This window comes from Pomacea canaliculata, linkage group LG4, assembly GCF_003073045.1.
Source record: "Pomacea canaliculata isolate SZHN2017 linkage group LG4, ASM307304v1, whole genome shotgun sequence".
Taxonomy (NCBI): Eukaryota; Metazoa; Mollusca; class Gastropoda; order Architaenioglossa; family Ampullariidae; genus Pomacea; species Pomacea canaliculata.
Window position 1 is genome coordinate 9,242,127 of NC_037593.1, and position 259,626 is coordinate 9,501,752.

The following is a 259,626-nucleotide window of genomic DNA, read 5'->3' on the forward strand; positions in this document are numbered from 1 at the left end:
TGCCTCCCTGCAGACCCAACAGTAGCCGGCATCAGAAAAATTAGAAGCTGCTGTACAAACATTGACTTATCTCAATGACAGATTTCAACAATACTGTCGTCGGGAGCTGGTCAGGCTTTTCGGCATTCCGCAAGACGAGGGCGAGACTGCAATAAGTTATTAAAGTAAATAAAAACTATAGCAATAAGTGTTTAATCCGTGCTTCTGCTAAGCCACTTATTGCTCTCTCCTGGGTTATTTTTCTCTGATTGCGCCACGTAACTCTTTTATAGACCACTTCAGAAGATTGACTACAGTTAATTCTGATAACCTTTCTTCAAATATACCAAGATAAAGTCTGACTCTTATGCAACTGTTATGCTACTCATCATTGTGAGGGTCGAAATTGACAGCTAGTGCGTAATGTAACTGCTCAGTATTTTCTGTCGGGTTCCATTCGCTACCTCATATCAGAGGTCTGAACAGATCTCTTCTTAAATTCATATTTTCCAGCTCGCAGTCTACCAGTCATTTCCTATACTGAACCCCTGGCATGCGGTACACGGACTTTTCGTCGACGGACGTTTCGCCGCCGGACGTTTCGGAGCCGGACGTTTTGCCGACCGGACGTTTCGCCGCCGGACGTTTCGGAGTCGGACGTTTTGCCGACCGGAGTTTCGCCGCCGGACGTTTCGGCGCGGGGCACTTCATTTCGGCATTTCACGTGGGAACTTTAGCCGAAGTCAAGTGTGTGACGCCCCTTAGCTCACATATTTCTCTCGCCATTGTATCAATGTATCAGTGAACTCTCTCTCACTATCCCTCCTCATGTGAACCGTTAGCTCACACATTTCTCTCGCCATTGTATCAATGTTTTTTCTCAAAGCTGTTGCGCATAATCTGTGACAATCAAAGTGAACTGTCTGTGAAGTCTGTGTGTAAAATTTGTTTGAAATAAAGAATTATTGTGTAATCTAGTAGTTACTTTCATTCTTTGAGAAGTAAGTAAGCTCTCTCTCTCTCTCTGACATAATGCGGCGAAACGTCCGGCGGCGAAACGCCGGTCGGCAAAACGTCCGACTCCGAAACGTCCAGCGGCGAAACGTCCAGTCGACAAAACGTCCGGCTCCGAAACGTCCGTCGGTGAAACGTCCGTCGGCGAAACGTCCGCACACATGGCATGCTTCATGAACAATTTTTTTCCCGTCTTTTATGCCTGTTGATGTGTCTTTAATAGGTTTCTTGTTGATATTTTTTTTTTCGGTATGAGTGTGACATACATTTGTATGTTTGAATGTGTGCTTTAAGTGTTTTGTATTTTAAATATATTTGTAAAGAGCAATTGCGTCTACTGTACAGTGGGAAATGCGCTATATAAATCTGTAGTATTATTATTAATGCAGGTGACTGTTTTGTTTGTGAAACAGTAATTATTCACGGAAATTCAATAAAATTAATCAGGGAACTGCAATGCGTCTTCATTATTCAAGAGCAGTGTGATATTTCACTTACAGCAAACATGTAACCTCCACTATACTGCATCATACACCCCATTGTTTTCTGTCTTTGGCTGCAGCTCTGCTTTCTTTTTCATTAGTGCCATTTTTCCCTCCCCAACTCCCCGCTTCACACGTCAACCTTCTCGAGCCTTCCAGACGTCGGTGAGAGCTTTTGATCTCATATTCCGGTTAAAAGTGAGCCTCCGGGGAGAAGAATTATGTGGACAAGCTTTACACTAGAAAGCCCTAATAAAAATCTTTCTTTTTTTTATAAGGACGCAATTTATAAGAACCTATTCGCTAAAAATCCCTAAAATCTACAAACTCATAAGACCTATAGGGACCGTTCGCGCCCTCCAATATTGCATGGATGGTTGCATAAATGGGTGGATCTATTAAGAAAGTGTATCTCTTTTTGCTCTTCACGCTTTGGACTTGTCGCACGTAAGTCACTGTTTCCTCTCTTTCAGGTTACGTTACAACTGTTAGACCAGACCTGGGCAAGGGGAAGCCCGCGGGCCGCATCCGGCCCGCCTCCTGTCTCTGACCGGCCCGCCCGCTTACTGTTTGTTTATAAAGAGATAGTATATATACTGTATTGGGTAAAATTGAGTTAACTATATTAGTCCGGCCCTCTAAAACCATCCCAATTTCTCATGCGGCCCCTTCGGAAAATTAATTGCCCACCCGTGTTAGACGCACTTTTTTTGATGCTGGTCAAAACTTCTTCACCCCTCGGCTAATTTGTTTCTTCTGTCTGACAGATGACTCACCTCGACGAGGCTCCTCTTAAAACACATTTTTACCTCCTCTTCCTGGCCCCCTTTCCCCTCCTCCCCTCCACTACACATGATACATGCTTTGTGAGCATCTCCTACGCTCGACTTTATACCCTTTGACCTGCGCCAAAACAACGAGAAGCGACTCGTTCAAATGTGTAGAGGTTGGCACACATCGAAGAGCCAAAGCGCTAGGGTGTTTTTTTTTTTCTCATCCTGCTCCGCGTAGGACTCGTCCTATTCCAGAAATTTCCATCCTGACCACCGCACTCGTCGCCATACATAGCCCCCGACTCGACGAGTTTCTTTGCTTTGTAGAGCCACTTTGTTTTGGTTTGTTTTTTTAACTTTATGAATTGCCGTCCTTGGCAGTTAGCCTTTTCACAAATCAACGACGGAAGGAAGCGGCGCTTAAGCTAGACACCTCTTAAAGTGCCGTGATGGACATCCGTCATGCAGCTGCCGCGCGATAGAGATACCTGAAATGACGGGCGCGGAAGACAGGCAACACGACTGCTTGCAACGCCGACGGGGGATGACGAAGCCCTCCAGGTGCACGTCTAAGTGGAAGTGTAGTAACCCTGGGGAGAACCGTTGAGCGGCTAGTCCCATCGAGCGTCCTGGCTAGTCTGTCGCCCTGCATGTGGATTTCGCTGTCCTGCGCGGCCAGTTTGACGAGTTCACTTGTTGCGGCTTTGTCTGACAATGAACTGTCCGCCGAGTTGAAGGATCTATCTCACGGGACTGCAGGCAAACCTGTCATATGTTCACGACTAACTGAATGCGCTGAACAGGTAAGGACATTAATTGTCGCCTGCACTGCAGGCAAACATGCCTTGGTCTCAGGTATAGGTGCATGTGATTGAAGTATAGTTCATTTCCTTTTCAACAATACGCCGCCTCGGTGTCTCCTGTCAGCTCGGGCTGGGTTACTTATAGTCACACCAGAGATGATAAATTTTTACCATTTATTGGACCGATTTCTTTCATTGAACATTCGTTTATCTCCCTTAGCTCGGCCATGCAGTCGCCCGTTTACTTTTATTAGCCTTCATATCTCACACTGTTCTAGTAGTATATATATTATTATGCAATTTGTACTGTTGTTGGTATATTGTTTGATGTAGTTTGATACATTTTTACATATTTTTTTCTAGTTTACTTAATGAAGTGACTTCAGACACTTTAAAATCTATAGTTTTTCTCTAGTTTTATTTTTATTTTTACAGTTGTTGTTGCGATTGGTATTTTTAGATTTTTTAAAACTGCAATACCCAGAAAATGAGATTAAGAGACGAGGAAACAAGGGATGGCATGGATTTGCTGTGGCATGAATATATTAGTCAAATATCAAGAGGGGGTTGGAATCCAGCAATATGTGTTTAAAATTATACAAATATTTTGATAGTACACTTTGTTCCGAGTGATCTTTAGCTTTTTGGATAGCACCTGTTTTTATTTTTGGCAGGTTTCTAGATCCTGGTTAGTCAGGCTCTTTTATAGTTGTTGGCAGCATATTTTGCTTTTTTCTTTGTACAAAAATAAAATCAGAATTCTGTTCCAGACTAGTAACTGGTGCACACATGTCATAGAACACAATATTAATTCTGTAAAAAATTAATACCTTTATACAGGTCTGTCTATCCTTTTAGAACAAAACCCACTGCTTTGATATTATTTACACATTTCTCTACATATTTCAATAATCAGATTACTTCCAAAACGTGCACAAATGATGTATCAAATGAATTGTAAGATTACTGGAAGTACCTTTGATTAGAATGAAAAAAACCACATGGGCTCTGAGATAAGCTCTGAGATATGTCAATGAAACTTATAGCTTTAAACTGTACCGGTATCAGCATCAGTTTAACTGCACAGTATCTTTTGTGGGACTTTGTGCTAGATCTGTCTTTTAGTTTTCTTTTTTATGGGAACTGGGAGTTGTGGATTTGGAACACCAGGATAGGAACAGCATTCCATGCTTATATCTTCTTCTTTCTGCTGGGACATTAAATTGACTAGATTAAAAATGCTTGCTCTACAATGGTTACCCCCACCCCACCCCCAAGAAAACACCTTATTGGCAGTTTTTCCTATTAAGTCCAACTGCGGCTATTCTGAACCAAAGTCTGCATTTGAAGAAATGATAATCATTCCTTGAACCAGTTGGGGAGCTTGAAGCTATCTCAACATGAATATTAAATTACAGTCCCTGTTCTATAATAGACCTAAAATTGCATCACTACAAACTGCATTCATTAATCTTTAAACCATCAACAAATGATGGATATTTAACAGTGCTGCTATTTTCGGTAGTATCTTTAGATTTTTGTTCACATTTCACTAGGACATTTTTGGTTAGGTTTGCATACAATGACTAAATTAAGATATGCATTGTTAAAATATGTAAATAAAATATTACTCACATTTCCTTGTGAAATTCTGAAAATGAATGTTCTTTGCAGGATTTTTTCTATAGCGGGGTTTTGTGTAATTAACAAAAATTGCCAACGAAAAAAGCAAAGGGGAAGTAAAGGGACTAAACTCTGATCTCGTGGTTACGGGATTTGCCGAACTGGGTGGTCTCGTTAATAAAATGTTCTGTCACACTGCAGATGAACTATCAGCAAACACAAATGTGAGCGGCTGATGATCGTAAGGTGTCCTTCAATAATGGATCCCCGGGGGCACACAGATATAAGACGAGTTTCTCCAACTCTTCCTCTCCCAGAAAACACATACAAACGATGTGTGCGCAAATGATATTATCAAACATCTAAATCCTACATTGTACTTGAAAATAAAATTTAGGAAAAAATGACAATATCTGGGTAAAGTTCTCTTTCTGGGTCATCCCAAGTACGTATAAAACCAAAGTTTGCTTTGTTATGAGGATAATACCCTTAGTGTACCAATTGTTTCATAACAGTGCCTTCTACCTTTGTTGTACTCATAACAGTATGCCACACTCTCCAGAGAAAGCGGGAAAAGCGATAGCTGGCAAGGTGACATTGTGCCGCCCACGTTGTGGTTACACCTGCAATCAAGTAAAAATACGGCCTTATAAATCAGGCAGTAGATTCAGCGTAGCGTGTTCCATGTGTTCACAACAGGACACGCATCGTTCACACTGTTTACATGAATTTTTCTCTGAAGACTACCGTTCACAAGCGTCAACGTTTCACACGTTTGCTGAGCACAATTTCTCGACACATACCTTCCCAGAACGTAGTTGTGCAGTTGCTTGATATCTTGAGTGTTTTGCGAATACATTTACGTCTCAGAATATCTGACATATTAACACTACAAGAGTTTATTTACGTAACAAGACCCTTTTATTTTTACATGCCGTATAACTATTTACACAAGGGACCAGTGAAACAGTTTTCTCACTTGAAACAGTTCCTTCCTGGCTCGTGTGCAATATTTTACGCGACCCGTTCCCGACGTGCCGCCCAGCTGACAACGTATTTAACGCTTTGTTACTAATGACACTTAGACTTAAGTCAGTAACATTTCTTCGGGAGGATTCTTCCAGTCCGTCCTTATCTCTCTCTCTCACACAAACTCTTTCTCTCTCATACACACTGCAACCTTGAAAGAAATCTGACATGGACTTATCCAAGACACAATCCAGCCTCTATTTGAACTGTGCTTGATGGCAATTATACAGTGTCTCCCTTTGTGCAAAGTTGATGATAGGAGAATGCTTTCATATAGCGACCACATCATAATATGGAGGAAGGAAAGGGTGAGGAATGGAATTGGAAGCGGGAGTATTCTAGACTAATCCCTGATGTCAGTTCTGTATGAGATTTCCTATGCCGACGGAAATACGTGTACCTCAAAGAGAGATATGAACCAAGGATTTTGAGATCTTCATTCTATCATTAGCAAGGAACCTGTTGAAACACCCCCTCCCTTGAGCCAGAAGTTTATTGTATGTTTTCATGCTCTTGAGGAGCAATCCAAATTCCTATACCTGTTATGTATGTCTGCATTCGAAAAAAAAATCATACATCTACTCGAAAGTCCTTTCTTGACCTTTCCTCACAGGTCATACACTTGACAGCAGGATGTCGAATTTTTTTTATATTTTTTTTATCGTCATTCTTTAGTGGCATAGTCTGCTTTCTGAGGGCAACGGCTAGCCCTAATAATTTTGACTATATAAAAGAGAAAGTTCTGAGAGAAAACGTTCTCGTTCAGATAAAACCAAATGGCAGACGATAGTACTGTAGATCTAATCATGAACGTAGATCCCTATACACGTCCATGATCTAATTTTATAAAGTCATTTGAAAAGTTACGATCGTGGATACGAAATAAGATATAAAAAAATACTTCATGTTCCTTTATGGACGGTAGAAGAATGCCAAAGGAACGTCTAAATTATACATTTAAAAGCAAATATTTCATTTAAATATATGTTTTAAATGAGCCAATTAAAACGCCGTTAGAAAAGTCGTATATCAGTGAAACTGTATTTATTCTTAACTTACAGGACTTTTATTTCTGTATTTGTCATTTCCATTACAGCATATGATATTTGGCTTGTCGATCAGTGTATTGTCAGCTATTTAGAGAACCGTGTACCACTCCCAACAGGTTTATACTTTAGAAGAGCATAAAAATTCTTGCTCAAGATCGTCATTCCTGATGTAAATCCGAGTAAATTTTAAAAGCTTTACCTGTAGTGCGTGTCGTTGTTACCTGTCAGACCGGGGGTTAGTTGCAGGCATGTAAACTGTCAAGTCTCATGTTAGAAGCACAGAAAGAGAGAGATGAGGAGGGGAGACCGCCGCAATAATTATATCTGTTTCAAGAAACTATTTTGCTAGTTTCCTGATAGAAGACAGGAAATGTCCCACGCAGTCTAAGATCTTTAGGAAAACATAGCATCCCTAATTTTACTGCAGAATATTGCATGGAAACAGTCTGCTGCATAAGTCCATTTCAAGTCGTAACACTTCGTTGTAGTATTACTACATGATTTATGTGGAAATAGTAAGAAGTTATATATTATTCGCGAGGAAGACTTACACAAAAACGAATACTGCCGTCCTTTTTTGTCACGAGGAGCACTACAAGTTAAAGTGTCCTTTGCATGTAGATTTTACAAAAGTGAACGCTAGTTATAGCATGGCATGGGTAAGTACAACATGGGCTGCAACTTCCCGTTCAGAAGATGTCAGTGGATTAAAGTAGGGTTCGCAAAGTGTCTTGGTAACATTCTGTGGTCCGTCCCCCTGCGCTGACGAGTGATTTGCGGCGGTGTTTACAAACAGCGGAGTGAAGACCTCGGAGTCTCGCGGAAAAGGTTTCCAGTGAGCCGAGAGCATCCTTCTCTCACGCCGGTGGTTGACTCTGGAGTCAAGGTGCTATCTCCTGACAAAGGCATTGGTCCAAAAACAGGACCTAACAAACCGTAACAGGGAACAAACAAGCTGTCGAATCAGAACAAGGGTGAACACATCCATGGTTCTACAAAATGTGAATAAGAGTATACCCTTAATTTAACACAAATTATCGTCACATAATGGCAATTGTCATTCATCCCTCTATAGGTAAGAATCCAAAAATACCTAGAAGACACGTACCACACTTTTCATTTATCTATCTCTAAATAATAATGAGAAAAGGGTTGATCTTGATTACACCTGGTTACATCAGGCGTGACCCCAGCGACACGCGTCTGACAGGCACAACGATAGATCTCCAAATGCTCGCCGCTAAAGAGACTTACTTGTTCCCGTGAATGCACTGATCCAGCAGAATTTATTTTCACCCTTTATACCTTACTATGGTAGTACAGTCATCTCTTTTTATTTAAAGCAGCATATGATATGTCAAGCCTTAGTCTGGTACGTGACAGCTTCATATTCCTCTTCTTAAAACTTCCTTTCTTTTTCATCTCACCTTGTCGCGTTCTGACAAATATACAGTTTCTGAGCGTAAGAACTGGAAGCGAGAGAGGAGGGTCATGTTAATGAAACTTGGCAAACACCTGCACGTTAGATTGCATGCGTGCACCAACGTACACCCACATATGCAGGCATGTGTGTGTGTGGAAAGAGACACACACTAGGTCACTCTCTTTCACTTGCAGCTGTGTCCTTTGTTCAACAACCTTTTGCTTTCTAACAAAGCTTATCTTGACAGCGACGTTGCTTTATCATGAAGGAAACATTCATCTAGATTAAATTCCCAAGTGGGTGATAAATATTAGGAACGGGGGAGGGAAGGTAAAAATAGATATATTTGTGGGTCATTTTACACTTCTGAGACAACTTAGATGTGATAAATTGCTTTTCAGAATTTAGAATCAAGCGTCTTAGAAGTTAAAACCTTGAATGATTGTAAACAAATAATAACGATAACATTGACGCTCCTATGATTTATAAAAAGACTGTCACGCTACCTGACTCCATGCCTTGATTTTTCAGAGTGGGTTTCACAGATGTTTTCAACTACCTTTCAGGGAACCTTCGTTTTCTGTGATGTCTGAAAGGTATCTAGATGAATTTGCTTCTAACATTTGCTGTTCTTCATATTTTTCTTTACGCGATATCAGAACGAACTCTCAGTATCTTTCTGTTCGAGCTTGTCCACATTCCTACTTTTTTTTTAATCATGACTTACTGTTGTAATGCTCTGTCTGCTTAGCTGTCTTCTGGATCTTCAACAATCTTCAGCAACTCTGCAGTTCCACTCATATTCAAGGCACGCAAACGAGACCGTGCAAAACTTTTCTGTTGTCTCCACTGGCTTTCTGTCCAGGCTCGCATAGAATATAAATTTGCTACACTTTGCTTCAGGTTCTTAACAAGCTCTTCTCCTTGATACTTATCTAACCTTCTAACTCACTACTCTCCTATGCTCTCGTGGAGATGAATCGTAACTGGTTCACTAAGTCTGTGGCACGGCATGAATAACATGAATCTTGGTCCTCTTCATGCATGCCGTTTACCTCTCCTGTTTCAATCAGGTACCCAAGCTGAATGGACACCATTTCTAACAAACAACGTAATGTACAGCACAATAGTCACACTTTTGCAGAATCTAATTATTTGTGCTGGACAGACACCAAAGTGTAGACACCAAAGTGTCTTTAACGTTGTTGGTTTTTTTTTCACTGAATCACTCAGTTTACTACTATTTTTTGGAAACTGCGTGTGTGTGTGTGTAAGAGAGAGAATGAATGTGGACGTATTAGTGAATAACATCGGATAGTTAATCTGCCAGAGGCCACCAATGAGGATAAGAGAGGAAACAGGATCTTGGTTGAGGATTCAACCGCCCGCCCCACCCTTCCTGTGTGTTTCGTGATGTAACTCGCACAAGGTGTTCGCGTGTCGCATTCTCTTCACCTAGCACAGCTGTCAGTGTGCGGATATTTTCATGGACTAATTAGCCAACAATGACTAGCAGACGTTGCTTCGTGCTTTTTATGGCATTGGGCAGAAAGGCTAAAAGTTAAAGGAAAGGTTAAGTGGTGGGCCTGTACGTGGCAGCAACCCTTAAAGTGCGTTAAAAAGGTTTCTTAAAAATCATTTTATCTGTACTTCTGAAAATAACTTCCGTTATGTATACATACTTGCCTACTACCAAAATTCTTAGTCAGCGTTAATAGATATTAGATCATATGTGACCTGTTAACAGAGACTTTTAGCGATGTCTTATGAGCATCTTAGCAGTAGAAATTGGCAAGAAAGACGCTTCAAATAGTAATGTTTTTGTTGCTTTTGATAGCCGTGATTGAAGGCAGGAGCACATACGTCCTGCCCGCACTGAGGACTCTCCATTGTTCTTCTACCATACTCCGTGTCGCAGTCCCTGACACACCGCTGGCATTACAAAAACAGAATGAATGCTTTCTTTCAATGTCTTAGTGTCAGTAGAATCTGAGTGTGGCCTAGCCTATCACTGTGTGTCTCCATTCTTCCTCACTGTCGGTAGGTAAACCAGGCTGAAAGCAAGAGGAAGAACCAGCTGTACGCGAGGCGTGTAAGTCAAGCCACAATTTTCAGTCCTTTCTTTATGTTTTGCATCAAGCCTTTTGAAGATGTTGCTGTCTAAAGACACTCATGATCTCAGATGAATGGCTTGTAATCTCGAGTGTGTATCTCAGGACCGCATCTCGCATCTTAGGACAGAGGGCCATCTCTAGCATAACCTCTTCACAAAGATATCTCTTTGTGTGCGCGTGAGTATAATTCTTCACACAATTTTCCTTGTGATTTTAGAAGAAAAGATAGAGGGGAAAAATTTTACGTTAAACGGCTCGTACATTAGAAATAAACATGGAAAGATGACCAGTTTCTGGTTTTGTTAAATGACGTTGATAGCTTGCAAAGAACAGGAAGAAGCTCATAAAGAAGGTGGCAAGTAAATCCCGCGGCACTTTATCTTCTCATCGCAGTTTGTGGTGTAATTCATACATGTGTTGGGCTTTACAATGTCAGGCTAAGTACATAAGGGGACTAATTCCTTTTGAGAGTTCGCTATCCTTCCTCTCATAAATATATTGTTATTCTCGTTCGCCTGTTTTGTGTCACACTTGGAGGCCAGCTCTCGAGAACTAGCAGTCAGCTGCAAAGCATCCACAGTTTGTTATCGAGGGTCATCGGTGACGGCTTGACCATCGCCCTCAGTTCCTGAAGAAATCTACACTCCCGTAGGATGTGCTTCGTGGTTTATTCTGCATCTCTTACGGTAAAAGTGGTACTCTGTCTGTCCTGAAGCGGAAAATTATCACCTGGTCTGATATGGACCGATGATGTTAGCTGTCTGATGGTTTTGATGGTCTGTGCAAAGCCTTAATGATGGTCTTCATCTCTGCTAGGCTGACCTTGTTTTCATCCTGCCTGGTTGCTGCTACAAATGCCGCATACAAACCAGAAGACAAGTGCTAAAACTGATCAGATTTTTTTTAAATACCATAATTTTCTGGAATTGTGAAATTGCTCCTGACTTTTCCGCGTGGCCTTTTGCCTAAAACACTATGAAGCATAAAAATTCTTCGCATTTTAATCAGACGGCCAGCGCTACAAAAGTGTCAGTTTGATAAATACAGACGTGAGTTATGATAACAACTAGTGTGAACGGGTCAGCTCTGTGTTGAGTGGCTGTGGACGTGGTGTTGGTGCTGTTATCAACAGGCGGTGGTAATCCGGTACTTCAGCCTAACCTTAACCCTAACCCTAACCCTAACCTAAACCTATCTGCTCAGTCATTGTCACGAAATAGAAAATGGAAGTTCGTATTTTTAGTGATAGACCGGACGTGTCACACAGAAAGCCGGTCTGTTTGTGTGTCTAAAATGTGAGATTTCTTTCTTGTCTCGTATCCTCTTCTGTCTTTGTCCATGTCCGTTTGTCGGTCAATTTCTGTCTTACTCCATATCTCTCTTCATCTATTTATCAGTCTCTCGCTCTCTTACTCAATGTCCTCTCTCTTTTTTTGTTTGCCCGTGGGTAGCATCTGTCAGAGACTTCATTTGTTTCTGACTTCATGTTTATCTTTTGCTGCTCCATGCTCTCTACTAATAACAGATGTGTTCCTGACGTACCTACACAAAAAAAGCACGTGTACTGCACTCGCGGAAAGTTTGTGATAGTTCTAAACAAATAACGCATTCCGAATGGTCTGCAAGTGTAAAGAATTCAGTTAAAATAAAGGCATTTTAAACTAATGTAAATGCCTCCGGCTTCCTTTATACACCCGGCAACTGTTTTTCCTCAAAGAATGACCAATACACCTGGGGAAAAAATGGAATCTACCGCCACACGCCCGCACACACACACACATGTGCGAAACTGTTCCCAGATATAGAGACCGCGGTTAAAAAGAAAAGTGCAGATTAGAAACCTGTGCGAAAATCTAGTGGCATAGAGTTCTCTTTTGTATAGTATTTTGCTCCTTATACTTTCAGTTTTCGTGTAGTGTGTCGTTTATAAGCCAACAGGACAGAGATATGGAGCAAGTTTTCAGACACTGTCATGTTTGACCTTTCGGCTAGGGCTGCAGATGTGCACACGGTGGAGGTAAGTGGGAGGACACTCCTGATGTGACATGCCTGTAGTATTGGCGATAATCGTTTTAGTGAGTCTATATTTAGGGCTTGCTAATTTCCCCATGATCGTATGATGATTACACAGCTAATTAATTGTCTTACACTAAATTACTTCCCTTGGATCAGGGAACACACCACACACACAAGTTAAACTACTTGTTTCTTCCCTCAGAGTTATTGTTAGAAAATTTAGTCAATGAAAATTGTAATACGAGCATGCGTTAACGGAACTCATCTACGGTTTTTGTAACGCGTAATGTCATGCGATAATATATATATATATTGGTATATGTCATAAAGTGCGGGATTTACAACGATTTACTTCCGGTATAGCGTACTGTAAAAGAAAATAGAAAACTTTTCCATGCGATGTTGGTACAAAATTTTAAATGCGATTTTATTGAACGCGAATTTATTCGATATGAGATCGCTCACTTAGAAGGATGCAAATTAATTTTTAGAAATATTAGAAATTGAGCAACAAATGTAACAGGAACTTGAACGTCTGGTCTGAGTTTCAAGTGAAGTCTTAAATCTCCGGTCTTAGGTACAAGTCGACTTCACCAAGTCTGGTCTAAATAGTCTACTTGCCACTTGAGAGCACTGACAAGACTCGTTTTTAAGACCTCACAAGCACACCAGCCGTAAAGGCGATATTTGGAAGGTAAGTTTTTTCAACTCTCAAGTCTTGAGCTTAACGTAATCTAGCTTAATACCTCACATGCAGCCTAGCTCTGGTTTTACGTCTTCACCATACTCGAATCCGCGAAAAACCCGGGCGCAAAAGGAAAACTACGTCCGTTTTCATAAGCGCTACCTACAGCTGATTCGATTTCTAGCCGTAAATTACTTTCTATAAAACTTTTGTTGAAAGCAAGATGTGTACATAACTATGAAATTTTGTGAAGATTCTCCATGAGCACTCTCCAAACCGCCTCGTATAAGGCCTTGTGCAAGTCGCTTTACCTACTTAGAACTTTAACTTATCCACCCGTAAATAGATGTAATTATATGGCTGTTGCTCAGGTGGATTGATTAACAGGGGTATTTGTTGTTCTACACTCTTTTGACCTGTTGCATGTCACTATTTCAACATCGAATTGACGATAAACCCTCATGACTGAACAGAAGTTAAGAGGGAACAAAGGTACACAACTACCCACTCATGAATATCCGTGATTACATAGATGGCTACCTAAGTTGATGGATATATTAACAAAGGTAGAAGTATTTGGCTATTTTTGCTCAACACGCTTTTGACTTGTCACACATAATTGTTTCCGCCCTTCTGCTTCAATTACAGCTGTTGTGACAATCTTTTTTAATACGCTGGTCAAAACATCTTCACCCTCGGCTAATTTGTCTCTTGTATATGACACATGACAAAGACGAGTCCCCTCGTGGCGGCCTTTTTTAAAACACATTTTTCTCATCCACTTAGATACCAGACGCGATACATGCTTTGTGAACATCTCATGCACTCGACTTTCCCCTTTGATCTCGGCCAAGAGAACAAGAAGTGACTCCGAGTCCTATTCCAATAGACGCTTGTGTAGAAATCCTTCCCAACCATCGTCGCTACACGCAGCCCTTGACACGACGGCTTTCCCGGCTTTGTGGGACCGCACATTTTTTGTAAACTTTATGAGTTGTCGGCCTTGGCAGTTAGCGTCTTCACAAATCAACGACGGAAGGAAGCGGCGCTTAGGCTCGACAGACACGCTGTCCCACCACCTCTCCTAGAGTGCCTTGATGGACATCCGTCAGCCAGCAGCCACGCGATAGAGATACCTGAAATAACGGGCACGGAAGACAGAGACCACGACCTCATGTGACGCCGACCACCGTGAGACGAGGCCCTCCAGGTACACGTGTAATGCAGTGTCGCTGGGAAGAACCGTTGAGCGACTAACCCTATCACTCAGAAGTTCGGGAGATCTGGCTAGTCTGTCCCCTTCATGTGGATTTCTCTGTCCTTGGTAGCCGGTTGGACTAGTTGACCTGTCGCTGTTTTTTCGGACGATGAACTGTGCACCGAGATGAAGGATATAACTGTCTCACAGTATACTGCGGGCAAACGTGTCTTGTCTACGGCTAACTGCATGCGCTGAACAGGTGAGCACACATATTTCTTGCGCGCACGGCAGGTAAACATGTCTTAGCCAGTAATAGACGTATGCACTGAATTAGTAAGCACATTTCTTTCTCTTAAAGTAAACACGCCGCCTCGATCGGACATCGCGTTAGAAGTTTTACTGCTAGCTGTCAACTGGGTTACTCTGTCTCACTTCAGGAGACGAACTGTCAGCAATGACACATGTCAACGGTTAATGATGGCACAGTTTCCTCTGTTAAGGGATGCCCGCATAAAGATGTAACACGCGTCTTTCGAATGGATTTCCTCTCTCCTTTCCCCCTACCCCAAAGCCCACACAAATAAACGATGCATACGCGAACGGCATTCTTTCGGCGGTCAAATATGTTTGTGTTTCATTTTCCTCTACCTGAAAACCAAATTAAGTTGACCTAAAATGACACTGTCACGGTATTATTCGCTTTTTTGGTTTCCCTGTGTACTTAAAAGAGCACCATTCAAATTGGTGTAGCCTCTGTCATTACTAAACACCCTTTTTATGTTGTAGCAGTGTTGACTAGCCTAAATATTTTTGTTTTGTTCTCTCAGTTATCTTATCTCAGTGTACTTATTGTACTATAACAACATGCAACCCTTTGCTGCCTTAGTGCGGAAAGTCACACTTAAAGCCTTTGTGTGACTGGCAAGGTGACATTGTGTCGGCCACGATGTGTTACACCTACAATCAAGCAACAGATACAGCGTAACGTGTTCCACGCGCTCGCTCTTCTTTCACATTTTTACGTGCAGAAATACCGCCCATTTGACAACTTATTTTATACTTGGTTCCTCATGACTCTTTTCACTAATGTTTTTAATTTTTCGCGTGCTATGTATTTTTAAAAAATAATCGAGTAGTTCGATGAGTTTCGCGTTCGCTGCTTCAGTTTTTCCCTGCCACTTTGTGTGGTAGAAGGAAAGTATAAACCTAACATTTCGTCCTACACCGCTCTAGAGAAAACCACCTGATCCCACTGATTCGTGGGTAGTCTTAGGAAAGATAAATGATCAGAAAATTTTGACACTAACACGTCATCACTTTTTGAAGATTTTCACCGATGAAAACGCCGGCCAGGTCTTGGAACCTATGTGTTGAATACCAAAGCATCGGTTGAAGGGTATCGGCTGCGGTCTCGCCTGGAAAGAGGTAATGGACGCAGTAGAAACTCAGTGCTGGATCGGTCGAAGTTCTACGAAGGTAACAGCGCAAAGTGTGCTACTAAATCCTTACCACCAGAAAAGCTGAGAGAATGGACCTCCATTGGTTTGTGGAACGTCCTCACAATCCACTGGTGCGGTGAGTTGAAAGAACTTACTGAAGATCTAATGGGACTTAACAGTACTTGTAGGAGTGGCAAAGGCGGCCAAGTTTTTTGGAGATCACAACTGATGGTAACAGGCTCACTAGGGAGGAAACTAGACATTAGCATGCCATGGGAATCTTTGTACGCGGGGGTGTGATTGGAGTCGTTATCCACTTACACCCATTTCCAGCAGGCTGATTTGCATCTCTGTTGTTAACACTGCCCAAGCCTACGTTCCCATTTCCACGCATAATGATAGCAAAGTGTAGAAGTTGGAAAGGGTCATAGAGGCAGCACCCAGGGAGTACATTAAAATGATTAAAGTACTCAGTAACTCAAGCGTTACGATCTGCACAGAACCCTACCAGCGATGAACAAAAACGGTAAGTAAATTTGGCCTAATTCTAACCAACCACATGGGCATAAACTACTATAGTTTGTGCAAAGTCACCAACTGAACGTAGCCACTATCCTCCGACCCCACAAGGAATCCAGGTCAGCAACATGGTACTCTCTGAATGATTTGGTCCGTAGCCCAGTCGACTTCATTCTTCTGCTAAGGCACTTCAAATCTAGCATCAACAAGTCAATAAGGTCATACTCTGGCGCCAGATAGAGTTGAATCCCAATTCGCTTTGATTTAGAGAACCTGCAAGATCAAAACGTTGCAGACATGTTCAAAGCCCAATTTGGAAGGAGATTCGCAGCCCTGAACATGGTTGACTATAGTATACATCCGTCAAGCAGCAGCCACGCGATAGAAAAACCCGAAAAGGGCACTTTCTGGAAACCTCAGAGAGGTGCTACATTCAACATAATAGGACGTGCAGGGACGATAAAGTAAGAAGCAGACATTTTGGTCACAAATCACATCCTAGCTTTAAAGGAGACCATTAATAGAAGCCCGAAGCATCTTCGAAATACAAAGCAGTGTGCTGTGATATCAAGTAGGGATAATGACGTCTAAGGAGAAGTTGATCAAGGACCAATCCCGGACCATAGATGAGGGAATGGCACAAACTGACACCAAAAAGGCCTACTGTCATTGGATTACCTGTGGAGTTGTAGTACCAGGTTTACTACCAAGTACACATTGTATAAATCCCACGTAGTTCCAATCCTGTTGTAAGGATGTAAGGCGTGGACTTGCTTGCTGATATGGAGAGGACAAAATAGGAATTGAAGCCAAATGTCCCAGGAGGTTTTACTGAATCTGAAACGCAAAACTTTGGACTTTAGACTGAACACTCTTGCCACCATGATGGGTCACCATGAACAGGTTCTCACAACTGTGAAACGGCACAGGCAGGTCTATTTCAGCATGACACTCCTAAGACCGTTCTTCAGGGTACCTTGTAGACGGGTGGACGTGTAAATGGACAGAAGAAGAACTTGAAAACATAAGTGAGTGGACTTGTCATTCCAAGTGGCGGACCTTGTCAATCTCTGCGTCTATCCAGTTTGTTTTTGTTTTTGTTTTTTTTTTTTTTTGCTGTTGTTGTTTTTTGTTTTTTTTTTGTTTTTTGGTTTTTGCCGACTGATACTAGAAGGAGGAAAAATATTTGATTATTTAATTATTGTTGGGACTATGAAGGAAGATCATCCTGGTAAGAGATTCACAATTCTTGCTCAAGGTCGTTATTCCGATGTAAATCCAAGTAATTTCAGAAGCCTTACATTTAGTGCTTGTCGTTGTTACCTGGCAGACCGGGGGTCTAAACCGTCATGCACAGCATGATTTTTGTTTCCTCTTTGACTCAACATTTTTAATAAAAAGCAGAACACGTATAGACATCAACGTCATTTCAGATTCCCCTATGACCGTGAGGAGAAAAGCGAGAGGGGCACGCGTTTGGCCGTGTGGTTATCCTCCCTTCACTAGCAACGGTCGGCTGCATTTTGCCGTTTGATCTAATTCGCGATGCGTACTGACCGCTGACAGGAGATGCAAATTACCCGCACAACGCAAATCGTAACAGCCTCAGTTTTACTATAGCATTTTAAAGGAAACAGTCTGCAATAAATTATGATTTCGTTTCAAATCATAACATTTCATGGTAATATTACTGCATATTTTATTTGGAAATCACAAGTAACATTAGTTAATTACTGCTGGTACTACATGACTTATGAAGTAGACTTTCATTTTAATGGTACTGTTTGAAATTTTCATGGTACTGTTTGAAATAACATCTTTGAAATATTACCAGAGGATCTTAAAGAGTCAAACACTGCATTCTGTAGGAAAACTATATTTGTAGCATTATATAATACGACGAACGTACACTACCTACCTTGCATACGCACAACCTGTTCCACACACAGACAACACAATGCTCGACGAGCCCCCGAGGATGAAGAGATTTGTGGGTGAATCGAATCGAAGAGACAAATTCAGAGGAAATGTCACTAAGAGAAATGGCGGAGAAGACCGTTGTGTTTTCTCGCTCGCTTGGCCATTTTAGAGCAACCTCTTTTCTCTTATATATGACGTCTTTTCCAGCTCGAAGTGACGTGGAACAAATGACGCACACAACACGTCAGACACAAGACACCATTCGACAACGAAACAATACAAGACCTACCACATCTCATTACACATTACTAAAGGATTTTGCTGAGAACAATAAGCTTTGTCATCCAGGGAAGTAAAACGGTAGCCCCAGAGCAATGGAAAAAGTGCTGACGTGCTTATTTTGAAAATGAAACAACCACCTCTCTATTTTCTCTGTGAGCATCGTCTTAATATCCACTATTTTCCCTCATTAACCAAATGAGCTCCAAAACTCGTGGAATTCAGTTTCTGCGGAATAGCACATACTCCTGTCATACGAAAATATATAAAGCACACAAAATTACAATTTTTATTCATGTATCGCTTAGTTAATAACACAAAAAAGGCTTTACCTCAATTAGACCAAGATATAACGGGAGTGATTCGGAGACCTCTAGATTCCTCGCCCGTTGTAGTGACGTCATCACCAATCATATCGCCAGGGCCGCCGAGAGCCAGCCCGGGCCCCGGGACAGACCTCTCCGGGCCCCTTGTACTTGTAATCGTAAATTATTTTCCCAGTATATAATGTATGTTTACAATTCGAATCTCAATATCTACACTCAAACTCAACTTCTGCATGTGTAATGCTTGGGTGTTCTGTCCTTAAACCTTTCTTTAAAAGAAAAAGAAAAGGAGAAGAAGAAAAAAAAATCCACTGACCAAGGCCGGGCCCCCTTTACAGCCGCGGGCCCGGGTACACCAGACCCCCCTGTCCCCCCCTCTCGTCAGGCCTGCATATCGCAACTTTTGAGAATCCAGAGTTACTTTGTCTGTTCTGAGACAAGCACCGTGTCTAGTACTAGTATGTTCATTGATTTCAGCGAAACAATCATGGTAAAAGGATGCACTTGGGGTTTGTGCAACACCGATTCTAGTTACCCTGAAAGACTTGAAAACGGACAAGAGAAGTTCATACCATTTCCAAGACAGTACCGTGACAGAGAGAAATGTCTCAAATGGATAAAACTTTGCAATCGACCACTTGGACAGCTTAGCATGAAGCTTCCGGTCAACAACTGCACCTTTTACGTTTGCACCAAAGTAAGTCGAATAATTTAACACCAGTATGTAAGACATAAATAAAAGCAGTACTTGACATGTAAATTTTTGTTTTAAAGTGGTGAACGAAAAATATTGCTATGAAGGCAATTGTTCGTTGTTCGTTGGCACTACACAGTTAGGTACCCGTATTACATGGATGCAGATTTAAGATCTATGCGATTGTATGAACACAACTTTTGAATGCAGTGTTTTGTTGATGGTACACTTAGAGACAAGTACAATAACACTAACATGACTAAATATGATCACATCAAGTGTAACATCAACAAGTGTTTTGTCGAGAACAGTTGAAGCTGTGAATAATTATTAAGTGTATCGCGTCGTAGTTCAGGCCAGCATCAATGAGAGCACTGAATGTAGTGTTTAGAAAATAATGCGAAACTGTGATTATTTACCATTAATAATAATAATAATAATAATAATAATAATAAATAATAATAATAATAATAATAATAATAATAATAATAAAGTGTTTTTCTCATTTAACTAGTAAAAATTCCTGATTTATCCCGCCTTGCAATCACAATGAGCTTCCGTAGTTACGGTGGCTCCAATGATCATGTCAATTCGATGTTGCACCTACCGAGTGGGGCTTGAATAACATTTGGCCTGAATGATAATCTCGCCGGTTCTGCATGCTCCAAAATGTTTGACTTCGTGAACTTAGCTGTCTCTTTAAAAAGTAAAGCTGTGTTCCCTTTGACGGAGTCGTAATGAAATGTTAAAGGGGTAAAAATGATTACCAAAATCACGCGGCGTACCGGGGTTACTAGCGGTTAATACTCATCTCACAGGTACCTCCCAATAATCGCCAATACGAAGATTTTCATGTTTCCTCTCTCAGGGAACACAATGGTAAGAGTTTAAGAATGTTCTTTTAAACTATTTATACCAGACCTGGGCATCCGTTCCGCCTCCTATCTCTGACAAGCCCGCCCGCTGGCCCGCTGGCCCTCCCGCCAGTATATATACTATATATACAGTATTGGGTAAAACTGAGTTAACTATATTAGTCAGGCCCTCTAAAACCATCCCAATTTCTCATGCGGCACCTTGGGAAAATTAATTGCCCACCCCTTATTTATACCCATATATATATGGTACAACTGTCTTACTACAGTAACTATTATACTACTGTCATGATAAGAGTTATCCCGGGGGGACATCCGGGGCTTTATGTTAGATTTAGTAATGTCAAGGTTGGCGAGCAGCCATATTGTCTTGTTGTAGATTAAAGTACGTTTGTCATCAAATCGACAGTGTCTGGTGTTGGTCGGCTGAGAGCTCGCAGCACGATACATGGTGTCAGAAGTGGGATTGTTATAATCACAAAGAATCAAACAAGCTGCTGAATATGGGTCCGTTTAGAGCGCCAGAACAATTCAATTTTTCCCAGCCAAACTTGTGGCCTGAGTGGAAACAACGATTTCAGCGTTTCAGATGTGCATCAAAACTAGACAAAGACGATGAAGCAGTTCAGGTCAGTGCCTTGATCTACACTATGGGCAACAACGCAGAACGCATTCTCACGTCTTTTGGTCTGGATGCACGACAGCTGCAAGAATACGACACTGTTCTTGAAAAATTTGATGAGTACTTTGTGCCAAAACGCAATATCATCCATGAGCGTGCACGATTTCACGCCAGAAATCAGAAACCGGACGAAAGTATCGAAGAATACATTAGAGATTTATACGAGCTCGCTGCAAAGGCAGACGTAAGAGACAAAGATGAAGCTATCAGAGATCGCCTCGTGTTAGGGATCCTCGACAGAGACTTGTCCGAAAGATTACAATTAAAGGATGACTTAACACTGCAAGACGCTATCTTGCAGGCAAGGCAATATGAGCAAGTGAAAGCACAGCTTTCTGACCAGCGTCGCACAAATGTGGACGCAGTGCAATTCAAGAAAAGTGCCTCTGGTGGTGTACATAGTCAGTGCAAAGGTGCAACTGGCAGTTCGCGCGGCTTCAGTGGTCGTCGTCGCGGTAGAGCAGAAAAGAGTGACTTTGCATCGTCAGCAGTTAACGTGTCAAGCTGTACTCGTTGTGGCAGACGGCACGCTAGCACATGTGTGTGCCCAGCTCAGGGAAGGAAGTGTAACAAGTGTGGTAGGCTTGGACACTTTGCTACAGTGTGCAGAACAAAGTTAGTGCAGGCACTTGAAGAAAAACAAGTAAAGGAACATTTTGTAGGGACTTTGTGCAGTGACAGTAGAGAACCACCATGGACAACTGTATTACAGTTTGGCGGTTGTGATGTCAAGTTCAAAATTGACACAGGGGCAGATGTTTCTGTCATTTCATCTACACAGTACAAAAAGTTGTCACCATGTCCCAAGCTATTGAAGACAATGTAGTGTTAAAGAGTGTAGGAGGAGTCCTGAAGTGTGATGGACAGTTCATTACTACAACAAGAATTCATGACCAGCTTCATGTACTGAAAGTGTTTGTTGTGCAAGCAATCACTGAAAATCTGCTTAGTAGAGAAGCAGCATCCAGATTAGGTTTAGTGAAGAGGATAGAGGCTGTCAATGCCTTATTTGGAAAACTTGACAAGACGCCTGTGCAGTGTCCTCCAGTCAAGATCATCTTGAAAGAAAACATTGAGCCATACAGTGTTCATGCAGCAAGGAGAATACCAATACCATTGCTGGACAAGGTCAAGGAAGAATTAAAAAGTATGCAGGAAACAGGGATTATAGAGGAAATAACAGAGCCAACAGATTGGTGCTCTCCCATTGTGCCAGTAATGAAGAAATCAGGTAGCATACGTATTTGTGTTGATTACAAGAAGCTCAATACTGCAGTGAAGCGGGAGCGGTATACCTTGCCAACACTGGAAGATATTTTACATAAGCTTTCTGGATCAGCAGTTTACAGCAAGCTGGATGCAACATCAGGTTTCTATCAGATTCCCCTTGATCCAGATTCTGCAAAACTTACTACATTCATCGCTCCATGTGGGAGATATTTCTTCAGGAGATTACCATTTGGTATTTCATCAGCTCCAGAGATTTTTCAGAGGACCATGGAGACTATCCTAAAGGATGTACCCAACATAATCTGCTATTTTGATGATATCCTTGTTTATAGTGAGAATGAACAAGCTCACGAGAAGCATCTTGAGAGAGTCATGAAAACACTTGCCAGTGCTAACCTGAAACTCAACTATGAGAAATGTGAGCTCAGGAAGCATGAGATTGAATTTTTTGGGTCATAGAATCAGCAAGAATGGAATTTCACCAGACCCAGGAAAGGTTGAAGCAATAATCGCCATGCCAGATCCAACTAATGTACCCGAGTTGAGGAGGATGCTGGGCATGTGCAACTTCTTAGGGCGGTATTTGCCAAGTCTGTCTACAGTACTTCAGCCATTGACGCAACTGCTGGGGAAGGATCGAGAGTGGAGTTGGGGCTCAATGCAAGTCAAAGCAATGGCAGATGTGAAGAAACTGCTTACTTCAGCACCAACGCTAGCATTCTACGATCCGGCAAAGCTTACAATTGTCAGCTCAGATGCCAGTAGTTATGGCATTGGTGGTGTGTTGCTACAGCAGCATCCTGAAGGTCTCAAAGCTGTGGCATATTGTTCAAGAACATTGACTGCTAGTGAATGCAGATATGCACAGATAGAGAAAGAAACACTGGCAGCAGTCTGGGCTTGTGAAAAGTTCAGCAGATACCTGATTGGTCTTGACAATGTTCGATTAGAGACTGATCACAAACCTATTGTGCCACTAATCAACAATCGTGACTTGCAAGATACTCCTATCAGATGCCAACGCATGTTGATGCGCCTCATGAGATTCAGCATCACCGCAGAGTATGTGCCAGGGAAGAAGCTTGTCATCGCAGATGCTCTATCCCGAAGTCCTCGGTTAACCACTGGTGAATCTGAAGTTATAACACTTTCAGAAGATGTTGAGGCATATTTGAGTAGTGTAGACATTTCGTGGTCATGTGCAGCTTCAGACAAGCGTCTGAAAGAGATTGCAGAAGAGACAAGAAAAGACAGACTGATTCAAGAAGCAATTCGCTACACTAATGAAGGCTGGCCAAAATACATTACAGATGTAGAAGATAATCTTCGTGACTATTATGCAGTGCGCATGGAACTTAGTGTACACAATGGTCTCCTTACCAGAGGAACACGCATTGTTGTGCCAGCACCACTTCATGATGATATCCTGAAGAGGATACATGAAGGTCATTTAGGAATCACCAAGTGCAGAGATAGAGCAAAAGCAGCAGTTTGGTGGCCAGGTATTAATGGCAGGATTAAAAGAATTGTTGAAGAATGCAGACATTGCCAGGAGAAGAAACCGACACAAAGCAAGGAACCTTTGATACCGACAGAATTACCACAGCGTGTATTCCAGAAGTGTGCAGCAGATTTGCTGGAATTCAAAGGACAATCATACCTTGTGTTTGTAGATTATTATTCGCGCTTTATTGATCTTGCGCACATCAAGATTAGTACATCAGCAGAAGTTATCAAACTTCTGAAGAGCATGTTTGCACGCCAAGGAATCCCAGAGATTCTTGTTACAGACAATGGAAGGCAATTCACATCTAGAGAGTTCCAGGAATTTGCAGTAAAGTGGGGATTTCAACATGTTACAACAAGTCCACACTATCCACAAGCTAATGGAGAGGCTGAAAGAGCAGTTCAAATTGCCAAAAAGATTCTGCAGCAAGATGAACCTGAATTAGCTCTATTGATATACAGAGACACTACTATTTCTGCTACAGGATATAGTCCAGCAGAATTAGCCTGTGGAAGAAAACTGAGAACTACATTACCTACATTGCCTGAGAACCTTGAGTCAAAGACATTTGATAAAACAGCTGTAACAGCGAGCGATGCAAAAGCAAAGCAGTCTTACAAGAACTGTTTTGACAAGCGTCATGGAGCGCGACCGCTTGACGAACTGCTTCCAGGCAACACTGTATTGCAGAAGCTAGATGGTGAGAAGCACTGGGGAAGTCCAGCAGTCATTCTGCAGCAGTGTGCTCCAAGGTCGTACATTGTACAAACTCCAAGAGGTAGTTTTCGACGCAACAGACGTCATCTCAGAAGGTCAAGAAACTTCGAGCCGGAGCAGTCCAGTTCCAGACCCAGTCCTGTCCAAAATGACTTTTCCCTGTATACTTCCCAAGTCCCAGTGACAGGTGAACCAGAGACAGCGCTTCATGTCAGCGATCCGATTCAGTGTCCAGAATCGACGTCTAGTAAAGGTGGTCCTGCTACAGAAGCCAGACGTAGTGCTACTCCAGATCCAGGAGATTCCCATCCCAGTAGCATCTCTACACCTAGAATGACTCGTAGCGGCAGAATAATCACCCTGCCCGCACGTTATAAAGACTGATTATGTATTGAACATTGATTAGAGAATAAACATTCTCCCCATCAAGTGAAGTATCTCAAGGGAGGGGAGATGTCATGATAAGAGTTATCCCGGGGGGACATCCGGGGCTTTATGTTAGATTTAGTAATGTCAAGGTTGGCGAGCAGCCATATTGTCTTGTTGTAGATTAAAGTACGTTTGTCATCAAATCGACAGTGTCTGGTGTTGGTCGGCTGAGAGCTCGCAGCACGATACAACTACAGTTTACATTTCTGACTTAGATGGCGGGAACTGCTTTGAAGAATTTAGAATCATGCATCTTAAAAGTTAAATCTTGGATGGTTGCAAAAAAATTCAAATTTTGTGATAAGACAAGAGCTCTACTAATTCATAAAGTCCGTCACGCTACCATTGTCGATCTGTCAGAGTAGACGAATGTACCATTTTCTTCGGTAACCAGGAGCTCACATAACTCATTCGTGTCCGATTAAGCGACGTCTTATGTGGATCTTGGCAGAAGAAGTCGAGAAGAACGCCTTGAAACGTGTGGTAATTATTGTGGTAGTTATTGCCATTGTAAGCAGTTGCTTTAGGCAGGAACGCAGCAATACGTGGACCACACTAACATCATGCGTCTGACCCGCTTTGTGGACTCGTGACTGCCCGCTACCATTCGCTATGTCCTAATTTCCGGACCCACTGCTGGCATTACAAAAAAAGAATGAATGTTTTCCTTCAATGTCTTAAATTGTGTCAGTGGAATATGTGTGTGGTCTAGCCTAACTATCACTGTGTGTCTCCATTCTTCCTCACTGTCGGTAGGTAAACCAGGCTGAAAGCACGAGGAGGAACCAGCTGTACGCGAGGCGTGTAAGTCAAGCCACAATTTTCAGTCCTTTCTCTATGTTTTGCATCAAGCCTTTTGAAGATGTTGAGGTCTAAAGACACTCATGATCTCAGCTGAATGGCTTGTAATCTCGAGGATGTATCTCAGGACCGCATCTGGTACCTTAGGACACAGGGCCATCTCTAGCCTAACCCTCCGCGTTACTCTTAACGAAAGAAGCTGCATGCGATATCACTGTGTTGCATGTGTATAATCCTTAACAAATTTTCTCCCCGCCTTTTTAGAAGACAAGAAAATGGTGCATTGGAAATCAAAAGAAATAGAAAGAAGATGATCAGCTTCTAGTTTTTAATTACGTTGACGAGATTTTACAATGACCGGTCAATGTATCTGAACAAATGTCCAGATTCAAACAAAAGGAGACTAATTCTTGGAGGACAGCGACCTCCTTCTCAAAAAATAGCCATACAGACGCTCTTCGTCTTGTTCATGAATGCCACCTATAAACCAGGGGCCGTAGTTATGAAGTGATGGCAACATGGAGAACTCGAGGAAAAGCATCTTGTTTGTAAGAGATGTTTAGATTCCGTGGACACTAGGGTATATTTTCCACGGCTTTTTAGCTATGGCTAAAGGGGTAAAACGCTATCTGGACGTCTGTACATCGCGCTTAAACTTCGGAAGCTTGCTCTTGAGTTCCCCGTGTTGCTGCAGGGTAACGACTTGCCCACGCTTCATAACTTGCGGCACACTGAAGATTTTTTAAAAATATTATCATTGGCTGGAATTATGAAATTGTTCCTGAATTTTGCGCGTGGCCTGTTGCGTGTACATGGTTCACACCAGCTAAGTCCAAGTTAATTCTCGTTTTATGAGAGGGCACTTTAGCAATGTCTTTTTGCATAAAACACAATGAAGCATAAGCATTATTCGCATTGTAATCAGACGGCCAGCGCTAAGAAAGTGTCAGTTTGATAAATGCAGACGTGAGTGATACAGACAGCTAGTGTGTCATGTGTCAGCTCCTTGCGAGTGGCTGTGGACGTGGTGTTGGTGCAGTTATTAACAGTCAGCGGTGATCCGGTACTTCAGTTCAGTCATTGTCACCAGGACTGTCACGGACGAAATAGAAAACGAAAGTTCATATTTTTAGCGATAGACCGGACGTGTCACATAGAAAGCCTGTCTGTTTATGTGTCTAAAAGTCTGATATTTCCTTCTTGTTTTCCCTTCGGTGTCTGTCCATGTCTTTTCTCTGCCAGTTTCTCTGTTTTGCTCCTTATTTCTCTTTTTCTTTATTTGTCAGTCTATCTCTGACTCTCTCGCTCTCGAGACGTCCGTACCTATATATATATATGCGCCTTATTTTTCTTTTTCTTTATTTGTCAGTCTATTTCTGACTCTCTCGCTCTCGAGACGTCCGTACCTAGATATATATATATGCGTCTTATTTTTCTTTTTCTTTATTTGTCAGTCTATCTCTGACTCTCTCGCTCTCGAGACGTCCGTACCTAGATATATATATGCGTCTTATTTTTCTTTTTCTTTATTTGTCAGTCTATTTCTGACTCTCTCGCTCTCGAGACGTCCGTACCTAGATATATATATGCGCCTTATTTTTCTTTTTCTTTATTTGTCAGTCTATTTCTGACTCTCTCGCTCTCGAGACGTCCGTACCTAGATATATATATATGCGCCTTATTTTTCTTTTTCTTTATTTGTCAGTCTATTTCTGACTCTCTCGCTCTCGAGGCGTCCGTACCTATATGCCTATAAGAAAGGCGTGTACGGCATTGTGAGGCAAGTTTGTGACAATAATAGGTAGACTGTAAACTGAAGACTGTCTGTGGACAATAAAGGTAGTCTGAACAAGATGCACTTTATCCAGGTCTTGGTAATTACCTTCTCGACATAACCATATCCAGAAAGAGGTCAACAACACCTACGTCAGGATTGTATACAAATGCATTTATGTTGTGAAGGCTTCAGCCAGTGGAAGAGCTGGGATCACATGTTCATTAACCGTATATGTGTATAAACGTGACGATTTTGATTTCTGTGTGAACAGTGATGTTTATAGACTTGCATCTCAATATCTGAAAGTGTGGTATTCCCATAGATATGGAGAAATAGCATCTAGTACCCAAGCATCAGAAACACATCTGCAGAAACACATCGCTAGTCTTATGGTGCATTGAATGTCTTTCTGAAAAATTATTCCTTTAATACAGTGGAACCTCGGTTAACGAACTTAATCCGTTCTGGAAAGTTGTTCGTTATCCGAAATGTTCGTTATCCGAAACAATTTTTTCCATAAGAAATAAAGGAAATAGATTTAATTGGTTCCCAGCCCTTGTTGACTCGCTAATATTTGAAAGTTACAGGCTATATAGGTATTTGTAATGAGAACAGTTATAATGCAATATAAATGGAGTTAAATAAACATAAAAACATTAACGAAAGCATCTAAACATCAGAAAACTTGCCGTTTTGACGGCGTGGTTGGAAGCAGGTGTGGGGAGGAAGGGATGGAATTACTGCTTGGATTCCCCCTCTATGAGCACACGTGACATTATAAAATCGGGGTGACTTTCCTTTTCTGTGGCTTTGAGGTTAAAGGAAAAAAACTTGTCCAGTGTCTGTTCCTTCTGCCTTTTTGTAAAACTCTTCGGTAATACATCACATGTCCGACAGACGCATTCCACCTTCATACTTTGAAATTATTTCCTTTTTCAATTCATTTGTTGGCCGCTTCCTTGTCATTACCTCACTACTATTGCTCTTAATCTTCTTTGCTGCCATTATTGAAGATTATCTTATTAAAATAAAGCACAAAAATCACTAAATAAGAAGGATGCGCATAGATAAGGAACGACTGATCGTAACTGTGTCTCGAGCGCGAATGATGACATGCTGGTCGGTCACGTGTGGTTCACGTGGCTGTTCGTTATCCGAAATTTTGTTCGCTATCCGAGACAAACTTTTTGCGAAATTTTTGTTCGTTATCCGAAATATTCGCTATCCGAGGCGTTCGCTAACCGAGGTTCCACTGTACTTTTGATGCATTGTCGCACCATATTTCTAGGCTTGATGTCTTTGCTGGCAGCAAATATATCATGTTTCATGCAAACACTTTCCTGCAATGATTTCCGTTCCAGATGCGTCGTCTGCACACAGGATGCTGTGGCCAGCGTCCGTTGCTTTCCTGCTGCCCTGTGTGACGTCAATATTCGCCTGGCCCTTCCTGCTGGCCCAGGAACTCACATACAGAGGTATGCATTTTAAGTCTTTCAAATGTGTAGGGACTACATACAAAGCTGAGACTTTGAAAGCGGAGACGGTGAAAAATTGTTGCTGCTTACGAGAAACTTCAGAATAGAACGATTTATGACGGTGGGATGTCAGTAACTGATGTGTTGACAGGAAGCACTTTGGTCTGTCAGACGTTTATTGCAAAGAGAACACGACCATGGAAACACTTTAGTCTTCTGCAAGACACGGTTAGACTACTGCTAGCTGCAAGGACCAGTGTACTGACAGAGGCAACGATTTCAACCGACTGAGTTGATTGACTGTTCCAGTTTCTCCTGTGATCAATCATGTAACTCTTGTCACAGCTAGATTTGTCTTCTTTCTCCACGAGTGACTTACAGCAGCTCCTCAAACGTGTACTTTCGCGTAACTCATCCGGAAGCATAAGAGCTTCGCCTCAAAAAATATTGTGCAGCATAAAGTAGTCCATTATTCCACCGTAGAACCGAGTCACTAGCATCACCAGTCTCGAAATGCTATTGCAACTTTTGCACAAAGGACCCTTCCTCTCATTAAAAAAACTTCTTTAATGTAAGTATATAGCCTACGTACTGTTCTAAGTGATGTTACTTGTAGCTTTGTTGAACTAAGTCCTTTGGGTTGTTTGTTGCATAGGTATAAATCTGAACTAAGTTCGTGTTGCATACTGTGTACCATCAGGGATCGTACCTAAATACGGTCCTTGGCGTCACTAGACCCGAACTAAGGGACGTACTGCGTGCAGGCTGCGCATACCGGGCAGTGGCGGGCAAGGAACAGGCTCTGTGGTTTTGCCTGGCGGATAACCAGTGCGCCATGTTCCACTGTCAGGACAACAACGTCTTCAGCTCCGACGACTGCGGATGCGTGCCGCCCCGGACCATCGCCAGCTCCTCCCAACGAGGGCAGCAGGCGTTACAGACGACGCTAGGAAGCTTCCGCATGCCCAACGTTTCGGCGATTCCCTTGATCCCAACATCCACGCCGGCCGTCCTGCTGTCGGGTGGTGGTGCCGTGAAAAAGTCAGAAAACCGTCAAGAAAGTGAGTGATCTACACACCACCAGACGCAGAAGCAAAATCTGAAGCAACAGCTCTTCAGTAACAATCACCACCACCACCTTCACCACAATAACAGAAATAAAATATTAATTTATTAAAATAGCACAAGTATTTATCATGTATAATACTGTTACTAATTATTATTATTTGCTTGCAACGACTTTTGCCGATGTCCTTCGGGAGTTGTATGTAACAGTTCAGTTCCTCTCGAAGTTTCGTGAGCCCTCATTTTGACTTTCCACCTGCAACTCTGTTTCTCAAATCTGCTTTTCTCCGTCAGGGGCTCGCTTGAATCTGTTTCTCTTATGTCCGAGTGGGAGGAAAAAAAGGGGGCGACTGAAGATTTGCCGCAAACAATGGAGGTCCACGTGAGCGCGCCGGAACAGTGGACGCATTCATCTCACCTTGTTCCCGCTTTGTTTATCAAGCGTTACCGGGAGCTGCCGAGAAGACGGGATAGCACGTGACAAGACTGAGTGATATGGTTGCGCGGTTTTATCTTAGACTTCCTTTTGCGCAATGCAGATAAACACGCGGCGCGAGGCAAGACCGCGAGGAGCACGTGCACACAGAGAAGCGGTGCTGGTACTAAATGTCAGCAACAATTGTCTGAATAATCAGGCCGACATATTCTTGGACATTTACAACCTCCAGCTATAAACTTTTAGAGCAAGTGGCGACTGCCGACGATGGCGTTTTGATATTCAAGAATTCTTTTTGCCTGTTTGTTCGATCAATTTGTTGTCATTTTTCGGGTAGAGCTTACGAGTAGGTGAGTTATAAATTCAGGTATTACAAAAAAGGCATGTCGTTTGGCTGGTGTGCTAGTGAACGATTTTACAAGACTTTAACCTGGTGGAATGACTTTTGAAAGAGGTTGAAAACCGAAATAACAGAAGGAGAAGAAACCTGCGACCAGCCCTAGTTGTCACATCTACGAAGAATGGGCATTATGATACCCGAGATCTGAACCTAGGACTTTGAAGTCATAGATGCATAGGCGACAAGTCAATGCCGTGGTGCTTCAGTGATGGCATGACAGCGTGTACAGGCAAATGTCGTCACGACTTAGCAAAGTGGTGGAAAATGTCTTTTTTGTGGACAGGCTTGAAAATTCTAAACTATGCGGCGGGCCGGTAACACACCAAAAACTCACACCACGTGACTACAAAACAAACCTAGTAAAAAAAAAAATGAGACGAAATGAATGCGTACATGATGATGTTCACTAACCGAATTTAATGTGAAAAGTGAAACTGTTTGAATCGACTTAAAAGCCTTTTAAATCTGGCCGCGTTTCCGATGTTGCAAGTCGCACAAATGCGGCCAAATTCTCGTCCATCGTCCGCGAACACAGGTGGGACTTATTCTGCTTTGTAATTGAGAAAGTTTGTTCGCACACATACGTAGATGCAAATGTTACGACCAAAGCCCCTAATCGGCTAAAGTGGGAAGTGTCCGGCCAAATCAGAAAAGGGCCAATGTAGCTGTAAATTGACCGGTCTATGTCCGATCTTTTCTTGATTTGGGGATTTGGCCGGAAAGTTCTAGACCAAAAGTACGAAATGGACGGTTCATTCAAAAATTGGCCGAACTTCGAGCTTCAGCCGTAATAAAAACATCACCACCATTCCTTTGGCAAATTCTTTTAGGTTAGGAAACGCGTCCTTAGCGATTTGACGAAGCTTACGTTTTCAGAATTAAAAGAATCCTTCAACCCTCAACACTGGGTTGCACTGTAGACCAATCAGCCTAAATTTGTGTTGCAGGAAACATCTTTGTGTTTGATTTCAATGTCCTCCAAAAATAAGAAAAGTTACCGGTGATTAAGCCTTCTTATTAGAAGAGAGTTCGCGATTTTTACAACATGGCTCATGGAAAAAGGTGACTTTGTGGTCCGGATATGTTTCAGTTTACTGAGTTTTGGTCATAAGACCAACACTCCTGCCGATTAAATTTGGAGAGCCATCAATAGAGATACTTTTCAATTTTTCCAATGTAAATCTTTGCTTCTTGATGCATCTTTCACTTTCATAAGCAAATCCGTGTCTGTTGTAATGTCTTTCATTGACTCTATCGAAAGCAGCTGTGTCTATACTATCATCCAGCGCGGAAGAATACCAGGCAAATTGCTCATACTTATGTATTAACTGTTTCAGAAAATCACGTTCCGTGTTCTCTGTTTGGTGCGTCGTTGTTCTCTTGGATATGCTGATATCCTCAAACTCCTTTTTGTTTTCTAGACTCGATTTCGACCACAGCAAACATTCATTTCTTGAGGGACTCGCTCTCCGCGAACACCCTGTTCTCTCTTTTGTAATATTATATGCCACAATAGAATACGCCTTTGTAGCCACTTGCTGGGTTTTGCTCTGTTTGTTAAAACTGTTTTGTTGCTCCTTCAAATTTTTCACCCGTGCCTGTTCGGAAAGTTGTCTGCAATACCCTAGATGTTTTATGCTAAAATGCCGCTTCTAATTATTCTCTTTAAAAACTTCGATGCCTTCTCGGCAAATTTAAAACAGCACACATCATTGAAAAAAATACCGTGCTGTCCACTCTTTGCTGAATTTTTATCCCTTTCTATCCACCTTTCTCATTTTCCTGTCACCCATCACGTGGACATGCTACGGTACTAACGTATTGTGCGAATACTGCAGCATTTTGCACACAGAACGACTGACCTTATGACTGTTTGCGGGGTGGGTCGGGCGGTAACCTAAACATGCAAGGCGTCAGATCTGTGCTGATGACACATTCGTGACCCTATCACAATATCGGTAAACAATGGTCAGACGATGTTAAAACAAGTAGTCATGCTGCGCGGCAAGTCTTTGACCCCAGTCTTTGCTACCGCTGATTGTCTACGTCAGACACGCCAGCCGCGTTAAAATGTTATGGACTGTCGATTTCTAAATCTGTCATATTTGAAAAATTAAATTTTTTAAAAAATTGTGAAAACAAGTACACTTCACATTTTGGCAGATGGGCTGGTTTAAGGACATCCGCGGGCCGCTCTTTGCGCACCCTTAGTCATACTGTCATTTGCTGGCAATCTCTCCTCTCTTTCACTCCGGTGCTAACAAAGTAAAGAATATATTTTTTTGGCTTCTTTTTTCGGCCTTCTTTTAAAAATTTCTGGCAACAGTCCATAGATTGTTCAACATGCTCTACATAACTACTCACGCCTTGTTGAAGCAGTCCACAGCGCAAGTTTCCGACCGTCTCCTCTTCGTATTCATTTAGATTCACAGAATTGATGCTACACACAGACCTAGCAGCAGATAAAACTGTATTAAGACAATGTCGGCATCAAGAGAATAAGCAGCACACTCAAGATAAGACCCAACAACGCAATCTTAATTGAATTAATGACTAGCGCCTATCCGTTGCACTACCAGATTGCCTTTATCAGAAAGGCTGTTGAGAATTCTATTTGCTACTTACATTTCACCAGGATACACAATAAACTAACTTTTGTATGATGGGAAACACCCATACGAATCTAGATTTTACAACGTATTCATCCGGTGGGTCTTAATGATGAATTCTCAGAATACAAAAGGAATTCCTTCAAAAGAGGAATGGGGAAAAGGGAGATATGAAAAATGTCAGAGAAGAGGTAGAAATAGATCACATCCAGAAAGCAGTTTGGATAATCACTGAGTGCACTTTAAAATTCGTTCTATGAAAAAGGATGCTAGCCGTTGGCTTCCAATGTTCCTGATATTAATATTTATTATTTTGGTGTGATTTTATTTTTATTATTATTATTATTGATGACAGTGGCCACTTGTGCAAGAGAAATCCACATCGAAGGTATTTCAGTTCAGGGAACGGTTCTGGGGGAAGGTACGCAACCCCCTCACCATGCAGACCTACGTGGCGTTGTTGCTGGAGACAATGGCTCCGCCTATTTTAATGGCTACTCTTCTCTGTCCATCCCGACCTACGCCAACGCCAAATTCGACACAGGTGTCACGCTGGACTTTGTCGTAGAGGAAGGCAATTCTAGACTCAGGCAGGTGAGATTGTGTGTGTGTACGTGCGTGCATGAAGGTTTAGGCGTTTGGTAAATGTGCGCCTTGGATTTTGTATTAACGCGTTTCTGTATGTGCAACTTATCGTCTCTTAGACGATAAAGGGTGAACAGCTTTTAAACCTTGTTAAACACAACTTTGCGTGTTTATATTCAAATCGAAATTTCACTAAAAATATTAGACTTTTATACTCCAGTTTTTGTTCCCGTAAAAGAAAAGGTCAATCAAAATTTTTACTTCATGCATGTATATTTATAATCCTGTCATATTCATAATGTTTTACTAGCAGTAGCACAAAACGGTGCCATGCTGTTAAAAAAAAAAAACTGCCTTATACCCTTTACTGTGTTCGTTTTACATTTTTGACGCTTGATGCAATTTTGTGTTGCTTATGATGATGTGTCTTTTATATACTCTTTCGTTTTTCTTTTATTTATTTCTTGGTTTTAATAATGGCTGTATGTTTTTAGCTGAAAGAGAAAGAAACAAATTCTCGGCTCAAATAGAGACATAAACGAGTAAATTTGGTTAAGTGTCTAGATCTTACTTTTGAGTAGCATTTCATCAGCTAAATTAAAAAAATTCTCTTGAATTGGTGTACAAAATGTCTTGAAAGCAATCCTTAGAATTGACTTTAGATGTGAACATAGAAGCAAGTAAAGATATTCATCTCTCATCGTTCTCTAAACCAACACCTTGTTGCACAAGCAATTTGTGGCACCCTTCATCTTCGAATCCGGGTATCTACACAAGCTTATCACATTATCAGCCGACAAGTTAGGTTAATCAGTCGCATCGTAAGAAAATTTTGTTTTCCAAAAATGTTTTTAAAAATTGGTTCTTGTGAAAGTAGACTTTTTTTCCTTTTTCTTTTATTCTGATGTGAGAACTTGATTCCGGTTTAATAGTTTTTAAGAATAAGTTTTCCACAGAAATAGTCATACTTAGCTGCTCACAAAACATTCATTATCTTAATTCATGCTCAACATGCACGTATTCTCATATTTTAATAACAGGAGACCAGCGGAATTTCTTTATTTCTCTCTTTTTCCCCCATCCTTGTCCAGGATTTTGGAGTTGTAACCATATCATCTCTGATCTTTGGCAGGTTTTGGTAACCAATTGCAAGCATGGTAAAGGGCCTTCGCTGGAGGTACTTCTCGATGTGGAATTAGGGGTGGTACTTTTCCATTTAGCCTACAAATTTAGAGTGGCTGCTAATGCTGTTGAGAGCTCTCTACAGGTGGCTGTCCCCTACACGGTAAGTGTATCGGCTTCAAGTGTAACACATTAGTGTAACTTTAACTCATTCCAACTGATTACTTTTCATGTTCCTCGTCACTGAAACCTCATCGGCAAGATTGTTTTCGCGTCACATGTTTCTTCTTTTTAAATATCACTTACACATCAGCGAATCTTGTCCCAATTTGTCGCTCACATTGATGTCTCCAGTTCACTCTCTGGCGTTTATATCTTTTATTGATAACTAAATTTGTATAGCACATTTTCCCCCATGGATGCGACCTCAGTGTGTTCCACTCAAAAACAAAACAAACAAAAAAACAAAAACAAAAAAACAAAAAAAACTACAAACCAACAGACAATCAACTACACAAGAAACATAAGTCAACAAAGATATGTGAAACAAAAGTGAAATGGATCAAATGTGGTGGAGGAGGTGGTAGTGCTGGGATTGAGAAGTGAGACCAGACGCTACCAATTGTTTATCATCAGAGTAAATGTAATACTGCAATATTGCAGATCGTAGTGGCAGATGGTGGGATTAAATGACTGGATATACGCAGGGAATAAAAGAGGTCCAAGAAACTTGAGGTATCCCATACTTCAAACTAGCAAGCGAAGATGTGGTGCCTACAACTTCCAGAGACTGGATGCGATCAGTCAGGTAGGATCGGAACCAGTTCAAAAGGGTGCCAGAGATACCTAAAGTCACCAAAAGGCGCTGGAGAAGGATGTCATAATAGAGGGTATAAAAGGCAGCCGACAGATCAAGGACTGAGAGTACGGAGGTGTGATCCATGTTAGAAGCAGATAGTAGCACGCGGCAAAGCCGTCTCCGTCGATTATTTCTCTCTATGGGCATGCTGAAATGGTTCAAGCAGGTTTTGACTGGAGAAAAGGTTCAGGAGCCGGAGCAGCACAACCTGTTCAAGTACTTTAGACAGAAAAGGGGAACTGGAAACATGACTATATTTTCTAAGGTTATTAAGGTCGAGTCTTTATAAGGAGTATGACGACAGCATGCTTAAACAACGAGGTTACAGCACCAGTCGACAAACAGTGATTGATAATACGAGTGATAACTGGAATCATCAAGTCAAATCACTTTAGCGCTGTTTTTCATAACTTCGTCAGAATCCCACCTGTCTTTTTATTTCTATTTCTTTTTGTTTCTTCTCATCATCTTGAACGGCGTTCTCTTTGTGTATGTATTGAATTCCATGATGTAGATCTTCAATTCTGTGACGTGATGCATATGTTCGATTCCGAAGTGTATCGGTTCCGTTAGGCATATGTTCTTTTCCGTGAAGTATATTTTCATTAACCTGGCGTTTTTGCTTAATTCTGCGATTCTTTTTAGTTCAGTTTTGTGATGCATTCCGTTCCGATATGTTTCATGGTATGTTTTCAGTTTCGTCATAATTTTCAGGCGACCGTCCCAAAGCGAGTGGTGATGTCCTTTGATGGCTACAAGCTGCGAGGAAGTGTGAATGACAACGAGCGGGTTGTCACTGTTCAGGGAACTGGTGAGACGTGCATGCATCTTATTACTGTCTTATTACGCATGCATCTCATTACTGTCCTTTTTCAAAAACGCACATCTCCAAGTCAAAACCTCATAGTCTTTGACTTAACCATAACAACTAGACAGCACATTTAAAAATACAGTGGAACCTCGGTTAGCGAACGCCTCGGATAGCGAATTTTTCGGTTAACGAACAAAAATTTCGCTAAAAATTTGTCTCGGATAGCGAACAAAATTTCGGATAACGAACAAAAATTTCGTTAAAAATTTGTCTCCGATAGCAAAAAAATTTCGGATAACGAACAGACACGTGAACCACACGTGAACCAGCATGTAATCATCGCGCTCGAGACAGTTACGATCAGTCGTTCCTTACCTGTGCGCATCCTTCTTATTTAGTGATTGTTGTGCTTTATTTTAATAAGATAATCCCCAATAATGGCTCCAAAAGATTAAGAGCAATTAATAGTAGTGAGGTAATGACAAGGACGCGGCCAACAAATGAATTGTAAAGGAAATGATTTCAAAGTATGAAGGTGGCATGCGTCTGTCGGATATGTGATGTCGTCTTACCGAAGAGTTTACAAAAAAAGGCAGAAGAAGCAGACACTGGACAAGTTTTTTTCTTCAACCTCAAAGCTACAGAAAAGGGAAGTCTCCCCGATTTTATAATGTCACGTGTACTCATGGAGAGGGGATTCCAAGCAGTAATTCCACCCCTTCCTCCCCACACCTGTTTCCAACCACGCGTCAAAACGGCAAGTTTTCTGATGTTTAAATGCTTTCGTTAATGTTTTATGTTTATTTAACTCCATTTATATTGCATTATAACTGTTCTCATTAAACAAATACCTATATATATACAGCCTGTAACTTTCAAATAGCGAGTCAACAGGGGCTGGGAACCAATTAAATCTATTTCCTTTATTTCTTATGGAAAAAATTGTTTCGGATAACGAACATTTCGGTTAACGAACAGCTTTCCAGAACGGATTAAGTTCGTTAACCGAGGTTCCACTGTATAAGAATAGATTGTGTCTTTGTTCTGAATAACAGCATTGTTACCGAATAGAAGTTGAGCTCACTGATGTGACACTTGATCTTCGCAGGTGATTACGTCGTTGCTCAGCGGACCAAGCCCCTTATGTTTGGCAATACTCTCTGTGATGTTGAGGATGTCTATAGTTACAGAGGGCAGCTTAGAGAGGTGAGCAAGTCTGTCAATACGAGTAAAGAGAATGATATCCATACCTAAGGTTCAAAACACATGGAATAAAATCAAGCTCGGTTATACTGCACTCTTGTCATAGTTAAAAGATTGAAGCCATACATGTAAAGAGATATTTCAAGAACATTATGACTAGCAAAGACGCTACTAAATGGAACAGTATATTGTGGAAGAGGAGGGAAAAGGGTACACGGACGTTTCGCCGCCGGACGTTTCGGAGCCGGACGTTTTGCCGACCGGCGTTTCGCCGCCGGACGTTTCGGCGCGGGGCACTTCATTTCAGCATTTCAGCCGAAGTCAAGTGTGTGACGCCCCTTAGCTCACACATTTCTCTCGCCATTGTATCAATGTATCAGTGAACTCTCTCTCACTATCCCTCCTCATGTGAACCGTTAGCTCACACATTTCTCTCGCCATTGTATCAATGTTTTTTCTCAAAGCTGTTGCGCATAATCTGTGACAATCAAAGTGAACTGTCTGTGAATTCTGTGTGTAACATTTGTTTCAAATAAAGAATTATTGTGTAATCTAGTAGTTACTTTCATTCTTTGAGAAGTAAGTAAACTCTCTCTCTCTCTCTCTGACATAATGCGGCGAAACGTCCGGTCGGCAAAACGTCGGACTCCGAAACGTCCGTCGGTGAAACGTCCGCACACGGGGAAAAGACAGAAGAAGAAAAGGTTTGACAATCTAAAGATTGTGTATCAGAACCTATAAAATAGCAGATTTGCGAGGGATAGCAAGCGTTGGTTGAAATATCGTCAGTTGTCCCATGGTCAATCAGGTCGTAAGGACTAATGTTTATAATTGAGGTGACAGTCTTTTATACAACTGTCTGTACGATATTGTAGGTTGTTTTTAGTTTGAGTTGTGAGTTGTCTTCTGTTGAATAAAGTGAGATCTTGTAAAAAGTGACTCCTCTATGTACATTTCAGATTTCAGTATACAAGTGTCCAAAGTCTTTAGGTGACCTCACACACTGAAGGCTAATCGGCGTCATCAGACAACAATGCAGTGAGGATGGCATCAGATCTGCGCTGGGATACTTAGAACAGCTGGACGACAACTGTAATGTCAGTTCTTGACTGTGCTGCCATGACCAACACGTTGCTCTACCTCATCTGTGAAATGCAGCGTCAGCACTAATTCTGTCTTGTCCTCTGACAATTCTTATTTCCCAAAGACGAAATGTGTGTGTGGCCAAGCAGTCCTCCCTTGAAAGCCGGAAAAGGAGAGACTGGCAGTGAAGACTTTCCGTCATTTCAGTCTCCTCACAATTTTGCGTTTGCTCTCAAACGCCAGCGAATTTTAATAATCTTATTAGTAAATTATTTTCCTTGCCGTTAAGCCATAAAACAATCGCCGTCAACCACGTGTCTGTGTCACGTGATGAGGCTACAGTCCGGGTGATCTTTGATTCAGGGTTTATGCTGCGATCAGGGCAGCTAAGGCTGACCTCTGGTTCAGCTGACTGGTGTATTTCAACACAGTTTTGTTTCTAACCAAAGCTGACAATGTATATTTAACATTTTGTATGTGATCAACCCAGACGACTTTTACATTATCACAAGTCTACCTCTTCATTGACTCCTCATGAGGATTCGTCAACCATTATTACCTCCTCGACATTTTTTTGCTCTAGAAATTTGTCTGGCACAACTCATGCTAGGTCTATCAAAATATCATATAAAGCTGTAACTCTTCATGCTGGTGAAAATAATTAATAGTGATCGCAAAGTAATTAAATTATTCAGCCTAAAGGGGATATGTCAAGAACTTGAAAAAAGCAGCGTCATTGTGGCATACACTACTAACGGCTAAAAGAAAAACAAAATAGCGTTTACGTGGGACCTTTAACAAGCATTTCAGTAGTTTCTGAATATATTTGAAAAATATATTCTCTTTAAACTAACGAGGATTTTAAAAATTTAGTTACAAAAAAGTAATACGATAATCTGATAAGCGAATAAGGAAGGGCTATACAACAACTTTTGTGAATAATGCAACAGGACATACAAATGGTGCAAAGTTTTCACTTTCAAAATTCTTGGTCCGTGTACAGCGTCGTCGCAAAGTATTTTGCCGTTAGTGGAATTGTACTGTGTGGTGTGTGATTAAAGACCAGACTTACCAGCATTTAGCAATCTTTGTTCTGTAATGACCTCAGATCCCGAACTACCAACATAGTGTCTGGCATTACTAAAGCAGACGACCCATTATCAAACAACTGTTTTAGCATCATCGCATTGCAGACATCGACGAATTTCATTAATGAAAAATGCAAGTGAAGTAACAAGTTAAGCTTAAATGATAATGACGTTCTGAACTGTTTTCATTCCAAGTTCTGGGTTTCAAAAGAACCGCTTACTTACTTTCCTGTCTAAAACAGCTTCGGCCCGTTTCGCGGAGGCCGCCATGCTTCCGTATTTCGTGGAGAACAACAAGCTGATCCTAATTCATCATCAAATATGTGACTGGGCTCGACAGATTTTTTTTTTTTTATTTGGCATGAAAGTCATAAAATATTTCCGAACATAGTCACGTATTGGACGATATACTTTAGAATGTCGTTAAAGGGTCTTTCATAAAGACAATCAGTTGTCTGTCACTCTGTTACCACTTGGTTTATTTATAAGAAAGATGCTTTTATATCACGAGATTGCTTTGGACTATGATCGGGATAGTGGAGGGGGGGGGGAAGCGGATGTATAATAAACTGATATAAAACTACAGTACCTAGAGAAAACTGACAACTGTTACCCATATGAACAGGTGTCACATCACTAAGATGAACTCTGTGATGACAAGAATCGTTTTATAACGATACTATCTGATCACTCCTTGGTATGGGCTATCAGGCATTGCAGTTTTGGAAGACTGATTTCCAGTTTTGGTACCTTGTCGATAACTGGAAATCACTTAAATTACTTCTAGACAGGGAAAGGTACCAAATCTTTCAATCCTCCTAAATTCCCTGAAGTTCCATTGTATTGGCAAATGCACTTGCAAACAAGTTCGGAATTGGCATGATGGCCAAAGTTTCCATTTCCGAAACGTTCACCTCAAAATCACTGACTTTTTGTGATCATCATACACAACTTTGCCGAACTTGGTCAAACTTTCAACGACATTTGCCCGGTAAGGAATGGCTTTTAGACATTGTACCGATCTGGTATTCACTCTGGTAATGAGTCGGCTCATTTTTACTCGAAGCTTTTTTTTCTATTTGTTATCTCCTCTAATAGGTTTTACCTCCTTCACCTTCGCGACCTCGAGCCAACGAAACCGTTAACAAAATCACCCTCTTGTCAGACCCAATAAAAAAATTCCAATGTCCTTTTTATTTTCTGTCCTTTACTAACTATAATCATTTCCCCAATGTTTAAGCAAATAAGAGACCACGGGTATCAACCTTGTTATCAACCTTTGTCTTCGAGAAAGCAAAAACGAAAATTGAAGGAGAGAGTTTCTTTAAGTCCGGAACTCTCTCAACCTGACTCCATATGCCGCCACGACAGTGATAAAGAGAGGAACCTCTTCTATGCATTTTATTTCTTTCACTCTGCTGGTTCAGAAGTTACAGTTTGTTTTCATATGTTAATGGAAAAAAATTTGCATCACATTTATCATAAAACATTTCTTTGGAGAAATGTGTGTTTGTGTGATCCTTTGTGTAAACATCAAATGGAGCCAAATTTATCTGTGAAATAAGATATGATCTGTGGAATCGTGCAACATGAGAGACAGGATAATTCATAAGAAAGAAGGAAACAAATCAGAGAGGGTAGGAGGGAAATTACGACTAGAAACGAGAAGCAGGAATTTAGGAGAATGAACTTCTTATATTATGTTTGCAATCGTTAACCATAAAAGCATGCTCAAGCAAGTTTATTTCTCTCTCTATATATATATAAGCGATATATATATATTGCGCGCGTATGTGTGTGTGTGTGAAGACGCACGCAAGTCTCATCCACTGAGCATCGGAGAAACGCTCTCTTTGATACGAGTGCATGTGCTGTTTGACGCTGTGTGTGATGTGTCATGTCACGTGTAGCGTATGTCACTTTGAAAAGATCTGCTAAGCAAGCAGAAATATTTTTCTCGTTGGAAGAGCCAGAAAAACTGTATATTTTGTCTCTATTACCAAGTACTGCATTTAATGCGTAGTTTAGTTAAACGAACAGTGACTAGAGCGCCCACCATTTGCATGTGTTAGGCAGTTTTCCGCAGTGGTCAAGAATAAATAATATAGCTTACAGAATTAACTTGCCATTTGCCTAAATGAAGGCAGCTTACCTTTGTCTTTTCGAATAGTTCGTCTTCATCTTTTTACTGTATTGTAAGGACTGCTGAAGCCTTATGCAGACCACTTTGCAAATGAGCACAACCTGTTTCATGCCTGTTTTTTTCTGAAAAGTAAATAACACTAAGTAATCTGACTCATAAAAATGTGTCTCATGTGTTTGCATGTAGCTAAATTTTGTTTCAATTATTACTCTAGACATAAATAAAGTAACATGAAGAAGGCAATATGTATATGTGATTAGCACATATGTATTTGTGGAAACAAACATTATAATGCATGCAAAGAATGCTTTCTAGATTTCACAGAATACATATACAGAGACTTGTTAGCAATTGTAAAACTAGATACTACCAATAAAGAAATAAACTTAACAAGAAATTAAATGCAATAAGAAAAGTATAATACTGCATTTTCATATTTCTACTAATAAAACAAGGTTACGAAGAAATGTTTTCAGTAAATAGTCTTGACTTTTCCACCAAAGAAAATGACAAGAAGAATCATCTCATAAGCGTCAACAGACTTTTCTCAAAACACATATCTTTAGTAGTATCTTGTTTTATCGTTGTTCATTATCATCTTTATCTGCTGTTGCCAAATACATTTGGCTAATCAGTTCCTAGTTCTTTTGGTTTTATGCACCACATGAATTCCATGAAAGTATCTTTCTATATTAATGCTACATATGACGATATCAACTGCTATACTAAACATCTGGCAAAATAATTCATGCCCACTCAACGCATGAGTTACTAATGCGAACTAGACTACCACGTAGCAAAACCTTCTGATCTGCTGCTGATAAGAACGATAAACAGGTTACCATACATGACAGCTCTTAAATACCTCCTGCTCACTCCCAAAACAGCTGATTCACGTGTGTATGTGTGTACATATTATTTTTTATTTATTTTCAAGGGAGACAACTACCAGATCTGATTAGAATCCAACAAACTCATTAAGCGACGAGTTTCCCTCCCATTCGTTAAAATGACATGGCTTGGGGTAGCCGAGGGGATTGACCCACCATAATTATGGATGCAAAGATCGTTATAGGCCAGTGAGTCACATAAACTGAAATACCAAGCTCTGTTGGTTAATCCCTTACTGTCGGAATAACTAAAAGCCTAAGGAACACATCGACTGACTAAAAACTTAACAAATAAATTTAGTCTTATCTAACGCTTGATTCTTAATATTACTCCACATAAATATACAGCAACTATGGAGAAATTAGTTTATTCATAATCAGTCTCAATGTTTGCTTAGTTCATGACAAACACAAAAAATAACTGTGAACAGTAGCAAACAGACTGCTGGCTAAAGGATTTTTTTCATTAAATTATTTTTTTCAAAATCAGGAAATTCTATCAAAGGACTCATGAACTCACACAAAATAAAAAAGTTGTAATAACTTCATTGTTACAAAAATACATATCTGTATTTGTATAGTTGAGATCTGTTAGTCAGTTTTGCTCACTTAGCTATAGTCTGTCACAGTCTCAAATTGTAAAATTCATTTTCTCATATATGATGACGGAGAATTCCATTTAAATTTACATACTCCAGAAATAGCAAAGGTACATTAATCACTCGTGCATTATTACAGACTAAAGAATGCAATAAATTATTTTTTCTTTCCTGCTTACTTGTTTTTCTTTGTCGACTCCCTCTGCAACTTTTGCGCTTGTGGTTATTCTCCCATGATGTCCATTCGCTGTCCAAATAGTCCCGTCATGTTTGATAATATTTTTAAGTTCTAAAAAATTCTCAGCTCGTAAGTTGGTTCCATTCAGTAATTTTATTCTGTTGTAGTAATTTTAAGGTATTAATGTACTTTGAACAATGACAAACTTAGCAATTTCCTGTTGCAAAAACGAAACTTCTTGGTCACATGACCATAGACAGTGTGCGGGCTATTTTTAGCATTGACATCTGCACACTTGATTTAGCGTTAATTTCCTTTAAGAACGATATTTCTTTAAGAAAATTGAACAAGAATTTTTACTCTCGGAGTGAAAATTTGGTTGACGTGGAGGAACATTTTTATCTCAGTTAATATAACAGAGAATTTCGCGTTGACAAAACACCTGCATCGCGATTACTACGCACACTGTGAAGTAATGTGTAGCGTTGACAATAGCAACCGGGACAGACAGGATGGTGCGTGATTGTTGGGGCTTGATCCCCTTTTGAAATTAAAGAATAATAATAAAAGTTTTGCTTATTGTTAATGTTTGATGTGCAAAAACGAATTAGATGAGCAAGGAGAGGCCTAGCCAATAACCCTGTCATTGCCCATCTATCTCTTTAACAGCGAAGGAAAGACGGCCGGGTATAGGTATTTGCAAAAAAAAAAAGCCAAACAAAAAAACAAACAAACAACAGTATACACAGAGCACATATTTCCGTACTTGCACAATACTCCTTACTGTTTATAAAGGCTTAGTACAAATACTCAGTCCATTTCGTTTCATGGACTTGTGATGACTGATTCAGTGCTCAGGTAAAATATTACTGCCTCGAGATCAAAAGTTTTCATTTACTTGCGATTACGCCCTGTTGCTTGACGCTGTCATGCATGTGTACTCTTGTGTGAACAATGAATGACGCTAAAAAAAATTAAAAAATTCATATCTGGGTAGGGGGATATCCCCCTATGTAGGTAATATACCTACATATGTAGGTAAAGGGAGAGATGTGTATCCGGAAAATCTACCTGTAGGTCTACCAGATCCAAGAGCACGTGTCGAATTGGAACAGGCACCCACTCTCACACACATACGCCTGCACACTCATAAAAAATAAAAATACAGATAAACTGGCTTTGCACACCATTCATATTGAAACATACAATAAGCGTATGATTCATTTTAAGTTTAAAAATCTACATATGAAATAAATTTTTATGAGCTGCGTATATATATAAAATGCTTCACCCATTATGAAAAGCATTCCTACCACACTAAATGAGAAGCATGCCGTTATTTTTTACTACCCACAGTACGCCATCCCTTCTGTTGCTACAAAAAGTGTTCCACATAAAGTTGTCTTTGAATGTTGCCATCTCATAAAGTAACATTCTAGGAACGCCCCAGGAGGCATAGCTAAAAAAGAGAGAAAAGGACAGTTCGAGAGATTGCATAACGAGGTATAAGACTGTTCCAACACTCTGAGTAATGCATCTAAACTTAGCTGTAAATTAAACTCGCAAACAAACTTAAAATCGAAAAATATGAAGAATCTTGACCCACTCTACGTCCGCTTACAAGAGATAAGCAGTCCCGTACGATACCAACATGGACATAGGGGTTTTGCTGGGCGATTCCTTCAAGGCTCACAAAAAACAGAAGCAGAATAAAAGACAGTTTTAAAGTATATCATAAAAATATAAAATGAAAATTAAGCGCACTGTATTGACTGCAAAACCTGGTAAGCAAAGGAAAGGATAGAAATGGACACTGATATTCTAGGCGACAACTTTTACTACAAATAAACTACTTTTACGAATTTTTAAAAGTCAACAATTCTGCCATTTGTTCTTTGTGTACCTCGATGTTATATGTCTACTAAAAACAACAAAAGGCAATAATGCAACAACAAAAAAAGGCAATAAAATTAATAGATAAAATCACCAAAGCTGAGTACGGAATCAAAATATGGAAAAGGAAAAAAATCATATAGGGCATTTCGTACTAGCTATTTATAATGTACAAATATGTGTGATAATAGAACTGACGGTAATATCGACAATATATTTAAAAATAATAAACAGCATATTCAGTTTCCTTTGAATGGCCTGTAGATCTCTCTTCAGTTTTAATGTCTCGCTGTTCCAAAACAAAGTATTTCTTGCAAATGTGTAGCATGAGTAGGAATCAACTTGCTAAGCCCTGAGCTGCGATCGGGGAAGAGTGTAACTGTAGTGACGAGAGCGAGGGACAAAATCTCCAGAATCAGCCACTGCTTGTTGATTGGGATGTTGTCTTCGACGTTGTAGGAACTTAATATAAGACCAAAATTTTTACTCCATAAAATATCAAGCAAAAGGATAAATAAACCAACATACAAAAACAAACAAACAAACAAAACAGAGAAGGTTGAGGGTGCCTGCTGTATACAACCAACTTAAAATTACTTGCTACCTTCTGACAGGAAATGAGATATTTTCTGACAGATTTCACAACTATTTCTGGTGCAAGTGACAGAGAGCTGGTCCCTTTAGTAATCTTGCTCTTTCCCTTTGTAGTCGGCATAACGGGAAACGTTCACGGGTCGTTCCGTCGCAAGATAAAATATATATACATATGATATGAGAAAGAATGCCCTGTGAGCTTTGTATGATTACTAAACAAGTAAAAAGGCACCGTTGGCATGATATGTAAACTCTTAATAAAAGGCTGTATAAGTTTGAAAACAAAACAAAACAAAACTCCCCCCAAAAAAAACTTAAAAAAATATAAAAAGAAATTTAAAAAAACCCTCAACTGTCATGATTTGCTCAAGTACTTTTGTAAGAGAAAATAACTGCACACGTGCTGGATTCATAAGTGTCATCAGCACGTATTTAGGCACCACGATGGACTAACAGTCGGAATATGAAAGTCAGCCAGGTCATCAAACGTACTTGTCAAACTTTATAACCCAGCACGGGGCTTTTTACCCATATATCTGGATAGGAATTGATTACAAGGTACTAAAGAGAAAGCTTACACCTATTCATTTCCGTTTGCCAGATAATATCCTTTAAAGATCGACACTTGAGAACACCTGTCGGCGCCTTATTAATCTCTCGCTTCTCCATTGGATCAGAAGACGTAAGCATACCACGTGGTGATAGGCATGCAGGTGTTTCAAGGATCATCTCTCACAAACGGAAGAGATTTATTTACTCAGCTTTAGGAAGTTGGCATCTTTACATTGAACTTAAACTTCATCGTGCGAAAAATGTTTTTCACTCTACCGAGTCTTTAAGTCTGTCTATGTTTGAGCAAAAGATTTCTACTCTTAAAACGATCCGGGAGCTCTCGTTACCCTGTCCATGCCAGCTCCATTTGTATGCGGAATGCTGAAGAAAGAGTGGAACTTCTGAGTAGATCTTCAGAAGGCACAGTAGTGTTCTAACTGTAAGGTTATGTGACTTTCTTCACCATATACACCCTAGCTGAGTTGGCTGTGACAAGCACACTGTTTGGACAGAATTAGTGCGACGGACCAGCAACAGCATTTTTAAAGGCACATATGTGGGTTTGTGGTATTTTTCTCGTTTTCCACAGCTGTCCTTGTCACAGCAAAACGTGCCAGAACTGTGAATGGTCAAGAAAATTCTATATTCTATGTGACTATGGAAAGTTGTATTACATGAAGAACAGACCCAACATTCCTTCTACATGTTACCGTTAGGGAATTATCAAGGTCACTATTCTCTACAATCAGTCCCCTTTATTATTCAGCGTCAGCAATGGCTGAAGTAAACAGGTTCAGTGAACTTTATGTCTGTGTTAAATAATTTCCACCTGCGACAGTGTTTTTCGTCCGACATCCACTGACCGCCTGCTTACGCAGTTTTGTCTCTTTTTCTGAACCCTTCGTTCTGAGATGTCATTCGTACATGGTCATTGAGCATTGCATGGGCATTAACTCCATTCACTGCTGTCAGATCTCGCTTGTCTTTCCCTGCTTCCTTCTGAGGGGATTTACGTGCGTGCTTGTTGAAGGCTCTCAACACATCACTTTTCAGCAAGCGCCAGAAAAGCACGGGGTTTATCGCTATCATGATCGTCATGGACGAGGCCAGCCCGAACACGTAGTACGTCGAGATCTTGTGTTTGTACTTGATGACCCCCACAACAATCAACGACAGTCCCAGTCCCCGAAAGACGACGAAAGTGACGAGGTTAATAACGACGATGATACGGTACAGCCAGTGAGAGAAGGGTACGCGGAACATCTGCATCAGTTTGCGGGCGTGCAGGAAGACAGAGTTGACCTCCGTCAGCAGCGCCACCTCAGAGAAGGCGATGCACGTCTGATACCACAGGTTGTAACCGAAGGTGGTAAGCACCTGTTATCAATAAATAAAATCAGTGTCAGCATGAAAATGCGAAACATCACAACATGGTGTCGACAGTAGCGGGACATTAGCTCGGGGAGATGTACCTGACGCCCAAAGACGCCCGGCCCAGACAGAAAGAAAGAAAGAAAGAAAGAAAGAAAGAAAGAAAGAAAGAAAGAAAGAAAGAAAGAAAGAAAGAAAGAAAGAAAGAAAGAAAGAAAGAAAGAAAGAAAGAAAGAAAGAAAGAAAGAAAGAAAGAAAGAAAGTGCTGTTTATCACGATAGCTAACTAAGACACCAGAAACCTCTACTTTCAACAGTTAAGCGACATAAGCTGGTCTTCTTGGGTCACGTGATCCGGTTACACACCTTGTCGAAGACCATCCTTCAAGACACGTAGGAGGGTAGTCGACATCCCGGTGGCCAAAGCAAGAACTGACTTGCGAACGCCAAAGACTGGACTGGTCGACCTGTACGGGACCTGCTGACCATCGCCCACAATAGGTAAGAGTGGCGGACCCTGTCAGCTGCCGCGTCTATCCACTTGCTCCCCTCAACGACAGGTACCGGTCAAGGGACGACTGATTGACTAAGACAAATCCAGCTAATTCAGATCTTACACATATGACTGAATGGAATAAAGGAAGTGATTACAAGGCCATCTTGTCGTCTGCACAAAGCTACAAGTGTACAAAGCAGTTGTCTTTACAGGTAGTCCTCGACTTACGACGGGGATCCGTTCTTAACGCGGAGTCGTAAACCGAATTTCGACGTAAGTCGGATCATACGCTCATACAGTAGTGTACCATGATAACAGTACAGTACTGCAAACACGTAGCCTATCTAAACACCTATCCTAACACAGCACCCTACATCATTATCAATAAACATAAGAACAGTAAAATATTGTTAGTACACTACGCTTTGTTATCACTGTCGCTTTCATAGGAGCAGATCCTGTCACGTGTTCAAGGATGCGATCTTCATCCTTGATAATCGTAGCGACAGTCGAGCGACTAAGTCCTAATGACCTGGCAATTTCTGTTGCTGTTTCCCTTTCTCAGATTGCCTTATGATATCCACTTTCACCTCCATGGTGATGGCCTTCCTTTTCTTTGATGCACTGTTATCAGATGAGTCTACTTTCGCTAAACCTCGTAAGTGGGAATGAGCGTCGTAAACACGAAACGACGTAACTCGAGACCGTCGTAACCCGAGGACTACCTGTACTTCTCTCCTCTACGGCTGAGATTTTGACTCTGTACCGCAGGCTTCTTAAACGATTGGAAAATGTCCATATGCGACCCTTTCACTCCATATGGTTTCTTGGCAGGACAGTTACTAAACTAAAAGTCCTGGATGTACCAGTAATGTCATCAGGATGGAAGATAACTACATTCCCCGCAAACTGTTGAACAGCGAGCTGGAGGACGGCAATAGGAAACATGGTCGCCCACGCAAACCATACACCTTAAAGGAAAACCTCCAATGGTGGAACATCAAGCCAGAACTGAAAGCTTCACCTAGCGACCGAAGCCAATGACGTAGGCTGATCTATGTAAACCTTCATCATAAACTGTGAGAACTTTGAGACCAGCCGGCAGCAGAGACTTGTAGCTGCACGAAAGCAACGTCAACGACAGCGACAACGACAGCGGCGTTTCAGTGCCTCACATGTGCCAGACTCTGCTCTCCCACACTGGGACTGAAGGGTCACTTGAGAAGCCACAAGCATACATAAATTACACAAAACTTGTCTTATTTGTAAACTAAGGACAACTAACCCCCGTCCATCGTCTGTATTATCCTTCATTTTTTATTTCGGTGGAGACGATTTCTCTTCACCAAGAATCTCTAAGACCTGATACTACTGTCGTTGAAATTGGGCAACATTTTCTTTCTTTTTTAGGCAGACGGTGTCTTCAAATGTTTCACTTGATCAAACTGTCTAGCTTAAGACATACCGCAACATGATGTGCCATCACTTCCCAGCTTTCCAGAACTGTCCCATGCCATTTGTGTTCCAACATATCGAAGATAAAATAGGCTGAAACAAATGAGTTTTTCTATTTAGCGCGGTTTCATGTAGTAGAGGAAAATTTGTAAAATATGAAACTTTGAAAAGTAAAGACGTTGGGTTTTAAACCAAGAAACCACAGAACTTGTAATGCACGGAACTATTTATGAAATAGATTTTTTTCCCATTAAGTTCATTCAATACGTCGACTAACACTTCACTTTAGCTGGGACACTCTCGATCACTAGAAAGAGGAGTACCTGTTTGATTTTAATGGGACACTTACCAAAAGAAATAGCAACAAACAAGTAGGAAGGGTATGGTCTGACGTCGACGAGGTCACCCAGGTTGTCCAGATACTGTCCGTACATGACGTAACTAAGAAAAAACAAACAAACAAACAAAAGAGCACGTACTTGCTTGTAATGGAGATAGCGGGCAAATACAAGTGTACACTAGCCGCTGGTCCACCGTAAAGAGACGACGATAAAGAAAAAGACCAAGAACAAAAAAGGAAGCACAATTTGACACGGATGATGTTATTGTAACCAGTATGTCATTTTTCCCTTATGTGGTTCTTCAGGGATAGTCAGTTGGGCAAAAACAAAGAACAACACACTAGACTTTGTAAGGTTAAGGGGTCGGGACATAGTTCGTTTTAACCAATACCAGACCAAGGTTGTGATGCTATAGCTATGGAATGTAGACAACTAAGCAACTATGTCCATGGCATTTAATATGTAGGTAAGGCATGGTGTGGAACTGGAAAATCTTAGGACATTTGAATTTGACTCTTTCCCTATACTTGAATGTACCCCATCTTAGCTCTCCGTCTTAGCAAGGCCCTGCTGTGACCTCCAGATACTGCTCTCCACTAGTCATGACAGATACAAAATAATATACTGTTAATAATCTGCTGAAGTATTACATTACTAGAGAGTAGTTCCCCGAAACCATACCCCAGTGTGTGGAAGAAGTTTGTGGAGGAGAGAGAGATGGCAAACCGCGACAAACCTGAACTGGCAACGAACAGTTGAACATGCCACTCACCTGTAGCCGCAGCCGAAGGTGCTGATACAAGCGTGGACCCAGGACACGGCCAAATTTCGGCATCGTTTATCCGACAGAGGCCGCAATGATGTCACCGACTTGCCTAGCCAGAAGAAAACGAAATTGAGTGCAATAAAAAATAACATCCAGAAGACCACCATGACCGCTCCCACGCGACCATCCAGCTCCTGCAGAAGCTCCGCTGGAATCGACCGGTTGTCGCTACTCCCTGACGACATCTTGCGAGGTTTACTGACTCTCAGACTCTTGTACACGTCAGCCAGTGGCCACCCTCGCCAATCTCGGCTCCAACGAGAGATTCAGTCGGACGAGTGCAACTTCCGCTCCTCGTGCGCTGCGTTCGTCTCGCTACCACAAAGTCAAGGTCCTCTACACCGCAGGTTAACTAACCAGGTGGGCAGTAATTCACTTGGTTCGTTTTTCTTTCATAAAAAATCTTGGCCGCGAACATGTCCACCTCTGTCGAAATCGCTCGTCCTGTAAATGGGAGAAACTGTTATGACAGCTCAAATGACAAACTTCTAAAGCTCTACGCAGACGGGTGACTAGAGTTACAAGTTCTCTCTCTAGGTTTGGGCTATACGACAGAATAGTTGATGGATGGACAGACAAACTGGTGAGAGGAGAAAAGAGTATAAAAGCAATACATGTTTTTAAGCTCCAGTGGAAGGTATTTTTCAACAACAACAATAACACCATCATAAAGTAATAAGTATAAGCAAAGCCGGGAAGTGGAGCGAGCAGAGGCGACCGTCCCAGGCCCCGTGCCTGAGGGGGCCCCGTGAAAGGAGATTCTGTGAATCTGTGGTACGGTATACAGCCTACACTCACGGCTAAAGGCCTCATATATGACACTCGGCCGGAGTACTTTAGTATTTCAGTTTGTACTAAACGAATTCTGCTGTTTTCTAGTGTCATTATGTTAAGGTGACCAGACATCTCGGGAACGATTATGGTGTCGTCAAGATCGAAAAAAGCGAAATGCGTGGGGAGGGGGATTTCCACAGTTGCTGAGATTGTGGATTAAAACCATTCCAACAATTACTAGAACGTGTACATGGAGCAGAACTCCTGTATAATCATGAAAGAAGAAGGAATTCTAAATTTGACTGAAACATTTTATTCTGGACTGTGGAATGCCGAGCATCCACCACTTCTAGGCGCCGCCAGATTACACCAGGAATGGGGGAGACGACTGGGAAGTCTCGACATTACGTCCCCTGATTCACAACTTCCCTCCATGTCAAAGGAACCTTACTTTGGAAGCATCGGGCATCTTTGATCTTTCTCTGCAGCTGGTCAGTCGACTGCTTCTCTTATGTGTGTCTCTTCGATTGCAATTTTTGTACGGATGTGCAGTCAACCACTTGGCAGTTCTATTCGTAAACAACCGCCCATTGCAAATGGCGGACAAATCCGCAGCAGTGTAGGTGTGTCTGCCCGGAAATGCTTGGTCTGTTTGCTCACGGACGTGTTTGTCGTTTGTTATGCAGCACCGCGTGCAATTGTTATGAGGAATCTCCGGTTAGGTGCGTGATGTCGCTATTCCGATATCCGTGCTCCTATATGAATATCTTTGAAGTACGTACCATCCGTTCTCTCTCTCGCGCGCGCGCGCGCGCACACACACACGTGTGTACGGAGCTATAGTAAAAGTTTCACATACTGAACCCAGCCCACTCGTCACAATGAAAGAAGCCAAGAGATGTCCCCACAAGACCCCAAGCTGTGAGTTCTACAAATTACTCTGAAACAGCTTATCAACAACAATATGACAAAAAATCTCCTCCACAAACGCGCGCTAACCTGGGTTGAAGCAGTTGCCGGTCGCAGGCGTCGCTGAGACTTGCGTGACGCGCTGGCCGACGAGTAGGCAGGCACGCAGCTACACTCGGGAGCGACTTGATTGCTGATCTGTGTGTTCTTTCAGCAAAGAAAACAAGCCCGTCTTAGGTGGAGATATACGTCCGTGGTCTCTTTCGTTGAGAGTCTGCCAACAGCCGCCCAGCACGCAGTCGACAGCAGACGGATGCCTCTATCTTCTTTGCCGAAATGAAATCTTCGTCAACGGAGTGGTGTTGCGAAAGTCCGTCGTTTTGTCAACATACACTGCCTAGTAACAGAGTTGCATTGTATTTGACAGGACGGTCTCTGGATACACTATTGAATATGGGTCATTGAATATGGGTCACGCACACCTGCGTGCTGTCGTCTGTTGCGCTGTTGTCGCGCGCACGGCTTGTCCTTGAAGGTTAAACATGTCGAGCCTCTGAGGCAGACACGTTTCTGCTTCACTGACCATGCTTGGATAGTGTTCATTCGAACGTTAGAGAGGTACACCTCCTCCCCGGCTCAACGACCTACAGTGTTCGTCACACCGAGTGCAGGGCCGCCGAGAGCCAGCCCGGGCCCCAGGACAGACGACCTCTCCGGGTCCCTTGTACTTGTAATCGTAAATTATTTTCCCAGTATATAATGTATGTTTACAATTCGAATCTCAATATCTACACTTCATTCAGTAACGAAATATAGACTGCAAACATTAAGACAAGTGCACTAGGATCTACATCACTACTTGAACATAAAGTTGTTTACATGCGAGTGGTTAGTAAATGAGGAAAAATGATGTTAAAGGATATCAGACTTGTAGCACCCCGCTCCACAGACAGCTTGGGTGTTCTGTCCTTAGACCTTTCTTTAAAAGAAAAAGAAAAGGAGAAGAAGAAAAAAAAATCCACTGACCAAGGCCGGGCCCCCTTGACAGCCGCGGGCCCGGGTACACCAACCCCTGTCCCCCCCCCCCTCTCGTCAGGCCTGACCGAGTACGTGTTCTATGGGCTTAGCTTGTTTGATGTGTAAATTAGTCCTTTCAGTCGTTTATATGGTCTACTGGTGTACAGGGCTTCTGCATACGCAAAAAAAGTTCGGAGGACCCCTTCAATTTTCGTCAATGGGGTCCCCTTCAAATTTGGGCGAATAACAGGGACCCCTTAAAAATCTGAAGGGGTCCTTGGGAAGAATTTAGCCTTAGCAGAAGCCCTGGGTGTATGTCGGCGCCCACATACCTCACGCATTTCTGTGACACATGCATGTATATGTTTACAATGATGTGTGCTCTCTCTCTCACCTGTATACACACACTTAACAAAATAATTTATTAGTGATATTTAATTTTCATCTGGACAAATTCAACAGTAAGTGTATAGAAAGTGCCTCGACTCATGGCATAAAATCTTTCTGAGGAATAAAAAAATCATAGTCTGTTCATCTCATTTCACTGATGCAGTGTAAAATGTTCTTTCAGAAATGTGACAGACACAAGATCCTATAGTACAATCAATACAGTTTGTGAATGCATTTTTGTGATTAAATTTGTATACATATAAATATAGTTTAGTAGTTGCCAGAATACCAATTAAACCAAGGAGATGTACTCAGCATGCTAAGAGTTAAAAGGCAGGCATTCAACAGTCTAACAAAATAGTTGTATGTAGATTGATCTGTATGTTTCTAATACCAATGCATCTTCATATTCAAATTATCAACAACAGATTATATCCCCTACCTCACCACTTGAATAATCGGTGTAAAAAAATCTTGTCAAGTGAGGGGTTAAACAGCATGTGTAACTCTTGCCCCCCTCCCCTACCCCAGTTGATGTATATTACCATCTTAACAACAATTTTTATCACCAATGTGTCAACAAAATGTGTCCAGGAATTTATCCAATGGCAGGCAAATGAAAATAATTCATTTTACATTTATGTAAAGAAACCAATACAATATTTCTTTCCCGTGCTGCCTGTAATGCTCCTCAAGCCTATACAAAGTCATTATGTCCTGAAGCAATCTAATGTTCTTTGTTTTACATCATTGTAAAGAGAGCACAAAGTGAGAAGAAAATCACAACATACTAACATTTTGTGTGCTACACACAAAAAAATATTGATAATAATAGCAAAATCCTGAAAAAAAATCATATCAGCCTGATCCAAATGATACACTTTGATATGAGAAATTCATAAGGCTAAAGGGCCTTAACTGGTGTGTAGGTGGGTGTGTATGCGTGTGAGAGAGAAAAATACTTAGTAATCATTGCGTCTTAAAAAAAAAATGAATAAATTTTTCTTTACAAAGTCTTCCTGCCTAGCACAAGATCAAAACACTGTAAATAATCTAGACTTTGCCTGCAAGCCTTAAATACTGTTACCCTGGTGATGGTCAAAGTTTTAATTTCTAATTCCAGCACATACTTCATTTTGTATTGTGAAACTTTACCAGGAAAGTAATAAAACTGCTAATTACACTTCATAACACAAACATAATAACAAATGTATATGACAGTTAAAGTACTTGTAAATATGAAAAAAACTTACATTTCTTCTACAATGAAGATTCCTCTACAAATTACCTCTTTAATATTTTTTCCCTCAAAGAAAACAACTACTAAGATCCAAAAAACACCTGAAAATAACCCCACACCTGAAAAAAGTGATAGTGCCCAAAAATGGCTGTTCCTGAGAAGCTGTGTCAGCACTGACACAAAACTGATACGCATCCTTATATCAGACAGTATTCGAATGGACACCATGAAGGTTACGGCATCGTTTTGCCAATCTCATCTACATGGTCTACCACATTCTGAAATGTTTGTCTTAATGGCAGCCTTTTATCAGCGCAAGTTAGCACCCATCTTTACTTCCCAGCACAAAATGAAATTTACCTTAAATTTGTTTTGAAGAATACAATTTTACAATTACAATTTACAAGTCCACAAGGCAAAAGTGTAATGATGTTTTCTTTTACAGTTATAACTGTACTTTTTACTTTGGGTATGGTACTGCTATAATTTTTAAAAAAAATTAGGTCAATAGCAAACTGCTGAGTATGGAATGTATTGCTTGGCCAAATATAGGCCTGATCATTTTCAGATGGCAATGCCGTCTTACAACAGCTTTAATTTTCTGTATATTATCACTTACAAAAGTGTGGGTTTGCATGTGCCCATACATCATGTGCTTGTGCACATGCATGTATTGATACTCTGTATATACAATCTAACAGCAGAGAAAAAAAATCTATATTACAAATGATCATGCATAAAGTTTTTTGATTGCATAGCAAGCAAGCATGACATGAAAATGTTGGCCGGTACAACACTCACGCTTCCAGAAACTGAACTGAAATAACCTGGCAACTTAAGTGGACTGTATTGGAGACCACTTAAAAAGACTGAGCAGGCTGACATATACTATGGTTATACCATGGCAGGCTAGTCCCACTTTGTAAACAGGTGCCACACACAAAAAACAGCATGTAGATTATATAGCCATATAAATAAAATTTCTTATACAATGCTCACCCACAAGCAATGATTTCTAAATAATCTGTCCCTATCATCAAAGAGAACACTATTGATACCATCAACACGACAATCTAAACAATTGCTTACTCCAAATCATTGGTATCTAGACAAATGTTCACTCAAAGCCTTTTATTGCCAAAGTTGTTTAGTAACCTCTCATTATTTGAAGAAACAACACAGCAAACCAAGTTGATGACAACCTTACAATAGGATGCATCAACAACAAAGGTTGTGGGAAATATTTAAGAGAAGAATAACTGGTTGCAATAAGCCACACTATCACAGGCACTTTTTTCTATCTCTGTTCTTAAATGTGAGCTAGTACACACAAGTAACCAGGCACTGAAGCTTTGTGCAGTTGATAAAACTCCTAAGAAAAACTCATGAGATCTGCATGTTTCTCTTGTATGTATGCAGGGGCAGGGGAGAGGGAGAATAGGTGTTTTACACAGAGCCAGCAACTATGTCTGCATCATGGCAAAGCAGCCAGCCCTGTAAACAGGTGCAGCATGCAGAGATAGAACAGCGTGCCCAAGATGAGAAATGTACCCATGACAGCCAATCCTTACCATATTGGTGACAGGATCTAACCGTTGCACCATTTATGTATGAATCACATGATTAAAAGAAACTTTGAGATGTGTAAAGTGCATTTACATGAAGACACCATTCTTCATTTGCTAGTTCATATCATTTTGTAGCTAAGGCAAACACATTTCTGACATATAAGCCCACAATTTTGCTAATTGTTCATTAGCATAACCTGTTAGGTTGGGGAGGTGTCCAACTTAACTCTTATCCGGTTTACTAACAACAAAAATAAAACCCATGTCCCTTGCACACGAGCACCATACAGCATAAAAGAATGGATTTTCATGAAATTGTATGTTGCAATAAATACTGCTGGAAAAGGAGAAAATAAAATAACAGATATATTAGAAAGATGCTAATTACTGCAATCAAAATGCAGAAAAACTAAAACACAAATGCAGCAACAGATGCAAACATAATAATACCCAAAAAGTCATTTAGAACCTAATAACTTTTATCGTATGGCAAGATGGGCTTGATTGTGTGAGCTGAAAGTATTGCACAAAATATATTTGTGCAGTCAAAGTTTGAGAAGTACCGATTGCTCACTGAAATAGGATGGAGAATAGGGAGATAATATTCCTCTTTGTACAAGACTCTTGAACTGCTTCTTAAAGAGCATATATTTTTCTTAGCAAGTAGAAGTCGAATCCATGGCATTTTCCTCAAGAAAACTAAAACTTTTCTGCATTATTTTGTAGATTGGTTCAAAATCCTGTTATATTTGTCTTATCAGCATACTTTCATCTAGCATGAACTATATACCTTATACAGTTGTAAACTTGAGGTACATATGGAAGGAGTTTCACACCTTTTGTGGTTTTTATAACTCCTGCTGCAATAATTACCTGAAATAGGCTATGTACCTTAAAATTATGCTACACGAAGCTGAACTCTTACAAAACTATTCTTCTGATTTCTTTCTTCTCATTTCTTAATTTAAGCTTTTTCAAAACCTATGTCTAATTACACTTTTTTTTTTTTATCCTGCTTATGTCTTTTTAGAGGGGGTACATTTCCTTGTAATGTTGATTACTAAAGTTTAGATACTTTGGCTTCTGAAGCATCTACACTACTACTTTTACAAAGTAAATTTACATTGAGGCAAGCCTTTGTTGTTTAGTGGTACATATACTGGACTTCAAAGCAGAAGGCCATGAGCTAATCAAAGCTCACTTTGGCCGATTTGTAAACTCCTTTTGTCCACCAGTAGCTATGGACTACTTGATTTACCAGGAATGATGAAGTCAGCAGAAAGAGAGGTTAGACTTCATCTTCTTCAACCACACACTAATCATGATGAACCCCTTGGCAGTTTATCTCTTCTTTCGCCACTATGTGACTTTTACCTTTCATTTGAGGTGGTGGAAGGGTATAGCTTATGACTAGACATAATGGATGCATCAAGATTTGTTCTTGCATGAAGCATGAAAAATATGATGATATATTTGCAAACAACAGAACAAAAAATAAAAATTTAAAAAAGCACACACTCAATCAAACATATGCCTAAAAGAAGACTAATGTTACACTACTTTCATTTTTCATCAAACCCAAATGTGAGAATTTTGGGTTATTCTAAGGGGCGGCAACAGCTTTAACATAAAAAATGACACCCAGCTCCAGCTTGTGATCCTCTTGCCAATCAGGAACAGATCATAGATGCTGATCTTTCCACCTGAATGGGTACCTGATATTTCAAAATCGTAAAAGATGATAGAAGGAGGGAGCTAAGCGCTGCCTGCTACATTCCATGCCCTATATAGGATGAACCACTTGCACTTCATACCCTTATGGCTAACAAGCTATGAGAAATTTACATTTTATAATGTCTGGTATATTTGTCACATACATTCTGTTGCTATAAAAGAAAGGAAAACAACACTCCAATGTAAAAATACTAAAACTTAAAGTATTTCATCATTTGGCAAAATCAGCCACATTATCTTCCCATTAATCAAAATATAAAATAGCCCAAACAGTTAAAGTAACAAGAAAAAATAGTTATGACCATTTCACCAGTCTAGAATAGACAATTATTAATTTTGCTTTCACTAAAGTTAAAATGTATTCTCTAAAACTTAAAAATGTTAAGATACAAAGGGGAGAAAATCCAAATGCACAGCACAAACAAAAAGTGTTTACAATATATGCTGACCCTAAGTCAACGTGACCTTGAATTTTTTACCTATTTTTAAGAAACCAAATAAACATAAACATCACATATAAAAATGAATCAATGAACACATTACTGAATAAAGGACAATGCCTTTCACATAGAGTAATACTGAAACAGTGGAGAGTTATGAAGGTAAGCGGGACAGTAACAATAAACTTTCAGTGCCAATGCTAAGCATAGAATCACAGCTGGAACAGAAACATGCATTTAAAGTAACCCAAAACTTTTAAGTACAAATGCTCTAATCACAGAATCTTAAGTACAATCACAAATGCCATGCTTTCACTCTTGCCCCTTAAAAAAAATTCTTTTTCTTAAGTACAAATGTTATGCTCTAAGTCTAACCAAAGAAAATATGAAATGCAAGGTTGCTCAGACTAAATTTTTTTTTAAATTTTGGATGTTTTGCCAGCGAATTCCATAAAAATTTGAATCAATGCAATAAGCATTTACTATCCAGGAAAAAAAAAATTTCTTATTTTACGCACATTTGTTCAGATCAAGAGTTTATTTTGACTGTGACACAATTCTGTCCTGTAAAACATTTTTAGAACACAATGTGCAATAACTGTTTTAACATTCAATCAATCAATGAAACTATTCAATCAACCACAAAATTAAATTTTTCTTGCCAGCTTTTACTCTACCCTTTCAGAAACATATATTAACTCTAGATTTGTTCTTTTGCTAATTCTTTGTTATGTTTTTAGCAAATGAAACCTTTCCAAGGTGGTGATCTTATTTCATGTCTTGTGAGTAACAGATGAAGAAAAAGTGACATTGAGATGGACAGTTTTAGGAAAAGGCTTGTGACCAAATATATAGCACCAACATCAGCTTTGGATCAGCAATAGCAGACTTCCTTCCACCACCCTGTTAGCTAGTTGTTGGGAATGCAATTAAGAGCCCAAAATGAGCAACAATCTTCAACTCTTTTGTTCATCCTAAATTATAAATCAAAGAAGTAGCTAAATGAAAGAAATATTACAGCAAATGTACAGTGAAGTGGATGCTAAAATGAAATGCACATTCTGATATGTGGCAGAAAAGGCCAATAGCAGTGAAGCTAACGGCACTGAATATTCAAATATTTAATTACATACAAACAGCATATAAGGCCAATATTTTGATTTATCAATGTAATTTACAGCACTTAATATTTATTGACTGTAGATATTGAAAATGAGGTAAGCAAATAAATGTGTTAATGATCCTCATAAACTAGGATTATATTTTTTTTATATGGTGTAATTATATTGAAAAAATTTGATTAAAAAAGTTATCAACAACAATAGCAATGTTAAGTACTTAATGTATACATTATACACACATATATATATATTATGTATACATTACTATTAGCAAGGCTAATATTGTAAACAAACCACTTGATCAACGGCTAATGAGAGCAGCATATCAACACTAGTGCCAACTATCTGAGATAACTTCTACACACAAATCCCTCAAAATGCACTACACACACACTTTCTCTCTCATACACATGCAAAGGCATAGATGTGTACATTTACACGTGAGGTACATAGATGTGTACATTTACACGTGAGGTACATAGATGTGTACATTTACACGTGAGGTACATAGATGTGTACATTTACACGTGAGGTATAAAGCAACAGCTAGGTCATTTTTGAGAAAAAAACACATTAAATCAAGCTGAAAGATTTTTAAACTGTGCCAGACTCTTCATGCTGTATGTTAAATACCAGAAGACCATGAAGTACACTGCCTTGATAAGCCCAAGTTTCCTGACAAGCCTTTTATATTCAAACTCAACAGATTTTTTTTCTGAACTGAAGCAAAATAATCCCCACTTTTCCGCTATTTATTATACTGACCGACACCCTGTAGGAAAAACAGTTTGGTTTTTTTCTGTCCTCACCAGTCAGCGTGTAACATGGCTAGATGCTTTATCAAAAAACTTCTGCAAATAAAACTAAGTATCTTTTAACCTTACTTGGAGAGTTAAAATAATAATAAAAAAGAAACAGGAGACAATCTTTCAAAGCTTCCACTAGCAGTAGTTGGTGAATGGAACAAATATTGCAAACTTGTAGACATTTCATCACATACTACAGGGTATAGGGTATCCAAAGGAATTAAAATAATTCAATATTCACCACTCGATAATGAAAACAGTTCTTTTCATTCACTCATACAATGAAATAAATAGTTAACAAAAATATAAACAGCCTCCAGCATTTGTGAATATCTTGAATATGTTATGTTAGGCACTTCATTTTTTCCCAAAAAAACCTTCATACTCCTACCTACACTAACAGCTGGGTTTAGATACTAATTTATTTCAGTATTTTTTGCCCTTAATTCCACATAGTTAAAACTGTAACATGAGTTACAGCGAAAAATCTTCTCTTACTGAGTTCACCATAAAAGTTTAGTTCAAATTAAAAGCATTAACAGATCTTTCGTAACAAAAAGTTAAAATAAACCATTCAGATTCAGCACAACAGATGCACACACAGCTGTTAAATGCAATCCACAAGAACACCTAAAAGAATGTCAAGAATGTGATGCAAGGCTGCCCATCTGAATAGTCTTTTACAGCAGACAACCAATAATCTTATTCATGATTACCTTGAGATTCCATGACTCGGAAAAAATAATAAACAAGTGAGCGCAAATACCTCATGTGCCACATAGTAAACATTGAAAATGTGGTCCCATAGTAAACCCATCCCTCACAACTTGCTGAAATATTGCTAAAATTATGCACTGCTATCTGCCAGTACATTTAAAACTGTAATGGAATTGTGAAACAGAGTGAATACTCCCTTCAAGTGATACATTTCAGAGCAAGAATATTGGCCAAAGATCTTTATTTCTGAAGCAGATGATAGCAAAAAGAGGGGCCTCTGGAATTTATTGGTCGTCTGCATTTTGTATGCTGTGTCTCAATACAGAACAACTTCTCGGCCAAATTTATGAATGCATACATCAACTATCTCTATTACAGAAGATGCTGCACGATTGATGACACCAATGTAATTATTTTCCAACAGATAATGGGAACTGGTGAGGTTAAATCCTGACAGCTCAACTCTTCGTGCAACCTGAAATTGCCAAAGCAATAAAAAAAATTTAAATACAACTAAAGATACAAACTATGATGCAATCTAAATACAAATTCTAATCAAAAAATGCTATTCCCTAAAACAGCATTTGACTTTAAGATAAAATATTTTAAAAAGTCAGTATCTATCATTTAAACCCAATTTGTTTGTTTCCTTATCTTTTCTTCATGCACCAATGTTAGCATCTGAAGGCATTTCCTTCATAGTGATATACTTCTCATAATGCCAGCACCCATAATATCTTAATCAATAAACAGTATCGGCCACAAAAAATCCCCATAAGGTTTCTCTACCATAATTACCACCCCCAACGATCCTTTCTGTCTTCTCTCTCCCAAAAATGTGATACACAGAATAACACTTTATCTGTAATAGATCAATATAGAAATCAACCCAATCAGCACCTCCAAAGATATTCCAACAGAAAAATCAGTGTGTTCACTTTTATCCATTACTTGCCTCTTGTCCCAAAGAGCAAATTCTGCTAGGCTGACCACCATGACAACGGAAACAAGAAAGTATTTTGAAGACAACATTTGGAAACTGGCAGTGGTTGAAGTAACTGCTTACATTCACTGCAGTGTTGTGAAATGCTTGGTCTGCATCCACGTGTATTAGATGACCTGGGCAATAACAATATATATCAGGTATTAAGTGACTGGAACATGACTGGGAAAAAACGTGTTTGTTGTGCAATGTATACATTTTTTGTTTTTGATGTATTGTATTTGTGCATGTCATTTTCTTTGTGTATGAATTGCTTGTGTTTGCTGGGTGTGCGTGTAAAAGTGGACAAAACCTTAGCAAGAACAGTGCTGTATAAAAGTGCTTTATTATTATCATCATCTAATGTGGTCATCTGAGGCCCTATGCTCCACTGGGGGTGATTAGGAACAAGAGAGAATGTGATCAACAGCCACAAAGTTGAACCTTTAAAACCCCTATGGAGATCCGCAGGTTTAGGCATATATCCAAGCCACCAAAGTAAAATATATTCCAGCTGCATCTTCTGTGTTCTGTCAAAAGGCATCACTGAAGTCACAATATCAGATGATGGCAACAGTGATATCACTGACTTCTTCACCACTTTAGGGGTTGGTGCTACAAATAGTCCTGCAACAGTCATGCATCAAAAACCTTACTCTTGGCATTAGGCACAATGCTATATCGACTCTTCTTTAATGAAATGTGCTATAAAGATGCTACATCTTGATTTTTTTTTTAAATCTGTCCATTCTGATGCTCATAAAGGAGCACACTCTCAACGTTTGAGACAAAAAAAAAAAGAAGACATGGACACAGTAATGACAGCGAGTTACATGAATCTGCAGAGGGAGATGAGCAGGTGGACCAGACACTAGACTTAAAAATAAAAAAAAAAAGAAATAAAAAAAAAATGGAGGGTTAGAAGATGGACTACCTTTAAGTGGAGTGTGAGGAGTAATGCTCATGGAAGAAGTGATTTTAATCATTGTTTAAAGGATTTCATGGTTGATATGTGGAAGGGGAGACCATTCCACTGTTTTTGCAGTATAGTTGCTAAAAATCCTGTGACCATATGTTGTTGTTTTGGTGACAGGGATAGCTAGCATGCAAATAGACTGTGTGAAAACAAATCCACATGTACTGAACTACAATATTAAGCTATTTCTAAACCAGAATAACTTTCTTAAAAGGATGAGTTTTTTTCTTCAATTTTTTTTTTTATTCAAACCTGCAAAATGCAAAGTCAACAAATATATCACCATCTTAAAATTTAGCTTCTTGCACAAAAAAGCTATACAGTCCTTACCTCTCAAGAAGCCATCAGTGTCAACCATGGAACCAAACATGGATTTCCATGTGGAATTCTTCATAAACATTTGAACTTGCTGAGGTGTGATGTGACTTTCCACTGCAGGTGGAGTATGATAAAGCTTTAAAGTTGACAGAAGACAAAACTATTAACAAACTATGCACCAGGCACAGCAACTGTGACAGTATATACACAGGAGACATTAGAAAAACTTAAAAATTTAAGTTACAAATGGCATACATCCTTACTAAAAGTAAGTAAAATTCTGATTATGAGAAAGGTAAAATAAAAATATTTATTAAAACGAGTTGAGTTTGAATTTCTGTGCATTAAGATAAATAATGCAGAATGCGTTGATACATGGACTTACATTAATACACACCCACTCTTCTCTCTCTGTGAGAGCAATTCAGTCACTTCTAGACAGATCTATTTGTGACAGCTGTCTATATTTCTTAATGTGAAGACACCTTCACATTATCCACAGCACTCCATCAGTACAATAAGAGAATGTACATAACTCACCCCCAACAATCTGTCCATGTGGTACAGCAGGGAAAAGGCTATGTGACTCTGCTTAGGTCCATCTTCTGCTATGAACTTGGCTTTTGAAATTGTCAGCCCAGGATTAGTTGTGTTAAAATTGATGATCATTGTTCCACCCTTTGATCCTGAGCTACCTAGTGCACGAAGACTGCTGAAGTTTTCCACTCTTTGAATCTGTACTGCATATCGCCATTCCTTCTCAAGCACCCCTGCACAAATTATTTAACTGTTGTGACATGATTACTAGTAACTGGTCAGGGTATTTGGGATTTCACAGTTTAAACTTCAAGACTAAGTGTTCCCTGACACTAACAACTAATGGCAACAGACATATAAACAATGTTGAACAAGAAATACATTCTGGAAGATAGTAATTTCACCATGTAATTTCCTCTTTTGTGTGAATGTGGTAGTGAAAGGGGTTATAGCAAGAAATCAATCCTTAGTTTTAATTGGTTTCCTAAACAATCAAGTCATTTAGACACCATGTTTTATGTTAGGGGAGTCCTTTATTCGTGCCAAATTGACACTTCCTTAGCCTGCATCTGTCCCAAGATTACCCACAAGGCAGTGGGACAAGGATATGATATTTTGCCTACTCTTACCTTTCAGACCCATGTGGGCCATCAGACGCTTTTCCCTTGTGCTAAGGGCATCCTGCTGAATGGCCAAATTATGTTCCATACACTCTCTGCTGTCTTTTGTCTTTCCTGGTCCACTTAGAAGCACCTTTTCTCCTTTACCTGTCCTTTCAGTTAAATCTTTGTTGACTTTCTCGAGCTTGTCTCTGGAGATTATAAAGTCTTGCTCAACTACGGTAGTTGTTTTCTTGTAAAAGATAGTTGTACCAAGGTTTGTGCGTGAATTGCCAGAGGTCTGGTTCTTGAAAACAACTGTCAATTTGTCTGAAACAATAATAACACGTGAGACAGAAAAGTAAAACTTTAGCATATGTTACCTATTGCTGCTTTACTGGTAGCATTTTGGAACATTTTCAAATATTTGTTAACAGCATTACGCTGATATGTCAACATATCTTACAGAAGTGACCTTCAGTTTTCAACAGAGGCATCTATAAATTCCCCTCGTTCAAATAATAGCCCACCCACAACATACTGTCTAGTTCAGGATGTGATGAGAAGACAACGAAAGCTTTGCAAACAGGGTCAGCAGTGCAGTAGTTCATTGCATCAAACAAAGAGTCTTTAGTCATGACACAGCCCCATGTCACACGGGAGTCAGGACAAGCGTAGTCATATATTCCTGGGAAATTTGATGAATTCAAACGGCCGTACTTCTTAGGCTGAGGATTTTGCAATGTTCCCTTGAAAAAATAAACAATAAAGACGATAACAAAAGTAACAAATATCAAGAACAATTATATTATCGTGTAAGCTTATACATGCTTTTTCATTCACACATGCATGTGTCCCTTAAAAATCACACAAAAAAGCAAACACGTATTCACATATTTATCAGTTGGATCTCAACTTGCTTTTTCCTCCCTAGTCAAAATAAAAAAGCAAGTTATTAAGCACTTCAGTATTCACACCTTGTTTATATAACAACTCAAATGAAATAAGCTTTATAACAACTTTGTTTCCAACAGTCAGTATTCAAAATCATGCAATGTTACCTCATCTTTGTCAACATTTTGAATATTGCTCTCTTTGTGAATGATATTATCACTTTTATCTTGAATGTGATTCGTGTTATCCCTGCTCCATTTCTGATTAAGATGGTTTATAATTCTGTCTTGAATATTTTCATCTCCATCTTCCCCCTCTTCAGTGTCATCTGACTCTGTTAAAATAAAAAATAAGAAATCTGTAACAAGTAGTTGTGTATAAATTCAGTTTTATGGTAAGTTATAATAGCTAACTCAACATACAAATAAATAAATAGCACATTTGTGTAACACCTTTTTCCAGCCTCAGCCAAACTCATGATGCTTTACTTATAGGCATGCAAGTACATCATATTAATTTATAAATATAATAATTAAATAACATAATATTAATTGTACAAGAGTGCAAAGGAAATTCAGTTTTAAACTGTGGATGAATGTTTAAGTCTCTTTTGCCAGGTGAACTTAGTTATCAAATGACATGGTGTGTACATGAAGAAAAAAAGGTTCATCAACGTTTGTGGGGGTTTTTGGACTTCACAATTTTGGCTTTTAAAAACAAAGAACACTGGATTAGTAAGCGCAATTGGGATCTACTGTTTCATATTTCATATACTAATGAAATGAACACTGCACATTTTCTTTACCATATTTCTTTGCCAGATTCTGCAAGAAGAGAACCAGTTCCCGAAAACTGACATCTAGTCGAGTTATTCGACCTAACATTTCAACCATTTGACCATTTTCCTCAGAAGGACAGTCTCGTAGCAGAGGTTCAAGAACATTGGCTCCTACAATCTTCATGTTTGTCCTCATGTTCAGGCCTTTGCACTGATTATGGGTACAATCAACACCTGTAATGTTAACAATAATTATTTTATGTCATTGCTTATAATTCTGCTGCTGGTGATCATATCTATACAAGTACATATTATGAAAATACCAATATCAAAAAGTCTGAGAGATTTTTTTTTTTTAGTTCTTCCATATGCTATAATGAAATAATGAGTTCTTTATTTTCACAAACAATGACAACTATTGAAATACAGACAAATAGATTATAGATATTTAAACAAGCAGCAGGTTGAATGATTTTAGTAACAGCCAAGGAATGGAAATATTTTTTTAAATGTCAACTCAAATATTTACAAAAACAATGCATGAAACAACTCCAGAAATGGAAATTAACATTAACATTTACAAAATAAAAAAATGAAGAGACAAAAACAGGAAATGAAACACTTTAACAAAGTCAGCATTAGAAATGCTAGTTCACGGAAAACATAATTTCTTAATTATATGGAAATTAAGACCATATCTTTGGAGTTTGAACTTACAAAATAAGAATGGAGTGTTGCAGCTTAATGCTTGCAAGACAAAATGAAAGCCTGTAGACTATACTTCATTTACATGTATTTATAAATGTAGAATCAATTCTATGAGGAAATAATGAAAAGTTGTAAAAATAAAGCATTAATGGATATTCTTTACTGCTGTAATGATTAGATAGTGTGGGTTTTATTTCCCCTGTCTGTATATAAAACCTTCCAAATGAGAGATATAACTATGGAGCAGCTAGCCAATAAAAATAAGCATACAGCAAACAATGTATACAAAAATATTCACAAAATCTGTGCCACACTAGGCAGACTCATTTCAAAATACAACTGGCAAACGAAAACAATAGAGTTAACAATAAACAGCTTGTAATATTTCATGTTTAGAAGAAACATGTGCTCACTTTCTCTCTCTGTTTCTCTCTTTTTTCCTCCTTTTCTCTTACAGGAAACAGACATACAGAAGTACTTTCAAGGGACGGAGTGCAATGTATAATGCTTTAAAACTTTAAATCTAAATACTTATCTCCAAGTCCGTTGTATTTCCGTCTTTACTACTGAACTGCAAATGACATTCACATCAGAACTGATGCAAGTGCAATTCTTAATCTCACACAGATAAAGTTCTTTAGATTGGTTCATTCACCACAGATGTGAATGACCACAGCATAATTATGAACATGAGTTAGAAAGCTGTATTATTAATATCATTCCAAAGGACAACTGCATCATTCTTACACACATTTTCCTCAGGTGAAATCTCAAATAAGAGATTTTCGCTGACATCATATCAGGGATAGATTGTCACAAACAGAACCAGCAATTCTGGGATCTGTGAAAGTGTAGTTGTCATCTTTCAATCAGAAAAAAAAAACAATATTCAGACTATCACACTGTAGAAATTCCAATAGTTCAAATTTATGTTCGAGCTTGATCTTAATATAGTTCATTGTGCTTATGAATAAATAAATAAGGTAGATTGCTCAGCATGAACTATAAAGCATACAATAAGCACAGAAAACTGGATTAAAAGCTAGACTTGCAAGCTTAAATAGATAACTTTTTTAAGTTCTTTTATCCTCATTTAAGTTTCTTTTAATTCCAAAATTTCAGGCTAGCTGCAAGTCTCTAAAACTTTTCTACTGATGCAAATTTAGAAAATTTTTTTTAAATTGCTCCACTGCCATTCAAATACACAAGTGCACACAAAAAAATATGCTGACTGGATTAAAAGTCAGGATTAAACAATTTTAGTTAAAAAGTTATAAGGTGACCTACTGTGTTTCTATAAAAATGATTATCTAAATAAATATAATTTTAAAATTAGAAACATGTTGTGCAACTGGCCTAAATTAAGAATTCCAGTTTCGATTTTCCAGAGTAAGCATTTTTTCTGCAGATGTTAGGGATACACTGACTTGCATTTCATTTTCTGCTGAACACTACTTCATTTAAGCTATTAAAATGTTTTAATAATAATCTATACATTTTTTATGCAGAGAAATCAAGAATTTACACAGAAAATCAATCATCTGCAGATAGTTTCATTCTGGATTACAGGGCTGCATGCATTCATTCAGTAAGGCTGCCTGTCTCGTGCTCACATAGACAATATAACTGCAACATGCTCCTTCAGTGAGACAGAGAACTGCATGCAAAGGCTGTATTTCAGAAACTTAGCATCCCATTCAGAATTCAGATTTCAGGTGCATCAAATACCTGTTATCTTGAACAACCAGTTCAAATTACTCCAGAAAGGGCTATTTGATGTTGATTTTCAAGAACATAAAAAGCAGACAAGGGGAACTCATCTGATCATTACTGTGGTAATCATAATGTTTACTTACAATCACTTTCATAAAAATGCAAACTGCCAAATGACTTCAGAAATGTGTACCACCTAACAATATAGGCCTTTTTCACAATTCACAGAACATGTATAGTGTTTATGTACTTCATATTTACAGCTCTGCTCTCACTTAAGTCTGAAGAGAGAATTTTTCAATCAAATATAAATGTATAGTCAGATGACTTGTGTTGCAAGCTTCACTAATTAACATGTTTATCTTTTAGTCTAGGGTTAGCGCTGACTACTCTTTTTTCCAAGCTATTAATAGACACCAGAGATGGTATCATATCTAATGATAATAATGATAATTATGAACAGATATTTTCCAATAAAATGACCTAATGCAACATATTCCATACTCTTGCTCTGCTGAAACTCAACATATTCTGATATATTCATCAAATACAAAGCTGTGGATTATCATCCTATGAAAGGTGACAAGACAATGACAAACATTATGGAGTGTGATAATAAAATCATGACATAATTTGTTTTACAATTGCTGTCAAGGTCAGCTTTCTGTAATTTTCCTCTATCTTCCCATGCCATGATTACTTTTGTGCGCACACATGAAATATAATTTAACATATGATGGCTGTGAGTATACAGGCACTCAGGCACTCATCATGTTTGAATTATATTTTACTATGTGCATGTAAACCCATCTACAGTCCTATATATAGAGAGAGATCAAAGAAACTATGATGTGTGATAAATATATACTTACATAAATTAATGAATGCACATAATAATGTCTGAATGGAAAAAAGTGTATCTTTGTTAAAACCATCTCGAAGCAACCACTTACCAATATCAGAACCTTGTAAAAGGCAATCAGATCTCCACGAGCAAGATTTTTCCTCCATGCTTACATCACCGAGGTCTGCAAGTTTCACCCAGTACTTGTCAACCAAAACAAAGTCTTTCATCTGCAGCTGAGGCAAACCCAAACTGCCCAGAGGTGATGAATTAAAGAAATCCATCAGCAAGGACACATTCAGTGCAATCTGCAGCATGGATAGAAAAAAAGGATTCAATTACGAATGAAAATGAGCAGGTGAGAGATGCAACATGATGAATATCAGTGTTTTGCTAATTCACTACTCTAATGCTGCACAAGAATAAGCTTGACTCAAACGTGACAAATAAAAGTTAAGAATAAAATTACAGCTGGAAGAGTTTGTTGCAGTGCTCAACCTGGCAGCAGCTGGATACACCAGAAAGTGATCACTATAGTGTAAAATTTATTAGTAAGACTATATGGGACAGAAAATAATCAAGATGAAAACTTCACAAACTCCTACCTGAACCCTATGAGCCCAAGGCAAAGATGTCACCATTCCAGATGTTAGAGGGACTCCAGGTTCCATCACTAACATCAGACCTTTCTTACGAATATCCATTGAAATATGATCACCACGAAGACAGTAACCAAGGATGTTGACAAGACCTGGATGTCTAAGAAAGCTGAACAAGAAGATTTCTCTCATGAGGATGTAATTACCCATGGGACCACAAAAATCTGCATTGTACACTGTCTTCATGCAAGTAATTTTGGTTTGCATGTCTTTTCCCTGGCTTTTTAAAACCATTCGCTTCTCCTCATTTCTGTGGTTGTTTTGGTTGTAGCCATTGAAGCCACCAAACACTTCTGTCTTCTGTAGCTGCTCAACAAACTTCTTGTTGCTAGAACCAATGTTTCCAATAATCTGATGATCATCAATGTCGCGACATGAAAGAGGACTCTGTAAATTCAAATCTAAAAGTTTATCTTTTAAAATGATTGCCGCTTCGTCAGGCTCTAATGTAATTTTCCAATCTGAAGGGTATAATAATGATAAAATATCTTGAATGTCTTTTATGCCTAGATTTTGTGCAGTACCACCTGTTGGAAGTACTCTTGGAACACCAGGTTTAAATTTTCTTTTGATTGTATGGAATGAGTCCTTGGGGTGTGCAGGCTGGTATCGCAGTAGCTTTTTTCTCTCCCTAGATGATAATGAGTTATCATGTGATGAAAGTCCACTGCTGTTCAAAGAATGGTATATCAAAACTGCTCCTACGAAAACAATTCCAATCACCATCAATGCAAAAGAGCTACGAGAACGTAGACGAAGGCAGCGCCGCCGACAGACCATGTTGTTATCTCTTGCCAGAGCCTCAGCAGCCTTAAACACAAATATAAATATATAAATATAATGGGTGTTTTTTTGTGCAGATATTCAATAAAATAATAACATAAAAAGGAATGGACTACAACGTGAGTCAGCAACCTTTTCATTTGCACTAAAACGGAAACCACAATAGGGAAATATATGTCAAACTGTTTTCTTCTTTTGAAGAAGAGCAGCATGTCGGTTTGTTTTTGTTTAGTTTAAAAGATAATGCTCTCTTCATGACATGACTGGCAGACCACAGGAGTCTTTGGATGTGATAAAAGTATATCTATCACAGCCTAACTGAAAAAAAATGCAACAAAGTCGACAAAGAAGTCAATCAAATATTAGTTCAGTCAAAAATATATAGGATAAGATTCAGGAAATATTTCCTGACAATGTGTATCGTCGACGGAGCATACCAAAAACTGGAGACGTGTTTACGCTGTTTCTGACATGACAAAGCATCGACAAATCAATTACTGGATTTTTTTAGATGTTTCATTTAAGCCCTGTTCTGGACGCTGTTAACAACTACACATTTTCAACAGGCGGAAATAAAAGGACGAAATCGATCTTTGCGTCAGTAAGTTGTTCAGCACAAGCCTTTTTTTTTTAAATCATACGAAGCTAACAATATGTACTGATGCTGCAGACTAAGGTTTATAACATTTTTTAGCACGATTCTCAAATGAAGAGAAACTTGATTTACATGCTTACCGTCATATATCGTCATTATGCTCATAACGCGAAGCAGTTTTGTTTACCGTGTCGACGTAGAGACGTGTTTACTCCAATTTCGGAAGATATTTTCACCAGAGTTATCTGCCCTTCCTCTACTAAATTTTTTTTTTTTTTTAGGGGGGCGGGGGAGTGTATAATTTAGAGTGCCCTCCCGTTTTCCCGCAGAAGCTACTTTATATATTCTCTTATTCTGATGTCCATAAATCAAGCAGTCGCAGTAAAACCAGCTCTACAAAAAGGCGTTAAAATTAACTAAGTAAAACAAAAGAATAAATAATAATAAGGATTTATATAGCGCGTTTCCAATGATTTGCTCAGATCGAGCGCTTTACATATAGCTAGTATACAGACTAAATCATCAACAACCATGCACCCATATTCGCATACAACAGACACACACTTCTACAATACACCCGCTCATTAATTCATGTTAAATGGCAGACAAGTTGTGTATGCTGATGGTCAGGACAGGGCTAGGGCCACAGCACGAGTTTGTATTACGCACGTACGTGGGCATGCAGAGAGTGGTCACTGTCTCCGTTCTGAATTAAAAGTGGTAAAATAATGGGAGTGTCGAAGGCTGATTGGCAATTCGTTCCAATTAGTTGATGGGGCTGTCCATATATCTTTTGTTTTAGCTAATGGGACTCGAAGATGCTTGGGGTAGCGGTCCGGTGGCGCAACGGTATAGCGCCTGTCACCAATACAGTGAAGGTCGGCTGCCCAGAGTTCATTTCTCGTCTCGGGCACGCTGTTCTTTCTCTGCACGTGGCGTCTGTTTACAGGGCTGGCTGCTTGGCACGGCGTAAAAAAAACAATCCCCCCCCCCCTCGAAGATGCTTGGTGAAGATGAGCGAAGTCGAAGACTAAAAATGACAAGACTGGCAGGTGTATGTCTAGAGTGTTCTTTCGTATGCCATACAAATGGTTTAAAAAGAACTTCAAATCAGCACCTGCAAACATACCTCTCCACCCCATAAAAAATTCTGTGTGGATGCTTTCATGTATATATACAATAATAATTTTACGGCCTCTAGTCTACCCAAAAATATTTCTATATTTCAAAAGAACACTAAGCAGTTACGAGTTCGAGAATTATCTCTATAATCGATTAAACTGAAATAGTTGTAGATAAGTCAGAGGGTTACAAAATAAGCCAGACATATCGATCGTGCATAAACCATGGGGTGCAACAAGAGACGGGATTCTGGAAAAGCAGAGTGACGTTCTTGGCGGAAATGACCTATTAACGGTCCTAAAAGGCATGCGCGACATGCTCTCTGTGTGCAACGCTTTCTGTCGGTAACGAAAATGAACGCTCCACCTACGTTTGAATCATTTCTTCTTTTTGAGGGTGAAAAAAAGTAAGTAGACGCAGACATAAGTTTGTTGAAGGAATAAGACAATGCGAATTTTTACAATAGTTTAAATAATGGAAGAAGTGATTTGGGGTAATTGGATAAGTGTTGATGTGAGATGTAACGCCAGTCACTATTTTTGTATTACTAGCCAGTACTAAGTTGCTAGCTATTACCAAGCCACTGTGAGAAGTACATCAGCCAACTGATAGTGCTTAAGCAATAAATAAAGAGATACAGGCTGAAAGTGATTATTTTCTGTCGAAATGGAAACATTGACGTGCAAGATAAGTTTTAGTATAAATGTTTATTTTTAAATCGCTTTTCAACATCTCTTTTTGCGTTCACAGAATAACTATAGAAAAAGATACCAAGGTGCCAAATGCGGCGGTTTTCACAGTCAACAAAGAGGATCACACCCTCGGGAATATGATCACAACGTAGGTGTACATAGAAAAAAGACAATTAGGAAATTGTGCCCTATTTTGAATACTTTGTTAATTAATACATTCGTTTACATAACATTAATATTAAAAATGGTTAGTACCAGAAATAAGGACTAGATTAGGGTTTGATTAGAGTTTGGGTTAGGTTTAGTGTTCAGGTTAGGATTAGAATTATAGTTTTTTATTTCATGACATCGATAACAACCTACATTAATGTGTAGTGGGCCCTCTAAAGTTTGTTCTATTTTTTTTTAATATTAAGTTTTTAAAAAATTTGGAACAAATTTGATATTAGACCATTATTACAAAGGAGAAATGCTCTACCACAATTTGTTGCAAAAGGCCTGGTCAATTTTTTTTTTTTTAAGTTTAGATTATATTTTAAAAAGCCAATATCTGTAACTCAGATGGCAAAGTAACAGGAAGTTGATACATTAATATCACTGACACAACATCCACTTACAGGCAGTTGCTGAAAGATCCACAGGTGCTTTTTGCTGGGTATAAAGTACCACACCCACTGGAACACAAATTTGTCCTAAGGATACAGACAACACCAGATTACAGCCCACAGGAGGCATTTACAAATGCAATTACAGACCTTATCAGTGAGGTTTCTCTCATGGAAGAGAGATTTAAGGTAAAAAGAACAGGGATTCTATCTCTTACTTTTTAAACTTTGGTAATATATGTATACAAGCAGTCCTCGACTTATGACGTTCCATTCCTATGTCGCATTGTAAACCGATTTTCGCTGTAAGTCGGAACATACGTACATACTATACGTAAATAACATACTGTAAGCACTTATCCTATCCTAACACCTTGCTAAAACAGTAATTATCAAAAAACACATATAAAATAAAAATAAATTTTATATAAATATAAAATACACAAAGTTCAGTTTACGACTCAAAACCACTGAAGTCGAAAAAATGCTTTATACAATAAATGGGAGATGTGTCATAACTACGAAACATTGTAACTCAGGACTGACATAACTGAGGACTGCCTGTATGTAATGTTATAAAAGTTGATGGGTAATGAAATCCTTGAGATTATTTTACAAATGTGTTTCTGATCATTTCTGTTGTAATTATCAACTTTACTTGGCATATAGCATAGATGCAGTGCTTGTTTTTTGATTTTCTTAAATATTTCATCATTTCATCTTTTATCTTGGAAGTAATTAATGTTTTATTACTAAAAACAGAAATTGTGAATATCTCTGTAGAGGGGATTTCACCTTGAGAACTGTTACACAGCATTACAACTTGTGAGCACCTGCCCCTATTTAGATATTTTGTACAGCATTCACAGATAAATGAACAACACTGTGATACTTAAGGGAAATGTTCACAATTTTTCAACAGGATGCTGTAAAAGAACGACAAGAGGGAGAGATTTAAGCAGTGAACAGTCTGGTGCAACAAGATGCACGCAACTCCTGTATGATGCTGCAATTCTTTTGGATTTTGACTGCCCATGAGACACCATTAGGCCAAGCAAGCTTCATTACTGGCAGTGAAAAGGGATGGGCATCAGTGGCCTTTTAAACGTGTTCATAACTGACAAAGCCATCGACACACCTAGCTTTGCACTGACAAGGTGGACATGATTAATAAATGTGTCAGGAAGTAAATCTTACTTTAATGGCTTAACTTCCACTGTCTGATAGAAAAGATTGGTTCAGCCCAGGAAAGAGGTGTTGGTATTTGTCAGGACAGAGGAAAGCAATTAGCAAAGCATGACTGGTGGGATAGCCAGCACCTGATGTGCTTCTCACCTCTACTGGCTCGAATCATTCTTTCCAATCGTAAGATAGGAGTTTGTCCTTTCAGCATCTTCTTTTCACCAGTTGGCAGCATCACAAAGCTGACTCGCAAGGGCAAGAGCATTTGACTTTTTCCTAAACTATCCTGCATGGGTGAATACATTTCTTGCACTTTTGGTGCAGTTGTTTATAGTATCCAAAACTGTATTTGTACATATTTACAAGTTTGTGAAAAGCATTTTGGCAATATAAACCATTTATAATCATGCAACGGCTTATTGCATTATCTTTTAGTGAATCTATGTGAGTCCAAGGCAATCTTTGGCAAGAGCAGAAAGCATCTCAAGTTATAAAGAATGTTTTTAATCTGCATCTGCAAACTGCTGTCCATAAGCTATAAATTCATAATTTAGTATTTATATACATATATATATATAATATTAAGAACTAAAACAATTATGTTGTGCTTATTTGGGAGTTGTCCTTTTCTATTTAGAGGTTAATCCTTTAGATGATTTAAAGTTGAGCAAAGTGGGCAATGAAATTCCTGTCTCTCCATCAGAGAACAAATAGTTTTTTATGATGTCTAAATGTGGACAAAAAGAATTGCTTAGGAAATTACTCCCCAAATGGCAAGATATTTGTATGTTCCTGTTAGCAAGCAGTATTAGGATCACTTTATTATCTGCTACAAACCATTTTAAGATGGCTAGCAAGTTTTTGGAATAAGGTGCTCTTACAATGCAGACTTCACGTAGTTTAACACAAGATTTTCATGTTGAATTGATATTTATTCATATATCTTAAATCATGAGTTCAGGAAAATTCTGCATGCCTGGACAGTGTCTCAGAACCCTAGACAATTTATGAACACTGCTTTCATGGTAGCTTGTTATAGAACAAGAGCTGTACATTTGTGGAATGGTACAATTCCGTTGTTTTAAGATAAGGAACCAGGATGCATCATAATTTTAAGTTGTGAGTGTGGTCTGAACCAGAGCCAGTTTAAAATAACTTGTGACAATTCGTCCAATTCCTAAATATTTTGAAATGCTGCTATTCTAAGATGGTCCAGCCTTGTGAAGATCATCCACCAAGATGTACCAAGTTTTAAGAGCAGCATAAAAAAAGGTTAGGGATAGAAACATCAATTATTAAACTTGTTACTGTTCTGAAATGCCACCTCCAGAAGGGTGAACATTTGAAGGCACAGTAAATAAGTACATTCAACAGATGGATAGATCCCTGCTGGATTTGCATGTAGCCAACTAGCCTTGATACTTGAACTCAAATGATGATACCATCTTAGTATTTAAGGCCATGCCTCATTTTCTTTTGCATTCCTTAACCATCAAAACCGCATGCTTTTTATTTTGAGTTGCTTTAGTTCTTTGATTTATGAGGGTCAATCTGTTCAAATTCCATTGTTTATACATTACCTATACATGGTAAGATGACTGCATGGTGGCTTCAGCAAGAATTGTGAATAGGGTCTATTCAATAGTTTGATACATCTTTATTGTCTACTGTTCACAACAGATTAAAATTATGGGAGCTCTCATTGAAAAGTCACATCCCACATAGTTACTACTTCATGCACTTAAACCCATCCTAGCAATGAATATCAGACACATGCATACTATGTTAAGTGATATTGCAGTTTATTTGATTGATTTGGAAAAAGCCCTTTTCTTGGCAGTTTCCATCTATGGCTAGAGGGTAGCGTTTGGAAATGATGTAGAAGTGCGAGGATTATTTGATGATGCTGTATAGATCACTTATCTTTGATCTCTCTCATCAAGCCTTATCTTTGATGGATAGAATACTGAAATACTAAAGATGAGAATGCTTTTGATCAAGATGTGGAACATTGAAGTATAGGGCCACTGGCTCTGAAATTCCTGTTGCCTTTGTGAGAAGAGGCGCTGGTGGGCTTTCCTGGAAGGGAGGGTTGTTGTCCAGCACAGTGCTGAGGTACAACTTTGCACCTGTTCTTATTGCCGATAAATAAAGATGTGTGGACAGGCTGATGTTTCTTCAGATGTGTTTACAGGAATTTTTAACGCCAAAGCTGATTTCAGAGAAGGCATTTGCATTCAAAAGTGGAATCTGTTTTTGTATTAAATCACTTGAAGCCCATTTCTTGGCAAGGAGGGGGAATGGCATAGTTCTGTCATGAGATTTAAACTTTTCAGCGGACTAGAATTTGATAAATAGTAATTAAAGTTAATCACCAGCTCAAAACTTGTGCTGTAAATGGCAGCAAGTTCAGGCCTGAAGTACTGTTAATTGGGGAATTATTCTCTCTGACAAGTTTTTATTTTTAAGTATTCGATATAATCTGCTTTTTAGTGTAGTTCCTTAAATATATTGCAAATGAATTGTGACCAAACATTTGGTGGCAGTAAGTGGTAATCTAGATTTGACTACAAGGACAATGAGAATAAAATAGATTATCTTCATGGCTGCTGTGTTATACATCACTTTGCTGGCCTAACTTTCCTTACACATTTTCAGAAAGGCAGTATACTTAGAACTGAAAGGCAGCTGTGCAGGTAGAACTATGTAAATGCACAAGCTATCACTCACTTTAAATGTCCAAAAAACCAATAAAACAGTACCAATGCTTTTATTGAATAATACATAAATGCCAATAAGAAAATGTTTAACAAGAGGACGTGGGCAAAAAAAACCTAAACATGTCTAATGCTGGTTGATATCAAATCTACACCTCCCACCACTTCTTTTACCTCAAATTTCTTTTTTCAACTGACCCTTTATTATTCTATTTAGACGCAGAATCTTAAATCATTAATGAAAAGAAAAATAGCATGTTAATATAAGTTTATCTAAGATGAAATAAAGCTTAAGTGACACAAGTCTTTTAAAGTATTCAAGAACCCAACATTTTAGAAATTATGAGCAGAGAAGTGTCTTGACATTGTGACTTTTCTTCTACCCATCTGTATAATAGGAAGGGGCTAGGAAAAAAGCAAAAATCCATGCACAAAATATAAGAGAGTCTGTCACATGCAGATTAATAATGCTTAATTATTATCCAGACACAAAGTTGAGAAATTTCTTTTCCTTTCCGTCTTTCATGTCAGCAGTTGTTAATTCTGCATGAAACAAAATCACTTTATTTCCTGCAACAACAATTGCATTTGGTGGAAATTAATCTGTAGCACGAACTGTCATTTAGAAAATACTTTTACTAGGAGCTAAATGTTTGCAATGGAAAATAAGTGCTTTATACCCAATTAATCCCTCCATTTTCCATTTAAGCCTCCATATGCATGCAGAAAATGTACACTCCTTTTTCTTTCTGAATACGGAACTGAAATTTTGTGAAAAAATAGCAAAATAACTTATGTAAATACAAAAAAAAAAAAAAAAATTACACCCTCAATATATATGATACCTGATGACTTCCTCTATTTCAGGTGCTTTTGCATTTCCATAATGATCACTTCATTTTCTGGAAACTTCAACTTTCGTGGAGGTCCTTTTTTCAGTCCAGACCACAAAAGCACTTCTGGGTTAAAATAAAACATTTAAATAAAATCTAAATAATGTCAACAAGAAGAAATTATGTTCTACTATAGTCTTTTAAAAAATATCCATGTCAATAGTGCTCATCATTTAAGCTTTTGAGACTGCCTGCTCAAATTTGTAGGCAAGTTTGCTTCATAGCTATTTCTAACACCTTGAGAATAAAACACAGTTAATACATGCATCTTTGGATGAAATCAGAAACTGTATGCCCAAAAGACTCCTTATTTACAGTAGGAAATGTTTACAATGGCTCAAGAGCTGAAAAGCATTCAGTGGCTATAATTTCTTTTGATTTACATCTGGCACCGTGGCAGAGACCATATACTAACCATTTTCTGAACCAGGATTCAGGGTGACCTCAAAACTTCCCCTCCTTGGCAGTTTGGGGTTAAGAGCAAGTCTGACATCTCCAAATTCTTTGCGCAAATCAGCTGACAATGCCTCTGCTTTGCGCCGAAACACTTGTCATGATTTGCTGAAAGATATAAAAAAATGTTGATATAAATCTTAGTCATAAAATGCATTTCCATGATTATGATTGGCACAAAAGCAGCATGGGAAAGATGATATAAAAATTTAAGGCAGTTTTGGTTACTATTAACTGGCCATTTCTGCAGTTGTTACTATGTGCATCATCTATCACTTGTTTTGTCCTTACTTTTATGTTAAAAAAAAAATTTTTATTAGACAAGTGACACTACACTTGGAATTTGACTTGAAGATGGTTGCCACTAATGACATTATTTGTACATCCAAAATATTACGTAAAAAATATCCACACATGCATGCAAATACACAATCTCTCTTCCTCAAGCATACACTACCGACACATTTCAATCACCACAGACACCAAAACACACATGTGAGCAGGCACGTATGGATGCTTGCTTGCACATCTGCACTATACATGACAAGAAAAGACATTCAATTATTTGTCCTGACGAGCCACAGAAAGACAATATTTGAAATGTGACAGTGTATGGTCTTCCAAAGGTCTCATGATCTCCACAAGTTATCACAGAAAGACAATATTTGAAATGTGACAGTGTATGGTCTTCCAAAGGTCTCATGATCTCCACAAGTTATGACTAACTGCAATGTAATAATGTATGGAATTCTACAGACAAGTGCATGTATTTGGGTCTCTTGGGGAAATTTCTAAAATACTATCTCCACAATTTATGTCTTTACATCAATGCCAGTCATGCATTTCAACATTGGACTGCCATTTCTGCTTTGTGATCATCTGCCTATTCTGACAATTTGATCTACGTTTGATTATTTATCTATTCTGTCCCCGTCCAATGATGGAAATCTGTCTTATCATCTTGGTCTATGACTGTCATCAGGCTGAGGAACGACCTGGCTTTCCCATTAACTTCACCGAGTCACAGGAATTTTGTTTGTGTGATGTTTTAGTGAAATGCACTGAAAGCCTGGCTTTGGCTGGATTATTCACAAATGAATGTAAACATACCAAACCAAAATAGCTTCCAGAAATATGTAAACTTTACTTTAACCACTTGCTACTGTTGGTGTTTCGCATTGCAAGACTGGTAAGATCTTCGATGGGAAAATTAGTTATGAATACTAAAACCCATACCAAAATTCGATAGAGATGGAAACGGTGCAGCTCTTGTCTACTTGATGTAAATTCTCTTCTTCTGAATCAATGCACGGCCTCTTTGAAGTGACATCGGATGAAGCATTTTCCACCGTTTTTTCTACAAACCCTCGCTTGCGTCTCGGTCCCATTTTTTTCCCGCGAACCAATTGAACAAAAGTAGGATTGGAACAGAAAAAGGACATAAAACCAAATAAAGATTTAAACAATATGAGAACAAAATGATTATAAATGTAAACCTAAGGCGCTCGGGTCAATATTAATTTTTATTTTTGTACATGATACTATCATCAAAATCAAAGCATTGTCCCCCAAGTCATTTTTTTTATAGATTGTACATGAGTTTCTTGGTCAACCCAGAAAATGTCGTTTTGCATTTTTGAGGGAGCTTTTGAATCCTCCGACCAATTGATCCCATGATAATGTGTACAGTCAAGTTAAAGACCAACAAAATTTCCACAATTAAAAGTCAATACGCCCTCTGCCCTTTCCCGTTCACTTTTTTTTTTAACCGACCTGCCACGCAGGGCATATATACCGCCTTTATCTTTTCGTCTAGGACCGCGGTTCTCAAACGGTGGGGCGCCCTTTCGATACAATTACAAGGGGCTTGGAAAGATCGTCTACCCCGGGGCCCGTGCTGGCTCTAGGGGCCCAGCGTATTTGTGTCACGTTTCTACATATTTTAAGCCCATGATGTCAAAAGAATACAAGTTTGTCACATAGCCTGTGCATACATGAAGCAATGATGTCTAGTAGATCTATTAACAATACAGGGATAAAGTACAAGGGGAGACGGCTGTTTAAAAAAGGGACGTTACTCAATCTTTGTTATTATCTGACGCGCCCTTTGACCCGTGGGACGAAATTCCTCGAAGATCGAGTGTGCGAAGCCAGTGAAAGTGTGTAGACATTAACAGAGTTTTTGTCATGTTCAAATTTCAGCGAATTCTTCGTTGTCAATTCAATGTACGTTTCAAAGCGACTTTTCCAGTAACTAGGTCTGTATCGGCGCATGAAGCAGAGTTGGAATTAACAAATAATGTGCATCAGATGCCGCTGCCTTTCTCAAGTGCCAAGGTGGGAAATTTCTCCCAGGAACCTCCACAGCTGGATAATCAATATTTACAAGACACGCTGCTACGATCGTTTCTGAAACGACATATTCCTTCAGATGTAAGTAAAGAATCTACAGAAACAAGACTAAAACTGTTAGTATATATAAGCAAAAACTTATTTTTAATTTAGTACTTTAACCTCCAGCGTCACAAATAACGGTATTTTAACTATAATAATATTATAGTAATCATCATCATCATTTTGTGCAGTTTTACAAGAACACATTTATCAGAAGAATTCCCATGAGAATGCATATATGGCCATATGGCTCCTAAATTACCACCCAAAAAAAAGAAAATGTCAGATATTTTTTAGAAGAGTTAAATATAAATTAATGTGATTTTTTTTATGAGGTGTTACCAGAGATTGATGCCGACCTCAGCCGATTTGGGCATCGAGTGGCCACAGACATCTATGATCTACACTTGCGTTGTGAACGTGAGCCCCCCTCAGTAGAACAGACTAATGCCTGGGGCCAGCGGACTGACAGGCTGATCACGAGCACAGCCTGGCGCAGCATGCATCACATCTCAGCAGAAGAGGGACTCATTGCACTTGCTTATGAGCGTAAATATGGTGCACACAGGTGGAGTACTTACAGTAGCATTGTGAGTTAGACATTAGACAACTTGACTCCTACCAAGATCAAATTGACAACTGCCTAAAGAGGAATCAAACATGAAAAAAACAACTCAACAACTGATGACAAAAGTTGACAATAGCCAAACATTGTCAACAAGCTGTGTGGTGTTTGAGAACTGTACATAATTAAAGCAGGTTGAAATTAATGTTTGCAATCTAAATTTGTTACTTGATTACACAAAGATCAGCTACCACAAATGGACCACAGCAAGCTCTTAACTTACCTACAGAAGCTGGACATTTCCAACACCTGCAACATCGACACACAAACCTTAGAGCATACACTGCTGTAATGTTAATGATTTCAACACCTATTACAGACTTGATCTTAGCCAGAGGACTTAAGTGAGACGATCTGGGGACCAGCAGAATCACTGAGGATGACTGCAGAGAAAATAATTTTTGCTGCTATTACATTTTAAAAATACTTTGTCTTTTTTTGTCTTCATTGGGGTGGTTTGTATCAACTTCTGTCATTGGTTATCAGTTTTACTTTTGGCAATGGTCAATTTGTTTTTTGATTGGGGTCAATGGCAAGGGTAATGTTAAAATGAGTATAGGTTGAAATGTTGCGAGTCATTGTGTTTTGGTCAAGTTGTCTGATGACCATGTCACTCTTACACCTGACTGCTTTTGTGAGGCAGGCCCACACACCCTAGACTGTATTCTCCTGTACCTTTGCAGGGCAGACCCACAGACCCCAGAACACATTTTTCTGTCCCGTTCACAATAGTAGAAGACAGGCTTAGCTGTGGCCTATGGAGCCACTTTGGCTGACAGGCTGTGGAACTGAAAACACATCTGAAGAAAAGCTCAGCCTGTCACCCTAACCCAGCTTATCACGAAGGCGGGATTTATTTGTAGAGCTTAAAAGGAAATAAACTGTTGTTTCCATTATATGAGATGGTTTCGTCAGGCCACTGGCAATGTCATTTGTTTCAGCATTTATATGTTAGCATACCATGCTTTCTCAGCATTTATCTAGCCAGGTGCACATCATTTGTGTCTGCAGCCGCCTATACCAGATGGCAAAATTGTATCTGTATGCTCCATCATCAGGTCTGTATGGTTGTCCGCTAGCTATGGCAGATGGTGCAGCAAAAATCATAGAGGTATGTGTACAGTGCAGATAACAGGCATTGACTGTAAAGTTAATCTCTGCGTAGTTTGTAGCCAGATTAGTCGGTAATGCAATGACAACATTGCCAATTATTGTCTTAATTATGATGACCATAATGTGTTCACTTAGACTCTAAACATCCCTTAAATGTATTGCTTCTATTTGTGATTAGCTAGATAATAAAAGGATTGGCAAGGCTCCAAAAGCTATGAAACATTTCACTCAGTTTAGACAAAGCTAACTGTGAAACAGTTTTAGGTGATAAGAAAATAAAACCACATTGAATGCTGTGCAGGACCAAATAAATAATTCCATAATAAAACTAACTTTATAGGCTGTAACACTCTTAAGCACACCAATAATGTATACTTGTAGGATTTGTGTAACCCATGATGTCATTAATTATTAATAATAATATTGACACATTGGTCTTTTTCTTTTTTGAAAATGTTCTAAAGCTGCATACATAGTATTCTGTACTTTATCTTGGCTGTCTTCTATAACTTACCATGAAAGGGAGCTGTAGACATTTAGGGGATGATTTACTACATGTACTACTTTACTACATGTAAAGTCATCAAATATGTCTATTGATGAAGTAAAGCCTTTGTTCATCTGCTACAAACTGGTGCTAGAAACATAACAACACGGCCATTTTAATCTGTTAAAAACATGAATGTTTCAGAACCTGGATGGCTGTTCTTGGTTGAAGGAAAGAGCCTACACCCGCTTAACATCTCGTAATCCACAGCTTTTCTGGACGTCTGGCCAGTGGATGACAGAAAAACGAGGAGGTTCTGATGTTGGTAGGAAGACGCTTATGAGTTGCTGTTCGTCACCAGGGGATGGGAGGGGGAAGAGAGGGAGGTAGTGGTTAAGTGAGCATGAATACCTGTATTGCAGTTTGTTATTCTGATCATCTGGCTTTGTACTGTACATCTTAATACCTGCAAATATTTCCCTAGTAGATAGTAGATAACAAGTTGTTTCTCTGGGTTAACTGAAAAAAAATTGCTTTGATGCCGCTTGGAGCATCTGTGTCTTTTATGAAAAATAATCCTTCCCTAGTCTTTCAGTGTTTAAAAAACTTGGAATAGTTCTATTATTCTGATAAAGTTTGCAAAGTTTTTGAAGTATAGTTTAGAACTGTAGGATAAAAGAAAACAAAACTCTGTAGTGATGCAGACTGCTATAAATATTGAATACAAAAACAGGACAGGCTGAAGAATTTTGATATTTTGTATATGTATTTGTTAGTGTTTATCTGCTTCTGGTTGCTTCTGACCTTCAGCTGGAGGGACAGAGACTGTTGCAGTGAAGCAGGCAGATGGCTCCTACAGTCTCTATGGTTACAAATGGTTTTCATCAGCAACAGACGCAGATATGACCCTTACTTTGGCCAGAGTAGTAGATGAAGAGGGGAAGACAACTGAGGTATGATGAGCTACGTACCCTTGTCCTAGTCTTGTGTTTTTGTTATTTTTGTTCTAAATTGATGATCTTTAAACACAAAGTTTCTTTTTCAATGAACCACAATTATAAAAAAATATACCTCCTGTTTAAATTTGCACATAATAATAATATAATAAAAAAAAATAATAATAATAATAAATGCAGAATTTGTAAAGCGCATACTCACACTCCTAGGGAGAATACTCCTAGCGCTTAAGAACAAGAACAAAACATGGACAACATACGAGGGACAGGAAAACAAACAAATAACATATTAACTATAAAGAATCAACAACCGTAGTAAACGAAGAATAAAATCAAATACAGAAAACACAAAGAGGTACCAAATAACAAGAACAAGAGCTGAGAGTAACATGATATTGCAAAACGAAGAGTGTGAAAAAGGACTAGCATTATGGAAAAGGTTCTTAGGAGTAATGTTTAGAAAGAAAGAGGCAAGGCAAATAAGAAGTTAAACTTATGTAAAAGATAAAGACATTTGGAATCATTTGTGTTATAAATTTCATGTTCCGAAAACAATTACTTAATAATTGCATTTAAAACAGCCATTGATGATACACAGCCTGCTATGTTGTGTTTAAGTGACTTCATATTGTGCCAGATGACTTCATGCTTTGCCAAATGACTTCATGTTGTGCCAAGTGACCTCATGACCATGGAAATCATCCAGTGCCAGTCATCCAATAGTCAAAACACTGGCAGTCTGCATTTTAAAGATTGTGCCATAAAATTTCAAATCTGAATGCAGAAATAAAAAGTTAAGCAAATTAGACAACACTTGCATAACAGGATAAAGTTACAAACAATAAAGTAATAATAGCATTTGACGAAATCTGCCTCTATTGTTATTGGACTTTGATAATGATAGTTTCTTCTGTGTATAGGGAACAAAAGGCCTTTCGTTGTTTTACCTGGAATTGCGTGATGAGTCGGGCAAACTGAATAACATTCAAATCCACAGGCTGAAAAACAAATTGGGAACACGACAGCTGCCAACAGCAGAACTCCTTCTCTATGGGGCCAAAGCCTTCAAGGTAATCATGGCATCTCTGTGTGTCAGGGAAAGTGCTTGCATTTTTGTAGGTATCTTTGTGTGCATGTGTTTAGAGATATTTTTGTTTGGGTGTGTGGGTTTTTAATGGTTATTTTTGTACGTATTTGAACATTTTACACATGCATGTGCATGTGTAGATGTGTAGAATGGTTGACACATTGCACTCGTACATGGCATATCTTTACACTCAAGCTGAATCTCCAATCTCTAGGTATCAGATGAAGGTCGTGGAGTGGCTGCCATCTCCCAGATGCTGACTTTAACTCGACTGCACAATTCCATTAATGCAGGGTCAAGCATGCGCAGGTAAAAAGCCTGTAGCAATTTGTTATTATTGTTGTACATTGTATTGAGAATAATATTTTTTATTTTTTTCTAGAGTGACAGTGAAGTATATATATTATTCATTAGTTGTATGTTATTTGTACATGTGTGTATATATGAAATTATTTTCTGTGATTTTTAGACCACATATTAAGTGTAAGGTTTATCTGAGTTTATTTCTCAGTTTGTCAATTATGTTGCCTTCTCAGCCCTAACTATTATAAATGTTTATGTTTCCTTCTCAGCAGCAAATATTTGTAATTCCCAACACAGACCAGTGTTTCCTGAACTAAGATTATTTTTATTGTCTTCAGAATAACAAACCTTGCCCGAGATTATAGCACCAAACGGAAAGCCTTTGGCACACTACTCAAGAACTATCCCCTTCATCTACAGACACTAGCACGCATGGAGGTAAAAAGTAGTTTATTTGTAAGTGAATGCAAAAAAATATGCATTCATGAATAGGCATACCTTCATGTCTTCACAAGCACCAACTTAACCTCTTACCTACCTATCTGTCTTAAATGAATTGCATGCATTACCTATGATGCTGTAGAACTTAAGCAAATCAGGAGTTTTGCATCACATGTTTAACACTAAATCTCATGTATCCGTGTGTTCGCCTGTCATAGATTTTCCATAGGTTACTATCATAAAGTCAGTATTCCAAGAATTTTGCTGTCCAAAAGTTTGGTTGGCTTATACATAAATATTTGATCTTTTCAGTTTGAAAGTATAATAAATTAAGTAGCAGAATATAATAAGGTACTGTGTTGTCTGTTAGTGATCAAATTACTGAAAGATTTCAGCAAATTATACCAGTTCTTTGCTAAATGTGAGCTTTAAAATTATTCCTTACTTTTGTTTTGTTATGTTAAATTATCCTCTTAGTTTTAGTTTTGAGCTATTTGAATGAGTTAGGTTGGGATATAAGAACTTATATTATTTAGAATTTGCATTGCTAATATAAAACCCTTTTCATGTTAGGTGGAGACTCGTGGTGCCACACTGCTGGCGCTGGAGGTAGCACGACTGTTGGGACGAGAGGAGGTGGGCATTGCCTCAGAGACAGAAAGACAGCTTTTGCGTCTGCTGGTACCTGTCATGAAGCTCTACACAGGTAAACAGGTGAGATGCTGTGGACAGGTGTTGCCGTGACCATCATATAGAAGACATGGACCTATGAGACCAGTGAAAAATTGTGATGTTGGCTTATGCTGTGGTGATTTATTTGCAGTAAATTGGTGGACCAAAGAAATGTAAATGGTACTGGTCTATGAAAGGGTTCAAAAGGAAAACTTTCAGTGATCATGATGCATGTAACATTTTCAAACTGAAAACAACTGTCTATGCAGTATGAAAGCTTATGTTAAGTGGTTTTGATGAGCCTTAGACAGTCAATTTTTCAGTTGTTCCAGGGGTCTGTTGCAGGCTGTTGCTGTTGTGTCAGAAGGTTTGGAATGCTTTGGGGGACAAGGCTACATTGAGGATACAGGACTGCCTTCCATACTGCGAGATGCACAGGTGAAATATTAGGACATTTATGGCACTGCTTTTCTTACTAGGGCTCACCCTCCTCACTGTCGCCCTTGTCTGAAGTTGAAGACCAGTTTCTCACATGGCAGCTTTTGCCAAGTCTGCAAAGATTTTGTCATTTTACTTAGTTAAAAAAAAATTAACATTGCTCATTAAAGTTTTTCCAGGATGTCATCAGATAATTCTAATTCATTTGTGATCGTATGTGTGCCAAGTTGTATTCTTTGCTTGTTTAATATTTCTTGCCTTGTGCTTCTTTCAGAATCATTTGATTATCATGCCCACTTTGTGGTTCAAAACTACTGTGGCATCCTATGTATCAGAGTCAATGTATATTTTATTGTACAAGGTATTGTCATCATCCCATTTATTTGATTTAAGTCTTTGTATTGGACCATGCATTATAAAGAAAATGTCTGCAATGAAGGTCCTCTTCAGACTAATATTGTTCTGTAAGACTCTTTTCATTCTGTTCAGGTGCTGGCGATCTGGGAGGGCACAACAAACATACTGTCTCTTGATGTTTTGCGGGCATTAGCCAAATCTAAGGGAGCTGTTCTTCAGAACTTTGCTCTTGATGTGAGCAGTCGTCTGGCGGCTGCATCCAGTAATGCCCAGCTTTCTTCCCCTTCAGCTAAAGTCCGAAAAGCTGTGGAGGAGGTCCTGGGGTTTGCTGCAAGAAACACTTCACAGCTAGAAGTAGCAGCAAGAGATTTTTCCTACAGCATTGCACGAATAGCTGTTGGTAAGTTGACCATTTGTTATACTAGCCTGAGTAACCTGTTATTGTTTGTACTCATGCTGTCAGGCATGTTACCATACAGCTGTTTCATGATTATTGTTATTTTTACACATAAAATACACCAAACATATGCATGCACTTTAAATTTACCTGTGTGTGTGCGTGTGTTAGTCAGAGAGGGCAAATGTGTTAAGGATAGGCCTTTCCCTAAAGCTTGCATGTCAGCACAAATAGTTTTATGAAGACAGAGTTAACAGCAAGCTATTGATTCTTGTAGGGTCATTGTTAATTGAACATGCTGCCAGTGGGGTGGGGACCTCCCAGGATGTTCATGCTGCACAAAAGTGAGTAGTGTACATTGGTGTTGCCACCTCGGTTTACTGAGATTAGCGTTGTGGTTAAGGGTGATGTGCTTGTTAGGGGTATGAGGTGTATCATGATTTGTTTTGTGGTGCTAGTGGTATCTTTATATTGGACTGCATATTTGTGGAGTAACTTTAGTAGGGGGTGTATTTGCAATGAAAGTAAATCTGAAACTTCTGAAAGGTTAACCTGTCTCTTTTATAATGCTGAAGTCAATTTTTCCTCCATTTTTTTTTTTATTCAAAACCCTCAGTTATTATCCCTGTGCTGAATCATTTAGGCAAATTCCAAGATAAAACCGAAAGTACATTAAGTTTTTTTTTTTCTTCATATTTACTGAGACAATCCAAAGTACAAAGTAGACACATGATAATGTAGTCATTATTGGGACAGGTGTTGTGACAAGTAGTGTTTCTCATGGTGTTTTTCTTATCATGACAACACCTAGTTGCTGTCAGTCACTGGATTTCTTTTTTTAATAGATGGTGTGATCAGGACCTAACACCTGTGATAACAGCAGCCGAAGCCAGTGCTTACACATTAGATTCCATTTCTGCAGACAAAGAAATGGTCTTTGATGGTTTCTTGCAAGCAAGTCGTTTGTGAACACTGATAAGCCTGTTGTGTGACATTAGGCTGTGGCTGCAGATCCATGCATTAGATATCAAATTGGACTCCTTACCTTGATTCCCAAAATTACAACATTGATTTGTGGATGTTTTATAAATCTTCTTTACTACTTCATCTTTTTTTTCTTTATAACATTTTACCTGTCGTCTCCCAATGTCATAAATATGTGTGTGTCACCAAGTTGAAAAGGTCGTTGACAACAGTTCAGTGCTGTTCCTACAAGGTTTGCATTAAGGGTAGATAAGGGTATTATGTTGACAGTTTACTTCAAACAATATACCCCTAAGCCCCCCCCCCCCCAAACTGTTATGAAATAGTCATCCCACAAGGGTGTTTAGAATTGCTTACAACTATTCTCCAAATGTACCATGCATAAACTCTTGTATGCTTTTTTAAAAAAGAATTCTCCTGATGCCCTAAACTGACCTAAAGTAATAACTCTGGCTTTTGACTATAATTGACCTGCAACCTGCTCTTTGACATTAGCAGTCAGTATTATGCATAAATATTATGCTACAAGTTAATTTTCAGAAAATGTTCGTGCATTCAAGGAATGCAGAAAATGTTGGTTTGATTAGAGTTTATTTTTATTAGAACTCTCCATGAAAAGTTGCTCATCTTATTTCTAATGTTTAGCTAGTCATAGATGAGAACTGCTGTCATTTACATTGTTCTGTTCTTGTGTTATGGTTTAATTAGTATCACTAACAATGCCAAATTCAGTACATTTTATGCTGAATATGACTCAATCATTTTCAAAAAGCTTTATTCTTGTGAAAGGTGAACTCCATTGCCATCATATAAAACATGGAGAAATACAAATATAAGGGCTGTAGAATCTTGCTTATTGAAGGAGGTTGGATGGGAAGACAGAACACAAGACTGTGCGGTGGACCTACGTTATTTCAGATCTGACCACAACATAACAAATTTACTCTGTTGTGCACACAGTCTAGTAGGTAAATGTAGCAAGCATAAAGATTTTTAAGATCAAAATTCAAAATCGTTTAGTTATTATTACATATTCTTTCACAAAGGTCTTTTTTTGGGAAAAGAAAACATTTGCTTCTTGATGGCATTCACAAGTGCTATCAGTATTACCATGAACTTGTATTGCTGGACTGCTGGCAGACGATATTTTCCCAGTTAACTACTTAAACGAGGCAGGTTTGTACAAAGCTTCCGGTTTAGTCACATTCTTTGTTAAGGTTCGCCGAGACTAACAGCAGAGAACTTCAAAGAGGTTAAGCGTTGGTCTCGGCAGACAGACAGCAATCCACCTATACATGTCCGTGGTATTACTAGGCAGCTGCCTTCCTGATACTGATTTCAGCATGGAGGTGTTTGTGGGTAACAACAAAGAAAATCAACACTTAACACTATAGAAATGCATTATTATTAGACAGTTGGCATTGCAGGAGTAAGATACATGCTGTTCAACAGGCCGCTAGGACTTGCAGGTAAAAAGAACATTCAACAGGCCATTTTGTAGAAGTAGTAGTACATGCAAGTTACCATCCATAAGCACTTGAGGATGTAGCACAGTGGTTAAACACCAGAAACAGGTCTGCCTCAGCCACTGGTAGGCTGGGGAAAAAGACTTCCTTCAGCATTTTCTTCTTGGTCCCGATTTTCTGTTTCATGAGTGAACATATACTCAACATTTTACAAGTCACTCATTGAATAAAGAAGAGCAGTGTGTACTAATAGACTGTCCTCACACTGCTAGCCACAGTGGTCTTGGCTTGCTAAGCCATTTGGAACTCAAAATATGAAATTAATGAATATGAACTTTCTCCACTTGGAATAAGCAGAAGTGTTTCTGTCCAACCCATGGAAGGGAGCTTAAAAGTCCAAGCTTAAGCACCAATCCACTGACCAATAAACACCTGTATGGCAAGTGTTGATTCATACCCATATGCAAGAAAAATACAGAGTGGGAGAGGGAACTGACAGAGTTAAATACATTTCTGTGCACGAGTTGTACAACCTGTGCCAAAAGGGGGAAAAAAATCTTGCATGCCCGATAAGCATACCCTGCATAAATTTTTGTATACCCTACTTTCAATTTGTCAAAACATAAATGAATAAAAGAGGGAGAGGTTCTCTTTTCTACTGAGTATTCTCTATTGCCTAAAGCTTATTTACATCAATGAGAACTGATAAGTTCCAAGCACTAAATCTCTGAGAGGAGTTTGCACTGCCTACTGCAGCTTATTTATTGCAGTGCCTGGTGTAAGGGTTTCTAAATTAGCAAGCTGTTGTTTTGTTTTGTTTTTTTGTTGTTGTTTTTTTTTTTTTTTTTTTTGGTGTAACTCAGACAATCTTTTGACTTCAACTTAGATTTTGCTAAAGGATACTAACCCCTACAATCAATGCATGCAGCATTGTGCTGCAGTTTACTCCAGTTTGAATTTCTTTTTAAAGATATCTTCATCTTCTGTTATCATGTGTATAATGCAGTGTTATTGCACTGATAGATACACCATACAAAATGCTTTGTAAGCAGTCATGTAGGCAAAGAGTTCTAATATATAAAAATACTTGTTTACAGATCTGATGTTTGTAAAGAAAAGTAAAGAAGATTGATCTATGTAGATAAACCTATCCGGAGTACTACAATGTGAAAGGAAGTGCTAAGAGGGCTGGTATATAATGGCTACTTTTATCACAAAGAGACCAGACTAATTAGACATATAGACTACAGCATGTTCCATTTATATCTGGAGCACAGAATGAATATATTAAAGAACATTTATTTTCTTCAAACTGTCATCACTAAACTTTATAGAAAAATTTCCAAAAATAATTCTCTAATTTGGGGCTAAGCTCAGTATGTTAAAAATAAATGCTTTATGAAGTCATGGTGTAGAAGGAGCTTCCTCCATGTGGAATGTTACTGGCAAATCATGGAAACACTCTTGCACACATTTTGCTATTCATGGAAAGCAGTTTTGTGATGATCTGACATTCTTGCTGTGCATGCTGGGAGCATGGCTCATTCATTCACTCATTTTGCAGGGTCCAGGCATAGAATATCATATAGCCCTACCCAGCAAGGTGCACATGTATACACTTATCATATCATATTATCCATCAAATGTTTAAACTGTACATGTATACACATACCAATATTATATTACCCATGAGGAAAAAACTCTTTGGAAAAAACACCCCAAAGAAGTGAAGCCAAACAATTTCAAGAACATTTCTTGGGACATGAATCCACAGCTTCCATGTCTGGTTTACACTGATACTGTGAGATGGATGAAAAGGTCATCTTGCGCCAAAAATTTTCATCACAACCAAACCATGGCATACCAGTGCCAGGCCAAGAAGCAATGCTTGAAATAATCACAACAAATCTGCCATCACACTGTCATGTAAACACTGTAACATGTAAATAATTTGTTTTCCATCTGGTGGCCATGCAAAATGGCTGCCAACAAATCAAGGATTAGGATTCTTTCCAGCAGTGCTGGTGATAAAGCAGTGGGACAGGGACAGACTGGGAAAAGAGAAAGAAAAAAGTTTTATTTTAATTGGTAATGCAACATCATAGTAAGCACATACAACATGGACATAAGGACTTTCAACTGACGTTGCACGCTGGGAAAAAGAAGAACACGTCAGGTGAAAAAGTTCACAGCAGGTAAAAGACAGACAATATGTGGTAGGTTATGAAATTTTTAAGTACAGGTGGTGAAGCATTTTGATTTACTGCGCCCTGAATCTTTTACAAGTACAAAATAGGGAAGGATGGGGAAATTCGTCCCTGTCCAAGTGTCATCTGGATATAATTTACCTTCAAATCTCTGCAGGTGAGAGGTGGGTGTAGGAATACATCAGAATATTAAGCAGCTTTCAGATGTCTACTTCTAACGGGTAGATGTTATACACTGAGGTGTGTTGACAAGAATGGCTACACTCAGCCACCAGATTTAAAAGCATAATGGATAGCATCTTGTTCCAGAATCAAATTACCTGAGCATTACACCTGGCCATACTTCTGTCACTTGTTTGGCTAGATTCTGATAAGTACTCCAATAGTAGGACTTTTTCCCCTCTGTTTCAGCCATTAGCATTATACTAGGTCTGGATTATAACTCCAGTTGTCATGTGACCTTTCATCACACCCAGTTAATGCAGTAGTGGTCAGTTATGCAGCAAACAGCTAGAACAAGAGAGTTATGAAGAAAAAGATCGTCATTCATGGGCAGTTACAAGGCTTTCTGTGCGTGTAGATATACTAAGGTTTCAGATTTACGTCTTCTTAAGGATAAACCTGTTTTACTTGGATGGTAACAAAACTAACAACTGTGTCATTTTATAAGAGGCCATAACTCACAATGTATGGTCTAATTTTACAAAATATAATTCAAAATTCAAGTGTAATTTAAGATCATTATATGCCAAGCATGTCAAAAGTCTGGTCATAAAACTTGGCTGTGACCAAGTTGAATCATAAATCCATCACAACAGGTTTACTGAATAAAAAATTTGCTTTGATTTGTTGAAAGGCAAGAAGATTGATAATATCCATTCTTACTGCCAACGGCTGAAGACACAATGTGAAATCTCCTAGACTATGCTGACATGGTTCAAAGTTAATCAGATCATGCAAATTCTCTGAAAATGTTGACATGTTGTGATCTTATTATACACTATGCCAGACGTCTTTCATCAGGTCGATTATATATTATGGGAGAAACATAAGATACAAGAAGTCACATGCAACAGGAAGTGCTATAAAAAAGCAGTGATAGTAAAGGCCAAGGTCAGGGGAGTAAAATATGAGGCACAGGAGGAGGGGATGGCTGCCTTCAGATAATGATATGCTAATGATATGCACAAATATTCAGCTAATTAAAACGATCTGTACATTGTGGCAAAAGGCTTCTAGGGCCTCTTCAGGCATGGTCCTAGCCTTAGCGCCATGCATATTTTCATAGGTATGTGGTGGCGGGGCTAGCGGGTGATCAGGTTAAAAGTTCATGCATGTTCTACAGCAAACTGCATAAAAATGTGTTTTTTTAATTAAAAAAACTAACAAAATAATGTGGTGTGCCTATGGGAACAAGAATGCTAATATGTACACATGTGAAAATAGTGTTGCGTTTCTACTGGCACAACTTTAAAATTATTAGTTACTAAAATCAAGTCAATGTCAAACTTGACACTGTTGTCATATCATGCACATAGAAAACAGATTTTTTCATAAAAATGTGTGTTGAAGTGGAACCTAAAATGTGTTCATAATATGACAAGGTTATATAGTTGCTGTTTCCTGTCATGTGATAATAGTGGATGCATACTTCCAGTCTGTAAAGAACTGGCAGTGAGAGATTGTTTGGCACTCCCAAACATGTCTGTCAATCCAGAAATAATATGCAAAATTCATGAATTCAAAAACACTTGTATAAGTGCCAGCAAATGAGTCTACACTACGTTTTATCAATATGTTACTAGCATTATCATAAGAGGTGTGTCTGAAATGTAAGGCGACTAGGATCACAAATAATTGATTTTAATTCTAAACGACAAACTATATGGTTTTTCCTTCAAATTAATCCTCCTTGTGTCTAATGCACTTTTCCATCTTTCTTTCTCCACCATGCTTCTCTGCACTGCTGGAAAGATTCTTGTAGGATGCCCCTCAGCTCTGTTGCTATGGCCCTCTGGTTCACCACGAGAATGCACCTGTTCCCAATACCTGAGGAATCTGACGGTTCCATGCCAAGAAGATCATGGCACTGAAAAAAACCTCTGTCTTCACCTGATCTTGCTCTATGTGACTTTTTTTTACCCCCAAGCTCAAAGGGATCATCAAGGAGACCTGTTTCGTAGGCATGATCGAGGCCATCAAGAGAGCTGTACCAAAGGATGTAAGGGGCATCACAAAAAAATTCCTCCAGCAGTGCACAGAACCATGGTAAAGATGGATGGAAAAGTGTATGAGACTCGAGGAGAGATGACTTTAAAGGGGAAGACATGTAGTTTGTTGTTTGGAATTGAAATAAATTATTTGTGTCATTAATCCCGTTACTTTTCAGACACACCTAGTATGATAATGAAAAGAATGTATTGATAAAAGATACCAGACATGTTTCTAACATCATACTTCTTGTTATCAGTCACATGCTTTTGTGGTATCCCACATTTCAACATTTCATCTCCTCAAGACCAACTGTACTTAAAAAGAAAAACACATATGCATAGTGGGATTTAAAAAAAAACAAAAAACAAACAATAATAAGCCCTGATCTTAGGCCAATGTTTCTTTTGATTTGTTTTGTATACCTTGAAGGACAAGGAGACTGATATAAAGCCCAGATATTCACCTGCGGTAACATTCTGCTTCATGTATTGTTTCTCTTCCAAATATTACACATTTACAGGGCATGCCTTTGTAACTGCTGAACACTTGCCAGATGTACAATGTCTCAGTTGCTACCAAGCAAGCATGGAAAAGGTCAGATTAGGAAAATCCATGTGAATGTGGGCAACATGGAAATGCTTAAAACTGGGAAGCAGATGCACATCTCTGCCATGAGCTTTACAAATATAATGCTGAATGGAGGCAGTCTACGACATTGTGAGATGAGTCACGTGTTGACTCTGTTTCACGTTGCATCCATTGTAAATTACAAAAATAGATCATTTAAAAATTCAAGGGAAAGTTTCGTTTGGGAGGTGGAATTGAAGTAGTTTCCATCTGCCATCCTGAGGGAGGAAGACAAGAATGGATGAAGCTGGTGAAATACAACAAAACCAACACCCTTCCTTCTTTATGCATCCTCTATCAAGGGCTCGTCAATGTTGGCATCGGAGGAGACTTTTCTGAAAACAGATAATCAACGATATTTGTTAAAAATAATTTCTGCTGCTATCAATGTCATGTCAAGGTTCTGAGTCATTTGTCATGACATTAACACTGCTACCCCAGTCAAAGTGACAAAAAAAAGTATTCAGCTTATCTGTATACTCCTTGTTCTCTGTTTTCTAATCCAGTTTACCACCCTTTACCCTGGTTTCCACTCATTAACTTAATCTCTACCAGAGTTTCTTTATATTGTACTTTTGAAAATTCTCCTCTACCTTCTATTTATAATTTTCCTTCCCTTCCTTGATGGCCCTTGAGTTCTTTCTGCACTGTTTTTTGTCTCCCTGAAAGCCTGCTCCTCTTTGTTTAATAAACCCTTGCTCTTTGGTACCCAGGGTTTGTTGCTGAGATAAACTTTGATGGTTTTCTTTGTCAGTCGCATATTGATATAGTCAGTTATGCAGTCAGTCAATCTGGTAACAATGGACCAAGAGTCAACAAACACATTCCAGTCTGTGGCTTCGAAGCAATCTTGTAGCATGTCAACACAGGCTTTGTCTCACTGATTTCTTTATCGGCGGTAAAAGTTGAGTGAAGGGTTAGTATCGAGGAACAAGGCTAATCAGATTGTGATCCGAGAGACCAAGTGATGGTGGTGGCAATGGCACCGACCTGAATTTGTCCTTCATGTTGGTGTGAAATAGGTTAAGCGTCTTGCCTCCACAGGCTGTTTTTGCAAACCAAACATAATTCTACACAGCGTTTCTTTTTCTTAATTTTTGCTTTTCTCATGTCAGTTTATCCATCTTCCTCTGCATCTTACTTCCCTGTTTGTACCGGTTAAAGGAGGCTACTCAATCTGGAAACACCAAGCTAAAAGGTTTGTAGAGTTACATCCCATTATTGATAAGAAAGGGGTGTGCATTTATGGATCACAGAAGGCCCCAAAAGTAGTCTGACACTTACCAAGGTGACTGCAAGTTAAGTAGATGTAAGAACATTTGTGCCATGTATAGAATGTTCTAGGTATCTCTCACATATTTCGATCTTGCACAAACTGTAACTCAATATACATGAACACAGATTGTTGATACAAGTGGAAGGAGAGGAGGTTAACAAGAAATGGGAAGTACTTTCTGACTTTCATGTAGCTATGTCCAGGTCGCAAAACTCCTTAGTTGTGCCAGACATTTATGATTATTTCAGATAAGAATCTAGAATGAAAAAAGTACAACAGAATCAATTCTTTTAAAGTAAAAAATGACAGAGGATGCTTACCTCTTCATGATGTGTGTGAATGACTCAGGAGCTGAATGGGAACGGCCGCTACGCTGGAACTCATCTTTGACAGCACTGCTGTTGCGCAAAAATGGGTTCCGGAAAGATTTCTGCTTCAGTATACTCTTAACTAAGATCTGTGAACAGAGGTAATCAGAACTTTATGTCTGTGACAAGTAATAATAAACTGAGGAAAAAGTGTTACTTTTTCAGGATCCTCTTTACTGAGATCTGTCTTGTGAAAAACAATTGCAGAAAAAAACCAGTTTCTTTCTTGATCAACAGGAAAAAAAAAAATACATGTAGTGGGAGTTACCAGTTTTCACCTGCACATCCTCAAGATGTACACAATATTTGTGTGTGTGTTAACCATTATTCATCTTATCTGAAAGTCTTGATCTTGCTTTTTTGTGGCCTTGGTAATTTAATAAATTACATTTAACAAAACTCTAGCTTATCCATTTGATGATTAATCTGACCACACTACCGTAAATCATAATACACCTTTTGTTTATCATTACATTGTCAATTTAGACCAATACAGCACCATTTTTCTCATTCATCTTTTACAGTTTCTTTACAACATTTATATGCAAATATTATTTTTTCCCTCAAACCATTTGAGCATGCTAATAACCACACAATAATATGATGTATTCAAATTATTAATCCCCAGGTTTAAATACCTGAGAAGGAGTCTTCAAGTTACAAACTGTATGATACAGATAACTACATCAGTAACTACAGGAAGACTATTGTAGCAAATTTTTTGTGACTGGTTTCTAACCTATCATGTACTTTCCTCTCAAGGATTTTTCTTTCCTTCTCTACTCCAAGATCTACTTGCATGCTAATCCATCACACTTATTGTATATGTCGAGTTAATAATATAATCCCCCAAAATTTGGTAACAACAAATAAAGTAAAACCTTTTGGTTTTAACAATAACAACCAGATACTGAGATCAATAAAGATCTGGCTTTCCTTTTTCTTCACAGATCTATTTTATTTTTACATCTGGAATTATTAATGACAATTAACACCAAGATTTGCAATCTTGATCTTGCATTCCTCCCAGTAATCAATGGCTTCAGTTTTTTGTCAGTAGCCTTAACACAGACCAAGACAGTGATTCTCTTTAGCAATTTTTATACCAGGTGCATCTTTGCCTTTTATTAGCATTGATCTGGTTTGAATTTCTCTATACAAAGTCCAGTTTTGTCAGCATTAAATACATTCTCAGTAATATTCACACAAATGTAGCAAATGACAAAGCCAACCGTCAATAGTAATCTGGCCAACCTCCCATCTGTCATCAAATGTTGTGATGTTTCATCCATTTTTCAAATTGAGACCTGGAAATGGTCAAATCCTCCAACCACTGCCAGATGCAAAGCCTTTTCCTGAATGAATTTTCCAATCACTGGCATTTTTCTCTGGCTGACCTTGCAAAACTACTCCCAAACTTGTTTGTCTATCCCTTATACAAATTTTAGATAATTTCCGATCGACACTTTCACCACCATGCCATCTCTCCAGAATTTTCCCTTTCCCCTTGATTTTATTTTGAATTTGAGTTTTTCCAACACCAAGAGAATTTGCTATTGCGATTGCGTTCTCACCTTGATCACTCCTTTTGATCAACTTTACTCTTTTTTTTGAAGAGTTAGTGCTTTTTTCTGCGAAAGATCGTAACGAAGCATAATCAAGTGTCGTGCACTTGTAAGAAAAGACACAATAATGAACAAGTAGTCTCTTTTAAAATCTACTTAATTTATATTATGTAACTTCTGCAGAAAATCGAAATATAGAATAAATGGTTGGCCAGAAGCAATCTATTTTAAATGTGCTTAAATTTTTGTCAAGGTGCAACTTCTGCAAAATGTCGTAATAGAGCTCAAACTGTTGGTCATAAGTTGGGTTGGGGAGGTAGTCATTACAGAGATGATAGGTGGTCATAAATGGAAAGGTCTTAATAACGAGGTTTTGCTGTATCAGAGTTGTATGAGATATATCTGTACTGGATAATGATATATAAGAGACATATGGGCTGAATTTTAAAACATACACAGATGCTAAAAGATGAAAACCAGCAAGATCAGGTTGCCAAAACTAATTTTACACGATAATGATGAATTGTAACTGACCAGGGTGTCTAATTTAGGGACATGTTTGACCACGTTTTGCACCTCCTCCTCTGTCACTTCAATCAGTATGCAACCTTGCACCTCGGGAAGCACAGGTAGTACGCCATTCTTTGTCACCCAGGGATCGACCTGTAAACACACACACACCATGTACATCAGAATAAAAAACTCTGAAAAAAATTAACTGAAAAGAAAAGAAAATATGCCATAAGCTGGGGAAGAGAAAAAAATGACTCTGACCTTGATCTCTGGTAGTGTAATGCGAGTGGTGGGATTCTTGTCAAGCATTCGCTGGATCAGGCTCTTTAATTCTTCTGATATGGAAATGCTGTAATAGAGATACAGGTATGAATCTAAATTGCTGTACTCAGAATATATATATAGGCAGGATATCTGATCGATATACTAAGGTCTCCATTCCATATGTGTTGGAACTGTCAGTCTGTTGCTCAGTTCATGAAAACTCCCCTTTATTTATGGGGCAGTTGGTGGTGCAGAGACTAAAGTGCCTGTAACCAAGATCTGTCTTCTTAGCTCCAACATATAATACATTTGTGGGGGACACTTCCTCACAATCAGACTGTTGGTGGTTTCCATATCTCGTGTGTGTGCGTGCACATGCACATATATGCGTGTGGTTCATTTGATGCCATTGTATGCCTTTGAGCACATAAAATTCAAAGTATACAACAGTATTTACTTATTTATTTATAGAAAGACAGATGCTTTACATGCACTTTAAACTGTTTAAACTGCCAGCATTACAAATGGGAACAAGCCTTTCTCATCCCAGCTGGGGAACTGTATGGAAAACCCTTTAATATTATCTGGGCTGAGCTTAAAAACCACCATGAACTATGGCATATAGAAAGAGACTTACTCTTCTGGAAAAGTCACAGGATCCTTTAATATTTTTTTATGAAGTCCGAGGATATATTCTTCTTCAAATGGAACCTAAGGAAAAAAATATAAACATGATCTATAATTTTTTTTTAAGTAGAATGTAATGTTTATATGTTCAGGCTATCATACCACCAGTTCTTGAGGAACGGGTTTTTAAAGTGATGAATTACAAAATTTGGGAATCTACGGGGTCCAGTGTAAGATCCACATGCAGTTACTGGATGCTGAGGTTCAAGGTCTGGAAACTGGCATTCATAATGAACAATTTGCTGGTTAAGTTTTTACAGTCTGAAGCTTCTTGTCCTGGAGTAAACCTTTTTTTCTAATACTGTGAATGTTCCGCACTGCTGGAACCTGTATAGTTCAGTCCTACAGACGACCAGTTTCCACTGAAATCGAATCTTAGAGATCAGTGCAACAGACTGAGAAGGTAGGCTCAAAAATAATGTAATAAATGGTGTTTTTCACAAGATGTTTTAAAGCTTAAGCTGTTCTTAAGTGCAATTATCATACAGTTCATGATAACAATATTAGCCGAGAAAGAGATAGAAGGCATTGAAGAAAGTGTTGTTTATTTGTTCAAGAAAATGTTGACTCTTACTTTCCCAAAGACAAAGCAGTAGAGTGTGACACCCATGGCCCAGATGTCCAGGGCTTTGCCATGAAACTGTGGGTGGTTGTCTAAAACAGAATACCACAAATCCATCATAAGCCATCTATTTCAATGTGAAAGAGACGCACTGTAACATTTGACATGTTAGCTCCCCATAAGCTGTATGTCTTTGTGTAGTATGGAAATTACATGGCATCACCTTCACGGACATGACTTTGCATTTCTGTCACAATAGTACCTGATAGTATTACACCTAAAAAAAACCCAAGTGAGCTCAATTAGCCAACCACAAGTTGGATGTTGCTGCTTAAAGTCATATCCCAGTCACAACAATGGAGGCTTGAAAGATTTACTCATTGTACAAACAACAGCTTAATTTACACTTTCATACCAAAAGCCATCACCCCAGCATTACTGAGATATTGTGTGCACTATCTAATTAACATGAAAATACAGGCAGCAATTCTACTTGCATAATTTATCTGACTACTTTCCATTATCTACTTCAGTAATTTCTCTGACAACTTTCCTTTATCTTCTTTAGTAATTTCTCAGACAACTTTCCATCATCTACAACATAGCTACATGCACCTTTATCTTTCCAATTTGTTTTCTATTTTGTTTACTGTTTGATGCTATCCTCTAATCCTCTAGCATATATTTCACACGATTTTCAAGGTAATTCTCACCTCTTAACGTCTCTGGAGCCATGAAGGCAGGAGTTCCTGCAGTGTTAGACAAAAAGGCATCGCTTCCTTTAAATTCATTGCTGACACCAAAGTCAGCGATCTGCAAGAAAATGTAGCTTTATAGAATCCTGTTGAAATCTGTAGAACTGACAGGCTGCAATAAAATAAACTTGGAAGGAAAAATGGAGATGCAGAATGAAATGAAATTTCAAAAAACAGAACTGAAATGCCTCAGTTAAATGCCTCAAGATTGTTAGCCCATAAAAGCAGATGGAAATAGTGGATAGAATATGTAAACATGGTAATAACTACAGCTTCTACTTGTTATCTTGCCACCATCCATCCAATACAAATGCTGGGCAAGGGGTGAGGGTGGAGACTTATAACAGGATGTATGCTCCATAACTGGGGGCAACTTTGGGAGAAATTTTTTCTGCCACAAAGTTTGACAAAAGGCGGTGCTGGCAAGATAACAGATGGTGAGATAGCAAGTTGAGATTGTTTAATAAAAGTAGACTAAGAGAAACTTGCTTGATTAAAACAAAAACATTCCAAAACTCCAAACGTTCAGATTAGTAATCAGTTTCTGTATAGATAATTCTAAAGTAATGGCTGAGAGTTCACAGAGGTATAATGACCTGTCAGGTGCTAATAGTTGAATTATTCATTTTTTCTGACAACTTCATCTATGCTGCAAAATCGTCAGATTTAATTGAACTTATACTTGTGTTTACCTTTATGTGACCATCATCTCCTAAAAGCAGGTTGGAGGGTTTGATATCACGATGGATTATCCGCTGGTAATGCACTGAAGACAGCCAAAAGATTTCCTAGGATTCAAAATTTCTAAAGCATTCACAATGTCAAATGTACATGTCAGTGACAGAGGGATTGAGTGACTGGGTGGGTGTATGTATGGGTGCATGTGTGTGTGTGTGAGAGACAGTTCAACTACAAAGTCTATGAATATGAGACTTCCTTTCAGTTTTTCATCATATGATCAAGAGGTAACTAGAACAACATCAAGGTTACACCTGGTGTTTGCAGAGTAAGTTAAGACAACACCATAAAGAAGGTACATTGCATAGTGAGACACAGCAGAAACATCTTGACTATGCTGATGCTGGCATGTATTACCGGAGGCCTCTGGTATGCACATGTAGCTCTGAGGTAAATGCATTGGTATTCCATAGTCTAGCCTCATGAAGGCACAAGTGTATTTTAATAACTCAACAATCTTCCAAGTTTTGATTTTGCAAGTTATAAAGACAGTCAAAGAAAAAGCTAGTATGACAAAAAACTCACAATACTCAATGCCTTGAATAATGTCGCGCAAGTATCCTCTGGCCACATCCTCAGAGAAGGGCTCTTGACAGGGTACCTCCATGACCTCGCTGCAACAGGTGAGACATGACAGAAATAATTACACCATATTTGCCGGTTTTTTGTCTACCCATAGATCTAAAAATAATGATTTCATAAGTATGGAGCAATGTATAAATGATAACATTGCACTTTGATGTACAGATATAAAACCTAATGAACACACAAGAACTTTCATTTGATGGTCCAGAACTTGAAAAGTGTAGATGGTAGCCATGTTTAACATGGAAGAATACAACATAAATTTATTGTGTTCTATACAATCAAACAAGGTTAGAGATCAACAACGTCAGCCAAACTAAAAGCATTAAAAAAAAAATGTCAGGAAACCTACCCTTTCTCCACAAGCTCAAACACTGCACACACACAAAAACAGAATATCTCAATAATGTCAGCACAAGAATGCAATCACGTGTATCACATTAAATATACATTTACATAAAACATCCATTTAAAGATCACTTAATTCTATGTTACAATTAAATAATGTTTTCCTTACTACACAGCCACAATTAAAGTAGCTGACTACATTCGTAGGGGCAGATTTTACAAGTATTAAAAATATATATGCAACTAGTTTTGCTGCAAGTCAAGACAAAAACAACCATTCACAGATATTTTAATATACCACTGGTGATTGAGAGTTCGCATCTCATGCAAAGCTGTTTGCATGTTCTATTTTAATTATAACCTTCAATGCCTTTATAAGACCAAAAGAACCAAACATTCACGCTCTTGAAAATCCAGTCCAATGCACCTTGCTACACTAAAATCAATTCAGGCTTGTTTTGTGGGGATCAAGGCAGTCACAGACAGGCTAGTCATGTTTTAGAAGTGTTTTTCCAGATTAAAAAAAAATCCTTTGATCCAGAAAAATTGTCATGCTCAAACTTTCTTTACTGCTTCCTAGAAAACACCATGTAATCTTAGTGACAAAAAAAATCCTCTTTGAAAAGAATGGCATGTCTTGAATTCTAGTTGAGGCCAGAAGCTCAATGCATACCAAGATAAAGGTTGTCCTCCTCAGGATCATCAAGCACCTCAACGAGCTTGACCACATTTGGGTGATCAAGTTTCTTGAGAATGGCAATTTCACGGTATACTCGTTCCAGTGGGTTGGTAGGTACTCCGCTCTTGCCATCTCGAGAAGGGAGTGGTCGACCTATGCGACAGTCACATTGTTGTTAACCTTTGTTGGAAATATTGAGCACGAACGAATGACTTGGACATAAGAATGTGTTAAGCATGTTTTGTACAAAACCTCTGCACAATATTTATTATTATTTCATTCAGAAAGACAAATGTCACTCTCAACCACAGGCACAACTGCACGTACATGTGTGCACATACATATGAACAAACACACACACACACAAAGCATACACTATGCTTCAGTCATGGATAGTGCCATGATGATGAATAACAACATGTACTTTTTGAAATTTTCATTTCTTACTTACGGAAGAACCCTGCTTTCTTCATAAGTCTCTTCTTAGATAGTATTTTCATGGCCTGAAAAAAAAAAAAAGATACATTTTTACAAGAAATGTACTGCTATTAAGCTCCATGAAATAAAGTTTGATTTATAAAAGATAAAAAAAACTTTAAAGACCTCACAGCCCAGTGGCCATATAGGTCATGATTGTAAGTGGTCCACTACGTCTAAATCACATCATGTGGATGGTGAAGCCCAAACTTTTACTTTCCCTGATAAATAAGGTATCCATTTTAGCTGGAGAGCTGCTGGTAGCCTTTGCCAGCTTTACATCGTATTGTATCTGTAGCTGGCCGACCACAAAATCTCATCCTACTATGTTCCGTATTTTAAAGACAATTTATAAAGGGTCCAATACTCAGGCCACATGGGCCGTGCATTTTGTGGGTCACCATGACACAGCATGTGCAAAGTGAAGCCTGCCCTTCCTTTTTGCTATTTTAAATTGTTCAGCAACGAACCAGCCTCTCATATTTTGGCCAGATAGGGAGTGGGGGAAAGTTTTTCAGCCACAGTCCAGACTTGTCTTATAGTTGGGCACACTACCAGGCTACGGCATCTCCTTCATCCACACTATTCAGGGTTTTGGAGCTATAGCACGTCCACTACACACCTGCTTCATTCAACTGCTATATTTCAGGAGCACCTACAGCTGCAGATTTATTCCCCCTTACTGCAGAACTCAGCATTATAGATGCTCCTCCATTCCATCCACACTATCCATAATACCCACAGCTTTTGATCTATGGCACATTCACAAGTAGTCCACTATATATACTTATCCACAAATGATAGTTTGCTATATAAATCTCATGCTTGCATGAACTACACAAGACCCACATGTACACACTGCGATATGAACATGCAGCACCAGACTATATCTTGGAGAGAGAGAGGACTTACATAATGAACATCATCTTCTTCATTGTATGCAAGCTTGACAATTCCATACGATCCCTGCAAAGAAATATTAACAAAGAAATTGTCAAAAAATAATGCTCGTGTATTTGCCAGGTCAGCATATTTATGTTGGACAAAGTCACCCCTGCACACATTTTGTATTTCTATGTAAAACCATGTCATACAAGCAGCAGAGTCCCTATGAGACATGCACACACACACACAGACAATATGCAATGCACAATTACCTTGCCTATCTCGTCTTTGAGGCGGTACTGATTGAGCTGTGTATATCCATCCCCATCAGACACTGACACGCGATGGGTTTCTGTGGTTGGCTGCCTTCGAAGGCGGGGTGAGGCAGTGGGTGAAACATAAGGTGAATAGGGCAAAGAAGGAATTATGGGCCGCTGGTCACAGCTCTGGGTTGTCAAGCGATCTTCAGAGTGGCTGTACACAACTTTGGGCGCACGCTTGACACAAATGTGGGCCAGGTCAGACTTGCCACTAGCAATGCTGACACTGAGGGCATTGGATGAGGAGTTAGTCCGCCTCAGCTCACAGCCAGCTGTAGCCTCCTTTCCACCAGCACCACCAACACCTGGAATCTGCAGGTAGCTAGAAGGTTCTAGGCAGCCAGACAAACTGTGGCGACGGACGCCAACATCAGTGTGGCAGTTGTCCTGAAACACACAATCCTCCTTCTCATCAGTGGAATTCTCTGAGATCTTCTCACAGTTGTTGCTGATGTTTGATGATTTCCGTTGAAGGGGAAATTTTCGCCGGCTTGCATCGAAGGCTTCGCCAGGCACTGTGTTAACTACGCTGACACCATCTGTCCTCTGGTTCTCTTTGGACTTACGGCAGCTTCGCCCATGCCCTGGAAAGCTTCCTCCAGCAACAAACTCACTTCCTCTGCTGCCAACCCCACAGTCGACAGAACTAGATTTCCCTGTCCAGCTTCTGCTGCTCTCCCTTAGTGTCCCCTGGTTGAAGGAGGGAGGGTGAATTATGGGGCTAACGGCATTGCATTTGTCCACCAACTCATCACGCACATCTGTGCCCTTGTAGAGTGGACAGTTCCTGTCAGATGAAAACAGATGAAATGCATGTCAAACGCTGACCACCCTCTTAATGATGAGACTGCTGTTATTATGTCAGACAAAATTTAATTTAATTATCATCATTATAATTGCTTTTTATATGCAGATCTAATGAGTTAGTCATTTCTTGTGCCTTTGTAAGAATTCCTTTTTATAGACAATCTATCTTCCTTACTTACAGATACCAGGTTTCCAATAACAATAATACAATGTTAATCCTGTATGTCATTTAGAATGAAAGCTCCATTGTAATGAATACAGCAGGCAAGAAAAAGCAAACATGCAAATGAAAGCTAAAAAATGCATGAAGATAAGGTATACACGAACACAGGGGCGATAGAGAGAGGGCAAACGCAAACAAATGAAAGAGACACAATGATTAATGATGGAAGTGAAGATTGGCAATAAACTCCAAATAGTAGACGGCACATCACACTAATTACATTCAAATTATGGATGGCTCATTACACTAATTACCTTTGAGTTATGCATAGCAATTCACAACCATTTTATACCTTCAAACCTTCATCTCTCCTTCCCTGGTACCTCCTGCTGATGGCATCCTTCTAGCTCAAAAAGACACCAGTGTGTGCTAATCCCAATACATGTTGTTCACCATTGGGGCAGTTGTTGGGTGTTTTTAGTATTAATCATTTCTTCCTAAGCAGTCTTAGAGAGTTAGAGTGTTAGAGAATGAGAGAGAGCAGAGTTAGTGTGTAAAACTATAGCATGCCTGTGCAACTGACAATGATTACCATCCACAAAGTGAGACAGTATGCTCAGCTATAGACCTTTAAATACCCACAGTACATGTAGTTCTGCTACACACAAAAATTCATACCATTAAGTATAGTTATGTTTGAACAGTAATATGCAAACAGCCGTTACAAATCCGGCTTTGCTGCACTGACTGCTTGAGAAAACGCTATTAGACCCTCCAGGCACCCTGTTCCAGCTGTACACCAGCTCTTCACTGTGAACTGTGACAAAAACTAGTCAACAAGGATACCAGACCACATCAACTACAGCTTGTGATGGCACAGCTGCCACAGAACAAACCATAGCAGGGCATATCACCAACAAAATTATCACCAACATATCACCAACATGTCACTGACATGTCTTGGTTCATTAATTTCGGATTCATTGATAATGTCACAAGCGCTGGAGCTACTGTACCCATGTCCCTGTCAGAGACATGTCCCACGTCCCATACTCTGTCAGAGACAAATACTAATTATGAGCAGCATGCCAGAGAAGAACATCAGCACAACATCTTTATAGTTTTAATGATCAACTGCAACTGCTACAGCTCATCTGAAAACACATACACGCGGCACTGCATGAATAAAAGCCTCTAGAAAAGTCCACAAGCCCAATACCAAGGGTGCGCCAGTGTTCCTGCAAAGAAGTTGGGCCAGGTGATGAATAGTTTATCATGCTGGCCACTGCCGGAGCTGATAAGGCGGCTGCACTCGTGGGGGGGAGTGGGGAGTGCATGTCTCTGCTGACAGGGGAAAGACTGGCGGGCGGCAGGCCCTAGATTGCGATCAATAGCCATCACAGACTTCTCTCCTCCCTAATGGCTGGCAGGCCATCCACCCTTCACACCCTCCGCCCTTTACCTCCGTCTCTCCCTTGCTTCTCCCACTTCCCATCCCTTTTCTCTCTTCTGTCTCTCTCGTCTTTTTCATTCTCTCATCGCTCTATGAAATGTTTATATCAACCGCTGACCATATGCAGGGGCCTCCTATAGCATCATGAAACTACAGTATGATGACCTGATGAACGTCCTCTGTATACTGTCACTATAGTTATAGCTATAGTTATGGTATGATGGCCTGATGAACGTCCCCTGTATACTGTCACTATAGCATGAGGCTATATCAGAACTTTAGGTACATCAACGTGTATCAATATGTCGCCGGTATCATAATTACTACCTTGTACATTTTCGTTTCCTTACTGTTTCGTGTATGCTGTTATATTTTTTTGTTGGTAAACAATTTGTCTCCTTTTACAGCGTGTGTTAGATGCGAATAAAACCTACTGTTTGCTAATGCAGCTATCCTCGATAAAGATTCCTCACTGCCATTCTGCGTGTGTGAGAGTGAGTGTGTGTGTGAGAGAGGGTGCGAGGAGAGAGAGATCGAGAATGTGTCACATGACATGGACCTCTCCAGAGAGTTTGTGTGTGTTGCAAAGACAGAGAGAGATGTTGGAACACTGACAAAGATCAAAGGGCAGACAGACAAGCAGCCGGCCAGCTGAGAGACGATTCTTGAAATGACTGAGTGTGAGAGAAAAAAATATATTTACATCCTAGCAACGCCAGCTTTGTATGCGACAGGCCCGCTGCAGCTCCAGTGTTGTCCGACTGATGGGAGTGTCTGTTAATGTCTCGGCAAACAAGACAAGGTGATTTTATTTCCTCAAATGATGACAAGATGAAAAAAACTTTTGCGGAACTACATTCAGTTGGGAAAGTCGATGTTAGCCAACCTTCTATGGAGTCAGGTACCCATTGTCACCAGCTGGGTCGACTGGGGCAAGTTTGCTGCGATACTCGGGCATCGAACCACAGGGAACGTGGGGGAGGGCGCACTTCTCTCGGTTCGCCAGTCTCTACCACACACACTTCTAAGCACGAAGTCTTGGTTGTTTGAGCAGACAACAGAAAATTCACGTTAATAAATATTTAGCAAATGCGTCTGAGGCACGGGCTTAAAGGGCAACACGAGCGCTCAGCGAATATCTCTTAAACACATATATTCCGGTAGTATCTTAAGACGAAAAGGCGCAGGAGAAATATTATATTAATGGTTTTTTTCTTAGTTACACACGGATTTGTCAAGGAAGTGACGAAAGGTAGTATTTCTAAATATAGCTCGTCTGCACGAGCTGAATTTAAAAAGGAAAGATGCAATCCTGGGTAAAAGAAAACAGACCAGGACACCATGTGACTCCGTTTGGAGCTTTTTATTTTTTTAAACTTCAGTCGAAGCCTCTAAATAAAGTTAAAATCTGTCAGGCTGTATTCTGAAATCATTTTCTGGACAAAAACATCGCTTCTTGAACATCTTTGCTATGTTTCTTCATTTGACTAGAAGACGTGCACAGATTTGCTGGACTGGCTGTTACAAATACTAGTTATAGGCAACAACAAGGAGAGTAACTTTCTCCTGCTTTTATAGTGGCAGGTGAGAATGTCATTTTAAGATTTATCTTCTTAAAATTAAGTATAACTATGTATATTTTGCGAAGTATTATTTTACAACGAACCCGATCATAAAGCAAAAAATGTTGCACTCGTGTTGCCCTTTAAACAACAAAGACTACACACGGCGTATCTACAAGGAAGGGAAAAAATCACAGAAAGGATTGAGTGACGGTTACTCAATCAGCTTGATCGGCGGGTCCAACAGGTGTATATGTGTGTGTGTTCGCGCGCGCGTGCGCAGCAGCGAGTACGACTTCCACTAAGAACTGTTACAAACGTCGATGAAGTTGCTGCACTGTGAGATACCAAGGTCACTGCTTCCATCCTCCTCCCTCCCTCCCTCCCCAGCCAGCCTGCAGGGCTTCATCGATCTCGTGCTTAATAATCACAACCTTCAAAGTCGTTACACCTGCCTCGTCATGTGGCAAACCAGATTTAACTTTGACAAATAAGCTTGGAAGGTAGAGTAGGTTACAGTCATCGATCAGTGAGGGGCGAGGGGAAGTGGGAGGGAGGCTCACAGGTCAAGGGGTATGAAGTCTCCTAGGTAAGACACGACCCTCGACCCCGCACCAACGACAGGGTGGAGGAGTAGAAAGGAGGGAGGGGGTTATCCAGTGATCGTCACGGTTGTCAAGTCGCAGACATACAAGTACCCCTGCACGGAGCTCTCAACGGGTAAATGTCCGCACACGCCTTCTGTCACTCCAAAGACAGAGGATCCTGTTATGGGCGCTGCACACACCACGACTCCGAGGCCGTTCAACCACACCTGTGTATCCATTACAGCGACCGAACGATCGTTTTTCTTTTGTACCCCGCTCACTGCGGATAGGGCAGGCACGTGCGCCCGGCGCACGCTACGACGTCCTTGACACTGCGACCCGCGGTGTTGTGCGCAGCGCGTGTGACCGGCAGCATGACGCAGCAGCAGTTACGTAACCTCCGGCTAACCCACACGCCGCACGTTCTCGTCGGCTGATGGCCAAATGTCATCCTCCATCCACCTCTTGTCTCTAATAACGCCACACCTCCCACAACACAAAAAATAATAAATAAAGATAAACACAGCTCCCTGACCTGGAGAACGAGGGGTCACAGAGAGAGAGACAGCCCTACAGCACTTTTTTCTTGGAGCCAAGTCCCTCTCCTGTCTCTCATCTACCTCGCTGCTCTGTCTCATCTTCCTCAACGCTATACAAAAAAAAAAAAAGAAAAGAAATCGGGTACCCATTCCCAAAGCTTTCTCTACTGGGGTGGGGAGAACGAAGTTGGCTGCGCCACACGCATAGCGGAGCGGCCGGCACCGGGGTTAGTTTCCAAGATATCCACCACTGAACACCCGTTATACCATGGACGTGTATAGATGGATCGCTGTCTGCCAAGACCAACGCTTAGCCTCTTGCAAAGTTCTCCGCTGTTAGTCTCGGTGAGCCTAAACAATGAATGTGACTAAGGTTTGTACAAACCTGCCTCGTTTTTTTATTTCTTTGTGCAAAAAAAAAAAAAAAAAAATTGTCTGCGAGCAATCTAGCGATACAAGTTCGTGGTCATAACGGTATCGAACCGGTGCTACTACCGTTCTAGTCGTCAGAACTCTGACCACTCGGCCACCCGCCTTTCCATCAGCGATGCTACTTCCACCCCGCTATCCACAGATGTCCACCCTGACGACTTCCGGCAAAGAGAGAACTACCTGTTTCCTTGGTTACTGTGGCGACTGTTAAAATACTAGAAAATGTTTTTCTCGCCTTTCTCTCGCGCACGCACACTTTCTCTCACGAGGCCGAGCATGGGATGAGGAGACAGGAAGTGACAACTTACAAGCAGCAGCAGCAGGCCAGTCTACGCAGCACAGAGCACCGCCACCCGCCGCTGGTTACGTCATGAACGGTGACGTGCAGCTCTCCATCGTCCGCTGCGCCGCAGCCCCCACTGTCCAAGGCCATCGATGACGTGTCGTGGTGAGCCTGCGCGCGGCCGGCGACGTCACATGACGTTAAAGCGAGAGATGACTTACTTCTGGCGGCAGGCAGCGCCGTAAGCGACAAGCGGGTGTTACCCATGCTGACGTCATCACCGTTGGGAAGCGGTGACCGGCCCGCTGAGCCACTCCAGTCACTTGCGGGCCGGCCGTTCACATCCCTACTTGCCTACTGGCACCGCCACACGTCACGTTACCGGTCGTGGTTCGCTTACGTCACACTCCCTGACCTCCCGCGTTACTTCAACGCATGTCAACGTAATGGAGAACGTCAGCCTCGTCAGAAGGAAGGATCGACTAAGCGGGTGCCAGGGTATCTCCGCTGGTAACTTGATGTAGCGGGTAGTAAATAGGAATCTCCACTAATAATTTGATGTGACGGGTAGTAAATCGGTATCTCCACAGGTAACTTTATGTGACAAGTGGTAGTTCGGTATCTCTGGTGGTAACTCCATATAGGGGGTAAAAAATAGGTATCTCCACTGGTAACTTTATGTGACGGGTAGTAAATAGACGTCGCCGCTGGTAGCGATGTGACAGGTGATAGCTGTATATCTCAACTGGTAAGTGAATGTGACGGGTGGCGATAGGGCTTCTTGGTAATTGGATGTGGCAGGTGGTAGCTGGATATCTCAGGAGGTTATCTGGGTATCCCAGCTGGTAATTGGGTGTGATAGGTGGTATTTGGACATCAGCTGGATTTGATAAGTGACATCTGTGTACCTCAGCTGGTAATTGGATGTGACAGGTGGTAACTAGGCATCTCAGCGGGTAGCTGGATGCCAGACGTGGCGACTGCTAACTGGATACGGCAGGTGGTAGGTGGATCCGTCAGCTGATGCCCTTGTTACGGTAGATGGTCACCGGTTGTTTACGGCGGCGCCTGGATGTTTCAGTTGATACCTGGATCAGGAGGCTGGTAAGTGCCGGGTGGCATCTGGATGTTTCTGGTGGCACCTGAATCCGTCAGCTGAGCGCAGTCACTCACAGGTTGCGGGTGCCGCCACCCGCTTGTCGCGCTGCTCCCGTCACGATGACTGCTGTGTATGGAAGGAAGCCGCAGTCAGCGGCAGGGTGCGTGTGCGTGTGCGGATACGGGTGCGTGCCTGCCTGCCTGCTGGCGCGTGCCGCAGCGTCTACCCGCCTAGCCACCCTGCCGGAAGCTGGGGCGTGTCGCGGTGCTGTGGCAGTAGGTCAATGGTGTTTACTGCCCTCAGTCAGCCGCTGCAGCAAAGTCACGGGTGGAAGGAAGCCAGCGCCACTACACTCCCTGCAGGCGATTGGCTGGCTGCATTTTTCGCCGACTGCAAGCAGCAGCTCCTCCATCGGCGGACAGAGGGTCGGAGTCTGTAACTTCGTTCGCGCAGTGCTGGCACTACACATGACACATGACACAACAACTAACCAAGCTAAAACTCGTTCCACCTACAAGTCAACCCGAGTCCATAAAACTCGGCGAGGCCATTACTTCATTGGCTTCGTCTGGTGAGAATCGTGGGGACCTAATAGGTAAAAAGCGAGATAATGGCCGAAGTGCTGGTCGAGGCAAAAAATGTCGTGTCGCTGACGGAAACCACAAAATATAAAACCAGGCGGAACTATGATTTCCCTTGCTGCTGAAATCCCAAAACAGCGAAAACGCAAAGATATTCCCTTGGAACCGTTCTCCGTCAGAGATGCGAACTCTTAGCACAGTCTCAGACATTGTTCAGAAACATTGATTGGCTCTTATTAAAAACCTCTCTCAACCAAACAAATGAAGACAAACTTTTGACCAAGTTTGGTAAAACTGTTTAAATGGCGGTTACACAAAACGTTGGTCAACCTGGTCAAACGCTCGTCCCTGTGTGTGACGTCACTGTGCGTTTACTGACCTTCCTAAGATCGGGGCCACCTCGTCTGTTGAGCACCAATAATGAGTATTTCGTTGTGTCCACATGCTGCTCACTGTAATTCTCGGCTCCTCTTCCATTCCAAGGCATAAAGTGCAGAAGATGCAAACTTTATCTGCAGGACGGAAACGTGACACTGTCAGTGTCCACTTGACACCTTCAGTGGACTTGGTGCTATAAACAGGAACACTTGATAATAAAATCAGCTGGTATACTTGATGCTTGTCTAAAGCTACACTTATCAGGAGATAACATTCTTCGCTCTATCATTTGGTTTGTTTATTGTAAGCTCTACTTTATCCTGATGGTTGTACCGGCCTGCCGACAGATAGCATTGGGCATATACAGACCTGCCAACAGACTGGCATTGCCAGGATTAAGTGCAAACCTCATTCCCGCTACAAAAGTCATTCCAGGATTATGCTCAAGTCTGATGGGGACCCTTGGCAAACATTTGAGAAGTCGTTCTCCGCATTCTAGTACAAGCAGGCTTGACTGCAGGCGCAAGCGCGAACACACACACACGCACGCGCGGAGTTTTGTGTGACTCTCGACCAGACCCTGCGTTAGGTCTTGGGTGCTAAGTGCCGCCTGCAGACGCCAAGATCTGGTTGCAAGCTGACCTCTGCCCTTCATTCGCTGCTGGGCGCTAATTCAGGGAGACACGAGAGCTGTTCCGGGCCGCATCTCGTCGTGCCAGCGTTCCTGCACTGATGACTCGGAGTGACGGCCCCTGTGAGACGTAACCAATCGCCCTCGGCAGTGACGCGACACAAGTGGTGAGGACATGGCGCTGGTGTGAGTGACGTCATGCTAGACACAGGCTAGACCTGACATGACAAACCTGTTGACAGTGACGTTACGGGGCATAGAGAACGGACATTCTAAAAAAAAAAAAAACCAAAGAATCTATTAATAGCGCCTCGACCACGTGGATAATTTAATGAGGAAGGGAGGATGACATTTGCAATGTTTACAAGAAAAACGGCCGACAGGGTGGGTGGTGGGTGGTGGAGAAGTTTTCAGCGTCCCCACCCCTCAGGAGGAAGGAAAGGGAGGACAGTGATTGTAAGCCCAGTTCTGTGATTATGTTATTGTATGTCCAGATGACTGCGCAGCTCGGTCTAGCGGCTTGAGCCTTTAACTCGCACGACGCGTGCAGCTCCCCACCTCCCCACCACCACCACCACCACCAGCATCTTCCCTGTCCCAAGCAAAGACGACAGCAGGAAAACTGTTCATTAGACTCGCAGCACGCACGTACGACGAAGTCGCACGGAGGTTGGTTTTTTTTTTCGGGGTGCGCGTGCTGGCATCTCTGTCGGTCACACCCTGGGGCCACATCCGTGCAGCTAGCATGGCTTGTGTGTGTGTCTGTGTGTGTGTCTGTGTGTGGAAGACTCACGATCTGAGATAGCATGCATGCATTAGCTAATGAACTTTGGGAAATGCCTGCCACCTTTGATAGCTGGATCGAACCGATTAGTTCTAATGTTGCACAACAACAAATCGTGCGCGCGCACACCCACACCCACACTGTTCCTCCATGCAGCCACGATGCAATCGTTCTGACGAAATCTCTTTTTTACAAAAATCATGGGAAAAAAACAACAACAACAAAATGAAAGCCGAAGCTTTCTAGGCCATTAACCTCTACTGTCTTGCAATCAATACCCTAATGTGAGACCAGACGCTGACGTCAGCACAAGTCTGTCCTGGCCTTTCTCCGACTTCCGTCCCAAGCCACCCCGAGGTCATAGGTTATACAAGCGTCATGCACGCAGCAACACTACAAGACATGCACGAGTTCAAAGTGTGAGCATCACAGTATGTAGAATCCTACATGACACCCGTATAACAGTATTCTACATTACCTGGGTATGAAGGTTCCAAGCAGACGTATTCCCCTGACCCTACTTCAGCACGAGAAACCCTAAACTGAATTTCGGCATCCGGTAGCAGAGAGGTTCGAGACGACAAACGGACTGAAATGAATAATTGTCAACAAAGTCTGTCATCATGGAGTGGAAGCACTAATGCAAGAAAGATAACCGTGATGTAAGCTGTCAATAAACTTATCTCTGTGAGAAACAAGAGCCAGCTGATGTTAGATACCGGAAGTGGTTTACAACTCAACAGCCAATCACAGCGCACTAAATTATTGTCAACAAAGTCATGTAAACAGGTTTGATGCTATAGCTGAAACCGATTCGAGTCGTTAACCACCCCAGCCCCCGGGGCGCATATCTCGTGATGAAGGGTTGTCGCGCTTGACTGGCCGCCAGGGTCGCGCGTCACGGGGTGGGATCCGCGCACGCTCAGGGGAGCCGTGTACAGATGAGTCGCTGCTTCCTCCGACACTTTTCATTACCTCCATGGTAAAAAGGATCCGCGGGTTTGTTTTTTTCTCTCTCTCTCTCTCGCTGATATTAATGAACGCTCGAATAAATCTGACAGCTGACGAGCTCCGTGTCATAATCTTTATGCATGAGTTTAAGAGAAAAGGTCCCAAAGGTAATTCCAGATTCACGATTCGTGATATTTTATGTTCAGCTGTCACTCAATATTACAAAAATATCAAACGTCTGCTTGGCACACACTTCATTTAATAAAAATTAAAGAAATATGCTGCAGCATTCAAATTAAAGGGCAATAAAATAGTTTTTTCAGCAACCCAGAAATTTTGCATAATGAGGAAATAATTCAGAATCTGTTCAGAATCGACCTGCCTTTGTCTTTTAAACAGTTTGTTCAACTGGTGTATGATGGGAACACGACAGACAAGATCAGTATGGCACTGGAGGTCACAAAGTTCATGAAAAGAGTTTGTTCTTTCCTTCATTCGTACAAACAGAACTCACTGGGTTCCCAAACTCGCTTGACAACTTTCCCCAGGCTTAGTCACCGGACATTTGTGTGACAGGGAACATCTTTGTGATCGACCTCAACGAACTCCAACAACGATATAAACTGCCGACGGTTGAGCCTTCTTGTTCTAATAACCTTATTAATTATTTAACCACGGTATTTACAAAATGATTCATGTCTAATACATGTTTGCTCAACGTATATGTTGTGATGATATAATGATGTATAATGCAACGAAGAAAGGCGACTTTGTGTTTCAAGAACAGTTTGCGGAACTCTGGTCAGAAGATAAACATTCCTGGAGGCTAAATGTACAAAAATCCGTCAGTAGTGACACTCCTCAATTTTCCACAAGAAAGTCTACACTTCTGGATGCACCCGTTCACCTCTTACATCTAAGCCATCGTTAACGACAGCGATAAAATAAGCGGCTGTACAGTATCAGTTACAGGTGAACTATCCTCCAGCGTGAGAGAATACCAAACCACGCACACCACCACAATAAAACTTGATTTTGTTGTCCAGCTGGGTTTTGCTCTTTTGTGAAACATGTTTTGTCGCTCCTTCAACCAACAACTGTCGTGAACTTTTCACCCTTCACAAAAACTGAAACTTTTTTGGCAGAAGCAGAAACTCAGGACTGAACCTATGACTAGGATGGGACTATTTGTGGTGGTGGTGGGAGTGGGGGACACAAAGATGCAAAGTTCGGGTCCGACCTACTATCGATGGCACATTCGTGTGCTTGCGCTCCTGCGACACTCAAACATCGGTTAGACGATGTTGAAACAAAAAGATTAGTCATGCTGCGCGACATGTTTGTTGTTGCCAGTCCGGCCTCTAAGGCAGCCGCCATCAATGTTTTCTCACGACTCCAGCGCACGCGCCAGCCGCGTTATCTCTTATTTTGTACTTGTTGTTACAATGTCACGGGCAGCTAAGTTCTAGCACTAATTCATATTTTATAAATTTACCACGGTTAATATAAAAATATATTTTTTAAAACAAGTACACTTCACACTTTCGCCAATGGGCCAGTCCAAAGACGTCCGCGGGCTGTACTTTGTCCACCCGTAGTCTATTTGTTTTAAATGGTGAATTAAGTGTATATATTACACATTTATCTCTACAAGAAAAGGCTGTGAATGTTCGTGCAATAGCGGAGTTTCTCTCTCGTACCACGAGGTGAAGAGGACAGCCCAGTGGTTAAAACACTGGCGTCCAAACCTAAATGCACTTGATACCTATGTGGCGCAACAAACTTCCCCCACTCTACCCAGCTGTCGGTAATGGATACCCGACTCCATACAGGGTTGTGGAAGGTAAAGAAAGCAGCGACGGAGATGGTCACCGCCCTCACATAATGCTGGTCTCCAGAAAACTGATGCCTCGAACACCTCATAGCTCAACGACTTCAACAATAAAAACAATAAAAAGTCCGGGCACGACTTTACCTTACCTTGTAACCAGCCTACCCTGGGTGCAAACAAAGGAAGACACTGTTTCCAAACGCGACGATTAAGCCCCGTGGTACAGCCTCGACGTACTTATTTCGACAAGTTTCAACTATGAGTACAGTTTATTTATTTATTTTGTTTGTTTGTTTGTTTGTTGAGGAAGCATTTCAAGATATTGCCTCACTGAACTGTTACCTTCGCCGACATGAAGACTTGTAACATCTCAGTTTCACAAACAAACAATGATTCGAGGAAAGAACTTTGGCGGAAGACGACGCGAATCCGAGGTCTGGTCGGTTGATCTGACAGTGATACTCAGCCATGATTCCAATAAGCTCAATGGGTGATGAAGGAATGAACGAGAGGGAGGAGAGCAAACTAGAACCAGCGAAAACCCCCCGCCGTCCAGCCCTGGACACGACTACAGGTAGTCCTCGACTTACGACGGGGATCCGTTCTTAACGCGGCGTCGTAAACCGAATTTCGACGTAAGTCGGATCATACGTTTATACAGTACTGTACCATAATAACAGTACAGTACTACAAACACTTAGCCTATTCAAACACCTATCCTAACACAGTACCCTACATAATTATCAATAAACATAAGTACAGTAAAATATTGTGCAGTACAGGATGCTTTGTTATCACTGTGGCTTTCATAGGAGCAGATCCTGTCACGTGTTCAAGGATGCGATCTTTATCCTTGATAATCGTAGCGACAGTCGACAGAAGTCCTAATGACGTGCCAGTTTCTGTTGCTGTTTCCCCCTTCTCAGATTGCCTTATGATATCCACTTTCACCTCCATGGTGATGGCCTTCCTTTTCTTTGATGCACTGTTATCAGATGAGTCTAAATTTCGTTGAACCTCGTAAGTCGGATTGAGCGTCGTAACCACGAAACGACGTAACTCGAGACCGTCGTAACCCGAGGACTACCTGTACTGATGTGCAACACGTGGAGAGGCTGGCTGTGCCGGAAGCTGGCTAGCCGCCATGTTGCTACTCCAAAGCCAGTTTGTCTCAGTATTAGGGATACCCTGAAATTGAATTTTTCATAAATTTGTCAACATTGGATGCTTTAAGAAATAAAAAATGCTTTATTTCTATGATTGGGAACTTGAGAGTTAGGTGTCTATCTGGTTATGGGGTTCACGCCGGAGTTAAATGATGTTACGAGTTATACTTGCGCGGCGGTTTCAGCATATTGCTACAGAGCGCGTGCATGGTCTATCCCAGGGGTGGGCAATTAATTTTCCCAAGGGGTCGGATGAGAAACTGGGATGGTTCTAGAGGGCCGGACTAATATAGTTAACTCAGTTTTACCCAATACTGTATATATAGTATATTTACTGGTGGGCGGCCAGCGGGTGTAGCAATATGAATCGTTGAGCCATATGAATCGTTGAAGCGAGGCATTCGAAGAGAATGTACTGAACCTAACAAGAAATAAAATACTAAAAAGTTAAATTTAACAGTTGATAAACAAATGAAACGTTTAGGTTCAAATTATTATAGCTTGCAAGTGATGTGGTTAGTGGACTATTTTTGTTTGATATCCCTGCGCGAGTGGGTGTTTGATCGTCTGCTAAAGAGTAAATACACGTCAAATTTAAATAAAAACAACATGAAAAAGCTAAACACATACAACTCACGCTTTATTATTGGTTTTGATTTAGTAAAATACCACGAAAATGTCTGCTAATTCATTCAACAACCCTAGAAGATCCATAGTTTCTACGCATGAGCATGCCTCGCTTCAACGATTCATATTGCTCAACGATTCATCCCGCTACACGGGCGGGCCGGTCAGAGACAGGGGGCGGGCCGGATCCCGCCCGCGGGCCGGCGTTTGCCCAGGTCTGGTCTATCCCATAGTTTTATATCAGTTGGTACAAATGTCACGTACCAGAGTGTGGTCTGAGAGACGACAACTGATACAGATATCGCTGTTGGTGACAAGTGTTTCACCACTGAGCTACTGCCCTTGCCCCACCGGGATTCTGTAGGGTCGTTTGAAATAGGCTGAAATTTAAAAACTGCTACAAAAAAAAGGAAAAAGCTTGCTATACCTCGAGGCACGTATGACATCCATTACCTCCTGTCATTTGCCTCACCCTCCCATCATGTCACGACTGTTCACAGGCCTACAGCTGCATCTGCTCACCCCCCTTCTCTCAACACACGCAGACACAGATCCATGCTCCTAACCTCCCAAACTAGTCGTTTACAAATGACCAGAGTACTGTATTTACAGACCATACTCATGTTTCATGTGATAACCATTTTTATACGTACTTGATAAGCATGTGTACTGGATAGTCGTGTTTCCTCCCTTGAGCAAAAAAGCAAAGTTTTTAGAAGAAAATTGAGAAAAGGGATGAACAATGTCTGCACACCTAACTGGAAACAGCTCGGGAAAGGCACCTCTGTACATGGCGGGGCGGTGGCGGTGTCGGGGAGGCGGAGAGTAGAGGGAAGGAGGAGAGCGGACAAAGAGCAAAGGATGTTTTTGAGCCAAGCACGCAACAGACCACCAGACCGTTTTGCTCTTTCTATCGTCTGGAGACCTCTCTACGTGGCCTGGGAACCAATGGACTGTAATTAAAGTCGTCGAAGCTTCAGTAAATCTCGTCGTAAAGCCTCAGCCTTCGAAAAGAACAAACGATTTCACTGAAAAACAGCGAGGAGAATTTTAATTCCTTCCATTCTCTTGATACAGTAATTCTCTCCTTCTACTACCCCCCTACACACACCTAACCCCTTACAGCCAGCCTCTTGGGTTCGTTTCCAGGTGCAAGACATGTTTGTACAGGCTATCAACAGTTGCTAAAAAGCAGCGGGTCACATGGCATGTGACGTCATTGCCCCTCGCGTGCCGCAAATCAGAGAAGGATGACCGGGGGCCAGGTGCACCACTCTTGATGCCCCACCTGGATGATTAAGAGGAAGAGACCCGCTAGGATATCTGCTCATGTTTACAGCAGTGGAAGAGCAGACTTGACTGCTCGATCACGATAACCCCGGAGGTAAGCAGAGCACCCAGCCGCGGGCCGTCCTCCTCTCCCGTAGTCTTGCAAGCTGTTGGATGAGGAAGCAAAAGCCAGTGGTTGCGTCGACATAAATAAAGGTCTTTCAAGCAAACAAATGTCAGTGATAGGTAAAAAAACCAAAAAGCAAAACAAGTTCCACTCACTGTCTGGAGGTCTGACGACTGAGCATCTCTGCCAGCTGACGAGCGCTAGAAGACAACACAGAGGGAGCGGGAGAGTCACAACATTGAAACACACGTGTTGCTTACACCACCACACGCCGTGCAACAACACACTACAACCTTACACATGCTACAAGATCACACAGTAATGCTACATGTACCACGTGATCACACGCAAGCAACAGTCTATACTTACAGAGGCGCTACAATGACGACCATTCAAGGGACACTACTGTCAAACGTTGCACACTTGCACTTCCGAGACACTGTAACGCTCAAAATTCCACACAAAGCATGGCCAGTCGGTCAGCAGGGTCAAGTCAGGTCTTTCGACTATACGTGGACTCTTTGTATGTACTTGCTGATTACAAAGGATTGTTTAGATCATCGATTTCCGAAGCTGGCCGGTTCGATACCTTTCCCCGGTTGACCAAGATGGAAACCTAAAATTTTTCAGAGGGCTGGGGAAGAAAATGCACAGATCACAGTATCATCGCTAATTATTTAAAAAAAAGCCGGTCTAACACCTACACTAGGTTTTGAATCAGTCCTGCCATAAGGTGGCTTGGTAAATGTACGTTTGTCCAAGCATGTTTATTTTTGATGTTTATTTTTTGTTTTCAGAGGATCCAATTGCAAAAATAATTGCGACGTACATCTACCACTCACAAGAAACGTGTTCAATGTCAGACTTGTGGACGGTACTGATGAGAGAGAACGAGAGAGAGAGAACGATGAGAGAGAACAAGAGAGAATAAAAAACAGAGCGACAAGGAGAAATGAATCGGGAAGAGCGCGAGCACATCACGAGCAGGCTCACCCCGTTGTCGAACAAAGGTTAGGGAAGGGAAATCAAGAGAACATTTCACTAGCTCGCTACACTGTCACCGGGCTTCAATGAGCCTGACTCAGATGAAGCGATAGATCGACAGTAAACAATGATATCAGAACCGGATGGGTCTAGTGGCAGTAATCCATCCAGGCGAAGCCGAGTACCCGGGTTGTGTGAATGTGAAGGGCCTGACTAAGGGCTACAAGTTTCTAGAACGCGATTCCACCTACCAGCGAACATGCCACAGCGATCTGGTAGATAAACCAAAAGGCCGAAACGGCTCGTAATACTGGCGCGTGACCCTTTTACCTTGACTCCACTGACCGTGACGTCATAAACAACACAGCCACACGTGCCACAATATCAACAAAGAGCGCACGCGCGCATACACACACACACAGACACCAACGCGTGGCGAGGTGTACTACCTGATGAGCCCTATCTTGGGTGGCTTGCGGGGCGCCGCAGGCGGGTGGGCCGGTCCGCCGGGCTTTCCGGGTGGCTGTGCGGGTGGCATGGAGCTTGGCGTTGAGCAGAGACCACTGGCTCCTGCAACAGGTGTAGTTAGAGCCGTTCAGGTGAAAGCACACACAAACACACGCACAGACATCTGATCTTCACTACTCGTGCACAGAAATGTTAGTTAGTCAGAGCCTGCCATTACACCTGTAACGGTAACAAGTGTTCGTACTTGTGTACGTTAGCACCGACACCCGGCACACGCAGCATTTAACCAGGTGTTCAAGCCGTCAACCTGTACTTTGTCCCAATAACAAGTGAAACAAAACAAAAACACAATCCTTACGATTGCAGAAGTTTTCTTAACCTCTCACCGCTCGACCCATTCATTTAACAGTTGGTCTTGAGACAGGCTGGAGTTGTCTAATCTCACTCAGGCACTCACAGCCTGCTCTCTCTAACTGCCTTATCTCTAAACACGGGATCTTACCAGTCTATCTCTGTGTTCTGTTGACAGTTTGCTTTAGTCTCCTACCTAAAGCCTCTTAGTGCGCGTCCAGCAGAGCTAATGGCGGTGTTTGTTGTCTTATTAATTCTGTCACAACAAATATCTCGAGAAAACGAGAGATCTGGTGCAGAGGACATAAAGGGAACACGTGACATCATTGTTAACAGCTATACCGAGAAGTATATCGCTGTTAAACAAAACCGATTGTGAGCAGCCGACCTCTTAGGTAGTCAGAGGTCGACAGTTCAAGTTATCGGCCCGTGGCACATGGAAGTTCGTTATTTCTTGACAATTACACATGTCCGCCATCCGACATTAGGTCTTACTCATGTGTCTCCCACCAGTGTCCTCACAGAAACTGGATGCAGTGCCCTGACATCAGATCTGCATCGCAGGACGACCGACTTTGATTGGTGGTAGTGGTGGTGGTGGTGGTAGTGGCGGTGGTAGTGGCGGTGGGTAACGGTCTTGACGTTACAGGAGCTCTCTAGAACCCTCGCCCTCACCACCTCAACCTCTTCCTGCCGTTCTGCGCAGGTCATTCCACTCTCCCACTCACATCCAATTCCAATCAGCGGTGCACTGAAGGACTGACCGACATTGACCTGACACCTAAAGATTTGGTTCGGAGGGGGCAAGGGGGATGTCTGCTGCGCAATGCACAAACATTCATATCAGTATTCATATCAGTATTCATATCAGTATTCAGTTACTATGGCGCACAGTCGCAATCAAGGCGATGGCTATGTTGGGAAGGAAAGGGGGGAGAGTGTGTGATGGTGAGAGGAAGGGGAAAGTAACAATAACACCTGTGGAATCAACGGTCTTACATCGACTGTTCCATCGTCGGATCAGTTACATAACCTCTGGTTACATTTCATACCTAGTCTAAGGACGGAGTGATTGAGTGTTGAGTACCGTGTACCCGATGATGGAGGCGCTGACACTGGGCGGTTAGATACCCGTATCACGTAGACTACCTCGAGTTTGTGTAACTGTGACTCCTTAGAGGGCTTATAGACCTACCGGACGGGTGACATATTTCGCTAAAAAGATTCCCTTCATGCCACTTATTAATCCCTTGATTATGAATAGCATTTCACACTCGTCACCGCTACTGAAGATCGTCTGATGAACCGGATGTCTTTGTTCCACCTTCTGGCCATTATTTGCTAACCATGACAGCGTGGACACCACCGGGTGTGACATCACACGTTATTCGCGAGATCTTGCAGCTCTTGCTGACTATAGGTGCAAATAGGCGCTGAAACTTACAGAATATATTTATTTTATCTATACCTACTAGAACCTGTTTAAAGCTCGGACAAATCAGGTAGGTCTTTAAAAAGCAGTGAGTTAAAAGGAAACGGGCGCCATCCACCCTTCAGGAGAACAGTGCGGCATCTAACACTTCACTTTTTTAAACGAGCGAAAGTTGACGGGACTACTTACAGTTCAGGGTCTATTTCCCAACAGGCGAAACTCTAGAGAAATCAATTCCGTTGTAATCATTGTTTCTCTAAATAAGCCGACCCCACAACCTGCATGCTAAATGTTTATCACCTTTACAAGCAGCCCCTCACTCCTCTTTCAACGTTCATCTCTCCTCTTAACCATCCCCCATCCCCATGTTCAGCCCCTAACGTGCGTCACAAGACTTGTCACCAAACCGTCCAAATCGTTTTCTTATCTTTTCTGTTACTAATAGACCATCATACCCTTATCAGGAGTGAGCTGGGCATTGCCCTCGCCAACTCCCTCGGGTCTTGTCGATCGACGAGAAACGGTTTTTGTGGTACATTATGGCAACCCGACATTTCCACAACCACCTTCGCCAGTCAGGCTGGCGGCTGGAGGTAGGGCTGGAGGTGGGGAGAGGGAGGAAACGGAAGGGGAATGCAGCCTTAGTGGTGATGGGGATGAGGGTTAGTTCGACTTTTTTTTTTTTTTTTGGCAACAGATGTCAACAGCCGGGTTTAAAAAAAAAAAGGTGATGGTGGTGGTGGTGGTGGTGGTGCTGACGATATTGGATTGCAGATGAAAAATCCAGTTTTCCGTTCCAGTTGTCACCGCACTCTAACTCCTCACGATCTCCCAGTCCTTCGCATTCCATTCTGCCGTATCGCTATCTCCGTTGACAACCAACGGTGACAGGAGCTATGCAACAGGACCCGGATGTGTTTACAGATTCGACAGTTCCCCACCTCCACCTCACCTTTAAAATGAAGTAATTATCACAACGAAGCGGATGTCCGGAAGCGCTCATCCCCGTTAACCACCCATGCCCGCTCTTCTTTCTCTATAGCAGGGGTGGGCCCGCCAGTACATCTATAAGCTTTTTTTCAAATTGGAATATACTTATATAATGTAAGTCATATTAATAATGTAATTCTGCGGGACGAGCAAGGGACGTCCGTTACGGGATAGACAGGACATGGCGGTACGGGCACGTATGCTTCTCCTCGGCTGCCCACGGCATGTATGGACAAGTTTGGAGAATTGTTCATGCATGTGACCCTCACCCCAAGCCGAGGATAGACCCCTTCTAGAAACTTTCTGTTATAAATATATATTTTACAGATTCCAACAGTTGTTTTTCTAAGGTTTTCCTAGGAGCTGAGCATATTTTTCGGCACCTAATTACGAAAAGTCGGATGGTGGTCACTCAAGAGGACAGCAGTGCCAGGGCATGCTGGGATAGGGACTGGACATGTTGCAAAACTGATAACACGCTGTGGCGAAACCACTTCTTGGTCCAACAAAGCAGGCTAATTTTAAAGTAGATTATTGTGTGTGGACTATGAATAATGTTATAAATATCAAAATGGTCTTTGGCGAAAAAAGATTCCCCACCTCTGCTCTAAAGGTACTAAAGTTTGAATCCATCGGGCTAATGAGTAGGAAAGGCAAGTGCTCACACTTTAATGTAGGAAAACAAAAGTAAATGCCAGTGTAGACTATAAGTGTAGACTATAAGAACAGTGCACAGTGCCACCTGCAATCAGTGTACACCAGCCCTGCGCACTTGGCAATACCCCAGACCCGTGGTTATGACACGAGGGTAGGTTGTTGCCCTGGGTCAACGTGGGGAACTCAGGACAACCGTCTTGTTGCCGAAGTTATAAAGTGTGTTCAGACCTCGCGGATAGGTTTACCCAGGATCTGTAATAAAGTGAAAGCAAAACTCTTCAGGGGTAAAGAAACACCATTTAGTGTCTGCGGGGAAATGACTAATACTTGCTTGGTGACTATGGCCCCTGAGAAAGCAGGGGACACCAAGTGGAAACAAGGACTAACATCAGCAAAGAACACTGATGACCTCACACAGTTCCCTTCCCCTTCATCCCAACACACGGCGTGTTCCCCCTCCATCGCCATTCCATTCCCTCCCACTCCTTCTATCTCCATCCCCACCCCCAGTACTTTCCATAAAACAACAATGGGAACCTAATTAGTTTTCCTCTTGTTTTGTAAGCAGGTATTATCGTTATTGACGTGCAGCGACTGGTTTTGTAAACAACAAGCGACAGCTGGTGACGTGTCGGACGTGCGTTGCGGTGCCGTTGCACTGGTCCGGTACACAGGAGCGGCAGCCTGGAGTGTTGTGCTGTGGCTGCGATGGACCTGTAAACATGGGGCTGCAGCATGCAATGTTGTTTTGTGGTTACACGTCCCCTGTAAACACCAGGCATTCATTTACTAACACATGATCTTGTACAAACCAAGAACACAGGCGGGTTTGGTGTTTATGTTACAACGGCGCGAAAGGAGGAGAAAGAAAGATGATCTGCCTCCTCTCCCACCCACCCACCGGCTTCCTGTCTTTAGTTTACACCTGGGGTAAACCACACCCCACCCACAGCTAAGTCGGATTTTGCAAACCATTTCTGCACATGCGCACGATCTGCTGGTTGTTTACAAACACACACCACTGTTTATTAAATAAAATCAAAACACTCACACCCACACCTATTTCCTTTTCATCGACTTTCCTCAAAAATGGTGCCGATGCTGTAGTTCTGTAAAGATCTTTACAGATGACAACGGAGCTGCCACACAAGGAAAGAGCCGGCGAGAGAAAGAAGAGAGAAGGGTCAAGATAATAATTTCTGGACTGGACAGGGGTGGGGTATTACAGGTGGCAGCACGTGCACCCATGTTTTTCTCCGTGGTCCGTGGGTGAGCCGACTGTTAATGCCAGCGAGAGCAGATAATGCCGAGTGTTTGTGCAGCCATCGCGCCACCCACTTCTGCGGCTCACATTACGCAATCACGATGGCGGTCTCCACAAAGCTGATGGACGGCCTGGCGGGTAGGTGGCGGTGGGGAAGGGGTGGGGATAAAATCGCTGAGCGGTTGCGCGGTGCAGCTTTTGTGTACCCATCACCACCGCCAATCACGGGACAAGCTAAACAGTTGAGGACGTGGAGACGACAGGCGACATTTGCCTCGGCGACACAAGAAGGTCGCATGCATTAGCGACGAAGAGTGCTTTGCGAAAGCACCCGATCCTCTGTCTGTAACCTACATTCCACCCGCGAGCCTGCGAACAGGGCGTACCCGAAGTATGGAGCTCCATCCGTCACTGGAACCCGCGCTAATTAGTGTAATCCGCCATCTTGATAAGGATTTAGGGACACGGAGTTAATTGACTCGTGATCTTACAACGTGAGTGTAGGCACAATGAGCTAATCCCTGATCTTGGAATGGGATTAAGGGCCACTGAGTTAATTATTATCTGATCTTTGCTTGCGACGGGATTCAGGAACACCGAGATAATTAATCTGCAATCTTTTGACAGGGTAACGAGACACCGCGAGAATAATCCGAGATTTGCCAGCGAGACAGCGCCTTCGCCAATTGCTTATGTCAAAAGTGAACTGAGCTTGCTACCGGCGATGATGATGATGATGATGATGATAATTATTATCATGATTAAGACATTGCTAGTGAGTACACCGTCACCGTCACCGTGTTAGCAAACTCAACTCGTTGACAGTTGGAAGCCAGCAGATGACAGATAATATTGTGGAAAATGTTTGGTAATAAAGGGTGTATTTCACTGAAAAAATACTTTTGGTAGAAGATGATGGATAGCACTGGGAAAAAATACCCGGCACAAATGTGGAAACTATCTGGTATAGATGGCGGGTAACAGTGGGGAAGATACCCGGAAGAGAAGAAGCAAAATCTTAGGTAGGGTACACAAGTGAGACTACATTTTAAAAAAATACTTAAAGCTAAGGGAGGGAAGCTGGAGGAATGTACGAGTGTCATCGTGCATGAAGCTGAGCAAATATTTAGTAAAGGAAATAAACAGACTAAGGGGGCATAAGTGGCACGCTCTCTTCTTGAAAGGCTGTGGCAGGGGGAATAAACTGATATACAAACCATGAAAACTAAGATTCCACGTCTTTCATAAACTGAAGAGATACGGAGAATGGAAGGTGTAGAAATAAAACCACGGGCGTTGCTGGATCACGTGATCTGAGTCAACAAACCATTAAGACGTGTGACTTGATGACAGTCGTGTTCAGAAATGCTAACCACGCATGCGCCTGGAGGTCCTGTAATGGCCGGCACACACGGTCCAGCAAGGGGGACCCGTGTACTTAGGGACAACACTCTGTGAAAGTGTTCTCAACAAACATCGTCTAACTTTCGACAAAGTTTGGCAAAGCTGTGGGTGTGCTCACACGAAGCCAGTGTCCTTCGGGACAAACTCTTGACACACTACAGAGTAGGTCAAAGTTAAGTCCCAACTTGTTTACCAATACAACAGGAGTTTCGGACACTTCAAAGACTTCAGAAGGTTGCTCAGTTGAGAACGACTGAAACATGAGGCGCGAGCACGCACACGCACGCACAGTAGCATGCATCGGGTTGATGTTTCAGTTTCCACACGAGGTGATCTTCTGCATTGGATCCCGTGATCTTGGAACATATATTAACAAGGAGGCAATACTGTTCCTCAAGGAAGAAGCTGTGAAACCAAGAGATGAAACTAAAAGTGATGAAACTATCAATGAAAGACTGATAGAACCGACAGAGAATGTACCCCTACAGGTGACAGCAGGATCTGAGACAAGACCGTTAACGAAAACTCCCTGTTGCTGTTTATTAAAAATTCCAGAATCCAGTGAGTTTGCTTGCTTGGATAGATGAAAATCTGAAACTATCAACTATCAACCCTGAAACATTTCCGAAGGATTATGGTGCAACGGGGACCCACGACAGCAGAAGTTGCATAAAAATTTCATCGAAATCACCGAAGCGGACATGAACGCGACACGAAGTAGAGACAGAGAGGAAGGAATAAAGGAGGGCAGCGAGAGGGTGATAGAGGCGGTGGGGGAGGGCAGCACTGGCCCTCAGCAATGTAGTAAACAGTAGGGAAGCAGGAAGAATGCCACGTCTAAATATAATGGCGCAGCAGCCCAAAGGACTCGCAGCAGAGGAGGCAGAAAAAAATTATGCAAGATGTAACCTTTAAGACAGGCAAATGAAGGGGCACTGTGTCCCGAAGGCGAATAGTTGCAAGGTTACACCGTTGTTAGGGGAAACCACGCTCGTTATTGCTGGACACGAAGCCCCCTGTGAAGCCATATGCACGACGTGAGGTCAAAGGTAAAGACCTTACAAAAAAGACAAGACATACAGGAGCACAGACTCGCGGAACTCAGGATGTTGTAGCAGCTAGGGAGCTAGCTGGATGACTAGTCTCTCGGACCCTGCTTATATCCTGTAACTAGTTTACATGAGTGCTTCGTAATAAAGGTTTAGTGCCGCGGTTCTCAACCGGTGGTACGCGTACACCTAGGGGTATGCAGGGGTACGCAGTGACATTAATAAGCACACGCCTTTATGAAAATAAGTACTTTTATGCGCTTGAGTACACGCGGGCATACTTACACCCTCTGGGGGTACAGCCACGAAAAAAGCTGAGAATCTCTGGTTTAGTGGGTGCAGAGTGGGTTTTCAAAGCCTGAGTAACGCTCAATACAAGATACTCTTTCGCAAAAATCTTTGTCAGTACCCTACTCCATTTCGTAATCGAGACATACGCCTAAAACAAACAAAACAAAATAAAACAAATCCCTTGGCAAACAAGTAAGTAAAAAGAATAACACGATTGTGTACTTGGCGTTAAAAAACCTGGGATACGGCCTCTGCCTAGGGACCATACATAAATTTTGACCCTTTTCGGTGTAAGGTCACGCTTGTACACATGTATACAGAGAACGGAAAGTTATTTGTCGCGATTTGGAGATAAAGTACACCACTTTCAGTTTTATCTAGACATTAACAAAGAAATTGCACCCTATTAGACTTTTATTATTCAAACTAGCCTAGCGAAGTCGAGTGCGCCCGGCCCCTGTTCGTGTGTACCCGAGAGCAAGGCGGTTGAAAGACTCACCAGTGCCGAGTGTTGAAGGACCCGATGAAAGAACTTGCCGAGTGACGTATAATCAGGAACAGGTAGGACGGACACCTAGGCTAGATATGTGGACCCATCAGTGAAAAGAAACTTTAGTTACTTAGGTTGGTTTTTTTAAAAAAATTCAATCCAGCTCAAAAGACATGATCATGGTATTCATAGAGTATGGAAAATCCGAGTTTTCTAGCCTTAGATGACCCAAGCCAAACCTCTCCTGACTACCATCACCCCTACCGCCCCACACACCCACGGTCTATTCGCGATATCATCGTGCTACGATATGCAAGACAAACGTCTGATAACCGCGGGAACTGATAATCGACCCGATTAATCGAACGGCCTCGCTAATGCATTGAAATGCATCGATAACAGCCGCCGAGACGGCAGGCGACCGTTGTTGCACGCTGTGCCGAGAGTCGCGCGCTGCATGCGCCGTGGTGCGTGACGAGGTGACCTTGACTTACCTGCCGACTCCGCGAAGCTGGGGTCCTGACCGCACGGTGGCTCCTTGTCTCCGTCCTTCGTCGCTGCCTTCTTCATCTTGTAGCTCCTGTACATCCCACCGTCACCCCCGTCATCTCGTGCCGCCACCTTTGCTCCGACCGCTTCCCTCCCGCCTTGCTTGACGCCAGAGTTATTGACAAACAAAACTGACCATGCGAAATGACTGTGGCGCACCAACACTCCGTCACAGCTGACTCCACGTGACTTGAGGGAGGATCGGCGTGGGTTTTTTTTTTTCCCCCCCCCACGACCACTTCCTCGTGATCAGTGCGGTGGCACACCTTTCTCCGCTACCTGCGGCGCACCACCACCGACTCGACTGTCGCTCACCGCTCGAAAGCCTCGCCGACCAGGCTTGAAAAAAACCTCCTCGGTCTTTCCGACGGCGGGCGTGCGACTGGGTTACTCCTCGTTGGGTCGCCGCCCTTCGCAGCGGGCGCGCGCCGAAGAACGCGCGTGGCCCGTACGTCTTCACGCGCCAGCCGTGGCCCGTACGTCGGAGCGCCGTCTCGGGCCGCTACGTCCCCGCGCCGGCCGTGGCCCGTTACGTGGGAGGCCACTGGTTGTCGGGACAGGCGCAGCTGTCTGTTCCAGTCGCCATGAGAGGACTGCTCCCCTGGCTGACCAAGCTGGGAGGGCGCCATCGATAAGTAGTGAATACAAATATAAACACTCGGGGCGTTCTGTTATAGACTACCGGCATTACTCCATTAACGATCCCTTCTACCTCCCAACGATTCTTCCTGTGCCACACACACACATGCGCGCGCGCACACACACACACACCGACAGACACAGCGAGCGGGAACATAAGCCAGCAGCCCGAGGATTTATACCTTTGGACCCAAACTGTCTCTCAATACGACTTCCGCAACGTACGCTAGCTCCATAACCGTGAAATCTGAGGTCACAGGTCAGCATGTGAGGTGGGCAGGGCATGCTCAGGGGTCAGTGGGTCCGTCTCGCATGAGCAGTTTTCCTAAGATGATTAGGCTGCATGGAACCTTAGAACGCACGAGGGCAGGAAGTAATAAGTCATGTCATGTGATGTCACTGAATACATTTCGACCACGCTACTCCAACTACTGAGCTAACTGCCATCACTTCATGCACACATGACTCACACACCACTAAACACCATGCCATGCTCACATGTCACAAACCACTTAACATCATTTCATGGTCCCGCCAACCGAGTCCACAAATGTCGCACTTCCCTGTTTCAAAGTCCACGGCAATCAACGCACCAATTACTATTTCGCAATTAGCAGTCCACCGATTACCAATCATGCTAAGTCTATAAATTACAACTTGAATTTATGCTTGATAGCCACCAGTCCACAGATAACCGTATCTTCATCATAAAATTTGCATAAATGAAATCTTGATGTGCTGACCAGCATCATCAGATGTGTACATCCAAAATGTCCTCATGTACTCTATCCGCTGATAACGACGAACCGCTCGTTGTCTATCGAGCTCAGCGCCTTCTTCGTCTTCTGATCTCAACGACTTGTCACAATACACACATCCATGAACCAGGAAGTCTGAGTTTTATAATCTATTAATACATTGATGCACCACAAAATCCTCCTGAACTAAATCTCAAAAAGTTCCCTAGAACTCGGATGAATCCGGTTGGAGCTACTGACGGAACAAAGAAATAAAGATAAGCCGGCATCCAGTTTGGACGCCTCTATACTTCCCTTGCGTATCGTATCAATAAGCCTGCAAAAACAAACACATAAACAAACAAAAATGAAATTAATGTCAGCATTGAACCGCATGGCCAAAGAGTTTGAATGTCACAGTCGACAGAAAATCGACCAAGAATTTGTCACGAAACAAGTTTGTGGGGTCTGAACAAAATACTTGTAAGAAAACCTACCGTGCTGCTTGTCATTGATAGCACCAACGACAAAGAAGAAAAGGAAAGCTGGTAGCAGTTATCATGAAAACATCACAAACCGCTTCCTATTCCTACTTTATATCAACTGCTAGTTTCAAATGCTGTTAGTAAGTATTGACCAAATCCATGGAAACGCAAGTCGCCAACACCCTTGAGTTATTTTCTCTACCACAAAATAACAAACATTGATATCTGTATTATCTGAATAAAGAATTGAAGGATAATTATATCTTCATCTCGGTTATAAATCATTATTGCTAGAATTTGACAGAATAAAATCAGAAATAACAAAATGTTAAAAAAATAGCAGTTCGACAAGGTAGACAACTTGCAACAACGAAATTATCCGCTCGGCTGTTATCAACCTTGATCACAACAATTAATGAACAGGCAGCCGAATATGATCTCACTGGACCACTGACCTGAAACTAGTCTTTGATGAGTGGACTGGAGGCAAAAGAAAGCTCAGCTCGTCCAGGCATGCGAGATGCTGTGTGGACGGGAAGCAGAGGGAGACACTAGTCGACTGGAAGCAAAGACATCAGGCAAGACAACTTGTTGACACGCCGAAATGTCCTCAGACCTCGCACACCACCTTGGATACCAAGATGCACACCTTCCTTGTGTGCCTTTCACATTCGTTTGGCTTTAAACGGATCTCTGTTGTCTTTCCATCCATCTTGTTTTGTTTTGTGTGGCTATCCACTCGCCTGCAGGTATTTATCAAAGTCGTGACACCATCGATCAGCCCCACACAACCGATGGCTACTGTGACAAAATGCAACGTGCTTTGTTGACAACAGATCTGTTCTTGTGCAAGCATCTTAAAGTTGTTGCTTTTTTTTCAAAAGAAAAAATCGATGGAGGCTCACACGAGTCTCCATCTTGCGCCAAGAAAAGCGGGTTTTACTTCTGTGCCTTCTCAGGCAAGGGAACTCTTGAATACCCTGTGGCCAAAAAATGTAATAAAGAAATAAAATTAAAAAATAAAAATAGTGGCTAGAGAGGGGAAAAAAAACAACAGACGAACAAACCAGACTGATTCCTTCTCTATTCTCTCTTCCCATCTCGCCATCAAACATGATAGCCACGTCCACATATTAACGACTCCATTTTTCTCTCTCTCTCTCTCACACACACACAGAGTAAGAAAAAATGGAGAACTGACAATTAGATGAACTGGTGGATATTGTCATCTAAATACTTCAAGCTGGTTAGGGTGGGAATCAGAAGCAGAGTAAAGTCTCTATCGATATCTCAATCGATGAACCTGTCTCGCGCATCCTGCCATATGGCGGTTCTTCATCCGCCTCCCCTCCCTCCTTCTGACTTGTTGCACAGACGACGACGCCTGCTCAGAAAACAGCAGAATAAAGTTACCAGAGTTCTTTGTTCTGTCACCGGTGAAACCTTTTGATGTGGCCGAGTTAATTACCGACGGCAATTCCTGTACAGAAGGAAGGCTTAGCTAGAAACTCACAGACATGTCTATGTGAGGTCGCGAGTAAGTAGAATGAAGCACACTGCACGGAGTACACGCGGACTGCACCAAATAATGTGGAGGTATATGCAGATCAGAGAGAGAGAAAAAAGAAAAGGATAGACAGAAAAAATAAAAAGGTGGAGAAAGCGAGGGAGGAAGAGTGAGAAAGAATGAGGAAGAGAAGGATGGTGACAGAGAGCGAGATGAACACGAGGGAGAGAGAGGGGGCGAGAACGAAGAGATTGTAAGCGAGAAAGAAAAGAGATAGAAGAGAAAAAGAAGTATGAGAAAGTTAATCGCGAGGTAAAGAAGAACGACGAGCATCACATCGATTAACGGGACGGGCGAAGTTCAGCAAGGAACATGAGGGGATGGAGGAAGGGGTCGGGAACAACAGTTGAAGGATGAAGAAAGAAATGCGTGAAGGCGGCCATGAATAATGTTGCACTTTTACCGGTGGTTGTGCTGGTTCTTCTTTGATTGTACCATCCATCTTTATTGCTTTGAGCCACTTCATCTGCCTAACTGCCCCTGTCGTCATCTAACACTCCGTGCTGTCTTCATCTTTCTAACGCCCCTGTCCTCATCTAATACTGTGTGCTGTCTTCATCTTTCTAACCGCCCCTGTCCTCCTCTGGCTGTGGAGGCTGTCTCGGCAGACACTTGCCGTTATCCCCAGCTCCATCATTTTGTGCTCCTGTGTCTGCGGTGTGTCCCAGAATCAATCGCCTTCAGGAAAATATTGATGAAATGGGAGAAGGGAAGTGGAACGGGCGAGAGCGGGCGGGTGGGAGGACAGAGAGAGAAAGAGATAAAGAGACAACAATCTGATTTTTTTAATTGAGAGAGAGAAAGAGAGTGACAGAATGTTTGTGCGTGAGAGAAGGAACGAACGAAGGAATGTTTTATTGATTAGGCCACTGACCCTAACGATTCACAATGACTCTGTACATTGCATAAAAATATGTTGCAACGTGGGTTGTACAGAACAGCATACAACTACACATGTTGGGAACCTGAGGGTTACACAGCTGGTTATTGGTACTATGATATACATACCTACAAAAATAAAATACAGTTTGCGTGCGAGAGAGAGACGAGTAGCTCAAATGCACGTGCGCACACACACATACACGGGGTGGGGAGGACAGCTCAGCTCTGTCGTTGAGACTGGAGAAGGCAAGCAGGGTTCAGCCCCTAAGGTGTTTCACGTGCTGGTCAACGTGGCGACTAGAAGGTCAGACATCCAGTGTTCGAGTCCAACATAGTACTGCGTCATAGGTGAGGTCATCTGGTGACGACGATGGAGAAATGGCGTCATGAACGCACGCACACGATAACGTCAGGGACTGTAATTAGCTATGAGACATTGACCTCTGCACTTTGTGCACACGGCGCACGCCGTGGTTTGTATTCAGGAGTACGGAGGGGCGGTTCGAAAGATTCATTACTTCACACCGTCTACCTCCGCAAGCTTGGTGCAGAGCACCTCTCGTGTATACTTTGCCTATCTCCTTACTGTGCTTCTCAGCGTATTTCAAGTCGAAAGAAGAGCATGCCGCATGAAGAATAAACACAAGTAAAGTACAATGATTATTACAATTATTATTTCTTTGTAATATCAGATTACACAGACCGAGATAGCTTCTATTTAAGGAGACAGAAACTCACGGAATAAAAATAAGCATCTGAAGCAAGGCCAAGGGTATTACGTACAGAAGACATTTTTCGCCTTAATATCGATTAAGGATAAGGATCCTGCCTCAGGGCCGGACGTCAAACCTCACCTGTCCTCCCAGTCAAGCGGTTACAGACCATTAACCTACTCAGCTAGACAACATGAAATACTCGTCTTTCCTCACCTGCTCTTGGCTTGTACCTCCGTCACGTGGCCACAGGGAAAACCCTTCTTTAGCCAGAGAGAAGGACACGGCGTGCCTCACCTGGGAGTGAACTGACAGCCATCAAGCCACGGCGGTTGACGTGGTGAGCTTTCCCACAGCTGCACTGCAGTTAAGCCGCCAGGGTTCGTTGGCTGCACTTGTTGCTGATGCTGATGCTAGTACTGTTTTACGTTAGGTCCTTGCAGCAATGTGGGTGGGCTGGGGAGGGACCGATCTGGAGAATGTAGTTCAGCGAGTTTGGAAGGGGTAGGGGGATGGAGGGGACAGCAGTTGACTTACTGGCGCAGCATGTGCTGTACGCCCAGCGATAGCATCACAGGTATACTGTACGCCGTCGGACGCGCCGCATCCGCGGCTGCTGCTACTGCTGCTGCGGCTTGCTGCTTGTATTGTCCCAAGTGCCTGTCGTCAGTCGCAGCAAACGCAAGTCCCGCTTAGCAACGGACGCGACGCCGCAGCCAGTCTGTCGCCGCTGGCGCGCGCCATCGATCAACACCAGCTCCCGCGCGCACTTCTAACGGCTCTCTGCGGCGCAGCATCACTGGTCCCGAGGGAAGCAGCTGTACTCCCCCCTGCCCACCCTCCGTCAACATGCAGTACGAGTATGGATGCACTCTGCCGGGGACATTCGGTACTAGTACAGCTGCTTGCGGCTGTCTGCTGCACAGAAGATGGCACCAACACAGTGGCAGAGAAGAAAATGAAGAAGCAGGATCCACAACAGATCCACTTCCCACAGACTGACAGCACCGTTACAAACGTCTGCCTTTGCTAGGTACGAGTACACTCCTACTTTAACACCGGCGTACAGTCCCACTACAAACGACTTCAATAGCTCTCCCAACGACTTTAATATTCACTCGGCTCTCCTTTCACACGGATTTCAAATACCAATGCAGTTCGCTTTTATCTATTCACTGACGACACTACCCCTCCGGTTGTTCAACTATGATTTCAGTACCGAGGCAAACACGATGGAATGTCAGCAGAGCGTGTCCCTCCATGAACTGACAGATCTGCGACAGGTGCACATCGCCAACACTTACCAGGTACCCACAGTGTCTGTCTGCATTCGTCCAGGACTGACAACACCTGTTGTGGTGTGATGCTCATTGTCAGGTGGGGTTAGGGACAGACTACAGAAGGCGTGCCGACTGGTGATGTTGAGAGTGTACCAGTCGGCCATAATATCAGGGGAAAGTGTCCACATACGTTCCTGTACAAATTTGTTTAGAATACATGTTTATATTGCTCGTATTTAAGGATTTGATTTTTTTTTAAATGCTGAATTCGTTTTATATCTCTAAAGGACCAACAGACATACACGCGATTCTGTACAGACAAGTGTGAGTGAATGAGCGGGTGAGTGAGTGAATGAAAGATTAAGCGAGAGGCCACAGAAAAAGAGAGACATAAGTCTAGAGAGAGATAAGAATGAGACAGAGAGAAGAAAGAAAGAAGGACCACCTGTCAGTCTATATAAAAATATACTAGGGGAAGTGAAAGTAGACCAAACAGACAAGAAAGAACTCGGAGAAGAACAAAAGACTATACTGTATGTCAATCTACATATAAATATAGAACTTGGAAAAGAGGGAGAGAGAGAGAGCACCAAGCTACAGTATGAACACTATGTTACGATAACTAATTACAGTCCCATGACGAATGTTACATCACTTGAACTGGCACCTCACACAGATATAGTATATAAGTATATACAGTGTTCCCTCGCTACTTCGCGGTTCATATATCGCGGATTCACTACTTCGCGGTTTTTTTTGAGTGAAGTATCGATCGATATTTTTGTGCTGGGAATTATCGTTCTACAAAATACCATAGATACTTCAACAGGAAAAAGACGAAAAATGTAGCTGTATTTGTATTTCTATTAAAATACCATGGTTATTTTGTAGATAGAAAGAAAGAAACAATTGTGTAACAGAAATCCATTGCTATGCGTAAGCGACGAACCATGATTGTTATCTCCCATCTCGCATCAGTTTTTTTGGGTTTCTCTGAGTACAATTATATTTTTTTTTACACTAATTTGTTATTGTAGTGTATTAATACCATGATTAATATATGACTTTACACTCACATGATATTGTTTTACATGTATATATTATTATTGCATGTATGTCCCTACTTCGCGGAAATTCGTTTATCGCGGCTGATCATAGCACCTATCCCCCGCGATAAACGAGGGAACACTGTAGTAAGTAACCGCTTCCAGGCGGTGCGCCATGTAGTCGGCGCTACAAAGACGCATCAGCAGGTGGGGTGGGGTTGGGGAATAAAGGTGAAATAAGCAATGACTACGCCTTTTCTACTACCTGTTGAAGTCTTGCTAATCAAGAGACCGCATCACAGGCTGTGCTCTTGTATCAGCTGATGGCAGGGGTGGAGTGGGGTGGGAGTGGATGGGTGCTTGTCAACCTGCGTGACGTGCCCCTAGCTTTCCGCATGGTGACAAGGCAGTTTTGCTGCCGCTACCTAGAAACTTCCGCATTAAAAAAGAAAAGTCACGTTGTCGTGCACGTAACCATTGATGTTTCACAGAACAGGACACGTGCGAGGGCTGCGGTGTTGAAGTTGTGTCTCCTCCATGCAGCATAGACCACATCTCCGGCGGTCGACTGATAGTTGTCCGGCAGCCCTGGGTCAATGCCCGTTATCGCATCAGCATCACACACGGTGAACACCATGGATGAGGTCAGAAACAAGATAACAACACATAAATAAATCCCATCCACCGGAGTGAAACCCTAGACAGTGAAAATCGCTTCCTTCGGTACTAAAGAGACCGAGAAGACAGCACACTGGTTTGTGGATGGACGGAAGAGAGAAGACGTTGACAGTGACGTTAGATCAACCAAACGCCTTTCGGAATCGATACCGCGGCACAAATAATTATGTCCTCACCACCTGCATCAAAGTCGGTTTTCTGTTGACGATCCACGGTGGGACTGCAAGGTTTCCTTCAGCTTCTTCGGCATTTTCTTCTCACCTTCCCCTTCCCCTGCTCTTCTATAAACACCGTCCTCCCGAAGCTCAGTTCTCAGATTCGATATCAGATGATATCAGATATCACGCTATGCTGTCATATATCCAGGATTCTGCTCCATTTTCATCTCAGGTGATTTATCACTCAGTCTGATTTCATCAGGATGATAGCAATTTTACCACGTGATTTGATGACAGAAAACTTTACACTCCTGTCTGACAATTCCATACACTGTCTAGTTTGGTATCCAAAGTTGACATTATTATTTGATGTCAAACAATTCTTTGAAATGAGACAAGTTTACACTCTTACTTTGGTATTCAAAAGTTTTATATTGTTATTATATGTCAGACAATTCTTCGTTCTTACTTGACATCAGACAATTTTTGCACTCTGACTTGACTTTGGACAATGTACTCTTATCTGAAGTAAGAAAATTCCGTAAGTATTTACGTCAGACAGATCTTCATTCCTACTCCCGTAATCCTGTTTGATGTCAGAATATTTCGCACTTACCTGGCGCTAGAATATTCCACACTTGACATCAGGTCATTCCCTTCAACTCGGTTTGACTCAGAAAATTCGCTCAGTCTGATACCAGGGACACTAACACACGAAGGTTCAATCTTGAAAGTATTTGTGTTTTGGTATACAACATTTTTCTCCTGTCATAACGCAGATAGTTATGATGGTAAACCAAGGTGCTGTGATTTCGTTAACAAATAATGTTAAGACACCATGGCAAACTAAACGGGAAATGGCGATGGGGGCAGAGATGGAGAGAAAGAGAGGAATATGCGAGAAACAATAAGCGCACAGCACAAGACACGGAGGAAGGTGAATGTGATCGACAGGTGGCGGCGCGTCTGATCAGCTGGCACGTCCACACATGCGACTCACCTGATCCCATGCCACCAGGTGAAGGGTTGTCACCCAGATATCAACAGTCCCCATGGTCTAACATACTATCGTCAGATTATCACTCCAGTCTTCCCCTACACACTCGCGTTTTCCTTCTTCATGATGACGACGAGGCTAAAGACAGAACAGAACATTGAAAACATTACTGAACGTCAAAGTGAGAGAGAGAGAGAAGAAAAACGTTAATACGATGATAATGATGATCACGATGATAATTTTTAAAAAAAACTTTTATAGCACATTTCCCCGCTTGGCAGCGAGCTCTTACTTAGGAACAAAAATAAGTAATGCGAGAAATACAGAAGGACACTTTAGAACGACAAAAAAAAGTGGTTTGGTGGGGGTGGGGGAAGGGGAGATGGAGGGAAAGAGCGAGAAAATCACAAGGCTACTAGTCCCTGGAAGTACAAAGCTACTAGTCACTGATGGTACAAGAATACTAGTTACTGGAGGTATGAGACTAGTTACTGAGGTACGAGGCTACTAGCTACTGGAGGTACCAAATGACTTGTTATTGGAGACCAAAGGCTACTCGTTAATGGAGGTATTCACGACACAGGTCACCGAGTGGGAAGGGGGAGGCATTCCAGACACTGAGGCCAGGGATGGAAGATGAGCTGGAACCAAGTGTATGAGTCTAGTCTGATGCGAGTCACATACAGGAGGTCCGCATCAGCAGGCTGGAGCCACTGAGCGGCTGGTGTGACGCCAGCATCTCATATCCTGGGGGCCAGACCATGAATGTAATGATCCCAGAGCCGCTCGGTAGTCGAGGCGAACCCCAGGGGTTAGCTTTGCGCTCAGAAGACGAAGAGACCAGCTCTTTTTCTTTGGAGCCTCTCCTTTGCGCTATTACGACGAAGAGACAGGCTTTGAGGTCGAGGCAGGGAAGCCAACAAATCGAGAGTCGCTTAACCTTTATAGAAGAGATGATAATAATTGACTTGACTGCAGCATTTATTGATGCTGTTTATTATTATTATTGCTGTTGTTGAGGAGTGCCTCCTCCCATGAGGAGATGAGCAGAAAAGACTATAAACAGAAGGTTAATAATAATCAGGAGACTTGTTGAGCGCTGCATTCCAGCCAAAGCTATATGCTCGTCACTCTTTACAAAGTAAACAAAAAAATAGACCTATGTAAAAGAAACTGCACGAAAATCTACAACACACGCACACACGTACGTGATGGTACATCAGTGTGAGAAAATATTATTGGGAAGAGAGTTTATGAGCAGCATGGAGAAAAGGCTTATAGTTCGTGTATACAACGTACAAAACAAAGAAACACAAATGATGATGAGATTCTGCTGCTGATGATGATGATGAAGGGAAAAAATGCCGCGTTGACTGATTGTGCAGGGTTAGTCATCATGTATCTGGTCGGTGCATAACGTTTTTGGACCTGTCTAAATTTTTTTCAGGATCAACGGAAACTTTCATAAACAGTGTGGTATTGTTATTACAGGGTTTGTTGTGTTGTTTTTTTTTCTGTCGCTGAAAATTAAAGGTTCAAGGTATTTATATGGGTATCTTCAGAAATCACAGAGCTGTTACGAGACTCCAGCTAACGTAGCTCCTTATTTTATCATCGCGTTAAAAAAAAAAAAAAAGGCAGCATCGCGTTTTTTCCTTGTTAATGGTGTACAGTACAGCATCTGTGTATTGCAGTTCCAACGTCAGTTCTGTCTCATGCCTAACACCTGCATCTCTTAAATAAGTGGAGCTCTTTAGTAAGTCAAAGAAAATCTCTCATGTTGTGATCAGTCTATCAATTAGTGACAGTTCTTACCGTCTAGAGCCCTCCTCCTCATGATAAACTCGATTGTTATTTCGCTTCATTTCATGCCAGTGGCGTCCCACAGTTTTTTGTTGTGGACAACTATTGATGGACTGGAGAATTATCTCCCCTGGTGAATTTTGAGGCCTGCCGTGGGATGTGTATCGAGTCTACCAAAGAAAAACAAATTAGGCTCGTATTTTTTTTCAAAGAAAGATTTTCTAACCTTCTATGTGTTGGAGATCAGCTTATGGTGGGTTTTAAGTCCATACCATGGCTACGTGGCAACAAGACGCACCCGCCACCCTCCACCCCAACTATAAAGACCACCTGTGGTGACGTAACGTTCAACGTCACGCTCGCGCACAGAGCCAGCTGCTCTTGACGCATCCAGCCAATAAATGAGCGGCCCTATCAACTGTACAATTAATTAATTCATCGTAGGACTGGTAATAATGAACAAACGGTTATGCTGGCCCGCTGGTATAGGTCGTCGGGAAGAGCATCTGGGTAGATGTAGCTTCTGAGGCTGACCGACGCTTACTTTATATTCCTGTCTTGACCTCTTCACTCTGCATTTTCCAGACAAGTCATCTGTTCTCCTTGGAATCGACCACCCTCCAAGATACCCAGAAGGATGGTCTTGGACAGGGAGTTGTGTTAAGTGATACGGTTGAACCAGATCCCAGCCTGTATCTGCTTTGATGTTGTGAGAAGCGCGGACATACATAGAGATATTAGTTCATGGTGAGAAAGGGATTCCTGGTGGTCCACGAGGGTGGCGACCGTGCTTCGGACAAAGTCATTCGTGTTGCAACGCCTAGGGACAGGCGACTTGTTGTCTGATCAAAATCTGATTGACTGTCTGCACAGATATATATATACTTCAAACAGTGGTGTTCGTTATGTCACGTTAAATTGGACATAATAAAAATTGTAGGAATTTTATCAGTGGTCTGCAGCGTGACTGAGGGTTCTTAATTGCTTCAGAGACAAGAGAAGCAAAAAGAGTGCGTCCTGGAGGTCAGTTGAAGTGCTTGTTCATTTTGTAGAAATTTAGGAGTAATACTTTTAATAGTTGCTGTTAATTTTAAAATAAGCCGAAACAAATAAATAAATAAAGTATGATAGTGTGAAATATTATATTTGAGAACGATAAAATATTAATGATAATTTTGTACACTTAAAAAAGTTCCTTAAAAAACTTTTAAGACGGCATCTCTCACTTTCTACAGGCCTCTGACTTTCATGTGTGACGTCACGTAACGTACTGTCGACGTACCTTGAACTCAGAAGCAGAATATTATAAATCCTTTCTGCTGAAATAACTCTATAATGTAACTAATAATCCGTCTCTGAACATTCTTTTCAACGGAACATGGATCAACCGCTCCTGAGAAGATTTAACGACATGCAGCAGACTGCAGCACAAATGCAGCGCCGTGTCACACCTGGTGCACCGTCAACAGCCTCTGTACAGCAGCCAGCAACAGGTTGTCTGAATGATGCTGCCGCCAAAGGCAAATCCCCAGGCACCGCCATGCATATGTAAGAAAAAAAGTAAACATGCATTTTCCCCCGACTGTATGTGTTCCTCCATGCGAAACGCAATCGAGTATTTCATTGTCCATGGCATGAAAGCTGGGCTATTTATATGATCTGTTTCCTACGGAACTCTAGACCTTCTGAAGAAGAATGAAAGCGTCTTTTTTATTACTTCAATAAATTGCTTCAATGTTTGCTGACAAAATGATTAGATATGGTATTGAAAGCAGACGACAGTAATCCTGAGGATTGCAATTTAATATGTAACCCCAGCAGGGCCCCCGACTTCTCTGTGCCTTAGCCAGCCTGAAGGCGAGTAGGCTCCCCTAGTCCGATCATCATAAAGCTGAAGCGATCCTAGGAACAGATGTGGTAGGCTTATGAACGCGAACTTACGACTCAGTCAACGGGTCAAATAATTTAAATATAGAATCTACATTTTCAGATAATAGTAAAAGGTTTGTAACTTGTATTTCATTATTAAGAAGAAAGCTTAGGATTATTAAAGCCGATAAGACCATTAACTAGGAGAGAACAAACATAGCAGTGACAGCAGTTCTTTACCATTTACATTTGTCATAAAAATTAAAATCTGATGAATCCCTGTCAGTTGATAATAGATGTGCATTACACGCAGGAGTTTTAAAGTAGCGAGCGCTTGTTATTATTTAGTCCTGTTTTAACAGCGTAGCACACTAAGATTTTCCACGCTTGACCCCCTGTCACAGTTACATCCGCATCGGTGATTTGCTCTCTCTCTCTATAACATACACAAAGGTTACACAGTAAGAAAGTTAGTAATTTAAATTTAACATAGAGGTAATGATAAACTTACTTTCCATTACAGGAGTTTTAAATGTTTCATTTTTAATGCTTTGTGTTATTATTATTGCTGTATTTATAACATTACTTTCTTACCTAGAATTACTCACTGCAGTACATTTTATAAACGCATTGTGTTTCAAAATAATGACAAATTTGGATTATTGGGTTTTACTATATGAAAAGACATAATAAGCGGGAACATGCAACCTTACAAAAAAATTTTTAAGCATCAGCTTTTATCTAGACACTTGATCAATATTACACTTTTTAATAAAAGGAAGGAAAACAATGCAATGAAATCTTAATTATTGTTGATATTATTCTTTGGATGCATGTCTAAGATCTGACATCTTTATTGATAATTTTTTAATTGAACCCATTTTCCAGAATACAGTGTTTTGTCAGTTTTCATTCCAATATTGTCAGCATGAGTCATGGGAGGACAAAATGTTGCGGTACTAATAGTATAGTGTCAGTGTTTTCAGTAAAGTTGAATTAACCACAATATCTAAACTGTCATGACAACAGCTTTCAAATAGGTAATAATGCCTTCCATTGACGCTACAATGAAAGACTGGCATCAAATTTTCTTCATAGCCTGATTGTATAAACCTCTCTCATGTAAAGTATCAGTTACTGAAACCCTATACAAACCCCATACATGTAAGCACACATTAACTTCCCACATCATCTGCTCATAGCCTATAAGCAATAATTTTGTTCCAGGAGTGACCTCAAGTCGGTATAGGAGAAAAAGAAGTAAAGATCTAAAGAATGATGTTATATATTTATTTATGTTGATACTGGAGGGCTTGGGAAAAATGTTTAGAGAGGGCTTAGGAAGCAGTAAACAGGCACTCAATGAAGTACTGGCTAAATTATTAATTCCTTTTACTCTAGGTTTCATGTTTTGATCTAAAAAAGACAACCAAATGACATCAAGGTATGACGGAATTTTGATTGATTATGTGTTGTACTTAAAATGTTTCAATGCACCAAGAAAAGAAAAAAAGTTCACAAAAGAAGAGTTGAGAGTTGCTAAGCTATGCAGCTTCAAGCTCTTGCATGGCATTCCATCTGTGTCTCTCAGCTTTTTGGTAACCCTCAGAACCAAAGATGTGACAGTGATTCTTACTGCTGCAGTCCCTACCACCGTCTTGCAAGTGATATTGGCTATTCCCAGTCCTCCTTAGCTAGACCTCAGAGTGCTGCCTGCTGCTTTAGAATTTGTAGAACAGGTGATAGTGATACCTTCACCTTTTTCTCTTAAAGTAACTTAGCAGCAAGTGATGTGTAGCCCTTTGTGGCACAGTTGGCTTTAGTTCTGGAAGAGAGTGGCAGTAAAATGTGTTATAAGCCAGTGGCTTTTATATATGCACTTGTTTTGTAATAATTCACCTGAGATTTAGAAACAAGTGAATTTGATTAATTTTTCAAATGCAAATTTTCACAGAGACTCGATTAATAATTTTGATTTCTGATCACATAATAGTGAAATAAAGAACCACGAACTGCAGGATCTCAATCCTTTTAGTATGAAATGCTGCAGTGGTTTATCAGAAAATGTTTATTTTAGCTGAAGCTGATATGAATCATTTTACAGATATATTCACTGCTGAAACACAAATTACTCTAGGTTCAAAACATACCTCATAGTATTAAAATTATAATAAACATTTTTAAATGCTGTAATAAGAACCAACAGGTCACAAAATTATTTTTACTTAGAAGCCTCAGAAGAATATTAAGTATCTGTTTTAGTCAGCAAAGAAACATGAAAAAAATGTAGAACTAGAGTGGACATACATTAATGAAATGCATGCAGATAAACGTACTCTTTGTGTGCTTCACGCCTTTGATGGTATGACAAATGGTGATCATGTGATTTTCTGTGCTTTGTCCGTTCATGATTTATATCTTTATGTCTTTGGTCACCAGTTGATGCTTCAAAAAAACTGACAGTATTTATCTCTTTTCATTAGTTTGTGTGAAAATAGAGGAGGAACATGGCTGTGTAGATTTACTTTGTGAGAAAACAAAAGTTCATGTAGAGAATGCTAGGTACATCAGTAGTGAGTAGTAATGCATTTTTGCTAGATTTTATTTATATAATTTAGAATATTAGTTTTTTAAACTGAATTTATAAATTTAAAAGTTATTTTAAAATTGAAGAGTAATACATGCATAAAAGAGATGGATCTGGTGAGTATCATTTTGTAGCAGGGTGGTTATGGCAGTTGCACTGATAAACTGCTTACTCCACTTACCAGTTCACTGATTAGGAGCATGATTTATTATACAAACTGTAAGTCTAGTTTTATTAATCTTTTTACATAAGCATGTTTAGCTTTAGCTATTAGCATGTTTATTTTTGTCCAGATGTCATGCACAGATTACTTTCACCTGTGAAATATGAAGCATTCAAATTTGAAGTACTGTTGAAATTAAATGATGATGCACATGGCTTTGTGGATTTTTGTAAACAAAATCATTACATGCTCAGTCAAGGCAAGATAGAACTAGAGAAGTAACAAGAGTTTTTGTGGCCATCCATCATTCCATCACTGAATTCTCAACAAAAGGCTTAGTAAATCAGTAAAATCCATGATAGGTTTGCCATGATTTTTCACAATGTTAGTTTATTCCTTGTTACTCCTCGAGGAGCATAGGGCCACATTTCACAATGTGGCAAACCTTATTTCCATGACTTCTCATAGAATGTTTATTGTCATTGTCTAACACTTTAAACTTTATGAGTATTGGTCATTTTCAAGTTTGAAGTAAATATATCTTTGTGAAATTTGAAGTATTGATGGCTGGTTAAATTGGAAGTATTGATCACTTGTAACATCTGAAGTATTTGCTATTCTGCTTTTATTTGATTAGACTTTTTCACAGTGTAGCACAACAGTCATCACAATTTCTCTTAAGAAAAGAGCATTAACTTTCTGAATATGCTGCATCTCATTGGTGACCATCAAATCTCTTTTCAGTGAAGTCATCAGCAGGATACCTTCCAGCAAATTTGTCAGAGCTAAAGTCATGCTGTCACGCCTGGTCAAGTTTCGAAAGGGAGACAGCCCCTATGAAGACCTTGATGGCGATGACAAGGTTGAGATGGACATCACTGACTTGTACAGCTCTGGCAGTCGACCTGTTTCGAGTTCCTACGGTGACTCCAGTGGGGCCACCAATAGGGCCAGACTTAGCCTTGGAGGGGAGATGTCAGACTTAGCCTCCTTGGGTAGCAAGGACACAGAAGGTATTTGAAATTGCAAAGATGTACCAAAAGTATTTCTTGTAGGCCAAAGATTTCCCAAGATTATGTAATTGATTATGATGATAGTGCCTGCATGGCATGTAAGCAGCTTAGTATGTCTAGTGAATATGGTTATTGAGCTTATTAAGCAGATATAAATTTATTGCACTGTAATCTCATTTAATAGAGTTCATTTATATAGTGCAGTATCATGCCAGCATATTGATTTGTGCTTTCATGGAACAGGGTTGGAAAGGTTTGTGAATTTTGAAGCTGTCATTTTGTACAAACCCTGACTCCAGACTTGACAAAATGCAACAGAAGTGTAATTGGGGGAAACCTAGAAGAGCTAGGTGTGTACAAAATGAAGTAACATGCATTTAGCAAAAGTAAAGAAACAGACTCCTGGTGGATGCATGTGAAGGCTAGAATAAGTTACAGTGTGTGCAGCCCTGTGGTGTAACAGTTTTGCTAGAAATCTACACATCCACAGCTTGGAAATTGGGGGCAGGGGAGATAATTGTGCATTTGAGCATTCAAAGTTTGATGATACTCTGTGATTTGGCTGGCAGCATGGCTTTCTTTCTGTCTCCACTGTGAAGACACCAGTGGTAAATGGAGCACTAAAATTGTTGCAAAGGTTAATAAGCAATGAAATGCTTTAATGACAGACTGTATTTATTGGCCAAAGTTTCCCTAAGGCTTGGTTTATTTTAAAATAATAATTAACTAAACTGCTTAGTTTTTTGTGATGATCACGACCATCATATTTCATGCCTTAATTTTAAAGTGAGCTCCATTCACGTGCATACATTGAAAAGAAGATTTTGCAGGATTTTGTAAATACAGAAAAAAAAGTATTATTCTGCCTCATTCAAGGCTGCAGATGGGACTTACGCCAACTAGAAATAGACTTCCCACATTTATATTCTGCTAATTAAGTGAAGAGCAGAAGATAGTATGCATAATAATAAATTCTTCCTGCTTAGTATAGGTCATATTGTGTCATGATTGCTTTTCTTGTCATTGACATATTTGCAAGCTGCTCCATTCTACTAGCAAGTAGCAAGAAATGTAGGGTTGCTGTGTGCATGAGATTTTCTTGTCCTGATTGATTTGCTTCACTTTTCTCCCAGAAACATTTACAGTGGAGCAAGCAATAGATCAGATTGGATTTGGACCATTCCAGATAAAGCTTTCAGTTCTTACTGGATTTGCATGGGTATGTTGACTTACCAAAGCTGAATATGCCAGTTACCACCATCTTCTCTCCTCAGTGCATTTCAGGTGTATAATTCTATGGGCAACTCTTGCTTTACACATTGTGTAAGCAGATGAGGCTCTTGCACTAAACACCTGAAAAGACAATTGGCTTAAAATTTTGTATGAAGAATGTGAGAAATCTCTGATAACATCTTTAGATAGCCAAAGATTTAAGTTTTCATGCACTTTTTGTTCTTTGTTCAGTATTCTTTGTTTCTGCATTATCTCAATAGTCTTAGGAGTTGTATGGTGCCAGTGAGGTTAAATAAATCACCAAGGGTGAATTGTATGAGATTGCATCTCCTGTCTGTGTATAAAACTGACCATAAATTTCACAGGATAAAGAAGTCCTACAGTACCTTAACATTTAGAGAAGACATCACAAATGCTTCTGCAATCTTTTCTTAATTTTTATATGTATGTTGTTGTGTCAGGATTACTTGTGTAAGTGTACAAAGTCTTCAGTCCTCATACTTTCAAGGACAGTCCACTTGTGTAAAAGCAAAACAGTCAAGTGACATAGCTCTTGGCCATGAAGGTAGCAGTTCACCTTGTTTATGGTCAGATAGGTTGAAGCTGGAGCCCATCCCTGTTCTTCCATTGCCTTTCATATTCAAGAAAAATAAAAGCAGTTGCAATTTTGTGGCTGGATGGCTAAGTGGCATTTACTAATCGCTGAATTCATTGACCCTTGAATTCATAATCTTCTGCTCAAAACTAGTGATAAATTTTGGTGATAGTGACTCATTCATCCATCCCTCTAACTACACATCAGACATGTTTGTGGCTATCAGCAGTAAAAAAGAGCAGATATGCTCTGTTTCTTTACACGTTTTTGTGATCTCTTATAACCTTTTGCTGTCAACAGTGTCATTTAGTCAGGATGAAGCATGGGTTTTTGTGTACATACCGACACATCCTGTGTATGTTCACAGTAGTGTAGCTACCCTGTGAGATTTTTGTATGTGATCATAGAAGTCATGATTGCAGATGGCCGATGCCATGGAGATGATGATACTGGCCATCTTATCACCAGCACTTCATTGTAGTTGGCAGCTGACAGGTTTACAGGAAGCAGCTATTACTACAGTAAGAACTGGAAATTTCCTGCAGTGTTTACGCTTACATGGCTTATTCACACATACATTACTATAGTAAGCAGCGGAAACTTTTCAATGTTTATGCATTTGTGACCTGCCTTGTTTCACACGCACCATTTACACACATACATGATCTGCTTTGTGAATGTCGCACTTTTTCCATCTCCTGATTCACAGATAGTCTTGCTGCTTGACATATATTTTACACATTCTTGTACCAGACCTGCTCATGCAGTGATACACATACTTCCCACCAATGCAATAGCATATGAATCCATGTGAAGGATTGCCTGCTTTTCATGTAGACTACAAAAAGGAGCAAACCCAGTATATCTTCAGCAGCTGTGACATATTGAGACATTTGTGGTTGTATTTAATTCACAGCTGGTTGTGACTCATTAACATGTTGCTATGAATGGATTTGCTTGTACAGGTGGTCTTTTGTGGTATGATGTCGAGCTCTGGACTGTGGGGCAGCATTTGTGACAAATATGGACGCAAAACTGTAAGCATTGTTTGATGCATGCAGATGTATGCTCGTGTTTTAATGCTTACTTCACAGTGTGAAATACATGAAATTCAATAATTATTCTATAGTAATTTTCTACTTTGTTTTCTTCACAAAAGCTAATTTTTGCCCTCTTGTGGGATGTTACAGGAACTAATAATGTGCTCTGTTGTAACTTTCTACTTCGGTATTCTGAGTGCCTTCTCGCCTAGTTATGTTTGGCTTCTCATCTTACGGGGCCTCGTGGGCTTTGGCATCGGTGGCGCCCCACAAGCGTGAGTGGATAGCCTCTCTTTTGTTTCTTTAAATGCCACAGATATTTAATGCTCAGACTTCTTTTTCTTAGCTTGTGTGAGCTTGTATGTTTTGTTACTGATATTTGATGAAATGACTGGAGGGCTGTTTTTTTTTTAAATAACAAATTCAGCTTCAGATTTTAATGTGGGTTTGACACAAGTGTCTAAAAATGTTCTGAAAAGGAAAATGAAGGCAAACCTTTGTCTGTAGCAAACACATCATCTTAGACATTTGCAGACTAGCTACAAAAACCTAGTTGACTTAATTTCCATTACAGGACAGACACTTAAAGACAACTTGCCTCTCAAACATAGAAACAATAATAAACAGTCCTTACTTCTTATTTCCAGGAGTTCAGACACTACCATGTTTTTATCATGTTTCTATCATTTGTTTTTAACAGATTTTAATTGAAATTTTTAGTCAGAAGAGTATTCAGATTTTGAATTACTAAAGAGGGAGCAAGTTTTTTAACATATTTTTTTATAATTTTAATAGTTGAAAATTAGAATCAAATAATTAAATGGCATTAAGAAGCAAATATTTACTGTACAATAGCATTAATTGCTCAAAGAAATAAATATCAACAGTAAAAATTGTATTGAATGCTGTGAATTAAGCAGAGTAGCTTTACAGCTGTACAAAAGAGTTGTAGCACAGGCTTTTATTCCATTCTTACTTGCAGTAATGTTTTGTGAATGCAATCTTATTTACACTTTGCATTGTAGTTTGACAGCAGCCTTATTTTATCATAAACTCATGGATGTGTTAGAGTGCATTTTAATGAGATTTTGTTGACACTTTAGGTTTGTAGTAAGCGTGTAAATAGCTTATAGGGTTTATTTTTTATCTATCCTTAACAATAAACTTGTCAAACCTAGAGTATAGTCTAGAACATGTCATACATTATACATTTCACATGCTGGCATAGTTTGTTATTGCTGTTTCCATTTTCAAACATTTTATTGTTATAATCTGACCATTAATGAAAAAAAATTATTTTTGTACAGGGTCACTTTGTATGCCGAGTTTCTGCCTTCGAAAACACGGGCGGCATGTGTGACTCTTGTGGAAGTCAGTACATCCTTGCATTTTGTGTGTGTGTGTGTGTGTGCATACATGTGAGCATGTACATATGTGTGTGTGTGTGGAGAGTACAGGAGAGAGGTAGTTGTTGTCATCAATTGCTATTAAACCCTCGGTGGAAGAAGACATTTTTACATACAGTCTACACACACACACACACACACAGGTGAAAGTGAATATAACTCACACTGTTTAGCATAGAATCCTGCTTATGTTAACAGATGTTCTGGGTGTTAAGGGCATATTTTCAAATGTTGCTTTATCACATCAGTGGAATGTGTCTGTGATAGATTTTCTGGGCCATAGGAGCCTGTTTTGAGGTGTTGCTGGCACTACTTATCATGCCTACCCTGGGCTGGCAGTGGTTGCTGGGACTCTCCTCGTTGCCTCTACTTATTTTTGCCTGTTGCTGTGCAGTGAGTCAGTTTTTGCATTAGGTCTTTTCTATAGCTTATATTACACAGTTAAAAGCCCTACCTGACATTTTATTTATATTTTGTAATAGGGTTGTACCATTTCCCACACAAAGTGAAGGCTTGATTCTTTTTAATAAAGCAGCATGTCATTAACATAAACTTGAAGAGATGTTTATTCTCACCTTCAGTATATTATTATAGTGCAGCATCAAATATTGCTTGTTATTTCACACTAAAAGGCATCTCAAAGTGACAGCATCATAAATATATGATGAAGTACTAAATGAGGGGGGATATGCTGGATGACTTGAAAGCATTTTATTAAGAAATGTTCTTGAGATAAAGCGCTGAAATTAGAATGTTTGATCTTCACTTCTACAGTGGCTACCCGAGAGTGCGCGCTATGACTTAACCCGTGGCTGCTACGACAAAGCAGTCAAGACTTTGGAGAGGATTGCACGGGAGAATGGCAAGTCCATGCCCCTAGGGAAACTGGTGGAGCCAGAGGTGCAGGTGAGTGCACATTTCAGTTCAAACTGTAATTATTAAGCGTAGAACCATTAGTATTTCTACTATGGGTAGAGTCTCCCTTTATGTTTGATTCTTAAAGGCTAACATGAGTGCAAAGAGTATTTTGTAATATTTTAATAAAATGACTAGAAGTTTTTCTTGATCTTTATCTCTCTATATATTTTCTCTTTGTTCTATAGCATGTCAAGAGAGGTCGTGTTATGGACTTACTGAAACCTGAGATGCGGTTTACCACTGTTCTTTTGTGGATTATCTGGTCAGTCTAGCCAAGATCTGATTTGTTTTTTAACAGTAAATTTTGTCAGCGTTAAATCTATTGTTTGAAAATTATTTGACGCATAGGTCACAAATTTCATTCGCGCTTGTTACAGTATTCTTTCATACTTCATACATTTGTCATAGATGTCATGACTGTCACTGCTGTTTTCCCTTAAGCTATTAGCAACCTGCCTGTCAGCCTTGTTAACTACTCACTGGTACTTTATGTTCCTGACTGTCTCTTCTTGTTGGTTAGTGCAACATCATGCTTGTCATTTAGCATGACGAGGTTCATCACATCTCATGTATGTCATGGTTATTATATTACCAGGTTATTATGATGCTTCTCATGCCACACTGATGGTAATGTTCCACAACGCATTTTATTTTTACTTAAGTAGTCTGTTACTACCTGAACTTTTTAAACCATCAATAGTTATTTTTCTGTTGGAGTGCTTCATTTGATTTACAGAATTTCTCAATTCTTTATTCTTGTGTTCATTCTATTTAAACATTTTTGGCTTCAGTTTGTGTTACAGCATGTTCAGTAATTTTTGCTAGTCTTTTGTGTTGTTTTCATGTTGGTCTCATGCACATCAGATGAACATCACATTCTGGTTTTGGATGATGTGTAAACATCTGCATCAGTCTTAACTTTTATCAGTGTGGTGGTGTGACATTTTTTTTTACCCTGGATAACAGATATGTTGTGCATTGTTTTAATATTTCAGTAAGTAAAGTTTGACATCAGTCTGATCAGATTATTGCTAATTAATTAATTCCATACCTTTCATTCTTATTAAGGATTTTTAAAATTCTGTTCAATGTGAACAGCCTACATTCATAGTGGAATTGCAAATGAATCATCATTATCAGCACTGTCATCATTGTTATTGTGTAAGTGATTATGTATTGATATGCTGTATCATGTTTTGAGATATGATTATGAAGACATTTGAATACATTATGTATTATGCCTGAGACATTTTGCTAATGTGCATTCTTTACCTCTCCCATTCATGAAATATGTCAGAACATTATGACAATTAGAATATTCATAGAAATTTACACCTCCATTCCCTGCCAACATCCTAGACATGTGTTCAGACAGCAAGCTATTTTTGCAGGCTGGTGTGTGCCTTTTCATACTATGGCATTGTGCTGCTAACCACAGCTCTCTTTGAGAGCCCTGATGGTTGTCATGGTATGTTGAAACTGCCATTTCTTTACTATTCTCTAAATGCATGTTGTTGCTTACTTATTTTCTTGTTATTAACCTTCTATCCATTAGTCAGGCCAGAAAACGCTTAAAGCTCGGACTGATACTAATGTATCCCAGTTGCATCTGGGATCAATGTTCAGGGTTAATCTCATCTTATACATAAAATTCTACGCCCAAGTAATGTCCAGGATAAATGACAAGGTTATGCTTAGTGTTGTTTGACAGCATCTTGAATGTCATATGATATCAAATATATCATTGCTATATTATAAGATAGTAAATATGGTTGCAAGATGACTTTCACTGTAATGAAATGTGTACTGTGTCTGAGTATACTGCTGACAGTAGACTGTGAAGGCACGGTGCTGTTATCATATATGTCCTGTGTCTTGATTGTACTGCCGACTGAACACATTACTGTAATGACAGAGGTGCTGTGTCTTGAGTGCACTGCTGACTAAACATGTTGCTGTAATGACAGGAACTGATGTCAAGTTCAATCCTGATCCTGCATGTTTCTTGGAATGCAAAACCCTAACCAAAGATGACTACAAAGACCTCACCTGGACCACACTTGCTGAATTTCCAGGTAACTGATACCATTAGAGATAGCCAATCAAAAATGTGAACTAACAGAATGTAGTAACAAGTAATAACAGCTTATAATTGAGGAAAAAGTAGAAACTAATAATGAGAAAAGTTTTTCTTTTCTAGTTTTTTAAACTTTTAAAAATCATACAATTTCATTCCAAGATATACATTAGCAGAAAAATTGTGATCTGCTAAATAAAGTGATTTGTTTTTAGGTAGAACTATATTTGTATAGACTATAAATGTATAAATCTAAAAAAAAAAAATGTACATGTATGCATTTGTGTATGTTTGCATGTGCATATTCTTCAATTTAGGATTATTTCTGACTGCATTCCTGCTGGAAAAAATTGGTCGCAAGTACACCATGGCAATAGAGTTTGGAATCTTCAGCCTCTTTGTCTTTCTTGTAAACATATGTACAACACGGTAGCAAGTTATTACTTAGATCAGCTATGTTTCACCATTGTTACAAGATTGTAAAAAGTATGTAATATAGCTTCATTATTTAGGTCATTTATGTCTCAAGTTTGTGTTACAAGATTATACAATCTATAATTAGATTAAGAAAGTAGTATTGAACTTTCACTCAACTGCAGCTTTAAAATGTCATCCAGCTTGCACATTCTATAGTTAGTTTTGTACGCACTGAGAAACTGACTTGCCTGCTATGTACATTCTCAGTGAACTATTCAACTATAAAAGCATATTAAAAGGAGAATGTTCAGTTGTTTGTTGAAGTGGCCAGACACTGTAATCTTTGTCTCTGGCAGCTTCCCTCCACCTCAGCCACCAAGAAATATTTCCTTAACAAAGACTTCTGTTCCCCACCTTCCCTTTACAAACTTCGAGCTTAATGTTGTCATTCTCCTTCTCTTTACAAATTGTTGGCTGTATGTTGCCAAGTAACATGAAAGTCAACAGCTAATGACATGTACTCCACCATGCAGAACTAAATCTGCAGTTTTCAGCTCACTTGCTGCAGTATGAAGCCCTATTTTCCGACCTGTTATGACTTAAATCTTAAAAATTGAAATTTATTGATCTATCAGCTCAATGGGCATAATGCAATGCTAGTTTCAAGTCAATTAAAGAGTATTTGTTTTGTTGAAAAATTATACAAAAGAGGATGAATACAGCTTAACAGTGTATGTGAGAGAGAGAGAGACAAATAAGAAAATCTTATGTTTATTTTTCTATGAACAGCCTAAATGATTTGTGTTTATGTGTCTCTTCATTCACCGCAGTTTTGTGTTGCAGTGCCCTGCTGACAGTTTTTCTGTTTGTATCAAGAGCATTCATATCAGGAGCATTTCAGGGAGCATATATCTATACGCCTGAGGTGAAAATAGGTTCTTTTTATCTGTTAGGTCAGAGAGAACTCTGGGTCAGAACTTTGTGTTCATCTCAGCTGAGAACAGACTTTGTCTAGTCTGGATCCTCTTTTATTCCTTGGTTAGAACAAACGTTTCTTTATGTACACAGTTAACAGTTGACAATGGTAGCCTGTCAACAGATTATCAGAACATATTAGTTGAACAATCACTGTAATGCAGCAGATCTTAAACTGTTTAGCCTCAAGTGTGAAGGGTCTTTTTTTTTAAGTACTTGGTGATGTTAAAGACATTTTTTAATTTGTTTTTTTGACTCATACAGTTTTATCCAACATCAATGCGGGCCATGGGCCTAGGTACCTGCAGTGGCATGGCACGCATAGGTGCAATCGTCACACCGTTTGTAGCACAGGTGCTGATACATTAATCATATCTTCCTTTTTATGAGTAATTTTGTGTCTCTGTCTTTTTGCACCTGTCAGTAAAGCTGATAACTTTTACTGTTTTAGTCCCACAGCTAAATAAATCAGCATGTCTTAGCTTGACACAATCATTTCATAACTTTAGATTTTGCAATTTGAATTTCATCTGTAACTGCTAATTCACTCGTCTTTTGTCCAGCCGGAATTCGATCATGATCCTTTTGCTGACTCATTATCTCTGAAATTTCTTACTGAAAACTTTACCTTTGACTTTTATATTTGACATTTGTGACCTTGTGAATATTTGCAGGTGTTGCTAAAGGTCTCTGCTTATGTTGCTATCTCTCTGTATGGAGTTATGTGTCTCATTGCTACTGTGGCATCTCTCTTGCTGCCTTATGAAACTAAAGGCAGAGAAATGAAGGTAAGACTCTTACATGTTATCTTCTTCTCTAGAAGACTTTCTTCTCACATTTGCGTTTTAGTTTGCTGTTGACAGAATCATGTTTTGAAATAGGCTGCTATGCTTGCAGAAGCTAACACACAAACATAAACATACATTTACCTGGGTGGTTGTTTTTCACAATCGTTCTATATCTAATCGGTACACGGACTTTTCGCCGACGGACGTTTCGCCGCCGGACGTTTCGGAGCCGGACGTTTTGCCGACCGGACGTTTCGCCGCTGGACGTTTCGAGCCGGACCTTTTGCCGACCGGCGTTTCGCCGTGACCGTTCGGCGCGGGGCACTTCATTTCGGATTTCACGCGGGAACCTTTATTTTAGCGAAGTCAAGTGTGTGACGCCCCTTAGCTCACATTTCTCTCGCCATTGTATCAATGTATCAGTGAACTCTCTCTCACTATCCCTCATGTGAACCGTTAGCTCACATTTCTCTCGCTTGTATCAATGTTTTTTCTCAAAGCTGTTGCGCATAATCACAATAAAGTGAACTGTCTGTGAAGTCTGTGTGTAAATTGTTTGAAAAAGAATTATTGTGTAATCTAGTAGTTACTTTCATTCTTTGAAAGTAAGTAAGCTCTCTCTCTCTCTTGACATAATGCGGCGAAACGTCCGGCGGCGAAATGCCGGTCGCAAAACGTCCGACTCCGAAACGTCCAGCGGCGAAACGTCAGCGACAACGTCCGCTCCGAAACGTCCGCGGCGAAACGTCCGTCGGAAAACGCCCGATCTAATCCTTGACATCAGTGCACTTGGTCCAACAATACTCAAACATTGCAATCCCATCACAGTAGGTTGTCCTGGTCCATCTTAAACTCCTCCACACCAACTATGACCTCTCACAAATTAAAACAGAATTTGTATTTTTTTAGTTTTATAAAGGTGGTAGTGTTACCACAACAAAAATGTTTAGCTCTTCTTTCTTGGTGAGGCTTAGAACTTTTTGAACGACCATTGTACACACACACACATATACACACACACAGACATTTTGTAATCTAGCCTCAGCTGTTATATTCATCTCACAAGAGACTTTCAGATGCAGACACAGTTTCTTCATTCCTTGGCTCACATGTTTGCACTGTGTTGGAGCTGGCATATTTGTGTTGTTGGTGCATTGTTTACCCTCCATTCTTGAGCTGAATTTGTCATTGTAAATTAGCATTTATGAAGTAGAATAAATTTATATCCACATCCAGTCATTTTGAATTTTAGCTGTTACTTTATAAATGGGAATAAAAAGCTGTCTCATCTTGTTTTGTTTTTCCAACAGGATATAACTCAGCAAGTAACTGAAAAAAAAGCCAGAAAGTGAGTGTATAGTTTTCCGAACCACCAAGATCGTCCAGAACATCAGCCTCATCGAAGCCAGATAATCTCATGCTGTGTATGGCTCTTAGAGATCTCTCCAATAAGTTCTTAGTCCATGACCCTAGTACTGGTCACTGGTAGTGTCTTTTACATGTGCCAGTCATTGCTACATGTCGATCTGGTGTGTTGGTCTTAGTAGCATCTGCCAGTACTGTTTAACACAGAGTGCTGCTCTTTCTGCAACTGCCTTTGTTGGTCGACTGCCAGTGCACTGCTGCTATGTAGAGGAATATGTTCTGTGTTGCTCTCAATAATGATGACATGAGCCATATTGTTGCTATGCTAGATACTGTGCCAGTCCTCTTCACATTAACAATAATAATAATAGCATATGTTTATAAGGTGCTCTTCCCCACTGACAAAAGTGGGCTTAGGATGCTTTACATATTTAAAGTCACACAAGAACACATTATTCAGTAGGCATATAAATGTGTCTTACAGATTTATTCACCATCATTCAAATCATGTTTTCACTCTCTCACACACACACACATGCACGCAAGGATGTCAGTATGCTTTTTGCCTGAGCATGGACTTATCATTGAGTATTGTGCTTTAATGCCTGAATCTTTTATCATACCCTTCCTGGGTAAAGTTTTTTTTTTTGTTGTTCTAATTTTTTTTTCGTTTGTTCAGTGTGACTGTTAGATTCCTTTACATGTTGCCTTGCCCAATACTTGGATTTGATACTTCATGTCTAACAACTGTAGTTGCACAAAGTAGATATCCATGCTGCGTTGTCTCATACATCATCCTTTCTAGTATTTGCTGCATCTCATAAAAGTCGTAATTTATAAATTTTCTTTCTGATGCTTTTGTGAGACTAGCCATATGTGATATTTACATAGGTTTTCCTGTGTGTTAGTTGTATAAGTTTCTCTGTGTTATACTCGCACATGCTATTTTGTCTGATATTCATGCCCTGGATTGACCTTTGAGACATGGGTATGTATTTTTTTAATTTTTCGGAAATATTTTTTTGTATTTACAGCACTTTTTGAAACAGTCTGTGTTGCATATTGCTGTCTATACATAGAAACTTTATTGGATACTCATGGTGATAAGAAATTCTCATATAGTTGTTAAATTTTATTGTACATTCCTGTTGCTGTTAATCTCACTAGAAATTGTGTGAAAGTGTATGATCATAAACGTGTGTGCACATTTAAACACATATTTACTAATGCTAGTCTCAGATGTTTTAGCAACTGACAGTTCTCATTGCAGCACTGCTAGCCATGCACAGCAGTAACAAGTAAGTTCAGTTGTTATTTTTAGACCTGTCATTTATTCCATGACAAAGATGGGGACCATCACAAAAAATTAAATAGATAAAATTAGACGAGATTTTGTCAAATAACAGTTATCAGAACAAGGAGTTGCATATTATTCTGTTATTCAATGTAGAAAAATGATGGAATGTGAAATAATAGAAGCAATACCCTTCTCATTTTGTGTAAAATGGTCCTAATTTATTGATCACGTACTTCCATTTGATAAATGCCTGCACACATAAAATCAAATTGATGAACTGAATAAATTTGTCAGAAATGAGCCTCTGCTGCTTGCCAAGCCTGATTAACTCTGGATTTTTGATGAACATGCTTGTAAAATAAACCCAGAGTTGTTTGCAAGCTGAGTAAGAAATTCCCAGCTGTAAGAGGGAAACATCCTGATGTCATTTGTTTAAAATATTTTTTAATTGCTATGGCGTATTGTTGACACTAGTCAGATATTGTAAACCAGGATAGGTTTGATGTATTTCTGTTGAAAGAAAATATAATTTACTGTATTACATAACTTTTATTTATAAAAATGAACTGTAATTCACTCATTCCCGACAGTTAGGTTTTTCTTTATTGTCAGTGGTAGTCATCAAAGTGGGAACCCGTTTGTGACTGATTTAACCTGTTACAGTCAAATAGCATAATAATTATGAGCATTTGAAATGTACATGCACTAAAAACAATATAACCATAGCAAATATAGACGGTTTATCAGCTAATCCGACTCTAGGACAATGCTAACTTCAAAACTGAACCAAAAAGTGACTGCTTCTGTACATGTAATTGAGCTATTAGGTAGTCTTTTGGGTTTACAGTTTAATTTTTTGGTGGCTTTTTTGGGGGCATTAGAGATCCTACAAAATTCAGGCTAAATTCTTGGACAGCGCTTTACATCATAATCCCAGTAAAGTAGGCATTAGCTTATGCTTCTATATTTGCATAATGTATTAGAAGACGGTTTCTAATCAAAAGAAATAGTAATGGAATTCATGTTGCTGCAATATTTGTAATCAAACTTGTCTGCCTGAATGATGAGCCATATTCTGCTAAAAGAATCTGTAGCCTTTTACTTGATATCCATGTTTTGTTGTTTTGATGAATGATAATGTGGAAGCTGCTATATATTTGGACAGCATTATAGATGTTAAAAACAATGAAGAGAATAAGAACGGTGGTAGTTATTGAGTGTGCTGAATGTTGTACCTGTCCTGGCCATGTGCTGCCTGAGTACACTGTCTAGGATTACCTCACACATAGGATGAGAAAAAAATGTCTTTACTGGCCTGTGGTTATATGAGAGATATGCATGTAGCAACAAACCTTGACAAAAAGGAAGCATATAATGTTGAGAAAGAGACACATTTAAGATCTGCTTTTCAAGGTAGACAAAACCTATTTGTCATTTAGATTTTGTGGTATATAAACACCATTTTTTGGTAAGGGATATTGGTTTTTTAGACATTTTTAACTGTGCACAGATCATTTTTATCATTTTTTGTTCTTTGCAATTTAAATACCATGATAGCATTCCACTTTGTGTATATTCATCTTGCATTTGTAAGGTGACAAGTTCTTTTAATGTAGATCATAATGCTACAGGGTAGAATGGAATGTATTTTTTCAGACTGTTTGAGTCCACCATAATTATTGATATTTTTGGCAACTGGTAAATACACAAAAAATGTAAACCACAAGACTTTGAACATGTTTGTTGATGCTTTTATAAATTAGTTAAGATTGATATTAGGCAGATGTGTGCTTTATATTATGGAAATGTAAAAGTCACAGAAAAAGTTGCCTTTTATTGTTGTCCAGACATTCATACAATGATTTCTGGTAAAAATGCCACTTTAGGAAGAATGGATACATGTTAGTACATGGGGCTTAACTGGGCTGATAGCAGCCAACTTAAGTTCTAGCAATTGTTTCCTTGAGTCTGCACCACTCATTTGTGTGAGGCTTTGATGTCAAAAACAACAATTCACAGCCTTCTGTGGGGCAGACTGCAAATTGTGAGAAGCCAGTCTTTAGCTGCTTGAAAACACTGTATGGTTTTTCGTCAAACTTTTATGTCAGCTCTGTCAGTGATCTATAGTCAAAAATTGCAACACTGTACACTACCATTACTATGGGCTGAAGCATGGGTTTAGTTTTTCTGAGTAGATGTAGTACCAAGTTCGTGAAAGCTTCGTATCACTGACGTGGATCAGACACTGGCATTGGACATGATAGAGACCACTGCATTCTTGTTCTCTGCCAGCTTCAGCTATGCATTGTGATGTCAAGGTTCAATATAGATATGTTTACAAAGCCAATATGTCTGAATGTGATCATATTATAGGTTGTGAGCTTTGATCTCCCCCTTGTTGATCCAGTGTGCACAACATCTGATTTTATGGCTGTGTATGATTAAAGCACTCTGAGGTAAAAAGTACTTATAATTTGTTTTAATGTTCTGCCATTTACTTAAGCAAAAAGAGATCCAGACACATTCCCTGTGAATGTTGTTTGTGTGGTTTGATACTTCAGAAGGATAGTTTGTGACTTGTGATGACCTTTTTCAAGTTGTTGGTTTGTTGATGGATTATGGGTTTTTGGTAATACTGAAGCTGACATGGAACCATGGGAATAATGTGTTTAAATGTGAAACCATGCTTCTCTATTTAACACAAAAAGTTGTATTTGGTTACAAGAGCATGCTTTCATGACACTCCATTAGTCTTTGGTTGTTTATTAAACATATTAATGTTGCCGGACTTGTTTTATTGTTTATTACAGTTGGTATTTTTGTTGTTGGGGAAAACTTGTAAATAAATTTCCTGAAAAAAAAATATTGCAGACTGTTTTTTTTCAATACATTATTATGTTCATGTGTGGCTTAATGACAGAGATACATTCTGAGAAATGTACCTTTCAGCAGTTTGGTTTCAAAATCAAAATCAAATCAAAATCAAAACAAACTTTATTGTCTGTCGAGGATACCCAGGACAGAAATTTTTCTTCGCTCACAAGGGCAGGCATACATACTCAACAATTGCAATATCATAGATGTGATCTTTTGTTGACTGAAACATCATTATGTGTTGCATAACAGTAATCTTATGGAATTACCATGATATACAGTTTATTGTTAACCTCATGCTGTGCGTGCTAGTGTATGCTTTCATAAAAATGAAATTATAATAAAGGAAAGTTCAAGGCACTTACATAAATGAAGTTGCATCATAAGCACACAGATATCAGTAGGTATCAAATGCATCATACAAATCAATTCTTGTCCTATATTTGATTTTTGGTCTGTGTCAAAACTCAGATAAATGGCAAAAAGGCATTAAAAGTTAAGTGACAGCCTTACTGTTATTTGACAACTGATCAAAGGGAATGCAAATTATAGATCGTTGATAATCAGTGTCACATTTTTTTGGGGGTGTGAATTTGTGTATGTACCACAGTCTTGGGCATTCACTAGTTATGAATCATGCATCATTAGTAAGCGTTTTAATAATCTTTGACATCATTATTCAAAGAATGATAGATTTGATGAGTTATATTTTTTATGTGAGTAGTAGTGCATAGGAGTCAATCATGTAGAACACTAGATTCTTCAGTGCAAAGTCATTAAGTATTTATAAGTCAGGTTCATTATTTATTGTCAGTATTTTTCTTGTCAGAATGATCAACATAATCAGCAAGGTAAAGGTCATCCCTTGACCTTTTTCATGTACATGTAGTTGGAGAGTGAAGTGTTAGAGACCTCACTTTTCTCAGGGCCAGCTTCATGTTAGGGTGGTGCCCATCTCCTCTTCCTCACTGCCTTATCTTCCACAGACCTTTAAGAGTCAGGTACCCATTTCTGACAGCTGGGCTGACTGCAGGGAGGAAGTGTGCTGTGCTACACAGATATTGAACTGGCACATCTCTTGGCTTCAATGCCACTCCTCTCATAACTCTTTCTGTTTCCTCAATACAGTCAGTGCAACCATCTATTCCGTTACAATATGCAGGCAAAATATCATTTTGGATAAAAATATCAGTCTTACAAAAATGCTAAAAGTATGGACATGAACAATATTTTTTCTGTCAAAATATTCTTCACTTAATTTCTTGACACCAAAGCATGTGTTAGTTACCATGAACTTTGAAATCTCACTTGTGATAGTCTGAACAAAAAAGCACAACAATAATCACAATGTTAGGTAATGTAACAGCAAAGCTAAAATGAAGAAATGCCAAATTACCACAACATGCAGTAGAAGTGAGACATTCCAGACAAGCTTTGACAATTGTCTTTAAATAATACTGAGTAAACAAAGAAACTACTACATATGCATTCACAAGCACACTAACACACACACACTAATGTACAGTTAAGTCTACTATTTAACAGCTGTCTGAGGTCTGGGCCAATAATTAAAGTTACCTTTTCACTGATTGTCACATGGAAAGTCCAGCTTTCCTTTTCACAATAAGACCCCAAGAAAAGCCTATATAGCTCATCCCATTAAATTATGTAGATGATACAAATATGCACAGCTTAACCCGTTTTAAAAAATCCGACAAGTCTATATGAAACAATGACAATTTGACTGGCTCATGGAGCCCATTACATTAATATATTACTACATAATATTTGTCGAATGCTCTTTTTGGTATCAAGTTGTCTCTCCTCCTCCAAGCTTACTCGACAGCCATAGTTAAAGACAGGTCTGCTGTAAAATGTCTTAGTAGATTAAGTGGCAGACTCTTTATCTTCTTTAACTAAGACTTGGATTACGGGGCACCATGACAATAGAGGGCAGATAGCCAGTCTGTGTTTCATACACGTAGGAAAAAAGCTACAATAAACAGCAAGCAGATGGCAGCACTTTGGGAAGGGGTGCAAGCGGATGAGTACTGGTCACTGACTTCGTCTGTGTGAGACGTGCTGGTGGGGGCTGCAGATGAAGCCTGTTGGTCTCTGGCTACACAGAGTCCACAGGCCTTAGGGACAGTTACTGCGCATGTACAGTTGGTACCTGCCTGTACAGTGTCCCAACTTACGCCAGTCCTCACAGTACCTGTGCATGTTGACACAGATTTTGTTCTGGCCACCTGATGAATGAAGCAAACATCTGTTAGTAACAGTAACAACAAATGGCTGAACTATTATGTACTTAAAAGCTGATATCCTACGATGTGAGATCTGGTGTTTTAATTCTTAAAGCTAGCATCGCCATCCTATTTAGAACATGTTAACATGATCTTAGTGTTGAGAGAGAGAGACTGTGGATGTTTTTACATGTGATTTTTATTATATGGATAGGATGAAGGAGGTGTTGATCTTACCATCAGTACATTTCTGACAAGATTTCTTGCAGTAGGTCATCATGAAGGTCGAGCTGCTACACTCCTCTTTCTTTGCCCAGATTTGACAGGAGTTATACTTATCCTCGCATAAACCTGTAAAATAGATATGACAGGGACATCACTCAAGAGCGTGAAAATCATGCAAAGTAGGTTTCTTACACTGGCTTGTAAGTCTCTCAGACAATGTATTTAAATCCACGTGAAAATATCATGCAGATACTCAAAACATGACCAACTTCAAAAAAAAAAAAATCATCTATTTATCTATCCCGTCTTTCATCAATATGGCGATATTTTGTATGGTCATGTGATGTGTGCTACAAAATGTAGAATAGATGACATTGTAACAGTCTGAAAGCATGCAAATCGTAGCATATACTCACCAGTGGTTGGTCTAGTCACACTTCCTGTTCCTGATCTTGTTACAGTTTCAGTTGTTTTTCCAATGTCGGGTCCAGGTGTGACACCGTAGCATTCACGAACTGGGTTCCCACGACACATGCACTTGCAGTTTTTGTCCAAAAATCCTTCACTCGGGCACCTGATGTCTCGACAGTTAGCTGAAACACATCCCATTACTCACTCATGAGTCTGACATCAGAAACATCGGCAAAACTAGTCAACGATGCCAGTGATAAATCGTCAGTCTGTTGGTGTATAAGGCGAGCCAGCATGTCTGAGAATTATAACTTGTACTTTCAGCAGCTTATTAACACATATAAACTTTACCTTATAATGTGCATTAAGATGAACTTTTTTTTTCCTACCGTAAAATTAAAAGCTATGAGACAGGAACTCTGTAAATAAACGTATATTACAGACCAAATCTAATGCAGCCACAAAATTAATTTCAAACAATATTCTGCAGCGTGTCACGTGGGACAGTGACATTACGTCAGTGATGACATACTGAAAGGCGTCATGATAACGTCATCAGTGACGTAATGACAGAAAAAATGCGAGTTTAACGTCATCAAACTGTCACTTTACTTATACTGCACGTGTTAATGGCCGGTGAAAATTTACATTTTGATGGGAACTTACCTTTTTGGCTACAGGTGTACATAAGATTGGCCATCTTTATGTCCAGGAAACTCAAACCACTTCTGTTGCCGATGACACTCTGGTACTTAGGGTTCTTCGTTCGTATCGTGTCTCCTCCAGTTACCGAGAATGCCTTCAAAGTAAAATACAAATATTGAGGATAGTGCTGAGGCTAATCATAAGAAAGAATGAGAGGAAGACACTCAGATGTATCGATGCTTCAAAGTTTGACCTACGTGCACCAAGCTTACATGCCAGAAACACGAAAAACAACTGTAAGGGGGGCGGGGTCAAAAGACTAATGGTAAGGTGTGTCAACTGGCGCATGAATACGTCTTCATTGTCTTAAAAGATGGTTAAAACACAAGCAGAAGAATTTGTCAGCGAGATAAAAATGTGAGACTTTGAAGGGACGAATATTCTGTGGTTAGAGCACTCAACAGCAGAAGATCACCAATTCGACTCAGACCCAAATCTGAGACACTAAACTTGTCTCTGTACCTCTAGCAGTGACACTAAACTTGTCTCTGTACTTCTAGCAGTGACACTAAACTTGTCTCTGTACCTCTAATGAATGAATTACTAATCTGTCTTGAAAAGTAAAAGGACGAGTGAAGGAGAAGGCCGTAACTAGTCTTCGTCTTCTGCAAGCATGCCCTAGATACGATGAACCTCTTCCAGTTCCTCAAAGGAACCAATCCACATGAACTTTAGTAGCTGGGGCCGTTGTTTTTGCTCACCTTGGCACCATAGTGCATGACACTCTCATAGTCGTAGGGGATACCAAAGACGTTGACAAAAGATGTCGTATACTTCTCGAAGTTGTAGTAGAGGTTGGGCGGGATGTTCGCCCTGATGATCTCAACGTAGTCATCGCGGTCCGGCCTCGTCTGCTCGTGCTGAAAACCCACCGCGTGACCCACCTCGTGCACGATCACACCTTTCTGTCAGACGGAAAAATTCATTAATTCTTTCTTTCAGCGACCCGCAGTCGCGCATTTTTACTTTACTGTGTTTGGCATACTATTAATTCAAAACTAAAAGCAGGATTCTAGACCTGACTTAAAAAAGGAACGGGAGTACAATAATTTTTTATGAAGTTTACAGCAAGAAACAACTGGTGTTAATGTTAAGCCAGATGTTTTCACTGTAGCTTGTTATTGAGGGAGTCTTGCACGATGGACCATTGCTGACAGAAGGTAAGTTTTAACTAGGAAGCCACTTACCGTGCGACAGCCTCTGGCAAGACCTATTACTTGAGAGCCTCCAATCATGCCGACATTGGAAAAACAGCTGTAAAATATGAAAAACAGCTGTAACATAGGTAAACAGCTGTAACATACGGACACACAACTGTAAAGTTACTGAGACATGAAAGTACGATAGAGATAAATTTAAGATCTTTATGTTTTAAGCTGTATTTAGTGTTCACTATTGTCTTCTCGGCCCTTCATAGAAATGTAAGTTTCTTGAAATAATCGTGTCAAAATACAAATACTTTTTTCACCCCCTCAGAGGTTATCAAGATATTCAAAGTCAATTATCCGCATAACATGCAATTAAAAACCTATATAATACCAAATATATATATACACAATTCTGTATTGGCATATATATTCCCACACACGATATATATATATACACAATGACACCTAATTCTCTGACTGAAATGTTTACATTAGAATAGCGTATAGTAAAGTGGTAAATTATCTTAATCGCCAAAGTTTTGACAGTAGAATGATCATCTGGTTCATCTCCGATGTCTCCACTGTTGACAAAGTCTACAAGTCTACAAAGCTTTTCGTTTCCAATGATCTCATTTCTATGATCGCAAAGAATTCCCTCTCAGCGCCATCTGTTACTAGAGCACATTGCGGAAAATACCGAGAACACAGAAAGTGAGCACATGATCTGGTATTGCCAAAACTAAAGGAACAGACAGAACAGAAAAATTCAGACTAGAAATATTACCCGTCGCCGTTATCAAAGAGAATGAAGTTGCGATCTGTCGACCGGGCACGTCTGAAGCTGAGGCAAGTGTATTGCTGCCATTCATCCAAGGCCTTCTGAATTTCTCTTTCCTCGCTAGATGCTGTCAGAGATCATCATCATCATCATCATCATCATCATCATCATCATCATCATCATCATCATCATCATCATCAGTCGTCGTCGTCGTCATCATGGTCTTCATCACTATCGTTGTCCTTGTCGTTGACGTAATGCACGCATTCACTTTACTTCCTTTTTTCGCATGCTAATACTCCGTTTATGTCGAACCGTGCACTGATATATAAACTGTACATACTTTCATCATGGGGGCACAGCAACAGGATAGGATCTTGTGGATCACTTACTTTGAATAATGATTGCGTGTGCGTGAGAGAGAGAGAGAGCGGGAAGGGAGAAGGATAAAGAGAGGAAGAATGATAGAATCTCTCTCCATATATACATACACATGAATGTATTGCCAAATTACTTACAGAAAACGTAAGATGCAATTTTGTAGGGTATCACATCGTCATCCCATCTGTAATCGTTTGAGCGGATTGCTTTCCTTTTATTTCTTCTGCTATTGGATGTGCTGGTGGCGTTTCTGTAAGTCACAGACAGGATTGTGAAGTGGGCGGACATAGCAACTCATCAAACTCTCCACCTGTTGTTTGCTTCAGGAATTAATATTGATACAGAGTCAGGTGGTGTGATAAGAGGGAACATCACACAAAGAAAACGGAACAGTTGATCTTCACACAGTATGACGTCATACAGTAACAGTAACATGTCGGAGGAACCCTTACTCTCCAACGGTTTCAAAGTATGAGAGTTCTGTATACTTAATGGCATTCGCTCCTTTTCTGGTTATGACGATAAGAATTCATTATGTACGATCATTCACTCCTTGTTAACTCCTTTTGGTGGTGATGATAGGGTGACTTCAAAGCAGAGACAACAACTGATATACAGTCTTCTTCAGATTGATAAAATACTCGAATTATTTTAAAGAAATAATATTGACTGCTGTAATTGGTAGTCAGAAAGAGATTGACTGATGCGTGGATGAAAACAGCAAGAAAAATGTGAAGAAAGTTGGCGGGAACTTACAGTCGCTGAATTTCTTCCCACTGCTCGGCTGTGAAGATCATATCCAGTTCCACTTTCACCGACGGTTTTTCGCTGTCTACAGACTGGAAGAAAGCGAATTCACTTGCTGCAAATAGAAACGACATATTATCTTAGAGTACACACACTTCACAGTATAAACTGTATCCTAGTTAAAGCTAATAAAATTAACTAAAAAAGCTTTGATGGTTGACAGGACCCAGACGACTGGCGATAACTGGTTGACAAATGACTTGCTTGATGATCCGACAAAGAATCTCTGAACTATGTCAATAGGCAAGTTAACGGGAAAACAACTTTCTGTGTTCACTTAATGTGGTTTTAGAAAACATCAAAATAGTTAAATTCAGATTCATTTAACTTCAGGCAAGCAGAAAACTCCTATATCAGCGATGGTTTCTTACGAGGACTGGTGATAAGGTGACGAGATGATGATGACAACGATGACAGAGAATGTCAGATTTCTAGCTTAAAGAATGAATGAAAGATAAGAAAAAAAGAGGAAATGTTATCATTTAGAAAAGATTGTTCATGTGAGAATTATACCAACTTGTTTGTGCCGCGTTTGATATAATTTCGTCCATGGTTAAAGACACCACACTTGCTAGGATCTGAAAATAGACAAGACAGCCGATAAATGATAATGTTTTCTGTTTGCTTGTTTCCTTAAAATACATGTGAGAAAAAGAAAGCATGCACGCTCCTCTTAGTTCTAATTCGGTGAGTTAGATTTTTTGTTTGTTTTTGTTTGTAGGAGCTGCACAGGTACAGTGCATGACGAATGTTTGCCTCCAGTATTGATATTAGATGTGATAGCATTGATATTATGTGTGATTACTGGCATTTACAGTTTTTCCAGACTAGCCTTTCCTGAACAAAGGTCAAGACAGTGGGTATCTACAGATCTACATCCCCGTCACCCACGTGTCCCCGACACAGACGCACAGATGGATGGCGTTCTCCGTCTCTGAAGTGACAGAACGATTTCTCCTTGTCCCAGTTGTCCAAAGTACACTGGAGACTTTGTGAACATTCAACTCATCAGCAGGACAGGACAATTGGAGAAAACATCTTCATCACAAGCCTGACTCATCAAAGTGAGCGATTGTTGACAAGTGTTCCTTACTTGCAAAGAAGTCCTACCAGCTTGTGCTCTAAATGTTTAAATAGGAGTTTAATTGTTGCTCCTATGGATATATCTTGGTACGGAGACTTGTTTGTAAACCAAACACAATGAAACAGCACACTGACACTTTAAGACAGATTTTTTAAAACTTTTCAAGTGTAAATTTAAATTTATACAACATTTTAAAAGTCTTTTTTTAATATTAAATCCTTTCATACTTGTTGAAAATGTTCTAGTACTGCTTAGTGTAGTTAGATTATGAACACCTATTGAAAATATAAGTCAGGCTAATTTAATTGTGAATAGTCTGACTATCGGTATTATAAACACTCATCTTATATCTGACTATTGGTGTTGTGAACACCCACTTGTGTCTGACGATTGATGCTATGAACACCCAATGTATATCTGAACAGTGTTTAGAATTCTTCACTCTAAACAGACTCAAACTGACCTAATCTAATGTAGCACTTACATAAATGTCTTTTACATTACAAAATAAAACCATTATTATCTTAGATTTTTTAAATGCTGTTTCAGACATTAATGAAGAAAAAAGTTAATTACCTGCGCTCCAAGGAGACAGAGAAGGAAGAGACCTCGACTTGTCATGGTGGTCAACGAAAGGCCTTGTGCTCCTTAAATTTCCAAAGCAAATAAAAACTGGGGCAGTTCGTGTCTACGAGTTAATGTCCTGTTTCCTAAGTCTTGAGATCGTAGAATATGCAATTTCAGTAATAAACTGTTCTACAACTGAGTGTTCTCTGTGTTCAACACGCCGTCGATGGCTCACTTGACCCCAAGTGTAACTCATGATCAAGACCCGGAGTTTATATACAGCTGGAGAGCGGAAATGACCGACACGATGACAAGACAGGAATTACTTATTCATCAGGCATCTGTAAATGTTTTTGCTTTCCTTATAAGGATGTTTGATCAAATGACACATCAGTAACGTACTGCCTGGCAGCAAAGTTTCTAAAGTATTCTTTCGAAAAGAAATCCTTTTCGATTTTTTTTATTTTTATTTTTTGCTTTTGTCTAAAGGAGATGCAAAATGTGTTTCGGGAGCAGTTACTACTTTTTCTTAAAGTGCTTTTAATATTCCGCCTGACTAAATGTCTGTTCATGCTGATGTATTAGTTACTGTAACTTCTACGTAATTCATAGCATTGAACATTGCACAATACAGTTTTGTTAAGTAATTGATTTTTTTAACGTATATTTATTAACAGATGTCACAGCTTCACAAAATATTCCAGGTACCACTACGAAGACAGGAAAAATATTTAAATGATTACGTGAGGACCACTTTTATTGCTGTTTCTCACTCACTCACTCACTCACTCACTCACTCACTCACTCACTCACTCACTCACTCACTCACTCACTCACTCACTCACTCACTCACTCACTCACTCAATCACTCAATCACTCAATCACTCAATCATCTGACTGGAGGATCATATCTTTCTAAGGTAGGATTATCACCTGAAATTATTTACAACGACGTTCTAAGCCAAGAATAGGAAAATTCTGCATTGAAACAGACTGCTTGCTAATATCTTTATCTTTGTTTTCATCAATTTTAGAATTTATTGTTCTTATTTTTTTGTTTGGGAAGAGAATACTTAAAAACCAGTCGTAAGCACGTTCATTATCTTGTAGAGGTAGACCTTCACAATGGCACCAGCTGACCTCTTAACCTTCTCAAGAAACGCCATGTTGATACCTTCCGTACACTACGTGTGTTGTATCTGTGTGAGGTTAATGAACAACTCGTTAATAAAATAGTTATGCTTCTCGTAAAAACAAATTTACCACTGTTTCTTTTGACCACCCACCTCATTTCCCTGACTACCTATCTTTGAGGCTCCTTGAAACACAAGACAAACTTTCAGAAATAATCTCACGAATGGCGTTTTGAGAAATCAAAGAGGAGTCAGAACTAGCTGCAGAAAGCGAATGTTTTCACTATTCTTTTTTTTTTTTATTACAACTGGGGCAGGTGCATGGCATGATCGTATTCGCTAGATAGATGGAAGGCTAAAGCGTAGAAGACAGCTACGATGACCATGGGATATAAACTGATAACCACCCTAGCACCAGCTTCATTTGACTCGCATGTATAGAGGCGTGCTTCCAACATCCAACGTTCATGACGTCATTGGGTAGTCACCTCACGAGACAGTATCCCCCGGAAACATGGTTGTTGCAGATGGTAACGGCCCTGATGGCATGTAGATTGATGTTTAACCCTACTGACCCGCTGACACATATCCTACTGCACTGTAAGCTCTGGAATTTAAGGTCAGGAAGACAAGACCAGCAGCTGTTGGGAACATTGAGTCACCATGACATCATCTATCACGAGGTAACTGCGTTTTAACGGAAAGACTGCGGAACAAGAGATCACGGAACCAGTTAAGTCGTTGCCCAGCAACACAAACCCATCCCAGTGAGAGAACCGTTGGCTCACTCACCAACCGCTGCTGAAGTGCTTTCCTCTGTTTCTTTACTTCCTTCTCTGACAGTTTTATTTTAAATGTGTCATGAGCTTCTACACCTGCTTTACGAGCATTTGATGTTCGCGGTATGTTTCATTTACACAAATTGAAGTAACGTGATGGATGCTTACTTATCAACGCACCCAAACGAACTTAGGACATTAGAAGATATTTTTTATTACAGTAATAGTGAGACAATGAAACAATTGCTTAAACCATTTTAACTTCGTAATAGCATTAGTTACCGTCATACAGCTTGCTAAAGTTTTTCTGTTGCAAGATTATACTTCTACAAACTTAATTCTTGTTAAGACTTTTTGTGTAAAAATTATTCTCAAAACTGGTTAGAATTTTTTTTTATCATTTTCTGAATAATCTTTTCATAATTACACGTCATCCTCTTTCTTGTTTATTAGAAAAACTCTTCTGATGTGTTTCTAAAGTTCCGACATTTTTTTTAACGTGCATATGTGTGATGGTCAAATTGGATAGGAAGAAGGCGGAAGACATTAAAGACGACCCACACACAAATGTACTACTAGTGATAACGAAGCTGTAAGATCAAAGAAAGGTTAAAGGTAATAAATTAGCATTTTTACCGAAGGACATCTTTCGCTTTTTGTTTGCAGATGTTCTTGTGGTATTGGTGCTTCCCGGCCTTTATGCTTTGCTGCGAGTTCTTGTACGGCAAGATTAGGGTATCATGAAGATCCTTCCCCGTGTTTAAAAAAAATCCCCTAGGTCCACCCCATGATATTTCTGGGTATTTTAACAAAAAAGATAAATAATCTTGCGAAATTAACATCTCACCCATAGCTATAAGCCCAGGGAGTACCCTGAAGCAGTAGCTGTGGACCAAATGCAAAACTTTGAAGCAGAGCCGATCTTTTGAACTCGGATGTTTAAGGTCTGCTCTGCCTGCGTCGTACTTTCAACAGTGCTGTCAACACGAAAGTTATTTTATATTTTGGTGAAACAAGACAAAGTGGCCATACTTTTCCAGATGGTGCGACTTTTATTGAGTCTTAAACATTGTAGATGAGGAGGAGGAGAAGAAGAAGAAAGTGGAGGTGGAGGAGAAGGAGAAGGATGAGGAGGATCAAAACACAGCAACAACAACACAAAAAGAACAAGAACAACAAACAACAAAAACAATAGAAAGAACAGCAAAAGAAGACAAGGGATAAAGAACTGACTTTCGTAAATGACCGTAACGCTTGGATCTGATCCATTGATGAAAAGCAACGAAGCTTCTATTTATATGTTAACTCTTTTCTTTCAGACTTGAAATCAAGTTTCCGTGATCGTGTTCCACAACGCCCTGGAGCTTCCTGTACGCAGCTGTCGTCCCAACGTGACTCAGTAGGAGTCAAAGGTCATGTTTTCAAAGCCATTCACATAGGTACATTTCAACTACTTGTGATGTGTATACATATTTTGAATGTTTAGTTTAGTCCTTGTTAGTCCTCGAGGAGCATAGGGCCGCAACATCTCGCCAGCGGACCCGGGTTTGGGCAGCACCCCGCCCCTTCAGTTGGGTCCATGGGGTTACGACGTCCTTTGCCTCGCTTTCTACTGTTCTTCTCCAAATCTGCTTTGGTCTGAAGCCTCGGATTTTGAATAGGGATAGCAAATTGTGACAGAAAGATGCTTGCTTACGTATGTACTAAGGTAACTTACTGAAGTTGTCAGGTGAAACTTTATAGGATATCGTGCTACGCCCATCAATAATAATTACTAGCAACAATCTAGTCGACATCCTCATCTGTCTCTGTTGCAGTAGGTCAGTCAATATTTATGCCGACAAACACTACAAAGTTCACACATGCGCAGTAAAGCAAGTGATGGCACAGAATATTTACTGCTTTTTTCTGTGAGTTCACACAAACAAAAGACAATGAGGTTTGCGAAACTTTAATCTGACGCCACAGGTGGTGCAAACAAAGAGAAAAAAGATTTGTTAGTAAACAAGAGGTGGCGCGAGAAGGTTAATTTTCGGATAGTTGAGCAGGTCACGAATCAAAAGCAAGAAAACAGCTGATCTTTAAGTCTAGAAGCTGTTGTCACTTCTTCTGCATTTCTGTCATTGCAACAACACAGGAATAGCCATTGTTCGTATCATCAAATTATTATAAAAAGAAAATTATTATTAAATATTAAGCTATCAATTATTATGCACGTGAAGTAAAGACGGAAGGCTTACGCTGATGCCAAAAGTTGTGTTTCTACAAAATCAGTCATGAATACAGGACAAAACTTTACCCTACGTTATAAAAATACTGATTATCTTGACTGGAAACAAGCTTGCATCTCACAATAAAACTTTAAGCGCAGTACATCACGATAAATATTTCACAATAAGGTCAACATTAGTAAACGTTATTTGCCAAATAGTCACATTTAAGGTCCTTCTCTGCATGCACTCGTGGTCAAACAACATCAAAACATCTGCTAAACGTGACTTACAGCAGCAAGTGAAAGGAAGTTAACCCTTTATTTCAATTAGGCAAAAATGCTTACAGACCAGCTGACAATGGGCGAGAAAGCTAAGAGTAAATGTACATACGAATGAGCCTTGCTGCGATGAGCAGCAAGCAGCATTTTGCGAAAGGGTAGTAGTTCTACTCATCAAACATTTTCTTTGCGGGCAGTCAACGAGAGGAGCACAGATGAAACACGGTCAGCATTTCATAAACACAGTCCACAGGCTTTGGGACACGAATTTCTCACATGCACTGCATTCTTTCCTTGACAGAAGCCTTTACCACTCCAGTCCTCACAGCTGCTGTCCTTGTCTACACAGGGTTCACTTTGGAGCTTGATGACTACAACAAACATAAGTTAGTAACAAGTGTGTACAAATATGCGTAATATAGTACTGATTACTCTGCAATATGACTTCATCAGAAAAAGAGAGCTTTGTTTTTTTATTTTTCAGACTATTTATAAGATGATTTGAGATATCACACAAAACATGAAGAATAAGATTGTAACACTTAAAACATTCGCACATAAAATATATATATAAACAGTGTATGCACGTATCAGAGGTAGGTCTCGCCACACTCTGTTTACCTGCGTTTGTTTCGGTGCTGGCTCCATCTCCAGGCCCAGGTGTGGTGTCGGCGCAACTGCGTACTGGACTTCCAGGGCACATACACTCACAGTTTTTGTTTTGGAACCCTTCCCCTCGGCACTTGACATTTGTACAGCCAGCTGAAACATGCCACCACTTGAGTGATGCGGCTGACGTCATACAAACATGTAAACATGTGCACGTTACGCTAGTTCTAAATGCATAGATACACCAGTTTCGTTGGGAGAGGTTACTTATGCACACTGAGTCGGACGTAGTTTGAATTTGCAATAAATAAATGCTAGTTCGTCTATGTTTACATATGAAGTAATTGTTGTCAGTAATTACTCTGTCCGACAAAAAACGAAATCTGTCTAATAATCCTTTAGGTCTCCATTTGCAGTAAAGCAGTGAATCATTTTGAACTTTTTTTTACGAATGTGAACTCTGTCCTTTCTTGAAGTTTTATAACCATAATAGAAGAACGAAAAGGGACGACATTAGGAATACAGCTTCGTCATTAAGATCGTTTTCCTACCAGAAAGATATTTTAAAGCATGACAGAAAAACTATTTTAAAACAAATTATGAATAACAAAAAGGATTGTATAACATTAATTCCCCACATTTGCATTAACAGCAGAGATTTGTTCGGTACTACTAAAGTCTATGAAAATGAAAAACTGGACATTGGAACCACAATTATGGATAAAATTGTTATTGGAAAAATTTTAACAAAGTCTGAGTATAATGTAACAACATTTTCACTTTATTGATCTTGTATTAATAGTTGATTAAAAAATAAGACTGGTTTGAATTCTTTACTCGTTATCTCATGAAAGACTTCACCTTTCTCGCTGCACCTGTACATAAGATTAGCCATCTTAATGTCTCGGAAACTCAGGTGCTTTGCTGTGCCAATCACGTCCTGATACTTCGGGTCCTTCGTTCGTATCGTGTCGCTGCCATTTTCAGAGAAGTACTAAAAAATAAAATAATGTTCATACTAATAGCATTTTTTATAGACTTAAAACAATTATTAAACTAAAATCAATTCTGTTGTATTAATGCAAAAAAAAAAAATCAGTGCATGCAGCAGCACAGCAGATGTAAGAAACCTAATTAAGTGTAATTCTATTGGCAAGAAAGATATTTCTTTCTGAAGAAAACGTTGAGCAAGAGAAGTCAGTCAGCTTGAGTGGCAGAGTAGGTGGACTATAGCCAAGTGTTGACAAAAGACAGAACACGTAGAGACGTCTTGAATTTTAGAATAAAAGGATACTGATATAGTCTTAAACACTAAAATGTTTTAAATCAGGATAAGGATTATCAGAGAGCTATCAGTGAAAACGTGGTTAGATTGGATCAGAAGATCTGAGACGAAATGTGGTTCAGACCGGTGAAAGTGATTTTAATGAATTTTATGACCAGCAGCAAATTAACTAGCGTCTGCTTAGTCGTGGAAGGCACGGAAAAGAGAGCATTAAATTCAGTATCTGCCATCTGTAAAGAGTTCCCTAAATACGGTGAAACACTTGACCTGATCGTTTCCTCTTTAGTCGCAGGGAACGTGGTTTTTCTCACCTTTCTTCCATAATGCATGATGCTCTCATAGTCGTAGGGAATGTCAAAGACATTCAAATAACTTGACGCATAATTTACAAAGTTAAGGTACTTCATTCCTCTTTGATATTCTGAGAGAGGATCTCAACGTAGTTGTCACGGTCTGGCCTCGATTGCTCGTGCCGAAAGCCCAGCGCGTGCCCCACCTCGTGCAAAATCACTTCCACCTGCCGGGAAAAAATTTGAAAATGAAATTCTTTCCTTATGTGTCTATAACTGGCAGCTAGATAGTTGCCAGAAAAGTATACTTTGTTCCCGGCGTGCTAGCAATGGTAATGATCCAGAATTAAAGGGATACTCCAAAGTTCCCAAATTACTGGGACATGGGACATTAGTTTTAGTTGCGTATACAGAGAACTACAAGAGTGAGACTTACAGTACGACATCCGTCCTTGAGCTTTATAGTCTGATTGCCTTTAATCATGCCTACATAAGAATAACAACTGCAGAAGAAAAAATGTAACACTGTAACGTAAAAGAACATTGAAGATTAAAAAAGATACATACATTTTTAAGGTAAAAGGTAGTGCAAATAAATAAGAGAAAATGAAAGCAGATAATACAAGTTCTTATGATTTATGGTTTATTCATTGCACGTCATAAAGACATTGGTAAAGACCCGCAGTTTTACTTATTATATCCTTTACTGCCTATGTGGCGTCTAGAATTCAACAGATGTATCAGAAAACTTGCACATTTCAAAGCAAAAGGAACAAAAGAGAAAACCTGAGACAAAAAAATAAACCAGTGAGTTACCCGCTACCGTCGTCAAAGACGATGAAGTTGGTGTCTGACGGCAACGCGAGCCTGAAGCTGATGCAAGTGTAATTTTGCCATTCCTCCAAGGCCTCTGTAATCTTCTGTTCCTCGGCAGATGCTGTCAACAAACGTTTATTCTTCTTCATCATCATCATCATCATCATCATCATCATCAATCCATCAATCCATCAATCCATCATATCATCTCAAATACACACAGAACTCGCATGAGGTTATACATGTCCAAAACATTCATATAACTTCATTTTAACTGCACGCCTGCTGCTTGTATATAAAGAGACTTTAAGCTGCCTATTTTAGAAAAGAATACAGATTTAAAATATTTATAGCGGTGTGTGTGTGCGCGCACGCAGAGTGAGAGAAATTCTTACATATGTACATACACGTATGTACTAAATTAACTTACTGAAGACACCAGGTGCAAATTTTGTAGGGTATCACGCCACCGGTCCATCTGAAACTTTCATCGCGAATCGCTTTCCTCTTGTGTCTGCTGCTGCTGCTGTCGTGTGTCTCGTCACCGTTTCTGTAAGATATAAATAGAATAAGGTAAAACGACGACATTAGCAACACAGCTTCGAGATCAAACTCGTATGATTATAGCTGAGCCGACACACAAAATATTCTTTCTTAATTTAAGCATAACTGTATAAATGTCTTAGTGCTACAATTGTTGAGAAAATCGGTTGAGCTGTATGGTTTATACCACAATAGATTAAAAGTAAAAAACTAAATGATGAAAATCAGCTATCAAACCAGGAAGAAGGTGATGATTATTAACTCCGACAAAATGGTGGTTCTTAGACAAATATGAAACAAAATGTTAATTTGTTACCGACGGCAAATCATATTAAAACAGAAAACGTGGTTTACCTAATTGTACAGAGCATGGAGAGATGACAAATCACTGTTTACGAGGGTAATGGAATAAGAAACGAAAAAGAGAGATATACGAAGTGCAAGACCGTAGAAATTATAACAACGATATTTACTAAACAGTTTTAATCATTAGCATTGGCACTTTATTAATAAGATCTCTAAAGTCTATATTCGCTTCTGTTGGATTAGAGGAAAGACAATCTTACTTAGGCTAGACACATTTGGAAAAAGTGTATTGACACAGACAAAAAAAATATAGACCGAAAACCGCCGTTATCAGTACTGATAGATCTGTCGTCTGCTCTGTGCAAGTCTAATCTGGGCACAAGTACCGTGCACTGGCCTGAATGACTCCCTTGATGTCGACTAAATTATCTCAGTACTTAGACTTTTACGTTTTGAGTTACCTTAATAGGGAGGACGCAAATCATTGCGTATTAACTCGGTAATTTAATTCCACAGTCCTAAGGAATGTCTACTTCCGGTAGGTTTGACGATGTCAACAATGAAGTACAGGGAGTGACGTCAACCGAGAGGCAGCAAATGTTAAAATATTTTTTTTCTTTTTTAAAGATTGGTAAAATACTCATTATGCTATATATTTTAAATTTTGAAGCAAGTTACCAAATGACTTTGAATAAATGTCGAGAACAAAGACGTGAAAAAGGTTCTAAGGAACTTACAACTGCTGAATTTCTTCCCACTGCTCAGCAGTAAAGATCATGTCGAATTCTACTTTCACTTCGCCGTCTGTGAACTGGAGGTAAGCGGACTCATTTGCTGAAATTAACGAATTAACAGATTTTGAGGACTTCGTATTTTAAGGAGTCGTGGGGTGCACAGAAAAAGGTCAACAAACCGGACGTCAGTATTATGAATGGATACGTTTCCGCTGTTTCAGACAATAGAAGAAGTTAGACAATATTTTAGTTAGCCTTATCCATGTACAAAAGTGACATCACGATTCTGACTTCGCAATTATATGCTTAGTGACTATTGTAGTCTGTAGCTCGAGTACAGAAAGGGTGTTTCTAACCAAAACTGTGAAATAACATTTTGCATTGTGAGCTTTTATCCATAATTACAAAAAAGTAGTCCTTTCCGACCTTTTTCTTCTTCTTCTTCTTCTGGTAAGACAGAAAAATTACATTTTGGATGAGTGGATCAACAAGCATGCATTAAGCGGGTGCGAAATTATTTTCATTTTTGGACTTTATTGTTTCTTTCAGATCCTACAGCAAAGATCTTCAAGGCTTTATATCAAATGAACAAGGCATTATAGTCGTTTGTTAGCATGTCCATTGATGAAAGCATTAACTCTGTGTCTTCCATGACTGTCCCACACAAAATGAAACAAATGTCTTATCTATATAATGGGAAAAATAAGCTTTATGTGGATATTATCAAAGCAAGAAAACAGTGGGCAGAAAATACCTTCACTTGGCCTCTTCACCACGATATGGAGTAGAAGGCTACGATATTTTAAACACCATAATGCCAGGAAGAAGTGAATGGGCTTTTTGGACTAAGTTATTATACTAAGTTATTCTTTCTTGTCTTCCTAGGGAGAAAGTCTTAAGTATTTATCCAATATATTACATTACTGAAGATAATAATAAACTAATAAGGTAGATAACACGTGTATTGTTCTATGTACACTGTAGTTTGCATTTTATTGAATCAAAGATAACATAATATGTATCTGAAAAGTAAATCAAAAAAGACCAAATGATTATTGGTATAATGACTGTTGATCTGTAACGATGGTGATTGTTTATACAAACTAGTTTCCGTTGCATTTAGTATGATTTCGTCAATCGTCGAAGACATCACACTCGTTATGACCTGAAAAAGCAAATACAGAGATATTTCCTGCTGAATAATGAAAGAATTTCCTAATAATATTATTTATAGTTAATTACATAATAATTAATTTTGTTGTAAATCATATCAGTGTCTATAACTGTGGCATTACTTCGTAGTATAGCGTGGTTTCAGCAGACACATTTCGGAAGCCTTGGCGCCATACTGCGCATGTTGATATACCAGCTGTCAAGATGTCCATAACATGCCAATAGAATGCGTTTAAAGTATTTTTAACATGCCAGATTCCTGCTGCCTAAATCTGTGGAAATCAAAGTAAGATTTACCTCGAAGACCATATATTCATGGAATTAAAGATTCATTTTTTAGGGTTTTATGGTGTGTAGGGTACAGCATAGTCCATACTTTTAAAAAGTATGCAAACTAATTTAAAACTTACAAAAATAGTCTTAAGCAGAACATGCCTACAAAAAAGCATAATATTATACTTTAATGTAATAATTAGGTGAATTACCTTGGCTCCAAAGACAAACAGGTAAACAAGACAACGATTGGTCATGATGGTCAGGAGTAAACACTACAAGGTTGTGCGCCCTGAAAGTCGAAGATCAACTGTGGCAGACCGTACCCCTGCGTTGTTGTGAAATTTCTGCCTGATGTTTTTTTTAAGATTGTAGATTTTGCAGTGTACAGCAGTGAGATACTTTTCACCGCAGTAAGTTCTGTACATTACCCACGGTACGCAGCAGACGACGCCGGCAAGTGGAACTCGTGATGGAGGTCGACAGAGACCTCTTATATAGATGGAACAGGAATGTAAATTGGTTCCCTGATTTAAAAAAAAATTCCTTATAAGGATCTCAACTGGACCAAATTTCAATAATGTCAATCGCATTTCTTCAATTTAGAGGTAGAAACCGACAACTTCTATGAACAAGATACTGAGGAAAGATGTTGCTGCTCTGAAAAACAGGAAGTTTACTATTTTCACCTGATATTAGATACTGAATCCTGCACGTGTGACCAGCCGACCTCATCTTCTCAAAACAGAAGTTTTCGCTACACTCCTCTATCCTTGTGACATAATAAGTATAGCACGTTCAAAGTAGTTATTATATGCATTTCAATTAATATCAAATTCGACTATTAGCTAACATCTTTTTCTGTAAAGTTTTAGTAAGAATCATGCCTCATAATTTCCAGAGACTTCAATTTTGACACCTGTGAAAGGATGTCAAGGGCACTCGTGCGTGGAGGTGCGATGGATCCATGAGGATCGCTCTCCTATGTGCACTGAAAACTTCCTTGAACACTACTCCTCACAACAGTTCACACTAGTCCATCTTTGAACATCCAACCCCCCAGCCACCTCCTTATTTTTCGTCTATTGACTACTTCCCTATTTGTTTTCCTCTGCAGAATACGATACCCTCAGTTCCTGTAATCCTATTCCTTTTTGCATTTTCTATATTTGTCTTTTATTAGTCATCAGTACTGTTGTTCATCCTTCTGTCCTTCGTATGTTGTCTATGTCACGTTCTTGTCTAATTCATCATCATCATCATCATCATCATCATTTATCAGTGGTAATCTCCAGTTTCCTTATTTCACATGTGGCACAGTACTAACATGCTTTCTGGCATTAAGACTGATTTTTTTATTTTAATCTTGAACATTACTGATTTCGTGGATATTGGCTTTCTTACTTTTTGTTTTTTGTATGCAGTCGTTACTCTGATATTGTTGTTACAACTTACAAGGACTGGATCACCACGGGGCTGTGGTCCATTACCCCTGTTTTGTATCATGTATACAGTTAGCTGCAGAAGCATCGACGAGAAAAGATCATGAAATTCTCAGATGATTCTACATTCTTGACCTATTGCAGAGGCATAATCAAGATCATGACAATGCCTTATTCATTTCTTATACATTAATGCCAAGATTATTTTCTGGAATTAAATTTAGACAAAACAAAAGAGACTAGTATAAACTTTAGAAAAGGAATGAAGATGCTGTTGTTCTCAACAGGATACACGATAATCTGTAAAAAAAAAAAAATTTAGGCACTCTTTTTGACTGCCTGCTTAAATGGGATGTAAACACTAAACATGCTGTCAAACTTGGTCAACAAAGAGTACACCTTCTTCGAAAAACTGAAAATGTGTAAATCAGCACAGAAATCGTGAGCCGTTTTTATCGGTTGAAAGTCTTTTTTCTTTTTCTTTTGCATGCTGTTTTCATAGTTTGTACGTCCACGACAAAAAAAGTTTGAGCAGTATTGTAATACTTATTCTAAGGTAATTCGTGTCAAGAAGAAGGCTTGGCTTCTTTTATATTAGAAAATTGTCAGAAACACTTGCAGCACTTTATCCATACCACTCTAATATGTGTTTTAAAGTTTAGTGGGTCTGTGTGTGCACATGTGTGATAGAGAGGGAAAATGTCCATTGCATGCGTACGTGCGTGATTACCTTTTATGTGTTTGTGGTGATTCCTTAGTTTAGAGGATTATCTCTAGTGTGCCTGTACAAATTCAGGGAGATCACTCCCGTATATTAAAATTGCATTCCCACGGAAAGTAACAGTTGTGAAGTGAGGACACGGACTTAAATAGTGGAACGGCAAAAGTTGTGATACTTTTGTCTTCTTGAATAATTTTGCAGAACGGACGAAGTTCCGGTAAATCGATCGTTTTCCTCAAGGACGTGCTGCTACGGGAAGAAGTTTATTCTCAGAATGTAGTCAAAGGGCCAAAACCCTGTATGACAAGAGAGATAATGAAGGAGCCGACAGTATATTTGTTGATGCGTTGAGGAAAGTAACACTTTGGTGAATTAGCAGGGATTTTTGATGTGAGGGAAGAAAGATCCTCGTGTGATTTGTAGCAGTATTTTTAACCTGTGAGCCCTCACCACAGCTTTACCGGTGATAGAGAGAAATGATGTACTGCCTCGCCACCGATAAAGCAGTGTGCAGCACATTGCGTTGTGTTTTGCGATTGGTTTAAACCTATTTTGGTCGACCAATCACAGAAGCCGTACTATTCTGATGTCAGTAAATTGAGTGCTGTGTTAAGGGACAGACGTTGTCCGCAACGGACCACACCCTCTTCTTCCTGTGAGTGAGTTGTGTTATCAACCATATATGATTTAGATGCAACAGTTGAAAATGTTCGTCACTGAGCAATAAATCTCGCCACTGTGTAGTTGAATATTTTATTTAAGAACGTAATAAATAATAGCAAATTACATGTATTGCGCATTTCTCCGATGAACCAAGGCCGGCACATTGCGCATTACAGCAAACGAAGATAGAATCTCTCACGCACGCACGCACTTGGTGTGAGAAACTCACGAATCCAATTGTATGGGTCGATGACCAGCCAATAAAGTCTGAATCTCTGTTCTCTCTCTTAGAAGTTAAGTTCAAAAGTATTAAAAACCACAGTATATATATAGCTGCCTGTGAAATAATAAATATAGTCTGCAAGACAATTGTGTCTTTCAAAATAACGCCAACAAACGTCTGATGGCTTGGACAACAGAACGATGTGACCAGGCGATATAACAAGAAGTTTTAGTAAAGGTGGGTCCACGACTGAACACACTTTAAAACTGAGAAAGTAAGTAAAAACGTCTGCTTTTTGCAAATATTTTCAAAAGTATTTACGACTTCATAAGAAGCAAAGTGCAAAGAAGTGTTTCTAAAAGGCAGGAATGCACAGAGTGATTGTTACATGTTGATGTCCTCCCACAGTGCTGATGGCGTCAATAATGTCCTTGTTTCTGAGGTTGTTGCCAGGTACAGAATGAAAGAAAGGTCTTTCCACGATGCAAATCAGCCATGTGCAGGACAGCAAAGGAAGGCGAAGTCTGTCCAGTATTTCACACTTGTCAGAAGAATACACGCCGCAACATGCGTGAGCCAAGGGACGATATTCGGTGCAGCACCTGTACCCACATTATCTCCTTTGCTGACATCTCGCTTTGGATCATCTGCAAATGAAGCAGCAGTCTCTCAAACTCATGCAGAAAATGAATCGTTGCTGTTGCCTAAGTGGCATTAGTCTTATTGTTTTAATTTCCTTCTTTTTTGATATCTTTCTTTCCTCTCTTCTTTTATTTATTTATTTGGTTTGTAATAGTCCTTACCTTCCTATCTGCTACAAAAAAATAACACTGTTATAAGTCTTTCCATGACAGTCATCTTGGCCTCCCTATCACATATTGCTCCAAATGCTTAAGGTAGTCAAGCACTTGCAGAGCAGCTTAGAGTTTCTATATATTTTGTATATACTGTGATTGGTTTACCATGACTTAACCTTTCCCTTTTTCCCCCATGTTCCTGACAATGTTTATTGTGCATGTATGTTTGGCTGATTGTGATGCCCCTTTTGTCATACGGCATCACTAACTACTGCACTTTGCATCTTGTAAAGCGCATCGAGCCACCTCCATGTGGGGAAATACGCTATATACATCTCATTATCGTTATCACTATTAGTTTAGCGAAAGGACACGATTGACATGGTTAGGCACTCACCAGCTTGACACACTTGGCATGTCTTGGCACAGTTGCTGTGCATGTAAGTGATGTACTCCTTTTCGCAGTATCCCTTGTCGCGCCAGTAGCCGCAGTATTTGCTCATGTCCTTGCAGTTTTCATTCACCTCACCTGTGAGCACCGCATGGTCAGGTGTGATCGTTAGTAACCATAATTAATCCATGTACACAGTACAACGCTTCTGAGACCTATCCCTAACTTCTCTCTCACACACACACACACTGTTAGAACCGCACATGCGTCTTTACTTTCCTTTTCGTAAGCCCGTTCTTCACTGAACCAATACAGACAAATGTTTGACCAAGTTTGCCAAGGTTTTTGTATCGTGGTCATGTAAAATCATATTTTGTATGGTATGGACAATGTTGTTGTTAATGCTAATGAAACGTTAAAAAGGAGAGGAAGAAATGAAAGAATCAGAAGGAAAAGCTGTTGTTCTCACTGTTACACAGGTTGCACGATTCCTTGCAATATGACTTCATTTGGAGGGGTAGTACTTATGCGCAATCTCCTCTTTCTGCCCACTTTGAGCAGGATGAATAAAAATCTCTACATCCACCTGTAGAAAATATTAAATACGCTTAATATGACAATCAGACAAAAAATACGCGAAAACTCTAACCTCGCTCTCGTTTTTCTGCCACCTCCCCTTTGCTTATCATTGTCTCTGACCTGTTGATATCCCGCGCCACACCTCCTCCACCAAACAACATCTGAGTTTGGAATCGGAGCAACTGCCCGTAAGGGAAGGCAGTCACCATGTACATGTGCTAGTCTGTAAGGGTCACCAGTTCTTCGGACATCACCCAGACATCGTTACATACCTCTTCCTTTCTCAATAAGCAAGATATATCCCAGTACACACCAGTCTCGGATCGAGTCGTGCTGCTTTTTTCTGCTGTTGTTGAAACTTCCGATTTCGTTCCAAGAGTGGTACCGTAGCATTCCCGAACTGGGCTCCCACGACACATGCACTTGCAGTTTTTGTCCACGAATCCTTCACCCGGGCACCTGATGTCTCCACAGCTAGCTGAAATACCAGCATGTCCAGCCTCAATCACTAATTGATCCAAATGCAGACAAGTACAGAGAGTATGGGATCCGAGAAAAATTCAAACTATAACAGGCAATACAATAAGTAATTACATAATAATGGCTGAGACGCAGTCTTTTAAACAGCATAAAAGGTGTAGCAACTGGGTACCACTCACACGTTCAGGAAGTAACTGCGTAAATGAAGCAATTGTAATTGAAGAGCATTCTCACTGCCTGACAAAACCTTGTTCCAAGAAGGGAAAAGAGAAAAATTTACCTTTCCTACTACAGCCGTACATAAGATTGGCCAGTTTTATGTCCAGGAAGCTCAGGCCATTCCTGTTACCAATTACACTCTGATATGTGGGGTCCCTTGTTCGTATGGTTTCCCCTCCAGTGACGGAGAAGGCCTAGATAACAAGAGAATAACGAATACCGTTACTCAGTGACAATGCGCACACACTTTACAACTGTGGAGAACGGGTTTCTGTTCATTTCTAAAAAGACAGTAAAAAGCAAATATAAATCGGATAAAAAAAGTCTTAAAAGAAAATAATTATGCAATTAACTAATCTGTAGTAAGTTATCATTCGAGGAACGTGAGAGATTAGTTCAAAAAGTTTGCTCCATGGTAGAAAGTGACTAAAAACTTCCTCCTGGACTTGTGGACGCCTGTGTATAATGTAATAATGTACAAAGGTGGAATCGGATTTGTATTGTTTACCTTTGGTCCATAGTGCATGATACTCTCATAGTCGTAGGGTACATCAAAGACGTTCACAGCTTCTTTCTCATACTTCTGGAAGTTGTAGTAGAGGTTGGGTGGGATGTTTGACTGGATGATTTCAACGTAGTCATCGCGGTCCGGCCTCGTCTGCTCGTGCTGAAAACCCACCGCGTGACCCACCTCGTGCACGATCACACCTTTCTGTCAGACGGAGAAACAAATTCTTGATGATGCCACATGATTCAAAGATTGTTCAGAAAAAAATAGACCATGCGAAGAAGCAAGAAGCCAGTCTGTAGGAAAACCTTAAATAAAATCTGAGCTTTAATGAAAATCGCCAGGTAGTTTTCTAACTTTCTGAAAGCATTGAGAGTTACCTTTTTTCTTTAATAATAGTCCTGTTCAGCACATTTCATGACTTAAAAAAATGTGAGTAGTGCGAAAGTGCCTAGTTATTTATTTATGTGCACGCGTTCTATGTAGTATTGTTATTTTTTATTCTACGATTGTAAAGTTTGTTACATATTTAACCAATGAGCTGAGAGTTTATTTTTCCCTTTAAAATTTCTTTGCCATTTTTAGAAGTAATACGTTTTCCTTTTTTCTTTTTTTTTTAAAGGAGACATATTGGAGTACTACTTACAACACGGCAGCCCTTCGCTAAGCCCAGTTGCTGCTTCCCACCAATCATGCCCACATAGGAGTAACACCTGCACAGGTAGCACAATTACTCTTATTTACAGTAGGATTAGATCAGGTATCAATGTTTCCCAATGGACCACAGCGGACCTATTATCCATATAATTATTGGTGTCGTCGTCATCATCATCATCATCATCATCATCATCATCGCATCTACAAACTGATATCAGACCGAATGAACACAGATTAAATAATAAAGCTGTTAGCTGTCCTCTGACACGTGCAAAGATGTAAAGATGATTATCTGTGGGTGGTGACTATAGAATGTTAATCAAAACTGACAGAAATAAAAAGTTTGAGATAAAAGAGTTACCCGCCCCCGTTGTCAAAGGAAACGTAGTTGACGTCAGACTCAGACGCCATCTTGAAAGTCACGCACGTGAACTTCTGCCACTCTTCCAGCGCGCTACGGATTTCTGACTTTTCTTGATCCGCTGTAACATGTTTGCAACTTGCAGTCGTTAGGCAGACACTAGTTACACACACTAATGATCATAAGTAGTCATTGTAAGTAAATCCGAGGTGGTGGAAGAAAGTATTTGTCAACAGACAGCTGATGTCGGGGGTTTAATTATTGTTTCTGGTCCTCCTGCCTCCTCTAAAGCAAATTGTAAACATGTACCAATGTTATTGTATGCCTGTCTTAAGAGGATAAATATGGACGCACATTTGATCAAGTTTGGCAAAGTTTTATATATAACCACCATAAACCTTTATATATATACTTCTAAATATATATATACGTTTTATATAAATGTATACCATGAATAAATGCTATTCCATATTTGTCCGATAATAAAGCATTGAGGACTTTTATTCTAATAAGAACATTATTATGATAGTATCATTGTGACTTTAATATCATTCTCATAGAATATTACTGCAAAACAAATTACTGCAATAGCAAGATCATTAAATGTAAGTCATTTAAAGACCTCTCCATGCAGTCAATATCAGCCAAAGGACTTGGCTGAATTACTCACTGAAAACATTGGCGATTTTATACAGTATGACACCTTCTTTCCATCTGTATTCGTCTAAACGAATGGCCTTTCTCTTGTATCGTCCATTTACACCTTTTCCAGTCTTGTTTCTGCAAGGGTAAAGCCATAATAATTAAGTAATGATTTAATCAATCAAAATGACTTTTTTTAGTTGTAACTTTCGAAGCAGTGTGACGGGTTCCTAAAATATGAAGTCCTGTGAGAGCAAATAACTGATCAAGGGGATATAACTTCAGGCCCTATTTTTCTCCACGAATTCTCTCTCTTTGTCCACTATTCCATAGGAAACAATCAGATGACCGATATGCAGAGTGGAGATTGCTCATCAGTTGCCCATTCACACAGATATAGATTACAACAAGAAAAAAAATTAAAACACAAAGATCTGTAACAGTTTAATACTGAGTCTTCATTGCACAGTGCAAAGCATGTTATATTTATTTTGTTGACAATATGGGGAAACAATTGTTTTTAAAGTTGTTTCTTGGCCAAAGAGCTTTTACTTAGAATTATTTCACAAAAACGAAATAAATACATTTTTAACATTTTAAATGTAGTTTTTATTGTAGAGTTGTAAGTGTGTGTTTGAACAACATACTTTTTACCCAACTATGTGTTGTAGCTTCAGAGTATTCACACGATCGTGCGACAAAGCGATGGTGACAATTTAAAGCTGAGAATACATGGACATAGTAAAATTGACTTGTTTATATATCTCATAACCAGTGTCAATAAAAATTCTGTCTAAAAATTAAGATTATTATAGTGAACACCTACTAGTGCTTTAAATAATGGTAATAACATATAAAACTTACAATAGCTGGATTTTCTTCCATTGCTGTGCCGTAAAGAGCATATCGAGCTCGACTTTTACTGACAAAGTTTCGTTTGTTGGCTGGAAGAAAGTGAATTCATTTGCTGCAAGACATCATCATCATCATCATCATCATCATCATCATCATCATCATCATCATCATCATCATCATCATCAATCATCATATCATACGAAGAAGAAGAAAACATTTTTTAAAATACATCCGACCGCTGACCAACATCAACTACTGTCACTCTCCATCTATGGAGCTACAACTGAAGATCAACAGCCTCCACTTTTCTTCACCTTCATCAGGGGGTCGTCAGGGTTTTGTGCGTTTGTAATTTGTCGTGAACATGCGGTCTGTGTGTGTGTGTGACTTATTACAATGAGCACACTGGCAGGGCCGTGCTTAGGGGCAGGCGGACGAGGCATCTGCCTATTCAAGGGCCCCGCGCTTTTGATTGATATGGTAACTAGGCATATTGTAGTCAGCCGTATCACATTCGTGGCGTGAGGGCCCGCACATTCTTTGCCTCGGCCCGCGGGGGCTAAGAACGGGCCTGCACACTGGTATAAGACTGATTAGGTAAAAAAAACATGGATCAAGAACTTTCATCTCGTAGAAACGTGCGTGATTTACGTAGGAGAACTCCACGCAAAGAAAATTTACCTGGTGTCAAAAGAAGTAAACAAATTTATCGTTTGGTGTCTGAACATGTACCCTAGGGTAGGTCCTAGGTATCTTTGTAATTTAGTTATAAACACCGATAAGACGTCCAACAATACATTTAAGGGCGAGAGGCGTGCGCTAAACTCACACCACACCAATAATTTTAAATGTTCATCTAAACATCCCTTATATTTTATAAAGTAGAAATCCTGCTTGTATCTCCCTATTTTAGAAACTTTTCGATGTACGATAAAGCTATAATGACCATCTGTGAATTGGGCTTAGTCACACTTTAATTTGTAACAGGAAAGCTTTGACAAGAAAGTCTATTTCTGTGTTTGTCACACTTTATTCTTGATGTATAAATTCATGAATGGGGAGAACTAAGTGTGACATGAAGATCGAAAGCAAGATACATGGGAGCGAATTGGCTCAAATTCGTTATTTTATGCCGAAGCAAAGTGGTGCTCATACGTCGAGGCGACAGATATTATACTAAACCGAAGGAAGGGCATGTCCATACATCTGTGGACAAAGTAGTTATCAGTTTGGCCTTATGTGACCACGACAATCTCCTGCCTGTCTCCCTATGATAACACTTCATATGTTGGGAAGTCGTGGGCGTCTAGGAATTCCTGGCCCGATCACCGTTTATTCCAAGTTGTAAAATGGAGACTAAGTCGATCCAAGGTTGAAAAAGGATGTAGATGGCCGTTACCCATTTATGGAGATTACACGGTTCTGTAGGCGGAAGGAATACAGTCTGTGTCACACCCTGTGTCAGTCACCGGTCATTTCGGCCCAAGACAATATCCCATACAGCCCGAGTCAAATTGTCCCACATATGTCCATATCGTCCCAACACCGAATCGTTCCAGGCTTAAAAGACCGACGATACAGGAGAGCTCACTGAGTGCTTAAATTCTAGATTAAGCCAGAAAATTATCATATTCTTTTTCTTTTACAGCATATATACATAATACCATTTTTTACATGCCATTAGTTTTATATAATATAATCTATTATACAGAAAAAACAGATTATCGTTGAAAAAGTTTCATGTCAATTTAAAAGTGAAAATCTTTAACAAACCTGTCTCTGCTGAACTGGCGATGATTTCGTCAATAGATGAAGTCACCACATGCGTTATGAGCTGAAAATAAGCAAGACAAAGAATGAACATTATAGTTTTCACTCTAGGGTTTTGACTGTATTCATGGTGCCTTCGAGAACTTAGCACGAGAATGGTTGCTGCGTTCAGCTTCGTCAGGGTAGGATGCAGGTAGTTTGTCAGAAGCTCGTCAAACCAACGATTTTCAGAGGAATGTACGTAGCAAAATCAATGTAAAGACCATATTGTACAGAAAGAAAAAGCAGAATCATTTTCATGGTTGAGTGTATTACTCCTCTTGTGATTTTTTTCTGTTCCCTTTTTCATTCACTCTCTGCACACTCTGTCTGTCTGTCATCCCTAGTAATTAGCATTTTTGTAAAAGTTTCTATGAATAATTAGTGAAGGTAGGGGTGGTGAATGTGATTCACTGTGCCTTGAGCCATCTAGTCCAATCGAGCCTGAACCCCAGAATTCTCCAGAGACGCGCACTTTATAAAATCCTATTACACAGTAGTACATTGTGTCATATATCCTTTCCCAAAATGTGTCGCATTAAGAACTATGAGATGGCATGACGATATGAGACGAATATAACAACATCATTTGGAAGGATTAGGAGACCTGAAAGAAACTGCAGGTAGCTCAAAAGCCGACCTGGATAAACTGTATGTCTGCCTTAATTCACACGGACTAACCTGGCCGGTAATCAAAAGTAGAAGAGAAAATAAAACGGCATAATAAATTTGTTAATAAAGTGAAATATTTAATAAAGTGGATTACCTGGGCTCCCAATAGACAGAGAACGATAACACAGCGCATGGTCATGATGTACTGCGATCTCACTTTCCAGTGAATAAAACTAAAACAGATTTTTCTTCCTTTCTCTCTTTTCGATTTCAGAGCGCGCAGGACTCGGTCCTTCTAGCCGGTGTGTTCTGACACATAACAACCATGTACTCAAACAGCTCCCGCTATTTTCGAGTTTTCTTTCTTTCTTCTTCGACGAACGGTCTTTTGTTGAAAATTTCTGGCAAAAGTTTGTGTTAATCAACTTGGCAATCTCTACTTTCTTGGTGAAGCTACGTGCGCGTCCTGCATCCAAGTAGACAATAAACCAATGGTCGCATTTGAAAGCCTGCCACACGGATTCGGCAACAGCTGAAGTGTGTGTCACCGCCTAACACTCTAGTTACGTGTAATTCTTTGAATTTGCAGCTCTGCTCCTGCGTCCACGCATAATTAATTATTCCCGCGAAGCTGTGACAGACGGGAAGGCAAACTATCTCTCATTGATCGCGCTCTTGAAGCGCGTGTCTCAGAGAACGAGCAGAACAAAGAACAGCCGACAACACTGAGAGAACCCTCGTTACCAAATAAAATGCTGCAGAGAGGGCCATAATGCTTCGACGAGAACTAATGAAATGTTATTTACACTGTAGACACAGATGGTTTCATATTCTGCCTCAACCAAGGTTTTTTTCCACTAAAATCGAAATGAGTTTGTGAAATTATGTACGGGTGTTTGTGAGGTAATGAGATACACAGGAAAAAAGGAAGATGTTTATGCCATCGGGAACAATGTGGAAAGGGTGTATTAATGCGAGATAGAGGAGAGGAACGTGAGGCAAAGCGTGAACGAAAAAAAGAAATTTGTGAGGCGGTAAGGGGAGGCAACGTTTGTGAGGTGTTGAGAGGAGGAGGGTGAGAGGAACTTAGAAAAGAGTTAACAGATGATGTATGAAAGAAATCTCAACACGGATATATTTATGAGGTTTGGGGCAGAGCTTGAAAAAAAGAAAATAATAATAATAACAACAACAACGAGTGATTTATATAGCGCATGATCACGGTCACGAAGGGAACATGTTCTTAGCACTTGAGACAAGAAAGAGATTTGGACAGCATATGGCGGACAGAAAGATAAACAACCGTGCAGACAAGTCATAAAGGACAAACATAGAAGACGCGAGGTGAACAAACTGTAAGGACTGAGAGTTGAGGAAATTTACAGAGGAAGACGAGCAGGTGGACTATTCAATAGACCAAAAAAGCTAAAGAAATCTTTAGAAGGTGGACTAGCAGCATGCGGATTGTTGTCAGGAGTATTGCTCATAGAACAGGTGTTGTTTTATTAAAGGATTCGATGGCCAATGAAGACACTGTAATACAAGTTCTGTGGAAAGTTTTCATAGACTTGTACGAAACTTTAAGCAAAATATGGACCAGAACGGTCCTCGTGCGTAAAAGAAAGAGGAAAGGGACATGACATCAGGATGTTTTGAAGGATATGAAATAGCCAGGAAATCTTAAGGACCGAAAGGAAATCTTAAGATATGAAGGAACTTTCACTGGTCTTAGTATACCAAGGTAGAGAAAATTTGGCTGGTTTAGTACACGATATTGGCTAACTGCTATTATACAAAACAACAACACATCACGTAATTCGCAGAGAAACGTATGTTGTTGTTGTTGTTGTTGTTGTTGTTGTTGTTGTTGTTGTTGTTGTTGTTGTTCACAAGCTCTGTCGTTTATGAATATTTGTTTATTCTTTGACACCTATAGAGCCAATTCTGTTTTGTGTAGAACTGTCATACAAGATGAATAAGCATTTTAAAATTCAGATTTAAGGGTTTTCACAAGACCAATTAGGAGAATCGAATACTGTGAATAAATTTAAGCACCTCTTCTGAACTAAGATTTCCTGAATCACATTTAGTAAGAAAGCTCTCTCGTCGTCTTTACCGCTTTGTTTTGAAGCTGCTTTGTATTGTTCCCCGATAGACTGACTAGTTCCTGCTCACCCCTCTAGTTTCACATATGAGATTCCATGCATTGTGTATGTGTGGGGGGAGTGGGACCAAGCCAATTAACATGAACTATGAGCAATCGGCACTAAGAGTTTTGTAGCCTAAACAAAGAATGTGACTAAACCGGAAGCTTTGTAGTCTCATGCCTCGTTTTAGCAGTTAACTTGGGGGAAAAAAATCGTCTGCAAGCAGTCCCGTAATACAAGTTCATGCTGTATGCTTTTATCTAAGGGTAAATCACTCAGTAATAGTAATGTGTCCTAGTTTGTATATCTCTGCTGTGCGAAAGAAATTTTCACAATGAAAAACTCGTTCTTAACAACTCATTTACTAAATTAAAACTATAATTGTAATTATAATTTGCTCTCCAGGAAGTAGTGGGATTACTCCCCTTACCAGTGACCACGAAGGTGAAGGTGAAAAAACATCTGCCAAGATGGCAACGACTAGGGCAGCGGAGCAGGCAGTGCTCAATATGTTCTTAGTAATGCTCGTATCTTCTGTAATGTTTGATTTAAGGGTGAGTGGGATTCCAAGGAGCAAGACCAAAAGAAACATAGACACTTCACGTTATCATCACCAAGATGAATTAGAAGCTTTACTGACAAACTTAAACAGCCAATATCCGTCGTTGACAAAACTTCATCGGGTTGGTTCCAGTTCACAGAACAGAACGTTGTGGGCTCTGCAGATAACTGATAATGTAAACGAAACAGAAGCAGGAGAACCTATGTTTAAGTACATTGCCAACATGCATGGAAATGAAGCTGTTGGGCGAGAATTGCTTATCTATCTGATTCAATATTTGCTTGAACAATACGGGAACGATGAAAAAGTAACGTCGATCGTGGATAGTACTAATATCTTCATCATGCCAACAATGAATCCTGATGGATTTGAACATTCTGAAGAAGGTGACTGCTCTGGAATTGAGGGTAGGGCTAACGCAAATGGCATAGATTTAAATCGAGATTTTCCAGATCAGTTTGACTCCGGAAGCGAGTCAAAAGTTGTACAGCCAGAAACTCAGGCGATTATGGACTGGGTTACAAACAACCCGTTCGTGCTATCAGCAAACTTGCATGGTGGAAGTGTGGTCGCAAGTTATCCCTTTGATGATTCAAGAAATCATCAGTTGACTGGATTCGAAAGTGCTGCTCCTGATGATAGTGTTTTTCGTCTTTTAGCACATACTTACGCAAACACCCACAAAACAATGCATAAAGGTAATCTTTGTTCCGATGATTCTTTTCCTGGTGGCATAACTAATGGTGCCCGGTGGTATGATGTGCCAGGTATGTGGCATTTTTGAATTTTGAATCTTTATAGATAATCATAACCCTTTATATGACAATTGAGTAATGGAAGCAACAGATGATTGCACACTTCATATCAACAGAACTTTCATTGCCAAATACAAATTGCAGTTTAGGATAGAACTTTTCTTCAGTTTGGAGCGGTGGTGTTTCCTAAAAACATGACATATTTGTCTCTCAGTCTTACTGCCCTAATCTTGGTCATCTGATAAATTTTTGTATCCTATTTGTATTTGAATATCTGTTTATAAAATTCCAGATATACTATGTGCTTTTTGTATAGGAAGCAAACCAAAATAAGACATTTTTTAAATTTTGATTCTCATTTATGAAAATATGAAAGAAGAACATTATACAAGCTTTGTTGGTTTGTGGTTGTAGATGCAGCACCTATTAGGCTATGCCCTCTTTGATCTCTTATGTCTTGAATTTCACTGTTATCATAGTTATATATGCAAAGTAGGTTTGATATGAGTATCCATTGTCACTCTTCAAACTATCCTTGTAGCTGCTATGACTTTTGGTGACATATTTGATTTAAACAAAATGTTTAATAATATTTGAATTGTTAATGAGTTAAGCCCATCATTATCATCATGAATGGTACAGAAAAGGTCATTCTGTGGGCACAGGTGGAATGGAAGACTATAACTACATACACAGCAGTTGCTTTGAGATCACTCTCGAACTGTCATGCTGCAAGTATCCCAAGGCTGACCAGCTTACACAAGAGTGGGAAAACAACCGTGATGCACTTCTTGCTTATCTTGAAATGGTCAGCATATTTTGTTTTGTTGGATTCAGTCTATACATGGGAACAATAAATAAATGCTGTCTGTGTAACTGTCACTGTTTGTCTCTGTCTCTGACTATAAATATGTATATTTATATATATATGCATACACACATGCACAGCTTGAACAATGCATGACTTTGCTGGCAGTGTTTGATGTTAAAGTCAACTTCTGTCATTGGTGTTTTGTTCATCTCTCAGCAGTAGATAATTTGGTCCTGGCTTGAGTCAATTTGATCCTGGCATGGATCAGTTTTGTCTAGCAAGAGACCAGTTTTCTTTTGGCAGAGGTCACTTATTTAGGGTCAAGGGGGAAACATTCAGGCCACTTAATCTGGCCCTCAGAAGCAGTATGTCATTATGTTTCTCTTTTTATGTTCTTACTTTTTAGTATGGTGTTATTGTTTCACTGTATGCATGCAGTCTTGCTGCTTGAGAATCACCCAGGATAAGATCATATCAAATCAAAGTATTTTTGTTTTTCAAAAGCTATAATTTTTCTGGTAAAAGTGTTCAGATCTGTATATTTAGTGTTTAAATATTCTTAATATGTTAAGTAGATGTATATGGATATTAAATACATTGCTTTACATTGTGACAGGTGCACATCGGTGTGAATGGCTTTGTGAAAGATGCAGAGACTGGGAAAGGCATTTCTAATGCCATTGTATCTGTTGATGGAATCAACCACAATGTTACATGTGCTCAGTTTGGTGACTTTTGGCGTTTGCTTGTTCCTGGAAAGTACACGGTACGAGCCACTGCTCCAGGGTGAGTCAGCTATAATAACTAGGAACTATAAAGTGACATCTAGTGAGTGAAAGAACATTAGTTTTAGTGTTTATGGGATATTTGGGATAATCCAAGAATTTTTGGGTATGTGTGGTCAGTATCTTTTATTAAATTTGTCATGTTTACGTTTTTCAAGATATGTGGAGGAAGTGCAAGCAGACGTGATAGTTCCTTCAGGGAAGGGAGTCACAATTGAACTTCGTCTAAAAAGAAGTAGCAGGTAAAAAGATTAATCCAAAGTCAAATTGTGCAAAACTATTTTTAATTGATGTGCACTCTGCATGTTAATGTTTAAAAATGTTATCAGACAAGCTGTTATTTTATCGTGCAGGCAGCACTTTGAACATAAATGCTTTTTGTTATAAAATACACTTCATTTACCAAAAAAAAAAAAAAACTTGTTCATAAACAATCTCATATTAAGCAAATTATAAATATTTGAATGATTATTCTAGCAATCTGCAGACACTGGCACAGGAGCAGAGTAGCCAGTCACTTTCTGCTTCTTTACATTGACACAGAAATATTCCTTTGCTATTGAAAAATACTTTTCTTGCTTCTGTCATTATAAATCATATCTCTAAAAACCTGTTCACTGTTTTGATTCAATTTGCAGGAATGACTCTGGACATGAGATCAACACACCATCTTCTGTGACTGATGAGAGGAAAGGGTCACCTACACCTGCACTGGTAGTGAATGGTGCCTCTGCATTAAATGACTTAGTTGATGTCATCAACAGTCTTCATGACTATAATCACCGTGCCAAGACCAGTTTCGTGGAACCCACCGAATTCAGGCATCACAACTATCAGGATATGACTACTTTCTTAAATGACCTCCATCAGAAATGCAAAAATATTACTAAATTGTATTCTATAGGAACATCTGTTCAGGGCAGAGAACTGTGGGTGATGGAAGTGTCAGATAATCCAGGAATGCATGAAGCAGGTGAGCATATGTTAATTTAAGAAAAAAAAGGTGCAACTTTTGTGTAACACCATTAAGGTGGAGGCAATAACAGATATGTCATAGTGCATTTGCCTTTTCTTGAAAATGTCTGTGAATGTTAAGTTCCTCAAAAGTTTTGAATAACAAATTCATTACAGCTAGAACTTTATAGCAGCATGTAGATCTTTCCTATCTTCATTGTGCAATTATCTTTAAGCTTAGAGGGTAGCAATGGCATCTGTTTCAGGTGAACCTGAATTCAAATACATAGGCAACATGCATGGTAATGAAATTGTGGGGCGAGAGATGCTGCTGATGCTTCTGAAGCTGTTTTGTGATAATTATGGGACCAACACATTTCTTACTTCCTTGGTTGACAACACTCGTATTCACATCATGCCTAGTATGAACCCTGATGGTTATGAAAAGGCTAAAGAAGGTCAGTGTGCTCTTGTAGATATGAATAATTAAAATAGTTTCTAAGTCAGACACATTATTTCAATACAGAACAAGTTTTGTATGTATGTGTCATGTGAAGATGTATTTCAGCAGTTTTTTTATAATGTTATTAAGTGTGAACTCAAAAATGTATAAAACACACAGGGATGAAAGAAAGATTTATTTATCTAAGCATAACTTTTGGCACTCACTAAGTATCTTTTAATGGAAAAATATAATGAGCTATTTTGCTGTAAACTTCACATACTGTCGCAGTAAGTGCTGATTTTGCTGACCATCTCTACTCTTTTTCAGGTGATATCTTGGGGATTATTGGACGAACAAATGCTCATGATATTGACCTCAACCGCAACTTTCCTGACCAGTTTAAGAACGAAGGAATTAATATCCACCATGAAACAGAAACCATTGCTGTCATGAAATGGGCTTCATCCATACCTTTTGTTCTATCTGCAAATCTGCATGGAGGATCACTTGTTGCCAATTTCCCATATGATGACTCCCCTGCAGGTACAAGCATTTACAGCAAGTCTCCTGATGACGAAACATTCCGTATTCTTGCTGAAGCTTACTCACTGGTAAGAGACCAGCATGAGCCTTTTTTTTTTAAAAAATTGTTTTAGTTTGGGATTAAGCTAGGGCACCATATGCCAATCTGTCCCTCTTGATTGCAGAGCTGATCACTGGTTCCAGACCAGTTTCACATCTCTGCCTGGTTAATTCTAAAACTGCTATACAAATCAACATATAAAATTGTCCAACCATAAATAATTTTGTTAGGCTTTTCAGATTGCTAGCCGATCATGCTGATTTTTTTTTCTGTTTTGTCTTAAACATTTAAAATGGTTTGTTGAAGATATTAATGTTCATACAATATTTAGTTTTTTCCCTTTACATAAATCTTTCAAATACGATGTTTTTTTTTTTTAATTTTTCTTTGTTTTAGTTGTGAGTTGATTTAGTACATGTGTGATCTTACTGTCCAGGCCCACTCAACCATGCATGAAGGGCATCCGTGCAGTGACATCAGTGGCGAGTACTTCCAGGATGGCATCACAAATGGTGCTGCATGGTACAGTGTTGATGGTGAGGGGCACATACAGACCAGGGTGTCCCTGGCACACTCACTCATACAAGAAGCATTTGAGAACATGAGAAACAGAGATGGGGTGAAAGATGAGAGACATGCATGTTTTGCTTTTCTAGTCTAGGATATCAGTCTGCTTTGACTTCTATACATTTTCTTTTGTTACATTCAGGAGGCATGCAGGACTGGAATTATCTACACACTAATTGTTTTGAGCTGACCATAGAGATGGGATGCACTAAGTTCCCAAATGCTGACCGCTTACCTTCATACTGGCAGGCCAATAAATTCTCTTTGCTGGTCTTCATGGGACAGGTTTGTGGTTCAAACAGCAGAAAAGAAAGAGAAGTGGGACAGATGTTTTACCAATGGTTTATGGGCTAACCTAAGTCAAACATGAAGCTATCATTAAATTCAAGCCTGCTAACAGACCATGCAGTTATTATTTTATTACAAAAATGTGATTTTTTTATTATTAGTTGTGGAGACTAGTTACATATGGATTGACCTAAATTCTCACTTCTGATAAAAGTGAATTCTTGCCACTATGCCACATCGAACTACTATTGTTACATTATAAGCAACAAGGTATAGACTCCTTTCCAGAATACAGGCATCAGATCCTTGTGCTTCATTGATGGAGTAGTTTTATGCACTCATATTTGAGTCACTTGATTCTATCTAGCCTTCAATAAGTTTGATAAGATGAATATACAAATAAAACAATTGTGTAGTTTTTTACCTGTAGTGCTAATCCAGACATGGAAGTTTATTATGAAAAAAAATCATTGAAAGTTTAGTAGAGAATTGCACAAACAATATTTCTTGTAATAAGAATAAAAATATATCTCTAGATTTGCCACAAAGAGCATTTTAACACAAAAAAATCCAATGTCAAGAAAATCATCTTTTTTTTTTTTTTCATGTAATCAGGTTCATAAAGGAGTGAAGGGTTTTGTAATGAATGGAGAGACTAATCAAGGTATTGCCAATGCCACCATTACAGTGGAGGGCATCGATCACACCATAAGATCTGCCCTTGCTGGAGACTACTGGCGACTCTTAGCCCCTGGCAATTACACCATTACTGCTAATGCAGATGGGTAGGGGATTTGATGTTCTCATTATAGATGTCTCTCTCTCATGCATACACACATAAACATATACAGAGCTCACTTGCACAAAGATATAGATGCTCGTACATAAAAAAAAATGCACCTTATGAAAATTCTTCAGTAACTTTGTCTGAGATTAAAAAAAATGCTTCGGAATTATTTGAGATTCATATTATTTTCATTTTATCAAAATATCTTTATCTGTAGATTTTTCAATGATGTTCATAGTTATGTCAATAATGATAGAAGTTTCAAATGTTGTACAGTGGTTTAAAAATATGTAAGGTATGTAAGAAACAGTAACAAAAATGAAAAAGAATGCAAGAAGACTAAACATGCAAGACTGGGGAGGAAGGAGATGTAGGTGGATAAAAATCAACTAGCACACCAGTTATAAGAGAAAAAATAAATTCTTACATCTAACTTTTAATCCTGTAAGTATAAACAAAGGAGGAGGAGTACTGAACTCCCAATAGTGGGACCTACAAAAGCAAATGACCGATTCCCATGTAGAACAAAAGACATTGTCTGGAAGGATTGCAGCAGTTTGGGAAGATATGCATTGACTAGGACCTGAATACAGCAGAAGCAGTCTTATCATTAATGTGAGCAGTATCAAAGAACCCATATTTTTCTGAAAGAAGTGTTGTTCAAGCAAATGTGTTCATTACACTGTGAACTGTTTTTCCTCAGATTCCTTCCTCAGAGTTTCAAAGTCACTGTCTCAGATGGGGCTGCAACGCTTGTCAACTTCACTCTTCAGTCTAAACTTCTAAAGGAATCTAAAGGAAACCTAGAAATCTGGTCTAAAGATTTTGACTTTGACATTGCTGCTAACATGGCTCAAACCAAATACTTTTCTAATGATGACCTTCAAACAGAGTTTAAACATCTGGCAAAGACTTACCCTTCTTTCACCCAGTATAGCACAGAGTACATGACCAGACAAGGGAAGACACTAATTCTGTTCAGCATGTCAGGGTCTGGCTTCGATTACAATAATGTGAAACCTCACATATTGTTGATTGGTGGATTAAACGGAGATGAACCTGTTGGAACTGAGATTCTTCTGAGGTTGGCTCGTCATCTTACAACAGGTACTGTCAGTCAAAAACAAATCTGTTTAGTAGCTTTAAGTGTCTTTGTCTATCACAGTATTCTAGACTTTATCAAGCTGTTTACCCAATAGTAACAAGTTTTCATTCTTTCTTTCCTTTTTTCTTATGTGCATTTATGTGTTTTAGAGAATCTATGAGAATATCATTGTTTATCAATTGTTTGTATGTTAGAAGTAGAGAAGTGTAATTATAAGTTTTCTCTTTTGCTTCATAGCGTTAATCAGATATAACAGTCTTTTTTAATTGGTTATTAAGGAAATGTGAAATGAAAGTTCTTTTTATTTTGAATTTTATACAGAGCTAACAAAATATTGCAAAATAGCTCCTTATTGTTTTGGAAAGTTCTTTATTTTAAATTTGATGTGGAGCCTTTAAAATGTAGCAGAACAACTCTTAATAGTTTTAGCTAAGCTTATTGAGACGTGTTTATTAGAGCTTGACTGGGATACAATTTTTTACTTTACTGAGATTAAATCTCTACCATTTGATTTATATGATAAAACTGAATCTGTGAATATTTTTTTCCTTTAACTAACTAGAATTTTAGTTAATGCTAAGATGCAGAAGTAAAGCTGAATGGTTGTTTTGTACAGGGTACAGTGTTGAACAGCCAGAAATTAAGAAGATTATCAACAGATCATACATTCACATTATTCCTCAGCTGAATGTGGAAGGACCGTCCAGAGCTGTTCTTGGAGACTGTAGGGGCGAAAAATACAATGGCTCCTCCTTCAATCAACTTGTAAAAAATGAGGTAAAGGCACTTTGCTGACATTTTGTTTTGCAATGTTTAAGGTGGTTGTATATATAAAAGAAGAGCAACAGCTTGCTGTTATTCTTCTCTTTTGAAACTTGAAATTGCTTTACCCTCACACTTATCTCACTGTTTGAGAAGAGGGAAGAAGAGATTCTTGATGAGTGATACCTCATAATTTGTCACCTGTGAAATATGAACTACAATATTTGGAGGCCCAGATCAGCAGCTGTGTGCCCTACTTGCAAGCTGCAGGGTGGAGAGTGCAAAAAGTATGCAACTGGAACTAAACCACCAATAAAGGTGACAGAAGGAACTTCCATTGGTATATAGTAAGTCAACACATGACATCAGTGTGGAAAGGTGAAAAGTTACCCATGAGCTAGAAAGATACACATGTGGGACTGGCAGGTCAGATGACCAGGGTCTGGGAAGACAGCAACTGACAAAGGCCACAGGCTCTGGTGCATTGGAGGAGGGAAGTAAACATAAGCATGGCAAGGGCTTCCTTGCATGCAGTTGAGTAGTATTTTTGGTAGACTGATCCCAATTCACATAGCTGCCATGCCTCAAAATGCCACCACTGTCCAAGTTTATGCTTCCACCATGAAGATAATGAAGGGTTTTAAAAGTAGTACCCAGAAAGAACATCCTCATTGTACTGGTGTGCCAAGGTCAGCCCAGACACCAACAATGGGCAGCAACAATAGGTGAAACCAACAACAGATGCTTAAGACTCCTAGAGTTTGCACAGAGCCATTGACTCACCACAAACCATCACCTCCATAAGGAATCCAGGATGGCACCTTGGCACTCTCCAAGTTGTTTGGTTCACAACCAAATCAGCTTCATCCTGTGACTTCGACACTTCAAATCAGCATCAGCAAGGCCTAGGCAAGGGCATGTCCAGGTGTGGACATAGTCAGTGACCATGACCTTGTCTTAATGAGCCTGAAGTCGAAGCCAAGAGTGAAGTAATGCTCAAACACCCAGCAGATTTGCTATGATTGGGAGAAGCTGCAAGACTCAAACATTGCAGAAATCATCAAGGCTTAAGTTGGAGATAAATTTGACATTGAACATGGATTGAGATGTAGACATCCTCACTGGAAACATCAGAAAGGTGCTACTGTCAACAGCCCAGAAAATGCTAGGGCATCAAAGGAAGAACAGCCCTCGGTCATGAACAACATCCTAGGGCTTCAATAGGAGGGGCTTCAATAAAGAAAAGAAAAGCAAATCCAAAACAGCTTCCAAGTGCAGAGATGTGAACTGTGCTATCAAGAAAGAGACAAATGCAGAGAACTGGATTGAGGGCCAGTGCCAGTGTCAGATGCTGTGTCTATTCATTTGCTGTCTCTGACAGCCAGTATAATAGCTCATCAGTTAGTACCAATGAAGGGATGAATGTACTTTTTGTGTCAGAGGTTTGTGTGTGTGTGTAGAGGGGGTTGGGATTTATTCATTCATGTTTGCCTTGACGGGTACTGGTCATTGGGAGGAACACATGGATAGACACAGCAGCTGATAAGGCCTGCCACTCAGGCCTGTCTTGAGGAATGGTGAGCAGGTGTTGCTTGGGACAACTACTTCATGTCTGTGAACCAGTTCAGCTTCTCACCACCTTTGCATTGACCTCTCGAAGGTTTCTTGAAGCACAGTCTTTGACAGTGTTTGCTGAACCATTCCAGATTAGGCATCTTGACTGATTCATTGATGGGTTGCTGTTGCCCTATAAGTGTACCTGTATGTGCACATGCACTTATATGTAACCATAATACCTTCATTCAGTCAATATTGCATGCTTAGCTGAATATTAGATTTAAAAAGGGTTTTGTCAATTTAAAACATTGATGTTCTTCCAAAAGATATATTCACTGACATTTTAAATTCATGTGAAGCTGTTATCCTTTCAAATTTGCCTACCATATTCATCAGATATATACAAAACCAAGAAATCACCCTTAAATTTACACCTCAGTGAGCACTTTCTACTTGTAGGGCAGACTTGGTAGAAAAGATCTCACATAGTTTTACACCATGCATTGTCATTACTAAGGGAAGAATGCATTCCATTTACAAACATGTTTCTTTGGGAAGGATGCCTTGGTCAAGCGTTTGGTGAGTTTGATCTCCAGCTACAAGTTCAAAACAGTTCTCAGCCTGGGATCTGGAGGCTACTTTGTAACGTATGTTTTTTCATATTTTCTTGTGTGTAATGGGGAGAAGTTCACTTTAATATGTTATTTCATGTTCTATGCTTGCACAGTTTGTGGTGATTTTTCATAATCCTGAATGACTTGCAACTTCTAAGGTAGCGTGCTCTAATTGAAAGCATAACTTCCACAGGATTCTCAAACAACATTCTAGCAAAAAGTTTTAGTAGCTGATGTTTTTCCATTACTTTTAACAACTTTTATCTTTAAGGCAACTCAAGAAGATATCGATTTCAGGATGTCATAATCAAATTTGAGATGACATCAGATTTGCATACTTTGACATATTTTGTAGTGATTAGCACATTATGCTTTGTGGAGGAGATCCAGGGCTTTTTCTGTTTGTAGTTTAGCCTTTCATTGTGAGCCATATTGTCTTCTGTTTTTATAATACAAGTTGATTGGAACAAACATAGTTTATTCAACTGTTGAATGCTCAAGTGTTTAGTGTTTGACAGCTGATTGCAGCACATTACATGGTGGCAGAAGTGGTATCAAGTTTTCTGGCTAGCTCAGTATTAATCAGGTTGCAAGATGGATCCATTCAAAGCTCTCAAACAGTTGGACATTACTCAAACAAGTTTATGGTCTGAGTGGAAGCATAATGTGCAAATTACTACACATATTAAAACAGATTATGATATACTTCTGTTGAAAATATCTGTTTTGAGGTCCAGTAAAATCCATTTTTACATCTACTCTCAGTAACTTTCTGTCCAACTAATGTTTGAGCCTTGGTTACACGCATTTCTATCTTGTTAATCCTGACGTTGCATACCTTAGAGAAAGTGTATACTGTCATACTTCATTTCCTCCCCTACATTATTGTCTTAACTGAAGAGCCAAGCGGTAAATAGTCTTGAAGCCATGTCCACACTTTCTAAGTCACTTTTCACTAAGTAGTTTCTTGTTTAAGGAAAAAAAGGCCTAATGGTGCAATCTGATCTACCTGTAGCGACAACCACTTCCTTTTGCGGCAGAACAACAAAATACCTTTTCTCTACTGCACACAAGATCATGGTGCATTTTGGCCAAAATTTTTTTTTTTAAAAAAAGTTTAAGCTAAAAAAACAAACGCGAACAAGCACTTCTTTGGTTTCAGAAAAGCTGTCTCAAAAGACAGAGATGAAAAGCTTTTTGCCCGATTAAATAAGAGACCTGAACCCAAATGTGACATGATATATTTGAGACAGCAAGCATTTCTACAACATATGTTTCTGATGACTTTGTCAACTTTTCTAATACAATGACATAGGAGTTTTAGACAAAAACTAATGCTCTTAAAAGAGAAAAATAGAACAAAGAATTAAGTAGAAAATAGTAGCACAAAAGAATAATGTTTTGTTAAGTTGAAAACTTTGGTCAGTTTTTTTGCTGTATTCGCTTGCACAGAATGTGGTGCTACAGGCAGTTTTAAGGTTTTGGGGTTGGGTTTTTCTTTTTTCAAGATAGGAGGGGTTATTCAACACAAATTAATATTATATATCAGGACTGCCCATTTATTGCCAAGAAATATTAATGCTCACAATTACAAGAAAATGAAAAAGTGACTGTAGGTTTTGATGGGAATAATCCTGTGGTACCTTGTTTCCGTGTTCTTGGCCATGGTCATAGAACTGGGAACAAATTTTCAGCTATTTCCTGGCATGCATCACAAAACTCATTTCAAAATAATAGCCAAGAAGGTTGGCACAGCTCATGTTAACGTTAGTGAAATTGTGAAAAGGGCATCAGCTGAAGTTGTGTGTGACAATGCTGATGATAATGAAGATGATGCCTCCAGCAATGACTGTCCTCTTAATGTAATGATTTCATTTGATGGTAGTTATCACAAAAGGGGTCTAACATGCTGCATTCAACCATCAAACAATTTGAAACTGTTTCAAACGAGCTATATTAGAACAGAAACAAGCATGACTGACAAAGGCAACTTCCAGGTGAAAAACCAAAAAGCAACAAAAGCCCTAGATCTTTTCTACAAAGCATAACACATGATAACTTATTAATCGCCACAAGTGGTTTTACTTCCAGTCATGGAGTAAAAGTAATTATAGTTGTTTTGACAGGGCTAGTCCTAGATATGTAGTTTTGTCCAAGTATAGCCACAAGAAAGTGCAAATGACTGATAAGAGAGAGCAGAATGGGGGGAAAAAACAGCTTGATTCAAATCACTCACTAAATCGTGAGAGTTTTTCAAAAGCAATGGCAAATTGCAGCCATCAAATTGTGGATGAAAACCACAATATTAAAAAATTTATGATCAAAAAGAACATGTCAGAGACAACCATTGTTGCTTTGGCGGTTTTGTTAGTATCAAAGTTAAATTTACATGTAGTTGTTTTTATATTTTTCTCTCCCAAAGGAGCTGTGGGAATATTGATTATGGGGTTGAAATTAAACCAGGAAATTTTCAGCCAGAGCATAAATTCTGAATCTAAATAAATTGATAAACTTCAGAAAATAAATAATGCTTTTCTCATTTTTTTAAGGATTCCAAGGAATGTGAGACAGTCTGAAACTGATGACCACACAACAGTCTTCACAGAAGATGAAGATGTCTTCCAGTCTTTGGCTCATGCCTTTGTCGACAAGTTCCAAAGCATGAACAGCACAAAGTGTAGCAATGACATCCCATCAGGTGTTGTTCATGGAGCTGATCTCCCAGCTGGAGCAGTTGCAATGGCTGACACACTGTACTCACAGTACCGCATGCACATGGTATGCAGTGTTATCATACTGTCTTGCTTTTTTGTTTTTTAAACTGTAGAAACAGATTTCTGCACCTCACTTCTACACAGGGCCGCCGATCAGACCTCTCCGGGCCCCTTGTACTTGTAATCGTAAATTATTTTCCCAGTATATAATGTATATATATATAAAAAAAAACCACTGAAGTCTGTTTAGACCCATTGGCCATGGTGCTTAGTAAAAGTAGTACTAATAGTTCAGTTTTTGTAGCACGTGTATCTTCTATGATATTTACATACCTCTTATTTTTTTCATCCATTTTCCAAACATATTTTATAGAATTTTGCAAAAGGTGGTAAAGAGAGAAAATAGTGTATTACTTCATTCTAATGTTCATTCATACCCAATTTTGCTTTCAGGTGAGTGCTTATATTGAGTGCTGCAAATATCCACCAGCCTCACAACTTCCTACAATCTGGCAAAAATCCCTTCCTGCACTTCTCAGTTTTCTTCAGCGTTCAGGACAAGGTAGAAGGATGACTTTCATTCCTTGGTTTTTCCTTTGTGCAATATTTTTGGTCTGTTTATCAAAGACAACTTTTCTTGCAAGCTTTTTTGTGTTTCAGGGTGTTGTTTTAATTGCTGATCTTTTCCATGTTTGTTTTCAATCAGGTATATATGGTTCTGTTGCTGATGATCAAGGCCATCCAGTGTCAGACTACACTGTTCAGCTGGACAGCATGACTGTTCAGCCTATGACATTACCAGGATATTTTATGCATGCAGTTGACGGCTCTCACACTGTTACCTTTAGTTCAAAAGGTACATTGTTTATGTTATCTTTGTTAAAATAAAAATAACATAAAATTACAGCAGATGGTAGACTATAATAGAAGCCAGAATTGTTTCTGCTTTCAAAGTTTGTAGACACCTATCTGATGAAATAAAAGTTGTGTCTATACTATTCCTTCATACATGCAACACTTTAATAGGTACAGTGCAGAGTCACTGCATAAATTTGGAATCTGGTGGTTTCTCTGCTTTTTTATTGTAATTATTCAGTGGTTTCATGATGTGAACATGTCATTTTTGCTGCAGGGTTTGAAAGTGTAACCAAACAAGTGAGAGTTGTTCCTGATGAAGCAGTGGAGCTGAACATCAGTCTGGTGCATGAACAGAATGTCACCTTTAGCTATCATGAATACAACACCATGGTTGCCCTTCTGCGCAACATCACATCTAGATGCTCAAAGTTTGCCAACCTTATAAGGTAAGTTTGTAAAAGAATTCATTTCACATTTCACCTTATGCCTTTTCATCTTCTCATTAATTTGTGTTAATGTTTTATGTTGCACATAGATCATAAGTGGAATAATTTGCTAAATATTAAAAGCAAAGTTGTTAGTTTGCTGAATTTATTGTTTAGTGGATGAGTAAGACACAGATTCATATTTTGATAGAGCCTTACCTAAAACCTTTACCTAAAACAAAAAATGTTCTGTTTTTCATGTTAGTGAAATTTGGTACAGAAACTGTGAAACCTGTGAATTATTTAAAAAATATTCTTCACTTCAGTTTCCTGTTATAATCCAGGTCTTGTTATTGAGATGTTTATGCAATGAAACCTTTTTCCATACTATTGTTCCCTTGCTCTATTCTTGTCACGCACTGTCTGCTACTTACAGGATAAACCTGCAGGCCTGTTTGTTCTTGTATGCTCCTTGCTGAGAATTAAAACCTGATTTAGCTCTTTTGTTATGTTTTCATGCATTATGAATAATCTTGCACAATTTAAAGTGCTTTTGTTCCAATTTGGCATTCACTCTGATAGAGTAGGACTTCTTTGACCTTTTAAAGGGAATAATGTGTCATTTGTCCATTGTGATACATAGCTTAGGAGGAACAGTTACATTTGGTTACCTTGAATATTTTTTTCAAAACTGTAAATCTCTTTCGTTTTTCCCCTTCACTTTATCGGTTGTTGAGGGCAACGTAAAATAAAATATGTAAAGAAATAGTTTTACAAACACTTTTATTTAGAAACCATTAGAAACATTAAAAGTCTCTCTCACACATTTATATTTTAAGTCATGTTTTAAAGAAAATCCTAAGACCTAAGGAAAAAATTATTTTACCCATTTTTAGTACAGTTCAAATAAAAGTGTGTATAATTATTTTAAATTATTTTATTTTAAACTTTTTAGTCTCTTTGAATTTTGTTATTGATATTTTTTCGCTTTACTTTTTTTCACATTTCTAAAGGGTTGAGTCATTTAGGTGACATCATTTTAGAAAAGAGAAAATCTGTTGAGCAGCTTGATTCCTGTAGTTCTAATACCCTAACTCTAATTGGGTACCAAACATTTACTACAACTGTTTGACTGCTTTGATGAGCCTTTTAATTTTATGTTTTGGGTTTTTTGTTGTATTTTTTTTTTAATGCAATCATCAAAGGGAAGGAACTATCCAAAAGTGGAATAAAGTCTGCATGTTTAAAGTTCTTGTTAAAATTTTACTTTTCCCAAGGAGGAAAATATAAAAAGAAATTATTTTACTGTTTGTAGACGGCTAGAAATGATTTAATATTGCATTGTCACTGGAAATGAGTAACTGCTGAAAATTTCAGACCTCTAGGATGATGAAAAGTGTGTGAAAAATTGATTACAAAATTACAACAGACATGGTGACTTAAAGTGTGTTTAAAAAAAATTTGGTCTGTGCTTTTAGCATTGGACAGTCTACTAATGGCCTGGATCTCTGGATGATCTCTTTCGGAAAGAACCGCACTGATCGAGTGGTGCCCTCTGTGCTATTGGTGGGAAACATGCATGGTGATGAACCAGTAGGGAGAGAACTTCTGCTGCAGTTGAGCATTTCCCTGTGTGAGCAGTTATCTGAAAGATACATTGAAGAGGTGAGTTGAACTGATGGAGTAGCTTCCATGTAACAACTTCTGATCTGCTACCTTGATTTCCACTTGATGCATAGAAAGACATTACACACAGATCATGTGGAGCAATAATTATTAGCAAAATCATTTGTCCCAGATTAAAGATTATGCAGATATAAAACAAAATATGTCTGAATTGAGTTTTTGAAAAAATTTGGTATGTCACAGTAACTTACCTAAACTCTTGTGAACCTTACTTGTAACTCGCACATTTACATTTGCTCACACAGAACTTCAAGGGCATTATAAATAGGCCTTGATAATTGGGTGATAAAGAATACAGACAAAATATTTTTTACTACTGCAGATTTATAATATAAATTGTTATTCTAAGTTCATATAATTATAACACCATATTCTTTCTTTCAGCTTCTGCTTGAAATAAACCTGCACATAATTCCTTCCATAAACCCCGATGGAGCTCAGCAATCTTCAGAAGGCAAATGTCAAAAGAGCAATGGTCACAACAATCCCAGAAATATTGATCTCGATGCTAGTTTTAAGTTGCCAGGTGAGAATACACATCAGTTGTCCTAATCAGTTGCCTTGCTGATAGATATGACCTTGCAAAATGGCACTAGAAATGTTATTGCTGTTGTCTTTTCCACTGTCTTGGTGGCTGCTGCAGTTGATGACAGTGTCTCTTTTTTTGTTTTTATGTCCAGAAAAACACGAGGAAATCCAATATGAAAAGGAGACAGATGCTATTGTAAAATGGCTGGATAGAAACTCTGTAACCCTTGCAGTATCCCTTCAGGGTGGCAACTCTTTCCTTACTTATCCTGCTGGAAGTGGTAAGTCTCTTTATGTAGGTTTGAAATTTGATCACACCCATGTATACCCATGTCAGCAAACATCTAAACCTTAAAATTTCATCAAGTAACTTTTTGTATTATGTACATATGGTGATATTATGAATTATATGCAGCAGAGCAATTTTAATTAATGCCTTTTGTTTCCAGCTGACAAATTGCCAGAAAATGCTTTGAAAATTCACCAGCACTTGGCTTCTGCCTATATGAATGCCATGACCAGGCCTTCAGCACCAGATTCTAGCTTCTGTGACGTCAAGCTTAGTAAGTACTCTCTAATGTGGTCAGATGCTTTGTCATAGATATTTATAGATTTAAAGTCCTAGCTAAGTGCTCATCCAGATTACCCGAAATATTGAAAAAAAGTACCACAAAAACCAGCCTGTTATTGAAAACCTCATGATTATATGTTGTGTTTTTCCAAAATCACACCTGGTGACATGATAGATTTTTACAAATAGCATTGTAAATGCTGATGGCGAGGTTATCAAAGTGCAAATCTGTACAAAATGATGAAAAATTCTCAGTGCAAAGTTTTGTGCAAACTGATTGAGTCCTGCATGTTGTCTATTTGTAAAGCTAGGATTATGCTATGCACAGACCCTGTCTTGTTTTTCTCTCTTTCTGGAAATGAGGGGGCTGGCGCATGAGACATTATTTCAGTTTGGAAAAATGTAGATAGGATTTGTAAAGCAGTGTGAGCCTGACTTTAGGCAAGGAACAGCATGATGTAAGTTGTATAATGATGATAATGATAATGAAGATGATTACTACTACTATGATGTGCTTAGGGCACTTTGCGTAACTTGTTTATATTATGTTTGCTACTGCATGTTATTGTTTTCTCGAGATGTATAGCTATAGATGTATAGTTGCCAGTAGTAATGGCTCTGGTATTGCATGTAATCCTGACAGCTGATGTGAACAGCAGCAGCATCCAGGGCACTGAGAGAGGAATTCATTCTGGGTCCTTTGCGGTAAGTCTAGGTTTCTATTATGTTTCTACAAGACAGACTCTGAGAAAAATGTAATTCACTCAACATTTGTGGTAATGTATTTATTAAAGCAAAAAACAAAAGCCAAGATGCAGACTTCTCAGAATGCATGAAACAACTGACTATAGTGCATGTGCCCTTTTCTCCATGTTCCAGAGATCTTTTACAGAAAATTGCTGGAACGTCTTTTAATTCCTTGGTGAAGCTCAGCTGGGTGCTTGTTGTCATCAGGGTTAATTATTAATGTCAACACATCAGCTTTTCTCTCACAGATACCTGTAATACACCAAAGGAAAAAAAAAATGTTGAAAAATCAATTCCTTATGAGCTGCTACCTACTAATTGCCCTCTGGAATAAGTAAAGTTGCATCATTATTAATTTTCCTCTTTCTAGGATTATGTGTATTTGCAAAGCCACAGCCCATTTCTGACTGTGTATGCTGGTTGCTGCCGTTACCCAACAGCTGACCATCTGCAGGAAATGTGGCACCAGCATCAGCAGCCCCTCATGTCCCTTCTGCTTGAGGTGAGTCAAAACACTAAATCATCAAGAAAAACAAAAGTAGTCCCTTGTCATTATGGTTGTAGGAGAGAAAGGTTTTATAGCCCTCTTATCAGCTAGCTGAGGGCCAGCTTTTGTGAGGGTGGGGGCTATCTCCTCTCCCTCTCTGCACTACTTCTCAGCCCTCTACAAAATTGGATACACTGCTCTAAAAAATTTAGCTAAGACACGACAGCAGGATGTTAAGCCATGAATTTAGTGGTAACAAAGGTAGAGAATATCTGCTTTGATATTAGTCATATTTGAAAATAATGCAGATGAAACTGTGAATGTGATTTTGATGCCATGCCAGAGGCATCATACAGGGTATTGTCTGCTGTGGTACAGTGACCTCTTGCTAATTTGTCTTTTAGATTCGACGTGGCGTATATGGGCAAGTCATCAACAAGCAAACCGGAGTTGCTGTGAACAAAGGTTTTGTGAAAGTCGACAAGTCTAACATCCTTGCCAACATCAACAGCAATGGCCAGTACAGCCTTTATCTTCCACCAGGAGAGTATGACCTGCAGATCTATGCAGATGGATACCATGAAAATAAAAAGGTGAGTCAAATGGATTTTTCATGCAGTAATAACAATCCTTGAAGTGCATGTGGTAATATGAACAGCCATACTGGCCATACAACACACTCAATTTTGTAGTATCCAACAGATGTGTCTGGTACATTTGTTTGCATGAACATGGTTAAAAAAAGACAAATTTATCCTTCGATGATGATGTATTTAATATGCTACACGTCAAAGTATAATACAGTAATGTGGCTGTCATAATATGACTTCATACTTTTGTGGTGCTTGGGTCCAGCAAACTTTGAATAAAGAAAATAATCAGATGTGTCTGATTTTGACTTCATATTAAGAGGTGTTTCAGTACAAGTGAGCAAAAATGCAACAAATATGGGGCCTTCTATAGACATGTGTCACATGAAATGAATCATGACAATGGCATGAAGGGGCTAGACCGTGAAGCTATATGTCATTTTCTGCACCAGGTGGCCAGGGTGATGCATGGTGTGCATGCAGTGAAGTTGGTTGTAGAGCTTGAGCCATACGTCACCATCCTAGGCATGCCCCCTGCCCTCTTTGTCACCATTGCAAGTGAGTGTAGTCCCCCTGACATGTTGCATACATCTAGTTTAGTGGTATTGTGAATATACAAAATGCCTTTGTTTTTGATTTTTACATTTTTAACTTTCTCAATATGTAATATTTTAGAATTTGATGAAAATTTAGTAATTTCAGTTTAATTGAAAGTGAACTCAGAACTAGCTTTTTTTTTTTATTTTAATCAAATCTGTCTACTGCTTGTTAATTCAAGATTTACATTTTTTTTTTCCCCTCTGTCACTCAGGTGTCTTAGGATTCCTGAGTCTAATGATCGTCACTGGCGTCATTTGTGTCCGCAATCGGTCCAGGCTGCATTACAACCAGCTTGGCTTTCGTCCTGTGCGTAATAGTGATGATGATGAAGAAGAAGATGATTATAATGGCAATGAAGATTTTTTCCATGGTCATAGTAGTTCTAATGGGTGGCCCCCAAAAGCCGAAGCTCGCGCAGCAGATATTTTCAGAGATAACCCAAGTGATGATGAGGATGGAGATGAACATAGTTTATTTGAAAAGCATTTGTTTACAAAAAAGTGACCTTCAAGGTGTAAACATAATCTTGTTATTCTTTTTACAATCATGCTGTGTTCAGGATACTGTATATTAATATAAATGATTTAGAGGATGGAGAAGTCTCTGTCCATTTTACTCCATTTTTTTTCAGATTACAAGGCAAATTGTTGGCAATGCTTTAAACCTGGGAAAATTTCACCACTCAAGTGGGTGTTGTTTAAAGCCAGTGTAAAAATCCTTCACAGTCCCACATGAACATGCCTGTGTTTTATTGCTGCATATAATAAAGAATGTGATGAAAACAGCTTAAAAGGAAGGAAAACATTGAAACAGCAAATAACGAGGTCTTCCGTTGCCTTTGTATAGTCTTTCATCTCCTAAACCTCTCTCCGTTTCCATTTCTTTGTGATCTACCTGTAGGAGATAGCTTTCTTACATTATGGAAATGTTTGGAGAGACATTTTCCTGAGTGCCTTCTGTATTGGTGGAAATTAGAAGCTCAGGTAATATGAAAGTTGACTGTTTTCTTAAGATATTGCTCACTTCCTATTTTTTATATGTGATTTCAGAGGAGTCTTTATATATATATATGAACCATGTATGCCTTAGTTACAACAATCCAAAATTTCAGTTACACAAGTAAATTTTGTGACTGATTTTTTTTTTTATGTTGCGTTAAAAATAGAGGTATTACATGCTTGATGTCTGATCATGTACATGTCAGGGTTTTACTGCAGCTTGTGTGGTTATGGCACGAACTGTACTCACTGGAGCTGAAGAGTCATATGCCATATCAAGTCTTACACATTTTCCATACTTTTTTGGATTTTTGTCATTGTTTTTATGTTTCTTATGAAGTTTTTTATTTTTAGTATTTTATTTTTGATGGAATTTGGTAGATAACCACCGTATCTACCATTGCCACCTTTATTTGTATCACATCCTTATGTAGCTGACATATTTGAAATTACAACCTCCTGAAAAAAAGACTCTTTCTGTATGCAAAAATCAGGAATTTTAAGACAAAAAAAAAAAAAGCTATTGTCCTAAGGCTGGAGCTGTTAAGGCTTTTAAAGTTCTGTCAATCAAGACAGCGGAAGTGTGTTTAGGTAAGAACAGATTTGACTGCAGACAACTGGAGGTCAAGCGAGTTGACCTGGGAGTTAGTGGTAGTGTTAAGGGGGAGAAAGGCTACAACAGACTTCTTTTAAATTATAAATCAGATTTTGGCAAATTCATTCAAAAGCTCTTCCATGTTTTACCTGCCTAATTATTTCCAGGATTTTTTTTTTTTTTTTTTTTTTTTTTTTTTTTTTTTGGTGCTGTCTGTCAAAATACCTTTCTCCATAGTTACAACTTTTTCATTTTTTTAAATGAATTTCTATGGTGGTTTTGTGAAAAAACGTCAGCAGGCCAATAGTGGTGTAAGGCTTGATTGCCAGGGTCGTTTCAGTCTAGAGTTTTACATGCTGGTGTGCATTTTGCCTAGGCTATGTTAGTGCTTTGCTCAGCTTTCATGCTTCGCTCTAGAGCAGGGGTGGGAAAGGGTCATACTATAATGCACAGACTATACACAATTATCAAATTAAAAATTAGCCTGCTAGAATTGGTTGCACTGTAGTTTTGCCAGAGTGTGTTAACACTTTGCAACATATACACCCCAATCCTGCCTTACACTGACTCCTCTGATTCAGCACAATACATGCAGACAGGCTGCGGGCAGCCGACGAGGAGTATATGTATCTGTCCTGTCATGTACTTGTGTATCCTACCTATCCCATAATAGACATTCCTTGCTTATCCCTCAAAATTTATGTTATGATAATGATTTGTTTAATATAAATTTGTTTCTATGAAAAAAGATTCATTAAAAAGGTCCTAGATTTATTGAATTTTAAGTCCCACCTGCAGTTGCCTTGGCCAGGCCAGGTCAAATGATTTTACAGACGCCAGACATCCCCCACCCCTGCTCTAGAGGGATAATTTACGGTATAAGTAATGTTGGTGAACATGGTATACTTTGTTATACATTCAAAGAGTTTGAGTTACCTATGTACAAATGGTTAGGTCCATACAACAGTACCATTCTGTTGCTGTGCTTTATGTGATGATGTATACATAGATCTGCAGAATCCTTGGCCACACTGCTGATGTTTACTACAGGTTGATGTTAATGGCTTGGTTTGAATATTTTTTAAATCAAATCAATACTAAACTATTTATGAATGATTGGTGATGGCTAACATGTTTGTTCCAATATTTTAGGTAATTGTCCCTTTGGTGGTGGTGATGTAATGGGACTGTGTATTTCTTCAGAATTCAGACATAAAACTATTGAGCTTGAGCTTGAGTCTTATAGCTAAGAAATTTTTGATTTGATAATTTTGAGGGCCTCAAATAGTTAAAAGATTATGCAATCATTTTTAATGTGCAGACAGCAAATATAAGATCTTGAAAAAAAATTATCAAATATTAGTGCAAAGCTGCATAAGCATTACTATCTCCTTTCCAGATAGATCCCCATAAATTTCTAAGAGTGAATAGCTTTATGGTTTCCATCATTTACAAAAAAAAAAAAAAGGCACAAGGCACAGATGTTGGCCTAAGCTGTTCCAAGACAAGAGTGTGTTTCAGATCATATATACAATTATCTAATTTGTTGTTGCATCATTTGGAACTGGTTATGTAATGCATTTGACACAGTCTTTGTAAATGCATTTAAGTATTTCATGGAAATCAAATTGTTTCAATTGATCTTGACTTTCAGAGAGTATGACACATCATTGCTTGCAAAACGGATAAAAATTCATGCCAAGGAATAAACTCTACTTAATTATTTACTTCCTGTGTGGCAGAAATTGACACACTTAAGTCAAACATGACAGGCTGTCATTATGTCTTTGCAAAGATTGGTTGCTGTGTTCTTTAGATTTTGTTGGGAAAAGCAGGCCACAGAAAAAGTGGGAGAATAAGTATTATTATTAATTTTACATCTCAGTGGCACACTGCTAATCTAAAATGGATACAAGATTTTGATGATATGCCCATTTAACAATTAAGTTATTTGAAACTGTTGGTAAAGAGTTACACAAATCAGTAACTTAAATTTGATAAAAATCACTGTCCACAAACTGACTTGTATTACTATCCAACAGAAAAAAGTTTTTTTCTGTCCTTATGTACAGCATACAAACATAACATCTATGCTATTGTATAATCTATAACAGTGGTTCTTAACCGGGGTTCGATTGAACCCTAGGGGTTCGGTGAGTCAGTCTCAGGGGTTCGGCGGAGCCTCCGCCACAGAGGTCAAGACACACCCGCAATTCGTGAGGACACTAAAGAAGGGTTCGGTGAATGTGCATATAAAACTTGTGGGTTCGGTACCTCAAACAAGGTTAAGAACCACTGATCTATAACCACCTAGTGCTTTTTCTTTCCATGCCTTTTTTTTATAATTTTTTTGTTACTGAGTGTTATAGACTAATATCAGCTGTTGTTTGCTTTTGTGTTGCCCACTGTTTTGTGTATTTGAATGCTCTGAAGTCATGAAAATATTTTAACATAAAATAGCACAACCAAGGGGTGCATTTCCAACCAGTCTGAAAAATAAAATTACTCTAGATAAACAAGTGCAGTCTAAAAGAATTTTGCACCTTTGGTTGATTCCTGCATAGGAATGTGGGCATTGGATGTAGTTATTCTTTACTTGGAACATTCCTTAACAGATGTTAACATGTTTGTTCACATCATGAAAATATGTGCTTGTAAGATTCACAGGTTTCAATTTAGAGTAATTGGTCTTGATCATGTGGCATATTTTGGAACCATTTCATACTTTTTTGCTGGAACACTGATCAGTGCCTTACCAAATTTGTGTGGATAGACATGTACAGTGACATGTTTTTTATATATATAATTTGAATACAGGTGAGAGCTTTGTTGTCGTTTAGTTTTAAAACCTAAATATTTGTTGTTGCCTTGTTTTGAGCCCCTCACTGTGAAGGTACACTTCCATTCCTTAATGTCCCCACAATGACTTTCAGACTGCATGACTGCTGAGACTTTTAACAGAGGTGGAGAAGGTTAACTGCTTAGTGATATGTAATGTATTCATTTCTTTCATTTAGTTGCCAAACCCATGTAAGGGTATATTGTTCCACTGTTTATTTCTATGAATAGTGTGTGTGTGAGAGAGAGAGAGGTCATTAAAAAGAGAAGTTAAATTTGTCTTAAATTCAAGCATTTATGGCAACAGAATATAAAGACCTGAACTCTAAAGTGATTTTAAGAAACCGGACAGCTGAAAATATGCAATTTCTAATATACTCAACTCAGATCAGGATGGGCACCATTCTTTTTTCTGTGTGGTTTTACAAGACTGTTGCCAGATGAAGCAGATTATTTTTTTTTTAAATCTACAGCTCACCAGAAAGTTGATATACAGTGATCAGGCCATTCCTCACAGCAGACTACTGCGCTGATCTGGGTATGGGTGCAGTGCAAATTGTTAGCTTAATATCTAAAAGCCCAGCTGTCAGCTAAACCTACACTAATATTTTGAAAGCATTTTTGCTAACTGCTTTGATGTTGTCTTTCCAGCTAGTGGTTTACTTGCACCCAGTCCCTGGCTGCTGCACAGCCTACAGTACAAGACTTAAGGGGTTGTAGGATTACAAATGGTACATTAGACCCAAGTGCCTGAAAGCTGGGCATTCTCATTTTTTTTTAAACATTTTTTTTTCATGCATTGTAGATTTATTTGATTATCATGAAACACCTAACTGTGAGAGGTTTGTGTTATGCCATGTTATTCACAAGAAAAATTACAGCTTCTATAAATCCAATTCAAACATTTAATTTTGAGTTAGATCTATGTTTTTCTGTTTAAAAAATAGTCTTATGGGCTTTTGAATTTTAAAAAGTTAAGTTTATGTGAACTATAACCCTTTTTTCTTCAGAATAACATGTCACATTTGTTCTATTTTGATGATATTAACAACATATTTAATTTTACGCAGAGCAAGATAACGAAATAATTCAATTCAAAACATATGGTTGTGTTTCACAAAGCATTTATGATGATGGCGTAAGGAAAATCACACAGCTTTTGGGGACAAAAAATTGTCGGGTCAGTGTGTTGTGCAAGTGACATTGGATATAAACATAGTAACAAACTATGTAATATATAATAAACAAATCTGAGAATGTCTTTCATGGACCAAAATTCACTGGATAGGCAACTTTCAAACAGACTATCTGTACAATAATTTGTATCTATTATATATGTATATATTGTATATGTATCTATTACCCAAACAATTTAAGTACTGCAGTATCATCACTAAAAATACTAGAAGGCAAGGAAAACAAGGTCAAAATCAAGGGGAACAAAGCTGAAACATGGTGTGGATACTAACATTCAAAATTAAGACTGCAAGAAGAGGGATAAAAGAATCTATTAAGAAACAAAGTTCACCAGCAAGCAATGTAGACCCAACTTGGCAACACATTATGAAGAGATAAATCAGTTATGGCTACAGTGTTCCCTCGTTTATCGCGGGGGGGATAGGTTCCAAGACCAGCCGCGATAAACGAATTTCCACAAATTAGGAACATACATGCAATAATAATATATACATGTAAAACAATATCATGCTAGTGTAAAGTAATATATTAATCATAGTATTAATACAGTACAATAACACTTAAGTGTAATAAAAATATAACTGTACTCAAAGAAACCCAAAAAACTGATGCGAGATGGGAGATACCAATCATGGCTCGTCGTTTACGCAGAGCAATGGATTTCTCATACACAATTATTTCTTTCGTCTGACTATCTACAAAATTACCATGATATTTTAAAGGAAATACTAATATAGCTAAATTTTTCGTCCTTTTCCTGTTGAAATATCTATGGTATTTTGTAGAACTATAATTCCCAGCGCGGAAGTATCGATCGATACTTCACTCCAAAAAACCGCGAAGTAGTGAATCCGCGATAGATGAACCGCGAAGTAGCGAGGGAACACTGTATTCATATTTTCTAAATAATGGCTAATACCTGTAGTGTACATCATGAAACACCTACACATAATCAGTACTCACCATATACATATAGTACATACTTTCCACATGCCTGTAGTATGAAAATAATTTGTGATCATTGTTTATTCTGTAATACAGATATTACAAGATCATTTAATGCTTTGTATGCAAAATTTTAACAACAACAACAAAAAAAACAGTCCTAACAAGCAAAATAAAATCAATTTAGGTGTCAATGTAGGAAGTTACTGACAAAGGTCAGTAGAGAGATGGGAACATTTCTATGATCATGTCAAAGTGAAAAAAAAATACAAATGTATTTCCACAAAAGTCGAGCCCAACTGCACCATTCAAATTGATGGGACTGGAAGCTGGTTAAGTGGAAGAAACTGCAACTATTTTTGGACCATGTTTTCATCACAAATTTCCACTTTTGGCCTACATTTAAGGACTGTAAAATTTTGCTGTTTGAATCAAGACATTGGTCATGGACATATATGGACAAATTGCATGTAACTTGTACATGAGTTTACAGAAGATATGGAGGCTAAAGGACTGCATGTAGATTGGCAACATTTTACATTTCAAATTGTGATTTTGAGCAAATACACATCAACTGGTGTCAACATGTTTAAAAGGTTATGCATGTCATGGCAGGCTTTGTGTAGATTTTTCAAACCTAAATTTGACAACATCTATACTGTGATTTTATGAATATAAGAATGATGGGGTACATATTGTATTCCAACAGAAATGATCTGTAGACTAAAAAGCATGCCTTGTAGTGTAAGTTTTGTAGTTCAGTTTTTAAAAAGCTTTCCTAAAAATAATGTAAAACAGCTTAAAATCACAAATCATGCTATTTAAACATAAAAATGAAGGACAATAAGCACCCTCTAATATATGCGATGATTAGTCAAGTCTGTATTTCCCTAGCCCTTGATTTCACAGGCTTCTACTTTAGTCAGAAACACCAACTTCTGGACAGGCCTTTAACTCTTTGAACCTATGGAGGACAAATATGTCTGGCACCTTCAGCAATTACCAGGTCAAGCCACTCAACTGTGTCCGCCATATTCATTAATAATTTTTGCTTCAAAACTACATAAATAAAAACAGACTAAATCCAATCATTTAACTAGGTGAACCACATTTGAATAGCATTACATCCCTTAACGTGAAAAGGAAGACAAAAATTTAAAGATTAGAATTTTTTTGAATGTACTTTTCGAAAACAAGAGCACAGGTAAGCAAAGACAAGTTTTTCACCATTTTGAAACTTATTTCGACACTAAACTTGTAATTCACCATCATGTGTTATGTTTATTCATTTTTATATGGTGTAAGTAACCATTACAGTCCACTGAATACAGGACTAGGCATTGCACCGATCAATCGTGCATAAACCTGTGCCCAATATTTTTTAATGCAACTGGATATTCCTAATCTTATTTGGATCTGCATGAAAGTGTTGTTTTACAACGAGATGAGGTAGAAAAAGCTCACTTTTTAATTTTAATTTATTTTCAGTAATGTTTATTCTTTGATTTCTTATAAACTTGAAATTTGTTTACAGCTGAGTCAAAGGTTAAGGTCCATACCCACAGGATTAAAGATATGACCGACGCTTACAGCAATATAACTGAAATACCAAAATCAACATGATTTGCTGACTGAAATTATCCTGCTTAAAAGACCATCATGCACTTACTTTCCAAATTCACATTTACATCATTCCTTATAAAATCCCAGCACATTTTTCTTGTCCTTGTATGTTCTGATATGTTCTCCATATAGTGAACAAAAAGCAAATAACAGTAGTATGTAAATGGTAGTGGCGCCTCACAGCTTGGATTTTGCACTTCCTTTTACAGGAGTGTTGACAAAATCCTGCCAGTATGCTGGTCGCTCAAGAGTTTGCTCCCCTTGTATCATGGCTCCGTATAAGTTCTTGTAGATCTGTTACAAACGGTGACAGTATTTAAGTTTCACTTAGTGGAAATTCCATTAAAATACATTGTATTCATTTTATTGATACTCTGCAATTAGAATACTTTAGAAACCAATGAAAAATATATGTTTTATGCCATAAAACTGCACTGAAGCAAAAAATATGTTTAGCAACAGTACCGTATTATCCAGGTAGATGTTATGGTGAAAACTGACACTTTTATCATAATCAGTCCCTTGCCTCACATGCCACAGGCAAAACTGATGCTACAATACTCTCAGCCTTGTTCACTTCATCCTGTGATTCGTAAGTTCACAGAGTCGTCACTTCTACAAAGTTTAAGCCATTACAGATCTTTTCTCTGTCTCATCTTTGCACAAATGAGGATGAAGACTTATAAACTAGTGATACTGACCTCTCCATCGGAAGAGCCAATGGGCGAGCTCAGTATAAAATCTGGTGGTGCTATGACATCTACAAGGCTGACAGCATCATCTTTAAGCTCTAGACACAGCTGCAGTATAGCTTCCCGGATGATGCGTGGAGGTTCACTTCCAGCTATGTAACCTCCTGTTGAACAAGGTGTAAAAAGACAAGAAGTGCACAGTTTGTACAATGACAATGCAACCAAGAGAGAACATTTAGAGGAATATTCAAGTTATCCAATCATAGAAAAACATAACATAAATATTTCTTTACTAATGTGCCTTGGGCACCTAAAACATCAACAGATGTGACAAACCTGAAATTAAGATCGAAACTGCTGGCAGCTTAAAAAAACAGTAAATATGCAAAAGGGATAGTGAACGTTTTTTGTGTCCACATATGGGTTAAGCTGAATTTAAACTTCTGGCAGAAAGATGCATGCTATATGTAAGCTTTGAAAAAATACCAACTTGATAATGAGGATGCCAAATCGATATGCCTACCTCTATGGCATGATAAGGATAGTTCCTGGTCTGCCAAAACCCAGATGAGAACTGTTCAAAGGTTCTAGTATCTTATTAACAGTGTTATATCTGCTCAGATTTGGAGAACGAGTATCTTTTAATTTAACTAAACTTACTGATTTGAAATAACTTGACTTTTAACCAACCATATATGTTAATAAAAGTGAACTGAGTTGGTGCTTGGCGCACACAGGAACCTACCCTGATATAATGTTGCTAAATGTTTCTCAAGGCTCCAAAGCCCAAACAATGCAGCCATGCGCCTAAGCACTGAACGAAGCTCATCTGGTGTTTTCTCTCCATTTTTCTCATCCAGAATGCCAATGAATCGTCGAAGAACCTCATGCTAGCCAAAATGAACAGTACATTACCGGCATATATACCAAGAAACACATCTAAATCACTGTTTGCAGAAATTCCATAAAGCATTCTTCTATTATTTTAAGATTATCTACAATCTACTCACTTCTTCTAACAACACTGCCAAAAGTAACTTAGTATATCTTAATGGTCTAATATTAATCCAGTGTGTATATATATCTTTTTTGTGCGCAATGAGCATTCTTCTGAATGGATGCCTGCGCATTACAAATCGACATCATCATCATCATCATCATCATCATCATATATATATATATGTTAGACCAGTGTTTTCCCACAGTTGATTCATTTTTACTACTTCCTGCAAACTGGAAGCTTGGTATCTAGTAAAGCTACCCAAAAAAGGTGACTTCAGCAATTGGCGTGGGATTACGCTATTGTCCATTCCCAGCAAGGCGCTGACCAGAATCATCCTGGAGAGACTGAAGAATTCCGTAGACAAGAGATTGAGGCAAGAACAGGCAGGCTTTCAACAGACCACAGACCATATCACTACACTATGAAATATTATTAAACAGTCCATTGAATGGCAGTCACCACTCTTCACGACATATGTGGATGGAAGTTGATGCAGCACTACGGATTTCCACCAAAGTTCATTGTCATCATCCAGCAGCTGTATGAGGAATCGACATGCTAGGTGATCCACAACAGGAAGCTGACTCACTTCCTTGCAGTGAAGACTGGAGTGAGGCAAGGTTGTATGCTCTCACCAACAATCTTCCTGATCGTCATAGACTGGATCATGAGAAGAAGAACCTCTAACAGCAACACGGATGTTCAGTGGACTTTTGCCAAGCAACTTGAGGATCTCGACTTTGCAGATGACATCAGTCTGTTGTAAAAGCAGCAACACGCACAAACAAAGCTCACTCGGCTTTCAGAAGAAGCTGCGATGACTGGCCTGACCATCAACATCAAGAAGATGGAGGTAATGTGGGGCAACAACAAGCAAGAAGCCCCACTCCAACTACATGGAGAATGTATTACAGAGTCTGACCGTTTCACCTATCTCTGTAGCATAGTCAGCAAAAAGATGGAGGTGCAGATGAAGGTGTAAGAAGCCGAATAAATAAAGCCAGGTTTGCATTCCACACCCTTCGACCTATCTGGAACTCCAAGGTTTTATCTCTTCACACCAAGATCCGCATCTTCAATGCAAATGTAAAGTCAGTCCTTCTATATGGATCTGAGACAAGGAGTGTGATAAATATCATTACCAACAAGATTCAGACATTCGTCAACAGATGTCTGCGCCACATCCTCAACATCAGATGGCTTGAGAAGATCTCCAATACAGACCTGTGGGAGAGAACCAACCAAAATCCTGCCAGCCAAGATATCAAGAAGTGCAAGTGGAGCTGGATCGGTGACACCTTGTGAAAGCCTGCTGACAATTTAACAAGATCTGGGCTGGAACCCACAGGGGAGGCGCAGGGTTGGGAGACCCAGACAGACATGGAGGAGATCAGTCCACAGCGAGGTGGAGGCAGCTCACATGACATGGTCTCAACTGGAAAGGAACGCACAGAACCGGATCCGATGGCGTGGTGTAGCTGTGGCAGTAAGCTCCCCTATGGGTGAATAGGAACAATAGGAAGAAGACTTCCTCTGGCTATATTGGTTCCATCACTGTCTCCTTATAAACCAGGTCCCACATTATAGATGCCAGTCCAATGCTACCTTAGTATAAAACAATTCCAACACAACATTACAGCGAAAAAAGATCATTATTCGACTAATGGTCTAATGCTACCCCTGTCTTAACAGTCCGATACTTACATGTGCACTATGAATTGCAGTGGTAAAAATGGGTGCTTTACACATCAATATAATAATTTGTAACCATGTTCTGCATGCAAACTTTAATCGATAGACTAAGTCCAGCCTTACCTCTATGTATACCAGTGCTAACGTGTTGCAGAAATAGGCCTGGGAATCATTCCGTGCAGTGAATCCATCTTTGCCAGATGCTAGTTGCTCTTGAAGCTTTTTCTCACTGTCCATAAGCAGTCGACACACAAGCCATTTGTAAGCGTCAAGGCTGACTATAAACCAAAAACCAGAGAACACATAGCTTCTGTTAGACCAATATTCTTTTCATTGTAATTATCAATGATACTGTAGTCGCAAGCCTACATTGCCTAAAAAGAAATTACATCACCAGAATAAACCAGCTTCCAATTTGATTTTGGAAGTTTACAATTAAATGTTGGCTCTGGGGGCAGGTGGAATTTTATTGCCACTGTCAAGAGCACCTGAATATGATAGCTTTTTGAATTCATTGCTTTAGTCGATAAGCATGCTCTGGTGCCACTGAGAATCCCCTTCAACACACTGGACCTTGCATCCAACTATAAGCAATGATATACTTGGTCACTGCATGTTAATGGAATAGATATCAGAATTATACAGCATTCAATAAATGTAGAGTACCTGTTTGCACATAAAAATTTGCCCAAAACAGTCCAGTGTTGTTAAAATTATTTTCTCTCATAAAATGGAAAACAAACTTTGCCAGTCAACTCAGTACAAGAATGTACCTGATCAATATTGCTGAAATAACTGAGACCATCCAGCTACAATGCTACCTATGAGAAATACAATGTTTATTGTCATGAGGCATCATTATATTCATTAGCATTTGTAATGTGATTAGTACATTTGGAATGATCAAAGCAACAAAAGTGGTTACCAGCAGGGTCCAGGCACTTGCTGACAGTCTGAGCACCAAAACGAGTGTCCAGCCAATTATCTATCTCCCCCAAAAAACTCACACTGCCCAATGGTGTCTCCAAAACTTGACCTGAGATTGGAAATAGCTATTTATTTATATGCATGAGATGTTGCATGCACATAAGTGAACAAATGCACAAACTTACAAGCACACACACACACATGATCACATGCAAACATATGCATGCACATATGCACAAGCTATTTCTCACCCTTCTTCTGTCTGGCCACCTCCAACACAGATAACAGGAAGTTGCTAGTTTGCTGTAAGATGACATTATTATCTCCTTCATATGTACAATTAGGGTCATGGTCATTGCGAAGATCACCCAGACGATTCACTGTCAAAAACATCAAAAACATCAAATGTCATTCATCAGCTTGATTAACATTAACGTTAAAATTCATTATAAAATTGATATACAAAGAGTTCTATTGCTTTGTATAAGCAAAGAACAAATTAATCATCCTCTGAAATTAATTTACACATGCACTGTTTACTTAATTACAGAATGTTTTTTTTTTGAAAGCACAAACACTAAGGGCTGCAAGCACTTTACAATCTGCAAAAGAACTGTGTATGCCTCAGTAAACACTAAACCCAAATGCATGCAGACTTTCCCACATTAGCGGTCTAATTTTCACACCTTTAAAGTAGCCATGGCCCCCACATGCTTCACGACACTCCTGAATGGCATTACGAGCTGTCCAGCTGGCCAAAGGCTTACTAGCACAGGACAGTGCATGAACTTCTCTGCCCAGCTCAGCCTGACACCAAAAACATATGTACTCACTGACTTTAACTGCCTACTTGATATTTAATTAAAATGTTTAACTAAATACCTTCACCAGTCCTACCAGCAAAAATTGACTGCACATGCTGACATGAGAGTCACAATGTTTCTGCACATAGGTGTTAAAGCACAGTGTGCATTTGTCAGATTTAAATTCATATCCCAATGGCATAAGAATATGCTTCTCTGGCTACCACACTATATTGTTTATTTAGTTAAAATAAGCACATAAAGTGCTACATAAAAATGTTTTGTAGATTTTTGTAGATTTTCTGGAGTTTGATTCTGAAGAATCAAAATTGTTAATTTTTATGTCACTGAAGAAATGAATGAGTAAGGAAATCTAAACTAGGGAAAGATTGTTGGCTTAGTTTACACTACCTCTTTACAATGTACATACTTCCCCCTGAGTAGGAAACTCATGGCATTTACAAATGAAAAGACAATAAAAAAGCCTTACACACTCCGATCTTAAAACACATGAACAGTCTCTCATACATTTCAGCTTACTGACAAATTTATCAAACCCAAAACACCATCCATCTCAGACCACTCTGTCAATCAATTCACATCCCAACAGTTAACACATCAGGGCAGGTATACATCTTGTGGAAGAAATGCAGAATGCCAACAAGAAGCTGCAAAAATCTAAGAAATTTGATTTTCACTGATTTTAATAATAAGAAGAAGTGGGAATTTATAAAGCGCAATATCTCAGCCAAAGGCAGACTCATTGCACTGAACAAGATATAAAAAAAAGGTAACAAAGATGTAGAAGGAAGAACAATGCAAGGAATCGCTGCGTTCTGGCAGTAAAGGGCGATCACTGTAGATTTAATGGTAGTGACTCAAGAGAATAATTTACTGACATCAGGAGAATAGTAGAGAGATATTAAGTAATCTTGAGAATATGAAGAAATGTTATCATGTGAAACTGCAAAAGGGTGATCATCACTTCAAAAAAGTGTCATAGTTGCATTTTAGAAAAGTCAGAAAGCTGTCCAAGTGCCTTGGACAAAGGCAACACCTAGAAGACCTAGGACCAAACCAGGAACTCCAAACAGGGGTGGCAGATTCAAAGCAAAAGCAAGAGGTTAGTATGGCCTACTCTTGGCCGTAAGACAGAACTACAAGACGAAAAGTATGAGGTCATGAATTTCAAGGATGTTTATATATGATATCTTTAGCGCATCACTTGCAAACCACAGTTCTGGAAGTCTATAGAAACTCAAACATAAATGATGACCATCTATGGAGACATTTTCTTACCTGTCTCTCACTATTGTCTCCCATCATCATACCAATCCGCAATGAAGCAAAGTCCATAAAGAAAGACATGGAGAACACCTCCAATGCATATGTTGCTGCCAGATATGGAAGAAGTCGCCATTGCTGTCAAGGTAAGCAAACAGTTTATCTTATCATATGGTTGTTCTGTTCAGGAATGTAAGATTTGTAAAAATCGCTGAAAAATGACAGCAGAAAGCAAACATTTCAAATATGACCCTATGTTTTGTATACCTGGAAAAACAAAAATTAATTCTCCCAATTTAAAAATTTTTGTGTTTTAAAATAACGAGTTAATGGATTTAAAAACAATAAAAATCATTCTAATGATGGTACCTGCAGCTGATACTCTAGAACAGGTATCTCATTGTCTTTTGGTCCAAATTGGCGTCGAACTGCTGAGTAACGAATGGCAATGGGCATGCAGGTTTTCAAGTTGGCCGCACACATGGCAGTGATTCCAACTCGTCCCCCTGACAGGGCACCCAATGAGGCACCAAACCGTTTATTTGGATCCTAAACAAATTGTTTCAAACTTCAAACAACTAACTTACCCTTGCTTCTACCTCTGGTAGTAATTAGATGGTGATCAATAAGCCATAACATCATTTTACAGCATCAAAATACTATGATTTTCTTATGTGCTTTCATGAATTAAAATACAAGTCATTTACAATAATAAATCAGTTATAAAGAGCACATTCTCTTTATTATTTTACTCCTAAAAAACTTCAGCACAAAGCATATGCCTCTAAAGTCTAATAACAGAATCTGAGAATTTTAACCTTAATGGGCGTGATATATTGCCCACTTGGGGACACATCTCCAAACTTGTCCAACAAGTTTTCACGAGGAATACGGACATTGTTGAATGAAACAAATCTGAAATTTAAACACTTTTTTTTAAATCAAATTGTTCACAAAAAAACACTAAGCAATCTGTATATACATTGCATGTTTTAAGCCACGAAGACAAGAACTCGAATATCTTGCAACATCTGAGAAGCACTTTAGGTTACCTACTCGATGTGTCTGCATGGAGGACAAACAGTATGTCTGACTATTACAGCCATTTGGCTTCTGAATGCACTGGTGTGTGATGAGTTGTGCTCCTATGAAGGTCTGGTTGGTTCTGATTAGTGTGACGTTTATGAGAAGGCAATGGTCTTGTTGGTTCTAGTCTATCTGGATATAATAAGCAGGGCTTCTGCTAAGGCTAAATTCTTTGGGGTCCCAGGGACCCCTTCTTCAGATTTTTAAGGGGTCCCTGTTCTTCGCCCAACTTTGGAGGGGACCCCATTGACGAAAATTGAAGGGGTCCTCCGGACTTTTAATGCGTACTGTACGCAATTTTTTGCGTAAGCAGAAGCCCTGAATAAGTCAGAGCTGCGTGCGGTGCTTAGCTGCTCTTTGAGACAAATTATTGAATTGTAAATGAATTATGCTTAGTTAATTTGGCTCTTTGACTTATCTAGGCAACAAACAGGGCTCCGATGTGGTCTGTCCTCTGTTAACTACAATAGGACTCGGATGATGATAATGATGACAATAACAATTATATTTTATTTAAATCACATGATACAAGGGAAGTGATTGATGTCAGCGCTAAAATTAAAAATAATCAATGAACGCTGAATGTAATAGTTTTTTTAAAAAAAGCTAAGATTTGCACAAACCAGTTATGCACAAAAGTAACACAAAAGAATAAACAGACAAATTTTGATAAGTCCAGTCAACAGACAGTAAACAATAATGATGACGTCTTAAGTCATCTTGTTCACTCACTCACCCATTGTCTAGACCATTCAGCCCTAACTTTTCTCCCATGTCACCCACAAAAACACCTGGCAGTGCCAATAAGGTCTTGGGGTCCCGCAATGGCACAACAAATGTATGTAGACCATGACCCATTCCATCAGGGGTAAACAGCTGAGCATAGACCACTGCATGTGTCGCAATTTTACCCAAATTGCCCACCCATATCTTGGTAGCTTCAAAATCAGGAGTGTTCAGAAGAAACTCCTGTGAGGAAAAATAAATGATTACTTCTCTGTGAGTGAATGGTGTTGTCACTATGTCAATGCCTAGGTCAATAAAAGATCAATCTTTTATAATTTTTCAAGTTATCTTGGATCATGTTCATACACTTCTATGTAACAGAATTTGTATACATATATCTGTTTAAGATAAATAGTTATATAAATACAAATTATACAATTGCAGTTCGTATCTGTTTTAATCTCATCAAGGTGCAGTATATGTTTTTGAATACTTCAGGGAAATAAAGGAAGCTGTACCTTTGTTTTGGGATCGTAAGTGGCTGTGGTTCTCATGGCTTTTGTGTTGCTGCCATGAGACAGTTCTGTCAAGGCAAAGCATCCAAAGTTCTGGAGAACCGTATCCATACTGACATTAAAACAGTGTGTTGGGTAAAGGGGTGCCCTATCAGAATGACATTAGGACACTGGGGTAATATCTAATTAGATTGACATGACACCAGGGGAGTTTTATCAGACTGGCATTGTGACATTGGGGAAGTATCCTATTAGAATAACATTAAATTTCAATGTAATGCCGTATGAACTGACATTACAATACTGGGAAAGGGCCATAGTCAGGTGGTCTGTGTGCTCAGCATCAGCACAGAAGATAACTGACATAGGCTTATCTGGGCTTTTGAGTGGAAAATGTCCTGTCTTTAGCCCAGGAGCAATGAAGGAGGTATTGTAGCTTTTTATCATCTATGTGAAATATGAAATGTATTAATTCAGCTTTCTGAAATGAAAGAAATATTTGGTGCTTTTTTGAAGACATGCATAAACAGACTGATAAGGCATCAGCTGTCAAAAGTTTACCTTGAACTTCTGATTATCCTCAACAATTTTGGACAGTCTAGCTGACCCTGTGGACTGTATGGTGCCCCCAAACATCTGAAAAGAAAATAAACTGAAAGTAAAAAAATCTTGAGAAACAAGCTATTAAAATGACAACTAAACATAAAGACAAAATCTGAAAAATTTTGGCAGAAAACAAAATCATATTTCTCTAGCGTTTTCTACTAATTTTTCCAAAAAGATCTGTTGCACATTTATTCTAGATATATGCCTGTAGATAGTGTTCCTAACAAATCAGTATTACGACAACAAATCACCACCAAATGATAAAGATAAATGAAATCTGATCACCTCATTGTTGAGTGACAGCTTGGCAGCAACTGTCCAATCATAGCTGCCAAGACAGTTTGTCAGCACCTGATGCTTAAGAGGGTTTGAGAAGAGTTCCTCATCAGGCAGAAAGTCATACTCAAATATTCTACGAACACGCAGAAATGACAGCCTTCGCAACTCTTGGATAGGTGGTGTTGAGTAGCCTCGAGAAAATAATGGGTCCTGCTCAAGTGTAGTCCATACTTTATCCTGAAAATATTTTCAAAGATGCTATCATGCTATTCTCTAGTCTTTACTGACTGACTGACTGACTGACTTATAAGTACATTGAATAGGCTCTGAGGCTTCATAAAATTGCAACCCATCTCTGATTGCAGCAAACACCTTGTTACTCTAAAAGATGGTGAACATTTGTGTATGCTATAAAACTTTAAGAATAAAGTGACTCCATGTTATGATCTCTTTGACACACTTCAGAGGATGGGATCTGTGTAAACCTAATCATGTGTGATGGAAAGTTTTGGCAATCAGTTAGTGACCATATAGTTCTGCTTTGCAAACTTCTCTTACAGGGAAATGATCAACATTCTTGTTAAAATATAACTCACTCTTGCCACTTTTAAGCTCTTACTTTTTCTTCTAAGTGAAAAGGGGTTTCCTTCCACATCTTCCTCTGGTGTTCATGTGACATTCATCCCATGTCATCCAATTACACATATGTACAGGAGATTTCTTGTTTGTCTTTAATTCTACAAAGATGGTTCTTTCTATAATTCACTCAGAGTTGTGAACAGAGCAAGACACTCAAAGGCTTTCTCCACAAAAAGTGCATCCAAATATTGGACATCTTTAAGAAAAATTATGCAGTTTTAATAACAGCATTAAGATTTTTGGTAAAAGAGAAATATAGCAGACTTTGATTTTTTTTTTTTTTTAATCTTTACATTTTATATATATTCAGGTGTTACTACTGTTCAAACAGCTCAGACCCAGAATGGACTGTCCATCCATTTGTGTGCAGTCACTTGGTCTGAATCTGCAGGACAGTCCACTTTTCACTTACAGACTTACTGAGGAAGCTGACACACAACTTACCCAATAATCCAATGAAAGCAAAAAACTTACCCTTAGAAAAGTAATTTGTAATTTTACATTACTTAATAACAAATAAAGTCTCCATTTGTAGTAATCAGTTATGAACTTATGACCTGCATGCAAGCATATGCACACACACACACATGCTGAGGGACAAAAACACAGAGATAGAAACTGCTAGACAATAAGATTGATCAGAAAAATGGGTGGCGAACAGTCATGAAATTCAAGAAACAACTGTAATCATGCTGAATAATCTCAAGTATTTATTTTTGGTTATAATTAATTTCAATAAACTTTTTAAATAAACTTTTCTGAACAAGTACCTTTCTTTTCAAACACAGAATGCATGATTGTTTTCAGGATAAAACAGTAGCTTTTACCTCACCTTATACCTTATGATGTCTTCGCCGTCTAAGAAAAGGCGCATTGTTTTCCAGCTGAAGGAGGCTTTACTTCTATACTGATCTAATGGACCCGCCGGAAAATCTTTCATATAATTTAGGCTCATGATATCTCTGTCTTGTGGCCTGCTAGACAGGTCGGTCTCCGAGCTATTCGCTAAAGCAGCCATAAGAATGGTCTTCCTTCAAGCAGTGCTTGGCTGATTAGTGAAAATCCTGAGGATAAAAAAATTGTTTAACACCTTTAATTGCACAGTACATGAGCAGGCTGCCACTTTCAAAGATAACTGCCACTAAATGTTAGATGTGATCCACCTACTTTTGCTAAAACAGGTCTAGGTTAGGCAAGTCGGTGATACAAGGTTAAGACTAAAGTCCACAAGCTGGCCACGCGCTGCTAACGACTATTTTAAAAAGACATTAAGTAGTGTTTCTGGTTTGCAAAAAAAAACAACAAAAAAACAAAACAAAACAAAAAACTTCATTGCCTATCGTCCTAAAACAGTCTCGTTTGTCGCATTCACGTCAGTTTAAACATTTCATGCTACTTTAAATGGCTTTAACTTCTATTTTAAAATCAGTTACGAAAAAACGAGTTAATTGAGAAGACCTTGATCTTTTAAGATATCGGGTAGAAAATGGTATTTCTGATTTAATGTACGAGTCCGTGACTATTAAGAGTCGTAACAGATTTAAGGCTGAAGACTAAACTTTGCTGCGAGCACAAATAACGCTTCAGCGAGTTTAATGAAATTTTGTTGAACTTGGGTTAGGGTTAGATAAGATAAGATACCTTATCACGATAAGATACTCATGAATACTATATGAAGAAGAGCAATGTTTTATTCTCATGTACCATGAAGTGGGGATAGATGGGAGCATGTTACAAAGTTCAGTGCCGGTTGTTGACGGAAGTGCATACGAATTGTACTTCCGGTGCGCAGTTGCTCAGTGCATATATATAATGTGTTAACATATTCCGACTACTGATAAAAATGCGTCGCGACTACAAACTTGTATTCATGTGGTTGCCACAGCATTGCATTCCTTCTTGCACCTTACCATTGGCTCCATGCCTATTTTGTCTTATGTCTCTATCCGTTTAAAATTTCAGATTTTTGTTTTTTTATGGGTGACAACTATCCTTCAACCTCGATTTTCTTAGTCATATATATGATTCGTGGGCAGGGGGTCCACTTCAACTTCAGTAATTGCGTAGGGTGAAAGATTTGTAAATTGCTTCACAATATAAATCGTGTAGTGGTTAGTACTGTCATATTTTGTACCCTGAAACAAAATACGATATCTTGTTTCCCAAAGCCCTAAAAGTCACTTTTAGTTAAGCTCACAAGACGTGTACTAGATCTTACTGACATAATTTAAGTAGCAATGGATTTTATACACTTAAGGGACATGATGTACAAACTATCACAACTAATACTACAAAAGGAAAGTGATGCAATGATCGAAGAGAGACGTACGTGTAAACAAGGGATCGATGCGTGAGGTTGCTGCAGCAAACAGCATATACCGTTTTAAACCGTTCTTTTTAATAGAAAAATTACACTTTAATACAGCGATATAAGTACAGTAAATTAATACTTGTAAACAAAGAACATGTTTGCTGCCATTATCAAGTGTTATACAACTGTACATAATATATTGTGTTATAAAATAAAATTAATAATATATATTAAGGCAACACACACGAACATCACCACAAACATGAACAATGCGTTGTGGGCGACAGGCATTTTTCAATTAATGGGACTGTTATTTGCTTATTAGAACGGGACAGCCACAAAGGAATACGATTTTTAAAAATGCAACAAAATATATAATTAAAAAAAAATTAAGCCTGGATAGTGCAAAAATGTTCGTTGTCCGATTGCACAGCGTGATTTGTATACGAACTTGTATACACGTCCGTGGTGTGGTCATTTGATTGATTAAAAAAATTATCTGGTAAATTGCCAGGAAATTAATTTGACTGTATAGTGCAAATATTTAGAAATAATTTATAACCATTTATTTCAATGAATATTTGTTTAAAAATACACACAATCTTAGGATATTTGATAGATTATTCACTGTCATGAAGGAAATTTCAGAATTTTATTCACCACGTGCAATTCCACTTTTACACTTAACCAGACTAAACCGGTTTCAAGGAGATACAGGCGACCAACCACAGAGGCTATGGCAGACCCTCGTAAGTTAAAATCAAATGAGGTTTAAGTGTGCCGCAAAGGCATTGAATGAACATTTAGCATTGAAACTTTTTAGCATATGTTTATGAAGCTTTTTATATGAATCAGACTTTTTACTGTGTAATTGTAACAATATTTGACGTCTCAGCATGTCCGCCATCTTGGACCGGTTTTCCAATTCACAGTGGTTAGATTTTGTGGACTTATGTAAATTTAGGAACAAGTAAGTCCGATTCTGCCGTTGATTATTTTTAAGACATGGTAAGTCATAGCGGCTTTAGATATAAATATTTTTGTATGAATATTTAAAACGGCCGCCGATCAATGTAATCAGTTTACGTGAATCAATAATGATTTTCACAGCCATGGAACAACCGCAGTACAGACAGAAAGAAAAATTTACGATTATTGATTCAAATAGAGAAAACAGTTTCATCGCTCCCAGAGCAAAACTAAAAACCGTTTGCTGTCCCTGTCCTATTTGGCCAGAGTATAGACACTATGTTACTGCAGTCTACCAGTAACATTGTACTGGTGCTTGATTAATGAATTAAGGTTGGCTGCCCAGAGTTCATTTCTCGTCTCGGGCACGCTGCTCTTCCTCTGAACGTGGCATCTGTTTACAGGGCTGGCCGCCTTGCCATAATATAGCCTCAGTTGCTGGCACGGCGTAAAACACCAATCTCCCCCCCCCCCCTTGATTAATGAATTTGTAAGGTTCATTCATGCGACACCTCAGTTCTAAAAACTCGTTCTTAAATTCTCTTTGAGTCTAAGTGTGCTATAAATATTAAATCTGTTTTGCGGGATTTTTCCATCTTTTTTTTAATACCTATCAGAAATAATTTTACTGCTTAATTTTGAATACAAAAATATTGTGCGTAAACTTATTTAGTGACTCAATATATACCTTTCACAAATGTATATGCCCTTTACAGACAGCAAATATGAGCACAAACATATTACAGGAAGTATGTAGATTTTTCCTCTAGTAAGCATTCTTAAAAAAAAACTACCACCATTGTATTATTAGAAATTCTTTTATATGGTGTTTTATTTATTAATTTCCAGAATATGGTTACTCGGGTCAGACAGGCGCTACTCAAGGAGGGTAAGTTGTTAATCTGTGTAACTGGATGCTAAATTTAAATAAAAAACATAAGAAATTATGTCTGCTTTGAAGTCTTATTACAACTGTAAGTTCTTTTTTTTTTAGCAGAGGATGCTTAGCCTAAACCGCAGTGGCTGAACTATTACGTGATTTATGTGGTACTGATAGTGACGATAAAGATATAGGAATGAGGTGCTTGAACAGAAGCATCGAGTATGATCCCAGTCAACAGGTTAAAGTGAAGCTGAGCTTATTACGCTAAAAAGACATAACAGGAATTTCAAGTTCAGCACCTATTTTATGCAAAAGTCGCCTTGCATCAGGTGAAAACTTACTCTTTTCCCTAGATGTCATATTTGGACAATATAGATCACAGCATAAGTACAGCTATGACCAGCTTCTGATGCCAAGCGCCAAAATACACTTGTGTGATTTAAAACAATTCTGGGTGGGAAATCTGGTCATGAAATAAGCCACACCATTTGACAAATAAACTTTTTTCATTGTAATTAAAAATGCAGTAACAAGAGAGTATCACATTTAGGAAAGTAAAAAAATTTCACAAAACTAAGTTGAAGTACCTACATAATCATTTGTTCTACAGGTACAGTTATGGAGGGTATGGTGGTGCTGATGCCAGTTCCTATGCCCAATCGTATGGTCAGCAACCACCTGCAGTGGTTAGTGGTCGTCCTCCCCCCCCCCCCTTTTTTTTTTTTAACCAAATAGAGCATAGTATGGTTTTGATTATGACTGTGTAGACTTGCATGTTTGTTTCATTGGTTTTGCTTTTTTCAGGGTGTCTGCTTTTCCTGGAATTGATTTCCGCTAACTCTGCCCACTCTCACACCCCCTATTTCTCTCACTCTTGTCAGTTGTCATTCCCTTTCTCTCTCTATGCTGTCCCTGTTTTCTCTCTGGCAAATTTCAAAATTAAAATTTGCTTAGACATGTTGAAATTTTTTCCATGCAGTATATTTTTTCATTCAGAGCCATAACAGAAAATAAATGCAAGAAATTGAACATTCTTCTGAGTAACATATATATAAACTACATATAACCTATAATGTTTCTGTTAAAAAAAAAATCTTGCCAAATTTGATGAGAATCGGAGAAACTACTTTTCAACCTGGTCATATGCACTGCAAAACTGCCTTATTTTGCTTTATTTATAAGATGTGTTGGCTTTATCGTGTTGCAGAATTCCTACGATCAGCAAGGAGCGTATAATTATGACCAGAGTTCATATGCCCAACCAGGAGCTGCTCCAGCACATGCACCTCCACAGTATGGACAGCAGTCATATGGTAAGGTTTCATGTAACTGTATCAGTGCACATGGTCTTAAATGCAAACCTGAATGGTTGAATTGATATCTCCAAAAGATATAGGTGATATAAAATAACCTTTAAGTTTAACCATTCAAAAGCCATCCGTTAAATATCCAGTAAAAAATTGCACAGTTTGCACCTGCGATCAAGCATCACAAGCATTGTACTTTAAGCTATTACACCAATCAAACATTGCCAGCAATCAACACCAAAAAGAATGAGCAACATTTTGGATTGTTTGGATGCGTTTTTCCAGAACCGGAGGAAACTCAACTATTTGATATTTTCACCTGAAACCAGTTGTAGTAATGATCTCAAAACAGTTCAGTGTTCTTATTTTGAGAAGGTTAATGCCATCAGCATAGATGCAGTCACCACAGCTGAGTAACACTACCAGTGTATCCATTTCAGGCCTCTCTTCTTCTTTGACTGTTTTTTGACTTGCAGTCATGATTTGTAGTAGCATAAATGTTAATGATGATGGTGGCAGCAACAAATATAATTTTTGGCACACCCGTGACAGCCATGAGGTTTGCATCGAGACAATGGCAGTGGAGAAAATAAATGAAGCAGGAGGCAAGAATGTAGACAATAGATCAGAGGATGAAGTCCATGCATGTTGACTAACATAGATCTAAAATCAAGGCAATAGAGGTGGGTAAGGTCCATAGAGCAAAAGCTTTTGACAGCTGCATCTCTTGTTCCTAATCACCCCCAGTTGAGCATATGGCTGCAATACACCTGCATGGAAGTGGAGAATTATTCCAACGAAAAACTGTTAAGATGGCATTAGATGATGAAGACAGTGATTGGGCACCTTCTCAAAAAAACAGTTTCACAGAACTATGCGAGGAGAACACAACCAAAAGAACAGATCAACAATATTCAGCAGACATCAAACACAACAACAACAAAAATCTTATGGCACTTCAAGAAGAAAAGGTAAATGGAACAGGGAGAGCTAGTCCCCACAAGCCGTTCAGGTGAAGAGATATCACTGTCATTCTGCATCAGTGATTTAGCCAGTTCCATGAACAGAGCATTTGCAAGAAGATTGAAAGTAGTCACAGGTTGTTGGCAGTCTGAGATGCAGTTGCCGTAAACTGTATATGTGACATTACTTATTTTAGTTTTTACTCTTTTCAGACTATAGCCAGACACCAGCTCAGTCAAGTTATGGTCAAAGTGCTCCTGCAGGAGGAGGCTATGGACAGCAGGGGACTGTCGGTGGCTATAACCAGTCTGCAGGCTCAACTTATGGCCACAGTGGCAGTGCCAGTAGTGGCAGCAATTATGACCAAGGTAAGTTGATAGGGAAAATGCACACATGCATAGTGTGTGTGGATACAACCCTGAAAATAAGTTATAGTTTGGCAGTATGATAGTGTGCATGTGACAAGATGAACCAGGTAACAAATAGTACAGTTCAGAGTATTTGTTATTACAATAAACTCGCAAATGTTCAAGAATGTATTGATTTCAACATGAAGCTGAAGCTGTCATTTATGTTTTTTGCCTTTCACTGACTTGCAGGCAAAATTTTCTTTTTCATTTTAAATGTTTATGGTATAGTCATACCTTGTTATCTCAGCACATATGTTCTAACAAACTATTGAGGTAGAAAGGGATATTCAGTCACGACATCTGCAGCAGTTTGTTCATTTGTGTAAACATGGGTTCTTGTGAGGGAGAGGAGATTTTAAGGCACAGATTGCAGATTTTTCCCTGGTTTATTTAGACATTGAGTCAGTGCGCACTTGCCTAATTTTATCTCCATTATTCATCTCACACTCTGAAACCACATCCTGTAATCATGAAAAATATTTTTTCATCATGTTTGTTAGAGTGCTGGCAAGATGACAAGGGAAGAATGTGTTTATAACATTCGAAGTTCAGAATTTGTTTTTATTTCACAGTGCATTCATGGTCAAAATTTCTAAATATATAGTTGTCTGTAATGGTTGTAGGGTGATGCATTAAAGAAAGTTGGGATTTTTTTTTTTATAAATCTTTTTCCTAGCTAGCAACAGATAATTAAATTGAGATAAATATTTGAGCCATTAAATTACATCGGATTCCACAGGGGGTTTTGGAGGATCGCAGCAAAGTTCTGGCTTTGGAAGTAGTTCCCAAGGATATGGGGATGCGGGCTCTTCCCGTTACCGACAACCTGCTGGTGACAACGCAGGATTTGGTGCTGGCTCCGATTATGGCCGGTCATCAAGCGGTGGGAGTAGCAGCTATGGGGGTGGAGGACGAGATAGTGGCTATGGTAGGTCCTTTTTTTAATCCCCCTTAAAGGCGGAACTTCTGGACGGAAAAGAATGGTATTGCCTGTGCAAGGAAAGGTGGGAAGTACATGCAGTGCGGACTGCTAGCGGCCAGTCATCTCCAATTACTACCTGAACAATAGGCAGGGTGGACATCATAGGCACTGCCGGCTAGCCTGGCAATAAAACGTCTTCCTCACCTGACCAGTACTTGCTGTACGATCTGAGAGCTGAGGTGAAACGACCTCTATCTGAACATGCTGTCATGGTTAGGACTGAATGTTTTCTTAACAAACAAACCTAAAATATATAAAGGAGAGAAGGATGAACAGCACAAATGACACAAACATAAAGACAACGGAATTTTCAAACTTTATTTTTATTGCCTTTTATTTTATCTTACTGTATATCTGTTATCTTTCTTTTCTCATGAGCTAGGATATTGATATTCGGCTTGTAGTTCATGCTTACATGTTCGGTCTATGTGTGCATTCCACCGAACTTTTTAGTTCGATGGCGTGTAAGCTAGTGTTCACGCGGTAGTATTATATTATTTTATTTTCCAGCTGTGTATACTTTATTTCTTACACTCTGAATCTGGAAAATGACAGGCATGTCCATCTCATGAATTTGATGTCCTTTCTACTACACCATTTTCTTACCACACTGTACTTCCGTGGCAGCTACTCATCATACACTTCTGGGAGGTAATCTGTAAATGTACAATAAAATCTGAGGCTGGAAGCAAGAGGGCAGAGCTTGTATATACACCGCTGATAGTTTGACTCTTGTGTGGTTTGTGTCATTTTGGACAACCCAATGAAAACTAGTAAGAGGGGAAAAGAGCAACAGTAATAACAAAATATAGTTTACAACTGAAATTCATTTAATTTATTTTGCACAATTTCAAACACCTTCCCCCTTCATCTCATGATCTATGTAACATTACAAGGAATTCAACGTTTCTTATTGGCAGGTGAAGTACAGGTATGCAAACATAATCAGTGGCTGGAGGCACTGTCATACATATCGATATATAACAAAGCAAAATGACCAATGGAAACACAAAATTTAACACTGCTACTGATCCTACAATTGATATCACGGAATAACAAATATGTAAAGTGAACAAGATAAAAATTCATTATAACGGGAATGGGTCGTGCATTTTAGACGGGAACAAATATGTCAGTAGAGACAATTCATTTTTTGGTGTGGAGCTGTACCGTGGTTAGAACAATTTCAGTTTTTTTAAAAGTACAAACATTGATGGTAAATTATTGTCTCATTTATCAATGACGGTTGAATTTTGTTATTTAAATCATATATTATTCATTTCCAAATCTTCATCAGAACTACTGTCTGTTTCAGTTAATGTGTTTTCTTCATGTTCAGAATTTAATTTGTATTGTTCAGTGACAAATCTCCAGACAGCATGTGCTAGTTTATAAGTTTTCTTCTTTAAAGTGCATTGTCCATGTCATCTCCGGTTGTGCTGTAGAATCTCTATGAACATGTTCATTCCAGTCTAAAACAGCGAGACTGGTGAGCATGTCACAGTGCCTCATGTTTGTAATGAGAACACGCTTAGGCAGATCGATCAGACACACATTGTTAAAACTTTCAGCATAAAATGTGTCCCTGGACAGCACTTAGTCCTCTGGATGTTTATACAGGATATGGTAGTGCAGAAAGTCGCTTACAAGCTTAACAGCAGTAGGATCAGTTAGCACTACCAGAGATGGTGTATAAAGCGATTGCCTGCATGGTGAGCCTTGATTACACTTGTCAAGGATGTTTTGGAAGTGTGTAATACATCCATCCAACAAGTGCCTTAGTCTCGCGGAGTCGCCATCACAATCTTCAATACACCAGTAAACATGATCCCTGACCGCTGCTGTCTTGTCACTGAGCTGATGGCACCATGTCTTACGGAGGTTCAGACTGGTGCTTCAAAAAGTCACCGACTGCAGAAAACCGTGGCAGCCTTCTCAAAAATGTATCATTTACATATCCCAAATTGGCACTCTTAGCAAATTTTTTATATTGAATGGGGATATTCCTATTTTTGATAGCTTCACGTGAAGCGAAGAGGTGCATGAGACTGTGCATGAACGTGATGTACAGTGTCCTTCACCTTATGCTAACCAATAGACATGGACCGTGGGGCCGCTATTGTAGATGGTGAATGGGCCCTGTGTTAAAGGTGTGAATTGTTGCCCATTTGTAAAGGTACAAACATTGCACACAAACACAGATGTGTTTTATGTCAGTCACCAGGGGAATAAACTGAAAATGTTTAATATTATCCCTTATGAGTAAAGAAAGATATGGAGATATAAAAACAGATCGACGAAAGCAATAAAAATAAAGTTTTAAAATCCAGTTGTCTTTATGATTGTGTCATTTCCGCTGTTCGTCTTTTTCTCCTTTATTTTTCTCTCGTTTTTATGGAGAATACATTCAATTGTCGGTCCTAACCCTGACAGTACGTTCAGTTGGGAACTGTTTCACTTCAGCTTTCTAAACGCCAACAGCAAGTACTTGGCTGAGAAAGACGTTTTGTTGCTCGGGATATTGGCTGTGATCTCCACCCTGCTTCAGGGCCAGGGTAGCAATTAGGTAAAACTGACGGCTTGTTGAAGTCAGCACTGTGTACTCCTACCTTCCCTCGCATGGGCGAAACCATTGTGCATATATTTTTAAAAAAAACGCCCACAGGAAGTTCCGCCTTTAAATTGACTGTCATTTTTAAACAAATTTCATCAGGAAAAAACTATAATGCTACCAACACAAAAGTAAAACCTATTCAGTTTTTATTAATGAGTTTCAGATCTAATGCATAAATATTTTATAGAAGCACGCCTAAATAAACTAATTAATGTTTACACATAATTACTATTCCATGGGCAAGTTGTTCATTTGAATATCAAAGTCATGCAAAAGAGACCAATTTTTTGTGTGTGTAAAAATATGATAGATGACTACTTAAGTAGTAAATAGCGGGGTATATCATTTTCACTGCTTATTTTTTCTAAGTTTTTCCAGCAGTAGAGAAATCAGTATCTAGAACAGTGGTTCTTAACCTTTTTTGAGGTACCGAACCCACAAGTTTCATATGCACGTTCACCGAACCCTTCTTTAGTGTCGTCTCTAATTGCGGGTGTGTCTTGACCTCCGTGGCTGAGGCTCCGCCGAACCCCTGAGACCGACTCACCGAACCCTTAGGGTTCGATCGAACCCAGGTTAAGAACCACTGATCTAGAATCATTTTAGTTCATTTTTAAATGTTAATTTCTGGGGTCAGATTTTTTTGTGTCCATTTATTTTGATTATAAGCACAGATATCCCATCAAGATAGTGTGAGATTTTAAAATTTGTGTATGCATTGTAAGATACTTAATTTTTCTATAGTTGTTTTTTTTTTTTTGGCTTAGACTTAGCAATAAGCTGGCATTCTTTAATCCACTCATTACAAATAACCCAGTCAATCCTTTGCATTAAATATCTCAGCTAAAAAAAAAAAATTTAAAAATCATTTTGTCAAACATGAAGTCTCATCATGTCAGGGTACTTGTTTTGTCATACAGGTGGTGGACGTGGTGGAGGAGGAGGCAGTGGTGGTGGTGGTGGTGACTTTGGGTAAGTTGTCAAAATCTTTATTTCTTTGTTTGAATGAAAGATTTAAACAAATAAACTATAAAAGAAATCAATGGTAAAATCAGCGGTAGTAACATGTAATGAAAAGGCTGCTTTTCCTTATGAAAACCCGTATTTCAAGCAAAATATTGAATTGGCATCTTGGTGTGCACATGTAAGTGGTCTAACATAAAAAGACATCACTGGTATTATAAATTTGGGAAATCATTTAACTCATGGCATACATGTTGATGCCCTGATTCACTAATTTTATTATTTTCTACTAAAACAAAACAATGAAACATAAAGTATGCAGATATAATTGGTTCTTACCTAAGTCATCTTGTACATCAAATTTGAATTAGCTATGTCCAATGACATTTCCCCAAAATGTCTTTGAACATTGGGTTACACAAAAATGAATGATCACAGGGGTGTACTATGATCAAGTAATAGTCATGGTTGACCATCATGTAAAAGTGAATCAACATTTTTTTAAAACTCCAAATAACCAAAAAAGTTACCATCCCCCTGTTCATAGGTCATCAAGTTTTATGATCAGATTTTATACCTTTTTGTCTATATGGTTTTGGAATAAAAACTGTTGCATACAGTTTTGCAGACTGACATGGATTGTTGAAGGCACATTTATCCTAAATGTAGTGAGTAGGTTGAATATGTGTAGGGATTTTTTTTTTATTTTTTTTTTTGAGAGTTTTTGGATTTTTATATTTTTGTGGGAATTTTATAAATCATGAAAGGTTTTAAAAATGCAGTGTTGTCGCTTTGGAGATTCACCTGCCCTCCTTAGCAAGTACAAAGCAGATGAAAAAAAACTGAGGGAAAGTTAAACTCTTAGACAAAGTGTTCAATGTAGAAATTGTAGTCCATGTGGGATCCCTCTCCATGCAAAATATGGCTGTGTGAAAAAAAAATTGTTATGAAAGCTAAAGAAAACCTAGCTATTTTGTTGTTTTCAAAATATCCAGTATTTTAAATCTGTGCCACTATATGCACGGCACCACACATTCATACTCCATTAAATATAAAACTTTTTTTTAATGTGTCGTTCAGTTGGTGCTTCTAACCAGAGATTTTCAAATTATGTCTGAGGAAATAAAGACCTGATCATGTGGAGATTTTTACTTGTGACTGGTCAGTTTCACAATCGAAGATGCATTTTCCCCTTGGTGTTTTGTCAGCTATACCATCATGGCAACACAAACGTTTGGTTTTTTTTTAAGTAGTGTTGACAGTGCACCCACAAAGGAGAGAGGCACACTGTAGTCTTGTGTGGTTCTTGCTGTCATGACTATTTGCCACTGATCTAAATGAAAAGTACATTATTAATAAACTACCTGGTTAAAATTCTACCAGTGTGTATTAAAGAATTCAGATGATTGACTCCTAGACTAGCAAAATGTTAAAATGGGTGTGAACTAATTACATAAAATGATAAACAGGTATGCTTGTGTCAGTGTCATTTCACTGCACACTTGAAAAGAGTGTTACATTAAATCAATACTGGAGACAGATTATAAAAGGTGTTCAGAAAATATATGTTGGTCAAATTAAGTATTTTTAGCTGATGAACTCCAAAATTGCTAAAGTTATTCACTGGGACAGTTAAAAATTGCTGCATCACACATACAAAAATAAGCACTGCAAATTTTAAAAAAAATAATTTGATATTGAAAATGGAATAGACGTTGCTTAGCAAATGCCATGAGCTTGCTAAGAAAGGTTTCAAACCAAAGAGTGTTCCGAAATTTCAGAATACAAAAATGTCGAGAATAACATTGCATAATATTTTATTGTGCAGATGTTGCTAATTTGTATGATATGGACTGTTGGGGTTAGCATTAACGATTATGTGCAGCTTTAATGAGAATTTATGGTTTTTGTACATTATGAGAACTAAAACTTGTGAATAAAATTTTGCATTCTCAAGAAACCTTTTAAAAGTGCATAAAGTGGAACAGTGATAAGTATGGAATGTTGGTATGGTTGGCAGCATCCTTGAATATGTGCAGTGCTTCAGCTGTGGATGAAGAAACTGGCATTGCATTCCCAGTGTTCCTCTTCAACAGCATGTGAGGAAGCATATTTGTGTGTGTGGGTGAAATTTCCACTCGATGTTTGGCTGAGTCGGTGGATTTTTACACACATAATCTTGCTGGTGAGGAGGGGGTGTGGAGTTTACATTAAAACTAAGGTTGAACTGAGGAGGATAACATGTAAGCTCAGGAGAATAACATACACAATATAAACGTGCTTGCAGGTAATGTTAACTGAATGGTAAATGTATGGCCATCGGCAGTTTCATCCTGTGATTACCTTCTAAAACGTGTTAAAAAGCAATGGTCGCCAGACCTGTTTTTTCAGCAGTTCCATGGTGGTTTTTGTTTTTCTTCTCCCAAAGATAAAACTGAGCATTGTTAATAAGTCACTAAAGTATTTCTGCATTCCTCGTTTCCATACGCCATAAAAACTGTTACTGTTCATCAATGGCAGTTGCAAAAATGGTGTTAAAATGTTTTCATGGTTTAATGTTGTGCAAAAGATTAAAGTTCTGTCTTTATTCAGGTTTGAACAATTAAAGACCTTCAGGGTTTGGTGTCGGTAAATCAGTTATGATGATATTGACTTTAAAAAAACAACAACAGTGAAACCTCAAATGTATTTCAGTTGTGTGGTTGGGAAGCTATCCTGACAAAATCAGTAAACCCTTTTTAAACTTGGCAACCAATATGTATATGGGGAAGACTTTTCCCTCCTTTAATATGCCTAATTAAACTAAACTAATGCACAGCAGACATTCCTTAAAATGTTCAGAGGGAATAATCCAGAAAGCATTTATATATAATAATGAACCAAACTTTAAAAATAGATTTCGTCTTTTAACAGGATTGTGTAAATAACGGGGAATTAAAAATGAAAGTCGTGTAAATTTACTCCTTGCAAGTGCTCAACCAGTATTTGTAGATGTTACATTTTAGAGTCTGCATCTATGATTTTACGTTAATATATCAGGTGTGTGAGAGATATTTGCATAAGTAACTTTTAAATGAGTTGTAATTGACTTGTTATTAATTATCTGAGTTTGTCTTGAACAGGACTTGTTTATTTTATCATTATGAAGGGGTATCTCTATGGTTTCAAACCTGTAAGCGGTTTAAAGTCGAAACTGATGTTTTGGTCTCACTAGATCATACAGAGTGCACTGTATAGTAACACTGGTCACTATATATATATTTATGGTCGTACATTTTACTGTTGGTAATTTGTTCAACATCATGTGTGTGGTCATAGAAGACTTTAAGGAGCTAGTGTGAATTGCCATATGCCTCAAAGTTAATTTTTATCACAATGGTAGAGGCCAGGCTACTGACCTTTCTATTTATTATTCTCTTTGCATGGGGGAGTTCTGTTAGTGTGTAATCTTATAGGGGGTTTTTTGTGTAAGGGGGGGGGGGAAGTCCTCTCTTATGTGACTTCAGGGAAATGTTGTATATGAAGAGTGTAAAATTTCTTATATGTGCAATGACTGTTTTGAAAACCAGATTAAATGCAAGATTAATTCTTGCTTAGATTAAGTATTTTTATTTTTTTAAATATTGAAAGTGAATAATAACTTTAATTCATGTTTTATCAGGGCTTCTGTTTACGCAATATGCATTAAAAGTTCGGAGGACCCCTTCAATTTTCGTCAATGGGGTCCCAGGGGACACCTTCAAATTTAGTCGAAGAACAGATACAAAATTAGGTAACTGTAGTGTCTGACATCGTAGCCCAATCTATTGTTGTCGTCTGCTACAATGTGAAAGTAACTTCCCTTGCACTGAGTTATTTCCCTTACCGGGAAGAGTTCCATTAACCTGTTTCCAAGATGTTCATAGCGTGGTTAAAATCATCATCTCAGAACCCCAAGTAAAGTGAGCATAAGCTCATCACAGATGCTTGCACAGACTTCATGGCACAGAAATCTCTCCGTTTCTAACTAGACATTGCAGTGCTTTGTGTACCTGAAAGGCAGTTGAACAAAGTATGTTGATTTGTTGGTGGGTTTTTTTTTTTTTTTCACAGTGTAAAGAGACCCCTAAGAGTTAGCCTGGGACCCCTTAGAAATCTGAAGAAGGGGTCCCTGGGACCCCAAAGAATTTAGCCTTAGCAGAAGCCCTGTTTATCATCTTTTTTAAGAAGAGATTGTTACTGAATCTTCGTAGAAATGTTATCTTGCACAAAGATGTGGCCAGATAGTGCTTATGAGCCAGGAATATACATCTTTATGTGCTGTATGAATGCAGATGTAAATGAACCAGGTAAAGATAAATTAGCTTTTCAGGCCTTTGTGTAGATTTATTTTAAAAAAGGGGAAGTGAATGAAGCTGGATACTGCTTGATCAGTATGTTGCTGCTGAGACCTTATTATTTTAAGAAAATTCTGATGTTGTAGTAATCTGTCAAAGGAAGATAATATTCAAATACAGCTTGCTGATAAAATAGCTTTAAACATGATTTTCCAAGGGATATGCTGCCACTTGTGGGTTCTACACATTGTGTTTGTACCATAATTCATATGCCATTATGTTCCAAAGCATTGAGAAAATTTTGCGTTTAATATTCTTAGGCACTTTTTTATGTGGGGTTGGGGAATGCTTTTATGGCATTACAGGGGTAGAAAATTGCTCAGTGGTTCATGATATATGGGGAATGTCATATTAAACCTAAAAACATCGTTTCCAGGTATTGGCTTGATTGGGTCCACATTTTTCCATTTTTTGATTGTAAACTTTGAGCCCTTGACTGTTCCTAAATAAAACCTGCTAATTACACAAGGAAGATAATGCCCAAGTTCTGCCTTTGAAAACGTTGCAAAAAGTAGGATCATTAGTTTTGTCAAGTAGAAGCCCATTGGACAATGCGTTTAGAGATTATCTTGTCATTTATCTCTTGCATAAAGTATATGCATATTTCAGATGGTTGAGGTGAGGTGTTTGTTAGCTTTTAGATTTGTAGGCATTGCAAATTACGTTTATAGGACCAAGATTGTTTTGAAAATTAAAATAGACATTTTAATGCTTTATAGCATGGAAAGCAAACAGTATTCTCTGAGGCCTTTAAGAAAGCTCAAGCATTTATACAGTCTATAAAAATCAGCTTAGTATTTTAGTTGCTGACATTCCCTTCTTCTGTTAGTCCTTTTTTACTGCTGTTGTTTGTTTGCCTGGCATCAACTGCCCTGTCAAAGCAAAGAGACACCGTAGAGTTTGAATGAAAAGTTATGTTGCGTTTTACACTGCTTTATTTTTATCAGATACTGTTTCGTTTTTGGATTGTTTCTCTTATCCCTCTCATCAATCCATAGCCGTGATAAAGCCTTAGTTGCTAGCATGGCGTAAAACACAACCAACCTCATCAATTCATGGAAACAATAATTTATTTATACTACATGCTTATTGTGTAGGCTTGTCTGCAATAATTTCTTACATTTTATATGAGTGGGTGGTGTTAAGGAGGAGTAGCGGTGCATTAAACATTTACATTTGTCACACTTTAAGGAAAGCATTGTAAACAAGTATGACTTTGGTTGGAAAACAGCACTAAGTAAGTTTTACTGTTATTTCTTTTTTATCTGCAAGATAAGAATTTGTAAAATTACGTACAGGTAATGCCTGAGCCTAATAAAAATGAAGTAAAAAAGGGAAAATTTGCACATGCATTGTAGTGCAAAAGTATCTCTTCCTTTGGACTATGTTTGATGGGTTTTGTCAGCGTGATATACACATTTTTTGAAAAGATTGGTGCTTCCCAGATTTTATACTTTATTTTTTGAACTGTTAATACATCACAGATGTCACGATCTTAATGACAACACTATTTAGGTTGGGGTTTTTTTTATTTTTTATAAAGAATTTGGAATTTTTTGCCAATATCAACAGTCAGGAGTTACATATTGCCTGTCCAAGAAGTCCTAAAACATGAAGTCAGATTTGTCAAGTACATATTTTCTTATGGTCCATGATGAGGATGAATGTTGTTACAAAGAGAAATAATGCTGATAATGTGACTAAACTTGTGTAACAGATATTTTTTTTTTTGCATAGTTTTATATTGGTGACCAGTGATGCTATATTTGTGTTACTTCCAGTTAGCCAAAGTCCAAGTGCAATTTTCTGGTAGTGTTACATTGTTACAACTATCAAGATTTTTAAAAAGTTTTATTTTACAAGAGCTAATATATTGGTACTTCTGGAGTAATCAGAGCTACATACAAGGCCTCCAAATCTGATCAAAGGGTGTGTTAACTATATTAGAAATAATGGGGAGATTAGAGTATTGCACTGCAGGTTTTCAAGCCTGAAGTGGACAGACTCCTGTGTATATCATCATGCCATCTGTGACTCAGATTGTTGTTGTATGTACTTCCAGTGGAGGCCGAGGTGGTTACAACAAATTTGGTGGTGGTAAGTGTGATCTGGGATGCAACTCTGGTCAGTTGATCTCCTATTGGTTTTAACTTTTTTGTGTGTGTTTCTTCTTATTTTTAATGTGTGTGAATTACAAGGTAGTGGACATACCTCATTTGGTATTCTTATTGTGTTGATAATCCCATCAGCAAAGTGGCTCAACCCTTTTCATAGGAAAGCACCATTTAAGAATAAAGTGACAGGTGAATGAGGTAAAGAAGTTTTTAAAAGCTAAAAACCTTGTACCACAATGTCCTGAAAAGTCAGCGTCTGGATTTCCCCCACCCCCACCCCCCAAAAAAACAACGTATGACTATAACAAGTTAAAAACTTTCCTATATTTTTGTGGCATAATAGTACCTGTATCCTGAATAGTCCTGATGTGTGTGCATACTTAAAGTTTACAGTCTCAGGTACAATTATCCTGTGACTAAAATGTACTTTGTTTAAAAAAAAGGATAGGTTTTTTTTTTTTTTAAATATATATATTAGAGAAATGTATTTTGCAGCTTTGGATGGCAAAGCTATAAAGTGTGTCGATTCCTAAGCAGTTGTGCACATTGGATACAAAAATTGTGTTTTGTAATACAAAATACAGTGAACAAAATATTTAACTATTTGATTGTTTGGAGAAAGACTGACAAGTTTATCAAAACATTTTCTGAAACAGTGAAAGTGTTGAATCCACAATCAGTGTCAGGGGAAGAGTATGTGAAAACTGCCAAAATGAGTTTTACAAAAGAAAAGGATTGCTAGATTTTCATAGGAAAATAGCTTGTTGGACATCAGCAAGGGAACTAATATGTATTTGAGGTTTTGCTAAGAGGGAGTTGTAAAAAGTAGACAAAGCACTCAAAGACCTGTCATCATATTCGTGTCCATTCTTCAAAAGATAGTGATGTTCACTGGTAGAACCTGTTGTGGTTGTAAATGTCATTTATATGAAAATGACCAAATATGGATACAAATCTCAGCTTAAAGCAATTTTTGATGGATGACAAATGTACCGTAGTAATCATGATTGATGGCCGGGATTGCTGACCTTTTCAAGATTTGGTCAGCTATAATAAGTTGTGATTTAAATGTCTATGGCAGCCAGCCTGATTGGTGGCTTAAAACCTATGCACAAAACACACAGCAGTAATTAGCAGATAAAATCTGGGTTTGTGGTTGCTGGCTTTACTGTAAGCTGTGGAACCTGTAGAATAGATAAAAGGGGCTTATTGATGCATGGGCAATAAATTCTTAACTAGAAAGAGTGGAAACTGTTGGTGGTAGAAGTGCCAGGTACTTCTTCTTAATCACCTCCCAGTGGAAAATAGGACTGCAAAGTGCCAGATACACTTGAATTATGCTTTGAAGTAATACTTCACAATGAAGGATATTTGGGTGTTAAAATGAAACGAGTGTATAGGTAATATGCAACAAAAAGATTTTGTTGAAGTGTTCATAGGAAGGTTTGTTGGTGTTCATTTTTAATATTTTAAAACAAATGTGGTGCCGGTGTTAATTACTTGGTGACCGATTAAAAACCTGTCAAAACCATGAAGCAGGTGGAACATCTACATATGCAAGTGTTGAAGTTAAGGAATGTATGTAACAAGATAAAACAAGCTTTATGCCTAAGATCTACTGTGCAAAACCCATTTTGGGGATTTACACAATAGGGCATGTTAAGCTATGATGGTGGGGACACCCTTGATAACACATTTCATAAGAGCAAGAAAAATGGCATTGACTCTGTTTGAAATGTTAAAAGTCGCCAACCATTTAGTGGGCGGTGTGTCAAATTCATTAACCTAAAGACGACCAGATGGTATGTGGCGACGACGCCATAACTTTTGTCAGAAGATAAAGCAAAACAGTCGTATGACAGAAGGTGAGTTCCAGGATTACTGTGCTTTTCATATTCAATTTTCCTAAAGGCATTCAAATGATGACCTAATGTTTAATAATTAGAGTTTTTCAACCACGTAATTTTTAACTTGGTTATTTGCATTTTTTGCCATAACAATAACTGCCAAACTTTGAAATTATTAAAACTTTTAATTGTAACATTTCTGTGAGCTAAAAGTGAATTTTAAATGTGTACTTTTGTCTGACCTTGTCCAAATTTATTTATAGGTCAGTCGAACAAAGAATTGTAAAGGATCCTGACAGTGCCATTTGTGCCTTGAATGATATTTGGATTTCTGCTAGACTTCGTTTTTGTGTAGATATATATATTTGTCACTTTGTCAGATTTGATTTGGGGAGGGAGGCAGTTTTCTCCTTGTACATGGGACAAGCATGATTCTTGTGTTTCAGCGGGAGAAGGAAAATGTCCATCAAAATTAAATATTTTATCGACAAAAGTCTTTTTTAAAGTCCCCCACTTTTTAAAAGTTAGTGTTCATAATTTATCTTTAGGATGAGCTTACTGAGTGCAGTAATTTCACTAATTTACCAGAAAACAGGTTCAAATGAGTAAATATGCGTTTAATATTTATTTACTGCAAGACACCTGTACAGTTATAGATTAGAGCATTATTTTAACAAGTTATAAATCTGCTGTTTACACTCACCAGCCACCTAAAAAGGAATGCATAGCTATCAACTTTCCATACTATTTTAGTGATGTGTTACGTTCATTTTGAGTGCGCCAGTATATTTTAAGCACTTATACCGAGTTATTATTCCTCTTGCAAATAAAACTATGCACTTATGTGTTTCATATATATTTATGTGTGTGTATGACTGTAGAAGGAATGATATTTTTTTCTTAGATGCAAATTTGATTTGATTGACACATGTTAAGTATTTTCTATGGATTTTCCTGTGAAACTTTTCATGTTGGGTTTTTTCTTTAAGCCAATATAAGAGAATGTGGATATGTGTGGCATGGATATTTTGGTGCTTACTGAGAATTAAAGATAATTGAATGAATAATGGACTACATTGGTGATGACGTGAAAATGTTGAAGGAATAGAACCTGTCAAATGTGCTTGAAATTAAGACTTACTAGCATATTTAGAATTCTGTAAATAACATTGAAAATAACTGTAGACAGTACGTGGTTGTATTGACACAGGGTTATCCTGATTTCAGGTCCTGATCGTGGTGGAGGAGGATTTAGTGAACGAACCCGTGGTGATATGGAAATACAGCAAGACACAATTTTTGTTTCTGGCATGGGAGATGAGGTCACAGAAGAGGGTCTTGTACAGCACTTTGGTAGCATTGGAGTTATTAAGGTAACCTTGCAGTTTGTTTTTTTTGTTACCGTGTCTGATTTAGTCCCTTTATCACAATTTGTGCATAGTACCTCGATGTGCATTGTGTTGAGTAGTTACTAGCTATTTGTGCCATCAAATGTATGGATTGCATATTTGTGTTATCAGAAAGTACTGGCTTTTAAATACTACACTTACTGAAACATCCTATCTGCAAGAGAATATCACTTGCCATGCAGTAATATAGAGGCAGTTCTGTTTCTAGAATTAACATGACATTTTTTCAGGTTTCGCCTATTTTAAGTCGATTTCTTTCATTTACATTTATTGTTTATCAGATGGACAAACGAACCGGTAAACCTAAAGTATGGATCTACAAAGATAAGAATACTGGTGTTCCCAAAGGAGAAGCAACAGTAACATTTGATGATCCTGGTACTGCCAGTGCTGCTATTAATTGGTTTGATGGTAGGTTTTATCATGGTTATCAGTGTAACGTTTTCTTGAGATCATATCAGATCACTAAGGTGTATGTTACTTTCTGTGTTTGCCACTGTGTTCATTTTAGCCTTGTCTGATCAGTATCTTTCCTATTGCAAACAAAATAGCTGAGCATAAGCACATGGATAAGATCTGCATTATGCAGAGTGACTTGACCTTAAAGATATTTGAAGGTATTGCAGGATATGGATATTTGTGTTTCTTTGGTTGGTTGGTAAGGATACATAAGTTTTGTTTAAAGTGGTTTACGCTTAAGGTTCATCGCATGCTTTTGTGCAGGTAAAGTTTTCAATGGACGAACCATCAAAGTGGAATTGGCTCAGCGTCCTGTTAATGCAGCCTTTGGTAGAGGACGGGGCAGAGGTATGCATGCATTTAAATTCCTTGGAAATGGTTGCAGGTTAACAGTTGTGTTTGATGGTTAAAAAAGTTGCAAGAGATAGAAATTAGAAAATGTTAAAAGCACTTTTGCTTCGTAATTTGACTTGGAAGTGACTGTTTCACCAGATTTCATCAATGAAGTTTGGCACAACTTGTTTATCTCACAGATCTACTAATGCAGATATGTATGAAGTCGTAGGAAGGTTGTTCTCCCACTCACCCCCCCCCCCTTTTTTTTTTTTTTTTTTTAAACAGGGTAAATGATGGAAAGATACCAATGTTTATTAAATTTGTTGAAGTTATTTTCCATTTTAAGGCTGCTGCTGAAAATGGCTTTGCAAATAAAGGACAGTGAATCTTTGTAATAATTAAAGTGTGTTTTTCAGGCGGTCCTCGTGGTGATAGAGGAGGTCGTGGTGGCGGTGGCTTTGGGGGTGGTGGTCGAGGTGGCAGTGGTGGCAGTGCTGGTGGTGGTGGAGGAGGTGGACAAGGATCTGGAAGTGGTGGCAGTAGTGGAGGCAAGTCTGTTCTCCTCTCTCCTTGTACAATTCATTATCCAGAATAGTAATTTGTTAAATGACCATTGAATCATTTTAAAGAGTAGTAACCACAATTAGACAGTTGGGATGGCTTGATAATGTGCAGTATTTGGGAACAGGAATGAGTGGTGGTGGAAGTGGAGGAAGCAGTGGAGGTGGTCACAGCAGAGATGGTGATTGGACTTGCGCCAACCCGTGAGTAACTTTGTTTCAGTATTTAGCATTTTGTAATATCAAATGTTTTTAACACAGGTTTGTTTCACTTCATATTTCTCATCTTTGTGTTCAAGTGTGTGAGGTTTAGACGTGCAAAAGAAGTGGCTAGATGAAGACTAACTTTTAAAATCTATTTAATGTTCTGAGAACAAATGAAAGTTCTAATTTTCAGAGACTGTGGCAATACCAACTTCCGGTGGAGGAATGCTTGCAATTTGTGCAATGAGCCACGTCCTGATAGTGCAGGAGGAGACAATGGTGGAGGAGGAGGAGGTGGTGGTGGTGGCGGTGGAGGTACATCATTTTCTTAATTTTACAATTTTAAACAGTTTTTCATTTTCTTTATATGTGGTGGTAAATGTAAGGCCAAATTCAGCGGGGGTACTCAGTCTGTAAAACTGCTGACTTTTGTTCTGGTACTTTCCATAAACAAAAAAAGTACACAGTTGGGGTGTCTAAAAGGGATTAGCAGATGAGAATTCAGAGGGAAAGATCTCTCATCCTTTTGCCTTTTGTAATCTTTTATTGTATTTGTGGATAGAGTATGGCACTTTTGATAAGACTTCAACTGATATGCAATTACTGACAATGCAGGAAGAAATGGGGGAGGTCGTGGTGGATTTGGCAGTGGATCCAGTCGTGGCAGCTTTGGGAGTGGCCGTGGAGGTGACCGGGCTGGCGGATTTGGTGGCAGCAGTCGAGGCGGAGACAGAGGTGGTTTTGGAGGCCGTGGCGGTGGTTTTGGGGGTGGTGATCGTGGCGGACGTGGAGGTGGCTTTGGTGGAGACCGTGGGGGATTTGGCCGAGGTCGAGGAGGACCCCGAGGTCGTGGCGGTGACAGGGATGGTGGAAGGTAACAATAGATTTCAATTATTGTGCATTTAAACCCCAATTTTCTATGGCAGTGGTTCTCAAAGTGTGGCCATGGGCATAAGTCAGGTGGTCTGCGGCTGACAGTCGTCATATGTCAGCAAAGTGATGTTTGAAGTGATGCATTCCTCGCATTCACATGTTAATTACAAAGAACGAGGTACAGTGGTACCTCGACATACGAGTTTAATTCGTTCCGTAACCTTGCTCGTATCTCAAAGCAATTTTCCCCATTGAAATTCATTGAAATGCCATTAATCCGTTCCAGCTCCCCAAACACCCCCTCAGTTGTTTTTGTTAAGTGTTTTTGAATAAGAAAAAGTGTATTTACAAGAAGAAACATTTATTTATGAATAACAAATACATATTCTATAAAAACATATTGAATTCTTCGTTTGTGGAAGTGTGTGGGATCTGCTTCAGCAAATCACCGTAAATCGCTTGTGCCTTATCACACATGATGCTTTGTGTTAAGGTTCCTCCTTGAAGCTGCTTCTCTGTCACCCACACAGTCAATAGTTTCTCCATCTTTTCATGGAGAGAAGTCCGTAGCTTAGAAATTATTGTAACGGCCCTAGCTGGCGTTGTACCCTTTATCAACTCCTGTTTAAGCTCAGAACATATCATTGATGTGCTACACCCGTACATCCTCGCCAAGTCAATTACTCGCACACCTTGCTCGTGTTTTTCTACGATTTCGCGCTTTAATTCAATAGACATCGTCTTCTTCGGACCCATGGTTACAAAAATAAATGTGATAATGTTTTGTAAATGTAAAAAAAGCAAAAAAACGTGAATCCAACTTATCAAAAATGCTTCGAAAACGAGGGAAACGAGCACACAGACTGAGGTCTAGTCTGAGGTGGGAGAAACTGTTAGATGCTGTACACGACTCCAACATCCACCCCGCATGTTGGGGTCGTGTGCAGCGGTGTAGTGTGTTTCCTCGTATCTCAAATCTTGCTCTTATCTCGAAGCAAAATATCGCTCGCTCGGCGGCTCGTATCTCAAAACACTCGTATGTCAGGGCACTCGTATGTCGAGGTACCACTGTACGTAGTTTTATATCAACTACTGTCACAAAAGGACATTTAGTTTTGAATTGTAATGAAACTAATGCGGCAATTTAAATTTGAAATTAATAGTACAGATTGATTTTTAGGCCTTGGTCCGAAATACTTTGAGAACCACTGTTCTACGGCATAAGCTTAATCTGGTGCCTTTAAAACTAATGCACTTTGTTTATGCAGATTCCCTCTCTTGACCAAAGATAAGTTTGTATCCAGCTGATTGAAATGCATGCACAGAACTGCTTTTTTAAATTCAAGCATTTTAGATGCAGAAGGAAAGGTGATTGTAATACTTGTCATTTAATAGTATGGATCCTTCATCCTTTATCTTAAATTTTTATCTCTTTTCAGGGATCGGGGAGACAGAAGGCAAAGACCTTATTAAAACATTTGGTGCATGTCCTTTCACTATGGGAAATGAGCAAGACATTATTGGGAGAAGCAGAATGGAATAATTGACTGAACTTAAATGTAGTTTCACTAGCAGAATGGTCTTAATTGATGTTTTTGTTTTATTTCATATGTACACTTGTAAAAGGCTGTTTTTAATGAAAACAATTATGGAACATTAAACCATTTTGTTATCATCATTTTTACTTTTGGGAGTTTTTTAATTTCTATTTCAAATCTTTCTTTCTTCAGCTATATGTATGTACCAGTATTTTGAGTGATTGTTACAAAATCATTGATAAAAGTTGTTGCTATAAACATTAATATGCTGTGTGAAAACAATCTGGACTGCTTTGATTCTAGGGTTCGTCGGTATAATGGTCTCTAATTTTAAGTGCTTAAATGAGATGTAATCTATGCTCAGCTATGATTTTTGCACTACCATTTCTTGGTTTAAAAGGCAATCAAATACGAAACATCTTTGTTTATTCCTCTTTGGAAATCCACTTATCTATCATCTTACACCAGATCCTATAGCCACTGAGCACAGCACCAAAAGTAGTAAATAGTTTTCTTCTGAGGGAAAACTAATATTCAATGAGCTCACAAGCCAGGGAAGCAGTTCAAGTCAAC

The 259,626-nt window shown here is 39.2% G+C and overlaps 15 protein-coding genes and 1 long non-coding RNA gene across 44 annotated transcripts; 7 read left to right on the forward strand and 9 right to left on the reverse strand.

The window, feature by feature from the left end:
- Window positions 1–1,248: 1,248 nt before the first annotated feature.
- Window positions 1,249–41,625, forward strand: LOC112561838. 10 transcript variants are annotated; one of them, XM_025234610.1, is made up of 10 exons: window positions 9,576–10,466; window positions 12,195–12,306; window positions 12,883–12,999; window positions 28,748–28,861; window positions 29,626–29,922; window positions 33,727–33,965; window positions 35,089–35,241; window positions 36,634–36,748; window positions 37,857–37,954; window positions 38,911–41,625. In XM_025234610.1, the coding sequence occupies exons 4-10, from the start codon at window positions 28,768–28,770 to the stop codon at window positions 38,956–38,958; spliced, it is 1,044 nt and encodes a 347-aa protein (XP_025090395.1). In that variant the 5' UTR covers window positions 9,576–10,466; window positions 12,195–12,306; window positions 12,883–12,999; window positions 28,748–28,767; the 3' UTR covers window positions 38,959–41,625. The 10 variants fall into 10 exon arrangements, with proteins under 10 accessions (XP_025090405.1, XP_025090396.1, XP_025090403.1 ...); XM_025234618.1 differs by lacking the exon at window positions 29,626–29,922 and having other exon boundaries at window positions 9,369–10,466; XM_025234612.1 differs by lacking the exons at window positions 9,576–10,466; window positions 12,195–12,306; window positions 12,883–12,999 and adding exons at window positions 13,492–14,450; window positions 19,152–19,371.
- LOC112561503 lies at window positions 20,747–22,614 on the forward strand. Its single transcript, XM_025234038.1, has 2 exons — window positions 20,747–21,380; window positions 21,707–22,614. Exons 1-2 carry the CDS (start codon window positions 20,747–20,749, stop codon window positions 22,612–22,614), a joined length of 1,542 nt encoding a protein of 513 aa, XP_025089823.1.
- Window positions 41,626–45,106: 3,481 nt separating the features above from the next.
- Window positions 45,107–53,837, reverse strand: LOC112561839 (TLC domain-containing protein 2-like). Of its 2 annotated transcripts, none has more exons than XM_025234621.1 (5): window positions 53,233–53,837; window positions 51,406–51,903; window positions 50,642–50,733; window positions 50,303–50,385; window positions 45,107–48,348 (listed from the first exon to the last, which is right to left on the reverse strand). In XM_025234621.1, the coding sequence occupies exons 2-5, from the start codon at window positions 51,642–51,644 to the stop codon at window positions 47,842–47,844; spliced, it is 921 nt and encodes a 306-aa protein (XP_025090406.1). In that variant the 5' UTR covers window positions 51,645–51,903; window positions 53,233–53,837; the 3' UTR covers window positions 45,107–47,841. The 2 variants fall into 2 exon arrangements, with proteins under 2 accessions (XP_025090406.1, XP_025090407.1); XM_025234622.1 differs by lacking the exon at window positions 53,233–53,837 and adding an exon at window positions 52,685–53,213.
- A 742-nt stretch (window positions 53,838–54,579) lies between these two features.
- LOC112561580 lies at window positions 54,580–73,113 on the reverse strand. Its single transcript, XM_025234143.1, has 12 exons — window positions 72,702–73,113; window positions 71,130–71,993; window positions 70,634–70,832; window positions 67,287–67,493; window positions 66,649–66,815; window positions 66,129–66,336; window positions 65,618–65,917; window positions 64,992–65,221; window positions 64,464–64,587; window positions 63,602–63,784; window positions 63,131–63,294; window positions 54,580–62,650 (listed from the first exon to the last, which is right to left on the reverse strand). The coding sequence occupies exons 1-12, from the start codon at window positions 72,705–72,707 to the stop codon at window positions 62,492–62,494; spliced, it is 2,811 nt and encodes a 936-aa protein (XP_025089928.1). The 5' UTR covers window positions 72,708–73,113; the 3' UTR covers window positions 54,580–62,491.
- Window positions 73,114–73,938: 825 nt separating this feature from the next.
- Window positions 73,939–78,767, forward strand: LOC112561581 (DNA-directed RNA polymerase II subunit RPB11). Its single transcript, XM_025234144.1, has 4 exons — window positions 73,939–74,089; window positions 74,434–74,523; window positions 74,995–75,169; window positions 75,903–78,767. Exons 1-4 carry the CDS (start codon window positions 74,037–74,039, stop codon window positions 75,936–75,938), a joined length of 354 nt encoding a protein of 117 aa, XP_025089929.1. The 5' UTR covers window positions 73,939–74,036; the 3' UTR covers window positions 75,939–78,767.
- Window positions 78,768–78,915: 148 nt separating this feature from the next.
- LOC112561582 lies at window positions 78,916–81,643 on the reverse strand. The gene is made up of 4 exons (XR_003098689.1): window positions 81,462–81,643; window positions 80,188–80,333; window positions 79,725–79,838; window positions 78,916–79,449 (listed from the first exon to the last, which is right to left on the reverse strand). It is a non-coding gene; the product is annotated as an uncharacterized LOC112561582 (long non-coding RNA).
- Window positions 81,644–82,027: 384 nt separating this feature from the next.
- Window positions 82,028–91,315, forward strand: LOC112563296 (acyl-CoA dehydrogenase family member 11-like). Its single transcript, XM_025237156.1, has 13 exons — window positions 82,028–82,658; window positions 82,955–83,187; window positions 84,256–84,355; window positions 85,049–85,169; window positions 85,655–85,797; window positions 86,721–86,870; window positions 87,102–87,196; window positions 87,529–87,628; window positions 88,205–88,345; window positions 88,649–88,741; window positions 89,231–89,498; window positions 89,773–89,839; window positions 90,341–91,315. Exons 1-13 carry the CDS (start codon window positions 82,413–82,415, stop codon window positions 90,462–90,464), a joined length of 1,881 nt encoding a protein of 626 aa, XP_025092941.1. The 5' UTR covers window positions 82,028–82,412; the 3' UTR covers window positions 90,465–91,315.
- A 1,423-nt stretch (window positions 91,316–92,738) lies between these two features.
- On the reverse strand, window positions 92,739–143,321 carry LOC112563294 (calcium/calmodulin-dependent protein kinase kinase 1-like). 9 transcript variants are annotated; one of them, XM_025237150.1, is made up of 18 exons: window positions 143,212–143,321; window positions 141,400–141,534; window positions 123,719–123,839; window positions 122,441–122,485; window positions 106,968–107,802; window positions 106,723–106,776; window positions 105,785–105,836; window positions 105,328–105,486; window positions 104,659–104,680; window positions 104,247–104,335; window positions 103,676–103,749; window positions 102,942–103,041; window positions 102,241–102,320; window positions 101,617–101,690; window positions 100,977–101,064; window positions 100,737–100,865; window positions 98,590–98,726; window positions 92,739–97,328 (listed from the first exon to the last, which is right to left on the reverse strand). In XM_025237150.1, exons 2-18 carry the CDS (start codon window positions 141,407–141,409, stop codon window positions 97,277–97,279), a joined length of 2,121 nt encoding a protein of 706 aa, XP_025092935.1. In that variant the 5' UTR covers window positions 141,410–141,534; window positions 143,212–143,321; the 3' UTR covers window positions 92,739–97,276. The 9 variants fall into 9 exon arrangements, with proteins under 9 accessions (XP_025092935.1, XP_025092936.1, XP_025092938.1 ...); XM_025237151.1 differs by lacking the exons at window positions 141,400–141,534; window positions 143,212–143,321 and adding an exon at window positions 137,454–137,608; XM_025237153.1 differs by lacking the exons at window positions 141,400–141,534; window positions 143,212–143,321 and adding an exon at window positions 133,352–133,548.
- Window positions 143,322–144,086: 765 nt separating this feature from the next.
- On the forward strand, window positions 144,087–163,807 carry LOC112563297 (synaptic vesicle 2-related protein-like). 5 transcript variants are annotated; one of them, XM_025237160.1, is made up of 18 exons: window positions 144,087–144,222; window positions 144,601–144,747; window positions 148,563–148,831; window positions 149,965–150,050; window positions 151,082–151,180; window positions 151,625–151,696; window positions 151,850–151,974; window positions 153,007–153,070; window positions 153,373–153,498; window positions 153,880–154,011; window positions 154,209–154,285; window positions 155,415–155,491; window positions 155,991–156,098; window positions 156,418–156,529; window positions 157,361–157,442; window positions 157,757–157,846; window positions 158,167–158,280; window positions 159,591–163,807. In XM_025237160.1, exons 2-18 carry the CDS (start codon window positions 144,611–144,613, stop codon window positions 159,630–159,632), a joined length of 1,812 nt encoding a protein of 603 aa, XP_025092945.1. In that variant the 5' UTR covers window positions 144,087–144,222; window positions 144,601–144,610; the 3' UTR covers window positions 159,633–163,807. The 5 variants fall into 5 exon arrangements, with proteins under 5 accessions (XP_025092945.1, XP_025092944.1, XP_025092943.1 ...); XM_025237159.1 differs by having other exon boundaries at window positions 144,107–144,222; window positions 144,575–144,747; window positions 159,591–163,805; XM_025237158.1 differs by lacking the exon at window positions 144,087–144,222 and having other exon boundaries at window positions 144,380–144,747; window positions 159,591–163,805.
- Window positions 163,808–163,933: 126 nt separating this feature from the next.
- LOC112563298 (zinc metalloproteinase nas-13-like) lies at window positions 163,934–172,431 on the reverse strand. The gene is made up of 11 exons (XM_025237163.1): window positions 172,178–172,431; window positions 171,035–171,095; window positions 170,467–170,572; window positions 169,848–169,960; window positions 169,336–169,456; window positions 168,591–168,657; window positions 168,105–168,308; window positions 167,365–167,497; window positions 166,704–166,880; window positions 166,300–166,413; window positions 163,934–166,065 (listed from the first exon to the last, which is right to left on the reverse strand). Exons 1-11 carry the CDS (start codon window positions 172,220–172,222, stop codon window positions 165,956–165,958), a joined length of 1,251 nt encoding a protein of 416 aa, XP_025092948.1. The 5' UTR covers window positions 172,223–172,431; the 3' UTR covers window positions 163,934–165,955.
- A 4,284-nt stretch (window positions 172,432–176,715) lies between these two features.
- On the reverse strand, window positions 176,716–178,170 carry LOC112563152 (zinc metalloproteinase nas-15-like). The gene is made up of 3 exons (XM_025236913.1): window positions 178,042–178,170; window positions 177,193–177,333; window positions 176,716–176,942 (listed from the first exon to the last, which is right to left on the reverse strand). The coding sequence occupies exons 1-3, from the start codon at window positions 178,073–178,075 to the stop codon at window positions 176,806–176,808; spliced, it is 312 nt and encodes a 103-aa protein (XP_025092698.1). The 5' UTR covers window positions 178,076–178,170; the 3' UTR covers window positions 176,716–176,805.
- A 1,060-nt stretch (window positions 178,171–179,230) lies between these two features.
- Window positions 179,231–183,087, reverse strand: LOC112563151. Its single transcript, XM_025236912.1, has 6 exons — window positions 182,813–183,087; window positions 182,259–182,319; window positions 181,158–181,254; window positions 180,002–180,121; window positions 179,572–179,692; window positions 179,231–179,258 (listed from the first exon to the last, which is right to left on the reverse strand). Exons 1-5 carry the CDS (start codon window positions 182,855–182,857, stop codon window positions 179,584–179,586), a joined length of 432 nt encoding a protein of 143 aa, XP_025092697.1. The 5' UTR covers window positions 182,858–183,087; the 3' UTR covers window positions 179,231–179,258; window positions 179,572–179,583.
- A 2,413-nt stretch (window positions 183,088–185,500) lies between these two features.
- On the reverse strand, window positions 185,501–194,167 carry LOC112562766 (blastula protease 10-like). The gene is made up of 12 exons (XM_025236240.1): window positions 193,714–194,167; window positions 192,912–192,972; window positions 191,148–191,250; window positions 190,312–190,421; window positions 189,642–189,762; window positions 189,270–189,336; window positions 188,624–188,827; window positions 188,177–188,309; window positions 187,730–187,894; window positions 187,307–187,423; window positions 186,844–186,975; window positions 185,501–186,296 (listed from the first exon to the last, which is right to left on the reverse strand). The coding sequence occupies exons 1-10, from the start codon at window positions 193,756–193,758 to the stop codon at window positions 187,362–187,364; spliced, it is 1,071 nt and encodes a 356-aa protein (XP_025092025.1). The 5' UTR covers window positions 193,759–194,167; the 3' UTR covers window positions 185,501–186,296; window positions 186,844–186,975; window positions 187,307–187,361.
- Window positions 194,168–195,252: 1,085 nt separating this feature from the next.
- On the forward strand, window positions 195,253–221,179 carry LOC112561933 (carboxypeptidase D-like). Its single transcript, XM_025234801.1, has 27 exons — window positions 195,253–195,300; window positions 196,112–197,035; window positions 197,689–197,831; window positions 198,451–198,620; window positions 198,778–198,861; window positions 199,258–199,592; window positions 199,840–200,031; window positions 200,346–200,629; window positions 201,038–201,137; window positions 201,311–201,453; window positions 202,072–202,241; window positions 202,947–203,350; window positions 203,965–204,125; window positions 206,226–206,314; window positions 208,831–209,059; window positions 209,449–209,557; window positions 209,702–209,851; window positions 210,128–210,299; window positions 211,757–211,943; window positions 212,349–212,490; window positions 212,645–212,773; window positions 212,942–213,055; window positions 213,707–213,768; window positions 214,181–214,312; window positions 214,702–214,890; window positions 215,340–215,445; window positions 215,699–221,179. The coding sequence occupies exons 1-27, from the start codon at window positions 195,267–195,269 to the stop codon at window positions 215,989–215,991; spliced, it is 5,247 nt and encodes a 1,748-aa protein (XP_025090586.1). The 5' UTR covers window positions 195,253–195,266; the 3' UTR covers window positions 215,992–221,179.
- Window positions 221,180–221,897: 718 nt separating this feature from the next.
- On the reverse strand, window positions 221,898–235,738 carry LOC112562531 (peroxisomal acyl-coenzyme A oxidase 3-like). Of its 3 annotated transcripts, none has more exons than XM_025235815.1 (16): window positions 235,640–235,738; window positions 234,768–234,999; window positions 233,303–233,533; window positions 232,973–233,047; window positions 232,415–232,504; window positions 231,907–232,139; window positions 230,903–230,999; window positions 230,454–230,633; window positions 230,100–230,222; window positions 228,684–228,804; window positions 228,249–228,377; window positions 227,996–228,106; window positions 227,194–227,348; window positions 225,121–225,265; window positions 224,385–224,539; window positions 221,898–223,977 (listed from the first exon to the last, which is right to left on the reverse strand). In XM_025235815.1, exons 2-16 carry the CDS (start codon window positions 234,951–234,953, stop codon window positions 223,861–223,863), a joined length of 2,148 nt encoding a protein of 715 aa, XP_025091600.1. In that variant the 5' UTR covers window positions 234,954–234,999; window positions 235,640–235,738; the 3' UTR covers window positions 221,898–223,860. The 3 variants fall into 3 exon arrangements, with proteins under 3 accessions (XP_025091600.1, XP_025091602.1, XP_025091601.1); XM_025235817.1 differs by having other exon boundaries at window positions 235,577–235,700; XM_025235816.1 differs by lacking the exon at window positions 235,640–235,738 and adding an exon at window positions 235,394–235,536.
- A 1,176-nt stretch (window positions 235,739–236,914) lies between these two features.
- Window positions 236,915–259,194, forward strand: LOC112561246 (RNA-binding protein cabeza-like). Of its 5 annotated transcripts, none has more exons than XM_025233602.1 (16): window positions 236,915–236,995; window positions 238,065–238,104; window positions 238,709–238,784; window positions 239,306–239,411; window positions 240,581–240,736; window positions 241,518–241,706; window positions 245,295–245,346; window positions 251,776–251,837; window positions 254,902–255,047; window positions 255,365–255,494; window positions 255,807–255,890; window positions 256,295–256,426; window positions 256,567–256,642; window positions 256,836–256,957; window positions 257,258–257,516; window positions 258,955–259,194. In XM_025233602.1, the coding sequence occupies exons 1-16, from the start codon at window positions 236,983–236,985 to the stop codon at window positions 258,986–258,988; spliced, it is 1,677 nt and encodes a 558-aa protein (XP_025089387.1). In that variant the 5' UTR covers window positions 236,915–236,982; the 3' UTR covers window positions 258,989–259,194. The 5 variants fall into 5 exon arrangements, with proteins under 5 accessions (XP_025089387.1, XP_025089388.1, XP_025089389.1 ...); XM_025233603.1 differs by having other exon boundaries at window positions 251,776–251,810; XM_025233604.1 differs by lacking the exon at window positions 241,518–241,706.
- The last annotated feature ends 432 nt before the right edge of the window (window positions 259,195–259,626 follow it).

Coding starts and splice junctions, on each gene's coding strand:
- LOC112561503 (XM_025234038.1), top strand. CDS start 20,747: ATGGGTCCGTTTAGAGCGCCAGAACAATTCAATTTTTCCCAGCCAAAC. Junction 21,381..21,706: donor CTTCAGTGGTCGTCGTCGCG/GTAGAGCAGAAA, acceptor TCATCTACACAG/TACAAAAAGTTGTCACCATG.
- LOC112561838 (XM_025234611.1), top strand. CDS start 28,768: ATGCTGTGGCCAGCGTCCGTTGCTTTCCTGCTGCCCTGTGTGACGTCA. Junction 28,862..29,625: donor CCAGGAACTCACATACAGAG/GTATGCATTTTA, acceptor TACTGCGTGCAG/GCTGCGCATACCGGGCAGTG. Junction 36,749..37,856: donor TGTCACTGTTCAGGGAACTG/GTGAGACGTGCA, acceptor TGATCTTCGCAG/GTGATTACGTCGTTGCTCAG.
- LOC112561839 (XM_025234621.1), bottom strand. CDS start 51,644: ATGTCGTCAGGGAGTAGCGACAACCGGTCGATTCCAGCGGAGCTTCTG. Junction 50,734..51,405: donor ACCTTCGGCTGCGGCTACAG/GTGAGTGGCATG, acceptor GTTTTTTCTTAG/TTACGTCATGTACGGACAGT. Junction 50,386..50,641: donor GTTTGTTGCTATTTCTTTTG/GTAAGTGTCCCA, acceptor CATTTGTTTCAG/CCTATTTTATCTTCGATATG.
- LOC112561580 (XM_025234143.1), bottom strand. Junction 70,833..71,129: donor CTTGGGCTCATAGGGTTCAG/GTAGGAGTTTGT, acceptor TCCATGCTGCAG/ATTGCACTGAATGTGTCCTT. Junction 66,337..66,648: donor AAAATGTTGACAAAGATGAG/GTAACATTGCAT, acceptor TATTTTTTCAAG/GGAACATTGCAAAATCCTCA.
- LOC112561581 (XM_025234144.1), top strand. CDS start 74,037: ATGAACGCTCCACCTACGTTTGAATCATTTCTTCTTTTTGAGGGTGAA. Junction 74,524..74,994: donor CTCGGGAATATGATCACAAC/GTAGGTGTACAT, acceptor ATCCACTTACAG/GCAGTTGCTGAAAGATCCAC. Junction 75,170..75,902: donor TCATGGAAGAGAGATTTAAG/GTAAAAAGAACA, acceptor ATTTTTCAACAG/GATGCTGTAAAAGAACGACA.
- LOC112563296 (XM_025237156.1), top strand. CDS start 82,413: ATGTTCAAATTTCAGCGAATTCTTCGTTGTCAATTCAATGTACGTTTC. Junction 85,170..85,654: donor ACGAGGAGGTTCTGATGTTG/GTAGGAAGACGC, acceptor TCTGACCTTCAG/CTGGAGGGACAGAGACTGTT. Junction 87,197..87,528: donor GCAGGGTCAAGCATGCGCAG/GTAAAAAGCCTG, acceptor TATTGTCTTCAG/AATAACAAACCTTGCCCGAG.
- LOC112563294 (XM_025237147.1), bottom strand. CDS start 132,253: ATGTACAGGAGCTACAAGATGAAGAAGGCAGCGACGAAGGACGGAGAC. Junction 101,065..101,616: donor CCTGTGACTTTTCCAGAAGA/GTAAGTCTCTTT, acceptor TCTCTATTACAG/CATTTCCATATCAGAAGAAT. Junction 98,727..100,736: donor TCCCTAAATTAGACACCCTG/GTCAGTTACAAT, acceptor CTCTGTTCACAG/ATCTTAGTTAAGAGTATACT.
- LOC112563297 (XM_025237159.1), top strand. CDS start 144,578: ATGGATCAACCGCTCCTGAGAAGATTTAACGACATGCAGCAGACTGCA. Junction 151,975..153,006: donor ATCGGTGGCGCCCCACAAGC/GTGAGTGGATAG, acceptor ATTTTTGTACAG/GGTCACTTTGTATGCCGAGT. Junction 153,071..153,372: donor CATGTGTGACTCTTGTGGAA/GTCAGTACATCC, acceptor TGTCTGTGATAG/ATTTTCTGGGCCATAGGAGC.
- LOC112563298 (XM_025237163.1), bottom strand. CDS start 172,222: ATGACAAGTCGAGGTCTCTTCCTTCTCTGTCTCCTTGGAGCGCAG. Junction 168,309..168,590: donor TTGCCAGAGGCTGTCGCACG/GTAAGTGGCTTC, acceptor TCCGTCTGACAG/AAAGGTGTGATCGTGCACGA. Junction 166,066..166,299: donor TTGTCAGAAATGTACTGATG/GTAAGATCAACA, acceptor TTCATTCATCAG/GTGGCCAGAACAAAATCTGT.
- LOC112563152 (XM_025236913.1), bottom strand. CDS start 178,075: ATGGCTAATCTTATGTACAGGTGCAGCGAGAAAG. Junction 177,334..178,041: donor GTACAGGTGCAGCGAGAAAG/GTGAAGTCTTTC, acceptor GGCATGTTTCAG/CTGGCTGTACAAATGTCAAG. Junction 176,943..177,192: donor CAGCACCGAAACAAACGCAG/GTAAACAGAGTG, acceptor TGTTTGTTGTAG/TCATCAAGCTCCAAAGTGAA.
- LOC112563151 (XM_025236912.1), bottom strand. CDS start 182,857: ATGACCAATCGTTGTCTTGTTTACCTGTTTGTCTTTGGAGCCAAG. Junction 180,122..181,157: donor TGGGAAGAAATTCAGCAGTT/GTAAGTTCCTTA, acceptor TATATCTTACAG/AAACGGTGACGAGACACACG. Junction 179,693..180,001: donor ATTTGCACCTGGTGTCTTCA/GTAAGTTAATTT, acceptor GTTTGTTGACAG/CATCTGCCGAGGAACAGAAG.
- LOC112562766 (XM_025236240.1), bottom strand. CDS start 193,758: ATGACCATGCGCTGTGTTATCGTTCTCTGTCTATTGGGAGCCCAG. Junction 190,422..191,147: donor TGGAAGAAAATCCAGCTATT/GTAAGTTTTATA, acceptor TTACCCTTGCAG/AAACAAGACTGGAAAAGGTG. Junction 187,424..187,729: donor CACGACTCGATCCGAGACTG/GTGTGTACTGGG, acceptor TATTTTCTACAG/GTGGATGTAGAGATTTTTAT.
- LOC112561933 (XM_025234801.1), top strand. CDS start 195,267: ATGAAGGAACTTTCACTGGTCTTAGTATACCAAG. Junction 206,315..208,830: donor TCTGGAGGCTACTTTGTAAC/GTATGTTTTTTC, acceptor CATTTTTTTAAG/GATTCCAAGGAATGTGAGAC. Junction 209,852..210,127: donor TGTTACCTTTAGTTCAAAAG/GTACATTGTTTA, acceptor TTTTTGCTGCAG/GGTTTGAAAGTGTAACCAAA.
- LOC112562531 (XM_025235815.1), bottom strand. CDS start 234,953: ATGGCTGCTTTAGCGAATAGCTCGGAGACCGACCTGTCTAGCAGGCCA. Junction 228,107..228,248: donor GGTGGCCAGACAGAAGAAGG/GTGAGAAATAGC, acceptor TTCCAATCTCAG/GTCAAGTTTTGGAGACACCA. Junction 224,540..225,120: donor TTTAGCAACATTATATCAGG/GTAGGTTCCTGT, acceptor CTTGTTCAACAG/GAGGTTACATAGCTGGAAGT.
- LOC112561246 (XM_025233602.1), top strand. Junction 238,785..239,305: donor GTCAGCAACCACCTGCAGTG/GTTAGTGGTCGT, acceptor ATCGTGTTGCAG/AATTCCTACGATCAGCAAGG. Junction 251,838..254,901: donor TGATCTGGGATGCAACTCTG/GTCAGTTGATCT, acceptor TCCTGATTTCAG/GTCCTGATCGTGGTGGAGGA.